Genomic DNA, 214,886 nt, shown 5'->3' with positions numbered 1-214,886 from the left:
ACCTGAACGCATTTCCTGGGGGTAACCCAAACTTCTCCTCCATCGCCCCTAGGCTCGCAAACGTCCCATCTATAAACAGGTCCCCCATTCTTCTGATCCCTGCCCGATGCCAGCTCCGAAATCCACATCCATCCTTCCCGGGACGAACCAATGGTTCTCGCCCCTATGCCGTCTCCACTGCCCCCAGATCTTCAACGTTGCCGCCACCACCGGACTCGTGGTGTACCTTGTCAGCGAGAGCGGCAGTGGTGCCGTCACCAGCGTCCTCAGGCTCGTGCCCACACAGGACGCCATCTCCAACCTCTTCCATGCTGCCCCCTCTCCCTCCATTACCCACTTACGGATCATCCCCACATTGGCCGCCCAATAGTAGCCGCACAGATTCGGCAGCGCCAGCCCTCCCTGTCCCTGCTACGCTCCAGAAACACCCTCTTTACCCTCGGGGTCTTATTTGCCCACACAAAACCCATGATGCTCCTACCTACCCGTTGAAAAAAGGCCTTGGTAATCATAATGGGAAGGCACTGGAACACAAAGAGAAACCTCGGGAGGACCATCATTTTAACCGACTGCACCCTGCCCGCTAGCGAGAGTGGCAGAACATCCCATCTTTTGAAATCCTCCTCCATCTGCTCCACCAACCGCGTCAAATTGAGCTTGTGCAGGGGCCCCCAGCTCCTAGCTACCTGGATCCCCAAGTACCGAAAGCTCCTTTCCGCCCTCCTCAACGGTAGCTCGTCTATCCCCCTTCCCTGGTCCCCTGGATGCACCACAAAGAGCTCACTTTTCCCTACGTTGAGCTTATAGCCCGAGAAGTCCCCAAACTCCCTTAGGATCCACATGACCTCCAACATCCCCTCCACTGGATCTGCCACATACAGCAACACGTCGTCCGCATACAGTGACACCCGATGTTCCTCTCCCCCTCGGACCAACCCCCTCCATTTCCTGCACTCCCTTAGTGCCATGGCCAAAGGCTCAATTGCCAATGCAAACAACAAGGGGGACAGGGGGCACCTCTGGCTCGTCCCTTGGTACAGCCGAAAGTGTTCCAACCTCCGCCGATTCGTAGCCACACTCGCCACCGGGGCCCTATATAGGAGCCTGACCCAACTGATAAACCCCTCCCCGAACCCAAACCTCCGCAACACTTCCCAAAGATACTCCCACTCCACCCGGTCGAAGGCCTTCTCCGCGTCCATAGCTGCCAATACCTCCGCCTCTCCCTCCACCGATGGCATCATAATCACGTTGGGGAGCCTCCGCACATTGGTGTTTAGCTGCCTGCCCTTTACAAATCCTGTCTGGTCCTCATGAATCACCCCAGGGACACAGTCCTCAATTCTCGTAGCCAGCACTTTTGCCAGCAACTTAGCATCCACATTGAGGAGCAAGATTGGTCTATACGACCCACATTGTAGTGGGTCCTTGTCCCGCTTCAGAATCAGCGAGATCAGCACGCCGGACATTGTCGGGGGCAGGGTCCCCCCCTCCCTTGCCTTATTGAAAGTCCTCACTAGCATCGGGCCTAGCAGGTCCACATATTTCCGATAAAACTCGACCGGGAACCCATCTGGCCCCGGGGCCTTCCCCGCCTGCATGTTCCCCAATCCTTTAACCAGCTCCTCCAACCCAATTGGCGCCCCTAAACCAGCCACCTCCTGCTCCTCCACCATGGGGAACCTCAGTTGATCCGAAAATCATCGCATCCCCTCTTCCCCCGCTGGGGGCTCAGACCTGTACAGATCCTCATAGAAGTCCTTAAATACCTCATTTACTCTCACCGCATTCCGCACCGTATTCCCCCTGCTATCCTTAACTCCACCTATCTCCCTCGCTGCCACCCTCTTACGAAGCTGGTGTGCCAGCATCCGGCTCGCCTTCTCCCCATACTCGTACGTCGCCCCCTGTGCTTTCCTCCACTGTGCCTCTGCTTTCCCTGTGGTCAACAGGTCGAACTCCGTCTGGAGGCTTCGCCGCTCCCTAAGTAGTCCCTCCTCGGGGGCCTCTACATATCTCCTGTCCACCCTTAAGATCTCCCCCACCAACCTCTCCCTCTCCCTGCCCTCTCTCTTCTCCCTGTGGGCCCTAATGGAGATTAACTCTCCCCTGACCACTGCCTTCAACGCCTCCCACACTACCCCCACCTGCACCTCTCCGTTGTCATTGGCCTCCAAGTATCTCTCAATGCACCCCCGCACCCTCCCGCACACCTCCTCATCCGCCAGTAATCCCACATCAATATGCCACAGCGGGCACTGGTCCCTCTCCTCTCCTAACTCCAGTTCCACCCAGTGCGGGACGTGGTCTGAGATGGCTATGGCCGAATACTCCGTTCCTCCCACTTTCGGGATTAGCGCCCTACTCAAAACAAAAAAATCTATCCGGGAGTAGGCTCTATGTACATGGGAAAAGAATGAGAATTCCCTGGCCAGGGGCCAAGCAAGCCTCCATGGATCCACTCCCCCAAATCTGGTCAATAAACCCCCTAAGCACCTTGGCTGCAGCCGGCCTCTTCCCCGTCTTGGATCTGGAGCGATCTAATGCTGGGTCCAGCACCGTGTTGAAATCCCCCCCCCATTATCAAGCTTCCTGCCTCCAGGTCCGGAATCCAACCCAGCATGCGCTTCATAAATCCGGCATCATCCCAGTTCGGGGCATATACGTTTACCAATACCACCCGCACCCCCTGCAACCTACCGCTCACCATCACGCATCGACCTCCATTATCCACTACAATATTCTTGGCCTCAAACGACACCCGCTTCCCCACCAGTATTGCAACCCCTCTGTTCTTCGCATCCAGCCCCGAATGGAATACCTGTCCTACCCATCCCTTTCTCAACCTGACCTGGTCTGCCACCTTCAAATATGTCTCCTGAAGCATGACCACGTCTGCCTTCAGTCCCTTTAAGTGCGCAAACACCCGGGCCCTCTTAACCGGCCCGTTCAGGCCCCTCACATTCCAAGTTATCAGCCGGATTGGGGGGCTTCTCACCCGCCCCCCCTGCCGACTAGCCATTTCCTTTTCTAGGCCAGTCACGTGCCCGTGCCTCCCGCACCCTCCAGTCCCCCAGACGGCAGACCCCCACCCTGACCACCTCTCCTATTTCCAGTACCCCATTGGCCAATGCAGCAGCAACACTATACCACCCCCTCCCCCTGCTAGATCCATATCTAGCTCTTTTGCTCCCCCCATAACACTCTCGTAAGTCAGCTGACTCCTGCTGACCCCGGCCTCTCCCGCCTTCCCATCGACCCCCCCAGTATGGGAATCCTTCCTCCCCCTCCTCCCGAGCAGTCAGTGTGCGCTCCTCCGACCCACCCCGCCGTCCTTCCCTAGCGCGGGAAAAAGCCCGCGCTTTCCTGAGCCGGCCCCGCCCCCTCTGCGCAGCTCCTTTTGCGGCCTTATCTCAATTCCCCCATCCCCGGGCCTCCCCTCCCTCCAACACCGACACCCACACTCTCCCACAGTCTCCCGATCAAATCCCTTCACCCACCCCCATCCAGCACCCAACCAAGGAAACATTCCCTACACGTAGTTAAAACCATATATACAGCAAACATCCCCCCCACAACAACAAACCCTCAATTTGAGTCCAACTTTTCAGTCTGTATAAAGCTCCATGCCTCCTCAGGCGTTTCGAAATAGTGGTGCCGATCTTGGAATGTGACCCACAATCGCACTGGCTGCAGCATCCCAAACTTCACCCCCTTCCGATGGAGCACCGCCTTGGCCCGATTAAAGCCAGCTCTCTTCTTGGCCACCTCTGCACTCCAGTCCTGGTAGATTCGGATCTCCGTGTTCTCCCACCTGCTGCTCCGCTCTTTCTTGGCCCATCTCAGGACACACTCTCTATCCATAAAGCGGTGGAACCTCACCACTACAGCCCTTGGCAGCTCGTTGGCCTTGGGTCTCCTTGCCAGGACCCGATGAGCCCCATCTAGCTCCAGGGGGCTCGGGAAGGCTCCCGCGCCCATCAGCGAATTGAGCATCGTGCTCACATATGCCCCGGTATCGGGCCCCTCAACTCCTTCAGGGAGACCCAGAATCCGAAGATTCTTCCTCCTCGACCTATTCTCCAGGTCCTCAAATCTTTCCGTCCACCTCTTATGCAGCGCCTCGTGCGCCTCCACCTTCACCGCCAGGCCCAAGATCTCATCCTCGTTCTTCGAGGCTTTCTGCCGCACCTACCGGATCGCCGCCCCCTGGGCCCTCTGGGTCTCCACTAGCTTCTCAATCGCCACCTTCATTGGCGCCAGCATTTCTGTCTTCAGCTCCTCAAAGCAGCGTTTAAGAAACTCCTGCTGCTCCTGCGACCACTGCGCCCACGCTGCTTGGTCTCCACCCGCCGCCATCTTGCTTATTCTCCCTCTCACTTTTCGCTGCTCCAAGATCCCTTTTTTCACTGCTCCACTCCTGGTCCAATCCATATAATGTCGGGGGGACCTTGCTGTCACCTTCCCACACTGGAAGCCATCAAACAAGTGCCGTTGGGGCCCCTCTAGAGAGCCCTAAAGTCCGTTCCCGGCGGGAGCTGCCAAACGTGTGACCTATTCTGGCATGGCCGCAACCGGAAGTCCGTTTGTTGGAATCCTTGGATGATCCTGGAGAGTGCTCTCCGTCTCAGATCCTCTTACTTTTCTCATGCGCCAGCAGAGGGTCTTTGTCCTGATGTCTGCCTCGTTTCTCAGTTGTTATCCTCGTCTTCACTCCCTGACAAGCATGTAGTTTTCAGTGAATGTTGTCTATTTGTTTGTTTGCAAGGAAATAAATGTCTCAGGTGTGATGTCGTGCACTGTTGGTTATCCTGATTTAGTAGGGTTTTATCAAGTTAGACTGAGTATTGAGTTCTGGATTTGTGCAGTTTCTTTATCCTTGGGGAGAGGATGAGCAGAGCCGGAGCGGGGGGAAGGGTGGAGGTTGTGGGTGGTAGGGTTAGATTTGTCCTCGCTATGTTGAAGGAAGGTCCCCACAGTTAGGTTTTTTTATTTTTGAGCTGCACTTTTCTTCTTCACGTCCAGGGAGACCGTGTATTATCCTGTTGAGGACCGGTTTGTTGGACTCACCTCTGGGGGGGGGGGAAATCGGTTGTTTCTCCTGATGGGGGCCTCCCTCCCTGTTTGTTCCACTGCTGTCAGAGCTTTTGTGAAGGAGGCTGGTTGAACACCTTCTATCTGGTGGTGGGTGGTGTGTTTAATGGGCGGCTGGATTCTCAGGTCGGTGATGCTGAAATCGAGTTCAGCGAACGCCCCCCCGGATGGTGTCAGTCGCGTGTGGTCCCATCTGTCGGGAACTCGGCGTGGCAGCTGCGGAATAACTCCAGGGGGGGGACCGATCGCGGGCAGGGAGGGACATTATCAGGGGCTGGGGTCACTGTGGGTGTTGGTCCCGGGCACGGTGAGCTGGCCAAATGGGGGGCACTATATTGCGGGCCGGGTCTGCGAGCGGCCTCCTCCATGTAGCACGGCGCGGCCGCTGCAGGACGCCGCTGTGCACATGCGTGACCACGGACCCGGCAATTCTCTCGGCTGTATCGGCAGCTAGAGCAAGGTGCTCTACACTGCCGGCATGCTAGCCCCCAGCCAAACGGAGGATCGGAGGCCGTTTTCCGCCATTGTTTCTGGCGTAAAACGCCACCGTTCCCACACCGGCGTGGGGACTTAGCCTCAGAATCGGAGAATCCAGCCCGGGGTGTTGGGGCATAGAGTGTGTCCGATGGTTCGAGGGGGAGGAGAGGTGTTGTCTCCTGTTTGGGGCTGAATCGGCTTTGGTGGGTTGTTGGGACTGGAATGTCAAGGCGGTCTGTGGAGCCAATTCTCTGATCCTTTTTTTCATTGTGGCTGGGCCAGGTTATTATCCTGTTGCTCCTTCGCGTCCCTCCCTTGGGGATGTAGCCGGGAAATCCAGTGTTGGCAGGTCCACATCCAGAGAAATGTAGGTTGGGGAAGAGTCTGAAGGCTATGCCCAGTAATTATCCTTGTTGTTCTGGGGAGTTGGACGGAGCCCGCACGACAGTTGATTGGCCGGTTATCGTCTCGTAGTAATATTTTAGAAGGCGGCGTGTGGATCCAAGGGGTTAGTTCTGACAAATTTTGTTGTTATTCTTCTCTTGTCCTTTGACTTTGAGTTTTTGGGGGCATTCGTTCTACTTCTTTCTTTGTATTCGTGCCTGTGAGGGCTGGCCTTGGGCTGTTGGATGTAAAGGCATGGTGACATGGACACTCAGTTTCAGATCTGTCTTTGGCTTTGGGTGGCCTAATCCTTTCTTCTTTTGACTGGTTCTGGTTGTGGGGGTGAGATTTTGTGGTTGTGGGGGTGGGTGGGTGGGGGCGGGGGAGGCTGGTTGGCCTTCTCTCCGAGAGTGCTCCTCAGTTTGAGGGTCACTCTGATGGCCCTCCCGTCCTGAAGTGGGTCTCCCTGTTTTCTGATTGGGACCAGTTTATATTCCTTTTGGGTCTTGGCTCTGAGATATCCTGTCGTCCTATTTAGGACGGCACTGGTGGATCGATGATCTGTCTTGTTGTTTGATCTGGGGATGGGTGAGAGGATTGTGGGAGTGCAGATTCTTGCTCTTGGCTCCTGATCTTGCTCTTTTTTTCACTTCTTCTACGAGAGACCCTAGGCCGAATATTACGGTTAGGTAGTGCCCGGTCCTCTCTTTGTCTTTGTGGTTTTCATTTTGCAATCTCAAGGGTGTAAGATAGTTGGCTGTTCCGGCTTGGATCTGGAGAAGAGTTTAAACTGCACTGTAAGAGTTAGTTGATTTCCCCTCAGCAATGTCTTGTTTTCTTCTTCTGTCGTTTTGTTTTGTAGCTATGAGTGAGATGTAGGTCTATAATGTTGCCTGCAAATCTGTGGAAGGAACATGTTGGGGATTTTGTTCCTGAATCATCTGGTCTTTGGCGTTCCCAATTATGGAATGATCATTGTTCTGTGCTGGACCTGTTGTACATTGACACCTATAGCAATCTTTCTGCTTTAGTTTGTTTGGCCTGTGATTTCTTTGCAAAAATATTTAGGGGGCGATTCTCCGGCCTCGTTGCATTCTTGCTCGAGTGAAACGAGGCTGGTGAATAGTGGGAAAAGCCAAAAAGGAGAACCGCACCAGGCGCCGAACAGTTTGCGATGCAATCGGCCAGCTCCCGTGGGCAAAATCGGGACCCCGCAGTAGCGTGGCGAGAAATCAATTATCACCACTTAAGCCCTATTTCCGTACAATTAACGGAAACGACCGCACACCCAAAGGCCTCCCATCATGCATTGGCCTCCCCAGTAAATGATTATACTGCTGCCAATTAGTACTCCTTTTTAAAAATGTAAACCTGGCAAAAGGTCTTCTGGGGGGAGCCGAGGTAAGTAGCCAGCTTTGCTCACAGGCAACGAGCCCGGAGGCGCTTCTTGCCGCTCCAATGCTCAACAGGGGGGTGGGGGACTCTTGACTGGGGGAGGGGGGGGGGGGCGCATCTTCCGCAGGTGTGGCCCGCCATGCGAAGGGGGGAGGGGGAGGAGGTAGAGGGAGGCGAGGGCAACCAAGCGCGACACCACCATGCCAACCCTTGGATCGTGTGTACCATTCCGGGAAAAACCCTAGCCCCTGCCTGTCTGCTCCACCAATCACCTGTAACCCCCACCGACTGCCAAGGCCTCCGGCCGCGAGGCTGAAGGCTATCGCTAATAGGGAATTGGCAATCGTGGTTAAGTGAGCAGTTCACACAACCCAAGTGGATCCTGCAGGTGAGCGGGCCATGTAGCATGGGGGAGTCATTGCCTAGCAATCAAACCATGGTGCCTGGACACTGTGCTAGAACACTGTGGGAGGCAACACCACACAAGCAGCAGCCAACATCTGAACACCCAGGGGTGGGATACGGCTCCGGACACATGTACACAGCTGGAGGGTGGATGAGTGCCACAGGGAGCAGGAGATACCTGGAGAGATGGGCCAAGGGTTCGGAGGCCTCATTGTGGAAGAAAGTGTCAGAGGAGTCATACTGCTTGTGGTCAAGGATTTTTAATGTGTCACAGGTGCCCAACAATGCCCAACTCTCCCGATGATGCCACTCCACTCTCCCCACCATCCCCTCAGCCCCTGCCCCCCCCCCCACCACCCTGTCACCCCCTACCTATCCCTCCATGTCCGCCCTCTCTCCTCCGACCCCGGTGCCATCAGTGATTCTCAACGTGCTTAACCTTCCTTGCTCTACTGCTGTGTCCCCAGGATGCACATCGGAGGTGGAGGGAGCTAGCTGCTTACCTCGTCCCGTGGCCTTCGATGGCCCTGAGGGCTCTGGGGCCAGAGGGCCCTGGTTCACTTGTCAGCGGCATATGCACAGCCGTGCCGCCCTGTCCCATGTGCTGACCTCGAGATGTGGCCTCATCAGAGGGTTCGAACTCGGAGGAGCTGGTGGCCATCGTCGCCACTCCATGGGACAGGTCTGGGTTGGTACCAGCACCCTCTCCTTCCGCTTGGTGCCCATAGGGCCCTGGGGTTCACCTCGGGATGGAGGGGCAGCTGATTCAAGCCCCGGCTGCCCCTGCATCATCTGGCTCTGCCAGCCTTGACAGATCCCCGATGTCTCCACCATCCTGTTGATGCCCTCGGCGATGCTCCTCAGTGATTGGTCCATGCTCTGCAGTACCTCGGCAATACTCACCTGCAGCTGTGACAAGCTCCGCAGCGCCTCGACCATTTCGAACGGGATGGAACATTCCATCTGAGAGCACCTCATCAAGGTCAGCCAGGTACTGGATCACATCTGCGGCGAGTTGGATATTCTGCCGAGGCCATCAGCCATGGCCGTCACCGACTGCATCATGCCCTGGACTCCACTGACGGTGCCGACATTGTGCACCAGGCTCCCCACTGCAGTCACCACCCGAGCAGTGTTGGCCTCTGATGTGTTGGGTAGGCTGGGTCGATGTGGACTGCACTTAATGCAGTGTAGCGAGAGACAGACCTCCAACACTTGATAAGATGCAACACAATTTTATTTAACATCTAAACTATTGTACATGTTCAACTGTGGGTTGACACTATGCTGACTTGACTGGAGACCTGATACTAGCCTAACCAGACTTACCAGCTACCACATGGTGTTTGCACTGGCCAGCTCACGAACTCTGACTGTCCCAGAGGCTGGGTCCCGAGAGAGCGGGAAAACTGGTGCCCTCTGGCTTTATAGTGGTCGTGTCCTGTCTGGTGATTGGCTGCTCTGTTCTGTGTATTTACTGGTCATCCTGTGTGTCAATCACTGCCTGTCTGCTCTCCATTATATACATAGATGTATATTATGACATCTCCCCCACCTTTTTTTTTTGTTTTGTATTGTGTGTGTTGAGATAATAAATATTAAGGTGCATGTGCGTGTGGATGTGTATATGTGCGTGACTATATACAGAATGTGCTAAAATGACCTTATGTACACAGGAAGGTGTCGCTAGTGCAGATATAGGGCAGATGAAACAGTAAAAAATGATATTTACAGAGGTCAAAACGATAAGGTAACACTGTTGTGCAAAAGTTCAGTCTATAAGTTTAGTTCTGTGGCGGGCGACAAATTCTGGTTGACCGCCTCAAGGGTGGATCAGGGGCCGCCTGCACTTGGATAGGCGGGACCGCCGCCAATGCGGTTGTCGCAGATCGGTGGTAGATCGGTGGCCTCGTGGTAGGGCACGTCCGGAGGAAGCATTGTGTGAGGCGGGGCATCATGGTTGGGTGGCGGGAGTGGAACTCTGCGCAGCGCCCATCTGTTGCGTTGTAGGAAGGAGCTATCAGCCATGCGGACGAGGAACGATCTCGGGAGCTATCAGCTGTGGCGGACCAGCCGCCGTCAGGCAACTGCACACGAACACGATCAATTGGGGCCAGCTCGGGGAGATCCGTGGCATGAGCGTCGTATGCTGATTTCTGTTGGGCCCGAGACTGCTGCATCTTTTGTATGACCGTGAGGTGGTCAAGATCTGGAACATGGATGGCTGGAACCGTGGTTTGCAGAGTGCGGTTCATGAGCATCTGCACGGGAGACAACCCAGTGGACAGCGGGGATGCTCTATATGCCAGCAGCGCCGGGTTGAAGTCGGAGCCTGAGTCTGCAGCCTTGCATAGTAATCTCTTGACGATGTGGACCCCTTTTTCGGCCTTCCTGTTTGACTGCGGGTAGTGGGGGCTGGAGGTTACGTGACGAAAGTTGTATAGGCGGGCAAAATCAGACCATTCCTGGCTGTAAAAACAGGGACCGTTGTCACTCATCACTGTGAGCGGTATCCCATGCCTGGCAAACGTTTCTTTGCATGCTTTAATCACCACCTTCGACGTGAGGTCGGACAGTTTCACCACTTCTGGGTAATTGGAGAAGTAGTCGACCAGGAGGACATAGTCACGCCCCTTGGCGTGGAAAAGGTCGATACCGACTTTGGACCATGGGGAGGTCACTATCTCATGTTGCTGCAGAGTTTCTTTGGGTTGAGCTGGCTGAAATTTCTGACATGTGGGGCAGTTGAGGACCATGTTGGCAACGTCCTGGCTGATGCCCGGCCAATAGACTGCCTCTCGAGATCTGCGTCGACATTTCTCGTCCCCCAGGTGACCCTCATGGAGTTGGCCGAGCACCATAGCTCACATGTTCTGCAGAATCACAAAATTCCATCGAGCTTCATGAGGATGCCGTCCACCACCGTCAGGTCGTCCTTGACATTGTAAAACTGGGGACACTGACCCTTATGCCAGCCATTCGTGAGGTTCTGCATCAGACGCTGTAGCAGAGGATCCTTGGCCGTTTCCTCACGAATTTGGATGACCCTCTCATCAGTGGCCGGAAGGTTGGAGGCACACAATTGTACCTGCGCATCGATTTGGCAGACAAAGTCAGCTTGTTCACATGGTGTGGTGATAGACCTGGAAAGGGCATCTGCCACAATAAGTTATTTGCCTGGCGTGTAGACAAGTTTAAAGTCATAGCGGCGTAGCTTGAGAAGGATTTGTTGTAACCGAGGCGTCATGTCATTCAAATCCTTCTGGATTATGTGGACTAATGACCTGTGGTCTGTCTCAACCCTGAATATTGGGAGGCCATACACATAGTCGTGAAATTTGTCGATTCCCCTTAGGAGGCCCAGGCATTCCTTCTCAATCTGAGCGTACCATTGCTCAGTGGGCGTCATGGCTCTGGAGGCATACGCAACTGGGGCCCATGAGGAGGTCATCCCTTTGGAGGAGCACCGCCCCAATACTGTCCTGGCTTGCGTCAGTGGATATTTTGGTCTCTTTGGTAGGGTCGAAGAGCGCCAGAACCCCGCGGGGCTGTGCTGAGTTTTGCCCTCAGCTCACGCCATTCGTTCTCATGAGCGGGCAGCCACTGGAATTCCGTCGACTTTTTGACGAGATGGCGGAGGGCTGTGGTGTGTGCAGCCATGTTGGGAATGAACTTCCCGAGGAAGTTGACCATCCCTAGAAAGCGGAGGACCGCCTTCTTGTCCTCTGGGGTCTTCATGGCGTTGATCGCTGAGACCTTGTCAGCATCTGGCCGCACGCCTTGCTGCGGGATGTGGTCACCAAGGAATTTGATTTCTGATTGACCGAACGAGCACTTGGCTCTGTTGAGTCGGAGGCCACGCTCATGGATTCTGTGGAATACCTGCTTGAGGCGATCGATGTGTTCTTGAGGAGTTGTGGACCAGATTATGACATCGTCAACATACACGCGCACCCCCTCGTTACTCTCCATCATCTGTTCCATGATGCGGTGAAATACCTCTTAGGCAGAGATGATGCCAACAGGCATCCGGTTGTAGCAGTAGCGACCGAATGGGGTATTGAGTGTGCACAGCTTGCGACTGAATGCATCCAGCTGTATTTGCCAGAACCCCTTGGAGGCATCCAGCTTCGTAAAGAGTTTGGCATGAGCCATCTCGCTGGTCAATCTTCTCGTTTTGGTATTGGGTAATGTTCCCTCATGATGTTGCGGTTTAAATCCTTGGGGTCGATGCAGATTCGAAGCTTCCTTGACGGCTTCTTGACGTAGACCATGGAGCTGACCCAGTCCATGGGTTCTGTGACCTTTGATATGATGCCCTGGTTCTGGAGGTCCTGTAACTGCTGCTTGAGGCGGTCCTTGAGGGGTGCCGGCACCCGACATGGTGCGTGGATCACAGGGGTGGCGTTTGGTTTGAGCAGGATTTTGTATCGGTATGGGAGTGTGCCCATTTCGTCGAACACGCTGTGGTACTGCGTGATGATGTCATCAATTTCAGCCTGGAAGTTCTGATCAGGTGAGGCCGTCGCCTGTGAGGATGACATGGTGTGGACTCGCTGAACCAAGTTCAGGAGTTTGCAGGCCCAAGCACCGAGCAGGGATGCTCTGTCAGGTCCCACAATCTCAAATCGCAGTGTTGCTTCAAATGACTTGTTGGAAACTCTGAGTTGGCATGAGCCGCTGGCAGCTATGGCATTGCCATTGTAGTCAATGAGCTGGCAGGCCGGTGGAAGAATGCTTGGTCTGACGCAGATGGTGTTGAGATCGGATTTGGAGATGAGACTCGCCGATGCGCCGGTGTCCAGTTTAAACTGGATGCGAGCCTTGTTGACTGTGAGGACAGCACACCACTCATCGTCGGGATCCACGCTGAGGATCGGGAGGTGCTTCGCTGTCTTGGAGAAAGGCAGCGCATGCTTCGTAATGATGCCCACCCGGTATGGAGATTTGAGGCATGCAGCAACAGGATCTGTTGGGCTGTCGGGGTCAGAGTCTGGCATGACCTGCTGTATTGAACGGACGCTTCTGCGCCACGGCTGGGATCGCTGGATGCTGGGCAGTGGAGCAGATCTGCAAAGGGCTGTGTAGTGGCCACGCTTACCACACTGTAGACACCGTCATGATTTTGCCGGACATTGCCGCTTTAAATGGGCGGAGCCACAATTCGGACACGTCATGACGCCAACATCAACGAGTTCCGTGCGCCATTGTGCATGCGCAGTGCGGTCGAACGACGTACGCACCTGCGCGGTCTGGTCGTCGGTCTCGCCGTCCCCTCGGTTGTGGCGCGCATGCGCAGGGGCCCGGGAAAAGCGCGCGGAATGGCCACTCTCGTCGATACTTAGGCCATGCATTTGTGCGATGGCCTGCACTCGTTCCGCCTCGTGGGAGGTTAGCTTTGCCGTTTCTGCCGCCCTGATGTGGGAGTACCGATTGTTGGCATGTTCGTGGAGAACGCACGTTTCGATGGCGATGGTGAGGGTGAGGCTGCTTGACTTTCAGGAGCTGCTGGTGAAGGGAATCGGAGTGGACCCCGAAAATGATCTGATCCGGGATCATGGAATCAGTGGTCGAGTCATAGTTACATGACTGCGCGAGGATGCGGAGATGGGTCAGAAAGGATTGAAAAGGTTCGTCCTTACCCTGAAGCCTCTGCTGGAAAACGTACTGTTCAAAGCTCTCATTCACCTCAATGTCGCAGTGGCTGTCGAACTTCAGTAGGACTGTTTTAAATTTCATCTTGTCTTCACCTTCAGTGAATGTAAGGGAGTTGTAGATGTGGATGGCGTGGTCCCCGGCTGTGGAGAGGAATAGTGCAATCTTCCTGGCGTGCGATGCGGCCTCGTGGTCGGTGGCTTCTAGATAGAGTTGGAACATTTGTTTGAAGATCTTCCAATTTGCACCGAGGTTGCCGGCGATGTGGAGCTGTGGAGGAGGGCGGACGTTTTCCATGTCACCAGATGGCTGTTTGCTGGTCAACGCTGATTCACTCAAGGTAGGTCCATCAATTTTCAGCATCACTCACTGGTACCATGATGTGTTGAGTAGGCTGGGTCGATGTGGACTGCACTTGATGCAGTGTAGCGAGAGACAGACCTCCAACACTTGATAAGATGCAACACAATTTTATTTAACATCTAACTATCATACATGTTCAACTGTGGGTTGACACTATGCTGACTTGACTGGAGACCTGATACTAGCCCACCCAGACTTACTAGCTACCACATGGTGTTTGCACTGGCCAGCTCACGAACTCTGACTGTCCCAGAGGCTGGGTCCCGAGAGAGCGGGAAAACTGGTGCCTTCTGGCTTTATAGTGGTCGTGTCTTGTCTGGTGATTGGCTGCTCTGTTCTGTGTGCTTACTGGTCATCCTATGTGTCAATCACTGCCTGTCTGCACTCCATTATAGACATAGATGTATATTATGACAGCCTCGGTGCCACGCATTGCCGACGACATCTCCTGCGGCCGTAGCCTCTGGGACTCCCCCAATCGGCTATGGACCTGCTGGAGTGTCGCTGACATCTCCCTTTGAATGGCCCGTCCACTCCCTAACGTCTACATCAGCTCCGGGTAACCCTGTTCCATTGGCTCAGCATCTGGCTGGGACCAGCAGACCTTCAAATACTGTCTTGCCTGGGCATTCCTGCCTCCACCTGATGTACATCAGCTGTGTGGTGCTCACCAAATTGCGCCCAGAAGCCTGACCACTAACGTTTTCCACCGAAGTGTGTGTATCTGCACTGGTGGAGGGTGGAAATGACGCTGTGACTCATCGATTGTGGCGACCTCGGCTCTCTCCTCCAAGGAGTTCTCCTGGGAGGCAGGGGAGGGAGCCACCCCAGATGGGCCAGTGCCTTCGGCTGGAGGACATGCGGTAGAATGGACATGTGGTCAGTGGGAAGGCTGGGTCAGTCAGTATAGCAATAACAACTCACGTGTGACGGGCCCTCCGGGCGGAGCCCGATGGATCCTCACCTCTGCGGCGTGCGCCGACCTCTGCATTGCTGACTGCTCTGTCCTCGACCACCGTCACCTCAAGACTGTTCCTCGAAGGTGGTGAGGATTCGTATGTCCTGCACTCCTCCACCAATTTGGGCTCTCTCCCGGCGATTGTCAGAGAGCTTCTCCTGCAGAGACACAGAGAGGGCATTGTTAGTCGCACGAGTCGTTCACAGTGGTGGGAGGGGGGCGAGAAGGAAGGGTTGAGGGGGTTTGAAGGGAGAGGGTGGTGAAGGGAACGTTGAATACTGCATGGAGGGTTGAGGGTGTGGATGTTCGAATAGGGGCGGAAAGGGTGGGGGGGGGGGGGGGGTGAAAATGGAGTGTTACTGTCAACTCACCAATGCTGCCCAATATAGGTCATTGATCTCCTTGCGACACTGGAAGCCAGTCCTCCTGGTCACACTCCCTGCTCTCATTGACGCCGCCACCTCGCCCCAAGCAGCACTGGCTGCCCTGTGGCTCACCTCTGAGACAGGACATGAATGAAATGAAATGAAAATCGCTTATTGTCACAAGTAGGCTTCAAATGAAGTTACTGTGAAAAGCCCCTAGTCGCCACATTCCGGCGCCTGTTCGGGGAGGCTGGTACGGAAATTGAACCGTGCTGCTGGCCTGCCTTGGTCTGTTTTAAAAGCCAGCTATTTAGCCCTGTGCTAAACCAGCCTCTCTCCAGGCCTCCACAGGGTCGGAGGTTGTCACACTCTTCAGTACAGAGTGGTACTTTCCAATCTGGAGACCTACTGCAGTAGTGAGCGGAAAAATCAGCACAGTTCCTGCGGCAGAGCGTCTACCTTTCACTCAGTTATGTATGTATAAACCAGCAGCATGTCATATTATCTGGCAGGCTGTAATTTCTCTGCCCTGTTGTTACTTCATTGAGTCATATTTCTGGGCACTATTTTTTTATATATATTTTTACTGAAGTTTTCTATTTTAACAAATAAACACAAATCCTCAGGATTGGTGCAGCACAAAATAAATAACTCAGCATACATAAATACAGTAAAAGACGGGAGGACAACAGTGGTGCATTTGTTGTATGTCTTATGTTATTTGTGTATGGAGCGATCTGCCTGGAGTGTATGCAGAACAATACTTTTCACTGTACCTCGGTACATGTGACAATACATCTACATCGAAAGTTGGTTCAGCATAATCACTAAACTTGGTGGTGTATGTACCAACAGATACTAGAGAATGAGGGAGAGGAGGATAAGGCAACAAAAACATGGTAAAATGGTGCACACCTTCCCACGTAGCGACTGCTCACACAGCCCTTTAAAATCTAGGATAAGATCTTTGCACCATGTTCGGTGTTCAGCAGATTACATCTTCCCCCATCTCCAGTCATACCAGAGGCATTAATAACACATTATGACATCCTTTTCTCGGATACAATACCTATTCGTACCTTTGCACGAACCAATCAACGATTCTTTAACTCCAAAACAACAAAGACAAAAACTTCAGAAAAAACCCTCGAGGGCACTAGTTTTAAGGGGATATTTTACATGTAACCACCGGACGTAATAAATCCCCAAAATCCAGCACAGTATAGAGCCATCGTCATTCCATGCATTTATACAGGGAAGACCAGCAAATATTAATGCAGTTGGTTCAGATTATAATCAATGCAGTCAGCGTCTCCCAACATACTAACAATGACAGGGCAAAAATATACTACCAAGTGCAGAGGATCTCAGGATACCAGGGTAAAGCCACAAGCACATGGTCTCCTGGTGCATGCCCTTCACAAGACAAAAAGGAAAAAGCTGCTCATTCAAAACCTCACTCAGCCTCCCAGGACATCCCCGCCCCCTCGAAGACCAAACCTAGCTCGTCCTCCCACTTCCCCTTTACTTCTTCCAGTGATACCTGCTCCGTCGCCAAGAGCTGCCATAAATGTCTGAGATCTTTCCCTCTCCAACCCATCCCACTCCCCTGCGCCAACGACGACATAAAGCCTAATGTAAAATGCCGCCTAAATTGATTCCAAATTCTCAAAGACGTTATTGCCACTGGGCTTGATGGAAATTTTAGCGGAGAGAACACGGGTGGAGCAGTAACAAGGGCCCTCGACTCGATCCTATGTACAATGCCTCCTCCATCCTCCCCCACATAGCGTCCAGATCCTTAAACCAGTCCCGCACTTTCTCAATGCCCTAATATCAAAACTCGAGTGATATACTTGCCCCACCAAACTCTCAAGCGGGTCTCCTGTTAAAAAAAAAACAGATCAGCTTTCAAACTCTCCAGGTGGGCAAACACCTGGGACAAACTGGGTAATTTAACCCCCTCACATCCCATGTAACCAACCAGACGGGGAGGCCTCTGACCAGCCCACTCCGAGAATCAGCCACATCATCCCTGTGAGGCAATCTGGCAGGGCCCCAACCTGCGCCAGCTCCAGGCCCACCCAAGATGGCCGCCATCACCCCCACCAAATCAGCTCAAAAGCAAAGGAATCGTCTTCCTCAGCCAACTGCCCATCCCCCCAACTCCTACATCCTCCCCATTTCCCCCTCAGTCGATGGGCCCGGTCCAGCTCAGAGGAGTCGGAAAGAACCCCGACCCCACCAACTTTCCAACCATCTTAGAGATGTAATCCATTGCGTTTGTACCTTCCAGGCCCTCTGGCAGGCCAACAATTCTTATATTCTGTTGCCTGGAGAGATTCTCCAGATCATCAACCTTGGCCTTTCAGGCTTTCCACTTCTCTGCCAGCAATGCCATCTCTGCCTCCAAAGAGAAAAGCCAATCGCTACGTTCAGTGAGCGCCTCCTCATCCTTCTTGATCCTCACCCCCTGTACCTCTAACCGCTGATCCAACCAGTCTAAGGGTTCCCGAATAGGTGCCACGGCCCCCTCAATCGCCTTCACCAGATCCTCAGCAACCGCTTGTCGCTGCTTCTTAAATTCGCTTATTAAAAAGTCCACCAACTTCTCGGTCGTCCACTGAGGGGGCAATGACACCACAGAGGCGTCAGCCATTTTCTCTCCTTCTGAGGCTTGAGGACCTCCTGAATCCGACTCCTGCCTTGTGTTGTATCCAACCGACATCACTTGAGAGAGGATTGCCTATCTCTGACCAGTGTATTCAAACTTGGCTGTTTGAATTTCAATCAGGCCTGTCTGTGGTTCTGACTGTAGTTTAATTTAAAGGGCTGGATATTCCGATTCTGAGACTAAGTGCTGACGCCGGCGTGGGAACGGTGGCCTTTTACGACCGAAGAAATTGAGCAAAACGGCCACTGTTTTGGTGGGGGGCTAGCAGGCATGCGCCTAGAGCACTAAGATGGTGCCGGCTGAGCGCGGACCCGGCCTGCCAAATAGTGCCCCCCTTTGGCCAGGCTTTCCACTCCTGGACCACCCCCAACCAGTGCCCCCAGTCCCTGCCAACGCTCCCCCTGCCCGCGGATCGGCTCTCCGCCGACTATGGCGGCGCTGGACTCAGTCCGCAACCAACACGCTGAGTTCCTGACCAAAAATAGAATGAGACCCATTCCGTTGGGAACTCGGCCCATCAGGGGCGGAGCATCGGGTAGAGGGCCTCAGGTAATGTCGCCCATACGGCGTGCGGCGTAGTCCTAGAGTACGCCGTTTTGGAAGGGGCGGAGCATCGCAAAAGCAGCGGCTCCCCCCCCGATTTCGGTGCCAGCGTGGATTCTCCAGCCGATCTCCAAACGCAATTTTGACGTCGGAGACTAGAGAATCCCGCCCAAAGTGTCCAATTCCGAATTTAAAGTGTCCAATCTTGTGTCGGTCTAAGACTCAGGCTGTTGGCCATTTTACAACAACCTGGCACGGTAGTGTACACTCTCGTATACCGGAGCCAGTAAACCAAGGATGCCCACACCATGCCAAGACTCACTACACAACCAACCCTACTCTTCTTTAACCACATCAGAGACAGTGCATCAGCCCTGTCAACAGTGGAAGATTCACACCATCCTTCACTGAGGACACCCACCACCAATGAGAAGATGAACTGTCAGGACACCCTCTAGGGAGGGATATGATCCTCCCCCACTTGACATGATAAGGGAAATCCCCCGAGACACAATATACCAAATCAGGACCTGCTCAGCACCCTGCCTACCGAAACAAGGGAAGGAAACCCCAAATGGAGAGGAACATCAGAATGCACGACAAAGTCCAGCACCGCCCACCATTGCAAAAAGGATACCGGGGCACAACAGCATAGCCTCACCATAAACGCAACCCTGCCTTCCCAGGGGAGATCTGGCTTCAAAAAGGATGGCAATCTGGAAGTCATTATGTAAACCCCCTTGGAGGAGGGCACCTATCTCCCCCACTCAGCCTTCCGTCAAACCAAAGAAGGATTCACAGCACTCAGAATCTCACTCAATCCCTTCAACCCACAAGCGACTGCCACCCCAGTGGAACCCTAGTTCGAGAGGGAGAGCAGATCAGGAGCTCCCAAAAGGGGACAACTCGGGGAAGTAAACCCACTCCACCATCCAACAGATCCTCCATCCAACCCAGGTAAGCACAATTACTCCTGCCCTAACCTACCTGATCAAGCGACCACTGCCAATACCCAAGCAGTCAAAAGAATATTGAAGAAGACAAGTCAAAAAAGGATTAACTGACCACACCCAGACATGAGCAATTACATATTTTCCCTCTATTCCAACAGCTCCAGATAATGCCAACCACAAAGAAGAATCGCAAGGAACCCTGTCTTTTCTCGGTTACATGATCTTTCCGGACCTTCTTAGGAAATAAGCACGAATTCCGTAAACCCAAATAACAAAAATACAAAAGAAAAATACAACACTGATAGTTCTAACTGGGGCTTTCCTCCATAGTGAGGACTAACATGGCCATACCACCCACCATCAGACCAACCATCCAGCCACCACCCTGCCAGGGTTCTATTGATTTTCTCCATAAACAAAGTGAAGGGTATTTAAAATGTACTCCCCCTTTGTAAATGTAAGGATTACAGCTCTTTAAAAAAGGCAAAATTAGGTCGATGCAAACCATCTGTCACACTACTGACTCAATGTTTTTCCTTATAACTGGATAACAAGTGACAACCGCTTCTGTGCTTAAAAACCGTACACACTTGTCAAGAAAAACGACAAGCGCATAAAATCAGCGGCATCGTCACAAGGGGCAAGAGTTCAGGATTATTGATGAACTGCAGGATAATAACACCATCCATGCAGCTTGTAAAGATCAAAGACATGACAGGGTCATCGAGCAGCATTCAGGATCCCGCCAGAGTTCCATTGAAGCGCCTGCTGTCGTCCTGAAGCTAGGCAACAGGCAGCCTAGGAGGTAATGACCTGACGCGTCCAGCCGCCTCTAAACCCTCTTGACGAGCATCGAGGCCAAGACAGTGTGAAACCAGAGATCGGGGTCTCCGACCAACCCAGACCTCAAAGATCAGACTCAATGTGCTCCGTCGAATCCAAAACACCTAGCCTTCAAATCAAGATTGTGAACGCATGGCAGCCAACTCTCAAATTCAGCTGGAAATTCGACCTCCGCTCCCTTCAAAAAACGGGTGGGCGAACACAGCGTGTTCGGCCCCAACTCCCCGAATCAGCCAGGATAATCGACATATCAAGGACTGAAGGCGAGCCCCCACCAAGGAGTCTGCCCTATTGAGTAACAAGGTTCTCTTCTCTGTTTCGACTAGTGTTTCAAGGATATTTCGCAGTTCATCAAAATCAGCACTAAAAACCTGCACCAAGGAACCAAGACCATCATCCAGGACATCATTCACAATGGCAGCCATCATTTCGATACTGACAACACCGCCAAGGTGTAGGCCTGCTCACCAGCAAAACCACCATTGCAAGCTGGGCCTACCCCAGCTACCTCCGACTGCCTCAATCAAACTGGGATTTTTTTGACTTCACTTGGCTCTTCATGACCAAAATCTAGCCAGGATCTTACAGGGACTCAGAACATGACATACACACAAAAAGCAAATAATGATGGGCTGTGCATCAGGATAAAAAAAAGGATTAAAAGATGAGTGGCACCAGAGTTCGCAAAAATACAGTTGCTTCCACGTTTGCAACACATGATACTCCGAGCATCATTTCTAAACAGCACCCGTGCCCCCATTCTCTCTCTGCATCCCAGGACATGTCAATGAAAGCACCAGAATGGCCCCCAGAAGACTATGTGTGCCCAAGTTCAGTGACAAATGACTGACAACATTCCCCAGGTGGTTGGAGACTAATGGGAGATCCTTCACCCTCGTGATGGGATCTGGAGCTCCAGCAACCTCACCAACAAGATTTTGGAGCAGGTTGCCTGGATGGTCAGTGCCTGCAGTCTTCAGAAGAGAACTGCTATCCAGTGCTGAAAAAAGATCAATGATCCCGTCCGCTCAGCCAGGGTAAGTCAACCTTCTCCTCATTCTCAGCTCACAAAGTCAGATGCTATAGAAAGGATAGAACAGGAGGTAAGAGAGGAGGGGGAGTGGCGTTTTTGATTAGGGAGAACATCACGGCAGTACTTAGAGGGGATATATCCGAGGGTTCGCCCACTGAGTCTATATGGGTGGAACTGAAAAATAAGAAGGGAGAGATCACCTTGGTAGGACTGTACTACAGGCCCCCAAATAGTCAGCGGGAAATTGAGGAGCAAATATGTAAGGAGATTACAGATAGCTGCAAGAATAATAGGGTGGTAGTAGTAGGGGACTTTAACTTTCCCAACATTGACTGGGACAGTCATAGCATTAGGGGCTTGGATGGAGGGAAATTTGTTGAGTGTATTCAGGAGGAATTTCTCATTCAGTATGTGGATGGACCGACTAGAGAGGGGGCAAAACTTGACCTCGTCTTGGGAAATAAGGAAGGGCAAGTGATAGAAGTGCTAGTGAGGGATCACTTTGGGACAAGTGACCATAATTCCATTAGTTTTAAGATAGCTATGGAGAATGATAGGTCTGGCCCAAGAGTTAAAATTCTTAATTGGGGCAAGGCCAATTTTGATGGTATCAGACAGGAACTTGCAGAGGTAGATTGGGGGAGACTATTGGCAGACAAAGGGACGGCTGGTAAATGGGAGGCTTTTAAAAATGTGTTAACCAGGGTGCAGGGTAAGCACATTCCCTTTAGAGTGAAGGGCAAGGCTGGTAGAAGTAGGGAACCCTGGATGACTCGAGATATTGAGACTCTGGTCAAAAAGAAGAAGGAGGCATATGACGTACATAAGCAACTGGGATCAAGTAGATCCCTTGAAGAGTATAGAGATTGTCGAAATAGAGTTAAGAGGGAAATCAGGAGGGCAAAAAGGGGACATGAAATTGCTTTGGCAAATAATGCAAGGGAGAATCCAAAGAGATTCTACAGATACATAAAGGGGAAAAGAGTAACTAGGGACAGAGTAGGGCCTCTTAAGGATCAACAAGGGCATTTATGTGCAGAGCCACAAGAGTTGGGTGAGATCCTGAATGAATATTTCTCATCGGTATTCACGGTGGAGAAAGGCATGGATGTTAGGAAACTAAGGGAAATAAATAGTGATGTCTTGAGAAGTGTGCATATTACAGAGGAGGAGGTGCTGGAAGTCTTAAAGCGCATCAAGGTAGATAAATCCCCGGGACCTGATGAAATGTATCCCAGGATGTTGTGGGAGGCTAGGGAGGAAATTGCGGGTTCCCTAACCGAGATATTTGAATCATCGGCAGCCACAGGTGAGGTGCCTGAAGATTGGAGAGTGGCGAATGTTGTGCCCTTGTTTAAGAAGGGCAGCAGGGAAAAGCCTGGGAACTACAGACCGGTGAGCCTAACGTCTGTAGTAGGTAAGTTGCTAGAAGGTATTCTGAGAGACAGGATCTACAAGCATTTAGAGAGGCAAGGACTGATTCGGGGCAGTCAGCATGGCTTTGTGCGTGGAAAATCATGTCTCACAAATTTGATTGAGTTTTTTGAGGGAGTGACCAAGAAGGTAGATGAGGGTAGTGCAGTAGACGTTGTCTACATGGACTTTAGCAAAGCCTTTGACAAGGTACCGCATGGTAGGTTGTTGCAGAAGGTTAAAGCTCACGGGATCCAGGGTGAGGTTGCCAATTGGATTCAAAATTGGCTGGACGACAGAAGGCAGAGGGTGGTTGTAGAGGGTTGTTTTTCAAACTGGAGGCCTGTGACCAGTGGTGTGCCTCAGGGATCGGTGCTGGGTCCACTGTTATTTGTGATTTATATTAATGATTTGGATGAGAATTTAGGAGGCATGGTTAGTAAGTTTGCAGATGACACCAAGATTGGTGGCATAGTGGATAGTGAAGAAGGTTATCTAGGATTGCAACGGGATCTTGATCAATTAGGCCAGTGGGCCGACGAATGGCAGATGGAGTTTAATTTAGATAAATGTGAGGTGATGCATTTTGGCAGATCGAATCAGGCCAGGACCTACTCAGTTAATGGTATGGCGTTGGGGAGAGTTATAGAACAAAGAGATCTAGGAGTACAGGTTCATAGCTCCTTGAAGGTGGAGTCGCAGGTGGACAGGGTGGTGAAGAAGGCATTCGGCATGCTTGGTTTCATTGGTCAGAACATTGAATATAGGAGTTGGGACGTCTTGTTGAAGTTGTACAAGACATTGGTACGGCCACACTTGGAATACTGTGTGCAGTTCTGGTCACCCTATTATAGAAAGGATATTATTAAACTAGAAAGAGTGCAGAAAAGATTTACTAGGATGTTGCCGGTACTTGATGGTTTGAGTTATAAGGAGAGGCTGGATAGACTGGGACTTTTTTCCCTGGAGCGTAGGAGGCTTAGGGGTGATCTTATAGAGGTCTATAAAATAATGAGGGGCATAGATAAGGTAGATAGTCAACATCTTTTCCCAAAGGTAGGGGAGTCTAAAACTAGAGGGCATAGGTTTAAGGTGAGAGGGGAGAGATTCAGAAGGGCCCAGAGGGGCAATTTCTTCACTCAGAGGGTCGTGAGTGTCTGGAATGGGCTGCCAGAGGTAGTAGTAGAAGCGGGTACAATTGTGACTTTCAAAAAGCATTTAGATGGTTACATGGGTAAGATGGGTATAGAGGGTTATGGGCCAAGTGCGGGCAACTGGGACTAGCTTTAATGGTAAAAAACTGGGCGGCATGGACTGGTTGGGCCGAAGGGCCTGTTTCCATGCTGTAAACGTCTATGATTCTATGATTCTATGATTCTATGTCATCAGGCATTCACAGGGTTACAGTCCACACATGACCAGCACAAGGGACATCGCCACTGAATCTCTCACGCAGACTTTTGCATCTTCATCCCTTGTCACACCCTCACAAGTTGCATATTCAGCCCTCGGCAAAGCTCAGTAGAATCTCTAGCAACAGTGCAACCCACCCCGATGAACTCAATGCATTCTATGCTCGTTTCGAGCAGGAAACCAACTAACTATTGTCAACTGCCCCAGCAGCCTTGGACATACCCATACCCACCATCACAGCCTCCGAAGTCAGATTGATCTTCTTGAAAGTGAACCCTCAGAAAGCAACGGATCCTGACAGAGTCCCTGATTTTGCACTCAGATCCTGCATGGACCAACTGGCGGGTGTGTTCGTGGACACCTTCAACCTCTCCCTACCCCGTTCCAAGGTTCTCACCGCTTCAGGAAAACCACCATCATATCGGTCCCAAAGAAGATCCAGGCAAAGTGCCTCAACGACTACCATCCGGTGGTTTTGACATCTATCATTATGAAATGCTTTGAGATTCTGGTCATCAGACACACCAACTCCATACTCCCAGAAGGCCTTGATCCACATCAATTCGCATAATGCCACAACCGGTCCACAGCAGACGCTATCTCCCTGCCCTACACTCATCCCTGGAGTATGTCGACAACAAGGACTCCTACGTCAGACTCCTATTTATTGACGACAGCTCCACCTTCAACACCATAAACCCAGCCAAGCTCATATCAAAACTCCAAAACCTAGGACTTGGCTCCTCCCTCTGCAACTGGATCCTCGACTTCCTGACCCATAGACCACAATCAGTAAGGATAAACAACACCTCCTCCACGATAGTCCTCAATATTGCAAGGCTGCATATGTAACCCCCAACTATACTCCCTGTACACACACAACTGTGTGGCAGGATTTGGCTCCAATTCCATCTACAAGTTTGCTGATGACAAGACCATAGTGGGTCAGATCTCGAACAACAATGAGTCAAAGTACAGGAGGGAGATGGAGGACCTCGTGGTGTGGTGTAACGACAACAATCTCTCAATCAACATCAGCAATACTAAGGAGCTGTCCATTGACTTCAGGAATCGAAGCATCGTACACACTCCTGTCTGTATCAATCGTGCTGAGGTGGGGATGGTTGACAGCTTCAAATTCCTAGGTGTACACATCACCAACAATCTGTCCTGGTCCACCCACGTTGAAGCTACGACCAAAAAAGCACCCAATGCCGATACTTCCTCAGGAAACTAAGGAAATTCGGCATGTCCACATTGACTCTTACCAACTTTTACAGATGCACTAGAAAGCATCCTATCTGGCTGCATCATAGCCTGGTATGGCAACTGCTCGGCCCAAGACTGTAAGAAACTACAGAGAGTCATAAACACAGCCCGATCCTTCACGCGAACCTGCCTCCCATCCACTGACTCTGTCTACACCTCCCACTGCCTAGGGAAAGCGGGCAGCATAATCAATGACCCCTCCCTCCTGGATTATTCTCTCTTCCAACCTTTTCCATTGGGCAGGTGAGACAAAAGTTTGAGAACACGCACTAGCAGATTCAAAAACCGCTTCTTCCCCACTGTTACCAGACTCCTGAATGATCCTCTTATGGACTGAACTGATCTCTCTATCGCATCTTCTCTGCGGAGTAGTACTGCACTCCTTATGTTTCACCCGATATCTGTGTTTATGAATTCACATTATGTATTTACCGTATGTCCTATGACTGTACGCAGAACAATACTTTTCACTGTACCTCGGTACACGTGACAGTAAACCGGAATCCAAATCCTTTCATAGGTCCATTCAACACACACATCTGCTTTGGCATCCATCCTGCTCACAGTCTGTCCATCTGTCTTTCCGAAGGACAAGGTCGCTCACAAAAACAGGGAGAGAACCAGAAAGAAGGGGAGATGCTGTAACTGAGGCCACTCATCCCCTTTGAGGAGCAGGCAGCAGACCTGGCCAGTGAGGATAGGGAACATTCCTGCGCCAAATGCGAGATCAGCATCTTCCAATAATCCAGCCACAAGTCTTCACCCACCCACCAAAACTGTGAGTGCTTATTAATGTAGGTTATTATCCACCCAATCCCCAATTATCTCTTCTCTCTATTACCCCCACCAGAATTAGAAGGAGAAGTACCCAACTTAGCAACCCCAGCCCCAGTCCACCTCGGATGAGAATCTGGAGGTCCCACTAGATAAAGAGCAATACTGCATTCACCTGCTCTCCCCACCAGGGCAGAGACACACACCTCAGTGGGACTTAGTTTTAGAGAAAGCTCAGGGTCCCCATCTGCTGAGCACAGCAGAGATTCTGATCCACTGGAGGCAGAAGTGATGACAGCAAAGGTCACTGATACTCGGAGTACTCCTGAAAGCCAGGCCCCTGCTGCGTCCGAGCCTGATGGCAAGATTCTGAATCGACCTCAGAGAGATGTTGGAGCTTCAAAGACAGACAGGGGTATAACAGGCTGTTCAGCGGCCATCAGCAAAAATAGAATGGAGGATAGATGTGTGCTCAGACCAGTACACAATTGCGAGAGCCCTGAGTCGGACCAATCAGTGGTTATGCAAGAGAGAGTGATGGGCCACCTCGAGCTCCCTCCAAGAGCCTCTTCTCCTCAAGGAGTCAGAGAGCGGCCCTCAGGCACCCCCAAGGAGGATACCCCAGGGCAATTCACGCAAGATTCTCCTGGGGCTGTGCAGCCACTCCAAATTCCCTCAACAACTCCAGCTGCTCAGGCTGAGGTAGATGCACCTGACCCACAGCAGGAGACCCAAAGCAGATGGGAACCCTTCCGGCATCTACCCTCCAGAAGATGCCTGCCAGACAACAGTGCATAGCAGCAGTAGGCTGCATCCACCTCTGCTGTAGATGTCAGGGAAGCACCTAGACCTAGTGGAAGGGTAAGAAAAGCACAATTGTGATATGGGTGTTCACTCACTGTCGATACTTCGCACATCTGTAAATATATTTTGCTTATTTGAAAGTCTCATCTAGTAAATGGCTCAACTATCTGACACAATGCTCCGGTATCAAAGATTTCCCCACACCACCTCACTTAACTCCCATCGTATTCCTCAAATTTATGGTGTTTCGCACTGAGCCACCTTTCTCTCCACAGCGGTGACATGAGCAAAGCCTATTGCTCCATCAAGGTGGTAATTGGGCAATGAATATCTTAGACTTGCATCAGAGGATTATATCATGGTGCCTCATAAGTACAGATTTTGCAGTTTTGCTTATTCTCCCGATTCTGCTGCACTGAAGATTGGTCTATGTGGATCTTATAGATGTTAACGGCGACTTGCATTGGAGTAAATCTAACTCGGTGCATTTTTCAATGGCCTCTGTGTAATGTCTGTCAGGCTTGGGTGTGGGTCTTTCAAGTACTATTTAGGGAACTTAGTTGCTCATGGCAGCCTTGAGTGCGATGTTGTGACCATGTGTACAGCCAGACATTACCCCGATAGTAGTTTCCACTCTCGCCCTTGTCCTGTGAGAGTACCTTTAACAAATGAAAAGTGGGCAAAAGTTCATCAAGTAGTATTGCTGGTAGGTTATAGAAAGGAGGTGTTGCGAGTTGCACATGAGGTACCAGTGGGAGGTCATTTGAGAATAAGGAAAACTCAAGCTAAAATACAAAGACATTTTTATTGGCCTGGACTACATAAAGATGTAGTTACATTTTGTCAATCATGTCACACATGTCAAGTGATAGGGAAACCTCAAGCAGTGATAAAACCAGCGCCCTTAATACCCATTCCAGCATTTGAGGAACATTTTACAAGTGTCCTAATTGATTGCGTAGGACCGCTTCCTGAGACAAAAAGTGGGAATCAATATCTTTTGACTTTAATGGATGTGTCTACCAGGTTTCCAGAGGCCATTCCAGTACGTAATATTACAGCGAAAAAGATTGTGGAGGAGTTACTCAAATTATTTACTAGATATGGACTACCCACAGAAATACAATCAGATCAAGAATCAAATTTTACCTCAAGGTTATTCAAAGAAGTTATGAATAGTTTCGGAATAAAACAATTTAAATCAACTGCGTACCATCCAGAATCTCAGGGAGCGTTAGAAAGGTGGCATCAGACATTAAAGACAATGTTGAGGGCTTATTGGCACGATTATCCAGAGAATTGGGATAAAGGAATTCCATTCGTACTGTTTGCAATTAGGGATGCACCTAATGAGTCAACCAAATTCAGTCCTTTTGAATTAATTTTTGGTCATGAGGTGAGAGGACCACTTAAATTGATTAAGGAAAAATTGGTGAGTGAGAAATCGGAAATTACATTATTGGATTACGTGCCAAATTTTAGGGAACGATTAAATAGAGCAGGTGAATTGGCTAGACAACATTTAAAAGTTGCACAAAATGTGATGCAACGGGTAGTGGACAAGAAATCCAAAGTTCGTAGTTTTGCCAGTGGAGATAAAGTTTTAGTGTCGTTACCAGTGGCCGGTGAACCTTTAGAAGCAAGGTTTTGTGGACCTTATCAGATTGAAAGGAAATTAAGTGAGGTGAATTATGTGGTAAAAACACCAGATAGAAGGAAAACTCACCGAGTGTGTCATGTGAATATGCTTAAAAGATACATTGAAAGGGACGGAGAGCAAATGGGGGAGGTTTTAATGATTCTAACTAAAAGTGACGAACCAAATCCAGATGATTTTGAATTTGACAGACCTCAAATTAAATTGGAAAACGAGGATGTTCTTAAAAATTGGGATAAATTATTGAGTTACCGTCCAGAGGGAAAACGGACTGACCTAAAAGAGTTATTGATATCACATGGGCAAGTTTGTAAAGATAAATTGGGAAGTACTAAAATGGCTATCCATGATGTAGATGTGGGAAATGCTGTTCCAGTCAAACAACAGCCATACAGACTTAACCCTTTTAAATTGGCACAGGTTAACAAAGAGATTGAGAGTATGCTTAAAAATGGCATAATTGAAGTGGGTTGCAGCCAATGGAGCCCATAGTTGTGTATGGACAATAGAAAGGTTAATGCAGTTACAAGAATGGACTCTTATCCTATCCCACATTTGGAGGATTGCATTGAGAAAGTGGGACAATCAGCTTTTATATCCAAACTGGATTTATTTAAAGGTTACTGGCAGGTACCTTTATCCGAAAGGGCGAAGGAGATTTCAGCTTTTGTGACTCCAGATGATATATACCAATTCAAAGTTATGCCGTTTGGCATGAAAAACGCCCCAGCCACATTTCAACGGTTAACTAACAAAGTCGTTTCTGGATTACCCAATTGTGCGGTATACATCGACGATCTGGTAATTTTCAGCCAGACATGGAAAGAATATTTAAAACAACTGATGGAGTTATTCAATCGACTTCAGGAGGCGGCTTTGGTGATAAACCTAGCCAAAAGTGAACTTGGAAAGGCCCAAGTCACTTTCCTTGGCCATACAATCGGACAGGGTCAAATGGTCCCATGGGATGTGAAAACAAAAGTTATTGGGGAGTTTCTGATACCCTCGACACAACGGGAAATAATGCGATTTCTTAGCATGCGTGGATTCCACTGGAAATTTGTACCGAATTTTAGCAGTGTGGTCGCTCCACTGACGGACTTGCTCAAGAAGCGTAACAAATTCCAGTGTACAGCGGAGTGTCAACAGGCATTTGACGGCCTGAAGGCTGTGTTAACCACTGCTCCTGTGTTAGCCATCCCAAATTATACCAAACCATTCAAAGTGGCTGTTGATGTGAGCGATGTGGACGTAGGTGCGGTGCTTCTACAAGATGACGACGAAGGGCTAGAGTGGCCTATTGGTTATTTTTCAAAGAAATTGAATTCTACCAGAAAAAGTATTCAACGATTGAAAAGGAGACTTTTAGTTTGGTGCTGGCTTTGCAACATTTTCACATTTATGTGACCAGCAATCCTTCTGACACCATTATATATACTGATCATAATCCGTTGGCGTTTTTGGAGCGATTCCGGAATAACAATGCGAGGCTGTTTCACGGGAGTTTATTGTTACAGCCATTTCATTTAAAAATAGTGCATGTGGCAGGACGAGAAAACATGATAGCCAATGCATTTGTCACGAATGTGATGAACAGAAGCAGGTTCAGTTGGAGGAAGAACAAAAATGGGCTATATTATTTTACCTGTTTGCGTGTGTTGGTTTTTGAAACAAAAAAGTATATTTACTGTGTGCATTTCTCAAAGGATAGTGAAAAGGTGAAAAATGAAACCATCTTGAAGTTGATGGTTTATTGTTTTTTCTTGGGGGGAGGTGTCATCTGAGAATACCTTTAAGAAATGAGTGTTTTTTTACAGAATAACTGTAGTGGGTGTACCTTTAAGAAATGGGTGTTTATTACTGTAGTAATGTCAGAGTGTGGGTGGAGCTGGGCTGTCTGTCAGCTTTTAGTTTCACTTTGAGAAAAACTTGGGTGTGTCTGTGTTTTTTTGGTTTCGTTTCAGTGTTGGAGCTGCAGTCAGCCACAGAATGTGTAATGCGGTTCTCTCTGCCATGTAAAGACTATCTCTTGATCATTTGGTGAATTCAGAGTTATAACTGCTCTCGAGTAGTGAATTTAAACCTGATGTGCTTCTGTTAAAAGGTTCTTTTTAAGTCTTATGGATGTTAAAAGGAAAGTAAGGATTACTTTGTGTTGTATTCTTTGGGGGTTGTATTTGAATTGATGGTTGCTAAGATGTTCGCTGTATGTTTTAAAAAGGGTAACTTGAGTTCATAGAATAAACATTGTTTTGCTTCAAAAAGTACTTTTCGTTTTCAGCTGTACCACACCTGTAGAGTGCGCCGGGTCTATTAAAAGTTGTGGGTCAGGTGAACTCCATGATACACTTTGAGGTTCTCTAACCCCTGGCCCATAACACCCTGCACGATGAAGAGCTATGGACATAGCTAACACTTGGTGATTCCTAAAATGTCTGCTAGATGGTCACGACTATGTGAGATTAGAGATGTGTGTTTAGACCCCGATCCTGTCTATTAAATAGGAAGATGTTGGTTTGGACCTGAAGGTCTAGTTAACATGGCTTGACATAATCCCTCAGCTAACCAGCAACGGACATGGTTATCTGATCATCACAATGCCATCAGTGTCCCACGTTTCCTTGTGTACATCTGAAATTACTGGAATGAAAATGTGGAAGCCTCAAAGAGGATAAGACAGAGTGAAATTATACTGCATCTAATGTGTGCCCTTTATTATCAAGTAAGTTACTAAGTAATGCGTATATGTAGTATCGATATTTACCATGCCACCTCACATGCAGATGATATGGCAATGCTGGATGTGAACTTAGGAAGATCCAGACAAGGGCTGGGTCTTGAGTACTGCTGCTGTTGAAGCTCCCTCTGTGATCAAAAATAATACCTGCCTTGCTCATATACATGACTGAGAGTGACAGATCACAAAGACCTGAAGAACCATCTCATGCTGGGCACTCAGTATGAGGGTAGCAAAGAAGGTGTTAGTGTTGAGCCTACATGGATGTCACAAGAGGCTCATATGAGTCTTTTGTCTTCATTGAACCGGGTCCTTGGTGGCTATAAGTATCTCATGGGCATGGCTGTCATGTCTGGCCTGTGCTATGGCCTCTTCCTCTGGGGCCTCAACATCTTTAGCCTCATGAAGCTCATCCCTTTTGATATCCTCCTCATTGGAGGAGGCAAGCAGCTTCTCCATCTCTATATCTAGCAACTCATCCTCCCTTTGGAGCACAAGCTCGTGTAGAGCACAGCAAACCATTATGATGTGGGACTCCCTCTGGGGAGAGTACTGGAGAGTGTCACCTTACTCGTCCAGACACCTGAAATGCATCTTCAGTATGCCAATGGGATGCTCAATCAAGGAGTGCGCCACGGAATGAGCCACATTCCACCTCTCCACTTTTGGGGGTAGCCTTTGTCAGCAATGAGCTAACCTTGAATATGCTGAGGGACCTTTAAGATCTTTGGCACCTGCAAGTGACTCAAGATATAAGAGTCATGTGAGTTCCTAGGGTATCTTGCCCAAACCTAATGAATCATTGTGCTTGCTCCCAGGGAGCTGTTAATGCCACATGTGTGCAGTTGATGGCACCCTGCACCTGTGGGAAGCTGGAAATTCTTGTAAATCCCATTGCTTTGACAGCCTGGCTGGCTACATCCAAGGGGAACTGGGTATAATTGTGTGCCTTATGGAATAGGATGCCAGTGACCTCTCAAATGCATTTATGAGCGGAGGATTGTGATATTCCACAGAGGTCCCCATGGAGCCACTTATAAAAGTAAGTTGAATGTGACAGTCATTGACAATGGATGGCCTCCATATGTATGACATAAGCACACTGAGGTTTGCAATGTGGCAAATGTGAGTCATCACAGCCCTTGACAAGCGAAGGCATCTCCAGCACTGTTTCTGGGCATTGTGGACCTCACTGGAAAGGTGACCATCAATTCTCAGTTATTGATTAATTGAAAATGAGTTAAAACTGATGAAAGGGATGAACGTTGTGGAAGGTGATGCAGGATGTAAGTGTGGGAAGAGAGGGTGAGAGAAATAGGAATATAAGGAACCATTTTTTACAGCATCCACAAATAACTTCAGCCAGATGACTAATATTTAATTTATTGATAATTCAAAATGCTTGTGGAAAGTACCAAACCAGAAGGTTAAAAAGAGGTTAAACTAATCCCAAACTACTAATTCCACACAGATAAATATTACAACATTTAATATAAGGACAGAGCTACCATAACAGCAAACAGGCTGGGGACAAGGTGGGAGAAGGGCTTCAGATCTCTCTGGGCTGATAGTCTTCAGGCACCAGGTTGGGAGGTAGATGTTGGACTGAGAGCTTGGAAACTCTGTAACCTTAGTGGGGAAGTGTCAAAAATGAGATCCACACCTTATCAAATCACACAAAAAGACACTTGGAGAGAGGTTTGTGGTTATACAAAACTTCTGGAGATCCTAACTAATGACAAAAAATTGCAGGGATCCATTCTGTGACAGGAAGGTGTATGATACAACAATAACTTCCATTTATATTGGGCCTATAGGATAACAAAATATCTCAAGGTACTTCACAGGAATGTAAATTCGGCATAAATTATCATTGAAACTAAGGGAGAGGTATTAGGACCAAAGGTTGGTCAAAACTTTGGCTTTTAATAAATGACTTAAAGAAGGAAAGGTGGAGGTTAAGTGCTGGAATTACAGAGCTTAGGACCTGGGCAGGGTCACCAATGGAGAAGCAAGGAAATTCAAAGATGCTGTACACCAACCCCCCCCCCCCCCCCCGCCCCCCCGGACGGCGAGAGTTCCGGCGGCAGAGGTGGCTTGCCATTGGGTGGCGGCGGAACCTTCTAGTCCCGCTGGTGTCTACACCGTGGATTGCCCTTCCAGCTGCTTGGGAACCTGCCGTGGGTGGGGGGGGTCACCTTCGGTGGGTCCAGAAGATCCCATTGGTGGGAAGGGCCGGAAAATCCCACCCTATACATTCTGTGCTGAAAAGACTATCTTTTTCAAAACTTTTAACGTGCAGGTATCTGATTAATAAGCATAGAACAGGTCACTGTCAATTGAAATATCAGAAATAATGTCCAGTAAAAGTTTCCTATGGGGAGTTGCTGATGAGAAGATGGTGAGAAAAGAGAATAATTCTGTATAATTGGACAAGTGTTCACATAGCAACTGCTGAAGTGCACATTTCCATTACACGGCTGGTTGAAGCAGGATTGGCAGAGCCTGCATGGCCCTATTCCCTAACCTAGGCCGTACCAGAACACTCTGCTACTCCAGGCTGCGTCACAGAGGCCCTCGCGATACAGAGGTACCAAATTGTTATATTTTCAGCATTAACTCTGAAACATATTCTTTGCTAACCACGAAAGTCAGTACCAAACTCCTGAGCTCAAAACTCAAATTCTCATTCATTTATCTCCCAATTAAATTTGGTTCCCTATCTTAGGGCCTGAGACCCACGTGGAATTTCCCCGAAGGACAGGCCAGGTCACACAGATTATCGATTATTTTTTGGAGTGGCACTTTGTTCTGTGATTATTGCATAGAATTCATGTTGGGTCTGAGTGGCAACGTGGAGTCCACCCATTGCCCAGGTTCTGAAAGCATTCTTCGCCAGGCAGAAACCTCTTCCTCATTTGAATCCATCCAGTTGACAGGTAGGCCATAGCTGAGACCTAGAATAGGGGCAGAAATGAACAGCGGGACTTGGCATTTGTCTTCATTAAGATTAAGTACACAGAGCAGAACTATTATTAAAAAGCACACAAAATCTGGAACTGTTCCCTTTTTATCGCCACCTGATCTACAACAAAAAACAATTTTCAGTTCTAAAACACAGCATAGAAAACAAGTACTGTACATTGATATTGTATGATTGCGAATTAATGGAAAAAAAGGGTCCTGTTGTGGGAAGATTTAGCATGTGTGAACGACCCGCTATCAAACGGTGCTCTTGTTTTCTGGGGGGGGGGTTACCTTCAGTTCCTGCACTGAGGAGCTCCGCTCGTCAATGTAGGAAGAGATCAGAGCTCCATTTCTCTCAATCCCCCAATGCAACCCCACAGACCCCCAATTTACCGATTAGGGAGTCTTCAAGTTCCCCTCACCCCACCTCAGAAGGACAGGGCAACCCCAGACCTGATCCCTAGCGCAGACAAAATGCCACCTTGGCCCTGCCAGCCTGGCCGTGCCACCTGGGCATCCTGGCAATGCCAGAGTGGCACCCACATGCCTCTGTCAGAATGGCACCTGGGTGGCATTGCCACGTTAGCAGTGCCAAGGTGCCTCCCTGCTCAGAGGCCGACCGCCCTGGGGGCCTCTGATCACATGGGAGACCCCCCCCCCCCTAGTGCCGTTCCGCCTGGTCCCTGTTTGTGGAGGCCAGTGGTAAATGGTGTCCGGCTGGGAACACCTTGATGAGGCCTTTAGATCCTGGGTGCTGGTTAGCGCTGGCGGAGACATAGAAGTGTGCCTAACTGCACGCTTAAATATGCAAGTTGTGGGCGGGATCCAGATCGCCAGGGTAAATTTTGCAAGAGGCCTCTCAAGGGATTTACTGCCCAAACTACGTCCCAAATCACGCATGATGTGGCCATTAGATCGGCCCTATAATTTTCAGAACTGTGTCAAAACATCTGACATTCAGGGCTGGATTCTACGCATCCCGTGTCGAAATCGCGTTTGGCGTCGGGGCGGTGAATCCATTTTTACGCGGGGATCATGGCCGGTGCCGCTCCCATGATTCTCCAGTCCCCGCAGAATCGCTCGCGCACGGATTACGCGGCTGGGGGGCCATTGACAGAGGCTTCCTCCCAGCGATTCTCCAGGCAAAACTGGCCGAGTTCCCCCGATGGCATGGTTCTAACCACGTATTGCCTGTCGGGAGCATCGGGTGGTGGCTGCTGACTCAGTCCATGCCGCCCTGGTGGGGGGCGGGAGGATCGAGCAGCGGGGGCGGAGGAGGGGGGGGGGGCCTCATGGGCAGCCGGGGCGGCAAATGGGCGGCTTGGATCTCGGGGGGGGCCCACATTTTGGATGTCACTCCCCAGTCCGGGTCCGCCATGTTGCACGGCGCGGCTGCTGCAGGCCACCGCCATGCGCATGCACGGACTCCCGACCGGACATGCGGGGGCCATTTCCTCAGCCAGATCTGCGAGCAGCTCCCGGGGCCCTGCCAGCCCCCTGTAGGTAGGAGAATCGCCAGCATAGTGGGGACAGAGCCCCATTTTTGGAGAATCCAGCGCACAATATGCCAGGATTTTTAACGTGCCTCAGAACCCCAGAGCAAACGGCCAATTCTGCTGTTAGCAGCAGGGATTTTCCTGCGAGGTGCAATTCCCAGGTAAGGAAAACTGCTCGTTCAGTCTTACAAGCTTTGACTTCACCATCACAGAAACCATAGAATCTCTGCAGTGCAGTAGGAAGCCATTCGGCCCATCAAGTCTGCACCGACCCTCTGAAAGAGCATTCTACCCAGGCTCACGCCCCTGCCCTATTCCTGTAACCCCACCTAACGTGCACATCTTTGGACACTAAGGGGCAATTTAGCATGGCCAATTCACCTAACCTGCACATCTTTGGAGTCTGAAATTACACCTATTTAGGTTTTTAACATTGGAATAGCCCCTGATTGGAACTTTTAACCGTTGATTCTGATGCCTGACCCTTACTGCTGCAGCATTTAAAGAGCCCGGTGTCATCATTGCATTGATCAATTTATTGTTGTTGAAATGCTGTTGAGATCTATTGTAGGCTGATGCCTCTTCCACCCCCATTTCAGGACCATCTCTACAATGGACAAACAGTGGGCTCCAGGACAACTGGTCAGCATCAGTTGAAGGTGGTTAGGGGAGTGATTGTAAATATAACCACTAGAAAGCATCCTATCGGGCTGCATCACAGCCTGGTATGGCAACTGCTCGGCCCAGGACCGCAAGAAACTTCAGAGAGTCGTGAACACCGCCCAGTCCATCACACAAACCTGCCTCCCATCCATTGACTCCATCTACACCTCCCGCTGCCTGGGGAAAGCGGGCAGCATAATCAAAGATCCCTCCCACCCAGCTTACTCACTCTTCCAACTTCTTCCATCGGGCAGGAGATACAGAAGTCTGAGAACACGCACGAACAGACTCAAAAACAGCTTCTTCCCCGCTGTTACCAGACTCCTAAATGACCCTCTTATGGACTGACCTCATTAACACTACACCCTGTATGCTTCATCCAATGCCAGTGCTTGTGTAGTTACATTGTATATGTTGTGTTGCCCTATTATGTATTTTCTTTTATTTCCTTTTCATGTATTTAATGATCTGTTGAGCTGCTCGCAGAAAAATACTCAGTGCCAGAAAATGACTTTCAGTCAGACAGAGTGATAAGAGTCAGTCATGTCTACAGTGTTCGTCCCTTCAGACAATGATAAATGGCTTACCATCAAGAACACGAGTTCATGCCAGGGAAGCCCCTCATGGAATGTAACTGTTTCTTGCATTTCTATGGAACTGAAGTACAGATTAACATGATCTAGCTGAATGGCAAGACTTGCACGAGGGCTAAATAACCTGCTCCTATTCTATCGTCATGCTTCCATCTTCCTCCATGTCACTGCACCTATCGTGGCTGCATATTGACACCTGGGGCCAGTTTTTCAAAGTTAAGACAGGAACCCCACACTCGGCGGAATTCCGGGTATTGACCCAGCATGAACTGTGTTGCACTCACTGCGTTATTTTTGAATTCAAATGCTCGAATCAGGCAAGAGGCAAACTCAGCACTGGACTAGTGGTGCTGAGAGTGACCAGGCGGCGAGGGCTGTCTGCCATATTGGGAGCTGCCGCTGCCTAGCCCAAGGAACAGGTAGCTCCTTAAGAGGGCCAGCAGTGTCAACGGGGATGGAAGTGGCCATGATGAGGAACTTGTTAAGGAACCTGTGTGTTCAGAATTGCATTTTCAATTTTTATTTTAACAAGCCAGCCTGGGGCACGTTGTTGCCCAGCTGTTGGGTTCATCGTGTGAATGTCAAAATATCACTTTTATCTTGTGCAAGACTGGATATTGATGGACCAACGAGCACTGGTTCAATCTCTATCTCTGTATCTAGCCTTACTTCCTCTTGCAAAACATAACCTGACTTTAGGCTTGAGTATTCCTTTTTTGGTATTCATTTATTGCACATCTCTGGTTTTCTTCAGAAGATTGTAGTGAGCTGACTTCTTGAACCCCTGCAGTCCCTGAGATGTAGGTACACCCACTGTGCTGTTCGGGAGGGAATTCCAGGATTTTGACTAGCGACTGTGAAAGAACGGGAGTATATTTTCAAATCAGAATGGTGACTGATTTGGAGGGGAGGCCACAGGTGGTGATATTCCCAGGTATCGGCCACTCTTGTCCTAGATGGTAAAGGTCGTGGATTTGGAAGATGCTCCCTGAGGAACCTTGGTGGGTTCCTGCAGGGCATCTTGTAGATGGTATACAAGGCTGCCACTGTTCATCGGTGGTGGAGGGAGTGAATGTTTGGGGAAGAGGTAGCAATCAAGTTGGTTGCTTTGCCCTAGATGGTGACAAGCTTCTTGAGTGTTTTTGGAGCTGCATTCATCCAGGCAAGTGGAGAGCATTTGATTACACTCCTGACTTGTTCCTTGTAGATGGTGGACAGGCTTTGGGAGGTCAGGAGGTGAGTTACTCGCTGCGGGATTCCTATCCTTTGACATGCTCTGGTAGCCGCAGTATTTATATGGCTAGTCCAGTTCAGTTTGTGGTCAATGGTAACACCCAGGATGTTGATAGTGCGGGAATTCAGCGATGGGAATGCCAATGAATGGCATGGGGCAATGGTTATATCCTCTCCTGTTGGAGATGGTCATTGCCTGGGACTTCAGTGGTGCAAATCTTACTTGATCAAGAATTTACAGTGCAGAAGGAGGCCATTCAGCCCATCGAGTCTGCACCAGCTCTTGGAAAGAGCACCCTACCCAAGGTCAACACCTCCACCCTATCCCCATAACCCAGTAACCCCACCCAACACTAAGGGCAATTTTGGACACTATGGGCAATTTAGCATGGCCAATCCACCTAACCTGCACATCTTTAGACTGTGGGAGGAAACCGGAGCACCCGGAGGAAACCCACGCACACACGGGGAGAACGTGCAGACTCCGCACAGACAGTGACCCAAACCGGGAATCGAACCTGGGACCCTGGAGCTGTGAAGCAATTGTGCTAACCACTATGCTACCGTGCTGCCCCACTTGTCAGCCTAAGCCTGGACATTGCCCAGGTCTTGCTGCATTTGGACATGAACTGCTTCAGTATCTGAGAAGTCACGAATGGTGCCGAACATTATGCAGTATAAGAGCCCTGCATGTTTATTTCCTTTGTTCCCATTTTCTTTTCTTTTCTTATTTTAGGTCTGTGGACCCATAATTGGAATGTGCCTTTAAGCAGAGGACTCTAGCTGAAGCAGCCTGCTTGTCAGGACATTGTGTTCCCAGGTCTTGTTTTGGAAAGAAGTCAGACTCTTTGGCGCCGAGTGAATCTTAGGGGCTAGCTTTGGAGCAAGCCGGTTTGATTAGTTGGTTGGCAACCGGTGGATTGGCCAGGGACAGTTCTGCCTGACAATAATCAGTGATTGGTTCTTGCGTGATGCTTTTTGAGAGAACTGGGCAGAAGTTATCAGACCTTAGAAAGAGCAGGGACGCACCCGCTCTCTCTCTCTTGCTGAACGAACTACCGTATTGTTCTAAAACCAGTGAGTGCCTGGCAAATCCTTACTGTAAACTTGAAATGATCCTGAACCTACAGAAAAAGTAGACAACCTGGCCAGAAACCTCTACACCCTCAAAGGAAGAGAAGCTATGTTTTCTCCTTGCCTCTGCTGGCTGTTCCCTGCTGTCTTTGTGAGTCTGCAGTGAAGATCATTACAAGCTGAAGGAAAAGAAAGTACCCAACTGAAAGTACCCAACCTTCAGAAAGACATTAATTAGAACTCATCCTCATGCATCAAAGATCCTTTTATAAATAATTATTTATTTACCTCTCAACCACCCTTTCCTCTCTGTGTCTGTCTGTGTGTGCAGAGAGTGGAGGCAGTTAGAAAGTGGGGGGAAGGGGGTGCGGTAGGGAAGGGGATTAGATAGTCAGTTGTATTTTTTTGGGTCTATTTAATTCTAATATTGTACATAATAAAAGGCTACTTGTGTTTACATTTTACAAACTGGTGATTGTAGTTTATTGCCAAGGTCCTCGGGTATTTTAAAATAACGGGCGAGATTCTCCGAATGGGAAATTATGTTCTCCCGCCGGAGGAGCATAAACTAGGAAACAATTCCGTAACCCTTGCCATGCAAATTTATGGATTGGCGAAGAATACAACGGAATCCCGCTATTGGGCCACCATTTCGATGGTCAATTGTGAAGTCCCAAGGTCGTACACTCCACCCCCCCCATCCCACTGCAAATCATCCCCACACCACCAGATTGCCTGGATACCCCCCTTCCCCCAAGTATGGGGGTTACCCGCCCCAACCCCCCATGGACCTCGTTAATTGTGAGATCCCCCAGGGACCCCCTTAATTGGGAGATCCCCCAGCACCTCCTAACCGAAGGAACCCCCCACAGAGACCTCCTCACCATAGGGACTCCCACAGAGACCTCCTAACTAAAGGAACCACCCCAACAAGGACTCCTTAACTAGAAGGAACTGCCAACATACTTGGGTGATTCGAATGCACTTATCTCTCTTTGATGTGGTTGATGTTTGTAAACATTGGGGTTTCAGCACTTAGAGTCACTCATCCATGAAGGGAGATGAATGAATCAAGGCTGCAGCTGTTTTGCGGAAGCTGTCAATCACAACCCACTACTGGAAATGAATGTTCACTGCTGCATCGGGGACCCTGCTGCTACCAGCAGCAGGCAGAGTAGAATCCAGGCCAACATCTAATTTCACTTGTGTTGCTACTCTGGGTCAATTGTGGTTAGAATTGACCACGCACAATCTCAGTGGCCATGACAGCAGTCATCAGCGAACATTCCCACTTTTAACCTTATGATGAAAGGAAGGTCATTAATGGAGCAAATTGATTGATTGATATTTATTGTCACATGTACCGAAGTACAGTGGAAAGTATATTTCTGCGGCCAAGGGAATGTACACAGTACTTACATAGTAGACAAAAGAATAATCGACAGAGTACATTGACAAATGGATGCCCAGATACCTGAAACGCGCCACTACTACCTTGAACGGGAGCTCACGCAGCCTCGTCTCATGCACCCTCGCCTCGATCGGGAAGACTTCACTCTTCCACATGTTTAACTTCGACCCTGAAAACAGACTTCCGGTTGCGGCTATGCGGAGCTAAGTCGCACATTCGGTGGCTCCCGCAAAAATTGACTTTTGGGCTCTTTTCAGGGCCCCCAATGGCATTTTTTCGACGTATCCCGGTGTGGGAAGGAGTCTACAACAGCTCCCCGTCAGTATATGGCTTCAACTAGGAGCGGGGCGACAAAAAATGTGGTGGTGGACCCGAAGAAGATGCGAGGGAAGAAGGACAAAATGGCGGCGGGTGGAGACCAAGCAGCGTGGATGCAGTGGGCGGAGGAGCAGCAGGAGGGTATCCAGCGCTGCTTCAGAGAGATTAAAACGGACCTGCTAGAGCCGATGAAGGCTTCTATTGATAAGCTACTGGAGACACAGACGGCCCAGGGAGTGGCGATCCGCGAGGCTCGACAAAAGATCTCCGACAACGAGGACGAGATCTTAGGCCTGGCGGTAAAGGTGGGGGCGCACGAGGCGCTCCACAAGAAATGGCAGGAGCGGTTCGAGGAGATGGAGAATCGGTCGAGGCGGAAGAATCTGCGGATTCTGGGCCTCCCGGAGGGGCTGGAGGGGCCGGACGTGGGGGCCTGTGGTCACCATGTTGAACTCACTGATGGGAGCGGGGTCCTTCCAGGGGCCCCTGGAGTTGGAGGGGGCTCATAGGGTGCTGGCGAGGAGGCCCAAGGCTAACGAGCCTCCGCGGGCGGTGCTGGTGAGGTTCCATCGGTTCGTCGATCGGGAATGTGTGCTCAGGTGGGCCAAGAAGGAGAGGAGCAGCAGGTGGGAGAACGCGGAGGTTCGGATATATCAAGACTGGAGTGTGGAAGTGGCGAAGAGGAGGGCCGGGTACAAACGAGCGAAGGCGGTGCTGCACAGGAAGGGGGTGAAGTTTGGCATGTTGCAGCACCATTATTTTGAGTCTCCGGAGGAGGCGTGGGCCTTTGTTCAGGCCGAGAAGTTGGACACAGATTGAGGGGCGGGACGGGCGATGGGGGACTGCGGTTGATATGCTATGTTTATTTTTGTTTCGAGGGGGGGGCCTTTGTATTGCTCCGGGTTTCTTTCTCCTTGTGTTTTTTCTCTTTTGGGTCGGTGAGGGTGGCTGGGGCGCGTTGGGCACTGTTTTGGTTGGGTTGGTCGGGGGGGACTCTTGGAGGTGAGATGGGGCCCCGCGGGGGAGGGGGAGGCCCGAGTCAGGGGTGAGGGGACCGGGCCTGTAAAAGGAGCTGCGTCACAGGTGGCGGGGCCTGGGAGGTGGAAAGCGCGGGCTCTTTCCCGCGCTGAAGACTGGAAGGGGCGGGGCCAGGGTGGGGAAGCGAGGGTTGTTTTCCGCGCTGAGAACAGAAGGGGTAGGGGGAGAGCCTAAGGATGGGGACGGGAGAGGAGGGTGGCCACACAATGGGAGGAGTCGAAGGAGAGGCGGGAGTGGCCGGGGTCAGCAGGAGTCAGGTGACTTGCGGAAGTGCAATGGGGGGAGTAAATCAGCTAGGATGGGTCCTAGCCCGGGGGTTGGGGGTGGGGGGGGGAATCGAGTTGCTGCTGCTATGGTCAAGGAGGAGCTGGAGCGAGTGGGGGAGGGGTCGAGACGGGGGTATGCCGCTGTGGGGAACGGGCCGGGTGTGGGGTGCAGGCGCGTGGCTGGCCGAGGAGGGGTTATGGCTAGTCGGCGGGGGAGGGGGGCGGATAGCCCCCTGATCCGGCTGATAACCTGGAATGTAAGGGGACTGAATGGGCCGGTTAAGCGGGCCCGCGTGTTCGCACACCTGAAGGGGCTCAAGGCGGATGTGTTTATGCTTCAGGAGACACACCTGAAGGTGGCAGACCAGGTAAGATTGAGGAAAGGGTGGGTAGGTCAGGTGTATCACTCGGGGCTGGATGCCAAAAATCGAGGGGTGGCGATCTTGGTGGGAAAGAAGATGTTATTCGAGGCGTCGAGCATTGTGGCAGGTAATGGCGGTAGGTACATATTGGTAAGTGGTAGGTTGCAGCGAGAGAGGGTGGTACTGGTCAATGTGTATGCCCCAAACTGGGACGATGCGGGTTTTATGCGGCATATGTTGGGTCGGATCCCAGACTTGGAAGTGGGGGGCCTGATAATGGGGGGAGACTTTAACACGGTGCTGGACCCGGCACTGGATCGCTCCAGGTCTAGGACGGGTAGGAAGCCATCGGCGGCTAGAGTGCTGAGGGGGTTTATGGACCAGATGGGAGGGGTGGACCCTTGGCGATTTGCAAGGCCGGGGGCTAGGGAATTTTCATTCTTCTCACATGTCCATAAGGCTTATTCCCAAATTGACTTTTTCATTTTGAGCAGGGCGTTGATAGCGAGAGTAGAGGATACTGAGTACTCGGCGATAGCCATTTCGGACCACGCCCCGCATTGGGTGGACTTGGAGATGGGGGAGGAGAGGGACCAGCGCCCGCTGTGGCGCTTGGAGGTGGGGCTGTTGGCGGACGAGGAGGTGAGCGAGCGGGTCCGAGGAAGTATAGAGAGGTACCTGGAGACCAACGACAACGGGGAGGTCCGAGTGCGGATGGTATGGGAGGCACTGAAGGCGGTGGTGAGGGGAGAGCTGATCTCCATTAGGGCCCACAAGGAGAGGAGGGAGCGGGGGGAGAGGGAGAGGCTGGTGGGGGAGATGGTGAGGGTAGACAGGAGGTATGCAGAGGAGCCCGAGGAAGGATTGGTGAGGAAGAGGCGTAGCCTCCAGGCTGAATTCGACCTGGTGACCACCAGGAAGGCGGAGGTGCAGTGGAGGAAGGCCCAGGGGGCGATTTACGAGTATGGGGAAAAGGCTAGCCGGATGCTGGCGCATCAGCTTCGGAAGCGGGACGCAGCTAGGGAGATCGGGGGAGTTAAGGACAGGGGAGGGAGTGTGGTGCGGAGTGGAGCTGGCATCAATGGGGTCTTCAGGGACTTCTACGAGGAAGTGTACCGATCCGAGCTCCCACGGGAGGAGGGAGGGATGGGCCGCTTCCTGGAACAATTGAGGTTTCCAAAGGTGGAAGAGGGACTGGTGGCGGGATTGGGGGCCCCGATTGGGATGGAGGAGCTGATCAAAGGGATAGGAAGCATGCAGGCGGGGAAGGCACTGGGGCCGGACGGTTTCCCGGTCGAATTCTATAAAAGATATATGGACCTGTTGGGCCCGCTGTTAGTTAGGACCTTCAATGAGGCAAGGGAGGGGGGGGCCTTGCCCCCGACGATGTCCCGGGCACTGATCTCCTTGATCCTGAAGCAGGACAAGGATCCCCTGCAGTGTGGGTCTTACAGACCGATTTCCTTGCTAAATGTAGATGCCAAGGTGCTGGCGAAGGTTTTAGCCACGAGGATTGAGGATTGTGTGCCACAGATCATCCATGAAGACCAGACGGGGTTTGTGAAGGGGAGACTGGGGGGGGGCTTTTGAACGTTATCATGATGCCGGCGAGGGAGGGGGAGGCGGAGATAGTGGTGGCAATGGACGCTGAGAAAGCCTTCGATAGGGTAGAGTGGGGGTACCTGTGGGAGGTGCTGAAGAGGTTCGGATTTGGGGAGGGGTTTGTCAGGTGGGTTAGGCTGGTGTATGAGGTCCCGATGGCGAGTGTGGCCACAAACAGGAGGAGGTCCGAGTACTTTCGGTTGCACCGAGGGACGAGACAGGGGTGTCCCCTGTCCCCCCTGCTCTTCGCACTGGCGATTGAACCCCTGGCTATGGCACTGAGGGAGTCAAGGAACTGGCGGGGGTTGGTGCGTGGTGGGGAGGAGCATAGGGTGTCACTTTATGCGGACGACCTGCTGCTGTATGTGGCGGACCCGGTGGGGGGAATGCCGGAGGTAATGAGGATTCTGAGGGAATTCGGGGACTTTTCGGGGTACAAGCTCAACATGGGGAAGAGCGAGCTGTTCGTAGTTCATCCAGGGGACCAGGAGAGGGGGATTGGCGAGCTGCCACTAAAAAAGGCGGAGAGGAACTTCAGGTATCTGGGAGTCCAGGTGGCCAGGAGCTGGGGGGCCCTGCATAGGCTTAATTTTACAAGGCTGGTGGAGCAAATGGAGGAGGAGTTCAAGAGGTGGGACGCGTTGTCACTGTCCTTGGCGGGTAGGGTGCAGTCAATCAAAATGACGGTGCTCCCAAGGTTTTTGTTCCTGTTCCAGTGCCTCCCCGTGTTTATCCCGAAGGCTTTTTTCAGGCGGGTTAACAGGAGTATAATGGGGTTTGTGTGGGCGCGAGTGACTCAGAGGGTGAGAAGGGTGTTCCTGGAGCGGAGTAGAGATAGGGGGGGGGACTGGCGCTGCCCAACCTCTGTGGATACTACTGGGCCGCCAATGCGACGATGGTGCGCAAGTGGGTGATGGAGGGGGAGGGGGCCGCATGGAAGAGGCTGGAGACGGCATCTTGTGTGGGTACGAGTCTGGGGGTGCTGGCAACGGCGCCGCTGCCGCTCCCTCCAAGGAGGTATACCATGAGCCCGGTGGTGGCCGCGGCCCTCAAAATTTGGGGGCAGTGGAGGCGGCACAGGGGAGAAGTGGGGGCCTCGGCGGGGACCCCACTACGGGGGAACCACCGGTTCGCCCCAGGAAGAACAGGTGGAGGGTTTGTGCGGTGGCACAGGGCAGGGATACGAAAGTTGGTGGACCTGTTTGTGGACGGGAAGTTCGCGAGCCTGGGTGAGCTGGAGGAGAAGTACAGGTTCCCCCCGGGGAACACCTTTAGGTACTTACAGGTAAGGGCGTTTGCCAAACGGCAGGTGGCGGAATTCCCACGGCTACGGCCACACACAGTACAGGACAGGGTGCTCTCGGGGGGGTGGGTGGGAGTGGGGAAGATCTCGGAAACTTACCAGGTGATGCAGGAGGAGGAGGAGGCCTCGGTGGTGGAGGTAAAAGGTAAGTGGGAGGAGGAGTTGGGAGAGGAAATTGAGGAAGGGACGTGGGCAGACGCCCTGGGGAGGGTGAACTCTTCCTCATCGTGCACGAGGCTCAGCCTCATACAGTTTAAGGTGCTGCACAGGGCACACATGACCGGGACAAGGATGAGCAGGTTCTTTGGGGGTGAGGACAGGTGTCTTAGGTGCTCAGGGAGCCCAGCAAATCACACCCATATGTTCTGGGCATGCCCAGCGCTGGAGGAATTTTGGAAGGGCGTAGCGAGGACGGTGTCGAGGGTGGTCGGATCCAGGGTCAAGCCGGGCTGGGGGCTCGCAATATTTGGGGTGGCAGAGGAGCCGGGAGTGCAGGAAGCGAAAGAGGCCGGAATTCTGGCCTTTGCGTCCCTGGTAGCCCGGTGAAGGATTCTTCTTCAGTGGAAGGATGCGAGGCCCCCAAGCGTGGAATCCTGGATCAACGATATGGCGGGGTTTATTAAGTTGGAGAGGGTGAAATTCGCCTTGAAAGGGTCGGTACAAGGGTTCTTTAGGCGGTGGCAACCGTTCTTAGACTTCCTGGCAGAGCGGTAGACATTGGTCAATGGGAGCAGCAACTCGGGGGGGCAGGGGGGGGGGTTCTTTACTTTTTTGTTTTTGTTATTTATACTGGAGGGTCTGAGGGGGTGTATACACCTGTTGTATTAATTTGGGGTGTTAATATAAATTTATTTGTATGTACAGGGGGGCAGGGGGGTATGGAGGGTTGTTTTTCTGGACTGTGTTTTGTACTTAACCCTGTTGGGTTTCTTTTTCATTTTGTTATTGATATTTTATGAAAACCCTTTAATAAAAATTATTTTTTTAAAAACTTATACCCGACCAAATTCCTCCAATATGCCCATGAACCCCCGAATAACTTCCAGTGGGTTTGATATCTCAAGCAATAAATCGTCCGCATACAGCGAGACCCTATGCTCGCAGTATCCCCTGACAACCCCTTGATGCTCTAAGCGTCATTGCCAGTGGCTCTATCGGCAAAGTTAAAAGCGGGGGGAGTTGGTATCCCTGCCTCATCCCAGGATGCAGCCAAAAATACCCCAAACTCACCCGGTTCGTCCTTGCACTCGCTGCCGGCGCCTGATACAACAACCAGACCCAATCAACAAACCCGTGCCCGAACCCAAACCGCCCCAGCACCTCACACAAGTAGTCCCATTCTACCCGGTCAAAGGCCTTCTCCATGTCCATAGCGATCGCTACCTCCACATTTCGTCCCTCCGGGGGCATCATTATAACGTTTAACAAACGCCTAATATTGGCCGACAGATACCTCCCCTTTACAAATCCCGTCTGGTCTTCCCCTATCGCCCCTGGCACACAGTCCTCAATTTGTGAGGCCAAGATCTTAGCCAGAAACTCAGCATCTACATTCAGCAATGAAATTGGACGATAGGACCCACACTGATCGGGGTCCTTATCCTTTTTCAAAATTAACTAAATTGAGGCCTGCGACACCGTGGGGGGTGGGGAGGGGGGGGGGGCGCTCCCTCATTTAATGCCCTTACTAGCAGGGTCCCCAGGTCCCCAGAGAACATTTTATAAAATTATACCGGGAAGCCATCAGGGCCCGGGGCCATCCCCGCCTGGACCCCCCCTATCTACCATCCCTCAACCAATCCAATGGGTGTTCCCAGTCCCTCTACCAGGCCCTCCTCCACCTTGGGGAACTCCAACTCGTCGAAAAAATGCCTCCTTTCCTCCACCCTGGCCGGAGGGTCCGAATCATATAGCCTCTTGTAAAAGTCCTCAAATACCCCATTCACCCCCACCGGGTCGAAGACCATGGGCGGGATTCTCCGACCCCCGCCGGGTCAGAGAATCACCAGGGGCTGGCATGAATCCTGCCCCCACTGGTTGCCGAATTCTCCGGCACCGGATATTCGGCGGGGGTGGGAATCGCGCCGTGCCGGTTGGTGAGCCCCCCCCGGCGATTCTGGAATGCCTGTCCCGCCGGCGAGAATCAATCCACCCCTCTTACCGGCGGGACAAGGCGGCGCGGCGGGCTCCGGGGTTCTGGGGGGGGCGCGGGGCGATCTGGCCCCTGGGGGTGCCCGATCGGGGCCCACCGATCCGCGGGCGGGCCTGTGCCATGAGGGCACTCTTTTCCTTCGCCTTTGCCATGGTCTCCACTATGGCGGAGGCGGAAGAGACCCCCTCCACTGCGCATGCGCGGGGATGCCGTGAGCGGCCGCTGACGCTCCTGCGCATGCGCCGCACGGCAAGGTCATTTCCGCGCCAGCTGGCGGGGCACCAAAGGCCTTTCCCGCCAGCTGGCGGGGCGGAAATCAGTCCGGCGCGGGCCTAGCCCCTCAAGGTGAGGGCCCGGCCCCTCAAGATGCGGAGACTTCCGCACCTTTGGGGCAGCGCGATGCCGGACTGATTCGCGCCGTTTTTGGCGCCGGTCAGCGGACATCGCGCCGATTGCGGAGAATCCCGCCCTATATTCCCCCTCCTATGCTTCAGTATCTTCCCTCTTTTAAAATAATCCTTAAAACCTACCTCTTTGCTGAATCTCCAGGTCATTTGTGGGCTGTGGGGTTGTGTACCACCCCATTTATTCGACATTACAGCTGCCACCACCGTGGTTGGAATGCTTACCTATTTCAACTGTGAGGCCACTCTCAACCTGCAAGTCAGAGTTTTTATGAAATATGGAGGCTCCCAACTACAATTTTGAGGTATTAAATGGGCAGTCAGCAAGCAACCAACACTTACACATTTGTAGTTCAGCCTTTAGGACAGTTGCCCTTAGAGACAGTTCCCAAACATACCAACAATGCTTTTAATTTTTATTATGTAGAGCAAAGAGGAATGATTCCTACCTGTTCCTAGACTGAGCCGTAATCCTCCCAGGAGCTGGTTGGAAAAGGTATCATGATCCCAGACAGTGATCTCGGCACAGGTTTCATTCATATCTTGTGTCTGAAAGCCATCATATACCATTGTGTGGTTATAGACAGGATTCAGATCCTTCTTTATCACTCTGGTCTTTTGTCGGCTGGCCTTAGTGACATCTGGGAGAATATAACTGGTGAGAACAACACAGCGGTACAGGAGTCACACACCACTCAAAAAAGGTTATCTGTAGCACTCGCAGTCATACTGTGCATTAGCATGCTGCATATTGCACACTGACCCAGTCATGCTGCCGTACCAGCCCAATCATACTGTGTATTTGGGCTATCAGCCCAGAAGTAATGCTTGCTGTGGGCACCGTGTGTTGGCACAAATCTTTTTCATACAAGCATCTGTACTTTGGGACGTGCAGCATAATATTTGTCGGATTCAGAAGAAGCCCGTAGGCAGCCTCAAAAGGCTGTGGGATAGTCAGGGGAGCTGGAAGGTTGGGCGACCAGCTGCCACAGCTTGTCAATTGCTTGGATCAAGGATCCAGTGGAAAGCACAGTCCCCACCCCCCTCGTGCACCAGGGGTTCAGCCCAGGTGGGAACATGTGCACAAACAGATAATTTCTTTCTTCCATTTTCCATGCTCCATTATCAAGATGGCCATCAGTTCTACAATGCATTAGTTCCATTATTTCACAACAGCACTGCCATCACAGAATCCTGTATTATTGACCAGAAACTGAACAAGACCAGCCATTTGAATACTGCTATAAGAGCAGGTCAGGAGCTTGAATTCTGAAATGAGTTTGAGGAAAACTCCCCATTTACCACAATGAGTGCAGCTCATTTGAGAAGCTTAGCATCACCCAGGACAAAGTAGCTCCCTTTCACGGCACCCCATTCACCAACCTAAACATTCACCCCCTCCACCAGCAATGTGCAGTGGCAGCAGTGTCCACTACATCCAAGATACATTGCAGCAACTCAACAAGGCTCCTTTGAAAGCACCTTCCAAATCTGCGATCTCTACCACCTAGGAGGTCAAGTAGAAGATGTACGGGAACCCCACTTCCTGCAAGTTCTCCTCCAAGCCACACACTGTTCTGACTTGGAACTATATTGCCATTCCTTCACTGCTAACGGATCAAAATCCTGGAACAGTGGGTGTATCTATACCACATGGACTGCAGTGATTCAAGAAAGCAATTAGCGATGGGAAATAAATGCTGGTCTTGATTGTGTTGCCCACATCCCATGAAAGAGTTAAAAAAAATGCATGAAATGAAAGACTACATTACCATTTGACAAAGGAGTTGATGCCCTTGCACCGGATTGGGACGAGATTCCTTGCTTCCCTTAGGTGGATGTGCAGCTCTGTGGTGGGAGGCAGTCCCTGACCTAAAGCAGGATATTGGATCGTCAGATACAATTTCGTCCCTACGGTAACCGCTGACCAAGCCACCCCACCCCCAGATTCTGAGTGACAGTTTCAACACTTCCTGACCTCACTTCATGGAAGGAACAGTAACACTGCAAACATCTAGTGTTTTAACAAACAACTACTTGCATTTATGTAGTGGTTTTGACATAATTAAATGTTCCAAAGCACTTCTCAGGTGCATAAATCAACAGAAATTTGACACAAAGCCATATAAGGAGAAATTACCAAAAACTTGGCCAATGAGATAGGTTCTCTTAAAGGTGGGGAGGGGAGCGGCGAGGCTGGGAGGAGGAAAATTGTATACCTGGGGTCCTTTGCCCTTAACAACACTATGGGTGCGATTTTCCCAAAAGCGAGTGTGCTCAGCCGTGTGTTTCCCAGCACTCGCCGTGCCGAGAAACACATGGCTATTCAATGTGACTCGTTTTGAATAAGGGACCTAAAAGTGGACACGTGGCCAAAGCTGCACATAGCCCTGTTGTTTTACAACGGGGAGCTCTGCTCGTCAGAATGCCCAGTTCTAGCGAGAGATTGCGATCTCCGAGGCTCACAAATAAATCTCCGACCGCCTCCTAAGCCAGAACGCCCCCTGCACCCCCCCCCCCCCCCCCCGGCACCCCCCCTACACCCACGCTGGGCAACCCCGGCCCGATCGCGCATGCGCAGAAAATGCCAGCTTGACACCATGGCAGTGCCAATCTGGTATCTGGCAGTGCCACCTGGGCACCTTGGCAGTGCCAAGATGGCACCCAGGTGGCATTGCCAGGGGGCCTCCGATCCCCTTGTAGATCCCTATGAGTGCCATTCCGCCTGGCCCCTGTTTGTGGGGACCAGTACCAAACAGCACCCGCCCGAGGTCCGCGAGGCGAAGGAATTGAATCCCAAAGCCTCAGGTACCTTGGATGTCTGCACATTAGAGTAAGGCTTACCGTCTCGCTCTAATATTCAGATTTGCCAAAAACTGATCCTGCCCATTGTGGGTGGGATTGCCCTTTCAACGTCTCGCGAGATTGCGTTGACTCTTGCGGGGCATTGTGAGCCACGTAGATCCTGGGAGCAGGGTCTCCCGGCTTTCACCGGCCATGCTGTGCCTCGACGAGATGCTTTTCCGGCGCAGTGTGACCGGAAGATCGTGCCCTATGCACACCACGTGGTTTTCAGCAATACAAGGAGGTAACTCACGGGGACCTCCAGTGACGGGGATGTGCTGAGTAGTCGCACATCAGGTGGCTCCACTTAGTAAGACAACAGAGTAGACACTTTTGGACTTCCGGTGACAGCAGGCGGAATGCAGCCGCACAATGGAGGGCTCCCGTTCGGGGATGGCATTTTCGGGGCTTTAAGCCCAGTTCCAGGGTCCACGGAGGTGGCAAAAGCAGGGAGAAGGCACAGAGGCGGCAGAGTGAAGGCACAGTGAAGAAAAATGTCTAGGGTGAGCAAAAGAGTGTCCGTAAGGAAAACAGCTGAAGGTCCGTCAGGGAGTGGAAATGTCATCGCGGGGTCAGTAAAGAAAATGGAGGCTGGAGCACCAGGGAAGGCCGCATTGCTTACGGCTGAAGAAATAACTAAGGTGATGGCTGCGGAATTCGAAAGGCAGTTTACAAAATACATGGAGACAATGAGGAAGGAGATGAGGGAGGTTTTGAGTGTGCTGGTGGAGGAGGCGATTTCCCCAGTGACGAAGGCGGTGGCGAGCGCAGTGGCGGAGGTGCGAGAGCAAGGGGAGGTGCTGAAGGAAGTGGAGGAGACGGTATTGCAGCACGGTGATCAACTTGCTTCGATGGGGAAGGAGGTGCGGAAGGTGATGGACATTAACAAGGATCTGCGAGGAAAAATGGAAGACCTGGAAAACAGATCCAGGCGACAGAATTTGAGGATTGTGGGGCTGCCCAAAGGAGTTGAAGGTCCGAGGCCGACTGAGTATTTTGGCGCGATGCTGGCGAAACTATTGGGGGATGGGGAGGATCCCTCCCGATATGAACTGGATCGGGCTCATCGGTCGTGGAGGCCGGTACCAAAGGCGAGTGAGCTGCCAAGGGCAGTGACTCTGTGCTTCCGTAGGTACAGTGTGAAGGAGAAGGTCCTGAGCTGGGCCAAGCAGAAGCGGGTGGTGCAGTGGGCTGGAGCTGGTATACGTGTATACCAGGACTTTACGGTGGAGCTGGCGAGGAGGCGGGCTGCCTTCAACCGGGTGAAGAGGGCACTGTACATTAGCAAGGTGCGGTGCAGCATTGTATATCCAGCGAAGCTGAGGGTGACTTACAAGCTCAGGGACTTTTATTTTGGAACGGCGGAAGCAGCGGAGGAGTTTGTGAAAGCAGAAGGACTGTGGCAGAACTGACAAACTGAGGAATGGCCATGTGCCGATGTAACCTCATGACTGTATTTTCTTCTTTTTTGTTTCACTGCGTGCGGGTGTATGGGCTAAAGTAGCCAATGTTGTATATATTTGGACAAGGGAAGTGATGGGACTTTTACTTGAAATGAGGGCTCTTTGGGGTGTAGGTGGATAGGTGGGGTTTGTGTGCTAAAAGGGGATTTCTGGGCTTTCCTAGGGCCGGGCAAGGGGGAAAGGGACCCGGGCGGGGGCCTCCACGCTGGCCGGTTTACACCGGCCAGTGAACAGGAGTGAGGTGGGGGAGGGGCTGCGGCCATCGGAGCCTGGCAGAACAGGGTCCGAGTGGTCTAGCCGGGGTGGAAAGTTGGGGGGAAGGAACCGAGGTTGGGAGGAGGAGTTTTACAAGAGGCAGTGGACGGGAGGAGTTGGAGACTTGGGGGGGGGGGGGGGGGGGGGGGGGGGGGGGAGGGTACAACTCTTGGGTATCATGTACGGTACTCTTTCAGAGGTTGGAGGGCGTTGAGTGTAGGGAGGGGAGGGGGGGTGGACTCTATAGGTCAATGGTGACCATGGGCGGTCCCGGACTCCTTTTTCTCCTTTGTTTTTTTGTTGCCACCGTGGGAGGGTTTGTTTTATTGGATGCATATATTGACAGGTGGGCCGTTGTTTGGGGTGGTGGGAGGATGGGATTGTTGGTATTGTTAAGGGGATTGATTTTGTATTTGTTACCGTTTACTGTTTGTGGGAGGGGTGTAAATTTTGAAGGAAAATGTGAAAATGGAGAATAAAAACATTAAAAAAAAAAGAATAGGCACTTTTGACTAAATTTAGCCCGTAAAATCAGACTTAAACTTCCCTTCACCCTCAACGATAACACGGTCGACGAAAATGCCAGGAAGCAGCAGCACGAGAGGCCATGGGGACAACAAAAATGACGGCAAGGGACAGGAGGGCCGAGCAAGTGGGCCAGCAGACCCACGAGGCAAGGGGTCCTCGGCCACCCCCAAGAGGCGACTCGGCGAACGAAAAGCGATGAAGGATGACATCAAGGCTGAGATATCGGCGGCAGTCAAGGTGGGGGTGATGGAGGTGCTAGCCGTCATGCAGATGGCTCTCGACGGCATGGGAAAGGGGCTGGAAGCCCAGGGGAGCACGATATGGGAGCTGGAAAATGCATCGATGGACCAGAGCGACCTAATTGTTGCCCTGGAGGCGGAGACCAAGAGGTTGTTGGCGACCCAGGAGCCTGAAAGGGATGGTCGAGGACTAGGAGAATCGGTCGAGATGGCAGAACATTCTGCCTACATTGGGCCTGCGGAGGGAATCGAGGGCAGGGACCCAACTGACTACGTGGTTTAAATGCTGGGCAACCTAGTTGGGAGGGACAGCTTCCCTAAGCTACCGGAGAGCGACAGGGCCCACAGGCTGCTCCGTGCAAAGCCCAGGGCCGGGGAGCAGCTGAGGACAATTATAGCCAAGTTGCACAAGTATCAGAACCGGGAAAGGAACCTTAGCTGGACTTGACAGAAGAAGGCATGCAACTGGGAGGGACATAAAATCAGAGTGTTTCAGGATATTGGGACGGACCTAGCAAAGCGCATGGTGGAATTTAACCTTGCAAAGTCGGTCCTATATAAGAACAAGGTCAGGATCAGGGTGTTATTCCCAGCCAGGCTCTGGGTAACATATCAGAGCAAAGAACATTATTTTACTGCCCGTGCAGAGGTAGACGAGTTTGTTTGTAAGAACGGTCTGGACAGGCAGCAAGAGAGGCAGTGGTGAGGAAGGGACAGAGGAGGTTAAGGAAAGAAATGGACGATTTTGCACGGGACTGCATCGCCTCACTATGAACAGGGAAGCCAGCTAATAGGAAGGAGGGGACAAGGATGGCAGAGCGTAGGAGCGGGTGAGGAGGAGATAGCAGAGCGGGCCTAAGAGGGGGTTGGATCGACACTGGGACAGGGGCCACCAAACTAGCAGGAAAGCTAGCACCAGGAGGTATAAGTGAGAGGGTGGCTGCAGCGCATCTCCCACCGGGGAGAGAGCTTCTGGCAGGGTTGGGGGGGGGGGGGGGGGTGGGGAGACACAGCTACAGTGGGGGAGAAGGCAGGGAGTAGACAGAAGAGGGGGGGAAGCGGGGGGGAATCAAAACCAGCGGGGGGAACAAAATGACAAGAGGGGAGTAAGGGCTCTATATTGGCTTCAGCAGGTCACTCTCGGAAACATGGAACAAGATGGCACTGTAAGCAGCCACTTTGGAGGATCCCTAAACAAAGGGAAACCGTGGAGTGCAAGGGCTCACTCACATGGCATGCACACAGTTGGCGGCTCCTGGACAAAGTGAAACCCCGGAGCGCAGAGGCCCGGCCTCATGGCAAGAACTGTGACCACGGCCATTTTGGATGGCCCCCTAGCAAAGAAAACTGCGGAGTGCAGGGGCGCATCCACATGGTACGTATAGCTGATCCCGCAGGAGGGGAGGTACAACCCCCCCCCCGGAACGTCAGGGGACTTAATGGCCCAGTGAAATGATCCAGAGTCTTTGCACATCTGAAAGGTATGGAAGCTGACATAGTCTTCCCCCAAGAGACACACCTGAGGGAGAAGGATCAACTGTGGGCAGGGAAGGTTGGGTGGAACAGACCTACTATTCCTGCTATGAGACGATAGCTAGGGGAGATAGCCATACTGATAAGTAAGAGGACAATGTTAACGGCAACAAGGACAGTTATGGACCAAGGGGGACGGTATGTCATGGTCAGTGGTGTCCTGGATGGGGCACCAGTGGTCCTGGTGAACGTGTACGCTCCCAACTGGGACGACACGGAATTTGTAAAGAAGACCATGGCGAAAATCCCCGACAGAGACACACACCGACAACAGGGGGGTGAGCAGGTGGTGAAGAATAAGGAGAATTGGGGTGGGGTGGAGCTGTGAGGGAAGATAAATTGGAGAGTGTGGGGCGAAGCACTACGTAGGGCAAACACTACCTCCTCGTGTGCAAGGATGAGCCTGGTACAACTTAAGGTGGTACACAAGGTGCATATGAATCAGGTGGGAATGAGTGGGATCTTCCAGGGAGTGGCAGACGAATGAAAGAAGTGTGGGCAGGGACCAGCAAACCACACACGTATGTTCTGGGGCTGTAAGAAGTTGGAGAGATACTGGGCGGGAGTGTTTGCGACACTAACAAAGATTGTGGGGGAAGAGGGGGCCGGTGATATTTGGGATATCAGATAAGCCGGAGCTGATAGAGGGGGGGAAGGCCGTGTCTGGCCTTCGCCTCTCTGGTTGCCTGCCTAATGATCTTGTTAGAGTGGTGGTCGTCAATGCCGCCAGGGGTGGCAGCGTGGCTAGGAGACATATATGACTCTCCCCATCTGGAAAAGAATAAATATGAACTGAGGGGTTCAGCGGAGGGCTTTGAGGCAAGGTGGGGGCTGTTTGTGGCCATGTTTGAAGAGCTGTTCGTCGTGACGAGGGAGGGGGTGAAAATGCAGAAAAATCTGTACAAACTGTATAATTGTGTGAAGGAGGGCATGTTCCCTGGATTGTTCATGTTTTGTAACTGTTTGAATAAGTTTGGAATAAAATACATTAAATAAAAGATACCCAGCGACTGATCATGGGGGGAGGGGGAGACTTTAACTGTGTACAGGACCCACTGATGGGCAGATTAAACCCCAGAACAGGGAAAACGACAGGCATGGCTCGGGAACTGGGAACTTATATGGAACAGATACGGGTGGTGGACCCATTGTGGTTCATGAATCTGGGTGAGGAGGAATTCTCGTTTTTCTCGCTAGTACACAGGGTCTGTACCCTCATTGACTTCTTTGTAGTGGGGAAAACCGAGCTTCCAGACATAGTGAGAGTGGAATGCTCCACGATTGTAATCGCCGACCACGCTCCACACGACATGGATGTGAGGTTGGAGACGGGTAATGTCTTTAACGGCCCACATGGAAGTTGGACATGACTTTCTTGTTCGACAAGATCTTCTGCCAGAAAATATCATGTTATGAACAACCGGAACGGGGAAGTCTCACCTTCAACACTCTGGAAGGCACTGAAGACTGTGATTAGGGGAGAAATTGTCATCTATAAGGCTCCAAAATGGAGGTCGACAGGCGATACTTCGAGGCCATGACCATAGAGCTTCTGGCAGAGAGGAACGGACTTTAACCTGCTATCCACCGGGAAAGCAGTGTACCAACTCTGCCAGACACGGGGGACATTTTATGAACATGGAGACAATGCTAGCCACCTGCTGGCTCACCAGCTGAGAAAGCAGGCAGCCACGAGGAAAACAGCCCAGGTAAAGAATAGCAGAGGCAGACTGGTAGCTGAACCAAAAAAGGTCAACAAAGCATTCAAGACCTTCTTCCGGGGACTGTACACCTCCGTACCCCCCGACGAGAACTTGGGGGTGAAACAGTTCCTCGATATGCCAGTCGTGGGGTACGACAGATGGAGGGAGCTGGAAGCACCACTAGGACTGGTAAAGGTCATGGAGAGCATCAAACTCCATGCAGATGGGGAAGGCGCCGGGACCGATGGGTTCCCGGCAGACTTCTGCAAAAAATCCGGAACGACACTGGCCCCCCCATCTGCAGAAGATGTTCACAGACTCGCTAGTGAGGGGCACCATGCCTCCAGCACTAACACTGTCCACTGTATCACTGATACCCCAAATGGCCAATGGAGTGCGGATCGTACAGACCCATTTTGCTGCTCAATGTAGATGTGAAAATACTCGCATATGTCCTGGCTATGCGGATGGAGAACAACGTGCCAGACAGCTAACTGTGAACATCAGACAGCTGCTGAACGTGATAATGACCCCATCCGGGGAAAGAACACCAGAGGTGAATGTAGAAAAGGCCTTCGACAGAGTGGACTGGAGATACCTTATTGAGGTACTAGAGCAGGTTGGGTCCAGACAGGGTTCACTACCCGGTGAAACTTCTGAACAACGCCCCCAAGGCAAGCATACGGACCAACGCCACCAGCTCCGAATATCCAGCTGGTATTACTAAGGTGAAAGTAGACGGTCTTGATGATGGAGTGGATGAGGTGTTTGAAGCTCAGCTCAGGTAAACAAAAAAGAACAAAGAAGCAGGTCTGAAATCTCATGTGAACAAGTCACGTTGTACATATAACCCGGGGAGTGTGGCCCATAATGAGGATTGGTTAATATATAAAAAGCAGAGTGTGGGACTAAAAGGATCATATTGCAAATAGTTAGGATCTGGAATAAATTGCTGAGAATATGGTGGAGGCAGGTTCAATTGTGGCTTTCAAAGGGGACTTGGATAAAGATCTGAAGATAGAAAAATTAGGAAAAGGCACAGTAGTGGGACTAGCTGAATTTTCTTGCAAAAAGATGGCCTGACATGATGGGCTAAATAGCTTTATTCTGTGCTGTAATCATTCTATGATTCTCTGCAGCTTGTAACTAGTTGGGAGCTGCAAAAATCAGTGCTTAGGCCTCAGCTATTTACAATCTATGTCAAGAACTGGGATGAAGGCATCAAGTTTGCTGATGATCCAAAGCTAGTGGGAAAATAAGCTGTGAGGAGGAGGCAAGGAGCCTGCAAAGTACAACATGTGGATTAAATGTGGGCAAGAATTTGCTGCTCGGGGTATAATGTGGGGAAATGTGAACTTTTTAACACCAACAATTTGTGTTTATTGAGTGATTTTAATGTAGTCATTCCAAGGTGCTTGCTTCACAGGAGCATTATCAAACATATTGGGCGGAATTCTCCGACCCACTCCTTTCCTCTGCGCCGGCCCCTGTAGCCCTGCGCCATTTGGTGTCGGAGCAGGCGTGGGGAAGGTCACTGTGCATGCGCTAGTTGGTGCCGGCCCAGCTGCACATGCGCGGACCCCGCGGCGCCAGGTTCAGCTGGGATCGGCAGCTGGAGCAGCGTGGGCCGCTCCAGCGCCGTGCTATCCCACGGTGGCCCGGAGAATCGAGTATCGGAAAGGGCGTCGACGCCGGAGTAAAACACTCCCGTTTTTACACCCACGTCGGCACTTAGCCGCCCAATGGGAGAATCGCGCCCATTGATAGTCAGTTTAACTCAGTTGGCTGGACAGTTTGTTTAGTAATGTAGAGAGAGGCCAGCAGCGCGGGTTCAATTCCCATACCGGCTGAGGTTATTCATGAAGGCCTCGCCTTCTCAATCTTGTCCCTGACCTGAGGTGTGGTGATCCTCAGGTTAAATTACCACCAGTCAGCTCTGCCCCTCAAAGGAGAAAGTAACCTACAGTTCTCTGGAACAATGGCAACTTTACTTTACTTTATCAAACATATTTGATATATAAGGGGCTATTAGGGCAGATAGCTAACTAAAGCTTGGTGAAAGGACTAGGTTTTAAGCAGTATCTTAAAGAAGGAAAGAGAGGCGGAGAGGTTTAAGGAGGGATTTCAAGAATTAAGGAACTTGATAATAAAAGGCACAACCAGCAATGGCGGTATGATTCATAGAATAATAGAATTTACAATGCAGAATGCGGCCATTCGGCCCATCGAGTCTGTTCCGCCCCTTGGAAAGAGCACCGCATCCAAGCCCACACCTCCACCCTATCCCTGTGAACCAGTAACCCCACCTGACCTTTTTGGACACTGAGGGCAATTTAGCATGGCCAATCCACCTAACCTGCACATCTTCGGACTGGGAGAGGAAACCGGAGCACCCGGAAGAAAATCATGCAGACACAGGGAGAACGTGCAGACTCCGCACAGACAGTGACCCAAGCCGGGAATCGTTAAAAATCAGGGATGCTCAAGGCAGATATCCCGAAGGATTTTAAGCCTGAAGCAGATTTCAGAGATAGGGAGGGGTGAGGCCATGAAGGGATTTGAAAATATGTATGTGTTTTAAAATCAAGACACTGCCTAAACAGGAGGCAATGTAGATCAGCAGTATTGGGTGAATGGAAGGAGGTGTGAATTGGGACACAGTTAATGTTTGGTGACCTCATGTTTATGGAGGATGAACATGGGAGACCAGTCAGTAGAGGATTGGGATAAGGGCAGCACGGTGGCGCAGTGGGTTAGCCCTGCTGCCTCATGGCGCCGAGGTCCCAGGTTCGATCCCGACTCTGGATCACTGTCCGTGTGGAGTTTGCACATTCTCCCCGTGTTTGCGTGGGTTTCGCCCCCACAACCCAAAGATATACAGGGTAGGTGGATTGGCCACACTAAATTGCCCCTTAATTGGAAAAAATTAATTGGGTATTCTAAATTTTAAAAAAAAGTAGAGGATTGGAATAGTCAAGTCTAGAGGTCACAAAGGCATGGATGAGGATTTCAGTAGCTGAAGGGCTGACGTAGGTGCAAAGTTAGTTACTGACGGAGTGCATTTATAGTCAGAAACTCATCTTGGGTTTAAGTATCACACCAAAGTTGCTGGTTAAGCCTCAGAGAGTTTCCAGGGAGAGTGATAGGTTTGGTCCCTTACCCTGCGCCCCTGGTGTTGTCATCACAATTGGTTTTCGTTTTTGAAAAGCAGTAATGATTTGCGCCGGCGTGATTCCACACCTGATGGGTGGGAGGGTAACGAGTGGGTGGATGTTATGGTATCAAGGCCACTAAGCATATGTTAATTCATTAAAATTTATGGAAATCAGGTTCACAGCCTTTCTGGTGGGGTGGCTGGGAAGATCTCAACCAGAGATCTCGCCAGTGCAATACCCATGCCAGGCTGCTCTCGAGATTTAGCGGCCATTGTGGGATTTGTGCCGTGATCAAAAGGGTTGCTAAATCGCGGCGCTGGACTCTAAAGACATTAAGGAGTATAGGAGGTCTTAGTGGTAGCATCCAACCACTGGGTTTGAGTCCAGAACTTGTTGGCTATGAAGGAGCATTCCTAACACAATTCAAAAGGCTGGGAACGAGCTCAAGAATCCTTCCACCACTTTCCCCACTATTCCTCAAAGGGAAAAATACAGCGTGGGTGTGAAGATGTGCAAAATAAAGGTTGTGGAGAGAGTGCGGGACTATGGCGTTGATAAAGAGGATCAGCCTAGGGCGGCACGGTGGCGCAGTGGTTAGCACTGTTGCCTACGGCGCTGAGGACCCGGGTTCGATCACGGCCCCAGGTCACGGTGTGGAGTTTGCACATTTTCCCCGTGTCTGCGTGGGTTTCACCCCCACAACCCAAAGATATACAGGGTAGGTGGATTGGCCACGCCAAATTGCCCCTTAATTGGAAAAAATTGATTGGGTAGTCTAAATTGGAAAAAGAAGAGATAGAGGATCAGCCATGATCATATTGAATGGTGGAACAGGCTCGAAGGACCGAATGACTTACTCCAGCTTCTATTTTCTTTGTTTCTATGATGTGACTGAATGTACCTTGTGTTCCCGCTGGGATGAATTTCACCGACAAGTACAGCTGACTGTTGCTTCGGATCATGTTAGATGGAGCAGCAATCTGCACAAGAGTAGATTCACATACTTTATTTCCACATGCATTATTATTTACATTTCACATACAGTTTGGGGAATGGCAATGTGGTTCAGCCTCATACAGTTACACAGATGAGGGGAACCCAACAATGGCAGATTTCAGCAAGTGTGTCGGTAGATAGATTTGAATCTTGAGAGAAGGTCAATGGTGGAGATGGTGATAGGAAGCAGGGGCCCAACACGCACACTCCATATCGGTGGCAATGAGCTAAGCTGAGCTGCATCATCTGTTCAATTACCTAGCAGGCTATTGTAGACTCGTACCCTGCAGAAGGGTAATGGGAAATTTGACAATTGACGGGTTTCCATCAAAATCTATGGAAAGGAAAATTCAGGACAATTCCTACCCTCAGGTTAGCATCAAGCAATATTCAGCCATGGGACTTCCAGTGCCGGCATGTGAGCAGAGGTCGCTCACTAGGCAGCCCCGCCAAAATCCTTGTTTTAAGAGTCCTTTTTGCCTGGGTTTTCAGGGAAGGTTTCGCAGAAAAACATACTTGTTTGATAATACAGGATACTATGCCAAACCAATGCTGGAAAAGGGAGGTAAGCAGCCTGCAGAAGGTACTTTGTTATCTGATTCGAAGGCATCACGTAGCTCCTCCGTGGAGAAAATGGCAGAGGCTGTAGTGGCGACAGCCGCGTCCCCGGTAACAGCAGATATGCTCTCCAGTTCACCTTGATAAACAGTGGAAACTGATGTCGGAGAACCCGTGAAAGTCGATTGAAGAGGCCCTGGGCCCCATCCAATTGACACTGGAAAAGACTGCCGAGACGGTGAAGAAGCATGGCGAGGTGCTAGAGGGTGTGGAGAAAGCACTGTCAAGGCACGGTGATGTTGCTCTTTTTAACCTTAGTCTATTGGCTCTGATTACGTCACCTTTGCTCATGAGTCGCCAGGTATCTTTATGATACCGCCACGTGGTTCAAGTTCAGGTTATGATTAATAATACAGCACACCGCTTAGTAAGGATTAAAACAACGGTCATTTATTATATACAACAAGAATATTAATACCCTAATACTACTTTCTATATAATAAACCTATCACTACTGGCCAATACTTAACTTAGGAAGAGCCCACCAGGTCAGGGAAACGAATGGCTTGTCCAATCCGATCTGGCCCGCGGGATTCAAAAAGGCTGCTACAGGTCGGTGGCTAGGTGTCTCTACCGGATAGCGATCGCTGGATTCAAACTTACTGTTGCCGGTTGCTGTTCTTGCGAAGGTCTCGAGCAGGCGAAGAGCAGAGAGAGAGAGATCTGAACTTGGACCCTCACTTTTATAGGGCCCAGGGGCTTCCCGCCTCCCGGGCGGCCCTTGACCCTGAGTCCCAAGTGATTGGATCTGTCCCCAATCTCTGGGGTCGATGTGTCCAATGGTGAGGCGATTCCTCGATCGGGGGGTGGTCGCTCACCTGTCTTTGTTTCGGCCACTGCAGGCGCCGACAGGTCTGGCCCGGTATTCAATTGCTAATATGTTGCAATTGTTCCCGGGAATAGCCGATTTAACTGCAGATGTCTGGATAGATGGGTTGCAAACAGTCCTGAATGCAACTGCAAATACCTGGGTTGATGGGCTGTTGATAGCCCTGAGTATCGATCTGGGCTAACTTCCCAGAGCTGAATATGCAATACTGTCTGCATCTGCCTGCTTGTGTCTTGTTAGCTGCTTTTCCCAGAAGTCTTTCGGGTTAGCCTTTTTAAACTGGGTTTTGGCCAGATTAATCGGAACGCAGCCATTTTACGTGGCTACAGTGAGCAGCTTGATTTGTTGGAAGAGCAGAGGTTGACGGCCAAAGTCAACGATCTCGAGATTCATTCGAGAAACCAGAACCTCAGAGTCGTGGGGTAGCTGGAGGGGTTGGAGGGCCAAATCCTACTGCGTATCCTTCGTAGATGTTTGGGAAAATGATGGGGGAGGGTGGTCTCATGTCCCCTCCATTGGACAGGGCCCATCAGACACTTCATCAGTAGCCTCGGCCGAATGACCCGCCAGGTGTAGTCATCATTCGCTTTCATAGTTTCCAGGTGAAGGAGTGAGTCCTGAAGTGGGCCAAGGAACATTGAGATTGGAAGTGGAAGGGCAATCTCGTTAGGATCTATCAGGACGTTGGAGCTGAACTGGCAAGGACGCGGGCAGCCTTTAACAAGGTTAAGGCCGTCTTGTACAAGAAGAGAGTTTGGTTTGGGGTGGTATATCTGGCAGGACTGTGTGCCACCTATGAATCAAAGGACTTTTACTTTGATGCCTTTGTTAAAAAGCATGGATTTGGTTCTAGTTAACTGTGCTATGCATGGTCTTTGACTGCTGTGTGTTGGAAAGAGTGTTGGGGTACCCTGAATATAGTTGTCCATATTTGAGGTAAATTTTTGTTTTTCGGTGTTTGGGGATGATGGGGAATTCTTGTTTCACATGTGGTATATTTATTGGTGAGGGGCTAACTGCTATGAGAAGTGCTGTCTCAAGTATTATAGTTGGAATGATATATCGGCCTAGTAGCTCAGTGGTTAGCACTGCTACCTCACAGCCTCAGGGTCCAAGGTTCGATTCAGACCTTGGGCAATTGTCTGTGTGGAGTTTGCATATTCTCCCTGTGTCTGCGTGGGTTTCCTCCGGGTGCTCCAGTTTCCTCCTTCAGTCCAAAATGTACAGGTTAGGTGGATTAGCTATGCTAAATTGTCCTGTATGTCCAAGGGTTATATGGGGTTACAGGGATAGGGCAGGAAGTGGGCCTAGATAGGGTGCTCTTTCCGAGGGTCTGTGCAGATTCGATGGGCCGTATGGCCTTCTTCTGCATTGTAGGGATTCTATGATCCCCTGTCGGGAATTCAGTTTTGTTGGCATACTATTTTATGAGGTATGTTTTATCCCTGGGGTGGGCGATAACGCCGTCCTTTTATCGATCCGGGGGGGGGATTAGGACTCCCATACTTCCATGGCATTTAGAGCAAAAGGTATAGAGTATAAAGGTAAGGAAGTGTTTTTGCAACTGTACAAGGCATGGGTGAGACCGCACCTGGAGTATTGGGCACAGTTCTGGTCCCCCTATTTGAGGAAAGAAATAGCGGCACTGGAGACAGTTCAGAGAAGGTTCACTAGGTTGATTCCAGAGATGAGGGGTTTGTCGTATGAGGAGAGATTGAACTGTTTAGGCCTATACTTTCTGGAGTTTAGATGAATGAGGGGAGATGAAATTGAGGTATACAAGATGATAAAAGATATGGATAAAGTAGATGAGAAGCGGATGCTTCCGCTTGTGGGGCATTCTAGAATGAGAGATCATAGTCTTAGGATAAGGGGTAGAAAATTGATAAAGGAGCTGAGGAGAAACTACTTCTTCCAAAGGGTTGTGAATCTGTGGAATTTGCTACCCCAGAGTGCAGTGGATGCTGGGACAGTGAGTAAATTTAAGGAGGAGTTAGACAGCTTTTAATTGTTAATGGATTAAAGGATTATGGAGAACAGGCAGGACTGAGGCGTTAAGGCCAGGCTGAGATGAGCCATGATTGAATGGTGGAGCAGACTTGATGGGCCAAATGGCCTAGTGCCATTATATCTTATGAACTTATGGATTGAGTGACCTGGTAAAAAGGTCAAGAGGTTTTGCTCAACTCAAGAATATAAGTGCAGATGTGGTGTTTTTGCCGGGGCCTCACTTACGGGTAAACAATCAGACCAGATTGTGGAAGGGGTGGGTGAGATAAGTGGTTAATTCGGGTTTTAATGGAAGGGCCCAAGATGTGGCAATATTAATTAACAAACAGATTCTTTCTTCAGCCACTAAGACCATGGCAGATCCTAAGGCAGATCCGTGATGGTCAATGGGTCTTTGGCGGGCACATCGGTGGTACTGGTAAATGTTTACATGCCAAATTGATATAATCAATATTTGTTTGGAGACTGTTGGCTTCCATTCCTGTTCTGGACATGTACCAATTGGTTTATGGACGTGATGGGTTTTCTTGGTCATCGACTTTGTCCTTCAACCCCTTCTGGGTCTTGACTAGCCTTGTCACCTTGGCCTCGAGTGCTGCGATCCGGACCCCGTGGCAGCATTTTCAGGGTCCCGTTTTCTCCTGGGCCTCTTTTCTCCATGTTGTCCATTGTCACCCTCACGGGGGCCGTTGTGGCCTCCACTGCCGCCTCGACGGTCACCAAGCTCTTATTTAATCTCCTCCCTATGTTTCTGGAACTCGGAGGTGATGAAGCACATCATTCTGTCCATCAGCACCTGGCCTGTGCTGGGAATTCTGCGGGGCCGATCCTTGCTGGTTCTGTGCCTCCACGAATGTTTCCTTGTTCTGAGGCTGAGGTTTCTCTCCCCTTGTCTCTACTGGCATTTTGGCTGGGCGGCTGAATCATTCCCATCTTGGTTGGCAGTGCGGTCGATGGGGGGTTAGTCTGGGTTTTATTCTGAACTTCTGGTGCCCGTTTTCTGGAGTTAAAGGGCCTTAGTCGATGTTCTTAGACGAGAGCCACTTTTCAGCTCATAACTGCCACCTTCTAGTCTTTGTGATGGGAGGGGTGGGGTCATGGTTGGGGTGTGGGGGTTCTGTTCTTCTCCCATGTGCACAAGGTTTATTCAAGGATTGACTCCTTCTTATTGGGTAGGTCCCTTCTACCTTGGGTGAGGAGGGTATAGTACTCGGCAATCGTAATCTCGGACCAGGCTCCACATTTTGTGGACTTGGTCTTGGAGCAGATCCCAGTGAGCGGAGAGGTTAGATTTAGCGCTGTTAGCAGATAAAATGTTTTGTGGGCTCATGTCCACATTCATAAAGGAATATATTTGGTTCAATAGGAACCACTCTGTCTCTTCCTCCACACTGTGGGAAGCCTTTAAGCCGTTTGTTAGAGGGGGGGGGGGGTAATCCTATAAGGCGCATTTGGATTGGACTGTGGGTGGAGTGGCAGCGACTGGTGGGTGCGATTCTTGAGATGGCTCGTCGATATTTGTGTGAAGCTACCCCAGAGTTGCTGGCGAACAGGAAGCAGCTGTAAACACAATTTGATCTGTTGTCCACAGGAAAGGCGGTTACCCAGCTGCGGCACTGGAGGGAAGTATTTTACGAGTACGGGGAGAAGGCCAGCCGTCTATTAGCCCAGCAGTTGAGGCGGCAGGTGGTTTCCCAGGAGATTATATGGATCAGGAACTTGTGCGGCAGCTTGGTTTCCACCCCCATTGAAGTCAATGTGGCTGTTGAGGCATTTTACAGGAATTTCTATGGGTCAGAGCCCCCGGGAGAGGGTCAGTCATGTTGGCAATCCCAGATGGATTGTCCTTTCGGCGGTGCAGAGAGAGAGACGGGAGGAGGTAGAGGCCCTGTTGAGGCCTGAGGGAGTAATGAGATATATTGGACAGATGCAAACATGTAAGCCCCCGGCCCTGATGCATTTCCCATTGAATTTTATAAGACGTTCGCGAGCCAGTTAATGTGATTAATAGTGGATGTTTTTAAAAAATAAATTTAGAGTACCCAATTATTTTTTCCAATTAAGAGGCAATTTAGTGAGGCCAATCCACCTATCCTGCACATCTTTGGGGATGTGGGGATGAAACCCATGCAGACACGGGGAGAATGTGCAAACTCCACACGACAGTGACCCAGGGCCGGGATTCGAACCCAAGTCCTCAGCGCCGTAGGCAGCAATGCTAACCACTGTGCCATCGTGCTGCCCCGTGGATATGTTTAATGATTTCTTGTCCTTACACTTACACAGGCCTCTATCTCTATCATTTTGAAGAAGGAAAAGTGCTCCATGGAATGTGGATCATATAGATGCATATCTCTTTTCAACGTTGACGTCAAACTATTAGCTAAGGTCGGTACTGTGAGTGGAGCCCTGTGTCCCGGGGGGGATAGTGGACGACCAGGCATTCTTTGTTAAGGGTCGGCAACTATCGGCTAATATACGGTGGCTATTAAATATTGTCCTTTCCCCCTCTCCAGTTTCCGAACCAGAAGTGATTGTGTCCATGGATGCTGAAAAGGCATTTGATAGGGTAGAGTAGGAACACCTTTCTCAGGTCCTTAGTAAATTTAGTCTTGGGCAGAAGTTCATTTTGTGGGTTTGGCTGTAGTATGGAGCCCCTACGGCCAGTGTATGCTCTAATGCTTCGAGCTAGCAGTATTTCTTATTGAAAAAGGGTACAAGGCAGGGGTGTCCTCTGTCTCTACTCCTCCTGTTCGCGTTAAGGTGGCAGATTAGGCTGACATGGTAGCAGAGTGGTTGTTTCACAACTCCAGATTCCCAGGTTCGATTCCCGGCTTGGGTCACTGTCTGTGCGGAGTCTGCACGTTCCCCCCGTGTCTGCATGGGTTTATTCCGGGTGCCCCGTTTTCTCCCACAGTCCAAAGATGTGCAGGTTAAGTGGATTGGCCATACTAAAATTGCCCTTAAGTGTCCAAAGAACAAGGTTGGGGTGCAGGTGTGGATTTAAGTGGGGTGCTCTTTCCAAGGGCTGGTGCAGAATCAACGGGCCTAATGGCCTCCTTCTGCACTGTAAATTCTATGATTGTATGATTCTAGGACTGCAGAAAATTGGGTGTGAGTGATCATCAAGATTTTCTGTTTGGATGGTGGAAGGTAGTTTCATCACCAATCTCACCGTTACAGGAAAATCTGGGCCATTCATATTTAACTGCTGCTCTACAAGCACAACTGATGAATGGGAAAGTCACTAAATGAACAAAAATCAAACATCATACTATTTTTCTGTTTCTAATTAATTACATTAACTTTATGTGTTTCAACCAATTGGCAAATTTTCTCTAACATGTTTAATATTCAGAGATCAAGAATATCACCTCGGAATACAAATATTAACTGCTGTACAAGGTGCAAGCTCAGCATTAGCATACCCCATGACAGTCAACATCATGTCTGCTCTGTTGGAAGGAGAAGCTTTTTTTTTTGCGATGAATGGCTGTTTCTTAGTTCTTATGTTGTAAATATAACTGTATACAGGGAATGGGACAATATTTTGTAAGTGAATGTGTGCAGGAGGACAGGCACAATATCTTACCCGTGGATGTAGGATGTAGGAAGTAGGTTTGATATTGCTCCAATCCCATGTTTCAAGTGGGATCTCCACCTCTCCCAGGAAGAGGTTGCGTCCAAAGTGATCACTGTGCCACACAGAGAGGTTCAGAGTCCGACTCTGCAGCTCATCTTTCTCCAGTTTGTACTTCAACAAAAAACAGAGGGTGAGTGAAGGCATTGTCCCAATAACAGGATCCTTGATTTACCTCCCAAACCCCACAATCACTATCACCTAAAAGGCAACAGATATCTGGGAACACTGGAAGTTCCCCTCCGAGTCACTAACAATCTGATTTGGAAATATATCATCGTTCCTTCATCGTTGCTGGGTCAAAATTCCAGAACTCCCTCCCAAACAGCAATGTAGGTGTACCTATACCTCAGGAATTGCAGAAGTTCAAGAAGGCAGCTCACCACCACCTTCTCACATTCTGGCCTAGCCAGCGACGCCCACATCCTGTAAACTAATTTTTTTTAAAGCACAGTGCAATGGCGAGCAAACAAATGCAACACCTTTAAAATGGATCGATGAACACCTCAGCTCGAGTTGTGGAGAGCTACATACTTCTGTGTATATGGTTACAGGAGTTTCTATTGTGTCCCTGAATTTGTCAGAATTCATGTTTATGCATTGGTGTCAACATATATATGGTGTGTATGTGTCATAGTGCAGAAGGTACATTGTTGTCATGGTACATATGGTGGATGTGTGTGTCAGGGTATTTTTAAAAATTCATTTACGGGATGTAGGCACCACTGGTTATACCAGCATTTATTGCCCATCCCTATACATGGCTTATGTAAATGTATGTGTCAGCATGTAGATGATATCCTGATGTCTCAGTATAAAAAACTATGTCAATGGAAGTATGTGTCAATATATATATATATATATATATATATATATATTTTCAATATAGAGTATCCAATTCTTTGTTTTCCAATTAAGGGGCAATTTAGCATGGCCAATCCACCTTCCCTGCACATCTTTGGGTTGTGGGGGTGAGACCCACGCAGTCACGGGCAGAATGTGCAAACTCCACACGGACAGTGACCCGGGGCCGTATCGATCCCGGGTCCTCGGCGCCGTGAGGCAACAGTGCTAACCACTGCGCCACTGTGCTGCACCTTGTGTCTATATATATATATATATATATATATATATATATATATAAAATAACTGTCAAGAGTGCATCAGTTTATATTCAGTGTTAATGCCAACAGCAACAACAACATGCATTTTTACAGTGCCCTTAACATGGAAAATAACACAGGGCATTTTGCAGGAGAATTATCAAACAGGAGAGCATTGGAATAGTCAAATCTAGAGGTCACAAAAGCAATGATGTTGGATTTTGTTGAAAAGAGAGACATGTTGCTGAAGCTTTTTGTCTTGCACTAATTAGTACAAACTCAAGAGTATCAAATTTCAAACGATCACCATTCCCGTAACAGCCTCCCCGAACAGGCGCCGGAATGTGGCGACTAGGGGCTTTTCACAGTAACTTCATTTGAAGCCTACTTGTGACAATAAGCGATTTTCATTTAATTTCATTTCATTTTCATTCATTTCATTTCATTCGATACCACCGGAGAAAGGGAGATTGGTTGGCAAGTCGATTCTGATCGGCTGAGGTGTTGCCATGGAGAAAACAATGTTCCTGAGTAATTCAAACCAGGCACAAGGCTTGAACATATTCCTTTTGTTTGCAAAGAATGGGTCACTGCATTTGAATGTATGTCCAGCAAGTATAAGTGAGCCACATTGGTGAGCTCGACTGATTATCTTAAAATGGTTGTTGGTGTCGTTATTAGTGCACTCATAATTGTTCAGCTGCCCATTAATGGAATCATATCTAACAGTAGACATTTTGTTTTGGATTTTGCAAGCACGGGCTAGTTGAGTACAGTTTATACTTTTATCTATTACAAACAGTGAAGGAACATGTTGCTTGATTCAATCTACCAATGATTCGGACACACAGGGTGAGATCTTTTGGCTTTGTTCCGCCTCGCTCAGGTGAAATGAGGCCAGTGAATAGTGGGAAAGGCCAAAAACGAGAAGCGCGCCATGCGCCACGCAGTTTGTGATGCAACGGCCCGCTCCCATAGGCGAATCGGGATCTCGCAGTAGCGAGGAGAGAAACCACTTAAGCCCAATTTCCACACAATTAATGGTAACCACCCCATATCCAATGGCCTCCTTCATTCAGCGGCCTCCTCAGCAAGTGGCCAAGCTGGCACCAATTAGTACTCCTTTTGAAAAACGTGAACCTGGCGGAAGGGCTTCTGTGGGGAGCTAAGGAGGTGAGTAGCCATCTTTGCTCACAGGTAAAGAGCCCTGTGGTGCTGGGCTTGCCATCCTAGTGCTCTGCGGGGGACTCTTGGCTAGGAGTGGGGGACCCTCCGCAGGTGTGGGCTACCACAGGAGGGTGCGGGAGGGGGGAGGTGCTGGGAGGCAACCGTGAGGGCAACTGCTCGCGGCACCATCATGCCAACCCCTGGATCACTTATCCGTTCCGGGGGCAACCCTTGTCCCTGCCCCTCTGCCCCACTGGCCACCCATAACCCCCACCGACTGCCGAGATTGAAGGCCATTGCTAATAGGGAATTGGCAATCGTGGTTAAGTGAGCACTTCACACAACGCAAGTGGATTCCTGTGGGTGTTGGAATCATTGCCTAGAATCCATATCACACCTTGATGCCTGGACACTGCGGGAGGCAACATCACACACACAGCAGCCAACATTCAAACACCCAGGGGATGGGACACAGCTCTGGGGATATGTCCATAGCTGGAGGGTGGGTGATTGCCATGGGGAGCGGGAGATGCCTCGAGAGATGGGCCAAGTGTTTGGAGGTAGGCACGCATTGCAGAAGAAAGTGACAGAGGCTCATAATGGTTGCACACAGAAGTGTTTTTTCTTTTTAATGAGTACCCAATTCATTTTTTCCAATTAAAGGGCAATTTAACATTGCCAATCCACCTACTCTGCACATCTTTGGATTGTGGGGGTGAAACTCACACAAACACAGGGAGAATGTGCAAACTCCACACGGACAATGACCCAGAGCTGGGATTGAACCTGGGACCTCAGAGCCGTGCGGCAGCACTGCTGACCACTGAGCCACCGTGCTGTCCTACACAAAAGTGTTTAATGTGTTTTACAATCCTCCACTCTCCCGATGGTGCTGCCCCCCCCCCCCCCCCCCCCCCAATCTCACTCTCCCTACCCCCCTCCCATATCCTCCCCCTTCCCCCGGTGCCCTCAGTGATCCTCAACGTGCTTGGCCCTCCTAGCTCTACTGCTATGTTTAGGTATCTCCCCAGGATGCACAACAGAAGTGGAGGCTGCCAGCTGCCTAACTTGTCCCGTAGCCTTCAATGCCGCTGGCAGGTGTCCCCTGGGGGCTCTGAGGCCGGAGGGCCCAGCCTTCACTTGTCGGCAGCACGTGCATATCTGTGCCGCCCTGTCCCCTGTACTGACTTCGAGAGGCGGCCTCAGCAGAGGGGTGGAAGTCAGGGGAGCAAGTAGCCACCATCGCCACTCCATGGAACAGGTCCAGGTTGGCACCCAGAGCCCTCTCCTCCCGGTCGGTGCCTATAGGGCCTGGGTTAACCTTAGGATGAAGGGGCATCTGGTTCAAGCCCCGGCTGCCCCAGCATCATCTGGTTCTGCCAACCCTAGCGGTTCCCCAATATCTGCACCATCATGTTGACGCCCTCAGTGATGCTCCTCAGTGACTGGGCCACGCTCTACAGTGCCTCGGCAATGCCCACCTGCGACTCGGACCATCTCTGCAGCGCCTCATCCAACTCGTGTGCGACCACCACCTGAAGATCATGCATGCGTGTACATGCTTCCCAGGGAGTATGAACGACAGCTACATCCTAGGGCAGTCGGACATCCCCGGCCTCTTCGAGTTCCACCCCAGGATGGCTGGTTGGCTCTTGGGGAATAAGGGGTACCCTTTAAAAACAATTTTTATTCATTTATGGGATGTGGGCGTCCCTGATTAAGCTATTTGTTGCCCATCCCTAGTTGCCCTACAGAAGGTGGTGGTGAGTTGCCTTCTTGAACCCGCTGAGAACCTGGCTAATGACACCAGTATGGAGACCTGTGGCCAATGCGAAGACAAGATACAACGAGACCCAGGCAGCCACCCGGGCTGTCATTAAGCGGACTCCTCAAAATGCAGTTCCAATGCCTCAACTACTTTGGTGGTGCCCTGCAGTACACCTCCCAGAGGGTCGCCTGCTTTGTGGTGGTCTGCTATGCCCTCCACAATCTGGCACAGCAGAAGGGCGACATGCTGGAGGTGGAAGGAAACATGTGGCCACACCTGAGGAGGGCAAGGAGGAGGCGCCGGACCGGGGGGGCTGGAGGACTTCCGGTGGTGGCCATGGTGTGAGTGGTCACACTCAGGGCAGCTCCCGCTCGAAGGCGTAGAACCAAGCTCTTTTTACCCCAAAGCAGGAGACATTTCGGCGGGAAAGTGCAGTTGAAGGTTGGAGAAGTTCCCCACTGGTGTGGCATGTCTGCTGGTTACAGGCCCGGCAGAAGAAGGTGAAAGACCTGGCCAAGGAGCTGGAAGAGTCCTGTGGCGCAGCAGTTATTGGAAAGATGGTGGAGGGGGAAGGGCAGGTGCAGGTCGGAAAGTCCAAGATGGAGCAGATGATAGCTTTCATCAGGGAAGAGTTCCGTTAACAAAGAAAAGAGATGCCGGAGGACCGATCGAAGGCCATTGAAAGGGCTGTTGCACTCCTGAAGGGCTCGATGGGAAGGGTCGAGAAGTGTTTGGAAGCACAACGGTCGCAGGTCCGACAGATTGAGTGGGTGATGTTGGACCACAGCGATCGGGTGATGGCATTGGAGGTGAAGGTGGGGCTCTTGGGAGACTTTTGCAAGATGTTAAGAGCAAAGGTGGAAGAGCAAGAGAACAGGTCGAGAAGGCAGAGCCTGCGCATCGTCGGCCTGCCTGAAGGAGTGGAAGGCATGAGGATGTTGGCAGGGTAAGGCTGGTGGCAGAGGGGTGTTGGACAAGACCCCAGAGGTGGATAGAGCACACAGGTCTCTGAGACAGAAGCCAAGAGTAGGGGAGCCACTGCGGATGGTGATCGTAAGACTCCACATGTTTGTGGAAAAGGAAAAGATCCTGCCATGGGCCAGGGAGAAACGGATCTGTGAATGGGGGGTGAACAAGGTCTGAATATACCAGGACATTGGAGCTGAACTGGTAAAATGGTGTGCCGGTTTTAGCAGGGCCATGGCGGTGCGTTATTGACGACAGATCAGGTTCAGGGTGCTCTACCCGGCAAAACTGAGGGTGACCTGAGTATTACTTTAAACCCCAGAGATGGCCATGTCTTCATTGAAGAGCACAAACTGGGGGAGAACTGAACTTTATTGGGATACTGGGGAGCCGGCACTATGGAGTTCAGAGGATACGGATAGAGTAGGGGATGGAGGGTGTTTTTTTTCATCTTCTTCCCAGGTAGAGGGTTCTTGCTGGGTGGGCTATTTGTTGCAGGGGTAATAGGTTTGTAAAGGGACTTCTGTCCCCCTCTCCTGATACGTGTGGCGGTGTTCCCCGCCCCCCCCCCCCCCCCCCCCCCCCCCCCCCCCCCCGGAAGAGGCGATCTGTGGTGTTGGATGTTTCTTTGTTTGGGTGGCGGAGGGGGAGGTCCGTGGGGACCCTCAAAGAGGAGAGGGTGGGGGGGTTAGTAGGAGGAGCCTTTGGTCAGGAGTTGCCATGCTGGCAGGTAATGCTGGTGAACGTAAGTGAGGTGGGGGAGATGGCCGTGAGGGATGGCCTAGGAGGGGAGTGGGAGTGGAAGGGGGGGAGGGAGATGTGATGCGTCAGGGTTGGAGAAGAAGCGTGGCCAGGGTCGGAGAAGGGGACCATCTTGGATGGGCCCGGAACAGGGCGAAATTAGAGGGCACAGAGCCGAAAGAGGAGGACGGCGGATGGTAGTCGGGAATGGAGGCGTAAGCCTCCAGTAAGGCTTATAACGTGGAATGTGCGAGGGCTCAATGTGCCGGTGAAGAGATCTTGGGTCTTTGTTCACCTTCGAAGTTTGAAGGTGGGAGTGGTCTTTTTGCAGGAGACGCACCTCCACATGAAAGACCAGCTCTGGTTGAGAAAGTGATGGGTGGGTCAGGTATTCCACTCGGGATTTGACTCAAAGTCGTGGGGTTTGTGAGTGCAAAGGAAGCGAGGGACCCAGGTGGGAGATACGTGATGGTGAGCGGGATGTTGGAAGGGATAGCGTTGGTGTTGGTGAATGTAAATGCACTGAATTGGGATGATGTGGGGTTTGTGAGGGGGTTGTTGGGAACGATTCCAGACTTGGCCACGCATCAGTTGATTATGGGAGGAGACTTTAAGGAACCTCGGCAGAATGTCCATCTTCACCACTTGGACACTCCCTGCCAAAGTCAAGTGCAGTGTGTCCCACCTCATGAGATCTTCCCTAGCCTCCTCCACCAGCTTTGTTCAATTCCATTTGTGAAGCATCACCCATTTCCTCGTTACCCGAGTCCCCAGGTATCTAAACCAGTCTCTTGCCACCTTAAATGGTACCCAACCTAAATTGGCTCGCCGACCCAACTCGTTCACCGGGAACACTGCTTTTCCCTTCATTTAGCGGGGGGGGGGGGGGGCATGAGGGGGGTGGGGTGCACTACCATTTAAGGTAACCAAGGATAGGTTCAGGATTTGAGGATCCAGGTTACGGGAGAGTGGGCGACGCTGCATAAGTGGAACCTAACAAAGCTGGTGGAGGAGATCAGGGAGGATTTTAAGAGGTGGGATACGTTGCATCTGACTCTGGCAGGGAAGGTCCAAGTGGTGAAAATGGATGTCCTGCCAAGATTCTTATTCATATTTCAAACGCTTCTGATTTTTGTTTCAAAGGCCTTTTTTCAGAAGTTAGATACAGTTATTTCAGGGTTCGTAAGGGCGGGGAAGGTGCCAAGGATAAAGAGGACCCTGTTGCAGAGGCAGAGGTAGAAGGGGGCTTGGCGTTACTGAACTTGCTGCGTTATTATTGGGCAGCAACATGGAGAAGGTGAGGCGGTTGTGAGGGGGAGAGGGGGCAGAATGGTTTGGGATGGAGGGGGATTCCTGTAGGGGATCCAGCCAGTATTTGGAAGCATAGAGGTTGCTGAGGGAGAGGGTAGAGCTTCCGAGAGGAAGTGAATTTAGGTATTTACAAGTAAGGGTCTTTGCACGGAAGGTATGGAAAGGGTTCCCCAAGCTGCCAAAGTATGCCCTGGTGGAACGGTTGCTGCTTCCGGACGTGGTAGGGGAGGGTAGATTGGGGACATGTATTGGCCGTTGAGAGATGTGCAGGTACTGAGGATCAAGGAGAAGTGGGAGGAAAAGTTGGGAGGGGAGATAAATTGGGGGTGTGGAGTGAGGCATTACACAGGGTGAACTTTAAAAAAAAATAATTGTGAGAAGCTGGAGAGATACTGGATGGAGTGTTTGGGTTGCTAACAAAGATTGTGGGGGAGGAGGTCAGGCTGGACCCTATGGTGGCGATCTTCGGGATATCGGAAAAGCAGGAGCTGATGGAAGGGAGGAAGGTCGATGTGCTTTCGCCTTACTGATTGCCCGGCGGACAATTGTATTGGGATGGCGGCCTGGCTAGGGGACCTGTATGACTTCCTCTAGTTGGAGAAAATCAAGTATGAACTGAGAAGCTCAGTGGAGGGCTGTTCGTGGTTGATGGGACTGAGACTGTGTGGGCACTGTCAGCAGGTCACTGTTTTTTTTAGAAATACTTTTATTCAAATTTTTACATATTTTCAACAAACCCCCCCCCTTACAAAAAAAAGAAAAACAAAGAACACATAAATAAACATCTTACAACTACATCACGAATTCCCCCAATATACAAACCCCCCATTAAGCAATAATAAACACAGTAGAAAACACAAAGTACCCCGCCCTCTGGGTTGCTGCTGCTGCTGACCACCTCCTAACGCTCCACTAGAAAGTCAAGGAACGGTTGCCACCGCCTGAAGAATCCTTGCACAGACCCTCTCAAGGCAAATTTTACCCTCTCCAATTTAATGAACCCTGCCATGTCGCTGATCCAGGCTTCCACGCTCGGGGGCCTCGCATCTTTCCACTGTAGCAGAATCCTCCACCGGGCTACCAGGGACGCAAAGGCCAGAATACCGGCCTCTTTCGCCTCCTGCACTCCCGGCTCGTCCGATACGCCAAATAGTGCTAACCCCCAGCTCGGCTTAACCCGGGTGTTCACCACCTTAGACACCGTCCTCGCAATAACCCTCCAGAACCCATCCAGCATCGGGCACGCCCAGAACATATGGGTATGATTTGCTGGGCTCCCCGAGCACCTCCCACACCTGTCTTCCACCCCAAAGAACCTGCTCAGCCTCGCCCCTGTCATATGCACTCTGTGAAGAACCTTAAATTGTATCAGGCCAAGCCTGGCGCAAGAGGAGGAAGAATTAACACTACCCAGGGCGTCCGCCCATGTACCCTCGTCTATCTCCTCTCCAAGCTCCTCCTCCCATTTACCCTTTAGCTCCTCCACCGAGGTCTCCTCCTCCTCCTGCATCTCCTGGTAGATCGCCGAGACCCTGCCCTCTCCAACCCACACCCCCGAGAGCACCCCATCCTGGATCCTGAGTGCTGGAAGCAGCGGGAACTCCCTCACCTGCTGTCTTACAAACGCCCTTACCTGCATGTACCTGAAGGCATTTCCGGGGGAAACCCCAAATTTTTCCTCCAGCGCCCCAATGCTCGCAAACGTCCCATTTATAAACAGGTCCCCCATCCTTCTAATTCCTGCCCTGTGCCAGCTCAGGAACCCTCCATCCATTCTCCCCGGGACGAACCGATGGTTCTCCCGGATCGGGGACCAAACCGAAGTCTCTACCTCACCCATGTGGCGCCTCCACTGCCCCCAAATTTTCAAAGTCGCCGCCACCGGACTCGTGGTGTACCTAGTCGGCGGGAGCGGCAGCGGTGCTGTCACCAGCGCTCCCAGACTCGTGCCCACACAGGACGCCATCTCCATCCTCTTCCATGCCACCCCCTCCCCCCCCCCCCCGCATTACCCACTTGCATATCATCGCCACATTGGCAGCCCAGTAATACCCACACAGATTAGGTAACGCTAACCCTCCTCTGTCCCTACTCCACTCCAGAAACACCCTTCTCACCCTCGGGGTCTTTTTCGCCCACACAAATCCCATGGTGCTCCTACTGACCCACTTAAATAAGGCCTTAGGGATCAGGATAGGAGGCACTGGAATATAAAAAGGAACCTCGGGAGCACCGTCATCTTCACCGACTGTACCCCACCCACCAGGGAGAGTGGCAGCATATCCCACCTTTTAAGCTCCTCCTTCATCTGCTCCACCAACCTCGTCAAGTTGAGCTTGTGTAGGGCCCCCAGCTCCTGGCCACCTGGATCCCCAGGTACCGAAAACTCCTTTCCGCCTCTTCAGTGGAAGCTCGTCTATCCCCCTTCCCTGGTCCCCTGGGTGTACCACGAAGAGCTTACTCTTCCCCACGTTGAGCTTATACCCGGAAAAGTCCACAAACTCCCTGAGGATCCGCATCACCTCCGTCATCCTCACCACTGGGTCCGCCACATACAGTAACAGGTCATCGGCAAACAACGAAACCCGGTGTTCCTCCCCCCCCCCCCCCCCCCCCCCCCCCCTCGGACCAGCCCCCTACAGTTCCTGGACTCCCTTAGAGCCATAGCCAAAGGCTCAATTGCCAATGCAAATAGCAAGGGGGATGGGGGCACCCCTGCCTCGTCCCTCGGTACAGCCGAAAGTATTCCGACCTCCTCCGATTCGTGGCCACACTCGCCACCGGGGCTTCATAAAGTAGCCTAACCCAACTAATGAACCCCTCCACGAACCCAAACCTCCTCAACACTTCCCAGAGGTACCCCCACTCCACCCTATCGAAGGCCTTCTCCGCGTCCATCGCCGCCACTATCCCCGCCTCCCCCGCCACTGTAGGCATCATGATTACGTTAAGGAGCCTCAGTACATTGGTATTCAGCTGCCTTCCCTTAACAAAACCCGTCTGGTCCTCGTGAATCACCCCTGGGACACAGTCCTCAATTCTGGTAGCCAACACCTTCGCTAACAGCTTCGCGTCCACGTTGAGGAGAGATATTGGCCCATACGACCCACACTGTAATGGGTCCCTGTCCCGCTTCAAGATCAGCGCCCTGGACATAATTGGGAGTAGGCCCCCCCCCTCTCCCTCGCCTCATTGAAAGTCCTCACTAATAGAGGACCCAGCAGGTCCATGTACTTTCGGTAAAATTCCACCGGGAACCCATCTGGCCCCGGTGCCTTCCCCGCCTGCATACTCCCCAGCCCCGGAGCCCCAAGCCCAGCCACCTGCTCCTCCTCCACCCTCGGGAACCTCAGTCGATCCAAAAATCGACACATCCCCCCTCCTCCATCGGGGGCTCAGACCTATACAGCCCCTCATAAAAGTCTCTAAATACCCCATTTATTCCCACCGCACCGTGTTCCCCCCTTTATCCCTAACTCCCCCAATCTCCCTCGCTGCCTCCCGCTTCCGAAGCTGGTGTGCCAACATCCGGCTAGCCTTCTCCCCGTACTCATACACCGCCCCTTGTGCTTTCCTCCACTGCACCTCTGCCTTCTTGGTGGTCAACAGGTCGAAGGCTTTGTCGCTCCTTGAGTAGTCCCTCCTCGGGGACCTCTGCATGCCTTCTATCCACTCTTAAAATCTCCCCCACCAATCTCTCCCTCTCTCTCCTCTCCTTCTTCTCCTTGTGGGCCCTAGTGGAGATTAAGTCTCCCCTAATCACGGCCTTCAGCGCCTCCCAGATCACCCCCACCTGCACCTCCCCATTATCGTTAGCCTCTAGATAGCTTTCAATGCACCCCCGGATCCGGCCGCTCACCTCCTCATATGCCAGCAAGCCCACATCCAGGCGACACAGTGGGCGCTGGTCCCTCTCCTCCCCTAGCTCCAGCTCCACCCAATGCAGGGCATGGTCTGAGATGGCTATGGTCGAATATTCCTCGGAATTAGTGCCCTGCTCATAACGAAGAAGTCTATACGGGAGTAGGCTTTATGGACGTGGGGAAAAAAAGAAAATTCCCTGGCCCCCGGCCTGACAAACCTTCATGGGTCCACTCCTCCCATCTGGTCCATAAACCACCTCAGCACCTTGGCCGCCTCCGGCCTCTTACCCGTCCTGGACCTGGAGCGGTCCAATGCTGGATCCAGTACCGTGTTGAAGTCCCCCCCCCATTATCAAGCTCCCTGCCTCCTGGTCCGGAATCCGGCCCAACATGCGCCGCAGAAATCCGGCATCATCCCAATTCCGGTCACTTACATTCACTAATACCACCCGCACCCCCTGCAGCTTACCACTCACCATCACATACCTCCCTCCATTGTCTGCCACGATGTTCAGCACCTCAAACGACACCCGCTTCCCCACCAAGGTCGCCACCCCTCGATTCTTTGCGTCCAACCCCGAGTGGAAAACCTGCCCTACCCACCCCTTTCTCAGCCTAACCTGATCTGCCACCCTCAAATGCGAGTCCTGGAGCATAACCACATCTGCCTTCAGTCCCTTCAGGTGCACGAACACATGGGACCTCTAGACCGGCCCGTTCAGGCCCCTCACATTCCAAGTTATCAGCCGGATCAGGTGCCCCCCCCCCCACCCCCCCCCCCCCCCACACCCCCACCCCCCCCACACCCCCCCCCCCCCCCCCACAACCCCCGCGTCGATTAGCCATCCCCTTTTTTAGGCCAGCCACGTGCCTGCGCCTCCCGCACTCTTCATTCCCCCCAGCGGCAGACCCCTGCCCCGACTCTCTCTCCGAGCTCCTGCTCACCTTTGGCCAATGCAGCAGCAACCCATCCCCCCCCCCCCCCCCCGGCCCCCCAGCTAGGGCCCCCCCTAGCTGCGTTGCTCCCCCCATAGCACTCCCGTACGTCAGCTGACTCCTGCTGACCCCGGCCACTCCCGCCACTCCATCGACCCCCCAGTGTGGTAGTCTCCTCCCCCTCCTCCTGTCCATCAGCGGGCGCTCCTCTCCAACACCGCCCTTCCCCCCCCCCCGACCCTCCCCCTTCCTTCCCTAGCGCGGGAAAAAGCCCGCGCTTTCCATCAGACCGGCCCCGCCCTCTCTGACGCAGCTCCCTTTTGCGGCGCAATCCCACCTCCCCAACCTCGGGCCTCCCATCTCCCCTCCCCCTAACGGGGCCCCGTCCTTTCAACCACCAACGCCCACACTCTCACAAAACCCCCACTTCGAACCATTTCACCCTACCCCACCAAGCACCCAAGGAAACAATACAGAACAGAATAGAACATCCCCCAAAGCACAGTAACCACAGTAGCCCCCCGCGACCTCCCCTCACAACCGACCCTCAGTCCGTGTCCAACTTTTCGGCCTGAATAAAGGTCCACGCCTCCCCCGGCGTCTCAAAGTAAAGGTACCGGTCCATAAACGTGTTCAGCATCATGACCACATATGCTCCAGCATCCGACCCCTCCACTCCCTCCGGAAGACCCAAAATCCGCAGATTCTTCCTCCTCGACCGATTCTCCATGTCCTCGAACTTCTCCTGCCATTTCTTATGCAGCGCCTCGTGCGCCTCCACCTTCACCGCCAGGCCCAATATCTCGTCCTCATTCTCCAAGGCCTTCTGCCGCACCTCCCGGATCGCCGACCCTTGGGCCTTCTGGGTCTCGGCCAGCTTGTCGATCGAAGCCTTCATCGGCTCCAGCAACTCTGCTTTCAATTCCGTGAAGCAGCGCTTGAGAAACTCCTGCTGCTCTTGCACCCACTGCACCCACGTTGCCTGGTCTCCACCCGCCGCCATCTTGGCTTTCCTCCCTCGCACTTTTCGCTGCACCAGAATTACTTTTTTCACCGCTCCACTCCTGGTCCAATCCATACAGTGCCGGGGAAATCGTATTGCCACATTCCCAGACTGGGAACCGTCGAACAAATGCCGCTGGGGCCCCTCAAAACAGCCCAAAAGTCAGTTTCTGGCAGGAGCTGCCGAACGTGCGACTTAGCTCAGCATAGCCGCAACCGGATGTCAGCGGGTCACCGTTGAAGGCAGAGGGCTGGTGATAACCCACTGAGAGCTGAGCGATGGTGTTCCTCAATCTATGCCTGTTTGAATCCTGCCTGTCTGCTGATGCTCACTCAGACCCATGAACTGCATGTGGTGTGCCTGGACACCAGGGGAGGGGGGAGTGGGGGCGGGATTAGGACCCCCATACTTCCATGCTCAGGGGTGGGGCAGAAGATTGGTGGTTGGGGATTGGAACCAGAGGCGTCATATTTCTTGGGTGCAATTTTTTAAAATGCTGCACATACGTGTTCCAATCTGCCCCAAGCCCCCGATGGTGCCGCCGCACCTTCCCCCCCCCCTCCCAACCGCTCTCCCACCCGTTCCCCCCTCACCCCCTCCCCCCCCCCCCCCCCCAGTGTCATCTCAGTGGTCCTCGACTTGCCTAGCCTTCTGCGACCTCCCGCCGCATCTATGTGTGTCTCTAGGATTAAACTCACACTTCCATCTTATCTCCATAATCCAGTTACCCCATCAAACCATTTTTGGACACCAAGGGCAATGGCCAATCAACCTAACCTGCACATCTTTGGACTGTGGGAGGAAACCGGAGCACCCGGAGGAAACCCACGCACACACGGGGAGAACGTGCAAACTCCACCCAGACAGTGCCCAGCCAGGAATCGCACCTGGGACCCTGGAGCTGTGAAGCAACTGTGCTAACCACTGTGCTACCGTGCCGCCCGTACTGGAACACTTCCCCCTGTGCCTCGGCAATGCCCACCTGAGACTGGGACATGCTCCTCAGCGCCTCATTAAATTCCACCTGGGACTCGGACACGTCCCCCAGTGACTGGGACTTGCTGTCGAGGCGCTCAGCCATGGCCGTCACTGACTGAGCCATGCCTTGGACACTTCCACTCATGCTGCCAACGTTGTGCACCAGGCTCTCCACTACAGTCACCACCCGAGCAGTGTTGATCTTGGTGCCACGCATTGCTGGTGTTATCTCCTGTCTTGGCCTATTGGAGTTGACTTGTCAATCGATTAGCACTCTTTTCGTTATGTGGTATAAATTGTTGCAATCGTTTGAAATTTGGCATCCTTGTGTTTGTTCTGATGAGCATGATGAAAAGCTTTGGCAACACGTCTCTCTTTTCAGCAATATTCAAGTTCTGATATATCAAGGGCAAGGATAAGGGTTTCAGCAATAGCTGAGCTAAGGCAAAGGTGGAGTCAGATGATATTATGGAGGTGGAAACAGACAGTCTTAGTGATGTAGTAAATATATGTCAGAATGTGTCTGTGTATGTATGATATATATGCTGAGGGGTGTGTCAGTTAATAAGACGCAAATGCCAGACACATATGTACGTATTTACTGACAGGTAGTTGAAGGTAAATGTCCAATAACCGATCTTACCTTTAACCACTCATTAAAAGTAGGATTCAGGGTTTTCTTTTTCACTGAGGTTTTACGTTTGCTTCGAGATGATTTGTCTGGGAGAAGATAACTTTTCACATAACTGAAAAAGGGTTAAATTAGTAAAATCACCAAGTACCTCATCAGGAAACAAATAAAGCACTATGCCTGACAACATTTGACATGCAAACTCAGGGGCACCGAGATACATCCACATAGACACAATCATCTACATGTTAATCTCTGACCTGATTCACAATTGCATGTGTCTGCTCTTGTGCTGATGTAGATGTCACCATCTTATCACTAACATCTGGCTGTTAACTGTTGCAAGTCAGTAAATTTGTGTCAAAAATCACATTTTACAAAGACTTTGTACTTACGGGTCAGAACGATTTTTCTTGGCTTCTGCTAGATCGTCACATTGTACCACATTAATGTTGAACTCAAGACTATTCTCATCATAATAGAGTGAGAAAGTGATGCTGCCACTCACATCGATACAACCAAAATCAGCATTGCTGTACAAGCTCATCATGCTGCCACTGAACTACAGGACAGAACACAAGAGTATCAGTTAGTGATGTTTCTGATGCATTACTTGCCAAGACTCCAGAGTCGGAGAGATTAGCAGTCTAATGGACCCCATGAGCCCCACTTTGTGAATAGAATCATAGAAATTTTACACCAGACAAGAGGCCATTTGGCCATCATACCTGTGCTGGCCAATAAAGAACTATCCAACCTAAACACACTTTCCTGCTCTTGGTCCTTAGCCTTGTTCGTTAATGGCACTTCAAGTGAAGACTCATCTTTACTGCAGACCAAGCAGTTACAAGTTTCGTACTGATTTGATATAGTTACTATATTCCACCTCACACAAGATCAGATTCAAGCACCAGCAAAGTGTAAACCTGATGTCACAGAGTCAATGCGAAGGATAACATTGCACTTCCCCACTCCCCGCCCCTAAATAGGATGCTTGACAAGGTGATCTTAAGTGGCGTGGCGAACTCTTCCTTATCTGAAATGCGACATTGAGATTGACATAAAGTCTTCTTTGAATCTGAAGGTGCTGTTGGAATGGCAAATCACATATGTACACGACAATAAAAAGAGTGACGGCCTAATTAACTTGGATCAGAAATGTTTTTTGACAGAATATTGTATACATACATGAAGGATGTGCTTTCCTAACTGGTGTTTGTGGAGGGAAACTGCAATTGGATCCATCTACTCCACGCAAACATCTGCAGCACGGTTTTAGTTACAAAGTGGAAGACATGGCTATCATCTATCTTCCACCTTGTTTGTGTGATATATCAAACCTTTTGTCGAGTTCATCAGGCAAGATGCAGACATAAAAGAAGCAATGGTTCTAGGCAGTACAGGCATTAAATTGAAGGCGTTCTTGTACATGGAAGTCGTCACTGTCTCCTGCTTGGATCCACTTTCTGTCCCTATATCAAGGAGCATCTCTGACCAGGCAAATTGGCCGAGGGCGCTTGAGTAAATCGCAAGAAAAGGCCACTTCCTTGGGAACTGGGCCTACTGATCCTTTGCTCTTTCACCCATTGCCTGAAGGCGTTCGGAATATGGTTCGGAGTGGGTCGGACATGCACCAAAAATGAGGGGTGTATACAGCTAAAGTCAAGCAGAATCTGGGAATGTGAGAGAGATTTTCTCTTTGGATTGCGGGTTAGAACCCGGTCATCAGGTGTAAGTGCTCCCAGTGTCGTTGTTGAAGTCGCAGTACTGTCTCATGATCCGACTGCGAGATTGACAGCTAAGCCATCTTCTACTTTGGCAATCAAAAATAGGCCTTTGTCTCAGTGTAGTGATGTCAAAAATCTTCAGATCAAGGGGAAAGAAACATAGCCAATGTCACCCTCATGGGCAGCACGGTAGCATAGTGGTTAGCACAGGTGCTTCACAGCTCCAGGGTCCCAGGTTCAATTCCCGGGTTGGTCGCTGTCTGTGTGGAGTTTGCACTTTCTCCCCGTATCTCCGTTTCCTCCGGGTGCTCCGGTTTCCTCCCACAGTCCAAAGATGTGCAGGTCAGGTGGATTGGCCATGCTAAATTGCCCTTAGTGTCCAAAAAAAGGTTGGGTGGGGTTACTGGGTTACAGGGATAGGGTGGAGGCATGGGCTTAAGTGGGATGCTCTTTCCAAGGGCTGGTGCAGACTCAATGGGCTGAATGGCCTCCTTCTGCACTGTAAATTCTATGATTCTGATGGCTACCTTTAAGTCTGGGCACAGACACTCAGAATGAAACCACCAAATGTCACTGTGTGCTGAAATTCTATCTGTTCCCAATATTGCGAAGGATGCGTCTACCATGTTGCCATGGAATACTCCATTGAATCATATTATACCATACCACCTGTTCCTCTGAGAAAAGCTTGTGCAAAAAACCATCTTTGATCATAAGTCAATCAGGCAGTTGTCTGCATGCAGTATCCCTGATGGACCTGTCACATGGCTCCCAGAGCAGACTGCCAACACCAGATGTAGCTAGATTGGGGAAGACTGTCAGGTTTCCTTTTGAAATGTGTGGTTGCAAACAAGTCTGGAAAGTGCTGCAGTTGTTTTAGTTGAGATTTGTCCTGAGTATCGCCATAACACCAGGCCTCTGTGCTCTATGAACTGCTCCAAGAGATGCACAGAGAAACAAACAACTATTATCTGCTGCTGGGAGGCCATCAAATTGGTCTACCCAAAACCTGCTAATCTTCCAGAGCAAAGAGCTACCCATGACCAAGTGTTGCAGTCTGGCACATTCCAAAGTTCAGGACAATGTGCTGAGGGACACACTGAAGCTTGCTGCAGCTTAAAGTTTAATGGGGAAAGGCTCCAGTTTAAGTCTACCCCATCATCGTACACCCTTGAAACCAGTGTAAGATCCCTCAGGCTGTATGTGTTAGAAAATTTTACATGCAATGTAAATGTAGATGTAATCTGCACTGTAAGAGGAATGAGACAATCCATGAACTATATTTAAACAAATTGATCTGTATTGCAGGATGTGAACTGCCATATTTGAATTGTACTGTGATGTACCTTTAAACATTATTTAAATAAGATACACTTTTGGAAAATAAAGTGTCAGTCTGGCTCAGTTATTTTTATTTATACCTTGGAGTCAGAGAAATGTGGGTTCAAACCCCAGTCCAGGACTTGTTGTAATTTGGTCTCAAAGCTGTATTGTCAGGGGTGTTAGATGAGAAGTTAAACCAATGTGTCAGCCACATGTTCAGGTGAATGTAATTATTCCAAAAAAGAACAGGGGGTTCTCTTGGTGTCCTTGTCAATATTCAGCCCTCATAGATGCCAGTAAAACAGATGATCTGATTATTCATTTAATTTGCTGTTGTGCAATCTTGCTCTGCATACATTAGTTGCCGCAATTGCCCATGTAACAAGCAGCAAAGCTTTAAAAGTAATTGGTTAGCTGCTAAGTCTTTTGGGCGATCCTAAGGATGTCAAAAACCCTTTGCAAATGCAAGTTCTTTCTTCTTGGGTTTTGGAAATATTATCTCAAGAACAGTGACAGACCTAGAATGCTGACAACATTGGTACGAAATGGTAATTGCCGACGTGGTAAAGGAACTAATAAAACAGATTAGTCTTCTAGATACATGACAACACCAACAGGCCATGTGAATACTGCTCATTCACACTGCACCTTGAAGAATATCAATATCAGACAAGACAAGCATTGAGGATTTTACAAAAGAGTTAGGAAGAGAGGAGAGTCCATGATTAAGATTGGCAAAGGTTCCATCTTTGGCCCCACCAGGCACATAAGCAAAATAGACACCTCACTTTTTCATGCTGTCTTTGAATGTGTGGTGATATGCATCACTGTAAATACACAAGGGGTTAATGTAAATACACTACGACTAAGTAAACACTAGAGGAAGCACCAGAGACGTCATGACATGCAGACATACAGCTAATGGACACATAGAATAGGACACGACCAATGGGCAGTCAAGACACCCAGAGGTGACACTACCACAAGGGGGCATTACACAACCCATATATAAGGACAGGGCACACATGCTCTGTCTCTTTCCACAGGCGACACTTAGAGAGTAGGACGGGGCAGATCAGAAGCATCACACCCACCACGTGGCTTAGAGCAGACTGGTTAGTTAGACTGAGTTACTGTAGTAAGATTATCAGGAGAGTCGAACTCATAGAGAACTGAGCTAATGGTTCAATAAATCACATTGAACTTACTTCAAAGTTTGGTCAAAGCTGCATTGAGTTGCAGCCTGTGTTATCCCAGAGTACATAACACAACAGAGTGTATAAAGCAACATGATCCTCATAAAAATGTGTCCTGCACACAAACTGCAACTGTTTGTGAACTTGAGACAAGAACTGTTAGGATAGTCAGCTCTTCTCTGTTAACAGAAATCAGGATGTGGGCAGGATAACTTCAGTTCAATATGAGTGACTGATTGTAGTGCCAGCCTCTGACACATCATCAGTTCTCTGCCCAACTGTTACTTTGTGAGGCTGGTAGACATTTTGTAGAGTGTCACTCCTGCTAAATATCTAACCACAACAAAGCACTACTGCTTCACAGCCAAGGCTCCAGTGTAACAGAAACATTTGCACATTCATTTTTCAGTATCTTTGGATGATGATTTAGGATGCTGTCTAAAATGTGACAACTAAATTAACAGAAATTCCCAGTAAAAACAGCAGTCGCGACCTAATACATCCCAGTACACACAACAGGGATTGGAACCTATCACATCCAAGAACATACGGAAGGGAATAATACATCCCCAGAAGGGAATTCAGGACTCAGCACATTCCAGTACTCACAGTAGGGGATTGGAAACTGGACAGTGAGCTGTTCGCATCCATATCTTTTGTTGGCACACTGGACTCATCGTTGTGCTGGGAAAAAGTGTCACCATCAATCTCATCATCATTCTGCAGCTGGCAAGAAAATAATTAATCAGAACATGAAGTTGATCAGCAACAAACATAATCTGTACCAGCACCTCTCTCCATCATAAGAGCACAGAGCCCCAACCTTTTGGAAACTGTGGGCCCAACCGCGCATCACTAGCAACAATGCCACTGGCCAGTATCTCTGAATCCCAGTGAACGCCACTGGATTATTGCTGTGGATTTCTAATGACACGATGCTCGATCTAGGCTCTAACGCCCTCGCCTTTGGAGACCTCGGGTGAGTACCATTCAGTGCTGCCCTCCACAAATGGGGACCAGACGGAACAGCACCCGTGGGGTCTCCCAGGGGATTGGAAGCCCCCAGGTGCTTGCCCTCTGGGCAGGGTGGCACCCTGGCAGTGCTGGTGCAAGCTTGGCACCTTGGCACTGCCAGGATGCCACCCTGGCAGTGCTGGTGCAAGCTTGGCACCTTGGCACTGCCAGGATGCCACCCTGGCAGTGCCACTGGCAGGGCACTGCCAGGGTACCAGGCTGGTAGTTTCCCTATGCTGCGGATCACGTCCCGGGGTGCCCTGTCGAGGTGCGGGGAGGGGGGGGGGGGGCCTGAGGACCCCCTTATCGGTGAGTTGGGGCTGGGGGGTGCAGAGGTTGGGAGATCCTCAGTGCAGGGTGAGTGGAGCTTCTCAGTGCAGGAAACAGGACTACGTGCAGCCTCGGCTCTGCGTTCCCTGCTGAGGACCCCCGATCCACTTGAATAGCCGATCGATAGCGTGGTGTTTCTCGGCGCTCCGAGCACCCGGAAACTCCCAGCTAATCGCACTATGGGATTCGGTTCCCATTCGGGTAGATCGCGCCCTCTATCATTCCTATTGACCTACTAACCTGGTATATTTAATTTCAAATGCTGACTATCTTAAAACTGTGACTCAAAAATGGCTACCATGTCATCCCCTCAAAGTGCAATTTGCATCTGTAATTCATTCAATTTATTCCTTATACTCCATGTGTTTGTATAAAGAATGCCAACTTGGGCCACACACCTAACCTGTCTTCATACCCTATTGTTCTACTCACACATTTCTTGGGCGTCATTCTCCGACCCCCCAGCGGGTCAGAGAATGGCTGTTGGCCGCCGTGAATCCCGCCCCCGCCGGTTGCCGAAGTCTCCGGTACCGGATATTTGGCGGGGGCGGGAATCGGGCCGCGCCGGTTGGCGGGCCCCCCCGCTCGATTCTCCGGCCCGGATGGGCCGAAGTCCCGCCGATAAATTGCCTGTCCCGCCGGCGTAAATTAAAGTACCTATTTACTGGCGGGACAAGGCGGCATGGGAGGGCTCCGGGGTCCTGGGGGGGGGCGCGGGGCGATCTGACCCCGGGGGGTGCCCCCACGGTGGCCTGGCCCGCGATCGGGGCCCACCGATCCGTGGGCAGGCCTGTGCCATGGGGGCACTCTTTCCCTTCCGCCTCCGCAACGGTCTCCACCATGGCGGAAGCGGAAGAGACTCTCCCCACTGCGCATGCGCGGCAAACTGTCAGCGGCCGCTGACGCTCCCGCGCATGCGCCGCCCCGACATGTCATTTCCGCGCCAGCTGGCGGGGCAACAAAGGCCGTTTCCGCCAGCTGGCGGGGCGGAAATCCCTCCGGCTTCGGCCTAGCCCCTCAATGTTAGATGCGGAGCATTCCGCACCTTTGGGGCGGCGTGATGCCCGTCTGATTGGTGCCGTTTTGGGCGCCAGTCGGCGGACATCGCGCCGATACCGGAGAATTTTGCCTTTTCTCACTACAGGTTTACAGCTTTTTGTTTTTCCTTTATTTGTAGCACCTAAAGCACATTTTCTCATTGTTTTCAGCTCTCATTGCGTTTGCTTGCTGTTATTTATACTACTTTTTCCACCCCTGAATCTTTTTTCTATTTATTCGTTTTAAAAACCTTGGCCAGGATTCTCCATTCCTGAGACTAAGGGTGCGATTCTCTGGAAGAATTTCCACGTTCATTTGAGGCGGGTTTTTCTGGGAGTTTCCCACCGGCTCTGCCGGCGAGTTCCCCACCGCTATTCAATGACACTTAACCCTAGGGGGTTTCTCACCGGTTTAGCTCACACTCAAATTTTTTTTTTAGCACTGGGGAGCTGAACTCAGAGGTCGTGTCGCCATTTTGAAAGGGTGCCCCGATCTCTAAGTGAGCTTGTGAGGTCCCTGGAGGTCCCCTCTTTTCAGGCCCCCCCAAGCTCCCTTACAGCACCCTCTCCCTTCCAGGACCTCCACTCGTCACCCCGCCACCCTACCAGAGGCCCCTACTCAGCTGCCCTGCACTCCCCCACCCTTCAAACCCACCCTCCACCCTCATTTCATGGACATGGCCCCCTCCTCGCCCCTGACCCTTGGCAGTGCCACCCTGACACCTGGAAACCCTTGCACTGCCACCCTGGCAACCAGGCAGTGCTCCTGCTGGCTTTGCAGTGCCACCCGGGCACCTTGGCAGCACTAGGGTGGCAGTGCCAAGGTGCCCGCGTTCCAGGGGGGTGGCCATGGAGCCACCCTGCACTTACCATGACCACCCAGGGGTTTCCGATGACCCAGGAGACCCCTGAGTGCCGTTCCCACTGGTCCACTTTGTGTGGACCAGCACTGATTGGCGCCCGGCTGCAGCCTCCCTGGGGAGGCCGGAGAATCGACGGAGGCCGGTGGATCCCGGGCAGATAGGTAGGAAGTAGGTTTATGACCTACTTCCGTGAGCGCCATTTAGTGCTCCCCCTTTCTGGGCGGAGTTCCGACTCCGACGCCTCGCGCGACTTCGGTGAATCTCGTGAGGCGCGGAGGCTGTTGGGAGGCCCGTTGGAGGGCTCTCCTGGGATTCTCCGGCCGCGTTGTGCTCTCGCTTGAGCGCAACGTGGCCAGGGAATTGCCCCCTAAGTGTTGACGCCGGTGCAGAATTCGAGGAGTACCACGACAGCAAAACTGGCGGCGCACCTGGACCGATTCCGCTACCGTTAAGGGGCTCGCACCGGCGCCACGTGGAACACAATCGATTCCAATGAGAAACGGTGCGGGATTCGCGATCGACACTTAGGAGCCTGACAAGCTGCAGCGGATATACACACTTCACTCCCCACACACACCATCCCAGGAAAACAGCACCACGATTTACAGACACCGAGCTGGAGACCCTTCTGGATGCGTTGGAGGAGAGGCGGGTGAGCCTGTACCCCGGCCCGGGAAGGAGGCTGCCACCCGCCGCCATTCACCGTTCCTGAGCGCAGGTGGCAGAGGCAGTCAGTGTCGTGAGCCGTAAAAAGCTGCATGACCTCCTCAGGGTGGCCAGGGTGATTCGGCAGCACCCCCTGGGTTGCATGCGTCAGGCTGCCTAACACTGTGTATTTTCTGTCACCCCGCCCCAGGTGAAGGCCGCCTATAACCAACGAGAGTGGGAGGAAACTGGAGGGGTACCGCCGGACCTGCAGCTCCTCACCGTGGCTGAGCAGACGGCCCTGGACATGGTCGGCGGCCCAGAGGAAAGTGAGGTCACCGGGATGGAGGTCGGCTGCAGGGGAGAAAGTGAGGCCCCACTTAGTTGCGGTTCCCTGTGACACATGTGTCAACCACAGCCCCCCCAACACCATCCCCACCCCCACACCACCCCCATCCTCACCCTCACGCCCACCATCCCCACTCCCCCCTGGCCCGTGGTCTAATCATGCATCTCGTCTTGTGTCTTGCAGGACTTGCTGGTGATGGTGTCCCATCTGGTGTCCCCCGCCCCCAGCCAGTGCCACAGCCGGAGCCCTGGGTGCCGAGCAGTGGTGAGGAGAGCAGCAGATTGCGAGCCATGGACCTGGGACCCAGGACACCCAGGAGCTCAGGTTGGAGGATGACACTGACTTTCCATCACAGATGTCTCCAACACCCTCCACCATCCCAGAGACACTCATCTCGGTTGGACACTTTAGTGAAGAGGCTCCTGGTTCACTATCTGGTGCGCACCACACAGCTGATCCAGTACAGCAGGTGGAGCTAGGAAGTCCTGAGGGGGCAGATGGTCGGAGGGCAGGCCGACCCCAGGAACTAACTACCGTCCAGATGAGTTTCAGTCTTCTGCAACGGACAGTCCCATCTATTGTGGAGATGCAGTCGCAGAGCCAGGGTCTACATGAGGGGTTATCAGCAAGCATCCAGCACCTGCAGGCGCAGGTGGAGGAGTCCAACCGCGTGCAGGAGCAGAGGGAGGTGGCCCAGAGATGGTGGACCATTCCCAGAAGGAGATGGTGCAGTCACTGGCTGATGTGTCACAGACCCAGAAGCTTGTGGCACAGTCAATGGGTTATGTGGTGTAGTTCCAGACAGCGATGGTTCACTCCCTGAGCTCCATGGCTGCCAGCTTGCAGACCCTGGTCGAGACCAGAGCAGGCCTCCAGGACTGGCAGTGCGAGGTGGCAAGGGAGCCTCTGGGGATAGCTCCACTCGTAATCCCATCCCATGGAGTAGTCCGGAGGCCATCGGGCACCCCGAGGGAGGAGGAGCTGATGGGGCCCGTGCCGGTGACTCTTGCAGGGGAGGTGCCGGAACACTGCAGCACCTCGGACTCGCCGCCCCCCCCCCCCCCCCCCCCCCCCCCCGCCCCCCTCCTGTCCCTGGCACATCCAGTGGGCAGAACAGAACAGCAGTACATCACCTGGGACACACGAGCAGCAGCCGGGCCCACCCAGGCCCGGTTGCCCCAGAAGACGGCCGGCCGCCAACGGGGACCCAGGTCGCAGGGCAGGAGTCACAGCAGGCCACCTGCACTCCTGAAGTACCGTTTGGGGATTTACCTAGACATGGTGTTAGGGCCCGTAAGGCCAGAATGTTAGACGCCAGTTACGTTGGCACGGGTCCAGGGCACAGTTTAGTTATAGGGGTTAGGGCATGCATTTGTAAATAGTTGTGCACATTAAACATCTGTTAACACTGTTACAACCTGCCCCTGTGCTCTGTCTGATGGGGTGTGGGGTGGGCTGGGCTGGCCAGAGAGGGGGTGGGGGTGGGGAGAACTGTAGGTGGGGTGGGCTGGGCTTGACCCCCCCCCCCTGCCGGACCATCTCCACCACCATCACCCGAGGGATCCGATGGGACTGTGTGATGGAATGGCTCGCATGCAGAGTTCACCCAGGTGGATGGTGGAAAGTGCTACCATGGGCAGGTGTCAGACATTGTCAAATGATGCGGAGCACCAGAGCTCACTGCATCCCCATCACGTCGCCCCTCTGCTGCGCGATGTTGTGGAGGACGCAGAAGGCCACGCACGATGCGGCCGACCTACTCAGCTTCATACTGGAGGGCCCTTCCAGAGCAGACCAGGTACCTCAACCGCATCTTCAGGAGGCCGAAGCACCGGTCGATCACACCTTTGGTCGCTACGTGGGCATCATTGTAGCGGGTCTCTGCATCAGTCTGTGGCCTTCGAATAGGTGTCACCAGCCAGGACCACAGTGGATAACCTCTGTTGCCAGGAGCCAACCCCACAGCCGGATGGGTGTCTCAAACATGTCAGGAATTGTCATGTGTGTCAGGATGAAGGCGTCATGCACACTGTCTGGGTATCGGGTGCAGACGTGTGTGATGCACATCTGATAGTCACATATCAGCGGCACGTTCATCGAGTGGAACCCCTTTTGGTTTGCGAAGAACGGCCTGTCATCTGCAGGTGCTCGTTGGGGGAGATGCATCCCGTCGATCACTGCCTGGACCTGGGGCATCCTGGTGATGGCAGTGAGCCCCGCTGCCCGGGTATCCTGGTAGGCTCGGTCCACATTGAAGTGTGTGTATTGTATCGGCTGGGCAAATAGGGCCTCCGTGACGGCGCGGATGCACCTGTGCACCGATGTCTGTGAGATCCCGGACAGGTCCCCACTCGACGCCTGGAAGGACCCCCTCGCTTAGAAGTTCAGGGCGACCGTCACTTTGACAGAGACGGCCACCCAGAGCGGGTGTCCCTCCCCCATTCCCCTGCAGTGCCAGGTGTGCCATGATGCCGCACTATCTCGCTGCTCAGCTGGATTCTTCAACAGCATGCCCAGTCCAGCAGGTCCTCGAATGACAGGCACTGCCAGCACTCACGAGGCCTCATGCGGCGCCTCCTTTGCACCTCATCCTCCTCGGCCTGTTGGGCAGCTGGTTCGTCATCCTGGGTGGCTGCCTCCTGTTCCTCTGGGGCATGCTCCACTGCTGCACGCTCCACTGCCGCAGCTTCCTCATCCTCGAGCAGCGCCAACTCACACAGCCGCAGGACATCTCCCAGGGCTGCGGCAACTAGGAAGAAGGCCACCATTGCTGGTTGAATTCCAATATCTATTGTTTGCAGAGGGTGAAAGGCCGACATGTTAGCATGGCGAGTTTCCCATGCGCAACCTGGTACAATGGGTTACACGGTGGCCCGTTTCTGTCCCGGAGGGCTCTGCCCTCACATGCTCTCCCCCATCTCCGCACCCCTGGCCCCATCGGTGCCTGGCACCATGGGAACCTCTGGCCCTGGTGCCTGTGGCTGCCACCTCTGGGCAAACCCCTGCAGCGATCCCCTCAAGGCAAATTTAATTTTTTCAAGTCTGAGAAACCCCGCCATGTCGCTAACCCATACCCCGACTTCGGGGGTTCAGAGTCCCTCCATCCTAGTAAGATCCGTCTCTAGGCCACCAGGGAGGCAAAGGCCAGGACATCAGCCTCTCTCACCCCCTGGGCTCACAGATCTTCCAACACACCAAAGATCGCCACCTCTGGTCTCGGAACTACCCTCACCTTTAAAATCTTTGACATGACGTCAGCAAACCTCTGCCAGAAACCCCTCAGCCTCGGGCATGGCCAAAACATATGAACATGGTTCGCAGGACCCTCCGCACAGCACCCACACCTATCCCCCACCTCCTCAAAGAACCTGCTCATCCGGGCCACCGTCACGTGTGCCGTGTGGACCACCTTGAATTGTATCAGGCTGAGCCTGGCGCACGATGAGGCTGCATTGACTCTTCTCAGGGCCTCCTCCCATAACCTGGCCTCCAACTACCCACCCAGCTCTTCTTCCCACCTTCTTTTCACCTCCTCTATCGAGACTCCATCAGTTCATTGCAGATCTCTAAAACCCTTCCCTCTTCTACTCCTGTTCCCGACACCACCTTATCCTGTAGACCATGGTGCACAGGTGCGGGAAGGTCGAAACTTGCCTCCGCACAAAATCCCTCACTTGCAGGTACCACGGTTTCAAGATTTTTAAAAGCACAAGTGAACGTGCTGTAGGGAATTCGGCCCATCGGGGGCGGATGATCGTGGAGGGCCCAGAGAATACCAGGTCAGGCTGGCTAATGATATGCAAACGGTGTTTACTGTTGTCATGCGAGAGTGCCTTTAAGAACTGGATGTTTAAGCAATGTACCTTTCAGAAAACAGTGATGTCATAGAGTGGGTGGGGCTCAGCTCAGTTGAGCCATTTTGCAGTTTGGTTTTGCAGTTTGAAAAGTGCCTGGCTGGTTTTGCTGAGAGCAGTTTAAAAGTGCCTGGCTGTTTTGCTGAGTGCTGATTAAAAGGAGAAAGACAGTTTGAGACAGCAGCTTGAGAAGTTCTGGTTTGCTGGGAGTTGCTTGAAGAGAAAAAGCCAGTTTGAAAAAGCAGATTGGGTGTGTCTGTGTGTTTGCAGAGAGCTGCAGGAAGAAAGCAAGGTGCTGGAGCTGAAGTCAACCAAGCATATATATCTCTGCCATAAAACAGAAAATATATATTAACTGTGGCTGGTGTGTTACTATATTGAAGGTTTGAAGCCTCTTGGAAGTTTGAATGAACATTTTAAGGAGTTATTTACTGTTGCTATATTTTCTGCGTTATCTTTGAAGTTAGGGGTGTTAAGAGATCCAATGTTTATTTCAGATGTGAAGTTGAGTTCATGGAATAAACAGTGTTTTGTGTTTAAAAAAACCCACTTGTCCATAATTGTAATCCCACACCTAGGGAAAAGGCCGTGTGCTAGGAAAAACAACAAATACATTAAAGGGAGAGGTTGATTGAACTCCATGATACATTTTGGGGCTCTGAAAACGCCTTGCCCATAACAATTGGGGGCTCGAGGGGGATAAAAGTCTATCTATTGGATTGGCTTTTGTGAACTTAAAGACAGTGAAGGATTGTTGCTTTTCCGGTGTGGTATTTTAGTTTAAGTGGGGAGAGTGTTGTGAATAATGGCTCTTTCAGAGGCTCAGAAGTTTTTGGGGGTGGAGAATGTTACACGTAGTACCTTACGGACAGAAACGAAAAGCAGACTGTTAGATTTGGCAAGAACATTGCAGGTAATATTACCTGACAAAATGCGAAAAGATGAGGTAATTATGGCGGTGGTTAAACATTTAAAGTTGCCTGAGATACAGTTTGACTCATTGGAAATGGCAAAAATTCAGTTGCAGATTAAACAAATGGAACAGGAGAAAGAATTAAAGCAGCTGGCATACGAGAGTGAGAGAGAGGAAAAAGAAATAGAAAGAGAGAGAGAGGAAAAAGAAAGAGAGAGAGAGGAATAAGCAAAGGAGAGCGAAGAAAGGAGAAAAGAAAGAATAGCCCTAGCAGAACAAAAAGACAAAGAAAGGGAGATACAGATCAGGGAAAAAGATAAAGAGAGGGAGTTTGAACTTCAGAAAATGGCCATGAAACATGAAAATTAGTTAAAATTTACAGACATAAAGGGAAACGTACAGTTGGATGATAGTGATGAGTATAGTGAGAAAGAGCGTCATAGTCGAAGGCTTGGTGAGAATCTATTTAAATATGTCCAAGCATTGCCAAGGTTTGACGAGAAAGAAGTGGAAGCCTTTTTCATTTCATTTGAGAAGGTAGCTAAACAAATGAAATGGCCACAGGACATGTGGGTGTTACTGATTCAAACAAAGCTGGTAGGTAGAGCTAGTGAAGTGTTTGCATCACTACCAGAGGAGGTATCTGGAACGTATGAGGAGGTGAAGAAATCCATCTTAAGTGCATATGAGCTAGTGCCTGAAGCTTACAGACAAAGGTTTAGAAATTTAGGGAAAGAATTTGGTCAAACATACATGGAGTTTGAAAGGCTCAAACAGAGTAATTTTGTTAGGTGAATAAGGGCTCTGAAAATAGACCAAATGTATGAAGCTCTCAGAGAAATTATACTTTTGGAGGAGTTTAAAAATTCAATTCCTGATGTAGTGAGAACTCATGTGGAAGAACAGAGGGTTAAAACTGTGAGATTAGCAGCGGAAATGGCAGATGATTATGAATTAGTTCATAAATCAAAGATTGGTTTCCGACATCAGTTTCAGCCGGTGAGAGATAGAAACTGGGGACATGAGAAATACTCAAGTGGTAAAGGTAAAGGTGATCTGATGGGAGACAATAAAGAGAGTGTACCTCAGATTAAAAAAGAAATCCAGGAGGGTGGAAAAGAAATGAAAAGTTTCAGATGTTTTCACTGTAATAAACTAGGCCATGTAAAGTCACAGTGTTGGTGGTTGAAGAAAAGCACTGGGAAGGCTGGTGTGGTAACACAGGATAAGACAGTGGGGTTTGTTAGAGTGGTAAAGGAAAGCCCAAGGGAAGCAAAGGAGGTGCAAACGATTGTACAGCCTGTTCAAGAAGTAATTGGTAAGAAGGTGCCAGATGTCTTTAAAGAATTTACTTGTGTGGGTAAAGTTTACTCATGTGTATCAGGAGGAGCAGGTAAAGAAGTCAAAATTTTAAGAGATACAGGGGCTAGTCAATCTTTAATGGTAAGAGATGAGGAATTATGTAGTTTGGGAAGAATGTGGCCAGAAAAGGTGGTGATATGTGGAATTCAGGGTGAGAGGAGTAGCGTCCCATTATATAAGGTAAGGTTGGAAAGTCCAGTGAAGAGTGGTAGTAATAGATAAACTATCTTGTCCAGGAATACAGTTTATCTTGGGTAATGATATAGCTGGATCGCAGGTGGGAGTGATGCCTACTGTGGTTGATAAGGCAGTGGGAAATCAGTCAACTGAAGTGTTGAAGGTCGAATATCCTGGGATTTTTCTGGATTGTGTAATAACAAGGTCGCAAAGTCACAGGTTAAGACAAGAGGAGAAATCAAAGGGTGAAGATGAAGTTGAAGTGCAATTATCAGAAACGATTTTTGATCAGATGCTTGAAAAAGAACAACAGGTGGAGGATGAGGCGGATATTTTTAGTTCAGGAAAATTGGCGGAGTTACAACAGAAAGATGTAGAAATAAAACGGATACATCAGAAAGCATATACGGAAGAGGAATCTGAGAGTATACCAGAGTGTTATTACCGTAAAAATGATCTCTTGATGAGAAACTGGAGACCTGTACATATGCAGGCGGATGAAAAGTGGGCAGAAGTTCATCAAGTAGTATTGCCGGTAGAGTATAGAAAGGAGGTGTTGCGAGTTGCACATGAGGTATCAGTGGGAGGTCATTTGGGAATAAGGAAAACTCAAGTTAAAATCCAGAAACATTTCTATTGGCCTGGACTACATAAAGATGTAGTTAAATTTTGTCAATCATGTCGCACATGTCAAGTGATAGGGAAACCTCAAGCAGTGATAAAATCAGCGCCCTTAATACCCATTCCAGCATTTGAGGAACCTTTTACAAGGGTCCTAATCGATTGTGTAGGACCGCTTCCTAAAACAAAAAGTGGGAATCAATATCTTTTGACTGTAATGGATGTGTCTACTAGGTTTCCAGAGGCCATTCCAGTACGTAATATTACAGCTAAAAGGATTGTAGAGGAGTTACTTAAATTCTTTATTAGATATGGACTACCCACAGAAATTCAATCGGATCAAGGAACGAATTTTACTTCAAAGTTATTCAAAGAAGTTATGGATAGCTTAGGAATAAAACAATTTAAATCAACTGCGTACCATCCAGAATTGCTGGGAACATTAGAAAGGTGGTATCAGACATTAAAGACAATGTTGAAGGCGTATTGTCAAGAATATCCAGGGGATTGGGATAAAGGAATTCCATTCGTATTGTTTGCAATTAGGGATGCACCTAATGAGTCTACCAAATTTAGTCCTTTGGAAATAATTTTGGTCATGAGGTAAGAGGACCACTTAAATTGATTACGGAAAAATTGGTGGGTGAGAAATCGGAAATTACACTATTGGATTACGTGTCAAATTTTAGGGAACGATTAAATAGAGCAGGTGAATTGGCTAGACAACATTTGAAAGTTGCACAAAATGTGATGAAACGGGTAGCGGACAAGAACTCCAAAGTTCGTAGTTTTGCCAGTGGGGATAAAGTTTTAGTGTTGTTACCAGTGGTGGGGGAGTCTTTAAAAGCTAGGTTTTATGGACCGTATCAGATTGAAAGGAAATTAAGTGAGGTGAATTATGTGGTAAAAACACCATATAGAAGGAAGATTCACCGAGTGTGTCATGTGAATATGCTTAAAAGGTACTTTGAAAGGGAAGGAGAGAAAAAGGAGGTTTTAATGATTCTAACTCAAAGTGACGAACGAAATCCAGATGACTGTGAATTTGACACACCTCAAATTAAATTGGAAAATGAGGATGTTCTTAAAAATTGGGATGAATTGTTAAGTTACCTTCCAGAGGAAAAACGAACTGACCTGAAAGAGTTATTGATATCACATGGGCAAGTTTGTAGAGATAAATTGGGAAGTACTAAAATGGCTACACATGGTGTAGATGTGGGAAATGCTGTTCTTATCAAACAACATCCATATAGACTTAACCCTTTAAAATTGGCACAGGTTAACAAAGAGATTGAGAGTATGCTTAAAAATGGCATAATTGAAGTGGGTTGCAGCCAATGGAGCTCACCCATAGTGATGGTACCTAAACCTGACGGTACCCAACGGTTGTGTGTGGACTATCGAAAGGTGAATGCAGTTACAAGAACGGACTCTTATCCTATCCCACGTTTGGAGGATTGCAGGAGAAAGTGGGGCAATCTGCTTTTATTTACAACTTCCAGACATGGAAAGAACATTTAAAGCATGGAGTTCTTCGATCGACTTCAGGTGGCGGGTTTCGTGGTGAACCAAGCCGAAAGTGAATTTGGAGAAGCCCAAATCACTTTCCTTGCGGAGTTTCCGATACCCTCAAGACGAAGGGAAATAATGCAATTTCTTAGCATGAGTGGATTTGATCGAACATTTGTGCAAACGTTTTGTGGCGTGATTACTCCACTGATGGAATTGCTGAAGAAATGTTAAAAAATTCAATGGACAGCGGACTTTCAACAGGCATTTGACTGCCTGAAAGCTGTGATCACCAATGTTCCTGTATTGGGGAATTGCAAGGGACTCTGTGGTCAGATTGAACTAAATTATCTGATTCTAAAGAGAAATGCCGAGGAGTACAGGAATGGATGGATCGTGCAGAGACTTTGTTCAAAGAGACTGTCAATCGAGAAGGATTTTGGTTGGAGGAAGAAGAACAAAGAAAAATGGACTATATTATTATACCTGTTTGCATGTGTTGGTTTGTTTTAAAAATGGAAAGGTATATTTACTGTGTACATTTCTTAGTGGATGGTGCAAAAGTGAAAAATGAAACCATCTTGAAGTTGATGGTTTATTATGTTTTTTCCTGGGGGGAGGTGTCATGCGAGAGTGCCTTTAAGAACTGGATGTTTAAGCAATGTACCTTTCAGAAAACAGTGATGTCATAGAGTGGGTGGGGCTCAGCTCAGTTCAGCCATTTTGCAGTTTGGTTTTGTAGTATGAAAAGTGCCTGGCTGTTTTGCTGTGAGCTGATTAAAAGGAGAAAGACAGTTTGAGACAGCAGCTTGATAAGTTCTGGTTTGCTGTGAGTTGCTTGAAGAGAGAAGGCCAGTTTGAAAAAGCAGCTTGGGTATGTCTGTGTGTTTCCAGAGAGCTGCAGGAAGAAAGCAAGGTGCTGGAGCTGAAATCAACCAAGCATACCCTTTTGCTGACCAGCACCGCTACCCCTCGAGCCCTTCCATCAAATCCGGAGTGAAACACTTGGCTAACCCAGCCCTTTTTAAGTCTCACCTGGTCCTTCACCCTCAAGTGAGTCTCCTGCAGCATTGCTACATCGGCTTTCAAACTTTTAAGATGTGCAAGCACCCTTGACCTCTTGACCGGACCTCCTAGCCCTCTCACGTTCCACATGACTATCCTTACTGGGGGTCTCTCTCCCCCCCCCCATCTTTCTTCTCCACCATCACCATACCACCGGGCCCTGCCCCATTAGCCTGACCCACCCCTGTCCATTGTTAACATCGAACCTCTTCCCCCCCTCCCAAGAACCCCCCCCCTACAAAAACCCCCAACATCCTTCCCCCAACCCCCCTTGCTCGCCTCGTAGTAAATCACTCTCCCTTACTGAACTCTTGCTCTCTGCACTCTCTTTCTCCCCAGTCTCTCCCTAACCTTCTCTGACCCCCCTCTTTTTGACTCCTCTCCCTCTTCCCACCCAGTCCTCTTTCTGTCCCTACCCATCCTGCCCCTTATTCCCACCTCCCCTCCCATACCTCCCCTCTCTGCCTTACCTCCTCTGTTCATCCTTAAGACTTCACTCTCCACCTCACCCCTTCTCTCCCTCTCCTGCTGTGGAAATGCTGTTGGCGAGTGCTTCCTCTCCACTCCAACAAATTCATGCAATGAGTAGGTGGTCAAGTTCAGTTTATGTGACATGTGTGCAGGCGTTGCAAGTTTTGTGTTCATTACCTGCACTGTTATAGTAGGGACAGGTTTGCTTCTCTCCTCAGCCCTCAACATCTCATTGTCCATAGCACATGGAGCACAACCTACAGGTTACAAATCAAACAATATTATCATAAATTGAACTGGTCACATAATGTATATCTGTCTTTGTGTTAGTTTAAAGGATCAGAGAACAGACAAGGGATCAGCCTTGTGTACAAAGACCCTTAGTTTGTTTCCCCTGAACAAGTAACTCTGGTTGAGACCTGAATCTGTCACCCTGCCAACTGCGGGGATTTGCACTGGAACATAAGAACATAAGAACTAGGAGCAGGAGTAGGCCACCTGGCCCCTCGAGCCTGCTCTGCCATTCAATGAGATCATGGCTGATCTTTTGTGGACTCAGCTCCCCATTCCCGCCTGAACACCATCACCCTTTATTCCTTTATGCTTCAAAAAACTAACGATTTTATCTTGAAAACATTGAATGAAGGAGCCTCAACTGCTTCACTGGGCAGGGAATTCCATAGCTTCACAACCCTTTGGGTGAAGAAGTTCCTCCTAAGCTCAGTCCTAAATCTACTTCCTCTTAATTGAGGCTATGCCCCCTAGTTCTGCTTTCACCTACCAGTGGAAACAATTTCCCCGCATCTATCCTATCTACTCCCTTCATAATTTTATATGTTTCTATAAGGTATCTCCCCGCCCCCCCCTGCATCCCTCTAAATTCCAATGAGTACAGTCCCAGTCGACTCAACCTCTCCTCGTAATCCAACCCCTTCAGCTCTGGGATTAACCTCGTGAATCTCCTCTGTACACCCTCCAGTGCCAGTACGTCCTTTCTCAAGTAAGGAGACCAAAACTGAACACAATACTCCAGGTGTGGCCTCACTAACACCTTATACAATTGCAGCATAACCTCCCTAGTCTTAAACTCCATCCCTCTAGCAATGAAGGACAAAATTCCATTTGCCTTCTTAATCACCTGTTGCACCTGTAAACCAACTTTTTGCGACTCATGCACTAGGACATGGTCCCTCTGCACAACAGCATCTTTTAATATTTCTCATTTAAATAATAATTCCTTTTGCTGTTATTCTTACCAAAATGGAGAACCTCACATTTGTCAACATTGTATTCTATCTGCCAGACCCTAGCCCATTCACTTAAACTATCCAAATCGCTCTGCAGATTTCCAGTATCCTCGGCACCTTTTGCTTTACCACTCATTTTAGTGTCGTCTGCAAACTTGGGCACATTGCACTTGGTCCCCAACTCCAAATCATCTATGTAAATTGTGAACAGTTGTGGGCCCAACACTGATCCCTGAGGGACACCACTAGCTACTGATTGCCAACCAAAGAAACACCCATTAATCCCCACTCTTTGCTTTCTATTAATTAACCAATCCTCTATCCATGCTACTACTTTATCCTTAACACCATGCATCGTTATCTTATGCAGCAACCTTTTGTGTGGCACCCTGTCAAAAGTTTTCTGGAAATCCAGATATACCACATCCATTGGCTCCCCGTTATCTACCGCACTGGTAATGTCCTCAAAAAATTCCACTAAATTAGTTAGGCACGACCTGCCCTTTATGAACCCATGCTGCGTCTGTCCAATGGGACAATTTCCATCCAGATGCTTCGCTATTTCTTCTTTGATGATAGATTTATCTTCCCTAACTGGCCTGTAATTACCTGCTTTCTGCCTACCTCCTTTTTTAAACAGTGGTGTCATATTTCCCAATTTCCAATCTGCCGGGACCACACCAGAATCTAGTGAATTTTGCTAAATTATCACGAGTGTATTTGCAATTTCCCTAGTCATCTCTTGTAGAACTCTGGGATGCTTTCCATCAGGGCCAGAAGACTTGTCTACCTTTAGCCCCATTAGCTTGCCCATCACTACTTCCTTAGTGATAACAATTGTCTCAAGCTGTTCACCTGTCACAGCCTCATTTCCATCAGTCACTGGCATGTTATTTGTGTCTTCCACTGTGAAGACCGACACAAAAAACCTGTTCAGGTGCTCAGCCATTTCCTCATCTCCCATTATTAAATCTCCCTTCTCATCCTCTCGGACCTTAGCCACTCTTTTTTGTTTTATGTATGTGTATTTGTAGAAACTTTACTATCTGTTTTTATATTCTGAGCAAGTTTACTCTCATAATCTTTAGTAGCTTTCTGCTGCCCCTAAAGATTTCCCAATCCTCTAGTCTCCCACTAATCTTTGCTACTTTGTATGCTTTTTCCTCCAATTTGATACTCTCCCTTTTTTCCTTAGATATCCACGGTTGATTTTCCCTCTTTCTACCGTCCTTCCTTTTTGTTGGTATAAACCTCTGCTGAGCACTGTGAAAAATCGCTTGGAAGGTTTTCCACTGTTCCACCGTAAAGTCTTTGCTCCCAATCTACCTTAGCCAGCTCTTCTCTCATCCCATTGTAATCTCCTTAGTTTAAGCACAAAACACTAGTGCTTGAATTTACCTTCTCGCCCTCCATCTGTATTTTAAATTCCACCATATTGTGATCACTCTTTCCAAGAGGATCCCTGACTATGAGATCATTAATCAATCCTGTCTGATTACACAGGACAAGATCTAGGACCGCTTGTTCCCTCGTAGGTTCCATTACATACTGTTCTAGGAAACTATCGCAGATACATTCTATAAACTCCTCCTCAAGGCTGCCTTGACCAACCGACATGTAGATTAAAATCCCCCATGATAACTGCTGTACGATTTCTACATGCATCAGTTATTTCTTTGTTTATTGTCCGCCCCACCATAATGTTACTATTTAGTGGCCTATAGATTACTCCTATCAGTGACTTTTTCACCTTACTATTCCTGATTTCCACCCAAATGGATTCAACCTTCTCCTCCATAGCAACAATGTCATCCCTCACTACTGCCCGGATGTCATCCTTAAATAACAGAGCTGCACCATCCACTCTGTCCTTCCGAATAGCTTGATATCCTTCGATATTTAACTCCCAGTCGTGACCATCCTTTGACCATGTTTCAGTAATGACCACTAAATCATAGTCATTCACGATGATTTGCGGCAACAACTCATTTACCTTATTCCGAATACTACGAGCATTCAGGTAAAGTACGCTTATGTTGGCTTTTATACCTCCGTTTTAAATCTTAACACCTCGATCAGTAACCTCTCCTAAGTTATTTTTCCTTTTAACTTTTCTCCTAATTTTCCTTATCATTGAACCCATATCTTCATGTAATAACCTGTGTTAGGTGTAAGGAGTTGGTCAGAGGACAGTCTTGAAATCAACGAAAATCTCAATGTTTGTCCTGAATCTGCAGCCCTTCTTCCTGCACCACATGGCCCAGGGACTGGAACCCAACAATAAGACCATAAGACATAGGAGCAGAATTAGGCCAGTTGGCCCATCGAGTCTGCTCCGCCATTCAATCATGGCTGATATTTTCTCATCCCCATTCTCCTGCCTTCTCCACATAACCCCTGATCCCCTTATTAATCAAGAGCCTATCTATCTCTGTCTTAAAGACACTCAGTGAATTGGCCTCCACAGCCTTCTGTGGCAAAGAGTTCCACAGATTCATCACCCTCTGGCTGAAGAAATTCCTCCTCATCTCTGTTTTAAAGGATCATGCCTTTAATCTGAGATGGTGTCCTCTAGTTCTAGTTTTTCCTACAAGTGGAAACATCGTCTCCACGTCCACTCTATCCAGGCCTTGCATACCTTGTACGTTTCAATAAGATCCCCTCTCATCCTTCTAAATTCCAACAAGTACAGACCCAGAGTCCTCAAACGTTCCTCATATGACAAGTTCTTCATTCCAGAGATCATTCTTGTGAACCTCCTCTGGACCCTTTCCAAGGCCAGCACATCCTTCCTTAGATATGGGGTCCAAAACTGCTCACAATACTCCAAATGGGGTCTGACCAGAGCCTTATACAGCCTCAGAAGTACATCCCTGGTCTTGTATTCTAGCCCTCTTGACATGAATGCTAACATTGCATTTGCCTTCTTAACTGCCGACTGAACCTGTACATTAACCTTAAGAGAATCGTGAACAAGGACTCCCAAGTCCCTTTGTGCTTCTGCTTTCCAAAGCATTTCCCCATTTAGAAAATAGTCTATGCCTAAATTCCTCCTTCCAAAGTGCATAACCTCACACTTTTCCACATTGTATTTCATTTGCCACTTCATTGCCCACTCTCCCAGCTTGTCCAAGCCCTTCTGCAGCCCCCTTGCTTCCTCAACATTACCAGTCCCTCTACAGATCTTTGTATCATCTGAAAACTTAACAACAGTGCCTGCTGGTTTAGCACACTGGGCTAAATAGCTGGCTTTTAAAGCAGACCAAGACAGGCCAGCAGCACGGTTCAATTCCTGTACCAGCCTCCCCGAACAGGCGCTGGTATGTGGCGACTAGGGGCTTTTCACAGTAACTTCATTGAAACCTACTTGTGACAATAAGCGATTTTCATTTCATTCAGTACCTTCTTCCAGATCATTAATGTATATTGTAAAAAGTTGTGGTCCCAGCACAGACCCCTGAGGCACACCACTAGTCACCGGCTGCCATCCTGAAAAAGACCCCACTCTTTGCCTTCTGCCAGTCAGCCAATCCTCTATCCATTCCAGAAGGGGCTGTTTAGCACAGGGCTAAAGCGCTGGCTTTGAAAGCAGGCCAGCAGCACGGTTCAATTCCCGTAACAGCCTCCCCGAACAGGCGCCGGAATGTGGCGACTAGGGGCTTTTCACAGTAACTTCATTTGAAGCCTACTTGTGACAATAAGCGATTTTCATTCATTTTCATTTCATCTTATCCTGAACACCATGAGCTCTTAACTTATTTAACAGTCTCCTATGCGGCACCTTGTCAAAGGCAATATCCACACCACAGGTTAGGGACCAACTCACATACTCCCCTCCGCCGCCCTCCCTCATTGTTTCCCCACCCATCCCCACCACAGGGCAAGGACATCCCCCATCTACTCAGTGGGCCTGGCACTCGCCCTTGCACCTCCCCACAGGATTCGGGACTCAGATTGCATGTGTGTAGGAAGTTAAAAATTAAGAGAAGTGAAAACATTTACTTTATCAGAAAAGAAAATCTCTGTACATTAGCCGTTCAGTTCCAACCTCAATGTTGACCTTCAACCCTCCATTCCCAACCACAATCCTCCACTCACAACCCACACCACACCATGATCCTTGCCCTCGACCTTACCTTTTGTTTGAGGTGTCATGTTGCCATTCCTCTGGGTCTGAAAAGAAAATCTAGATATTAGACGTGAACAGATCTGCAACAGTGTGTGAGCAACTTTTAGTGAACTAGTTTACAGTTGCAAAATGAATTGTCTTCACAGAGATTTATGGCAGTGCCATGTTGTTTATGTCTTGGAGAGACTAAGGGCAGGGAATGAGGAGATAGGGAGCCACTTGGTTAATGAGATGGTCAGCATGATTTGTAAAGGGCAAGTTGTATTCAACTATATTTTTACTGAGGTTTAAAATCAGTGTACAAAATAAGGTGCAGTGCAAATTTTATGCTGGTTTTTCAGAAGGTATTTGAAAATCTAACTACATAGGCACTTGTTACAAACAATTAAAGCACCTGGCACCTGTTCAATCTGCTCCGATAGCTGTAATCTCTCAGTTTTGGAACAGCCCTCATGTAATAACCCTGACGAGACTCATGGGGATACCCGATCTCTCCTTGGCACTCATGGAATACACGCTCCCCTGGTAATGGGCAAAGGCCCTTCACCTCGTGTTTGTGGAAATTGACCGATAAAAACAGGCCCGAACTGAGACTAAAATTGCAGTTCTGGTTGGGACCTTGGAGCTTCAAACCGCGTTGCAGCCTTTCCTTTACTTGCAAATAAAACCTATTTGCGATTTACCTTCTCAGACCTCCTGAGCTTTTATACCTTGTAAGTCTTTCGTTGAAATTTCTCCAGTGTTATTATGTCTGTATTATAGTATGGAGAGCAGAACTGTGCACAATTCTCCAAGTGCAGCCTGACCATGGTCATTAGTTTCAATATAAATATACAGGGCTGGATTCTCCGTGGGATAACGGCAAAATCGCAAAACACAATCGGCCGGAGAATTGGCTCCGAGGCCAAAATCGGGCCTGACGACGGTTTCGCACCGATTATGTATTCTCCAGACCCTCGAAAGCGACGGAATCGCGGTGCCAGCCGCGTGGCCCGGATGTACAGTATGCATCTCATTATCGGTCGTGTCGACCGATTCTCCGGGGCCTCAGCGATTCCACGCCTCGGATGGGCCTATTTCCCGACGCCGTGTTTCTAATGTTCTATAAAATATCGGGAAGCTGCCATGATGGCTGAGGCGGCTGACAGAGGAGGTGGCGTGGGGGGACTGCGGGCTCCTGGCTCAGACACCGGTCGTGCTTTCTGTGGTGGTTGGGGGGGGGGGGGGGTGCGGCGGATGGGCCGGGGAGCCCCTGACAGGACAAGGGCAGTGTCCACGCACCGAGCGCCATTACGGCGGCCATCTTGCAGGCCACTCACCCGGCCCCTGGGTGGACGCAGAGAAAACGGCCACCCACCCCCGATCACCCCACCCAACCGGCGACACCCACCGGGGGACCATTCAGGACCACGCCGCCGGAATCCCCCAATGAGGGCAGTGCCATCAAACAGTGCCCCTGGCAGCAGGGACGGGCGCCAGGACCGGGGGCACCAACGGGGCCGGGATGCAGGGGTGGGGGGCATACGTGGCTGGGGTGCGCGGTGACAACTGGGGCCACCGTGCATCCCATAGTACCTGGTTGTGTATGCGCCATGGTAACATGTTTTCCTCTCGCCCCCTGCAGATAATTATGGCATTCGATCATCAACCAGTGATGTTGGCTGTCATGGCGACGGCAGCTGCCCTGCATGCAGCCCTGTGGCCGCGTGAGCAGGGGCGGCTCAGAGAGGAGGCGGGGGCTGCAGCAGAGGTGCCGGCTGCAGAGGGGCAGGTGGCAGCCGCTCAGGCTGGAGGGCCGGCCACCCAACAGGCCGAGGAGAAGGAGGTGGCAAGGAGGCGCCGGATGAGGCCACGCGTTTACCCCGACTGCCTGTCGTTTGAGGACCTTCCGGACCGGGCATGCAGGAGGAGACTGCGGATGAGCAGGGAGACAGTGAGATGCATCTGCCACATGATGGCACACCTGGCACCGCATGGGAATGGGGGTGGACTCCCGCTCCCGGTGGTCATCAAGGTGACGGTCGCGTTGAACCTCTACGTGACGGGGTCATTTCAGTCGCCGGGTGCCCGATGACCCCCGGGCTTCTCCATGAACGGGGGTGCGAGTAGAGCCATCCCCTGAGGCCCCCCCACCACCTGTCGCTGCCCGTCCTGGAGACCCGCTCTGGTCTCAACAAGGGTCTGCACTCTCGTGACCATGTCGCACTGGGAGTGGACCATCTCCGTCTGCAACTGTGCCACCACCCTGTGGGTCTGTGCCACATCAGCCAGTGAGTGGGCCTCCCTCTGTGTCTGTGCGACGCCGGCCTGCACCTGGGCAATGGCCTGAAGTGACTGGGCCATACTGAGGAGCGGCGGTGCAATGTCCAGCTGGCTCCAGCACATGGTTGCCTGTGAGAGGGCAGCCCTGTTCTGGGCCTTGGCCCTCACCTGCACAGAATGCCCAGGTCTTGCAACCGTTGACCCATGTCCGACACCGTCGCCCCCATTGCCTCCACCGCGGACGCCACCCGTGCGGATTTGGCCTGTGTGATGAGGAACTCAGCGGGAGGAAAGATGGTGGGAGAAGACTTGCCGGGTGGAGCCATGCCCATTATGGTGAAAAAGATGGCCGCCAGATGGAGCCGTGCCCATTACGGTGAAAAAGATGGCCACCGGGTGGAGCCGTGCACATTACGGTGGAAAAGATGGCCGAGGTGATGGCCGTGAAGTTTGAGTGGCTGTTTTTGAAACATTTCGACAGGCATTGGACGGAGATGATGACTTCGCTCAAGGAGTGGGTGGGTGAGACCCATGCCCCGATGAAGGAGGCTCTGGCAAAGACTTTGACGGCAGTGTGGGAGCAAGGAGAGAAAATGAAGGGGGTGGAGGAGGCATTGTCGCAGCACAGTGACCAGTTCACCTCGATGGCTGAGGGGCTGCGGAGGGTGATAGAGTGTAATAGAGGGCTGAGAGCCAAAGTGGAGGAGCTGGAGAACAGGTCACGAAAGTGGGTTTGCTTGAGGGATTGGCGGGCCGGAGACCTAAAGAGTACTTTGTGGAGATATTAGCCACCGAGAGCTGTGATTGCCTGTTTCCACAGTTATCAGGTGAAGGGGAAGGTGCTGATATGAGCGAAGGTGAAGCAAGAGGAGATGTGAGAATAATAATAATCTTTATTGTCACAAGTAGGCTTACATTAACACTACAATGAAGTTTGTGAAAAGCCCCTAGTCGCCACATTCCGGCGCCTGTTCGGGTACACAGAGGGAGAATTCAGAATGTCCAAATTACCTAACAGCACGTTTTTCGGGACTTGTGGGAGGAAACCGGAGCACCTGGAGGAAACCCACACAGACACGGGGAGAATGTGCAGACTCCGTACAGATAGTGACTCAAGCCGGGAAGCGAAGCCGGGACCCTGGCGATGTGAAGTAACAGTGCTAACCACTGTGCTACCATGCCACCAATGGAGTGGTATACGTGTATACCAGGATTGCAAAGGGAGCCTAGCAGGGAAGACAGTGGAACAGCAATGGCAGGAGTTTTGGGGGGTTATTCGGGAGGCACAACAGAAATTCATCCTACGGAGGAGGAAACATGCTAAGGGGAAGACAAGGCATCCATGGCTGACATGGGAAGTCAAGGACAGCATAAAAGCAAAAGAAAAAGTGGCGAGGATTAGTGGGAAGCCAGAGGATTGGGAAGCCTTTAAAAGTGAGCAGAGGACAACTAAAAAAGCAATAAGGGGGGAAAAAGATGAAACATGAGCGCAAGCTAGCTGGGAATATAAATGAAGATAGGAAGAGTATTTTTCAATATATAAAAGGTAAGAGGGAGGCAAAAATAGACATTGGACCACTGGACAGCGTCGCTGGAGAAGTAATAATAGGAAATAAGGAAATGGCAGATGAACTGAATAGTTACTTTGCATCAGTCTTCACGGTGGAAGACACCAGTGGGATGCTCGAGCTCCAGGAGAACCAGGGGGCAGAGCTGAGTGCAGTGGCCATCATGAAGGAGAAGGTTCTGGGGAAACTGAAAGGTCTGAAGGTGGATAAATAACCTGGACCGGATGGACTACACCCAAGGGTTCTAAAAGAGTTAGCTGAGGCGATTTTGGAGGCATTGGTGGTGATCTTTCAGGAATCACTGGAGGCAGGAAGGGACCCAGAGGACTGGAAAGTGGCTAATGTAACACCGCTGTTTAAGAAGGGAGGGAGGCAGAAGACGGGAAATTATAGGCCGGTTAGCCTGACTTTGGTTTTTTTGGTAAGATTTTAGAGTCCATTATTAACAAAGAACAAAGAAAAGTACAGCACAGGAACAGGCCCTTCAAGCCTGTGAAAACTTGCCTCGTACATCTCCTCTAAACCTTGCCCCTCGCACCTTAAACCTATGCCCCCTAGTAATTGACCCCTCTACCCTGGGAAAAAGCATCTGACTATCCACTCTGTCTATGCCCCTCATAATTTTGTAGACCTCTATCAGGTCACCCCTCAACCTCCGTCGTTCCAGTGAGATCAAACCAAGTTTATTCAACCGCTCCTCATAACTAATGCCCTCCATACCAGGCAACATTCTGGTAAATCTCTTCTGCACCCTCTCTAAAGCCTCCACATCCTTCTGGTCGTGCGGCGACCAGAATTGAACATTATACTCCAAGTGTAGCCTAACTAAGGTTCTATACAGCTGCAACATGACTTGCCAATTCTTATACTCAATGCCCCGGCCAATGAAGGTAAGCATGCCGTATGCCTTCTTGACTACCTTCTCCACCTGTGTTGCCGCTTTCAGTGACCTGTGGGCCTGTGCACCTAGGTCTCTGTGACTTTCAATACTCTTGAGGGTTCTACCATTCACTGTATATTCCCTACCTGCATTAGACCTTCCAAAATGCATTACCTCCCATTTGTACGGATTAAACTCCATCTGCCATCTCTCCGCCCAAGTCTCCAAACGATCTAAATCCTGCTGTATCCTCTGACAGTCCTCATCGCTATCTGCAATTCCACCAACATTTGTGTCATCTGCAAACTTACTAATCAGACCAGTTACATTTTCCTCCAAATCATTTATCTAAATTACGAACAGCAAAGGTCCAGCACTGATCCCTGCGGAACACCACTAGTCACAGCCCTCCAATTAGAAAATCACCCTTCCATTGCTACTGTCTGCCTTCTATGTCCTAGCCAGTTCTGTTTCCATCTTGCCAGCTCACCCCTGATCCCGTGTGACTTCACCTTTTGTACCAGTTTACCATGAGGGACCTTGTCAAAGGCCTTACTGAAGTCCATATAGATAACATCCACTGCCCTACCAGCATCAATCATCTTTGTGACCTCTTCAAAAAACTCTATTAAGTTAGTGAGACACAACCTCCCCTTCACAAAACCATGCTGCCTCTCACTAATACATCCATTTGCTTCCAAATGGGAGTAGATCCTGTCTCAAAGAATTCTCTCCAGTAATTTCCCTACCACTGACTTAAGGCTCACCGGCCTGTAGTTCCCTGGATTATCCTTGATATCCTTCTTAAACAAAGGAACAACATTGGCTATTCTCCAGTCCTCCGGGACATCACCTGAAGACAGTGAGGATCCAAAGATTTCTGTCAAGGCCTCAGTAATTTCCTCTCTAGCCTCCTTCAGTATTCTGGGGTAGATCCCATCAGGCCCTGGGGACTTATCTACCTTAATATTTTTCAAGGCGCCCAACACCTCATCTTTTTGGATCTCAATGTGACCCAGGCTCTCTACACACCCTTCTCCAGATTCAACATCCACCAATTCCTTCTCTTTGGTGAATACTGATGCAAAGTATTAATTTAGTACCTCACCCATTTCCACTGGCTCCACACATAGATTCCCTTGCCTATCCTTCAGTGGGCCAACCTTTTCCCTGGCTACCCTCTTGCTTTTTATGTACGTGTAGAAAGCCTTGGGATTTTCTTTAACCCTATTTGCCAATGACTTTTCGTGACCCCTTCTAGCCCTCCTGACTCTTGCTTAAGTTCCTTCCTACTTTCCTTATATTCCACACAGGCTTTGTCTGTTCCCAACCTTCTAGCCCTGACAAATGCCTCCTTTTTCTTTTTGACGAGGCCTACAATATCTCTTGTTATCCAAGGTTCCTGAAATTTGCCGTATTTATCCTTATTCCGCACAGGAACATGCCGGTGTAGCCATGTAAAATGGCTGCGTTCCGATTATTCTGGCCAAAACCCAGTTTAAAATGGCTAACCCGAAAGACTGCTGGGAAAAGCAGCCAAGAAGACACAAGCAGGCAGCTGCAGACAGGTTTGCAGCTTCAGCTCTGGGAACGTAGCCCAGATCGATACTCAGGGCTATCAACAGCCCTTCAACCCAGGTATCCGCAGTTTCATTCAGGACTGTTTACACCTAATCAACTCAGACATCCACAGTTAAATCGGCTATCCCCGGGAACAATTGCAACATATTAGCAATTGAATACCGGGCCAGACCTGTTGGCGCCTGCAGTGGCCGAAACAAAGACAGGTGAACGACCACCCCCCGATCGAGGAATCGCCTCACCATTGGACACATCGACCCCAGAGACTGGGGACAGAATCCAATCACTTGGGACTCAGGGTCAAGGGCCGCCCCGGGAGGCGGGAAGCCCCTGGGCCCTATAAAAGTAAAGGTCCAAGTTCAGATCTCTCTCTCTCTCATCTTCGCCTGCTCGAGACCTTCGGAAGACCAGCCACCGGTAGCAGTAAGTGTGAATCCAACGATCGCTATCCGGTAGAGACACCTAGCCACCGACCTGTAGCAGCCTTTTGAATCCCGCAGGCCAGATTTGATTGGACAAGCCATTTGTTTCCCTGACCTGGTGGGCTCTTCCTAAGTTAAGTATTGGCCAGTAGTGATAGGTTTGTTATATAGAAAGTAGTATTAGGGTATTAATATTGCTTGTTGTATATAATAAATGACCGTTGTTTTAATCCTTACTAAGCGGTGTGCTGTGTTATTGATCATAACCTAAACTTGAACCACGTGGCGGTATCATAAAGACACCTGGCGACTCATGAGCAAAGGTGACCTAAACAGCAAATAGAATAAAGCTAGAAAGAGCAACATAATTGGCGACATCCTGACGGGACCCGACTTAGAAGTGGAAAACCACTCCGGGAGAACCCCAACATTTTGAATTAGAATCCAATCGGAAACAAAAAAAAAAACCCCACAAGTGTTCAAGCGGTTCTGGTTAATAATTCACAATTCGGAAGTGTGTATATGCATGCGTAACTAACAGGGTTATAAGGCAAAACTGATAGACTTTTTGTTGCGTCAAAACTATCGGCAGTTGGTATTTCGGAAATTAGCGCAAGCCGTACCCGCATCTACCACACCACCATAGCCCCCTGTTCCAAATTCGAACGTAACGAGCAGATAAGAGAGAGCCATGCAGGCAATGCAAGCGATGCAGCGCCTCATGAACCCTGAAGATTTTGCTGTCGCACCAGTCAGCAGCGTAGGAGCGGGACAGTGTCCCGTTTGGGAAGTGGAAATCCGCAAAATTCTGCAGGGCAAAGGATGGCCCATGTGGAAGGATTTCTGCAGTAACGACGACTCAGGTCCTGGAAGTATAGGGCATACTTGGTGGGAGAACCTGATTGAGATCCACAGAAAGAGTTTAGCAAAAGCGCGCAAGCCGATGGCAATTGTGTCCTGTCTGGCACAATTGCGAGGCACCGAGGAGGTCGTCAGGACGCTCCGCAAGGAAATGGAAGGCATACATCGGATGAGTAAAATCGATGTATGCGAAATTGAGAAAGAGAACCTGGAGTTTAAAGGGAAATTAACAGCAAAGGACCAAGAGGTGGCTGACGCCAAACGGGGTCACCAATCTTGTCTGGCGCACTTGAGTAGTTTCCAGTCACAGTTAAATCGGCTATTCCGGGAACAATTGCAACATATTAGCAATTGAATACCGGGCCAGACCTGTCGGCGCCTGCAGTGGCCGAAACAAAGACAGGTGAGCGACTAACCCCCGATCGAGGAATCGCCTCACCATTGGAGACATTGACCCCAGAGACTGGGGACAGAATCCAATCACTTGGGACTCAGGGTCAAGGGCTGCCCCGGGAGGCGGGAAGCCCCTGGGCCCTATAAAAGTAAAGGTCCAAGTTCAGATCTCTCTCTCTCTCTCTCATCTTCGCCTGCTCGAGATCTTCGGAAGACCAGCCACCTATAGCAGTAAGTGTGAATCCAACGATCGCTATCCGGTAGAGACACCTAGCCACCGACCTGTAGCAGCTTTTTGAATCCCGCGGGCCAGATTTGACTGGACAAGCCATTCGTTTCCCTGACCTGGTGGGCTCTTCCTAAGTTAAGTATTGGCCAGTAGTGATAGGTTTGTTATATAGAAAGTAGTATTAGGGTATTAATATTGCTTGTTGTACATAATAAATGACCGTTGTTTTAATCCTTACTAAGCGGTGTGCTGTGTTATTGATCATAACCTAAACTTGAACCACGTGGCGGTATCATAAAGATACCTGGCGACTCATGAGCAAAGGTGACCTAAACAGAGCAAATAGAATAAAGTTAGAAAGAGCAACACCGGTCCTGAATTCCTTTCAACTGACATTTGAAAGCCTCCCACATGTCAGATGTTGATTTACCCTTAAACATCTGCCCCCAATCTAGGTTCTTCAGTTCCTGCTTCATATTGTTATAATTAGCCTTCCCCCAATTTAGCACGTTCACCCTAGGACCACTCTTATCCTTGTCCACCAGCACTTTAAAACTTACTGAATTGTGGTCACTGTTCCCGAAATGCTCCCCTACTGAAACTTCTACCACCTGGCCGGGCTCATTCCCCAGTACCAGGTCCAGTACAGCCCCTTCCCTCGTTGGACTATCTACATATTGTTTTAAGAAGCCCTCCTGTATGCTCCTTACAAACTCTGCTCCGTCTAAGCCCCTAGCACTAAGTGAGTCCCAGTCAATACTGGGGAAGTTGAAGTCTCCCATCACAACAACCCTGTTGTTTTTACTCGTTTCCAAAATCTGTCTACCTATCTGCTCCTCTATCTCCCGCTGGCTGTTGGGAGGCCTGTAGTAAACCCCCAACATTGTGACTACACCCTTCTTATTCCTGATCTCTACCCATATTGCCTCGCTGCCCTTTGAGGTGTCCTCCGTAGTACAGCTTTGTTATTCTCCCTAACCAGTCGCGCAACTCCGCCACCTCTTTTACATCCCCCTCTATCCCGCCTGAAACATCTAAATCCTGGAGCATTTAGCTGCCATTCCTGTCCTTCCCTCAACCAGGTCTCTGTAATGGCAACAACACCATAGTTCCAAGTACTAATCCAAGTGCTAAGTTCATCTGCCTTACCCATAATACTTCTTGCATTAAAACATATGCACTTCAGGCCACCAGACCCGCTGTTTTCAGCAACATCTCCCAGTCAGCTCTTCCTCAGAGCCATACTGGCCCTATTCCCGAGTTCTCCCTCAATGTTTTCACCTCTGACCTATTGCTCCAGTACCCACCCCCCTGCCATACTAGTTTAAACCCTCCCGTGTGACACTAGCAAACCTCGTGGCCAGGATATTTATGCCTCTCCAGTTTAGATGCAACCCTTCCTTCTTATACAGGTCACACCTGCCCCGGAAGAGCTCCCAGTGGTCCAGATAACGGAAACCCTCCCTCCTACACCAGCTGTTTAGCCACGTGTTTAGCTGCTCTATCTTCCTATTTCTAGCCTCACTGGCACGTGGCACAGGGAGTAATCCCGAGATTACAACCTAGAGGTCCTGTCTTTTAACTATCTGCCTAGCTCCCTGAACTCCTGCTGCAGGACCTCATGCCCCTTCCTGCCTATGTCGTTAGTACCAATATGTACAACTACCTCTGCCTGTTTGCCCTCCCCCTTCAGTATGCCCGCTACCCGTTCTGAGACATCCTGGACCCTGGCACCAGGGAGGCAACATACCATCCTGGAGTCTCTTTCACGTCCACAGAAGCGCCTATCTGTGCCCCTGACTATAGATTCCCCTTTGACTATTGCTCTTCTGCGCTTTGACCCTCCCTGCTGAACATCAGAGCCAGCCGTGGTGCCACTGCTCTGGCTGCTGCTGTTTTCCCCTGATAGGCTATCCCCCCGACAGTATCCAAAGGGGTATACCTGTTTGAGAGGGGGACAACCACAGGGGATTCCTGCACTGACTGCCTGCCCCTTCTGGTGGTCACCTATTTCTCTGCCTGCACCTTGGGTGTGACCACATTTATATAACTGCTATCTGTGACGCTTTCCGCCACCTGCATGCTCCTAAGTGCATCCAACTGCTGCTCCAACCGAACCATGCGGTCTGTGAGGAGCTCCAGTTGGGTGCACCTTCTGCAGATGAAGCCATCCGGGACACTGGAAGCCACCCGGACCTGCCACATCTCACAGACAGAGCACTGCGCCCCTCTAATTGACATTGCGTTAATTAATTCGTAAATTAACTTAAAAAAAAATTTTTTTTTTTTTTTAAAAAGAAAGTTACTGTTAACTATATGTTTCCTAGCCGTAGATTTCTACTATAAATATGAAAGCTAAATACAGTACTCTCCAATCTCTGGCTTCGATACCCTTCTAAATTATAATTAAGTATTTATGTTTAATTAGTTTAACAATGTTTAAATTTTAAATTTAGTGTAGATTCCCAACCAGCCAATCAGATCACAGCTTTACTGTGACATCACTTCAGTTTTCCCCCCACACAATTTGAAAAAGTAACAAAAATAAAAATAAAATGTAATGTAAATCGCTTATTGTCACAAGTAGGCTTCAAATGAAGTTACTGTGAAAAGCCCCTAGTCGCCACATTCCGGTGCCTGTTCGGGGAGGCTGGTACGGGAATCGAACCGTGCTGCTGGCCTGCCTTGGTCTGCTTTCAAAGCCAGTGATTTAGCCCAGTGTGCTAACATCACTTACCTTCCCAGAAGTTAAAAGTTACATGCCAGAAGAAAGAGAACAAAACGGTAGAGAAAAAGCACCTTCTCCCACTCTGCACCGAATTACCTCACTGCACCAAATTACCAAGTTCCAAATTCCCATTCTGGATGTGTCTCACTCACTCAGGCTGTGTCTCCTTGACCTGCGCAAAGCTTAAAAGATGAGATCGCGGAGTACTTGGTACATGATAAAATAGGACTGAGTCAGCAAGGCTTCATCAAGGGGAGGTCATGTCTAACAAATCTGTTAGACTTCTTTGAGCAGGTAACAAGGAAGTTAGACAAAGGAGAACCAGTGGACATGATTTATTTAGATTTCCAGAAGCCCTTTGATAAGGTGCCGCAGAGGAGACTGTTAAATAAGTTAAGAGCCCATGGTGTTTCGGGCAAGATCCTGGCATGGATAGATGATTGGCTGACTGGCAGAAGGCAGAGAGTGGGGACAAAGGGGTCTTTTTCAGGATGGCAGCCGGTGACTAGTGGTGTGCCTCACGGGTCGGTGCTGGGACCACAACTTTTCACAATATACATTAATGATCTGGAAGAAGGAACTGAAGGCACTGTTGCTACGTTTGCAGATGATATAAAGATCTGTAGAGGGACAGGTAGTATTGAGGAAGCAGGTGGGCTGCAGAACGGCTTGGACAGGCTAGGAGAGTGGGCACAGAAGTGGCAAATGGAATACAATGTGGAAAGGTGCGAATTTGAGCACTTTGGAAGGAGGAATGGAGACATAGACTATTTTCTAAATGGGGAAACCAAGGAGACAACAGCGGTCTCCAGTTCTCCAGAATCCCCTCCCCCCCTACTGACACCTGCACATCTCTAGGGCAGAGGGCAGAATAGGGCGGCACGGCGATGCCTGTGAAACCAGTAAGTCTGCCGGGGCCCTCAATTTCCCGATCCTCCAGAGAACACCCGCCAAGGGCACCAAAGGCCACAGGGCACGGAAATCAGCAGGCTGCCTCCACCTCTGATGTGTATCCACAGGACACACATAGACATAGCAATAGACCACGAAAGATCAAAAAGATTGAGGAGCATTGAGTGGGCACTGGGGGTGGTCACTATCTGTAGCGAGGGGTGTGGAAATGTCAACAGTTCACTGTTAAAACTTGTAACATCTGATACATGTGAAGTCTCTATGACGTTAATCTTCACAGCAGTCCTGCTTGCACCTCCAACGCCCCCCCCCCCCCCCCCCCCCCCCGGTGGCTCGATGCTCCCCCATCCCTGGACACAGTGTCCAAGACCAAACACCCACGATGCAGACCTCGTTTAGAGGATGGAACTGAGCACGCTATGAGCAGAAGACAAGAATGAGACTTTTGGAGAAACTGAGGAGCACCGGAGCTTTCCTCACAGCGAGTTATCACCACTCTCCTGCCTTGTATATTGGTCCACTGACAGTGGCAAAACAGGCCCATCACCCTGGAGTGGTGTTACATAGCACCTTGGAGAGTAGAACAGGGTGGTCGGGAAGGGGGTGGAGGACTTGTGGAAGGAGGGAAGTAGAGGAGTTGAGCTCACAGACATAGCCTCGTCCTATGTGAACCGGTGAGGTTGTGGCCCTACAGGCGTGCATGACCCTTGCCGCTGCCTGTCCTCCATCCTCCAGCCCCTCCTCAGGCTCCTCCTCAGGCTCGGCCTCCAGCCCCTACTGGTCCACGTGCTCCTCAGATGAGGCCACATGTCCCTCCTCCTCCAGCATGTCGCCCCACTGCTGTGCCAGGTTGTGGAGGACACAGTAGATGACCACAAAGTGGGAGACCCTCTAGGGGGTGTACTGCAGGACACCACCAGAGCGGTTCAGGCATCGGAACTGCATTTTGAGCAGTCCGCTGTGCCGCTCAATGGCAGAATTGGGTCTCCGCTTCAGTATCAGGCCTCCGTACCAGTGTCATCAGCCAGAACCTCAGCGGGTACCCCTTGCCCCCCAAGAGCCAAGCCATCATCCTGGAGTGGTCCTTGAAGACGCCAGGGATCACCAAGTGCCCAGGATGTAGCTGTCATGAACGGTCCCTGGGTAGCATGCACACAAGTGCATGATACGGAGGTGGTGTTCGTACACAATCTGAACATTCAGGGAGTGGAATCCCTTCCTGCTAATAAAGGACACTCTCTGATGCTCCTGTGCACACAGGGTGACATGCATGCCATCTATTGCCCCTGAACCTGAGATATCCAGGTGATGGCAGAGAATCCTGCAGCCTGGGTTCTTGGTGGGCCTGGTCCAGCTCAAAAGGTGACGTATTTGGATGCCCAGGCACACAGGGTATCCATGACCTCCCTGATGCACCTTGAGAAATGCTGCACAGGTCCCCGCTCAAACCCTGGAATGAGCTGGTTGCATAAATGTTCAGGGCTGTGGTGACCTTCATGGCCACCGGGAGTGGATGTCCTCTGCAGTGATCTGTATGTCTGTTGGTATGTAAGGGGTATCATCTATAAGTAAGTGCTAGACAACCACTAGATGGCAACACCAGATCGATGTATATAAGCTACACTCAGAGGAGATTCCCGCCTCTTCGCATCAAGAGTGATGAGTGAGCAAAGTATTAGAGATATAGCTTACCGAGTAGGTGTAGTTAAACATTATATATACTTATTCTTATTGATCTAATCTTCAGTTATAGTTGTAGAAGAGTGAACAAACTCATAGTTATTTACAATCGTTACTCAATCAACAGTATTTGCTTAATTTGAAGACTGACAGCTTTATTCATCATCAAAAATCAGACATTCTGGGAGTAAGCAAAAGAGTAACAAGATATTACTATAACGTAATATAACATCCTTCTCCTCCACGGGGTTGCCTTGTCCACGAGGACGTGATACAGGTGCCGCACTGTCTCTTTGTTGAAAGGGAGTCTCTTGCGGCACATACTGCCCGTCATCTCCTCGAAAGACCAACGACGCCTGCACACCTTGGGCCGTTGCTGGCCTCCCCATCTGGGTCCCTCCTCAGCCTGATAGGTGGCCAGGTCCTCAGCATGTGAGGCGGCTCCCTACACATGGAGCACCATACAGCCTGCGTCGTCAGTGCTGCCGCTTTCTCCAGCATCTACCAGCCTCGCTGCCACCAGCAACGTGAGGGCAGCCTCTGCGGGATCCACACCAGCAAACATTTTTAATCTGGAAGGAATTGGAGGAGAAGGACCCTGAAATCCCATAAGCCCCGCCCCCAACCCTGACAGGTGAGTGTCTCGCCTTCTCTCAGAGTGTCATCCAGTGGGCCAGTTGTGCTGGTAAACCTTGCTCTGCACACTCACCCCCAGCCACATCAGAAGCCCCTAGACCCCAGAACATAAGGGAGACCATGTTCAGGTGCCCTCCCTGTGCACATACTTACCCTTTGGCAGTGAGAGGATCTTCAGTGCTGAAGGCCTGCTCTTCAGTATTCAGACTTCAAAGTTTCCTTGAGATGCTATGCACTAATCATCCTCTGGGGCATGGCATGTGTACCCTGGAGTAGGCATTTGAGAGTTGAGGAATGGGAAGTGCGATCACAACTAACAAGGCTAATTCATCATTTGCAATACCCTTCAGCTGTGAAGCTAGAGGCTGCTCACAGTCAAATGGAGTGAAATTGGCTTTCAGCATTGAAGGCACAGCCGGGGTCTATCTTGGAAGCGTTTGGTGGGACAGACTGACTGCAGCTTGCCCCTCCACAATTTTTAAAGATGGCTTGTAGGCCTCACAGATGCAAAGCCCCAGACCCACTCGGCTCAGGTATGGACCTGGAACGCTTCAGCCCCCCCATCCAAGCCCAACCGCCCTGATTTTGGTCTTCCCGCTATTTACCCGGCGTGCCATGGCCTGCTGAAGTCAATGGAGTTTTGAATGGCCCACTGCATTTTATGGTCCTGCCCCGCCTCTATTGGACAGTTAAATTCTGCTCATAAACCTTTTCCTAACCCACTCTAACAAACTCACTCTGAACCCTTTCCATGCCTCCTAAAATGCAGAGGCCAGAACTGGACACAAAACTCTGGCATAGGCTCCACTTTCTCAACATGCTCTCACCACCTTCAACAATCGGTGCACACATACTCTCAGGTCTCTCTCTCTTCCTGCATACTTTTAGAATTGTCACCTTTAGACTACAATCCCTTTCCTCATTCTTCCGACCAAAATCTATCACTTCATACTTCTCTTCATTAGAATCCGCACTGTCTGTGCGGAGTCTGCATGTCCTCCCCGTGTGTGCGTGGGTTTCCTCCGGGTGCTCCGGTTTCCTCCCACAGTCCAAAGATGTGCAGGTTAGGTGGATTGGCTGTGATAAATTGCCCTTAGTGTCCAAAATTGCCCTTAGTGTTGGGTGGGGTTACTGGGTTATGGGGATAGGGTGGAGGTGTTGACCTTGGGTAGGGTGCTCTTTCCAGGAGCCGGTGCAGACTCGATGTGCCGGGTGGCCTCCTTCTGCACTGTAAATTCTATGATCTATGATAATACAGCTATCGCATATTCATCCAATAAACTAGCCCTCTATGTCCTACTGAAGTATATACGATCCTCTTCACAGTTCGCAGTACTTCCAAATTTTATGGCATTTACAAATTTTGAATTGTTTCTTGTACACCCAAATCTAGATCTAATATGTATCAAGAAAAGCAGTAGCCCTGGGTACTCCACTATTCATTTCCTCTCGTCTGACAAAAACTGCTCTCGGTTTCCTGTCACTTCGCTAAATTCACACCCATGCTGCTACTAATATTTTTAATCCACGCATCTTCTTTACTGTTGTAGCACTGCTTCACCCGCTGTCTATGTATTTATTGTATGTCCTATGTTTTTCATGCATGTAAAGATCTGCCTGGACTGTACGCAGAACAGTACTTTTCACTGTACCTCGGTACCCGTGACATTAAATCTAAATCAAATCAAAATGGGATTTAAGTCTGCTGACAAAGTCTTTAAGAAGTCCATATGCATCACACCAACCACACTGCTCTAACTGAATCTCTCCATTATGTCATCAAAAAACTCAGTCAAGTTTGGTGAACATGATTTGCCTTAAGCAAATATCTGTGCTGGTTTTCCTTAATTAATCCACGCTTGTCCAATTGACTGTTAATTGTGTCTGCAGTCTTTCCCAGCATTCAGGTTATACTGACTGACCTGCACTGACTGGATTTATCCGCACACTCTTTTCTAAACAAGGGTGTTAACAGTTGCAATTCTCCATTCTAAAAAGGATTGGGAGATTATGGCCAATACCTCTGTAATTTCTACCCTTATTTCCATCAGCAACCTCAGATGTATCCCATCTGGTGTTGGTGACATATCAACTCTAAATACAGTCAGCTTTTCTAACACCTCTTTTTCAGTCGTTAGCCTAGCCAGTGTCACAACAATTTCCAATTTTACTATGACTTGGGCAATATCTTCCTCTTTGCTACGTTGCAACACTTAATTCTGCACCCAGCAGAAATACTTTCTCTGCATCTAACTTTTCAGTTTCCCACTAATATTTTAAATCTCCAATCTAATTATCCCTTAATCAAATAGATTCCAGGCAATAGGGCACTGGTTTGCCTGATTTCTGCACAAATAATAAGCTGGTGTTGTGGGAGGGGAACCTTTATAAGTCTCACATGTCACTGCTAGCCACAGTTTATTTGAGAATGTCAACTCATGATTATTGTCCGATTATAGTGCATTTACAAATAAAATATCACTATTTGGGAACCTTTAACTATATATACATGTGCCTCGGTACACGTGATAATAAACCCAAATCCAAAATTGGGACACAAGTATGTATCAAAAATTACTTTTAACTTACACCAGGATATCATGGTGCAGACACGCACTGATGGACACACAGTGGGACCAATCAACATACACAACACCGCAGCCAATCACCAGTGAGAACACACGCACTATAAAGAGAGGGGACAGGAGAGTTCCCGCTCATTCTAGTAGCGGCCAGCTCGGAGCACAGAGCTCACAGCCTGCAACACAGACATTCACCATGTGCTGAGTGCATCAACTGGTTAGGACAAGGCAAAGGTCTTTTGCTAAAGCTGGTATCGTATTTACTCGCAGTTCAAGTATGTTTAAATAGTTAACCTGTTAATAAAATAGAGTTGCACTACTTCAAGTGTTGGTGACCTGTATGTGATCCAGGACACCCAACACATCATGGTACCAGGAGTGGGGTTGCATACTAGCACTTCTTACACCGACCTGCAAGTGATCTGCCTTCCACCAGCATACCATCATTCTGCAACATGGACAACACCAGCCCACCGCCGCCGCTCCGCATCGCCAGCAACCTCGGGGCCAACTGGAAGATTTTCAAACAGCGCTTCCAGCTCTACCTCGAAACCACGGACGGGGGGGGGGGGGGGGGGGTGCCTCGGACACCAGAAAGATTGCTCTTCTCCTCTCCAAGGCCGGGGACCATGCCATCCATATTTTCAACTCTCTCACCTTTGCAGACGACGAAGACAAGACGAAGTTCAAGACGGTTCTCCTCAAATTTGACACTCACTGCAGCGTAGAGGTGAATGAAAGTTTTGAGCACTATGTGTTCCAGCAGCGTTTGCAAGGTAAGGACAAGCCTTTCCAATCCTTTTTAACGTACCTTCGTATCCTTGCGCAATCTTGCAGCTACGGGCCCACCTCCGACTCCATGATACGGGACCAGATCGTTTTCGGTGTTCAGTCAGACCCCCTATGTCAGCAGCTCCTCAAAGTAAAGCAACTCACCCTAGCGACCGCCATCGAGACCTGTGTCCTACATGAAAATACCACCAGTCGGTACTCCCATATACAAGTGGCTGAAACGGCGCGGCAAGGTCCCCACAAGGCGGAACGGGTCCAAGTGACTGAACACCTTCAGGGACTCAGCCTGGATGAGGGCGGCCATTTTGCGCACTTTTCGCGGACTCCCGCGCTTGTACGCACCAAACGAGGGGACGGTGACATGGAGGAACGTAATGCGCAGGCGCGCACCATGCAGGACCGCACCGCACATGCGCGGTGGCGCAGCGAACGTGCTGACGTCACGATGTGCGCCAACTGTGGCTCCGCCCACTTAAAGCGGCAATGCCCCGCAAAACCTCAACAATGCCTACGATGTGGAAGGCTTGGCCACTATGCTGCCTGCTGTCGAGCAGCTCAGCCTTCCAATTCATATTGCTTCAGCCAGCCTCGCAGGAATGTTCGGGCAATTCAACCCACGGTCACCGAGTCTCATTCCGACCTCCCGCACAGCAGTGACACCGAGGACCCGAAGGCACCTTTTCGAGTAGTTGTCGTAACGAAAAACAGGCTGTCCCCAAAGCAAAGACACCAGCCGCTGTCGGTATACAGCATCGATCCAGACGATGAGTGGTGTGCCACCCTGACGGTCAACCAGAATTCGTCGCCCACCTCAGAGACTTAATTTGTGAACTTTGCACTAATAGACTCTCTGGTCTGTTCTGTTCTTCCGTTTAATCGTTCTAGTGGTTTGTATATAGTGTTCATCTCGTTATTTGTGTGACACACTGTTTTTTTTCTGCACCAGGCACCTTCCCATGTAAATAGCTTAGTTTTATGTACATAGTCCTGTAAATATTTCGCACACACATAGTCAGGAACATTCACCACACACTATTTATTGTCACGCAGACACATTTTTTAATATAAAAGGGGGGATGTCATAATATACACCAGTATATCATGGTGCAGACACACACTGATGGACACACAGTGGGACCAATCAACACACACAACACCGCAGCCAATCACCAGTGAGAGCACACGCACTATAAAGACAGGGGGCATCAGAGTTCCCGCTCATTCGAGCTGCAGCTCGCTAGTAGGACAGAGCTCACAGCCTGCAGCACAGACATTCACCATGTGCTGAGTGCATCAACGGGTTAGGACAAGGCAAAGGTCTTTAGTTAAAGCTGGTATCGTATTTACCCACAGTTCAAGTATGTTTAAATAGTTAACCTTTTATTAAAATAGTGTTGCACTACTTCAAGTGTTGGTGACCTGTATGTGATCCAGAACATCCAACACATCATTAACCACTGAACGAACTGACCTGGGTGTTGGCGGGTAATGTTTCCTGTTTTGAATTCACACTGCTTTTGTTGTCAACCAACCTGTAAAATGTCAATACAAGAATGATTAATGCAGATAAACTTCACCTCCACACACCACCCCCACATCACCACTCCCCTTCACACACCCCCATACTCCCCTTCACCCCCCATACTCCCCTTCACCCCCCCATACTCCCCATCACCCCCATACTCTTCTTCACCCCCCCATACTCCCCTTCACCCCCCCATACTCCCCTTCACCCGCCCATACTCCCCTTCACCCGCCCATACTCCCCTTCACTGCCCCATACTCCCCTTCACCCCCCCCATACTCCCCTTCACCCCCCCATACTCCCCTTCACCCCCCCCATACTCCCCTTCTCCCCCCATACTCCCCTTCACCCCCATACTCCCCTTCACCCCCCCATACTCCCCTTCACCCCCCCATACTCCCCTTCACCCCCCCATACTCCCCTTCACCCCCCCATACTCCCCTTCAACCCCCCATACGCCCCTCCAACCCCCCCATACTCCCCTTCAACCCCCCATACTCCCCTTCACCCCCCATACTCCCCTTCACCCCCCATACTCCCCTTCACCCCCCATACTCCCCTTCACCCCCCATACTCCCCTTCACCCCCCATACTCCCCTTCACCCCCCATACTCCCCTTCACCCCCCCATACACCCCTTCACCCCTCATACTCCCCTTCACCCCCCCATACTCCCCTTCACCCCCCCATACTCCCCTTCACCCCCCCATACTCCTCTTCACCCCCCCATACTCCCCTTCACCCCCCCATACTCCCCTTCACCCCCCATACTCCCCTTCACCCCGCCCATACTCCCCTTCACCCCCCCATACTCCCCTTCACCCCCCACACTCCCCTTCGCCCCCCATACTCCACTTCACCCCCCATACTCCCCTTTACCCCCCATACTCCCCTTCACCCCCCCATACTTCCCTTCACCCCCCCATACTCCCCTTCACCCCCCATACTCCCCTTCACCCCCCCCATACTCCCCTTCACCCCCCCAAACTCCCATTCAACCCCCCATACTCCCCTTCACCCCCCCATACTCCCCTTCAACCCCCATACTCCCCTTCAACCCCCATACTCCCCTTCACTCCCCCATATTCCCTTCACCCCCCCATTCTCCCCTTCACCCCCCATACTCCCCTCCCTTTCTCCCCTTCAGCCCCCCATACTCCCCTTCACCCCCCCATACTACCCTTCAGCCCCCCATACTCCCCATCACCCCCCCCCCATACTCCCCTTCACCCACCCATACTTCCCTTCACCCCCCCATACTCCCCTTCACCCCCCATACTCCCCTTCACCCCCCCATACTCCCCTTCACTCCCCCATACTCCCCTTCACCCCCCATACCCCCCTTCACCCCCCCCATACTCCCCTTCACCCCCCCATACTCCCCTTCACCCCCCCATACTCCCCTTCACCCCCCCCATACTCCCCTTCACCCCCCCATACTCCCCTTCACCCCCCCCATACTCCCCTTCACCCCCCCATACTCCCCTTCACCCCCCATACTCCCCTTCACCCCCCCATACTCCCCTTCACCCCCCATACTCCCCTTCACCCCCCCATACTCCTCTTTACCCCCCATACTCCCCTTCACCCCCCTCCATACTCCCCTTCACCCCCCTCCATACTCCCCTTCACCCCCCATACACCCCTTCACCCCCCATACTCCCCTTCACCCCCCCATACTCCCCTTCACCCCCCCACGCTCACCTTCAACCCCCACATTCGCCTTCAACCCCAACATTCCCCCTACACATACACTCACCCCCACACACACACCTTCAACTCCCAGATCCCCCACACTCGCCTTAAACCCCCACATCCACCCCTACACACACTCACACCGCACACACTCACCTTCAACCCCCACATTCCCCCCCACACTCACCTACACCCCGCCACACTCACCTACACCCCCAATGCTCACCTATATCCCTAAATCACCCCCCCACACTCAACTTCACCACTCCATCAGCCCCCCACACACACTCACCCTCACTCCCACCTCCCACTCACACTCACCTTCACTTTCACCACCCAAAATCACTCCAACACTCACCTTCACTCCCACACTCACCTTCACCCCTACACTCACCTTCAGCCCCTACATCACCCCCCACTCCCTTCACCACCCACATCACACGCACATCTCCTCCAAAGTCACCTACCTCCCCACACACTCACCCTTACTCCCCCAGACACTCACCCTCACACCCCTACCAAACTCACCTTTGCCCCCCCACCACACACACCTTTGCCCCCACCACGCTCACCATCGCCCCATCACGCTCACCTTCGCCCCCACCACACTCACCTTCGCCCCCACCACACTCACCTTCGCCCCCACCACACTCACCTTCGCCCCCCACCACACTCACCTTCGCCCCCCACCACACTCACCTTCGCCCCCCACCACACTCACCTTCGCCCCCCACCACACTCACCTTCGCCCCCCACCACACTCACCTTCGCCCCCCACCACACTCACCTTCGCCCCCACCACACTCACCTTCGCTCCCACCACATTCACCTTCGCCCCCACCACACTCACCTTCGCCCCCATCACACTCACCTTCGCCCCATCACACTCACCTTCGCCCCCACCACACTCACCTTCGCCCCCACCACACTCACCTTCGCCCCCACCACACTCACCTTCGCCCCCACCACACTCACCTTCGCCCCCACCACACTCACCTTCGCCCCCATCAAACTCACCTTCGCCCCCACCGCACTCACCTTCGCCCCCACCACACTCACCTTCGCCCCCACCACACTCACCTTCGCCCCCACCACACTCACCTTCGCCCCCACCACACTCACCTTCGCCCCCACCACACTCACCTTCGCCCCTTCACGCTCACCTTCGCCCCCACCCACTCACCTTCGCCCCCACCCACTCACCTTCGCCCCCACCACACTCACCTTCGCCCCCAACGCACTCACCTTCGCCCCCACCACACTCACCTTCGCCCCCCTCCACACTCACCTTCGCCCCCACCACACTCACCTTCACCCCCACCTCACTCACCTTCACCCCCACACTCCCCTTCACCCCCCACCATATGGGAATTTGCAACAAGACCTGGGTGTCCTCGTACACGGGTCTCTGAAAGTAAGCATGCAGGTGCAGCAGGCATTAAAGAAGGCAAATGGTATGTTGGCCTTCCTAGCAAGAATTCTGAGTACAGGAGCAGGATGTCTTGTTGCAATTATACAGGGCCTTGATGGAATATTGTGTGCAGTTTTGGTTTCTTTGCCTGAGGAAGAATGTTCTTGCTATAGAGGAAGTACAGCAAACGTTTGCCAGACTAATTCCAGGGATGGCGGCAAGATGTATGAGGAGAGATTGAGTCAGTTAGGATTATAGTCGAATGAAGGGTGATGTCATTAATTTCTAGCTGGACTGGACAGAGCAGATGCAGGAAGGATGTTTCCGATGGCAGGGGAGTCCGGAACCAGGGGTCACAGTCTAAACATACAGGGTAAACCATTTGGTACTGAGATAAGTGGAAACCTCTTCACCCAGAGTGGTAAACCTATGGTATTCTCTACTACAGGAAAGTTGAGGCCAAAACATTGTATGTTTTCAAAAAGGAGTTAGATTTGTTCTTGGGTTTAAAAGGATCAAAGGATGTGGGAGGAAGGCAGGAACAGGTTACTGAGTTGGATGATCAGCCATGATCATAATGAATGGCGGAGCCGGCTCGAAGAGCCAAATGACCTACTCCTGCTCCCATTTTCTTTATTTCTATGTTTCTACTAATGTTATTTTGAATAATAAATTCCTAACTTTGTGTAGTATCTGTATTCCCAATTGTTGTGATCGAAAGCAAGGACTCCACACGTAGCCAGATAGATAGGATAGAACAAGGTTGATTCTGCTACTCCACAATACAATAACTCTCTACTCCACTCCCCTCCGCGTCCTCTTCCCAGACCTGCTCCCAGGTCGGGGTTTGTATCCTGTGGGGGTTCCTCCAATTGGGAGGAAGCTCTGCCCCCAATCACCTGGGAATTTCGTATTCTAAGGTGTCGGAGGGAAATCTGCTACAATGTAGGGTCATGGGAGTGTCCCATTAAGAAATGTGTGTCTTATCAAATGGCTTCAATGATGTCATTGTGTGGGTGAAGCTGGGCTGTGGCTCTGGGTTTTACTTTCGTTTTGAGCTGGGAGCTGGCTGTGGCTCTGAGTTTTACTTTTGTTTACACAGTTGGAAGCTGTATTCAGACAAAGAAGGTTTCTCTTGTCTCTGTCTGTCTACATGTTAATGTGGGGTATTTATGTCTGTAGTTGATAAAAATGCTTACTGTGTGTGTTTATAGAAATGTTAACTGAATTCGGAGAATAAAGTTTGTTTTTGATTAAAAATGCTTAAGGCCTCTGTTGAATAACACCTGAAAGGCAGGCCCTTGTGCTCAACATAACCAAAATCATTAAACAGTTGTGGGTCAGGTGAATTACTTTGGAGTTTTCTAAACCCTGGCCCATAACAGTAGGTTCTGACCCTTTATGGGGTCGTGACACCAATGTTTAACATTTTAATCTTTCAGTTTAAATATATTATAGGCTAACAAAATCACACAAATCAGAAGGTCATGTCTGAAAAACCTAGATAACTGCGGGACCCCAGGTTCACTGCCCAAAGATGGGTTTTTTTCTTCTTCGGTATCTCTAGTTCAGGCTGAGTCACTTTTAATTTTCTGACACCGATAAGAGTCTTTACAAAATAGAATAAACTGGAACTTCAAAACACTTTAATGCCAGAAGGAAAAGTTCAGAAAGTCTTCTACTTGACCAGGAAAACAAAAGGTACACCAACATTTCTACATTTGGGGTCAGGACACACATTTAGGACACTCTTTGTACCTCTTATGAATTTCTGACTGTTCACAGTCTGCTTCAACCATTCCTGTATTTGCCTCCTCAGGACTGACTCTACTGGTTATCGTACAATCCACGTTATCTTGCTGGTCTAGCTCTTGATCCTCTTGCTCATTAATAATGACTTCCTTGTTATTAATTGTCACCTTTTTCTGCCTTTCACCTGTAAACAACACAAAAAACATTAGTACAACAAACTAAACATTCAATCCAAATGCTGATCCTTCTGACCTACCCCAATTGTCAGCAGCTTTTGAGTTTTAGAATGAGAAGCTGCATAGTGTGGTTAGGTTTGATTCAGGTTCCATGCAAGTCACACAGAGCCATTTTAGTTTTTGTGGGTGGAAGAATCTAGGCAACAGCCCGAAAAGATTCATTGCAAACCTTTCCTTGCTGTATCTGCCATCATCTTCGAGTAGAACATATGATGCACGGCATACAGACTGCAGTAATTCATAAAACGGCTATCCCTTGCAAGTGGCAAATATCACCCACCTTGTTCTTTTCGTCAAATAATTATGGTCCACACAAATAAATTCAAACAAGGAGCAGCATATTTACACAGCACATGAAAAGGGATTTTGCTTGTCAACAACAACAACAACTTGCTTTTATATGACACCTTATTATAATAAATGTCCGACTTCCGGTGGCAGCCATGGTTGTGAGAGGTCGCACATTTGGTGGCTCCCACTCATGGCGGTGTTTTTGAACCTTTTCTCGGCTAACGGGCGGACATGTTGAGGAAAAAGGTTCAGGAATGGTGGAGGGAGAGCGTGTCCCGCCATTGGATGGATTTGTGGACCATAGTGGTTGTAAAAGAAAGGAGCAGTTGCGAGATGTTGTACCTGCAACACAGGGGAAGATGGTGGAGGGTGAGGGTCCGGCCCTACCGTCTCAATGGTCGATGAAGCAGCTGGTGGACATCTTGAACAAGAAGTTCACTGAGCAGAGGAAGGAGACTTTGGAGGACCTGGCAAGGACGGTGGACCCGATTAAGGCGGGGATCAACTGCTTGGAAACGAGGCTAGAGGCTCAGAACCAGGCGATCCAGAGGGTGGAGGAGATAGTGGGGGCGCACGAGGAGCAGCTCACCTCGATGGCAGCCGAGTTGGGGTGTGATGCGCGATACTCAGAGGTGGCTGCAGGAGAAGGTGGAGGATTTGGAGAACCGGTCCCGGAGGCAAAACCCGAGATCGTGGGGCTGCTGGAGGGCAGCGAGGGAGTGGACACTGACTCGTACGTGGCTCGGATGTTTGAGAAGTTGGTGGGAGAGGGGACCTTTGAATGACCCTTGGAGGCAAGACCATTCAGCTATAACTCAATTGACATGCCTGAAGTCTAACTACTCACGCAAGGGGAGGCGGTGGCGTGGACTAGTAAACCAGAGACCCAGAATAATGCTCCAGGGACTCAGGTTCAAATCCCATCACTGCGGATGGTGAAATTTGAATTCAGTAAAAATCTGGAATTAAAAGTCTAATGTTGACCATGAAACCATTGTCAATTGTCATAGAAACCCATCTGGTTCACTAATGTCCTTTAGTTAAGGAAACCTGCTGTTCTTACCTGGTCTGGCCTAATTGTGACTCCAGACCCACAACAATGTGGCTGATTCTTAACTGTCCCTCGAGGGCAATTGGGGATGGGCAATAAATGCTGGCACAGCCTGCGATGCCCATGTCTCATGGAGGAATAAAAAAAAAGTTATGCCCACTCAAGCGCCACTTTGGGTGTGTGAGTGCCATTGTTTGCTCTTCAGCAGTTAACCTTTGGCACACTGACTTCCAAAATTACTGACTGCCGTGGTGTGCCTGCACCATTGTCTGGCTGGGAAAGCAAATACATTCTCTTAGATAGTTGGCAAAGACTCACTGCCCAAGGAGAGCATTCCCAGCCCTTGGCTGTGTGCTGAAATGCATTTGACAATTTCCCCCATCGACCAGGTTGACCGCAAGCCTTGGAGTGAAGCTTGGGAGGCAGCATCAGACGATGAATGGGCGAAGAGTCGTTCTTAGGAGACAGAAGCTAACCACCTCTCTTTTTGAGACTGCAGTGAGAACATATGAAACATGGAGCCTTGTGAACTTGCAGTCATTCTTCTTGCTCACTCAATTTTTACTCCAGTGGTTCCTTCCAGAGCTCCACAGGTGACCTCTGCAGGATATTGCAAGCCTCTGCACACAAGTCTCTCCAGGGAGTGGCAGGTGCAATCTTCGCAAAGGCACAGAACTTTGCCCATTTTGACCAGGTTCAGGCATGTCCGGATGCAAGAGTGATGGGCTTTGTGCAAATCTTTCGCTTTTCACTCAGCACTTTTACCTTTGCTATTTTCTGGTTTCTTTCCATAATTACTCTAAACCAAATCAAGTTGTGGCCATTTTGAGCTGGATGATCTCTTACTGTAACATTTTTATAATTCTTTTTTTCCCAATTAAGGGGCAATTTAGCTTGGCCAATTGACCTACCCTGCACATCTTTTTGGGTTGTGGGGGCAAGACCCATGCAGAAATGGGAAGAATGGCAACCTCCACATGGACAGTGACCCGGAGCCAGGATCGAACCCGGGTCCTCGGTGCCATGAGACAGCAGTGCTAACCACTGCACCACCATGCTGCCCATTCTGGTTTTTTTAAAATGTATCTTATTACAAACATATATCAAAGTAGGTTACAGCAAATAAACACCCGCGAAACATACTTCCCAACAATCAACTATACAGTCTGTACAGATGTTTCCCCTTTTTCTCTCCCCCGACCCCGTAACGAATAGCTCCTCAAACACGGTCACAAACATCCCCCACCTTTTCTCAAACTCCCCTGCTGAGCCACTCAACTCATACTTTATCTTCTCTAACTGCAGGAAGTTGTACAGGCCACCCAACCAAGCCGCTACCTCCATCGCCACTCCAGCAAAATACGCCGCCGTGCAATCAGAGAGGCAAAGGCCACGACATCGGCCTTCCTCCTCTCCATGAGCTCCGGCTTCTCTGAAACCCCAAATATCACCACCAAAGGGAGGACCAGAGGGGCAGTGTATGAGTACGGGGAGAAGGCTAGCAGGATGCTGGCCCACCAACTCTGGAAGCAGGAGGCGGCGAGGGAGATTGGAAGGATGAAGGACGGTAGGGGTGGAGTGGTATTGGACCCAGTGAGGTTAAACAGGGTATTTGAGGAGTTTTATAGGAGGCTTTATAAATCGGAGCCCGCGGGTACACTGAGGGAGAGTTCAGAATGTCCAATTCACCTAATAGCACATCTTTCGGGACTTGGGGGAGGAAACCGGAGCACCCGGAGGAAACTCATGCAGACATGGGGAGAACATGCAAAATCCACACAGACAGTGACCCAAGCCGGGTTTCGAACCTGGCGATGTGAAGTAAGAGTGCTAAGAACTGTGCTACCGTGCCGCCCTAGGGGGATTTCAAGAGGTGGGATGTGCTCCCATTGTCATTGGAGGGGTGGGTGCAGTCCGTGAAGCTGACGGAACTCCCGAGGTTTCTATTCGTGCTCCAGAACCTTTCAATTTTTATTTCAAAGGCCTTCTTTAGGGAGATCAATACATTGATCTCCAGGTTTGTGTGGGCGGGAAAGCCGCTCGGGTGAAGATGCTGTTGGACAGGGGACATGTGGGGTGGGGGGTGGGGAAGGTGGGCTGGCCTTGCTAAATTTAATGAACTATTATTGGGCAGCAACTACAGCCATGTAAGGAAGTGGGTATTGGGGGAGGGGTTGGTATGGGAGCAGATGAAGGCAATGTAAGGGCACCAGCTTGGCACCAGTTTGGGAGCCTCTGCCGTTCTCGCCGGCCAGGTACTCCACAAATCCAGAAGGTGCTGGCCCTGAGGGTGTGGGGACAGTGGCAGCAGCACCTGAGGCTGGAGGGGCCTCGGTTTGGGCTCAGATTTGTGGGAATCACAGGTTTGTTCCGGGGAGCTGGATGCGGGGTTCTGGGGGTGGCGGCTGGGGAGGGATCGAGCAAACCGATCGAGACCTGTTCGTGGGGGCAGCTTTTGGAGCTTAGAGGATTGGTAAAGGAGTATGTGCTGCACAGCAAGAATGGGTTCCGGTTCGGAATTATGTGAGGAAGCAGGTGCCGTCCTTTCCTGACCTGCTGCCCCCGGGGTTGCAGGACAAAGTGGTGTCAAAAACAGTGGTGAGGGGAGGGTGTCGGAGATTTACAAAGAATTAATGGACTGGGAGGGCGCCCTGATAGGAAAAGTTAAGCGGAAGTGAGAGGAAGAGCTTTGGAGGGTGCTGGAGGCTGGATTTATGGGAGGAGGCTCTGAGGAGGGTGAATGCATCCTCCATGTGTGCAAGGCAAAGCCTCATCCAATTTAAAGTAATCCACAGGGCGCATATGACGGTGGCCAGGATGAGCAGGATTTTTGAGTGGGTGGAGGGTAGGTGTGGGTGGCGCACCGGGGGGCCGCGAACCATGTTCACATGTTTTGGGCCTGTCCGAAACTGGAGGGATTCTGGCAGAGGTTCCCTGACGTGATGACTGAGGGTGAAGTTGGCAACTTTTGGAGTGCCAGAAGACCCGGGAGTTCAGGGGGTGAGAGAAGCCGACGTTTTGGCCTTTGCCTCTCTGGTAGCCCGGAGACGGATCTTGTTGGGATGGAGGGACCCGGAGCCACTGAACCCAGAGGTGTGGGAGAGCGACCTCGTGGAATTCCTTAGGTTGGCCAGCGTGGGCCTCGAAGCAAGAGAAAGAGACATGAGTGAGTGAGAGAGAGGGTGGGAAGAGTATGTGCACGGGGGGGAAAAGTGAGAGAGAGTGTGCGGGAATTGGCTTAGAGTGCGCGAGAGTTGGCTTAGAGTGTGCAAGACATGATGGAGAGTGTGCACGAGAGAAGATGGAGGAGGGAAGAGTGCGTGAGAGAGGGGAAGAATGCGTGAGAGGGGGGGGAAGAGTGTGTGAGAGAATCATAGAATTTACAATGCAGAAGGAGGCCATTCGGCCCATCGAGTCTGCACCGGCCCTTAGAAAGAGCATCCCACTTGAGCCCACACTTCAAACCTATCCCTGTTACCCAGTAACCCCACCTAACCTTTTTCGACACTAAGGGCAATTTATCATGGCCAATCCACCTAACCTGCACATCTTTGGACTGTGGGAGGAAACTGGAGCAAAACCACGCAGACACGGGGAGAACGTGCAGACTCTACACAGACAGTGACTCAAGCTGGGAATCGAACCTGGGACCCTGGAGTTGTGAACGAACTGTGCTACCATGGAGGCGAAGAGTGTGTGAGAGATGGGGGAAGAGTGCGTGAGAGCGTGGGGATGGGAAGAAAGTGTGAGAGATTGGAGAGAGCATGTGAGAGATGGGGAGAGTGTGTGAGAGGGGGGAAAGAGGGCGAGTGTGTGAAAGAGGGGAAAAGAGGGCGTGAGAGGTGGCAAAGAGTGTATGAGAGATGGGGGAGAACGTATGAGAGATTGGAGAGTGTGTGAGAGAGGGGGGGAGAGCGTGTAAGTGAGGGGGTGAAGAGGGCGTGAGAGATTGGGGAGACTATGTGAGAGATGGGGGCGAGCATATGAGAGATGGGGGTGAGTGCGTGAGAGATGGAGGCGAGTGCGTGAGAGATGTGCGTGAGAGATGGGGAGTGTGTGTGAGATGGGGGAGGAAGAGTGGGTGAATGAGGGGGAAAGAGTGTGTGAGAGATGGGGAGACTGCGTGAGAGATGGGGAGAGTGCGTGAGAGATGGAGGCGAGTGTGTGAGAGATGGGGAGTGTGTGTGAGATGGGGGGGGTAAGAGTGGGTGAGTGAGGGGGAAAGAGTGTGTGAGAGATGGCGGAGACTGCGTGAGAGATGGGGAGAGTGCGTGAGGGAAGGTGGAGTGTGAGTGAGATGGGGGAGCGTGGGTGAGTGAGGAGGGACAGAGTGCGTGAGGGGGAGGGGGAGAATGTGTGAGAGAGGTCGGGGGGGGAAACGAGTCTGGGAGATGCGAGGGTGGAAAGAGTGAGTGTGAGGGAAGTGTGTATGTGAGAGAGGGAGGCTAGCTAGATACAAGGATACAACTGCAAGATGCAGCAGTCTGATCATGCATCTACAGCTCTTCGTTTCCAAATTAATGCACATTTTCTCAATGAACTATGAAGGCATTATAATAAATAATAACAAGTTATGAGTGTGAGTGATAAGGGGGAAGAGTGGGTGAGTGAGGGGGACGAGTGGGTGAGTGAGGGGGGAAAGAATGTGTGAGAGAGGGAGGGGAGAGTGTGTCAGAGATGGGTTAGGAGGGTTTGTGAGTTGCGGGGGGGGGGAAGTGTGCGTGAGAGAAGGAGGGAGAGTGTGGGGGTGTGAGTGTGTGAGAAAGGAGGACGTGTGTGTGAGAGAGGAGCTTGAGTGTGTGGGGGGAGTTGACTGTGTTGGGGGGGGTTACTGTGTGCGAGTGGGGCTGAGTGAATGTGTGTGAAAGAGAGGGAGACGTGTATGAGTGAGGAAGGAAGATGTGAGTGTGTTTGTGTGTGAGAGAGAGGGAAATGTATCTATGTATGAGAGAGAGGGAATTGTATGTGTGTGCTTGAGAGAGAGGGGGGACGGAGAAGTGTGTGTGTGTGTGAGAGAGCGAGAGGCGAGAGTGTCTGATATAAGTATCAGTTTTCCATTATCACTCCTCCTATTAAAAATGAAGAAAGGTAAGACTTAAATACATTCTTAATAAGGAAACATTTTAGATTACCCACTCAGGAAGTGGATACTATTCAAGGGATTAATGTGAAGGGACCATGTAGGGTGAATGTATCTGTGACCGTGTGCCTCTTCCTAATATATACGTAGATATAGCTAGAAAAGACTAGTTTAATTGTGATTTCTGTGGGGCCTCGGTTTGGGCACCGATCTGCAGGAATCATAGGTTTGCTCCAGGGAGGCAGCTTCTCGAGCTTGGAGGTGTTGATGGAGGAATTGGAGTTGCCCGCCAGGAATGGGTTCCAGTATTCGCAGGCGAGGGATTTTGTCCGGAAGCAGGTACCGTCCTTTCCACATCTGCCGCCCCAGGGGCTACAGGACAAGGTGGTGTCAAAGTCAGGGGTAGGTGAGGGTAAAGTGTCGGAAATATTTAAGGAGTGTTGGATTTGGAGGGTGCCCCGATAGGCGTAGTGAAGGGCAAGTGGGAGGAAGAGTTGGTGGAGGCTGGGGTGTGGGAAGAGGCTTTGAGAAGAGTGAACGCATCCTCGTTGTGTGCCAGGCTTAGCCTTATTCAATTCAAGGTGGTCCACAGGGCACATATGACTGTGGCATGGATGAGTAGGTTTTTTGAAGGGGTGGAGGATGGATGTGGGCAGTCCGCGGGTGGGCCCACGAATCATGTCCACGTGTTTTGGGACTGCCCGAAGCTTGGGGGATTCTGGCAGTGGTTTGCTGACATTATGTTGGAGGTCAAAGGTGGAGGTGGTCCCCAGTTCCGAAGTGCGATCTTTGGAGTGTCAGATGTTCCTGGAGCTCAGGGGGCGAGAGAGGCCAATGTTTTGGCCTCTGCCTCCCTGGTAGCCGGAGATGGATCTTATTGGAATGGCGGAACTCATGGCCAACGAAAATGGGGGTTTGAGTGAGTGACCTGGCAGAGTTCCTCAGGCTGGAGAAGATAAAATTTGTCTTGAGAGGGTCTGTGGAGGGGTTTGCCCGGAGATGGCAGCTGTTAATCGACTTCTTCAAAATCATTTAAGGGGCGGGATTCTGCCGTAATCGGCGGGTCGACAACTCCGGCGGGACGGAGTGGCGTGAACCACTCCGGCGTCGGGCCGCCCCAAAGGTGCGGAATGCTCCGCACCTTCAGGGGCTAGGCCCGTCCCGGAGTGGCTTTCGCCCCGCCAGCTGGTGGGAAAGGGGCTTGGCGCCACGCCAACCGGCGGCGAAGGGCCTTTGCCCACCGGCGCGAGTTGGCGCATGCGCAGGAGCGCCAGCGCGTGATGGCGTCATCCCCGCGCATGAGCAAGGGGCTTCGTTTCTGCACCAGCAATGGCGGACTGCTACAGCCGCCGGTGCGGAACAATAGAGTGCCCCACGGCACAGAACCATTTACTTGAAGCGGTGTGTTACATTCGGATTCCGTGTTAATAGGTTGTACTATTTGAGGAGGAGATGAAACATCTGTAGTAGCATCACATTTTTCAATAATTCTGATAAGCTTCTTCTGTTGTGTCTACGCTTCTTACATTCATATGAGCTTTAGGTAGAGTTACAGATTTAAATTGCTTTGCTTTAAGTGAAGTTCTGCATTGGACAGCCAAGTGGTTGAGTTTGCAACATTGTGCGCATGATTTTCCCAGTGCAGGACATTTTTTGTTTGGGTGGGTATGTCCACAGTGTCCACACATGGTAATGTTTGTTTTGTCACGCCTACAGTGCCTTTGTGCATGCGCAGATCCGTCTTCTTCCATCTCGCGTCTTTTTGCGAAGGTCGGGAATGCGCGTGCGCAATATGGCTGCCGTCCGAAACGTGCATTTTTCTGAACTGCGCCACTGCTCCAACGCATTCGGTCTCGAGGCTCGTTTCCACGCCCTTTTCCTTTTGCGGAATCTCAGAATACTGACTCTTAGACAATTCATGCATTTGACACAATTCAATAGCATTTTCAAGCTTGAGATCTTTCTGTCTCAGCAAACATTCCCTGAGCTTTTCTTCTACAATTCCAAAGACAATCTGGTCTCTGATCATAGAATCAGATAAAATGGAGAAATTACATGTTTGAGCTTTGAGTTTTAAATCGGTTATGAAGCAATCAATCGATTTCCCATTTTTTGCATCCTTTTCTTAAAGATAAATCTTTTATATGGTTCATTAATTTGTGTCTTGATCAAATTTTTCTGTGACAACATCATATTTAGTTTTATCTTCGGTCGTAGCAAATTGAAATGAGTTCTTTAGTTCTCTGGCTTGTGAACCAGCCACCATTAGGAATAATGCTAGTTTCTGATTATCACTTGCATTATTTAAATCAGATGCAGACAGGTATAGCTGAAACCATTGTTTGAACACTCGCCAGTTAACATCTACTTTACCAGATGACCTGAGCTATCGAAGAGATTGATCTTTCTCCATGAGTCTGGGATTCTTCGGTGTTTTTCAGTAACAGGTGTGTAAGCAGCCTGGCCTGACTCACGTGCTAGTTTTTTCTGTTAGCTGGATTCTAACTAATCTATCTAAATAACTTCAGCACTAACCTGATACCATGTTATATTACAACGACTGGTAATATGTTGTATTCTTTGTCTTTTCTTCCAGAATGGCCCGATGTAGTGTTGACAAAGAATATACCAATCAAAAGATTGAAACAAATTAATTTATTATCACTACTAATTAAATGAAGTTTGCACACTCTACTGAGCTATAGATGATAAACAAATGATATTGAATCTGTACTACAGTATTCAATAGTCTAACTACTAACTACACTATGACTTGACCTTATGCTACATATCTCTGATCAACTTTCACTCTGCTCTCTCCATCTTCTCTTCAGCTTCTCCATCAGCTTCTCCCAGAATTCCTAGAGAGGCTGTCTTAAATACAGTGAATTATTAACGCCCTCTAAGTGTTTGATTTACACATAGATGCAATTATTAACCCTTCACTATCCTGATTGTATAAATACCATGACACACAGTGCTTTCCCTGTCTGTCTCGTAGTATGAATGGAATGCCAAAGTAATTCCTTGCAGCAATTAACGACTGGATGTGTCAAAATGAATGGGGAAAGGTTCTGCAAATACAGGAAAATCAGGGAAGAATAACAGCAGGAAATAATGCAACAATCTAAAGAATAGAACCACAACCATTTACAGCACAGAATAAGGCCCGTATGTCTGAGGCCACACTTTGATAGACCTTCCCAAAAATAACTTGCCACCTATGTTCTTTTTGTATCATTTTCTGCTTCAAATATTTATCCTATTTTCCCTGAAAGGTGCAATTGCGTCTTCCCTCAATCACCCCGGTGACAAAGCATTCCAACCACTGACTAGCTACTGCTTCCAATCTCCCTCCTTACCCTTATGGGAATTGGAAGTTACAAAAGTACATAAAGAAATTAAAGATCTTTCAAAACAATCTTTCCTATTCTCTCGGTCGAAACACATCATCATTTTAAAATCCTCTAATAAGCCCCTTTGTAATTTTCTTCTGTTTTGTGGAAATAACCTGTGAAAAATTTCAGATTTACCTTTCGTTCTTTTCTTCTTACGAATAGAAGCACGGACAATGTCTGATCCAAACGTTTTGTCTGAGTGCCGTTTTGCTCGGACTTCCTTAAACCAATCTCCAGTTGCAATTTTTAGCTGCTTGGGATCGAGAACAGATTGTCGCAATTTCCTGCAGAAACCATAAGAGGTGAAACTTAGACACAATAACATGGGGCTGAAGTGTCAGTAGGAGCAGTAATGGACGTAACCTACCAATTAATTCTCAAGAACTGAGATTCACGATCATCAACCTAAAGGTCTAAACAAACTTTAGAATTTGGAGGAATTAAATATTTGGGCTGTAAGTTATATCAATTCCCTCTGCATGATAAACTAATTATTCACTAATGAAATTCTAGATACCAATCCAAAACGAATGAAGGTCACAGATTGATGAAGGTAGAGCAATGGATATTGTCTACATGGACTTCAGTAAGGCTTCTGACAAGGTCCCTCATGGCAGACTATACAGAAGGTGAAGTCACACGGGATCAGAGGTGAGCTGGCAAGATGGATACAGAACTGGTTCGGTAATAGCAGACTGTGGGTAGCAGTGGAACGGTGCTTGTCTGTGACTAGTGGTTTTCCGCAGGGATCAGTGCTGGGACTGTTGCTCTTTGTAGTGCATATAAATGATTTGGAAGAAAATGTAACTGGTCTGATTAGTAAGTTTGCGGATGACACAAAGGTTGGTGGAATTGCGGATAGCGATGAGGACTGTCAGAGGATACAGATCGGTTGAAGACAAGGGCGGAGAGATGGCAGATGGAGTTTAATCCAGACAAATGAGGTAATGAAATTTGGAAGGTCTAATACAGGTGGGAAATATTCAGTAAATGGCAGAACCCTGAAGAGTATTGTCAGGCAGAGGGATCTGGGTGTACAGGTCCACAGGTCACTGAAAGTGATAATGCAGGTGGAGAAGGTAGTCAAGAAGGCATACGGCATGCTTGCCTTCATTGGCCAGGGCATTGAGTATAAAAATTGGTAAGTCATGCTGCAGCTGTATAGAAGCTTAGTTAGGCCACACTTGGAGTATAATGTTCAATTCTGGTCGCCACACCACCAGAAGGATGTGGACGCTTTGTAGAGGGTACAGAAGAGGTGTACCAGGATATTGCCTGGTCTGGAGGGCATTAGCTACGAGGAGAGGTTGTTCTCACTAGAACGACAGAGGTCGAGGGGCGACCCGATAGAAGTCTACAAAATTATGAGGGTCATGCACAGAGTGGATGGTCAGAAGCTTTTTCCCCAGGGTGGAAGAGTCAATTACTAGGGGACATAGTTTAAGGTGCGAGGGGCCAAGTTTAGAGGAGATGTGCAAGAGAAGTATTTTTTACACAGAGGATAGTGGGTGAATGGAATTCGCTGCCGGAGGTGTTGGGAGCAGGTACAACAGTGACATTTATGGGCTTCTTGACAAATCTATGAATAGAAAGGGATCAGAGGGATACGGACCCCGGACACATAAAAGGTTTTAGGTTAGATGGGCAGAATGGTCAGCACAGGCTTGAAGGGCCGAAGGGCCTGTTCCTGTGCTGTACTTTTCTTTGTTCTTTAATAGATTAATTGGATAGTGCACCTTGTGGGATGTTGTGGAATTTCCTCAAAGTTGCTGGGGGCATGGAACTCACCCCAAGTTTTCCACCGCAACGCAAGTAAGACTATGGTGGTAGAGATGGAGCATCTCCTTGGAAATTTCAGGTATAGGTCTTATGACACTAAACTAGGAGCAACAACAGATTACATATATGGGGGCCGGAAGTTACTGATGGAGATAGACAAATTAAATGAGTGGCCAAAAAAAAATAGGCAAATGGATTTCAGTTTTGGGCAACCCATCTCAGGAGGGATATATTCACAGTGGCACACCACCATGGCAATGCCATACCATGGTGATGGGTACGAGCACACAGTCAGCAGAGAGAAAGGAGTCAGAAAGTTTGATCAATTGAGGAGCACCAGAGCTCAGTCACAGCGAGTTATCATCACCCTCCTGCCTTGTATATTGACCCACTGACAGTGCCAACACAGGCCCTTACCCTGGAGTGATGTAACAGTCCCTGGGAGGGTGGAACATGGCAATTGAGGGGGCGGGGTGGGGGTGTGGAGGGGGAGAGATGATGGACTGCTATGAGAAGCGGGTGAGGATGAGGGCACCCCAGGTTCTCCAGGTATGCCCGACTTCGCTGTCGCCAGTTGAGCCGCAGGTCCTCCCTGGACCCGTCCTCCAGCCCCTCCTGGTCCGGCTCCTTCTCGTCCTCCTCCTCGGACGTGGCCGCATGTTCCTCTTTCTCCACCTCCAGCACGTCTCCCCACAGTTATGCCAGGTTGTGGAGGGCACAGACCACCACAAAATGGGTGACCCTCCGGGGGTGCACAACCAGATCAGTCAAGGCATTGGAACCGCTTATAACCAGTCCGATGAACCGCTCAATGACAGCCCAGGTGGCCACATGTGCATCATTATCTCGGGTCTCTGCCTCGGACCCCAGCCTCTGTACTGGCGGTATTAATCAGGTCCTAAGTGTCGTGTTGGTGTTCCGCCATACAGACGAACCAACACTGTTGTAGATGGTACAACTCTGTTTTATTACTATCAATAACAACATCTGTGAACTTATGACTGTGGTTCGTTCTTTACCCTTTAACCTGTGGACCCAGCCCTAACACTATCTTAGAGAGGCACTCAGCACATGGTGTATGTCTGAGTGACACGCTGTGAGCTCTGTGCCCTGAGCTATCTCCTGCTGGAATCAGCGGGAACTGTGGTGTTCCCTATTTTATAGTACGTGTGCTCTTGCTTGTGATTGGCTGTGATGTTGCATGTGTGTTGATTGTTCCGTTGATCTGTCCATCAGTGTGTATGTGTGATTGCACCATGATGTTTATCTGAATATCATGACATCCCCCCTTTATTTACAAGAATATGTGCCTGTGTGGTAATAAATATAGATGTGTACTGAGTGCAGCTGAATGTGTGTGTGCAATATCTACAACATGTACATGAGGCTAAACTACATACATAGGAAGGTGTCAGGAGCAACATAGCAATGAGGTTGTGCCATAAACAAAACAAGTGTATTCATCAAACATCAAAAACGAACTCCTGTAACGACAAAAAGAGAAACATATTAACATTGGACTCACTAAAGTGTTATGCCACAATGTTCAAACAGGCTCATAGGTGGGCGACGAATTCGGGTTGACCGCCTCAAGGGTGGGTCAGGATCCACCTGCTGAGGAATGGGCCTGGCCACAGGCGACAGAGGAATGGGCATGGTGGCAGGAAGCTCCACGAAGTCGACATCAGGAACAACAGGAGGGCGTGGCACCGGTGTACGATCACGTAGCGAGTGCGGAAGCAGGCGAAGAGACCGGCGATTACGCCGGCGAATGGAGCTATCAGGCATGCGAACCAGGAACGAGCGGGGATTATCATAGAATTTACAGTGCAGAAGGAGGCCATTCGGCCCATCGAGTCTGCACCGGCTCTTGGAAAGAGCACCCTACCCAAGGTCAACATCGCCACCCTATCCCCATAACACAGTAACCCCACCCAACACTAAGGGCCATTTTGGACACTAAGGGCAATTTATCATGACCAATCCACCTAACCTGCACATCTTTGGACTGTGGGAGGAAACCGGAGCACTCGGAGGAAACCCACGCACACATGGGGAGGATGTGCAGACTCCGCACAGACAGTGACCCAAGCCGGAATCGAACCTGGGACCCTGGAGCTGTGAAGCAATTGTGCTATCCACAAGGCTACCGTGCTGCCCACGCGTCGGGGAGCCATGGGGAGCCACGCGTCGGAGAACTTCGGCAGTTGCCGACCAGCCACCCTCTGGTAGGTGGATGCAGACGTTGTCTCCAAGCGCCAAAGCAGGAAGGTCAGTTGCCCGAGTGTCATGTGCCACCTTCTGCTGAGCACGCTGCTGTCGCATCCTTTGCAGTACTGGAGTATGGTCGGGTGTAGGAACAAGAATGGATGGCATAGTGGTCCTGAGGGCGTGACCCATCAACAGCTGGGCTGGTGAGAGGCCAGTGGATAGTGGGGCCGAGCGATAGGCCAGCAGGGCTAAGCAGAAATCCGATCCGACATCAGCAGCCTTGCAGAGGAGCCACTTGATGATATGGACGCCCTTTTCCGCCTTGCCATTTGACTGGGGATGCAGAGGGCTGGATGTCACGTGTGTGAAGCCATATGAAGCAGCAAAAGAAGACCATTCTTGGCTTGCAAAACAGGGCCCATTGTCCGACATGACAGTAAGTGGAATGCCATGGCAGGCGAAGGTTTCTTTGCATGTCCCGATGACAGCGGACGATGACAAATCGTGCAGGCGTATGACTTCTGGATAATTTGAAAAGTAATCTATAATGATGACGTAGTCCCTGCTGAGCGCATGAAAAAGGTCCACACCCACCTTCGCCCAGGGGGACGTGACCAACTCATGGGGCTGAAGGGTCTCAGGGGGTTGCGCCGGCTGAAACCTTTGGCAGAGGGGGCAGTTGAGCACCATGTTAGCGATGTCATCGCTGATGCCCGGCCAGTATACAGCTTCTCGGGCCCTCTGCCTGCACTTCTCAACCCCGAGATGGCCTTCGTGTAATTGTTCGAGGACCAGCCTGTGCATGCTGTGTGGAATCACAATCCGTTCCAGCTTTAGGAGGACACCGTCAACGACGGCCAAGTCGTCCCGGACATTGTAGAATTGTGGGCACTGTCCTTTGAGCCACCCTCCCGTCATGTGGCGCATCACACGTTGTAGAAGGGGGTCAGCCGCAGTCTCCCGGCGTATACGGGCCAGACTTGCATCATTAGCTGGCAGGTTGGCCGATATGAAGGCCACATGCACTTCGACCTGACAGACGAACCCCCCCGATTCGGGCGGTGTGCTCACTGCTCTGGACAGGGCATCCGCGATGATGAGGTCCTTTCCCGGGGTGTAGACCAGTTGGAAGTCGTATCTCCAGAGCTTGAGCAGAATGCGCTGGAGGCGAGGGGTCATCTCATTCAGGTCCTTTTGTATGATGCTGACCAGGGGGCGATGGTCGGTTTCCACGGTGAACTGAGGGAGACCATACACGTAGTCGTGGAACTTATCTATGCCGGTTAACAAACCCAGGCACTCCTTCTCGATCTGCGCATAGCGCTGTTCTGTGGGGGTCATGGCCCGCAAGGCATAAACGACCGGGGCCCATGATGCAGTGCCGTCCTGTTGCAGGAGTACCGCCCCAATGCCGGACTGCCTGGCATCAGTCGAGATCTTCGTATCTCGAGAGGTGTCGAAGAACGCCAATACCTGGGCTGTGGTGAGCTTAATCTTGAGCTCCTCCCATTCCTTCTGGTGTGCGGGCAGCCACTGGAACTCCGTGGTCTTCTTCACTAGGTGGCGAAGAGCCGTTGTGTGGGTGGCAAGGTTGGGAATGAACTTCCCCAGGAAGTTGACCATCCCAAGAAAGCGTAGCACTGCCTTGTCTGCCAGCTGCGGCATGGCTGTAATGGCGCTCACTTTGTCTGCATCCGGACGCACTCCTGACCGGGATATGTGGGCCCCCAGAAACTAACTTCAAGGTCTGGAGTATCTTTCTGATCTAAGCTGCATCCAGTTGCAGCCAGCGTTAGACCAGTGCACCTAACACGACATGATACCAGGAGACCACTAATTTATGGTGGCTTACCTCAGTCCGTTCCGTGACGACCAGCAAATGTATCCTGGCACCATGGAGAAGATTCAGGCTCCTCACCAGCTCAGGACCTCCGGCAATCTCAGTGCCAACTGGCAGATATTCAAGCAAAAGTTTCTGATGTACATCGAAGCCTCAGACCTCGAGGGTGCGTCTGATGCAAGAAAGATCGCGCTTCTCCTCTCAACAGCGAGTGATCAAGCCATCGAACTCTTCAACTCGTTTAACTTCACCGAAGGCCAGTGATGCACTATCAATTACTGCAAGACGAGAGTAGAGAATAATCGAGGCTTTATTAGCAGAGATGTGTGGCCTCCTGCAGCTGCTCCCAGAGCAGCTCCGGTGTGCACACACATTTATACACCGCCTACTGGGTGGAGCCAGCAGGCAGGGATTTACCCCCGTACCTTTAGTACAGGAGCCTTACCATACTACATCTAATATACAGTTACTACATCTAGTATACAGTTAGTGGTGACTACCACAGCCAGGACAAGACAAAGTTTCAGACCATCCTGGACAAGTTTGATCGTCACTGTAAAGTGGACACCAATGAAATCTTTGAGCGCTACATATTATAGGCCAGTGAGCTTAACTTTGGTAGTAGGGAAGATGCTGGAATCTATCATCAAGGAAGAAATAGCGAGGCATCTGGATGGAAATTGTCCCATTGGACAGACGCAGCATGGGTTCATAAAGGGCAGGTCGTGCCTAACTAATTTAGTGGAATTTTTTGAGGACATTAACAGTGCGGTAGATAACGGGGAGCCAATGGATGTCGCATATCTGGATTTCCAGAAATCCTTTGACAAGGTGCCACACAAAAGGTTGTTGCATAAGATAAAGATGCATGGCATTAAGGGGAAAGTCGTAGCATGGATAGAGGATTGGTTAATTAATAGAAAGCAAAGAGTGGGGATTAATGGGTGTTTCTCTGGTTGGCAATCAGTAGCTAGTGGCGTCCCTCAGAGATCAGTGTTGGGCCCACAATTGTTCACAATTTACATAGATGATTTGGAGTTGGGGACCAAGGGCAATGTGTCCAAGTTTGCAGACGACACTAAGATAAGTGGTAAAGCAAAAAGTGCAGAGGATACTGGAAGTCTGCAGAGGGATTTGGATAGGCTAAGTGAATGGGCTAGGGTCTGGCAGATGGAATACAATGTTGACAAATGTGAGGTTATCCATTTTGGTAGGAATAACAGCAAAAGGGATTATTATTTAAATGATAAAATATTAAAACATGCTGCTGTGCAGAGAGACCTGGGTGTGCTAGTGCATGAGTCGCAGAAAGTTGGTTTTCAGGTGCAACAGGTGATTAAGAAGGCAAATGGAATTTTGTCCTTCATTGCTAGAGGAATGGAGTTTAAGACTAGGGAGGTTCTGCTGCAATTGTATAAGGTGTTAGTGAGGCCACACCTGGAGTATTGTGTTCAGTTTTGGTCTCCTTACTTGAGAAAGGACGTACTATCACTGGAGGGTGTGCAGAGGAGATTCACTAGGTTAATCCCAGAGCTGAAGGGGTTGGATTACGAGGAGAGGTTGAGTAGACTGGGACTGTACTCGTTGGAATTTAGAAGGATGAGGGGGGATCTTATAGAAACAAAAGATTATGAAGGGAATAGATAGGATAGATGCGGGCAGGTTGTTTCCACTGGCGGGTGAAAGCAGAACTAGGGGGCATAGCCTCAAAATAAGGGGAAGTAGATTTAGGACTGCGTTTAGGAGGAACTTCTTCACCCAAAGGGTTGTGAATCTATGGAATTCCTTGCCCAGTGAAGCAGTAGAGGCTCCTTCATTAAATGTTTTTAAGATAAAGATAGATAGTTTTTTGAAGAATAAAGGGATTAAGGGTTATGGTGTTCGGGCCGGAAAGTGGAGCTGAGTCCACAAAAGATCAGCCAAGATCTCATTGAATAGTGGAGCAGGCTCAAGGGGCCAGATGGCCTACTCCTGCTCCTAGTTCTTATGTTCTTATATTCAAACAACGTCTTCAAGGTAAAGATGAATCTTTCAATGCCATCGTAATTAGCCTCCGCCTGCTAGCGCTGTCCTGCAACTTTGTTGATATTGCTGACTCCATGATCAGAGACCAAATCATGTTTGGAGTACACTCTGATCCTCAGAGAGCAGCTCTTAAAAATCAAGCATATGACCCTGCCAGTCGCGATTGAAACATGTACAGTGCATGAGCACGCAAAAAAAAAAAAAAAAAAAAAAAAAAAAAAAAAAAAAAAAAAAAAAAAAAATCGGTATTCCCAATACAAATCGGCCGAAAATGAGAAACTTGCCTCCCACGAGGCAGTGAGTGTGCAGGCCATCTCCCGGATGCAGCGCCTCAGCTTTAGAGACAGCGGCCATCTCGCGCGCTTTTCCCGGAGCCCCACGCATGCGCGATGTGAACGGGATAACGAAGCGGCTGACACCCACACTGCACAGCTGCAGACGTCTGCTGACCACACTGCGCATGTGCGAGGACGTACACCGCGTCACAACGCCACCGTCATGACGTGCCCGAACTGTGGTAACGCCCACTTAAAGGGACACTGCCCTGCAAGAGGCAGGCGTGTTTAAACTGCGGGAAGCCTGGACACGATGCAGCCTTGTGCAGGTCTGCACCACCAGTCAGGGGCCAGCGCTCCCAATTCCGACGACGGCGCGTCCAGAATGTGCAACGACGATTACTGGATTCTGATCCTGGCAGTACAACGGATCCAGAGGACGAGTGCCTGGAGTCCGCCTACCGAGTGGGCATCATTACCACACGTGAACATGCCACACCTAACTCATCTCGCATTGCGTCGATCCTCGCTGTGGATTCGGAGGACGAATGGTGTGTGGTGATGCAGGTCAACCGCTGCTCCATCCAGTTCAAGCTGGACACAGGTGCTTCTGCCAACCTCCTCTCACAGGCAGAATTCAAACACATCAAGAAGCCCCTCAAGGTCCTTCCAGTAGCCTGCCAGCTCCTGGACTATAACGGTAATGCCATCACGGCACTGGGGTCCTGCCATCTACTCGTCTCCAACCGGAGTACCCATGCACGGCTAAGGTTTGAAATTGTCAAGCCGAACAGGGCATCCCTAGTGCATGCCTGCAAAAAGCTAAACCTGGTGCAGCGGGTTTATTCAACGACATCCTCCAACGTGGATCTTCAAGCTGGCATTGACGACATCCTCGCTCAGTACCCAGATGTGTTTAACGGGGTGGGCACTTTGCCATATCGGTACAAGATCCTACTGCGACCTGATGCCAAGCCAGTGGTCCATGCACCACGCCGGGTCCCAGCTCCGCTGAAGGGGCGCCTGAAGGAACAGCTCAAGGAGCTGCAGCAGCAGGGGATCATTTCCAGGGTAACCGAACCGACTGACTGGGTCAGCTCGATGGTGGTGGTTAAAAAACCCTCTGGAGACCTGCGCATCGGCATTGATCCCAAGGATCTCAACCAGAATATAATGCGTGAACACTACCCCATCCCGACGCGGGAGGAACTCACAAGTGAGATGGCACATGCACGGTTTTTCACGAAGTTAGATGCGTCACATGGATTCTGGCAAATCCAGCTGGATGAGTCCAGCAGAAGGCTCTGCACCTTCAACACACCGTTTGGCAGGTACTGCTATAACTGTAAGCCGTTCGGCATTATCACGGCATCACATCATGGAGCAAATGATGGAGGGCATCAAAGGGGTTCATGTGTACGTGGACGACGTCATCATATGGTCCACGACCCCTGAGGAGCATGTTTCCCATCTCTAGCAGCTATTCCGCCGTGTCCACGCCAATGGCCTGAAGCTGAACAGGGCCAAATGTTGCTTTGGCATGACAACACTCAAGATCCTAGGAGACCAGATCTCTCAGCAGGGCGTGTGCCCCGACACAGACAAGGCCAAGGCCATCGCAGCCATGAAGGACCCGGAAGACAAGAAGGCGGTATTGCGCTTCCTGGGCATGGTCAATTTTCTGGGCAAGTTCATCCCAAACATGGCCTCACACACCACAGTCCTACGAAACCTAGTGAAGAAGTCCACTGCCTTTGAGTGGAAGGCGGCCCATCAGGCAGAGTGGTTGGAGCTGAAAGCCAAGCTCACCACTGCACCCGTATTGGCATTTTTCGACCCAGGCAGGGAGACAAAAATCTCGACAGATGCGAGCCAGGATGGCATCGGTGCGGTCCTGCTGCAATGCGATGACACTTCATCCTGGGCACCGGTTGCCTACGCATCAAGGGCAATGATGCCCACCGAACAAAGGTATGCACAAATCGAGAAGGAATGCCTGGGCCTTCTCACTGGCATGCTCATGTTTCACAACTATGTCTACGGTCTGCCGACATTCACTGTCGAGACGGATCACAGGCCCCGGTCCACATTATCCACAAGGACCTTAATGACATGACGCCTCGGTTGCAGCGCATCCTCCTCAAACTCAGAAAGTACGACTTTGACCAGGTCTACACGCCTGGCAAGGAGCTCATCATTGCCGACACACTGTCCCGCTCCATCACCGTGCTTAGTGAACCACTGAACGTCATCCGGCAAATTGAGTCACAGGTTGAGTCACAGGTGCAGCTGTGTGCTAGCACCGTCCCGGCATCTGCCGAGAAGGTGATTCATATCCGTGAGGAGACAGCCAAAGACCCCCTCTTGTCGGGTGTTAGGCAACACCTAGCCAATGGATGGCAAAAAGGGCAGTGCCCTCAATTTTTCAACGTAAAGGACGACCTGACGGTGGTTGATGGTATCCTCCTCAAACTGGACTGGATTGTAATTCCACGCAGTCTCCAGAGCTTGGTGCTCCGTCAAATCCATGAGGGCCACCTGGGTGTGGAAAAGTGCAGATGCAGAGCCAGGCAGGCTGTCTACTGGCCCAGGATCAGCCAGGACATCGCGAACATTGTCTTTAACTGTGCGACCTGTCAACGCTTCCAGCCAGCACAGAGTAAGGAGACACTTCAGCAGCATGAAATCGAAACCTCTCCGTGGTCTAAGGTTGGCATCGACCTCTTTCATGCAAATGGTCGTGATTATGTGTTAATTACTTTTCTAATTACCCTGAAGCCGTGAAGCTCTCAGACCTCACATCTCGGACCGTCATCAAGGCCTGTAAGGAGACGTTCTCCAGGATGGTATCCCACTCACTGTCATGAGTGACAATGGCCCGTGCTTCAGCAGCCATGAATGGTACCAGCCTCCGTACCAGCCTCCCCGAACAGGCGCCGGAATGTGGTGACTAGGAGTTTTTCACAGTAACTTAATTGAAGCCTACTCGTGACAATAAGCGATTTTCATTTTTTCATTTCATTTCTGTTTCTCCAGTCGTATCAGTTCAAACATGTCACTTCCAGCCCACACTATCCGCAGTCAAACGGAAAAGTTGAGAAAGGGGTGCACATAGCGAAGCAGCTCATCTGCAAGGCCGCGGATTCTGCGGCTGATATTCACCTTGTGCTGCCTGCGTACAGGGCGACCCCACTGTCCACTGGCACGTCGCCGGCTCAACTCCTGATGAACAGGGACCTGCGAACAACACTTCCAGCCATACACGTGCCCAACCTGGATCACCTCCCGGTGCTGCAGAAGGTGCAGCAACTCCGAGACCAGCAAAAACAGGGTTATGATGCTCATGCTACCGACTTGCCCATGTTAATCCCGTCAGACATTGTTTGGGTCAAGATCCCTGATGGAGGCTGGTCAGCTCCAGCTGTCGTTGTTCGAAAGGCTGCCCCCCGCTCGTATGTTGTGCGCCTGGCTGATGGTTCTGTTGTGCGACGAAACAGACGGGCACTGCGCAATGTTGCCTGCCCGCAACCCCACATTCTTCTCCATTTCCTTCTGTTGTTTTCCCACCTCCTGATACCTCGACTCACGAGGCCACCAGTCAGGCTTCAATCCCGCCCATCAAGACGCTGTCGGCCCCACCACCACCTCTCCGGCGGTCGACCAGGATCAGACGCAAGCCACAGAGACTGGATTTATGAACATTTGTTCTGTTTGCCATGTTCTGTGTTCTCGTATTAGACAGCAGTTTTCACATGTACATATGTTCACATCCATATGTATGTTAATATTGGCCTATTCTTGTAAATACGTTCACATATGTCATCCAAACATAAAGAAAAAGGGAGATGTCATGATATGCAGACAAACACATAATGATACACAGACAAGCAGCTAATGGACACAGAGAACAGGACATGACCAATAAGCAGGCAGGACACTCAGGGGTGGGATCTGACTATAAAAGACACGAGGCACTCACACTCCCCCTCTTTCCACTGATGAACATCTAGAGAGTCAGTCAAGGGTGTTGTTACAATCCCACACCTCCACCACGTGGCTAAGAGCTAGTCTGGTTCAGTCAGGACAGAGTAACCTCACTTAAGTTAGCAGAGAGTTGAACTCACAGAGAACTATGCTAACTGTGCCATTCGTTCAATAAACCTGTTTGAACTAACTTCAAGGTCTGGAGTATCTTTCTGATCTAAGCTGCATCCAGTTGCAGCCAGTGTTAGACCAGTGCACCTAATACGACAGACAGGAAGTGGGCCTGGAAGCACCGCTAGAATTGGTAGAGGTCATGGAGAGTATTAGCTCCATGGAGGCAGGGAAGGCGCCAGGACCGGATGGTTTCAAAAAAGACTTCTACAAAAAAGACCTTCGACAGAGTTGAATGGAAGTACATCAGAGACAAACTGGAGCGGTTCGGGCTGAGAACAGGTTTGTGAAGCAGGACAAGGCCAGCAGCGCGGGTTCAATTCCCGTACCAGCTTACCCGTACAGGCGCCGGAATGTGGCGACTAGGGGCTTTTCACAGTAACTTCATACTTGTGACAATAAAAGGTTATTATTATTAGAAGTACTCAACAGCCCAGTGGTAGTGGCAACAATCCAGTCATGGAACCAGCTGCGACAACAGGGATATAATGTTTGGATTAACAAGTTATCCTCTCAATAACTGACATTCAGTTGAACAAATCGGAAGGTCCCAGCTAAGAATTAGAAGCCAATGAACGCAAGTGAGGGGTTAAACCAGAAAAGAATTCCCTTAAAGATAGGATCCTGTGGTTGAGTTCTTTGTTCCTGAATTCTTGAATCATCTATCTAGGTTTGTTTGTGTTTTGTGATTATTTTTGTGTATTGTTTGATATCTTGTTTCTAAGTTTTATTCAGTTCTTATTCAAGTGTATACCAGTGAGTAACTGACAATAAAGTTGTACTTTTGACATCTCACCAACCGGTCTACCGATTCTTATTAGAAGAGAAAAATAAGAGTCCCAACATGAAGTTTCCGATTTTTGTACCCAAGTCCTTTTTTAGGAGGGTCAATAAAATGTTTTTGGAGTTTATATGGGCATGCAAGGTTCCCTAAACTAGGAGGGTGTTCTTAGAATGGGACAGGCAGAGAGATGGGCTGGTGTTGCCAAATCTGCAGGATAATTACTGAGCAGCGAACATGGCAAAGGGTTGGAAGTAGGTGGTGGAGGAGAGGTTGGTGTTGGTGCCGATGGAGGAGGCCTCGTGTTGGGGACCGGTTTCAGGACATTATCGCTGGCGCCTCTCCTGTGCTCGCCGGCTCGGTACTCCACGAGCCCTGTGGTGGTGTCAGCGTTGAGGGTGTGGAACCAGAATCGGCAGCACTTCAAAATGGAGGGCCTGTCCCCATGGGCGCTGATTTGTGGCAACCGGAGGTTTGTCCCGGCTGGATTGGTTCCTAAGTTCAGGGAGTGGGGGCGGGTGGGGATAGAGTACTTCAGGGACCTTTTATTGGTGGGAGGTTTGCGTAGTTAGAGGATTTGGAGGCGACGTATCGATCACCATAAGGGGAATGGGTTGCGGTATCTGCAAGTTAGGCATTTCATGAGAAAGGAACCGGTGTTGTTCCTGAAGCTCCAGGTAAGACTCAGTCCAAGGAGGAGATAGGAGAGAGCAGAGTATCAGACATATATGAGGAGTTGATGGAGAGAACACGAGAGCGTCAGTGGAAGTCTTAAGGTGCAGGTGGGAGGAGGAACTGGGTGGTGGGGGGGTTGTGGCTGGGGTATGGAGTGATGTGTGGCAGAGGATGAATTCACCCTCGTCATGTGCGAGAGTCTGATCCAGCTCAAGGTGATGTATAGGTATGAGCCAGTTATTTGCAGGGGTGGGTGGAGGATAGGTGTGGGCAGCGTGCAGAGGGGCCGGCGAACAATGTCCATATGGTGGGTCTGTGGAATTCATTGCCACAGAGGGCGGTGGAGGCCGGGACGTTGAGTGTCTTTAAGACAGAAGTTGATAAATTCTTGATTTCTCGAGGAATTAAGGGCTGTGGAGAGAGAGCGGGTAAATGGAGTTGAAATCAGCCATGATTGAATGGTGGAGTGGACTCGATGGGCCGAATGGCCTTACTTCCGCTCCTATGTCTTATGGTCTTATGGTCATATGTTCTGGGCATGTAGCCACATGGAACTAGTGCGATTCCAATGCATGCTGGAATGCGATTCCGGAGCATGGCGTTCCATTGGGCACCCAGTGCCAACCTCAATTTTCGGCTGGCACCCGATTCTCCACCAGATCGCAATTCCGGCGTCGCTGGACGGAGAATGCTGCCCAAGGTGTTTGCATATCTTATTGTTACTGGTTTCCTGAGGCATCCCATCATTATATGGCCTCTTTGTAATCGGGGGCAAGCTGCCAGAGCTACTGCAGAGGAGGGTGGCCAATGTCGTGGCCTTTCCCGCTCTGATTGCCTGGCGACGAATCCTATTGGGATAGAGGTCGGTGGCATCACTGAGAATGTTGGCCTGATTCAAAGATATGGTGGAGTTCCTACAATTAGAAAAAATGTAATTCACGCTTAAAGAGTCAGAGGAGGGGTTTTACGTAAGATGAGGGTTGTTTTGGTCTCTATTCAAGGATCTGTTTGTCGCAATCAGGTAGGGAGGGGGGGATTGGAGGGGTTGTTGTGTTAGTTAAGAGGAGAAAATGGGGAAAATGGCAAACTGTTTGTAATTTGTTTGTGTCTTTGGATGACTATATGATTCATTGATTGTGTTTGGAATGAAATATAATTTTCTTTTAAAAGTAATCGATAGAAAGGTGTTAAATTCCCAAAATGCATTAATTACTGAAGTTCATTGGAACGTTTTGAGCAGGGAAAAGTTGAAGGAAGTCATATTTCATTCAGGCACAAATGGCCTTCATGATGTCACGAAGTCCAAGGCGAAGATCATATTTAAGTATCCCTGAAGTTTCTTCGGCTATTTCACTAAACCTGCCATTAAAATGTTAATTAATTAATTTTGAATCTGATGCTTCACACTGAACACCAAAGGCTCGCACAAAGTTAAACAGGAGAAAAGCCTTCAAATATAATGGCTGAAAAAGGTGGAACAATGATACAAGTCAATGGCCCAGAACTGCCAATCTCCAGCAGAGGAACCCCAGAAGATATGCTGGGGCTCCCCTTGGAAATCCCTATGCAAACACTGCATGGAAATTGCCCAGGAAGTTCAAACTTCCGATGGGCTCTGCACTGGGAACTATTCAAAACTCCAATTTAAATCAGAGACTTTGGATGGTTCCAACGTTTTTTAGCAGGGTAGTTAGAGAAGTTAGAGAAATTAAAATCACTTCTAACTCCTGGGTGACGAGAGAAATTACCCTCCGAACCCCACTGGACCCCGCCCCCCCCCCATCTATCCCACCCCTCCAACTATCCTTCCACCTCTCGACAATGCCCCCAATTCCCCGGCCAACCTTCCAACCCTTGGACTACATTCTACCCTGACTAACAACCACCACTCGATCACCACACCCTCAGCTACTCCCCACGACCCCAACTATTCCCACACCCTTCAACTATCCTCCCAACCCCCTGAGTAACCCCTCCACTGCATCCGTCCTCCCAACTACCCTCACCTCCGTGACTACCCTCCCTATCCCCCTCCCGCACCCCCGTTTACCCTTACTTTATTTGGAAGCTACCCAACCACCATTCCCACCCCCACCCCCCTCTCCAACCACCCTAACCCCTCACCCACTTACCTTCACCCAAGCTTCTCAAAGTGGCTGGGACCTTTAAACTTACCTGGTTTACGGAAGCTAGTGCTGTAAAATGGTGATGTGGCTTCAATTCTCCTGACGCTGGTGCACCTGACTGAAGGCCTAGGTAATCTGCTGCAGTGCACTTTTCTCCCAAATAAGAGGTTGGCTGAGAAGTCTGCAGCTCCTGACTAAGATATTTGAAAGGAGCGGAGTTGGGCAGCATGGTAGCACATGTGGATAGCACTGTGGCTTCACAGCGCCAGGGTCCCAGGTTTGATTCCCCGCTGGGTCACTGTCTGTGCAGAGTCTGCACGTTCTCCCCGTGTGTGCGTGGGTTTCCTCCGGGTGCTCCGGTTTCCTCCCACATTCCAAAGATGTGCAGGTTAGGTGGATTGGCCATGCTAAATTGCCCTTAGTGTCCAAAAAGGTTAGGATGGGTTATGGGGATAGGGTGGAAGTGAGGGCTTAAGTAGGCCGGTGCAGACTCAATGGGCCGAGAGGCCTCGTTTTGCACTGTATGGTGTATGTACCTAAGTATCTATGAGTGGAATCCAACTGCGATTTCCACTTTTTGGATGTTCTGGCCAATACTTGTAAGAATCTCAGTGAATAAATTTAGGTTGAATGTAAAATTTGCAACTGGTGACTTCCGGTGGTGGCCATGGTGTGAGTGGTCGCACACAGGGCAGCTCCTGCTCGAAGGCATAGGAAAGAGCTCTTTTACCCGATATTGGGTGTAATTTCAACAAAAAGGTGTAGTTGAAGGTCGGAGAAGTAGTTTCCCCCGGGAGTGGTATGACTGCCGATTACTAAAACCAGCAGAAGACGGTGAGAGACCTGGCCAAGCAGTTGGAGGAAACCTGTGCTGCAGCAGCCGGTGGAAGGATGGCTGAGGGGGAAGGGCTTGTGCAAGATGGAAGGCTCCAGATGGAGCAGTTGATGGCTTTTATTAAGGATGAGTTCCGGCAGCAGAGGAAGGAGATGCAGGAGGATCGCTCGAATACCATCGAAGGAGCTGTGGCACACCTGAAGAACTCGGATGGAGAGGGTGGAGAAATGTTTGGAGGTGCGGGGGTCGCAGATCCGAGAGGTTGAAAGGGTGATTTCGGATCAAAGCGATCGAGTGGTGGCTCTGGAGGCGGAGGTGGGGCTCTTTGGAGACCTTCGCAAGACGTTGAGGGCAAAGGTGGAGGAGCAGGAGAACACCTTGAGAAGTAGAACCTGCAGATAGTGGGCCTGCCTGAAGGAGTGGAAGGTGTGAGTGCCACGAGGTACGTCTCAAAGGTGCTGGTGGGGCTGGTGGCAGAGGGACTTCTAGATAAGGCCCCCGAAGTGGACCGAGCGCATAGGTCCCTGAGGCAGAAGCCTAGAGCTGGGGAGTCGTGGGTGGTGATCCTGAGACTCCACAAATTTGTGGAGAAAGAGAAGATCTTTCTTTGGGCCAGGGATAAACGCACTTGCGAATGGGAGGGGAACAAGGTCCAGATTTATCAGAACATTGGAGCCAACTCGGCAAAACGGCGGGCAGGGTTCAATAAGGACAAGGCGGCGCTGTACCGCAGCGGGTCAGGTTTGGGGTGCTCTACCCACAAATTTATGTGTGATGTTTAAAGGCTGGGAATATTACTTCGAGAACCCAGAAGCGGCCGAGAACTTCATCAAGGAACATAAACTGGGGGGCTGTTCTGAATATTCTGACGAGGTTCCTGTTTATTTTTCAGACACTCCCGATCTTTATACCAAAGCCCTTATTTCGGAAGCTGGACACGATTATCTCGGATTTTGTATGGGGGGGGGGGGGGGAAGAAAAGGTGGCACGGGTTAGGAGGACCCTGCTACAGAGGCAGCAAGGGGGTTGGCGTTGCCGAACCTGCTTCGTTATTATTGGACGGTGAATGGGAAAAAGGTGCGGCGACGGTGGGAAGGAGAGTGGGTAGCATGTATAGGGAGTGGAGGGAAGTGGGGCTGGTCAAGGTGAGGGATTTGTACCTGGAGGAAGGGTTTGCCTGTCTGGAGGAACTGAGGGAGAGGGTAGAGCTCCCGAGAGGGAGTGAGTTCAGGTACCTGCAGGTGAGGGACCTTGCGCGGAAGGTTTGGAAGGAGTTCCCGAGGTTGCCGAGGTACACCCTGCTGGAAAGCCTGCTGCTTCCGGATGTGGAAGGGGAGGGTAGAATTGGAGATTATAAGTGGCAAAGATGGCTGGGACAGCAGGGAGGTGAAGATGAAGGAAAAATGGGAAGGGGGGATCAATTGGGGAGCATAGAGAGAGGCACTGCGCAGGGTAAACGCAACCTCCTCGTGCACAAGGATGAGTCTGATACAGTTCAAGGTCGTACACAGGGTGCATATGACTCGGGCAAGAATGAAAGTGTTCTTACAGCGGGTGGCAGATGAGTGGGAGAAGTGTGGGCGGGGCCAGCAAATCATGCACATATGTTCTGGGGCTGTGAAAAGTTGCAGAGATTCTGGGTGGAAGTATACGCGGCCCGAGCAAGGATAGTGGGGGAGGAGGTGGACCTTTGGTGGCAATATTTGGGGTTTCGGAGAAGCCAGAGCTCATGGCGAGGAAGAAGGTCGATGTTGTGGCCTTCGCCACTGATTGCCCGATGACGGGTCTTACTGGAGTGGTAGTCGGCATCGCCACTGGGGGTTGTGACCTGGTTGGGTGACCTGTACGATTTCCTGCGGCTGGAAAAGATAAAAGTATGAGCTAAGGGGCTCAGCAGAGGTGGGGGATGTTTGTGACCGTGTGTGAGGAGTTGTTCATCGGGGTGAGGGGCGGGGGGAATGAAGGGTGAAAAGGGGGAAAAAGTTGTACAAACTGTATAGTTGACTGTTGGGAAGCATGTTTCCCAGGGTGTTTATGTGTTGTAACTTTTTTGATACAAATTTGTAATAAAATACATTGAAAAAAGAAATTGCATCTGCTCACTTGATACGTTGGTCCTCCAATAAACGGAGCTCAGTGTCGCGGTAAAGTACGTGTACAATCACCTCCAACTCCTCATCTGTTAGAAAACGCAAATCAACCAGCTCTTCAACATTAAAATCCAACTCCATGGCAAGAAATCCAATGCAAGGCAATTCTTCAAGTGCAATCAACAGCAAACTTTAGCGAGGCTTTGTGGTGAAGATGCTTTCGTGTCACGTCAAACAGTTTAGCATCTTGCAGCTAACTTAAAATATTTCCAATAAGCTCCACTTCTCACAGAGTTAGTAATGAAGCAACATCCATCCCTCAACAGTTCAATGTTGCATCCCAATTATTTCTTTCTACGTTGGTCCTGTCAACAGTCACTGCAAAGAAACACAGAAAATTGTGAGGATTTTATTCAGCAATAGATTCCATCATCCGCAGTAATTTGCTTTCAGCGTAATATTCTACCTTGGTGGGCAGCACGGTGGTTAGCCCTGCTGCCTCACGGCGCCGAGGTCCCAGGTTCGATCCCGGCTCTGGGTCACTGTATGTGTGGATATTTTGCACATTCTCCCCATGTTTGCGTGGGTTTCGCCACCACAACCCAAAAATGTGCAAGGTAGGTGGATTGGCCACGCTAAATTGCCCCTTCATTGGAAAAAATGAATTGGGTACACTAAACTTATTTTAAAAAAGATCAGATGAGGTTGAGGAAGGGATAGGTGGGGCAAGTGTTTCCCTCAAGGTTTGATTTGAAATCAACGGGGGTTGCAATTTTGTTGATCAAGAAAATGGGGTTTATGGTGGCCAGGAAGGTGCAGGAGGTTTGTGATAGCCTGTGGTGGTGAATGTGTACGAATGCAATTGGGATGATGCTAGGTATAGACATAGAATTTACAGTGAAAAAGAAGACCATTCGGCCCATCGAGTCTGCACCGGGCCTTGGAAAGAGCACCCTACCTAAGCCGACACCTCCACCCTATCCCCAGTAACCCCACCTAACCCAAGGGCAATTTATCATGGCAAATCCACCTAACCTGCACATCTTTGGACTGTGGGAGGAAACCGGAGCACCCGGAGGAAATCCACGCAGACACGGGAAGAACGTGCAGACTCCACACAGACAGTGACCCAAGCCGGGAATCGAACCTGGGACCCTGGATCTGTGAAGCAATTGTGCTAACCACTGTGCTACCATGCCGCCCCTGTGTAGGTCCTCCAGATTTGGACCAACAGCAGCTGATAATGGGGGGGGGGGCGCATATTTCAATTGTGTAATGGACACGAGGTTGGATAGGTCGAGCCCTAAATCGATGGGGAGGTCTATAATGGCGCAGGAGCTGGGAGGGTTTATGGAAAGGATGGGGATGGTTTATCTGTGGAGGTTCGGGCACCCGGGAGAGAGGTATTCGGCCGCCCCCACAAAGGAATTGTTGGCAGAGAGAAAGAAGTCGCAGGGGAAGTTTGGCCAGTTGATGACAGGAGGGGCTATGGGTCAGCTGCGGCGGGTGAGGGGTGTGCAGAAGTATGGGGAGAAAGCGAATGAGGGGGGATGTGGTGTCAGACCCAGAGAGTATAAATGAGGTGTTTAAGGCCTTCAGTGATGGCTTGTACATGGCTGGGCCAGTGGGGGAGCTAGCGGATATGGGGGGGTTTCTGGATGGGCTGGATTTTCTGGGGTTGGAGGAGGGGAAGAGGCAGGCGCTGGGTGAGCCTTTGGGATTGAAGGAGGTTATGGAGTGTATCGGTAGGATGCAAGCGGGGAAGGCTCCGGGGCCGGTTGGCGTCCTGGTGGAATTTTATAAGCAGTTCACAACGGAGCTGGCCCCCTGTGGTGATATGCATCAATGTAAATACATGTAGGCTAGCTCAACACTAGATGGAGCACCAGAGACATCACACACACACACACTCAATCAATAGATAAGTTAGATCGGACGCGACCAATGGACATTCACGATACACAGCACGGTAGCATTGTGGATAGCACAATTGCTTCACAGCTCCAGGGTCCCAGGTTCGATTCTGGCTTGGGTCACTGTCTGTGCGGAGTCTGCACTTCCTCCCCGTGTGTGCGTGGGTTTCCTCCAGGTGCTCCGGTTTCCTCCCACAGTCCAAAGATGTGTAGGTTAGGTGGATTGGCCATGAAAAATTGCCCTTAGTGTCCAAAATTGCCCTTAGTGTTGGGTGGGGTTACTGGGTTATGGGGATAGGGTGGAGGTGTTGACCTTGGGTAGGGTGCTCTTTCCAAGAGCCGGTGCAGACCCAATGGGCCGAATGGCCTCTTTCTGCACTGTAAATTCTATGACAAGGAGGTGACACGACCACAGGGGGGCATTACACCAACCCATATATAAAGGACACCACACACATGGTCTGCCTCTTTCCAGTGGAGACAGTCAGTGAGTACAGAGACAGCGTTGATTCAATATTACACCCACCACGTGGATTGCAGCAGCTGGTTAGTCAGTCTGGGTAGCTATAGTAGGATTAGCAGTAGTGTTGAACCCGAGTAATAGAAGTGTAAATAGTTTAATAAACGTGTTGAAGTTATCTCCACGTCTGAACCTTCCTTTGTCAAGTGCACCACAAGGAAGCTGCTTATGCTACACCTACAACATAACAGATCATGGCACCAGCAGTGAACTGTTTCAATCCATATAGCCATACCTCAGCATACAGTGACAACCAGCAACGATACCCAGGCAAGATGTTCGAGAACTGGGTTCCACAGCAGCTCCAGTGCCACGGCGATCTCCGCGAAAACTGGCGGGCATTCCAGCAAAAGTTTGAAATCTTCCTGGTGGCAGCCGAACTAGAAGAAGTGGCCGATCCTGAAAAAACAGAGCTTCTCCTCACCATCGCCGGTGCCAGAGCAGAAGAGATCTTTTAAAAATTCAAGTTCTCCAAGAGGCAAAACAGGAGCGGCTTCCAGGCAGTCCTGGACAAATTCGGCAAATACTGTGAGGAAAACACACTCCAACCAGCAAGAAAAGGTAAGAGAAGCGCCAGTACTCACCACGAGGCCAAGATCCCGGAGCAGAGAACAATTTTGGGCGGTGACCATCTTTCTAAAGGGACTGCACTTGCGCAGTTGCACGAGAAGCGCACAGAACGGGAAAGTCCGTTTGCGCATGCACATGACGCCACGCATGCGCAATCACGAAAATGGCCATTGGTAAAGGAACAGCGATCTGCGCATGCGCAATCGCTTCCTACGCGCTATGTCACATGCGTAATGACGTCAGAGGCCCCCGGACCATGCCCATTTAAAGGGGGAACGTCCCAAATCAAAGAAAAAATCTTTTAAAGCTGTAAAACAACCTTCCTTCACCTGGAATGACAGCACAATGCCTCAAATTGAACCAGGAAATGAAATTAACCTCCGAAGAACCCTGCAACAAGCAGTTACCTACGCCCAAACCGATGATTCCGACCTTGAATACTTTGATACTGACCTTTACATTTTCTCTGGACCTCGCGAGCCCAATGCCAGCTCTGATGCAAACAGTGATGATATGGTCCTAGTAGACTACGACTCGGACGAACCTTTCACCTTGGGAGGCTACCTCAGTACCAAATCCGAACCGCAACTAGACGTGTTGCACATTGGCGACCCCCGTATTGAATCTGACGCAGACGCGGATTCGTTCTTCGGATTTGAGGATCTTCAGCCCAGCAGATATGACATCCCGACTCGTGAGTGCAGGATGATGCTGCAGCCTGAAATTAAGAGACAGAGAGCGGTACAGGCCCACAGAGAGCAGCCTGCTGCCACACAGAGCGTGGTCCACGCACCGCTCAGGGTTCCCGACTCTACGAAAGAAGACACGCAAGACTCCACACCGCAGTCCTTGCACGAACAAGAAGTGACTCCAGTGTCACAAACCTCCACAGCGAGCACGTGGATAGACTCCATGATAGAAGAAACGCAAGACTCCTGAGCGCAGTCCTTGCACACACAAGACGTGACGCCAGTGTCACAAGCCTCCGCAGCGAGCTCGTGGACAGCCTCCACGATAGAAGCAACGCAAGACTCCGACACGCAGTCCTTGCAGCATCAAGACCATGAGGGTCTAGCAACCTCCTCTGACCAACTAGCGGCAGACGATGCAAGTCTGCCATGCTCAAGTAAACAGCAAGAAGACTATGACAGTCTACCACGCTCCAGAACACAGCAGGACGACCATGACAGTCTATCATGCTACAGTGCAGAACAAAGCGACGATGACAGTCCAAGCCCAAATGAAGGACAACAGCAAGACAATGACAGTCCACCCACATTGTTTGCACCACCAGATGAAGACTCTGACAATTTACCCAACCCAAGTGAACAACAAGCAGCTACTGAGGCTCTACCCACGGTATGTGCGACGAGTGACGACAGCATCCCACTTCCCATGCAAGATGTGCAAAGTGACAGACCTCAGCTAGTGTGTACAGAGGCACTCGACGATCACTGTGAGACCACTGGTGACTCCGGTGACACCAGAATACTTCCACCCTCATTCGCTTGAACCTCTCCACAAATCAATGCATTCCTGCATGTTCCGACTCCAGACGTGCAAGAAATCTCAGCTGACTCCAGTGAACCTGCTAAGACTCCGGATGGGGAGCATCAACAAACCAACACTGGCTCAGTTAAAACAGACCAGACTCCAGATGGGGAGCAACCAAACGCCGACTCTGATTCACGTAAGCCGGACTTTACTCCAGACAGGCAGTGCCACAAACTCAGTGATGGCACGCTCAGGGTGACAGCAGATGCCACAACAACAGGAGATGGATCACTTAACAATTACACTGGGTCAGTAATAACAAGCAGCGGCTACAGTCCAAGAGGAATTCACCAATATTCACCACAGCTATATCCACACATTTGTTCCACACCGACAGTGCGGCCAATGACAGCTCATGCTGGACAAACCCAGTATTCAGGCATGCAGCAGCCAGCAGTCTATGCAGCATATTCTCAAACAGGCCAGGACTACGGATTGCCCACTAATGGAATCAAAACCGAAGGAGGACTACCGCAAGCGCAATCTGCACTACAGACTGGATGCCTTAGTTACAGCCCAGGATTTGCTGCACCCCAGCCTGGCCAGACGGCATATTCCTATCAGATGCAAGGTTCTAGTTTCACACCATCACCAGGTATTTATGCGAGCAGCAATTCTGTTTCCAATTCGACAAGCTTCAACGGTTCTCAGCAGGATCACCCTTCCTGCACAGCACGTGGCCAGAACCAGTATATACAGTCTTATCCAACTTCAACATATGGCACATCCATGACCTCGTATGATACTGTTGATGGTACCTCTTCAACATCAACACCTTATCAGCTACAAGATGCCATCCGACATCATCATCACAAACATCAAAAAAAGAAAGGGACTCCAAATCAGACAGCGAAGTGATTTGACCACTTCTTGGTTCCTGTGGCACAGGGACGTTGATGGCGTTCATAACCAAGAGAGACATTTGACCATGATGATTGATGGTTTCTGGACTCACACGAATGACTTGAACTTATTGTTTAATCACTGTTCCCATGACTTGTATATACCTTACCTTATCTACCTGTTCATTGTTCAATTTTCTTAAAGTGTACAGAAAATATGAACATATAAAAAAGGGGGGATGTGGTGATGTGCATCAATGTAAATACATGTAGGCTAGCTAGACACTAGATGGAGCATCAGTGACATCACACACACACACTCAACCAATAGATCAGTTCGATAGGATATGACCAATGGACATTCACGATGCACAAGGAGGTGACACGGCCACAGGGGGGCATTACACCAACCCATATATAAAGGACACCACACACATGGTCTGCCTCTTTCCAGTGGAGACAGTCAGTGAGTACAGAGACAGCGTTGATTCAATATTACACCCACCACGTGGATTGCAGCAGCTGGTTAGTCAGTCTGGGTAGCTATAGTAGGATTAGCAGTAGTGTCGAACCCGAGTAATAGAAGTGTAAATAGTTTAATAAACGTGTTGAAGTTATCTCCACGTCTGAACCTTCCTTTGTCAAGTGCACCACAGGGAACCACAGGGGTGTCTGCTGTTGCCGTTGTTATTTGCGTTGGCGATTGAGGCCTGAGCGGAGGATTGTGAGGGAGGGGTGCAGGGAGCACCAGGTAACACTGTACGTGAACGTGACATTGGCAGGGAGGGTGGAGGAGGTGAAGATGAATGTGCTGCCAACGTTTGTTTGCGTTTCAGTCCCTCCTGTTTTTTCCCCCCCAAACCCTTTTTCCGGGAGATGGATGGGCTAATCTTGGAATTTGTGTGGGCGGGGGAAGGTGCCAAGGGTGAAGAGTGCTCTGTTGCAAAGGCAGAGGCAGGGAGGGGGTTGGCGCTCCCGAACCTGATGCATTACTATTGCAAATATGAGGTCGGAATCATAATTTTAAGCCGGGGGGATAGATAGGATGTGTAGGTGGTGGAGGGAGGAGGTGTTGGTGACATGTTCTCGGAGGGGAGGTTTCTGGGGCTGGAGGAACTGTGGGAGAGGTTTGAGGTATCAAGGGGACTGAGTTTAGGTTATGGCCGTTTCAGGGCTTTGGAGAGCAGGGCAAGGCATTAGTGAAAATGATCATGCGGAAATGGGAGGAGGAGCTAGGGAGGGAGATGGGATGGGGACTCTGTAAGGTGATGCGGTGAGTGAACTCAATCTCCTCCTGAGCAAGAACGAGTTTGATACAATTTAAAGTGGTGCATAGGGTCCACATAAGACCATAAGACACAGGAGCATAATTAGGCCATTCGGCCCATCGGGTCTGCACCACCATTCAATCATGGCTGATATTTTTCTCATCCCCATTCTCCTGCCTTCTCCATATAACCCCTGATCCCCTTATTAATCAAGAACCTATCTATCTCTGTCTTCAAGACAGTGATTTGGCCTCCACAGCCGTCTGCGGCAAAGAGTTCCACAGATTCACCACCCTCTGGCTGAAGAAATTCCTCCTGATCTCTGTTTTAAAGGATCGTCCCTTTAGTCTGAGATTGTGTCCTCTGCTTCTAGTTTTTCCTACAAGTGGAAACATCCTCTCCACGTCCAGTCTATCCAGGCAACGCAACATCCTGTAAGTTTCAATAAGATCCCCCCCTCTCATTCTTCTAAACTCCAACTAGTACAGACCCAGAGTCCTCAATCACGCCTCATACGACAAGCTCTTCATTCCAGGGATCATTCTTGTGAACCTCCTCTGGACCCTTTCCAAGGCCAGCACATCCTTCCTTAGATATGGGGTCCAAAACTGCTCACCATACTCCAAATGGGATCTGACCAGAACCGTATAAATAGCCTCATGACTCGGGCTTGGATTCTATTATCAGGGGGATAGATAGTATACTTTGTGAGCAGGATAAAGAGTCCCGCATGGTATGTTGCCTGGCCTGTGCTAGGGTGCGGGACATCTCCGACCGGCTTGAAAGGATACTGGAGAGGGAGGGGGAGGATCCAGTTGTTGTGGTCCATGTCGGTACCAACAACATAGGCAAGTCTAGGAAAGAGGACCTGTTTAGAGATTATAAAGAGCTAGGATTCAAATTAAAAAACAGGTCCTCAAGGGTCATAACCTCCGGATTACTGCCCGAGCCACGTGCAAATTGGCATAGGGAGGCAAGAATAAGGGAAGTTAACACGTGGCTGAAAGAGTGGTGTGGGAAAGAGGGGTTCCTTTTCATGGGACACTGGCATCAGTTTTGGGACAGGGGGGACCTATACCGTTGGGATGGTCTCCACCTGAACCGAGCTGGGACCAGTGTTCTGGCGAAAAGAATAAATAGGGTGGTCAATAGGACTTTAAACTAAAGATTGGGGGGGGGAAGGGAAAGTCAGGGAACCAAGAGGTGAAGTAATCAGTGGGAAGCGTAGCTGCTTAGGAATACAAAAAAGCACGAAAAGACAAAACTCAGGAGAGGTTACGATAGTCCCCATCCCACAAAATATGACACAGTGTATGGAAAGGCTCAGTAAACCAAGGTCCACCACACTAAGAAAACAAAAAGGGACGGTCAATAGAGAATTAAAGGTGCTATATTTAAATGCGCGCAGTGTACGGAACAAGGTAGATGAGCTTGTGGCCCAGATTGTGACTGGCAGGTATGATGTGGTAGGCATCACAGAGACATGGTTGCAGGGGGTTCAGAACTGGCATTTAAACATCCAGGGATTCACAACCTATCGAAAAGACAGGGAGGTGGGCAGAGGGGGCGGGGTTGCCTTGTTAATTAGGAATGAAATTAAATCAATAGCACTAAATGACATAGGGTCAGATGATGTGGAGTCTGTGTGGGTAGAGTTGAGGAACCACAAAGGCAAAAAAACCATAATGGGAGTTATGTACAGGCCTCTTAACAGTGGTCAGGACCGGGGGCACAAAATGCACCACGAAATAGAAAGTGCATGTCAGAAAGGCAAGGTCACAGTGATCATGGGGGACTTCAATATGCAGGTGGACTGGGTAAATAATGCTGCCAGTGGACCCAAGGAAAGGGAATTCATTGAATGTTTACAGGAGGGCTTTTTGGAACAGCTTGTGATGGAGCCCACGAGGGAACAGGCCATTCTGGACTTAGTGTTATGTAATGAGCCAGACTTGATTAAAGATCTTAAAGTAAGGGAACACTTAGGAGGCAGTGATCATAATATGGTAGAATTCAATCTCCAATTTGAAAGAAAGAAGGTAGAATCAGATGTAAAGGTGTTACAGTTAAATAAAGGTAACTACAGGGGCATGAGGGAGGAACTGACGAAAATCGACTGGGAGCAGAGCCTAGTGGGAAAGACAGTAGAACAGCAATGGCAGGAGTTTCTGGGAGTAATTGAGGACACAGTACAGAGGTTCATCCCAAAGAAAAGAAAGGTTATCAGAGGGGGGATTAGGCAGCCATGGCTGACAAAGGAAGTTAGGGAATGCATCAAAGCAAAAGAGAAAGCCTATAATGTGGCAAAGAGTAGTGGGAAGTCAGAAGATTGGGAAGGCTACAAAAACAAACAGAGGATAACAAAGAGAGAAATAAGGAAAGAGAGGATCAAATATGAAGGTAGGCTAGCTAGTAACATTAGGAATGATAGTAAAAGTTTCTTTAAATACATTAAAAACAAACGGGAGGCAAAAGTTGACATTGGGCCGCTCCAAAATGACGCTGGTAATTTTGTGATGGGAGACAAGGAAATAGCTGAGGAACTAAATAAGTACTTTGCGTCAGTCTTCACTGTAGAAGACATGAGTAATATCCCAACAATTCCGGAGAGTCAGGGGGCAGAGTTGAATATGGTAGCCATCACAAAGGAGAAAGTGCTAGAGAAACTAAGAGGTCGAAAAATTGATAAATCTCCGGGCCCAGATGGACTACATCCTAGAGTTCTAAAGGAGATAGCTGAAGAAATAGTGGAGGCGTTAGTTATGATCTTTCAAAAGTCACTGGGGTCAGGGAAAGTCCCAGAGGATTGGAAAATCGCTGTTGTAACCCCCCTGTTCAAGAAGGGAACAAGGAAAAAGATGGAAAATTATAGGCCAATTAGCCTAACCTCGGTTGTTGGCAAGATTCTAGAATCCATTGTTAAGGATGAGATTTCTAAATTCTTGGAAGTGCAGGATCAGATTAGGACAAGTCAGCATGGATTTAGTAAGGGGAGGTCGTGCCTGACAAACCTGTTAGAGTTCTTTGAAGAGATAACAAATAGGTTAGACCAAGGAGAGCCAATGGATGTTATCTATCTTGACTTCCAAAAGGCCTTTGATAAGGTGCCTCACGGGAGACTGCTGAGTAAAATAAGGGCCCATGGTGTTCGAGGCAAGGTACTAACAGGGATTGATTATTGGCTGTCAGGCAGAAGGCAGAGAGTTGGAATAAAAGGTTCTTTTTCGGAATGGCAACCGGTGACGAGTGGTGTCCCGCAGGGTTCAGTGTTGGGGCCACAGCTGTTCTCTTTATATATTAACGATCTAGATGACGGGACTGGGAGCATTCTGGCTAAGTTTGCCGATGATACAAAGATAGGTGGAGGGGCAGGTGGTATGGAGGAGGTGGGGAGGCTGCAGAAAGATTTAGACAGTTTAGGAGAGTGGTTCAAGAAATGGCTGATGAAATTCAACGTGGGCAAGTGCGAGGTCTTGCACTTTGGAAACAAGAATAGAGGCATGGACTATTTTCTAAACGGTGACAAAATTCATAATGCTGAAGTGCAAAGGGACTTGGGCGTCCTAGTCCAGGATTCTCTAAATGTAAACTTGCAGGTTGAGTCCGTAATTAAGAAAGCAAATGCAATGTTGTCATTCATCTCAAGAGGCTTGGAATATAAAAGCAGGGATGTACTTCTGAAGCTTTATAAAGCATTAGTTAGGCCCCATTTAGAATACTGTGAGCAATTTTGGGCCCCACACCTCAGGAAGGACATACTGGCACTGGAGCGGGTCCAGCGGAGATTCACACGGATGATCCCAGGAATGGTAGGCCTAACATACGATGAACGTCTGAGGATCCTGGGATTATATTCATTGGAGTTTAGGAGGGGGAGATCTAATAGAAACTTACAAGATAATGAATGGCTTAGATAGGGTGGATGTAGGGAAGTTGTTTCCATTAGCAGGGGAGACTAGGACCCGGGGGCACAGCCTTAGAATAAAAGGGAGTCACTTTAGAACAGAGATGAGGAGAAATTTCTTCAGCCAGAGAGTGGTGGGCCTGTGGAATTCATTGCCACAGAGGGCGGTGGAGGCCGGGACGTTGAGTGTCTTTGAGACAGAAGTTGATAAATTCTTGATTTCTCAAGGAATTAAGGGCTATGGAGAGAGAGCGGGTAAATGGAGTTGAAATCAGCCATGATTGAATGGTGGAGTGGACTCGATGGGCTGAATGGCCTTACTTCCGCTCCTATGTCTTATGGTCTTATGGAGTGTTTTTTTTCCGGGGTAGAAGATAGGTGTGAAATGTGTGGGAGGGGTTGGTGATCATGCCCATATGTCTGGGGATGTGAGGGGTTGGAGAGCTATTGGGAGGCGGTGTTCGGGACCCTATCGAAGATAGAAGGGGTTGAGGTGAAGCCAGACTCTTTGGCAGTCTTTGGGGTGTCGAAGGTGACGGAGCTGCTGAAGGGGAAGGGGGCTGATGTTGTGGCCTTCGCCTCTCTGATTGCCGGGAGAAGGATTCTTGTGATTTGGAGGTCAGTTATGCCACCAGGGTTTGCGGTTTGGCTGGGGGATTTATACAGCTGGGGGATTTATACGAGTGTCTCCGGTTGGAGAAGCTCAAATCTGCCTTAAGGGGGTCGGAAGAGGGCTTGGAGGTACAGTGGAGACTGTTCATGGCAATATTTGAAGAGCTGCTTGTCGTTTGGGGGGGGGGGGGCTACTAAAAGAGGAAAATTATACAAGCTGTATACTTTGCTTTGACTGGAATTGATGTTATTGATTGGAATAAAATATCTTTAACAAAAATGGCTAACCAGAAAATGAAAATGGGGGGGGGGGGTAACAAGTAAACAGCCAATGGTGTCATGAATGAGCTTAAGAAGGGCAAGAGGGGAAGAAACTGTGGAGAAACAAGGGTTCAGGGATAGAGTGGGTGGGTAGCTGGGGAGATTAGGACCAGAGAGGGGAAACAGAGGGGAAACAGGGAAAAGAGGTCACAGGAGTGAAGTAGCTGCATGAGGGGGATGGGGAAAGGCATTCAGGTGCAGGGTGGGGATGGAGGATTAAGGTGAGGACAGAGACTTAGGTTGAGGTGGGTGGGACAGTGGTTTACGGCAAGGTGTGGGGACAGAGGCTTAAGGTGAAGGGGTGGGAAAAGAGGTATAAGGTGAGGGGACGGGCACAGAGGTCTAAAACAAAGTGGGTGTGGACAGCGGTAAAATGAGCCCCTGTCTCTACTGAGAAGGACTCCCCTCTTGTGATATAATCCGAACTTTGGTGTAAGATGACATGAACCCTGAAAAGTATATAGCTTATTCTGGTATTCACGCAGGAGAGCATAATGTTTGGCGAATGCAGGCTTCAATGTTGTACCTTCTTGAGCATTAAACTTCTGTGTCACGACTCAGAATTTCTATTTTGAATAAATTTACCATTTTTGCATTTTGTCGTGAATTATAATGAAATTGCATTCTGGGAAAATGATGGATTTTTAAAACTAGACTGCCAGCCCAGCTGAAATAATGCTCTTTACTCTTGGTTATGTTGTGATCTCCGGTGCCTACCTGCCCAAAATAAAAGATTTAAATGCAAACAAAAGAAAAAGAGAATGGTGGCCGCTGCCGCCTATGAAATAAAAATAAATTTGACGATGTGAACGTTTCCAGAAAAAAGCGGCAGGAGAGAGCAGGTCACGTGCCCTGCTTGCACAATTAACGTGAAGCATCTTCCAGGTATGTGCTTTTGGTGCCAAGTCACAAGCAGTGTTTCTTCAATTTTCCAGCTGCTGGCAAGATGGACTGTGAAGATGAATGGTTTTCTGAAAAGTAAGAGACGGCCAGAGACTCAAATGGGCAGTTTACCTATTGGACAGAATCTCTATCAGCTTGATAGAGCTGCTCAGCAGAGTCTAGGGCAGGACAGAGCAATGCTAGTGTTTGCTCTGCACACAGCTCCAGGGCCTCTGGTTAACAGTCTACAAAGAAGAAACTTAACTCAGGAACAAAGCAGTATAAAGGATGATTTCTTAGAGGTATGGTTTTGTCCATCATGATGACCTATATGTGCGAGGTTGGATTTTTTTTGTTTTCGTAATGATGAAGATGGCACAAAGGACCAGGCTGAAGTCTGCACCTGATATGCACATTGTCCTCTCCTCCTTTGCACCTGACTCAAGTGAGATGATGAGACCAAACAGGCACCTTTCGCATTAAAAGGTAAGCAAACATGGCATTTGTCATAAAGGTCAGCCGGCGTGGGTTGTGAAGGTCAGCTGGTTGATAAAAGTGGATCCCGGGAAAAAAAGTTTGAAAAACGAGGTTCAGAAAAGGTTTGTTGGTGTGGTTCCAGGGATGATGGACTTCAGTTACATTGCTATTTTGGAGAAGCTTCGTTTGTTCTTCATCAAGAAGAGAAAGTTGAGAGGAGATTTGATAAAAGTGTTCAAAATCTTGAAGAATCTAAACAGACTAGATAGTGAAAAACTGTTTGCTTTGACATAAACATTGTGAACTCGAGGTCACCAATTTAAGGTGACTGGCAAAAGAATCAACAGTGAAATGAGGAAGAACCCTTTTAGGAAGTGAGTGATTAGGATCTGGATTGCAATGCCTAAGGGCATGGTGGAAGCAGTTACTTCTTCTCTGTTGCGTAGCACTACACTCCGTATTCTTCACCCGATGTGTCTGTATTTGCTTTGTGTATTTATCGTATGTCCTCTGTTTTTCCATGTATGGAACAATCTGTCTGGACTGTACACAGAACAATACTTTCACTGTACTTGGGTACACATGACAATAAATCCAAAATACAATTGTGGCTTCAGGGAAGTGGAATTAGCAGAGTTGCTCAGGTAGAGTGTCAGCATGGACCACAACATGCTAAATTCAGATAAATATGAAATGATTCATTTTGAAAGGTCAAATTTGAATGCTGAATTCAGGGTTGAAGGCAGTATTCTTGGAAATGTGGAAGAACAGAGGGATCTTGGGGTCCACGTACATAGATCCCTCAAAGTTGCCACTCAAGTTGATAGGGTTGTTAAGATGACGTATGGTGTGTTGGCTTTCATTAACAGAGGGATTGAGTTTAAGAGCCGCGAGGTTTTGCTGCAGCTTTATAAAATCCTGCTTAAATCTCACTTGGAATATTGTGTCCAGTTCTGGTCGCCTCATTATAGGAAGGATGTGGATGCTTTGGGGAGGGTACAGAGGAGATTTATCAGGATGCTGCCTGGACTGGAGGGCATGTCTTATGAAGAAAGGTTGAGGGAGCTAGGGCTTTTCTCACTGGAGCGAAGAATTCAGAGAGGTGACTTGATAGAGGTGCACAAGGTGATGAGAGGCATGGATGGAGTGGGTAGCCAGAGACTTTTCCCCAGGGCGGAAATGGCTGTCACGAGGGGACATAATTTTAAGGTGATTGGAGGAAGGTATGGGGGAGATGTCAGAGGTAGGTTCTTTACACAGAGTGGTGGGTGCATGGAATGCACTGCCAGCGGGGGTGGTGGAGTCAGAATCATTAGGGATTTTTAAGCAACTCTTGAACAGGCACTTGGACAGCAGTAAATTGAAGTGGTGTAGGTTAGGTTGATCTTAGATTGGATGAAAGGTCAGCACAGCATCGTGGGCCAAAGGGCCTGTACTGTTCTATGTTCTAACTCCACCTAGGACATAATAATTTCATGATTCTACGGGCAGGATTTTCTGGCTGTTCATGCTGGGTAGTTCTTACCGTCCTGCCGATGGCACACCCGCGTGGGTTTCGCAGTGGCGATGGGTGCGTGCAATGGGAAACCCTGCTAACGGCGGGACCAGAAGATCCAGCCACTAGAAAAGCATCCTCCGCTGCTACAGAACACACTGCGGAGGGGGAGGAAAATCCCGCCCAATGATTCTGACAAAGAGCCATCCAGACTTGAAACGCTAGCTCGGTTTGCTCTTCACAAATGCTGTCAGACCTGCTGAGATTGTCCAGTATTTTCTGTTTTTGACTCTGTACTGGAGTTAGTGGAATGCAAAGGGATCAGTCCCATGAGTAGTGTTAGGGTGCCAATTAGTGTCTGCAGCTCACAATAGGATAATGAGATTGTTTATAGAATAAGATCCACCCAATTTCAAACACAATCAAATTTTGCTTTCACTGCTTTTTAACCATGGTACAATTTCCTTTGAATTAAAGCTCTAAAATAGACTTTTAGGTCAGAATGATAATCAGCCGCTGGATCACCACCGCTCTCTAATTTAGTGGTGGGGTTATCACTCTTTTGAGCTGAATTTGCATTAATTGTCCTTTGGTCAATGTAGTAGGTCTTAGCTGTTAAAATAGAGAACCCGTCTGTTTCAGTTTACTGCAATATATCAAACGCCACCTCGTGATTCTCCTCCCTTCTGTGGGTCGATGAACATTTACTCAAAAGAACTGCAGGACGGGTTATAAAGCAACAAATTACTTCATTTAACATTAAACAGGTATATAAATTAATTTTAAACAGCAATGGTAAACTTTACGATTGTCTTCAAAATGTCAACATAACACACCTCTTCTGTGCTAACATCATGAATTGCTGCCAGGAAAACCTTCCTTAGCAATTGATCCCACTCACTAACATGCACTTACTAAGCCACTCCTCTGAGATATACACTTGCTAAAAGTTTCACAAACTAATGTACTAATACACTGCCAAGACACCCGACACATGCTAATTAAAGCATACACAGCAATACTTTCAGACTAACGCACTCATGACCATGCACCCACACTAAACATTAACATCTGCCCACTGACACAAACAGGAACACACTCATATGGCTGGTTTCATTCACATCATCAACACTCTCTCAGGTAATTGTCACTAACAGATCGTCTGTAACTTTTAAATCACACTCACACTCTGTGCTGCTCATAGCTGCACAGCCTGATTCTTGCAACTTAATCCAGCAAATAACTTAAGTGTGGCTAACGTAAAATGCTGATGCTACCAACTTGGCCTGTCCCTTTGAAGTTTTTCTTTTCCCTCCCAGGTACTATTCCAACTATTTTCAGCAGACAATCAAAGTTAATTACCTCATGAGGCCTAATAAACATCTTAACCCATTGAGACTGTTGGGTGCCTGTCACCAATTAAAGTGAAGTGTGACCAGAGCTCACTGCAGGATCAGCATTAGGGGATAGTTAAAATAAACATCCTCACCTGAAATATGACATTTACCTGGTCATTTTAGACGAAGTCATCAACTCTTGAGAAAAAAAGCCCCATCCATGATCAGGGGGGCAGCAAGGCCTCAAAACAAACCAGCAGCTGTGCAATTGTGAAAGAGTGGCTTTGAATTTGCATTCACACAGTCGATTGTGACACCAGAGATAGGAAATCGAACCACAGAGTGTAGAGAGAAAAGCAGGACTGGATTTCTGTCCAATATGGACTGAGTTTTAAAAACTTCTTCAGCCTGTGATGTGCAGCCACTTGTACACAAACGCACAATGCTGTACACAATATAACTTCACACATTCTACATTATTTATATTGTAAACTCAGTTGCACTATACTTCCTATAGAAATATGAGTAAGCTATACCCCCCTTTAAGCCTGTACAGCCATTTATGTATATCATGGTTGATTTAGCTCCCTTGGTCCCATAACCCTTAGTTCACTTTCCTAACAAAATTCTATCAATCTTAGTTTTGAAATTTTCAACATATGTTGCCTTATGATTCTAAATGTACTGACAAGCTTCTTAAAGGAGATTTGCAGATTTCCACTATCCCTTTATGTGAAATGCTTCTGACATCACCTCTGAACCTTTTTGCTCTAATGTTAAGTCTACAACCCCTTGTTCTGGACTCTTGCATCAAAGGAAATAATTTATTTCCATATACGATCCGTAGAGGCGGCAGAAGAGGATTCTGCGAGGTCAACTCAGTCACATCGACTGTACTGTGGGTAGCCGAAGAACTGGTGTCAAGAAGCTTTTTCCCACCTCTAACCAAAAAAAAAGGCACTGTGAGGAGGACAAGCAAGGTAAGATTCTCATATCTTTCTTAAGTGTACAATGGCAGAGATAATAGTAATAATAGAATTTTTTTTTTTAGAATTATAGAATTTACAGTGCAGAAGGAGGCCATTCGGCCCATTGAGTCTGCACCGGCTCTTGGAAAGAGCACCCTACCCAAGGTCAACACCTCCTCCCTATCCCCATATCCCAGTAACCCCACCCAACACTAAGGGCAATTTTGGACACTAAGGGCAATTTATCATGGCCAATCCGCCTAACCAGCACATCTTTGGACTGGGGGAGGAAACCGGAGCACCCGGAGGAAACCCACGCACACACTGGGAGGACGTGCAGATTCCGCACAGACAGTGACCCAAGCCGGAATCGAACCTGAGACCCTGGAACTGTGAAGCAATTGTGCTATCCACAATGCTACCGTGCTGCCCTCCACAATGCTACCGTGCTGCCCTGTATTTCAATCATCTTTATTATCACAAGTAGGCTTACATATCCAGATAGCAGTTAGGGCAGTGACATGCTCCTCCTGCCAGATGTGAGAGATCAGGCAGCATTCTCGCATCCTTGACAACTATGCAGGAAGTGTCACCAACGGCATCTCCTCACAGACAGCATAGTTCGGTTGGAGCAGCAGATGGACACATTGCAGAGAATACAGGGGCAGAGAGTGTGATAGACACTAGCTTCAGGAAGGTGGTCACACCACAGTTTCAGACAAGTAGATGGGTGACTGTCAGGAGAGGCAGGCAGGAGCTTCCTGTAGCTATTCCCCTCTCAAACAGATATACCATTTTGGTTACTGTTGGGGGGGATAACCTTTCAGGGTAAATACCAGCAGCAGCCAGGCCTGTGGCACCACAACTGGTTCTGCTGTAGAGCTGCTGATTTGGGTGCCTTTCCACCGATCTGGGGCTACCATTGGGGAGGTAGCCGTTTGCTGGCTTTGCAGCTGGTAGTTTGTTTAAAGGAACTGTTTTGGGTTGAACTGTGTCCCCTCTTGAGAGGAGAGGCATGTTTTCTCTCTCTCTCACCCCGTGCCCGGCACCGGTGTGTCCTTTTCCAGTGGTCTGTGCTGCTCTTTGGGCACCTTTCCGCTGATGTGAGGCTACCATTGAGGCCGGGGGTGGTGGTGGACGTGTGCTGGCTTGTGAGCTGGTGGTTTGGGTTTTTTTCTTGGTGTCTTGTAAATGCTTTCAGCATATTACTGATTTCCGTGTCTGTTTTTAGCATGTTGCTGATTCTTTTGTATTCTTGAGTTCTCAATAAACTTAAAATATTTGTTGGAGGAGGATCAGATGCTATACAAGTTTCGCCCCTCTCGGGGGTCGTAACAGTGTGAAGTTCTGGTCACCACATTATCAGAAGGACGTGGAAGCTTTGGAGAGAGTGCAAAGAAAGTTCACCAGAATGTTGTCTGGTCTCGAGGGTGTTGGCTATGAGGAGACGTTGAATAAACTAGAATTGTTTTCACTGGAAAGGCAGAGGCTGAGGGGGGACCTGATCGAGGTCTACAAAATTATGAGAGGCACAGACAGGGTGGACAGTCCGAGGCTTTTTCCAAGGATGGCAGTGTCAATTACAAGGCGGCAGAAGTTCAAGATGAGAGGGGGAAAGTTTAAGGGAAATGTGCGGGGTAAGTTTTTCACTCAGAGAGTGGTGGGTGCCTGGAACGCATTGCCAGAGGATGTGGTGGAAGCAGGCACATTAACAACATTTAAGAGGCATCTGGATGGGTACATGAATAGGGAGGAAATAGAGGGATATGGACCGAGTAAGGGCAGCAGGTTTTTTTTTAGTTTGGGCATGATGATCGGCACAGGCATGGAGGGCTGAAGGGCCTGTTCCTGTGCTATACTTTTCTTTGTTCTTATACCCAATCAAATCCTTTCAATAATTACGGAATTGCAGAATGGTTGCAACACAGCAGGAGGCCATTCAGCCCGTCGTGTCGGTGTTGGCTCTTTGAAGGAGCCATTCACCGAGTGCCATTCTCCTGCCTATTTTCAAATAATAACCTAATGCTCTTTTGAATGCCTCAATTGAATCTACTTCTGTCACATTTTCAGTCAGTGCATTCCAGATCCTAATCACTTGCTGCATAAAAATGCTTTTCCTCATTTCACTGTTGCTTCTTTTGCCAAATATCTTCGCACCATAGCACATTTTAGCAACAGATTCCTGGGAGTGTAAATCCATTGATTTAAAAGCTGCATTTTTGCAGGGTGAGAAATTTCAAAGGGAAGTGTTTCTGAAACTACCTGAAGAGGCTGACGATAGAGGGGAAATGTGAAAATTAAACAGTGTTGTTTACAGATTGAATGATGCATCAGGGGTGTGGTGTTTCTCAGTTGGATTCGTCCTCCTGAAAATAGGTTGTTTTCAGCTAAAGGCAGATCCAGGCATGTTCTATTGGTATGGTGAGGAGAAACGAGCAGGTATCCATGCGTGTTGATGAATTTATTTGCAGTGCTTCTGCAGAATTTGTGTAATGGGTGATAGATAAAATAGGGAAGGAATTTAAAGTCAGAAGTCGGTCTTTCAGCCCCTTTGATATATAGAGTTGGACATTAAGGCGGAACAGTGACACAGTGGTTAGCACTGCCGCCTCACAGCTCCAGGGACCCGGGTTCAATTCCGGCCTTGGGTGACTGTCTGTGTGGAGTTTGCCTGTTCTCTCCGTGTCTCCGTGAGTCCTCCGGGAGCTCCAGTTCCTCCCACAGTCCAAAGATGTGCGGGTTAGGTGGATTGGCCACACTTTTGAGGAAAGAAACAAACTGAGGGGCAAAGCAAAGACGAGCCGCTCCTGTTAGGGGCACTGCCCAAACATAACAAAGATCAACGAAAACTCTTGTCATAAACGTTCTTGTGGTTTATGACGAGAACGTGACCCCTGTAAGACAGCAGTCCTGTCCAGCGTCTCAAGCGAGCGGTGACCTTGGCCTCCAGCTCCTGCCAATTAGCTGGGCAGGATTCTTCAGCCGGGCAAAGATAGACTCCCAAATAGAGGAGGCTGGTCCTGCTCCAGGTGAAAGGCCTGAGCTCCTCTGGGAGGAGGTCCATCTGCCACGGAGCGACCAGGAGTCCGGAACATCTGGTCCAGTTGATCCTGGCAGAGGACGCGGCGGAGTACACAGTCTGGCACTCTCGCATCCTCCGCAGGTCAGCAGGGTCAGTAGTGAACATGAGGAGCAAGTCACCAGTGTAAGCCGAGAGGACCACCCCAATGCCCGGCCCGCGCAGAAGCAGTCCCGACAACCTCCTCCGCAGGAGGCGCAGGAAAGGCTTCACGCAAATAGAATAAAATTGGCCAGACAAAGGGCAGCCCTGACGCACCCCTCTCCCAAGGGGCAGCACGGTAGCATAGTGGTTAGCACAATTGCTTCACAGCTCCAGGGTCCCAGGTTCGATTCCTGGCTTGGGTCACTGTCTGTGCGGAGTTTGCATGTTCTCCCAGTGTGTGCGTGGGTTTCCTCCGGGTGCTCCGGTTTCCTCCCACAGTCCAAAGATGTGCGGGTTAGGTGGATTGGCCATGATAAATTGCCCTTAGTGTCCAAAATTGCCCTTAGTGTTGGGTGGGGTTACTGGGTTATGGGGATAGGGTGGAGGTGTGGGCTTGGGTAGGGTGCTCTTTCAAAGAGCCAGTGCAGACTCAATGGGCCGAATGGCCTCCTTCTGCACTGTAAATTCTTTGATAAAGCGAAGGGGCGCCGTCAGTGACCCGTTAACCTTAACGAGACACTCTGCGGCAGTGTACAGAAGTCGGTTCCGGGCGTCGAATTGCATCCCAAACCTGAATGCTTGCAGAGTCCCAAATAAATATTCTTGATCCACCCTGTCGAACGCCTTCTCCTGATCAAGGGACAGGAAGGCACTCGACATACCAGCCCTCTGGGAATTGTGGACCAGATCCCGGACCAGATGGATGTTGTCGTGGATTGTGCAGCTCGGGACCGTGTAGGATTGGTCAGGGTGGATCATGTGGTCCAGCACGGTGCCAAGGCACATACACATCACCTTGGTGAAGATCTTGTAATCCGTGCTGAGGAGGGAGACTGGTCGCCACCTTTTAAGATGGCGGAGATCGCCCCTCTTTGGCAGCAAGGTAATGGTGGCTCTGAACCATGAGAGGGGCATCTCCCTGGTCGCGATACTTCCCCCCCAGATGCCCGCGTAGTCACTCCCTAGGACATCCCAGAACACCCTGAAGAACTCCACGATCAGCCCGTCCAGCCCTTGGGTTTTGCCCCTGGACAGGCTGTCGAGGGCGCCGGTCAGCTCCCCCAGGCTTATAGGCCCTTTTTCTCTCTGTACACCAGCCGCAGGGCCGGGTCCTCATCGGGCTGACCGAGATGCGACTCCAGGTCGAGCACCTCCTTCTCCAACTCCTCGACCTTGGATTTCCGCCTGTTTGTCGACTTCCTCGCATACTCCTGACAGAAGGTACGCACGTGAGTCGTACCCACGTCCCACCATAGCCTCAAAGAGGGGAAGCCTCCCCATTTCCTTCTCCAGCCGGTCCAGAAGTGAAGAAACGTGCCCAGGAACCGCTTGTCCTCCAGCAGCAGGTTGTGAAAATGCCAGTATGTGCACCGCGACTGAGCATGAGACAGGGCAAGCCCCACCAACACGAGACAGTGGTCCGAGCAAGGCACCTGCTGCACAGGGGCCGTTGGGACAAGGGGAAGGTACGCCCTGGAAATGTAGTGACAGTCGATTCTGGACACTCCAATCCCAGGCCTCACAAAAGTGAAGACGCTGGAGTCAGGATGGAGAGTCCGCCAGACGTCCACCAAGTCAAAGAACCCGACCAGGTTCCTTAACTTCACCACCGCACGAGAGCTGCACTGGGTACCGAGGCGGTCCTTTGTCCCGAGGGTGCAATTAAAATCCCCGCCCAGGACGATGCACTGGCCCACAGCGATGGTGCCAAGATGAGTGGACACTTGGTCGAAGAAAGTCGTCTGCTGCTGGCCAACCTGGGGAGCGTAGGCATTCACAAAGTGAAGTACCTCGACCCTCTCGCAGACTGTCAGGTGCAGCAACCGGCCTGGCACTGGCTCCTTGACCCTCAAGATCTCCGGCTCAAAATGTGGTGTCAGCAAGATCATATAATCATAGAATTTACAGTGCAGAAGGAAGCCATTTGGCCCATCGAATCTGCACCAGTCCTAGGAAAGAGCACACTACCCAAGCCACACCTCCACCCTATCCCCGTAACCCCACCTAACTTTTTTGGGGGGACACGAAGGGCAATTTGGCATAGCCAATGCACCTAACCACATCTTTGTACTGTGGGAGGACACCGGAGCACTCGGAGGAAACCCCCGCACACACGGGGAGAACGTGCAGACTCTGCACAGACAATGACCCAAGCCGAGAATCAAAACTGGGACCCTGGAGCTGTGAAGCCATTGTGCAACCGTGCTGCCCACCCCGCCTAAATGTGAGGTTAGGGGACTCATGTAGACCCCCCCCCATGACTTTGTCTCCCAGAGCTGTGCGGGTTTCATGCAGAAAGCACACCGTATACTTCCTGTCCCGGAGGACCGAGAAGTTCTGGAACCTGCGGAGCGTGACCCTGCTGCTGTTAATGTTGAGGCTGGCTATGGTCACCTCCATGTCAGCAGTAAAGTGTTACCATCACCTTTTCATTGCTCGGAAGGAGCAGAGGAGCGCAGGCCCCTCTGCTCCCTCAGGAGTCTGGCGAGGATAGATTTCTGCCAGCGCTGCTCAGTTGCGTCCACGTCTCCCATCTCTTTAACATAGACGCGGGAAGGCGCCATGCCCAACCACGGGTCGAGGGCTAGCTGCACTCGGTTTCGGCGACCGCAGTTTACACGCAGAAAATCCCAGAGTTCCCCTCGGGGGACGAGGGACAACTTGGTGTCGGGCACGAGGGAATCCACCACCTCACTGCAGATAGACCCAAAATCATCCCCGTGCCCCCCACCGAGCAGCCATCCTCCTCTGGGCAGTTGCCGTCTGGGACCGAGTCTTCCGGCACATTGAGTGTGGTGGACGGCACAGTCACACCTACCAGCCCTGGGTCTGCCTCGATCATACCCCCCGGATCGTCGACAGACGGGTTCCTCGCAGGCTTCTCCAATTGTATTAGGCCCGAGGGAGGCAGTGGCTCAGACCACACCCTCCTCTTGCGATGCCGGGCCACCGGAAGATCCGGGAGATGGAGGTTCCTGATGTCGGAGGCTGGGGCGGAGAGAGGATGACTGCCCAATGACCCTGAGGCTAGGAAGTTGCCACAGCCCTCCAGCGTTGTAAAAAGAATCGCCTGTGGCGTGCAACATTGCACCGGGTGGAATGGGCCCTCAGTGGGGGGGGGTCTTGCTCGGGGTGGGTGGGGCTGCGACAGCTCAGGGGTCAAAACATGAAAAACCTTCTAATTTCTCTTCTGGGGGGTGTAGTATAATGTCGGGTGTTGGGGAGCCATCCTCACCGCACCGGGGGGGGGGTCATGATGTTTTTCTCCCGCCCCCCCATCCCCATCCAAGGAGTGGCGCTGCTTGTGGGGGTGGCTTGCGCCGTGGAAAACTCCATCCTTGCATCGCCCCCCTCCTTCCCTCAACACTCTGCCCCCGGGTTCCTGAATTGGGCGTCCTTCGCGACAGCCTAGGATCACGCGCATCACCGCACCCCCTCGTTGCTGACCCGCGCCGAAACGACGTCGGGCCCAGTACCCGACTTTGAGGCGTTAATGGGCCTGGGATGAGACGGAGTGCCTGCGGTGCCCGGTATATCAGTGGCCCCCAGGCCGGAGTTCCGGGGCGCAGGGGACTCCAGGCTGATGGGGTCGTGGGTATTTGGAGCCGATCCCCGCCTTGCCTTCTTTCGGTTCTTGCAGCCTGGTGGATGCCCTCCCTCCTGGCTGATTGGCCAGTAGGCGCCGGCAACCTTGTCCCCCTGCAGGGTCTGGGTGGTAATGCCAATGGAAGGAGAGGGACCGGTGGTGCCAGCCGCACCCGCCTTGGTGTCTGTGGTGGCTTTGGAGGTGGGGTAGTTTTTCCTCACATTCCCCACCTTCTTGCAGGGGTGGCACCGCATGCCATCTGCAGACCAGAAAATGTAGAAGGTCTCCCCGAGATGGTAGACCTCAAATCCGCTCCTCTGATACACTTCCTGGGCCAGGCGGATGTAAGCTTGGCGACAGAAAGGGTAGATGTGCCTGAGGTGGGGGGGGGGGGCGTCCTTCAGGCCGAGAGGGAGCGGCACTAACTCGGAATGAACCTCCCCCGGTAGTTGGAGGTGGGAGGAGGAGCTTGGCAGGGAGGTAAGGTGGGACATTGGACAATATGACCAGCTCGGCAGTGGCCTCACAGGTCCACTGCCAGGTTGGTCCCGCCCACCGCGAGCCCCTCTTCAAGGGCGAGGTGAACCGCCCTCTCAGCCTTCAGGAAGAACACGACTTTCTCGTACATTCGCGAGGCAACCACAATGGCCGAGGGGCCGATGACCCCGGCCATCGCGTGAACGCACGCCTCTATAGTGACGGTGGGGTGAGCGTAGCACTTTACACCCAGCTTTCGGCTCAGCAACTGGAAAGGTGGCTGAGCTGTGGGAGTAATGGAGGCTGAAGAGGCCACCACCTTCGCATAGGTGGCTCTGGTCGGCCGCGACACTGGCGTAGGTGGAGTGGTCATCAGAGCAAGTGCCACGCCCACCCCAATGTGGGCTTTGTCGTGTTGTAATTCGAAGGAGAATAGACAGGGGAAGAGCTAGTTGGAATGATGTGCTCTCCTCCAGGAAGATTTACAGATGGAACGAGGCAAGGAAAGGAAGAGAGAGCAAGGGGCACAGTGGGAGGAAGTTAGCAACACAGGAGGGCGGGGCACCGTAGTTTGAAGAATGCCTGAGGTGAGAGATGCCTGAGACACTGTTGTTGAAGCTGGAGGGTGGGAGGATTGGGCAGTATAGGCAGATCTTCAACCGGGAGGGGGCCCAGCAAAAACACAATCCATGCTCCCACCATAGGTTGACCACTTCGAGGTAAGTGGCACTGGTTTGCGAGGTCTTCAGCTCAAGTAGGGCTCAGCAAAAACACAGTCCATGCTCCCACCTTGGAACGACTGCCCAATGGAACTGACCTCCTCCCTGCAGAAAGAAGCACTGGTGTATGGGGTCTTCGGTCCAGGAGGGGCCCAGCAAACCAGCAGTACAAAGGGGCTTTACTCCCATCTTGTTTTTGCAGCCACCTTCCTGTTGATGCTTTTCCTTCCTTCTCCCCTCTCTCCTTCCTCCTGGCAGCTCATCAGCAACCAGCACTGGAAACAGCAGCAGACTGAGCAACAGCAGCAGCAACAGAGATAGAGAGAACAGCAGCAGTTTTATGAGGGCCATGAAGAATCCAGCACGAGTTTTAAGGATACAAAGTAATAACATTTATTTACTATAACATATATACATAACAGTAGCAGTAACTTCCCTTGCTACATACTCCTTCCTGCTGGTTCCTGAACTGGCCAGCTTATTTATACTAGGAGTTTACTAGTGGTTTCTCCGCCCCCCTCATTGGGGAAGCTCATACTCCCACAGGATTGTGGGATAGTCATTAGTCCCCAGCCAATGGTAAGTAGGCAGGTTATAACATCCCTCCCCCCCAAAGTCCAAGGAATCCACCGAAGACCCTGGCGAAGGAGGGCGTCGGACTCGTTTGGCCGCAGGCCGGACACCATTTGCACGCGGCGCTGGATCAGGCGGTGTGTAACGAGACGGAGACCGGCGCTTCCGTGATGAACGGCGTGGTTGTACATCCACGGCCCGTGGACCCGAGGATTCCCCCTCTGATGCATCCTGTGTCTCCATCGCGGAGTCAGAGTCTGCTGCCTCCGTCATGTCAGCGTCTCTATCTCCATTCGGTCCCGTAACGACCTGCGCAGGCTTCGAGTGAGGCACCAGTGAAAGATTGTGAGGACTACCTTCCCTTGTCTCTGGTCTCTGCGGCTGTTGAAATGAGCTCCGGGGCGGGGAATCTTTTGAGGGGATGGTCTTCTGGGCCGAACGTGGTCTATGTGGGCCCTTAGTGTTGGGTGGGGTTACTGGGTTATGGGGATAGGGTGGAGGTGTTGACCTTGGGTAGGGTGCTCTTTCAAAGAGCCAGTGCAGACTCGATGGGCCGAATGGCCTCCTTCTGCACTGTAAATTCTATACATGTTTTCGCTGGAGACAACCCTGGGCTTGCACTTGGTACGATATAGGGCCCGTTTGGCGAAGGATTACACCAGGAACCCATTGGGCACCACCAGCAAAATTCCGAACGAACACTGGGTCACCGGGCGCAAACTGCCGAATCGGCCGATGCCGAGAAAATCCCTGTCCCTGCCGTTCTTATGTGCAGCGTACTTTTGCGCCAATGTCCGGGAAAACCATACTAAGGCGGGTGCGAAGTCTCCGGCCCATTAGGAGTTCTGCGGGAGCTACCTCAGTCACTGCATGGGGGGTGGTCCTGTACGTAAACAAAAAGTGAGCCAGTCCCGTGTCCATTGATCCGGAAGACTGCTTCTTTAGGCCTCTTTTGAATGTCTGCACTGCGCGCTCTGCCAACCCATTTGAAGCCGGGTGGTAAGGGGCAGTGCGGATATGGCGGATGCCGTTCATCTTCGTGAACCTCGCAAACTCCTCACTCGTGAATGGAGTGTCGTTATCCGTGACCAGCACCTCTGGAAGGCCATGCGTACTAAACGATAAACGCATCTTTTCAATTGTTGCGCAGGACGTTGTCCCCTGCATCTTATGCACCTCTAGCCATTTGGACTGGGCGTCAATTAGTAGAAGGAACATGGATCCTTGAAAAGGGCCCGCAAAATCTGCATGCAAGCGTGCCCAAGGCCACCCTGGCCATTCCCAGTGATGTAGGGGCGCGGCTGGCGGAAGCTTCTGATGCTCCTGGCAAATGGAGCAGTTTTGGGCCACCTTCTCAATGTCGGTGTCGAGGCCTGGCCACCAGACATAACTCCGGGCCAACATTTTCATTTTGGTCACGCCTGGATGCCCATTGTGCAAGTCTGATAGTATCAGCTCCTGGCCTTTTTCCGGGACAATCACACGCGTCCCCCACAAGAGGATGCCGTCTTCCACGCTGAATTCTGACAGCTTGGAGGAAAATGCCCGCAACTCGCCTGGGAGCTGTCTATGCTGCCCACCATACAGGACTATATGCCGAACCTTTGACAGGACTGGCTCCGTCTGGGTCCACTCACGGATCTGTGATGCTGTGACAGGCAAGGTGTCCATAAAATATAGGGTTGCAACCACCTCACCGGTCGTGGGGATCGACATGGGGCCGGTCGATAAAGGCAATCGGCTCAGTGCGTCGGCATTTGCTATCTGCGTACCTGGTTTGTGCTCCAGAGAATACTCGTATGCAGCAAGCAACAAAGCCCAGCGCTGGATCCGTGCAGAAGCAATGGGTGGTATTGGCTTATCCTCTCTGTAAAGTCCCAGCAGGGGCTTATGATCAGTCACGATAGTGAAATGGCGGCCGTACACGTACTGGTGGAAGCGTTTCACCGCAAAATCCACTGCCAGATCCTCCTTCTCGATCTGCGCGTACTTTTTCTCCGCTGCAGTCAATGTGCGGGAGGCGAAAGCTATCGGTCGTTCGGCCCCGTTCTCCATCTTGTGGGACAGGACGGCCCCAATACCATACGGGGATGCATCACATGTGACGAGCAAAGGCTTTCCAGGATCATAGAGGGTTAGTAACCCAGACGACGACAATTGTTGTTTTACCCGCCGGAAAGCGGTTTCTTGCGGCTGACCCCAAACCCAGGTGTTATTTTTCTTTAGCAGAAGGTGCAAAGAGGCCAGCGTAGTTGCCAGATTGGGGAGGAACTTCCCGTAATAGTTTACGAGACCGAGAAAAGAACGAAGATGCGAAGTGTCAGTCAGGGCGGGGGCATGTTGAATTGCACGCACCTTCTCTGCGACGGGGTGCAGACCTTCGCGGTCCACCCGATAACCTAGGTAGACTACTTCCTTTGCCTGAAATACGCACTTTGTGCGATGTAAACGGACTCCAGCCTCCGAAAGGCGTCAAAGGACAGCCTCCAGATTTTCCAAATGTTCCTGCTCCGACGTCCCTGTAATCAAAATGTCATCTAGATAGACAGCCACACGTGGTAAACCTCTCAAAATGCCCTCCATAACACGTTGAAAAATTGCGCAGGCAGAGGATACTCCAAAGGGCAACCGTATATATTCATACAGGCCCCGGTGTGTATTAATCGTTACATATGGTCGGGAGGCAGGGTCCAGCTCCAACTGCAGGTAGGCGTGACTCATATCTAATTTTGTGAACGAGAGTCCACCTGCAAGTTTCGCGTAGAGATCCTCTATGCGAGGCATTGGATATCGGTCGAGTCGGGAAACCGTATTCACTGTAAGTTTATAGTCGCCACACAAGCGAACTGTGGCATCTGGCTTCATTACAGGTACAATTGGTGCTGCCCAGTCAGCAAAACGGACGGGCCTGACAATACCCAAACTCTCCAAACGAGTGAGCTCCCCTTCTACCTTCTCGAGCAAGGCGTAAGGCACTGGGCGCGCCGTGGCTCCTGGTTCAACTTGGATACGGGCTACGGCCCCTTTTATTTTCCCCAAACCAGGCTGGAATACATCTGGGTATCGTCCTAGCACCTCAGTCAACCCTTCAGAAACTGTTTGGAGGATGTGCTGCCATTGCAACCGCAAATGGCGCAACCAGTCCCGACCCAACAGGCTGGGCCCATTGCCGCGCACCACGATAAGTGGGAAACGCCCCTCCTGGCGTCCATAGACAACAGGGGTCATTGTAGTTCCTGCAATGTCCAGTGGTTCCCCCGTGTAGGTGGCCAACCTGGCCTGTGAGTCGGTTAATGTAAGTGTCTGTATGCCCTGCTTGATGCGGTCGAATGTCCTCTGGGCGATCACGGAGACCGCTGCACCAGTGTCCAACTCCATCTCAAGCGGGTGGCCATTGACCTGTGCTGTCACCTTAATGGGGGCCACACGGGGAGCTGCCACACAATGCAGGCAGTCGTCCTCCGTCTCCACGTCCTCAGGAGTAGTCACCGCAGGTTCATCCACATGGAAGGTACGGCCTCTGGGCTGGTCCCAGTTACGGCCCCTGGGCTGGTCCCAGTTACGGCCCCTGGGCTGGTCCCAGTTTCGGTCGGAACGACGGCGCCTCTGGCGCCCCCAGGACCGCCGTCCGCGACGGGGTCGGCGCCTACAAGTCTGACACGGACATGGCTCCTCATCCATTGGCTCTGGAGAAGGCTCCCTTCGGGGAGGAATGTCTGACGGCCACTGGCGTTGGTCCGGACGTTGCCTCGCCCAAGGTACCGCAGGAGTGTGGGGGGACGTTTTCGGACGGAAGGGGTTGCGCCCCAAGGCATGCACTTCCATTCCCTGTAGCTCCTGTACTCCTCGCTCTGCGCTCTCTCGGGACAATACTATTTGAATGGCCTGTTGAAAAGTCAATGTTGGCTCCGCTAACAACTTTCTCTGGGTGGCCGCATTGTTAATACCGCAAACCAAACGGTCGCGTAACATTTCTGACAAGGTCTCACCATAGTCACAATACTCTGCAATCCTGCGTAGCCTGGACAGAAAATCGGCAAGGGATTCTCCAGGGGTCCTCTCAGCGGTATTAAACCGGTAACGCTGGACTATCGTGGACAGGGTTGGGTTAAAATGTTGCCCCACTATATTCACAAGTTCATCAAACGTTTTGGTGTCCGGCGCAGCTGGGTACGTAAGGCTCCTAATCACCCCAAACGTATGCGGGCCGCAGGCGGTGAGCAATATGACCACCTGGCGCTCGTTTTCGGTGATATTGTTTGCCCGGAAATAGTAACGCATCCGTTGTGTGTACTGGTTCCAGCTTTCCAGCGCAGCATCAAAAACATCCAAACGTCCGTACAGACGCATGTGTAATAGAAAACAACTTCCAACCTGTATCCAACAAAAATCCAGGGAGGTGGCTTCAGCGGTGTAGACAGCTATTCACATTAACCTTCGTCACCAGTTTTGTAAGGGCCACAAAGAATCCAGCACGAGTTTTAAGGATACAAAGTAATAACATTTATTTACTATAACATATATACATAACAGTAGCAGTAACTTCCCTTGCTACATACTCCTTCCTGCTGGTTCCTGAACTGGCCAGCTTATTTATACTAGGAGTTTACTAGTGGTTTCTCCGCCCCCCCTCATTGGGGAAGCTCATACTCCCACAGGATTGTGGGATAGTCATTAGTCCCCAGCCAATGGTAAGTAGGCAGGTTATAACAAGCAGCCACTCTCCAGCACAGCAACAACCTCACAACACCAAAGTCTGCACTGGGAGTGCCAGCTTCGGATTGGCCATGTTAAATTTCCCGTTAGTAGGGTTACTGTGTTACGGGAAAAGGGTGGAGGCGTGGGCTTAAGTAGGGTGCTCTTTCCAAGGGCTGGTGCAGACGCAGCCAAGTGGCTTCTCTCTGCACTGTATGATTCTATGATTCTATTAAGCAGAATAAGTCAGGAGTGACCTTGAATCAACAATCTTACTTAGAAAATGCCAATTGCATCCCAATAAAATCGGGTCTGATATCTGATAGCACCTACATCCTTGGTAAAGAGAGATGCAACATATTCATTTAACACCCTGCCCCGTGTGTAAATTCCTCTTTATGTCCCTTATCAGCCCTACTCCTCCTTTTATCAACTTTTTACTGTCTATGTATCTGAAGAAGACTTAAGACTTTTTAAATGTAAGCTGCCAATCTCTTTTGCACAGAAAAGCAGTCTTGCATTCAAGGAAGAAACAAACTAATGAAAAAGTTTGGTTGGGCAGCTGAACTGGTTGTGCATTCAGACTACACCTGATACTGCAGTTGAGGAAGTTCTGAGAGCAAATAAAACATTAAAGAAATTGAATTCAGAGAAATGTGCACCCCAGATCCAGAAGATATGAGGTCATAATGTTTAGCAGTTTAGCGTTTCACATGCCAATCTTCCAAATGGACATTCTAGCACAGCAGGGTTCATCATATTTTTGGTGAGTAAGAATAATGACTGTTCTCCATTGGCCTGGGAAGTGAAGAAAATAAAAAGAGTAGTAAAAGCACCTTAGCTGCTGAAGCACTGATGTTGGTAGGAGCAGCACATATGTAGGTGTACATATGTGGATGTATAGTATTATCTAATATACTGAAGGAAATCTTAACCAAGGGATAATCTGAGAAAGCTTTGCTGATTGAATACTATGTAGATAACCATCCCCTTGCACATTTGACAAAGGGCGTCACTGAAAAAACATTGAGAATTGACCTTGTTGGCATAATTAAAATGTTGGAAAGAAGAGAGATTTCCAAAATAACATGGGTGGATGCAAGTCACCAGTTGTCAGACTGTTTTACAAAGAGAGATGTTTGCTCCAAGAAATTATTCGATGCATTGGATGGGGAATGTCTTGTATTATATTGAGAATGTGGAAGACAAATGTTTTCTTTGATTACTTTGTAATTATTGAAATATGGTAAAGAAGAAAAAAAAGTTTTGTTTAAAGGAGGGGGAATGTGAGACATAGAAGATAAAAAATATATAATTTTGTTTCTTTCCAATTCGTTTGAAAGTTTGTTCTTGTGTTTTCAAAATGTTTTAATTTAAAGTAAAAAGGAGAATCTGTCATTTTCCTATAAATTACATTGGTATATTTGTTAATAGCAATTACATTGTTCAGGTTTGTTAATGGCAATTACAAATGTCAATTATATTGTTAAAGGAAGCGGGTGGTGGGTATTTGAACACATATAAATAAGGGATAGTTGGGGAATGACTGGGGAACTCTGTGAATGTGAGGACACTAAGGTTCTGTGTTTTGAATTGACCAAATGGGAAAGATCCAGTTAACCCATCAAATCAACTGCAAGACAATTATGTTGCCAAGATAATAAGCTATACTTTAAAAGTGAGAGAAAAACTGCAGCCGCCCCCCACAAATTTGTTCCAACTTCAAGGTTACCTGAGAGCCAAACTCCTGGTAATTCAATTACAAGAAGCTTCACAGCTTACTGAGCCCCCATTGCTTTCACAAGTTCTCCATTCCAGCTAAAGCATCACTTCATCCTAGAAAGTACAGTCCTGCAATTAAAGAGATTAAAATGATTCCAGATTGTAATCTGATTGTTTTTATCTGCATTTACTCATTTGTGTGTCTGCACAATGTTGTGTTTTTAAACTTCTGGGGAAAGTGTGTGATAATAAATAATCCTCTTTATTTTTAAATTCACAAAAGCCAGCTGCTGGAAATCACTTCAATTGGGATAAATCACTGAGGGCAGGAAAACCCACAAACTTCACACATGAAACCACTTTTGATCATGGAAAAAAAATTCAGAAATTCTGTCCATGACACTTCCTAAAGCGTGGCACACAGATATGGACACAATACTCCAGCTGAAACTGAACCAGTGTTTTATACAAATTTTACATAAATTCCTTGTTCCTGTACACTGTGCCTAATATACTGTATACTTCATTTAAAAAATAATAATAATTTAGAGTATCCAATTTTTTTTTTCCAATTAAGGGGCAATTTAGCATGGCCAGTCCACCTACCCTGTATATCCTTGGGTTGTGAGGGTGAGACCCACGTAAACACGGGGAGAATGTTCAAACTCCACACGGACAGTGATCTGGTGCCGGGATCGATCCCGGGTCCCCAGCGCTCTGAGGCAGCTAACCACTGTGCCACTGCGCTGCTCTTTGCAGTATACTTTATTAACTGCTCTCTTAGCCTGATATCCCACCTTCAATGACTTATGGACATATACCCAGGTGCCTCTGCTCCTGTACTCCTTTAGAATTACACCCTCTATTTTATATTGTGTCTGCATTCTTTCTACCAAAATTAATCACTTCACATTTCTCTGCATTAAACCCTGTATGTCCTTTTGAAATCCTGCGCTGTTCTCCTCACAGATTACAATACTTACCACACTTACAAGTGTTTTTGAGTCATCTGCAAGTTTTGCAATTGTGCCCTGTATACCAATGTCTAGATCGTTTCTATTTAGACTATAATGGTCACTGTCTGTGCGGAGTCTGCACATTCTCCCTGTGTCTGTGTGGGTTTCCTCCGGGTGCTCCGGTTTCCTCCCACAAGCCCCGAAAGACGTGCTGTTAGGTAATTTGGACATTCTGAATTCTCCCTCTGTGTACCAGAACAGGTGCCGGAATGTAATGACTGGGGGCTTTTCACAGTAACTTCATTGCAGTGTTAATGTAAGCGTGCTTGTGGCAGTAAAGATTATTATATTATACTATTATTATAATGCCTGTGATATGAAACACTTCAATAAAATCACCCTTAATTATCTATATTCAAAGGAATACAGGCCTAATCCACGCAACCTGGCCTCATAGTATAACACTTCCAGCAGTGTTAATATCTTTTGGAAAATCTGTATGTCAAGCACACCAGGGCCTATAAATCCATTCTGATATGCTGTACCCAGAGCTAAACTTCACTCTTAAGGCTATAAATTCTCCACCTTTATCTGGAGAAAGAGATCAACATTTCATGTTATTATTTTTCGTATCAGTCCACTTCTGTACCTGAAGTCCTTAATATTCCTGCTCATTCACAGTTCCTAGCTTCCAGTGTTCAAAAGCATTTGTACAGTGCCACAGTGGTCTCGCAATTTGTCTTGCAACTGTTGCATTTGTCCAATTCCGATACTTTCGGCCAGTTCACTTAACTCAAAGGTTTTACCTCGGTGCCTTTTAATAGTGAGAACAAAGGACAAAGCTTTGACAAAGAGTCATCCAGACTCAAAACGTCAGCTGTTTTCTCTCCGCAGATGCTGTCAGACCTGCTGAGATTGTCCAGTATTGACTTCCGGTGGCGCCCTCGAGGAAGCAGGTCGCAGGTCAGATCGCTCCCGCCCGCGATGGGCAAACGGACCTGTTTTGCAGGATTTCTTCGGGACCTGGCGGCCTGAATCGGTGGAGGAGACGAAAAGAAGAGGTTTTCCTCCCGGGGTATGGACAGTCGGACCAGAAGTGGTCGAGTGGAGCGGCAAAGTTCGAAGCAGGAGCAGCGGGGACCTCTGACCGGGCGGCGAAGCATGGCGGCCAGCAGGGACCAGGGAGCGGAGGCTCACTGGCCAGGGGAGCAGCAGATGGAGTTTTTCCGGAACTGCTTCGCCGACTTGAAGAGGGACACGTTGGACCCGATGAAGGAGGTGATGGACCGAATGGTCGAGGCGCAGGCGGCCCAAGAGAAGGCGCTCAGGGAGGTCGAGGTGAAGCTCTCCACCCAGGCGGACACAGTAACGGAGCTGGAGCACGAGGTAGAGGAGCTGAACGCCCGCCAGAGGAGGATGCAGGAGCAGTTTGAAGAGCTGGGGAACAGAGCCAGGAGGCAGAAGCTGAGGATCGTGGGCCTCCCCGAGGGCTGTGAGGGATCGGATGCGGGCGCATATGTGATGGGTATGCTCGAGGCGCTGATGGGACCGGAGGCCTTCCCTCGACCCCTGGAGTTGGATGGGGCGCATAGAGCCCCCGTAAGGAAGCCCAGGACGGGTGACCGACCGAGGCCCTTGGTGGTTCGCTTTCACCGGCTTGCTGACAGGGATCGGGTGCTGTGATGGGCCAAGGTGGAGAGGAGCAGCAGATGGGAGAACTGCGAGGTGTGCATCTACCAGGACTTGGGAGCGGAGCTGGCCAAGAGACGTGCAGGATTCATCAAGGTAAAGGCAGCCCTCTATGAAAAGCAGGTGAGATTTGGAATGCTGTGTCCTGCGAAGCTTTGGGTGACGTTTGAGGAACTTCATTACTACTTCGAGACACCAGAACAGGTTTGGGCCTTTATTAAAGAGAGGAAGCTGGACTTGAACTAACGGACATTTGGTTTGTTTTTCAATGCTCTACAGTGGCGGTGGTATGTTAACCAAACTTGTTTTGACTAGAAATAGACTTTTATTAAAAGAAGAAGCTGGACTTGAACTAAAGGACTCTGGGCTCACAGAGGGAAGAGGGGCCCTGCAAAGGGGGTCCCGCGTTTGGTACCTTTTGGCGGGAGTCCGGGGCCTCTGATAGGGGGATGGGCTAGGGGCTGGGCAAGGGACTTGAAAGGGCACAGGGAGATACAATCAGGTTAATGGGTCTTTGGGGTGCGGGGGGGAGGGCCCGAGCATTCGGGTGGGAGCAGCCAGGCGCTAAGGGCAGGGGTCAACGTAGTTAGCGTAGGTCGGGGGGCACCAGGGAGAGTAGGAGAAGGGGTAGGTTAGGGCCAAGCGCGGGGCGGACCTGGCAGGGCAGGCCTTGGGGGGGGGTCGGGAGGGGGGGGGCAGCCGGGAGGGAGAGCAGAGAAGATTTAAGAGGGTAAGGGGGGGAGGGGGAGATCAGAAATCCCCGGGGGAGATAGTCATTTCCAGGGAATAGCATAGGAAACCGACAGCAGGAGCACCGGGGGGGGGGGGGGGGAGGGGGGGGAGGGGGAGGGGGAGGGGGAGGGGGAGGGGGAGGGGGAGGGGAAGGGGGGGAGGGGAGGGGAGGGGAAGGGGGGGGGGAGGGGAAGGGGGGGGAGGGGAGGGGAAGGGGGGGGAGGGGAGGGGAAGGGGGGGGAGGGGAAGGGGGGGAGGGGAAGGGGGGGGAGGGGAAGGGGGGGAGGGGAAGGGGGGAGGGGAAGGGAAGGGGGGGAGGGGAAGGGGGGGAGGGGAAGGGGGGGAGGGGAAGGGGGGGAGGGGGGGGGAAGGGGGGGAGGGGAAGGGGGGGAGGGGAAGGGGGGGAGGGGAAGGGGGGAAGGGGGGGAGGGGAAGGGGGGGAGGGGAAGGGAGGGGAGGGGAAGGGGGGGAGGGGAGGGGAAGGGGGGGAGGGGAGGGGAGGGGGGGGAGGGGAGGGGAAGGGGGGGGGAAGGGGGGGAGGGGAGGGGAAGGGGGGGGGGAAGGGGAGGGGAAGGGGGGGAGGGGAGGGGAAGGGGGGGAAGGGGGGGGAGGGGGGGGGAAGGGGGGGGGGGAGGGGAAGGGGGGGAGGGGAGGGGAAGGGGGGGAGGGGAGGGGAAGGGGGAGGGGAAGGGGGAGGGGAAGGGGGGGGGGAGGGGAGGGGAAGGGGGGGGAGGGGAGGGGGAGGGGAGGGGGGGAAGGGGAGGGGGGGAAGGGGAGGGGGGGGAGGGGAGGGGGGGGAGGGGAGGGGGGGGGGAGGGGAAGTAGGGGGGGAGGGGAAGTAGGGGGGGAGGGGAAGTTAGGGGGGGAGGGGAAGTAGGGGGGGAGGGGAAGTAGTGGGGGAGGGGAAGTGGGGGAGGGGAAGTGGGGGAGGGGAAGGGGGGGAGTAGGGGGGGAGGGGAAGTAGGGGGGAGGGGAAGTAGGGGGGAGGGGAAGTAGGGGGAGGGGAAGCAGGGGGGAGAGGGGAAGTGGGGGAGAGGGGAAGTAGGGGGGGAGGGGAAGTAGGGGGGGAGGGGAAGTAGGGGGGGAGGGGAAGTGGGGGAGGGGAAGTAGTGGGGGAGGGGAAGTAGTGGGGGAGGGGAAGTGGGGGAGGGGAAGTGGGGGAGGGGAAGGGGGGGAGTAGGGGGGGGAGGGGAAGTGGGGGGGGGAGGGGAAGTAGGGGGGGAGGGGAAGTAGGGGGGGAGGGGAAGTGGGGGAGAGGGGAAGTGGGGGAGGGGAAGTAGTGGGGGAGGGGAAGTAGTGGGGGAGGGGAAGTGGGGGAGGGGAAGTGGGGGAGGGGAAGGGGGGGAGTAGGGGGGGGAGGGGAAGTAGGGGGGGGGAGGGGAAGTAGGGGGGGAGGGGAAGTAGGGGGGAGGGGAAGTAGGGGGGGAGGGGAAGTAGGGGGGGAGGGGAAGTAGGGGGGAGAGGGGAAGTAGGGGGGAGAGGGGAAGTGGGGGAGAGGAAGTGGGGGGAGGGGAAGGCGGGGGGGAGGGGAAGTATGGGGGAGGGGAAGGGGGAGGGGAAGTGGGGGGGAGGGGAAGTGGGGGGGAGGGGAAGTGGGGGGGAGGGGAAGGGGGGGAGGGAAAGGGGGGGTAGAGGGGAAGGGGGGAGGGGAAGGGGGGGAAGAGGGGAAGGGGGGGAGAGGGGAAGGGGGGAGGGAGAGGGGAAGGGGGGAGGGAGAGGGGAAGGGGGAGAGGGGAAGGGGGGAAGAGGGGAAGGGGGAGGGAGAGGGGAAGGGGGGGAGGGAGAGGGGAAGGGGGAGGGGGAAGGGAGGGAGAAGGAGGGGAAGGGGGGAGTGGAGGGGGGATTTGAGCCACATTAGGTTAGTTGAGCACGTGGGGCATGGGTAAATAGAGCTGGTTGGGGAAGTGCTTTATTAATATGTTTATTCTATCCCACTGTTCGTTTACAATATGTTAAGGCTTTTGTATATGGCCTTTTTTCTCTGTAAATGTTACAAATCTGTTTTAAATAAAGAATTTGAAAAAAAAAGAGATTGTCCAGTATTTTCTGTTTTTGTGAACCTTTCACACTCGAGTCTATGATATTAATTACTTTTTTTTTAACTCAACAATTTATTGTTATGACATTGCTCGAGGTTTGCTCAGGAATTATTTATTTTCTTAATACCACTTTTTTTTACAAGTCAGTGTATTGTACCAAACATTATCTTTCTGAAATTCGCTCATCAGGCACTGAGAGAGTGAGAAAAAATTGCAAATATGGGCCCCACCCTAAGCAGACAGTGGGACTGTTGCTGCAGCACACTAATTATTTCCTCCAGGATGTTCCTCGTGGCTGTATGCCTTTCATTATAGTTGTGCTGCCCTCATGAGGTCAGGTAGCAACCAGCCTCTATTGCTATGTAGTGGGCCAAATATCACAGGTCGCGGTTGTAGTACTATACCTGCAGAGGATGAATGAGTCATGCCTACTGCCATGAGAGCTGGCATTCACTGAGAGGATCTCCTGGCCAGGGTCACACACCAACTGGAAGTTAAAACTGCCCTTGCAGTTACAAAATATTTCCTGTTAACAAGTGGAATCTGCAGAGCTACATGCATGCAGTTGATTGCATCCGATACCAGTGGGAATCTCACAAGCCTGGCAAATCTATGTGTTCTCTTCTGCTTTTCCCTGGTCATTGAGAAGGCAATGATATCCCTTCCCGTTCTATACAGGGTCCTTGTCATCTCCCTGATATAGCGATGGAGCAGGAGTAAGCCACTCCGCTCCACGGCCTTCTCGCCATTCAGAAAAGTCATAGCTGATTGTAACCTCAATGCCACACTCCTGTCTTCCTCCAATAACCTGCCAACTTCCAATAAACATACCCCCAAGAATCTATCTAGCTTTGCCTTAAAAATATTCAAAGGTTCTGCTTCCACTGCTTTGGAGGAAGAGTTCCAGAGAGCCATGACACACTGAGAGAAAAAAAGATTCTCTTCATCTCTGTCTTAAATGAGTGATCCCCAGATACAATTACACGAGGAAACATCTGATGTGTTGGGTGTTCTGGATCACACTATTTTATTGAATCATTAACTGTTTAAACATACTTAGACTGTGGGTTAATACAATACTAGCTTTAACTAAAGACCTTTGCCTTGTCCTAACCAGTCGATGCACTCAGCACATGGTGAATGTCTGTGTTGCAGGCTGTGAGCTCTGTCCTCCTAGCTAGCTGCAACTCGAATGAGCGGGAACTCTGATGCCCCCTGTCTTTATAGTGCGTGTGCTCTCACTGGTGATTGGCTGCGGTGTTGTGTATGTTGATTGGTCCCACTGTGTGTCCATCAGTGTGTGTCTGCACCATGATATACTGGTGTATATTATGACATCCCCCCTTTTATAAAAAATGTACCTGCGTGGCAATAAATAGTGTATGGTGAATGTTCCTGACTACGTGTGTGCGAAATATTTACAGGACTATGTACATAAAAACTAAGCAATTTACATGGGAAGGTGCCTGGTGCAGAAAAACAGTGTGTCACAAGAATAACGCGATGAACACTATATACAAACCACTTGAACGATTAAACAGAAGAACAGAACAAATCAGAAAGTCCATAAGTCCACAAAGGTCACAAATTAAGTCTCTGAGGTGGGCGACGAATTCTGGTTGACCGCCTCAAGGGTGGGTCGGGAGCCGCCGGCTGAGGAGCGGGCTTGACTGTGTCAGAGTGAGGAGGATGCAGAGTGACCGGAATCTCCGCATAGTCAGGGTCAACAGGAGGGCGTGGCAATGGTGGAGGATCACGTAGCGAGCGTGGAACGAGATGAAGGGCACGTCGATTGCAGCGCAGAATGGAACCATCCGGTAGACGAACCACGAACGAGCGGGGGGCCACCTGCCGAAGAACCACAGCGGTTGCAGACCAGCCACCATCCGGAAGATGGATGTGGACATTGTCATCTGGAGCCAGAGCAGGAAGATCAGCTGCACGGGAGTCATGAGCCGCCTTGTGCTGTGCACGAGACAGTTGCATTCGTTGAAGGACTGGAACGTGGTCGAGGTCTGGGACGTGAATGGACGGCACCGTCGTCCTCAGGGTGCGACCCATGAGCAGCTGGGCTGGCGACAGGCCAGTGGATAGTAGGGCCGAGCGATAGGCCAGCAAGGTGAGGTAGAAATCGGACCCAGCATCGGCAGCCTTGCAGAGGAGCCGTTTGACTATGTGGACGCCCTTCTCCGCTTTGCTGTTGGATTGGGGGTACAGGGGACTGGATGTCACATGCACAAAGTTGTACCTCCTGGCAAAGTTGGGCCATTCCTGGCTTGCGAAGCAGTGGCCATTGTCCGACATCACAGTGAGTGGAATGCCGTGACGAGCAAAGGTGTCCTTACAGGCACGGATGACTGCAGACGATGTGATGTCGTGTAAACGAACCACCTCCGGGTAGTTTGAAAAGTAGTCTACAATCAGGACATAGTCCCTGCCCGGCGCGTGGAACAGGTCGATGCCGACCTTGGACCAAGGGGACGTGACCAACTCATGGGGCTGTAGGGTCTCACGTGGTTGGGCCGGCTTGAAGTGCTGACAAGTGGGGCAGTTGAGCACTGTGTTGGCGATGTCGTCATTGATGCCGGGTCAGTACACTGCCTCTCGGGCCCATCGGCGGCACTTCTCCATGCCAAGATGGCCCTCGTGTAGTTGTTCCAAGACAAGCTGGCGCATGCTTTGCGGGATGACAATGCGGTCCAGTTTCAGGAGAACACCATCGACTACCGCCAGATCATCTCTGATGTTGTAGAACTGCGGGCATTGGCCCTTGAGCCACCCGCCTGTTAGGTGGCGCATGACACGCTGTAGCAGGGGGTCAGCCGCTGTCTCGCGGTGAATTTGGACGAGGCGTTCATCCGTGGCAGGTAGATTGGAGGCCGCGAATGCCACATGGGCGTCAACCTGGGTCACACGGAGTGTTGACTGCCCTGGAGAGAGCGTCGGCAATGATGAGTCGGCCCGGGGTGTATATCAGCTGGAAGTCGTATCGCCGGAGCTTGAGCAGAATACGCTGGAGGCGAGGCATCATGTCGTTCAAGTCTTTCTGTATTATATTGACCAGCGGGCGATGGTCGGTCTCAACGGTGAATTGGGGAAGGCCATACACATAATCATGAAACTTGACGACACCGGTCAAAAGGCCCAGGCACTCCTTTTCTATCTGCGCGTAGCGCTGTTCCGTGGGGGTCATGGAGCGAGACACATATGCAGCGGGGTCCATGATGAGGCCTCATCGCGTTGCAGGAGCACTGCCCCAATGCCAGATTGGCTGGCATCGGTCAATATTTTTGTCTCTTTCGCTGGATCAAAAAAGGCCAATACCGGGGCCGTGGTAAGTTTGGTTTTAAGTTCTCTCCATTCGCGCTCGTGGGCAGGAAGCCATTGGAAGTCTGTCGTCTTCCGGACCAGGTTCCTGAGAGCCGTGGTATGAGAGGCGAGGTTAGGGATTAACTTCCCTAGGAAGTTGACCATGCCCAGATATCGGAGGACCTCCTTCTTGTCCTCTGGTGTTTTCATGGCTGTGATGGCAGCCACCTTGTCCGCATCCGGCCGCACACCCAACTGGGAGATGTGGTCCCCTAGGAACTTGAGTTCCGTCTGACCAAAGGAGCATTTGGCTCTGTTGAGGTGTTGGCCCTGCTCCCGTGTGCATTTCAACACGCGGAGCCACAGTTGCCGCACATCGTGATGTCAGCACGTTCGCTGTGCCACCGCGCATGCGCGGTGCGGTCGTGCATGGTGCGCACCTGCACATTACGTTCCTCAACATCGCCGTCCCCTCGTTTGGCGTGTACAAGCGTGGGAGTCTGCGAAAAGCGCGCAAAATGGCCGCCCTCATCCAGGCTGAGGCCCTGGAGGTGCTCAATCACTTGGACCTGTTCTGCCTCGTGGGGACCTTGCCGCGCCGTTTCAGCCGCTTGTATATGGGAATACCGACTCGTGGCGTTTTCATGTAAGACACAGGTCTCGATGGCGGTCGCTAGGGTGAGTTGCTTTACTTTGCTGACGTAGGGGGTCCAACTGGACACCAAAATCGATCTGGTCGCGTATCATGGAGTCGGAGGTGGGCCCGTAGCTGCAAGATTGTGCAAGGATGCGGAGGTGCATGAGAAAGGATTGGAAAGGCTCATCCTTACCCTGCAAGCGCTGCTGGAACACGTAGCGTTCAAAGCTTTCATTCACCTCTACGCTGCAGTGAGTGTCAAACTTGAGGAGGACCGTCTTGAACTTCGTCTTATCTTCGTCATCTGCAAAGGTGAGAGAGTTGAAAATGTGGATGGCATGGTCCCCGGCAGTGGATAGGAGAAGAACAATCTTTCTGGTGTCCCTGGCGCCCTCCCTGTCCGTGGCTTCGAGGAAGAGCTGGAAGCGGTTTGAAAATCCTCCAGTTGGTCCCGAGGTTGCCGGAGATGCGGAGCGGCGGCGGTGGGCTGATGTTGTCCATATTGCAGGATGACGGAATGCTGGCGGAAGGCAGATCACTTGCAGGTAGGTCTTAGAAGTGCCAGAATCCCATCACTCCTGGTATCATGATGTGTTGGGTGTTCTGGATCACATACAGGGCACCAACACTTGAAATAGTGCAACACTATTTTATTGAATCATTACCTGTTTAAACATACTTAGCCTGTGGGTTAATACGATACTTGCTTTAACTAAAGACCTTTGCCTTGTCCTAACCAGTCGATGCACTCAGCACATGGTGAGTATCTGTGTTGCAGGCTGTGAGCTCTGTCCTCCTAGCTAACTGCAACACGAATGAGCGGGAACTCTGATGCCCCCTGTCTTTATAGTGCATGTGCTCTCACTGGTGATTGGCTGCGGTGTTGTGTGTGTTGATTGGTCCCACTGTGTGTCCATCAGTGTGTATTTGCACCATGATATACTGGTGCACACGCTGCAGTGAGTGTCAAACTTGAGGAGGATCTCAAGTTTGACAACGTCCTCTCCATATCCACCCTCCATACCCCTCAGGATCTTAAAGATTTTGATCAAGTTTCCTCTTGCTCTTGTAAACTCTAGTGAATACAAACCTAACCTCTCCAATCTTTCCTCATAAGACAACCCGCTTATTCCTGGCAGTAATCGAGTAAGCCTACTCTGAACTGCTTCTGATGCATTTACATCCTTTCTTAAATTAGGAGACCAATACTGTACATAACACTCCAGATGTGGTCCCACCAATGCCTTGTACAACTGAAGCATAACCCCACTTTTGTAATCGATTCCATTCACAATAAAATTTAATTAGCTTTCCTAATTATTTGCTACTATACTAACCTTTTCTGACTCGTGCACTAGGACACCCAGATCCCTCTGCACCTTAGAGCTCTGCAATCTTTCACCATTTAGATAATACGCTTCTTTTTTATTTTTCCTGCCAAAATGGACAATTTCACATTGCCCACATTGTGCTCCACTCACTTGACCTATCTATGTCCCTTTGTAGCCGCCAGGCATCCTCTGCACCATTGACTTTCCTACATATCTTTGTGTCGTCAGCAGATTTAGCAACCATACCTTCAGCCCCTTCACCTGAGCCATTTATATAAATTGTAAAAAGATGAGACCCCAGCACTGATCCCAATGGCACATTGCTCGTCACATCCTGCCAGCCAGAAAAAGGCCCATTTATGCTAACTCTCTGTTCCATGTTAGTTAGCCAATCTTTGATTCATGCCAGTATGTTATCCCCTTCACCTGAGTTTTTATTTTCAGCAGTAATCTTTGATGTGGCACCTTATCAAATGCCTTCTGGAAATCGAAGTACAGTGTATCCAATTGTCCCTCTTTATCCACTGCACATGTGACACCTTCAAGGAACATAAGAATTAGGAGCAGGAGTCGGCAATTCAGCCCCTCAAGCCTGCTCCACCATTCAATACAATCATGGCTGATCTCTACTTTCCTGTCTGTTCTTCATAACCCTTCAAGCCATTACTAATTACAAATCTGTCTATCTGCTCCTTAAATTTACTCACAGTCCCGGGGTGGAATTCTCTCAGCCCGGGGCTCATGAGATGTCGCGATCTAAATCCTGTCCATTGTGGGCGGGATCACTATTTTGTAACTCTGCATATTAGAGTGAGACAGCTAGTTTCACTCTAATATGCTCTCCCATGATCTTCCTGAGGCGTGGCGACTAACCCCCTCGCCTCGGATTTCTCGGGTGAGCACCGTTCGCTTCTCGTCTCCACAAATGGGGGCCTGACGGAAGGGCACTTGTGGGGGTCTCCCAGGGGATTGGAGGCCCTGGGGTGCTTGCCGGGTGGCACCCTGGCAAGATGCTCAGATGGCACCGACAGGGAAACGTCCAGGGTGCCAGGTTGACAATGCCAAGGTGCCAGGCTGGCATTTTTTCCACGCCGGGGTTTGGGCCTGGAGGTGCCCTGCACAGGTGCAGGGGAGTGTGGGGGCCTGATGACCACCTTCTAGGTGAGTTGGGGTTTGCTGAGGTTGGGGGTCATGTTGCGGGGCGGCCGAGAGATCGGGCTCTCATCTCCGTCACTGAGGAGTGATAAGAGTCACATCTCATTCATCTTAATCTGAACCATTGGAATTTTTGCAATTTCTTTCATGTTCAAAAGAGTAACTTGTGGGATATGGTCTGTTTCAACTTAGAACAACAATCAAAAGGTAATGTAGTCTGAGAATTTTTCACACACCATTGTTTCTGCCAACATTTTCATTTATGGTGTAACCAAGTTTTATTTCTGATAATGACCGTGAGGCATAGTGAACTGATCTACACTGGCCATCTCTCTTCACTTGAAATATTACTGACCCCAGGCTGTTGACAATGCATTTATGCTATTATGGTCGATAGTTCTGGGTCGTAATGTGCCAACATTTCAGTCGAGTTTAAAAGCTGTTTGATCTTTTCAATAGCATGTTGCTGGTCCACATTCCAACATCACTGTTGACCGTCTCAACAGCTGTCTCAAAGATTCATTGGCCTCTGCCAAATTTGTCTCACAATCCCAACTGATGTTACTACTGACAGTCAGGTTCCAGTATTACTGACAGTCAGGTCCCAGTATTACTGACAGTCAGGTCCCAGTATTACTGACAGTCAGGTCCCAGTATTACTGACAGTCAGGTCCCAGTATGGAACCCTGGCTCAATAGACCATAGCTTTTGTTTTTTGTTTAGAGACATGGATGAACAGACTCACAGGACTGCCAATTAACTTTAGAGTACCCAATTTTTTTTTTCCAATTCAGGGGCAATTTAGCGTGGTCAATCCATCTAACCTACACATCTTTGGGTTGTAGGGGTGAAACCCACGCAGACACTGGGAGAATGTGCAAACGCCACACGGACAGTGACCCAGGGCCGGGATTCGAACCCGGGTCCTCAGCACCGTAGTCCCAGCGCTGACCACTGCGCCGTGCATGTACCGCTTTTGGCAATTAACTTTTTACAAAAATTTATCAAACATGAAAAGATTGACTATATAGAATACTCCTTCACACTGTCTATATCTTTACAGATGTACACAGATTTTAAGGATAACACAAGCTACTAAATATCTTAAATGCTAATGTTCTCGGGAAGTGCACAGTCCACCTTAACTAATAGGTCTCAGCACTCTGGTCTTGCTAAGACCAGCTGGCAGGGGTATTCGCAGATATCTTCAACCTCTCTTGACAACAATCTTGATATCCCTATCTGCTTCAAGAAGACGACCATCATCCCTGTACCAAAGAAAAGCCAAGCAGTGTGCCTTAATGACTATCGTCCAGTGGCTCCATATCGTCCAGACATCCATCATTATGAAGTGCTTCGAAAGGTTAGTCATGGCACAAATCAACTTCAGCCTCCCGGATTGCCTTGATCCACTAAGGTTCGCCTACCGCTGCAACAGGTCCACAGCAGACGCCATCTCCATGGCCCTGCACTCAACCCTGGGACACCTAGATAACAAAGACACCTATGTCAGACTCCTATTTAGTGACAACAGCTCAGCCTTCAACACTATTATTCCTACGAAACTCATCTCCAAACTCCGTGGCCTGGGCCTGGGCTCCTCCCTCTGCGACTGGATCCTGAACTTCCTAACCCACAGACCACAATCAGTAAGGATAGGAAACAACACCTCCTTCACGATCATCCTCAACACCGGTGCCCCACAAGGCTGTGGCCTCAGCCCCCTACTATACTCTTTATACACCTATGACTGCGTGGCTAAATTCCCCTCCAACTCGATTTTCAAATTTGCTGATGACACCACCGTAATGAGTCGGATCTCAAACAATGACGAGACAGAGTACAGGAATGAGATAGAGAATCTGGTGAACTGGTGCGACAACAATAATCTCCCTCTCAGTGTCAACAAAAAGAAGGAGATTGTCATCGACTTCAGGAAGCGTAGTGGAGAACATGCCCCTGTCTACGTCAATGAGAATGAAATAGAAAGGGTTGAGAGCTTCAAATCTTTACGTGTCCAGATCACCAACAACCTGTCCTGGTCCCCCCATGCTGACACTATAGTGAAGAAAGCCCACCAACGACTCTACTTTCTCAGAAGACTAAGGAAATTTGGCAAGTCAGCTACGACTCTCACCAACTTTTACAGGTTGTTTCACAGCTTGGTATGGAACCTGCTCTGCCCAAGACCGCAAGAAACTACAAAAGATTGTGAATGTAGCCCAATCCATCACGCAGACCAACCTCCCATCCATTGACTCTGTCTACAATTCCTGCTGCCTCAGAAAGGCAGCCAGCATAATTGAGGACCCCATGCACCCCGGACATACTCTCTTCCACCTTCTTCCATCAGGAAAAAGATACAGAAGTTTGAGGTCACATACCAATCGACTTAAGAACAGCTTTTTCCCTACTGACATCAGACTTTTGAATGGACCTACCTCGTATTAACTTGATCTTTTCTCTACATCCCAGTTATGACTGTAACATTATATTCTGCAGTCTCTCCTTCCTTCCCTATGTACGGTATGCATTATTTGTACAGCATGCAAGAAACAATACTTTTCACTGTATACTAATACATGTGACAATAATAAATCAAATCAAATCAAAATAGGTGAAATGTGGTTAGACACAGTACACTCTGAAACCAAGTGACAGATGCCACCCAATATAACATCTGTGGGTTATCATTAAACCCCCCCAGATGTATCACACTGTAAATCTACTGGTCTCACTGGAACTCTCGTTTCCACACAAGTGTTTCCAAACTCCACTCTTGAAGAAACATGCCCCAAACTACACTTTCTCTCAGATGCTTTCACCAAGAATCGACTTCCAGGATTTCACTTTCCCTTTTCAGTATTCCTCTGCCTGGATCGCTACCTGCATTCAAGCTTCTACACAATCCTTGCAAATGTATAGCCATGGCAACAGAACACCACTGCTTCACAGGCTGTATTAAAGTCACCAACCTTAGGATTACATCAGATGCCTGGCTTCTCACCAGCCAACTTCACCAGGTGTGCACCTTTTAGCCTGGTCTTTAACTGGGAGAGTCTCTTTGCCCCGTTCTTTAATTTCGATGAACAGTAGTACCTTGTTCAGATTATAGTTCTCTTTGTCCCTTTGATTTCAGTCTTTCTGGGACTTCTCCTACGTACTCTAGTTTTGAGAGCGATCTGGTCTTTAGCTTCAGGGGCTTGCTCTCTACACCTTACTCTATTATCCTGCCTCTCTGCTGGACATTTCTGTGAGAGCTGCTTTATTCTCAGCTATCTGGTTCCAAACTGAACTACAAGTGCTTATGCTTCTCAGTGTGGGCCCCTGGTTGCTGAGCAACAACCTAGTCTTTCTTTAAATGAAACCAAATCCCACAAACATGCAAGTACCTTTGTTTCTCCTAAACTAACTGATGTTTTAACCCTTTCTTATACAGAAGCACAAAATCAAACTCATTAAAGTTTATTTCTAATACTCAAAAATACAAATATCGATTACTCAAAACTATCTGTGTATCTTGACACTTGGTCAGAATTTGCCTATTTGGTTGACTTTCTGAGGAATCTCTGAAGCTCAATGATGTTCCTGGGTTGTGGAAACTCTCTGATTACTTGTGTTTTTAATAGATCAACAGTGATTCCAGTAGTTTGTATTAAAATTCCAGTGGCTTGTATCATGTGATCCAGAAATTTGATCATAGGTTTGGCAAACTCATTTTTCATTCATTGTCAAACCTGCATCCTATAAGACAGTGTTTTTCAAACCTTTTTGTCCGGGACCCACTTTTACTAACTGGCCATCCTTTGGAACCCACACCGACCAACCTTCGCAACCCACGCCAGCCAACCTTAGTGGTCCGCGTAATGGGTGATCCAAGAACGTCCTTCATTAACACTTCTTGAACGTCCAACTTGTGTACGATCATTACCTGAAGATCATGGACACTGTGAGTTTTGGTGCTCCTCCATCTATACCATAGACTGACTCCTGTCTGTCTGCTGACAGTGTGTTTGCACCCATCACCTGTGCATGATTCCCAGGGAGTGTGCACAACAGCGACATCCTGGGCAGTTGTAGATTCCCGGCGTCTTTGAGAGGCACCCAGAATGACCGGATGGCTCTCAGGGGACAAGGGATACCCACTTCGGACACCAGTATGGTGGCTGGTGACAGATGTGGAGAACCAATGCCATGAGGTCCATGTTGCCACCACTGAACAGTGCATCGGACTGCTTAAAATATGGTTCTGGTGCCTCGATCGCTCTGGTGGTGCACTGCAGTACACCTCCAGAGGGTCGCTTTGTGGTGGTCTGCTGTGTCCTCCACAACCTGGAGCAGTGGCAGGGTGTGGTGGTATGTATTAGGGGTAATACAGTACACCATGAATGCCAAGGAGCTATTGGAGGACAGATGCTGGGTCCCGATTGGATCTGCCGCCTACTGGGCTCCACCCAGATAGGCGGGGTATAAGAACCCGGTTTACTCCCCGCAGCTGCATTCTGTGACTGAGCTGCTGGGGAACAAGTCTGAACAAGTCTGCTCAATAAAGCCTCGATTGAAGTTCTCTACGTCTCGCCTCGTGTGTGATCGATGGTGCTACACAGGGCAATGTGCTGCAGGTGGAGGAACATACAGCCATGTCGGAGGACCAGGATGATAACATACTGTGAGCTTTGGTGCTCCTCCATCTATACCATAGACTGACTCCTGTCTGTCTGCTCACAGTGTGTTCGCACCCATCACCTGCGCGTGGTATGCCTTGTTGGGGAGTGTGTGGCAGATCCAGGTCCACCGTGCCCGGGAACTGGGACCGGGGGAGGGGGGTACAGGCCGGCCCACAGTGTGGAATAACATGAGCGGCTTCACATGTCTCGGGTGTGAAGTGTTTTTTCCAAACATTTTATTGAAGGCATTGGGGCGGCACGGTAGCCCAGTGGTTAGCACTGTTCCTTCACAGCGCCAGGGTCCCAGGTTTGATTCCCGGCTTGGGTTACTGTCTGTGTGGAGTCTGCACGTTCTCCCCGTGTCTGCGTGGGTTTCCTCCGGGTGCTCCGGTTTCCTCCCACAAGTCCCGAAGGACGTGCTTGTTAGGTGAATTGAATATTCTGAATTCTCCCGAACAGGCGCCGGAATGTGGCGACTAGGAGATTTTCACAATAACTTCATTGCTGTGTTAATGTAAGCCTACTTGTGACAATAATAAAGATTATTATAAAATAAAGATGATTATTTTCATTATATACATAACCAAGAAGTACAAAAGCAATAGGAAACTAACACCTCCCCCCATGCACCACCCCGCCTCACAAACACTTCCACTTAATCCACTGCTGTCCCAGCACCCACCCCCCCATTTCCAGTTTTTCACCCCACCCAAACAAAAAAAAAAAACTGCCCGCCCGACCTCCGCTGATGACTCAATACACCTTAAAGAACTCGATTATCAGTTTCCACCTTGAGGTGAATCCCTCCACCGAACCTCGAATGGCGAACTTGATCTTTTCCAACAACAGGAACTCTGCCAGATCGCTCGCCCATACCCCTGCCTTCGGCAGCTCCTGTCACACAGCAAAATCCAGCTCCAGGCTAAGAGGGAGGCAAAGGTCAACATGTCACCTCTCTCCCCACCTGAACTCACGGATCCTCCGACACTCCGAATATCCACATCTTCGGACTCGGGGCTACCCCTACCCCCAAAGTTTTTGACATTATGTCCGAAAAACCCTTCCAAAACCCCTTCAACTTCGGACACGCCCAAAACATATGCGCATGATTCGCCGGCCTCCCTGCACACCACCCACACCTATCTCCCACCCCTGGAAAGAACCGACTCATCCTAGACACCATCATGTGGGCCCTGTGCACCACCTTAAATTGGATAAGGCCTAGTCTGGCACACGGCAAGGATGCATTCACCCTCTGCAGAGCTTCACTCCATACTCTAGCCCCCAATGTCCCACCCAACACCTCCTCCCACTTACGCCTAACATCCTCCACGAGAGCCCACTCCCTCTACAGTCTGCAATCCTGCCCTCCCCTATTTCATCCTCAGACAGAAGCTTATCCTGCAACACCGGGGGTGGCAGCATCGGAAACGGCGGCACCTCCTTTCTCATGAAGTCCCTAACCTGCAGATATCTGAACTCATTCCCCTTCGGCAACTGATATATCCCCTCCAGCTCCTCCAGGCCTGCAAACGTCTCTCCCACAAACAAATCCCCAATATATTTTATCCCCACCTGCCGCCGCCCCGGAACCTCACATCCAACCCCGCCGGAGCTATGACTATCGCAAATCGGCACCCACAAAGATATGCCTTCCAATCCAAAGTGCTGCCAGCACTGATTCCAAACTCTCAGTGTTGATCCCACCACCTGGTTCACAGAGTACCTGACCAGCGAGAATGGAAGGGGCGCCAACAGCAGTGCCCTCAGGCTGGTCCCCTTAGATGAGGCCGCCTCTATCTGCCCCCAAACCGACCCCTCCTCCACCACCTATTTCCTGACCATTGCAATATTAGCTGCCCAGTAATAACAAGCTTGGCAACTCTGTACCCTCCCCCCACCTTTGTCGATTCCTCTTCAAAAACACCCTCCTAGATCGTGGAGCCTTTCCCTTTCACACAAAGCTCAAGATCATTCCATTAACTTTAAGAAAAATAGAGACTTGGCACAAAAATCAGAATGTTTTGGAACAGAAACAAAAACTTCGGCAACACCGTCATCTTTGCCATCTGGAACTGAGCCGGCAATGACAATGACAACACATCCCACATCTTAAAGTCCATCTTCGTTCCCTCCACCAGCTGCGCCAAGTTCAACTCGTGCAACTGGGCCCAACTCCGCGCCACCTATATAATAATAGCAATTGCTCATTGTCACAAGTAGGCTTCAATGAAGTTACTGTGAAAAGCCCCTAGTTGTCACATTCCAGCGTCTGTTCGGGGAGGCCGGTAAGGGAATTGAACCCGTGCTGCTGGCATTGTTTTACATTACAAGCCAGCTGTTTAGCCCACTGTGCTAAACCAGCCCCTAAACCAGCTATCCCAAGGTTCAGCCATGGCTGAAGGTCGGGTTTGATCTGTTCTATATGAACGGCAATGAATATATGGTAATGGTAGACTCCAATTCCCCGGAGATAATGAAACTACCAAGCGCCACCAGTGCCAGGGCCATCAGAGGTGCAAAATAGATCTTTGCTCAGCATGGCGTACCGCAAATGGTCAAGAGCGACAACGGTCCCTGCTTCGCCAGCTGGGAATGGCAGCAGTTTGCAACAAAATATGACTTCAAGCACGTGACCTCCAGCCGCTACCCTCAATCAAATGGGCAGGCAAAGAAAGGCGTCCACATCATCAAAACCCTGCTTAAAAAGGCCATGGCACCTCGCAGTGATCCACACTTAGCTCTGTTGGCATATCGCACCATGCCACTGAGTTGTGGATCGGCTCCAGCCCAATTACTAACAGAGAGGAGGCTGTGGACAACATTCCCCACCAGGCTGGAATAAGCCGACGAGCCAATCGTGCAGAGAATTGCGGCAGAAAAACAAAAACAGGTTCAATATTACAACCGATCCAGCAAGATGTTGGATGACTAGGGATCGGATGACACCGTCAGGGCGCAGACACCACAAGGATGGTCCATGACCTCCAAGGCCATGAGACCGGCACGTCCCCAGTCATTTGTCATCCTCGTGGATCAAGGATCCATACTGGGACAGAATCGGAGGGCATTAACGAAGCTAAAGGGCAATCAGCCTTTCACACAAAAAGAAGGCTGGATGAAGGGGTTGCTCCTCCTCGCACGCCTGAGCCTGTGCACGCCACCAAGGAAGGGCCGCCAATAGCAGCAAATACTGAGCAAGTGAGACTGCCCGACAACGACCAAGCTGCCACAAACTCAACACAAGCACTACGATGGCCCACCCAGGTTCGAAGGCGACCTGACAGACTGGATCGGTGAACAGTATAAGCCCGATACAGACTTTTTAAATGATGGATATTTAAAATTTGCATGCATACAATTTAGCGCATTTAAAATTCATGTAAATAGTTTATATATGCATGTCAATGATTTAACAATCATCTTGAAAAAGAGGAGGATGTGATGATATGTGAACTATCATCTGTGTGAATGATATAATAACCAAACTGTATGTGAACATTAGTGCCTGTGTGTATAGATTGCAATTCTACCATCTGACCACTAGGTGGTGTGAGCAGAAACGAACGGTACTGGGACACACGAGGTGTGCAGGAGAATGTGGATAGCAGGCTTAGAGTCCAGTCGCATATCGAGTAGCTCCTCAGTCAATAGTAATTAATACTAGTTAACCATAATTATTTGTATGTAGCCACAGTATCCAACTGTACGTATTGGTCACATCGTAGAAACCTTTATAGTGTTTAGTTAGTTAATAAATAGTTTTGTTCTTGAACAAAGCCGTTTATTCCCTAATTGATTCAACCAGACAAAGACATTGGCATCCGTGAACATAGAGAATATTACAGGAGTGATGCGGGAGAGCAAGAAGAGGCTGAGGGAGAAGGTGGAGGATCTGGAGAATCGCTCCAGAAGGTAAAACCTCAGAATTGTCGGGATGCCTGAAGGCATTGAAGTGGCAGGGGCCAATGTGTACGTGGTTAAGATACTTGAGAAATTGATGGGGGAGGTCGACCGAGCGCACAGGGTGCTGAGGAGGAGGCCGCAGGCGGGCGAGCCACCGAGGATGAGGGTGGTGCGGTCGCACCGCTTTCTGGGCAAGGAGAAGATTCTTCGATGGGCGAAGCAGACCAGGAAATGTACCTGGGAAGGGAACGGACTGCGGGTGTACCAGGTCCCGGGAGCAGAACTGATGAAGATGAAGGCTGGCTTTAACCGGGTTAAGGCTGCTCTGTTTAAAAAGGGGGTTAAGTTTGAAGTATTGTACCTGGCCCGTCTGTGGGTGACTTTCCAAAAGCGAGAGTATTATTTTGGCCCGCCAGAGGAGGCGATGGAATTTGTGAGAGACAATGGACTGGGAGGAGTGTGAGGATATGGAACTTTGGAGGAGTATGTGTGTTCTTTAAAGTTTCTGATGGCTGGTTTTCTAGAGGGCATGTTTTTTCATGGGGAACACCGAGGGTTAGTGCACCTTTTGTTACTGTTTAGGGACGTATGGTGGTGGGGGGGAGGGGAACTTGGGGAAGGTAGGGAGATTGGGGGCCTTGGGCGGGTGCTGGGCTAGTTAATGGGAGCGAAGTGGGGGTTTGCCAGGAGTCTGGGGGCAGGGGTGGGGGTTGGGGGGGGGGCGGTTGGAGGCGGGTTTGGAGCATAGGGTGTCTTTATACATCGATGATCTGCTATTCCATATCTCTGAATCGAGCATGTCGGTGGGAACTAGAATGGAGTTGCTCCAAAGATTCGGGACGTTCTCGGGTTATAAATTGAATTTAGGCAGCAGCGAATATTTTGTGGCCTCCCAGCCGTGAATAGGAGCGGGGTGAGGGGGCTGCTATTCCATTTGGCAGCAACCCACTTTAGTTACTTGGGGGTGCAGGTGGTCCGGGATTGGGGAGGGCTCCAAAGGTGTAATTTTACTAGTTTGGTGGGGAGGGTGAAGGCCGATCTGTCAGGGTGGGACAACTTCCCTCTGTCTTAGGCGGGCCGAGTGCAGGAGTTAAAATGAATGTTTTGCTGGGAGGATGGCAGTGAGGTTTCGGAGTTGGGATGAGAGGGGGGATCAAGGAAATTAATGATTTGTTTCTTGGGGGGGGGGGGTGATTCGCGAGATTGGAGGAGCTGGAAGAGAAGTATGGGTTGCCGCAGGGGGCAGGGTTTAGATACCTGCAGGTTTGAGATTTTGCAAGGAAGATTTTCCCAACCTTTCTGATAGCACCGGCCTCTTTGTTGCTGGAGCCGGTGCTGTCAGCGGGAGAGCTGGAGGAGGGGCTGTTTTGGCGATCTGTGACAGGATCCTGGAGGAGGACAGGGTATCTATGGAGGGGATTAAGGCAAAGTGGGAGGAGGTGCTGGGGGTGAGCAATGGATGATGGATTGAGGTGCGAGGTGCTGTGGAGGGTGAATGCCTCGACCTTGTGTGTGAGGCTGGGGTCGATGCATCTGAAAGTCGTACCTAGGGCACACAAAGTCAAGGATGAGCCGACTGTTCGAGGAGGTGGAGGATGTCTATGAGCGATGTGGGAGGGTCCCCGCAAACCACGTTCATGTTTTGGTCCTGCCTGAAGCTGGAAAGGTTTTGGAGGACGGTATTTGGCACAATCTCGGGGGTCTTGCACATGGATGTGGAGCCTGGTCCCCTAGAAGCCATATTCAGGTTGTCGGAGCAGCACGAGTTGCAGGTGGGAATGGGGGCGAATGGTTTAGCCTTTGCTTCCCTGTATCGTTCGTAGGCGGGTTCTGTTGGGGTGGAGGTCAGTCTCTCCAACCTGTGCCTCAATGTGGCAGGGGCACCTGCTGGTGTTTTTTACCCTGGAGAAGGTGAAGCTTGACCTGAGGGGGGGGGGACGAAGGAGGGCTTCTATAATTCTTGGGGTTTGTTCATTATGGACTTTCGTGAGTTGGTTACCGTTGACTGTTAAGGGGTGGGGGTTGTGTTTGTGGGGTGGGGGGGGATTGTCTCTTTTTTTATATTGTTGGGGTTGTTTTTGTTTCTTTTTTGTATGGTGAAAATTATGAACATATGGCAAATAAAAATATTTTAAAAAGACCCTGGACAACATTTTCACGATGCTGACATCGTGCTCCAGGCTTTCCACTGCCACCCTAGCAGTGTTGGCCTCGGTGCCTCGCATTGCCAGCGCCATCTCCAGCGCCCGTAGCCTTTGGGACTCCCTCCAATTGGCTATGGATTGCTAGAGTGTCACTGATATCCCCCCTGAATATCGCATACGCACCCTAGTGTCTGCATCAGCTCCAAGATAACCTGGTCCAGATCTCAGCTTCTGACTGAGTCCCGGCTGGGTCCTGGAATTCAGCAGACCTCCGACTGCTGTCGCCCCTGGATATTCCTGCTTCCACCTGATGTGCATCAGCAACTGTGGTGCTGTGGTGCTCCCCATAATGTGTCCCAGAGGTGTGTCCACTACTTTCGCCCACTGAGATGTGTGTCTCTGCACTGATGGCGGGTGGGGGTGACAGCTGTGATGCATCGATGGTGGCATCCTCTGAGGTCTACTCCGAGGTGATCTCTTGGGCTGAGGGGGTCCACCCCGGACGGCTGAGGGGGTCCAACCCGGATGGGCAGTGCCATCGGAGGCGATCCTGCGGGAGAATGGGTTTGTGGCCTGTGGGAGGGAAGAATCATTATGTCTGGCATGAACAACACAAGTGTGACAGGTCATCTGGGTGGGGGCCGGTGGATACTCATCTCTGCGGCACAGGCCGATCTCGATGGCTAATTTGTCCTCAGCCACCCCGCAACCTCCAGAGCCTGTTCCTCATAGGGGGTGAGGACTCTGTGATGTTCGGCACCTCGATGCCCGTCTGGGCTCTCTACCGTTTGTTGTGGGCCAAATTCTCCTGCAGGGACAGGGAGATGGCATCACGAACTGCATGCTTCATGAATCCACCCCGGCGGTACTGGCTGCCCTGTGGCTGACTCTCCGACCCCTTGGGGGAACAGGGTATCTCATCTACTCAACTGCATCCAACAGTCTGGCCAGGTCGGCATCTGTGAAATCATCGGGCTGGTCTACTTGGTGGCATGGCTGTGTGCTGTCTGAGGTTTTTTTGTGGGATCGGTTTAAGTGCTGCTCCCTCTCGTTAGTGGGGAGCTGCCGCATGCAATCCAGGCGGATCAGTTTGTGGGGCAGTCATTTATGGTGTGAAGCCCGTGGGGCACCATTAAGTGCCCTAATTAACATTAGATAGTGTGACAGTGACTTCCGGTTGCGGCTATGCGGAGCTAAGTCGCATGTTCGTCAGCTCCAGCTTGGAATGGACTTTTGGGCTCTTTTCAGGGCCCTCAACGGCAATCTTTCCCGGTTTGGGAAGAAGATTGCAACATTCCCCGACAGTGTATGGCTTGGACCAGGAGCGGGGCGACTAAAAAAGTGGTGGTGAACCCAAAGAAAGTGCGAGGGAAGAAGAGCAAGATGGCGGCGGGCGGGGACCAGGCAGCGTGGATGCAGTGGGTGCAGGAGCATCAGGAGGTTATCCAGCGTTGCTTCAGGGAGCTCAAAGGGGATCTGCAGGAGCCGATGAAGGCTTCTATCGATAAGCTGCTGGAGACCCAGGCGGCCCAGGGGGTGGTGATCCGCGAGGTCCGACAAAAGATCTCCGATAACGAAGACGAGATCTTGGGCCTGGCGGTAAAGGTGGAGGCGCACGAGGCGCTCCACAAGAAATGGCAGGAACGGTTCGAGGAGATGGAGAATCGGTCGAGGCGGAAAATCTGCGGATCCTGGGCCTCC

At 50.3% G+C, this 214,886-nt stretch overlaps 1 protein-coding gene across 3 annotated transcripts; it reads right to left on the bottom strand.

The window, feature by feature from the left end:
- Window positions 1-32,576: 32,576 nt before the first annotated feature.
- Window positions 32,577-174,972, bottom strand: LOC140414227 (synaptotagmin-like protein 1). Of its 3 annotated transcripts, none has more exons than XM_072500967.1 (15): window positions 174,828-174,972; window positions 158,976-159,340; window positions 140,306-140,454; window positions 130,121-130,298; window positions 125,204-125,264; window positions 106,214-106,250; window positions 101,008-101,087; window positions 87,227-87,343; window positions 82,767-82,933; window positions 82,384-82,486; window positions 67,857-68,018; window positions 60,713-60,791; window positions 49,864-49,963; window positions 48,541-48,746; window positions 32,577-34,166 (listed from the first exon to the last, which is right to left on the bottom strand). In XM_072500967.1, exons 2-15 carry the CDS (start codon window positions 159,101-159,103, stop codon window positions 34,027-34,029), a joined length of 1,707 nt encoding a protein of 568 aa, XP_072357068.1. In that variant the 5' UTR covers window positions 159,104-159,340; window positions 174,828-174,972; the 3' UTR covers window positions 32,577-34,026. The 3 variants fall into 3 exon arrangements, with proteins under 3 accessions (XP_072357068.1, XP_072357067.1, XP_072357069.1); XM_072500966.1 differs by having other exon boundaries at window positions 174,810-174,953; XM_072500968.1 differs by having other exon boundaries at window positions 87,227-87,337; window positions 174,810-174,953.
- Between the last annotated feature and the right edge of the window lie 39,914 nt (window positions 174,973-214,886).

This window comes from Scyliorhinus torazame, chromosome 1 (genome assembly GCF_047496885.1).
Source record: "Scyliorhinus torazame isolate Kashiwa2021f chromosome 1, sScyTor2.1, whole genome shotgun sequence".
NCBI lineage: Eukaryota > Metazoa > Chordata > Chondrichthyes > Carcharhiniformes > Scyliorhinidae > Scyliorhinus > Scyliorhinus torazame.
This window is presented reverse-complemented; position numbering and strand designations above follow the sequence as displayed.

What these genes read in the sequence shown, in the direction of transcription:
- LOC140414227 (XM_072500967.1), bottom strand. Translation starts at nt 159,103, where the DNA reads ATGGAGTTGGATTTTAATGTTGAAGAGCTGGTTGATTTGCGTTTTCTA. An exon ending in AAGAAAAATCGTTCTGACCC is followed by an intron (nt 82,487 to 82,766) that starts GTAAGTACAAAG and finishes ACCCTTTTTCAG; the next exon opens with TTATGTGAAAAGTTATCTTC. An exon ending in CTTTTAATGAGTGGTTAAAG is followed by an intron (nt 68,019 to 82,383) that starts GTAAGATCGGTT and finishes TTTTTGTTGAAG; the next exon opens with TACAAACTGGAGAAAGATGA.